At 44.9% G+C, this 288,358-nt stretch overlaps 2 protein-coding genes and 1 long non-coding RNA gene across 5 annotated transcripts; 2 read left to right on the top strand and 1 right to left on the bottom strand.

Annotated features, from left to right (window-relative positions):
- Window positions 1–98,593: 98,593 nt before the first annotated feature.
- On the bottom strand, window positions 98,594–104,170 carry LOC118672204. The gene is made up of 2 exons (XR_004973011.1): window positions 103,850–104,170; window positions 98,594–99,056 (listed from the first exon to the last, which is right to left on the bottom strand). It is a non-coding gene; the product is annotated as an uncharacterized LOC118672204 (long non-coding RNA).
- Window positions 104,171–104,589: 419 nt separating this feature from the next.
- Window positions 104,590–222,408, top strand: LOC118672203 (protoheme IX farnesyltransferase, mitochondrial). Of its 2 annotated transcripts, XM_036341738.1 has the most exons (8): window positions 104,590–104,716; window positions 108,816–108,949; window positions 110,853–111,174; window positions 135,321–135,445; window positions 188,273–188,343; window positions 210,327–210,559; window positions 216,145–216,244; window positions 220,581–222,408. In XM_036341738.1, exons 1-8 carry the CDS (start codon window positions 104,674–104,676, stop codon window positions 221,146–221,148), a joined length of 1,596 nt encoding a protein of 531 aa, XP_036197631.1. In that variant the 5' UTR covers window positions 104,590–104,673; the 3' UTR covers window positions 221,149–222,408. The 2 variants fall into 2 exon arrangements, with proteins under 2 accessions (XP_036197631.1, XP_036197632.1); XM_036341739.1 differs by lacking the exon at window positions 216,145–216,244 and having other exon boundaries at window positions 220,581–221,126.
- Window positions 222,409–250,224: 27,816 nt separating this feature from the next.
- LOC118672202 (heparan sulfate glucosamine 3-O-sulfotransferase 3B1) lies at window positions 250,225–287,877 on the top strand. Of its 2 annotated transcripts, XM_036341737.1 has the most exons (3): window positions 250,225–251,814; window positions 254,667–254,784; window positions 286,524–287,116. In XM_036341737.1, the coding sequence occupies exons 1-3, from the start codon at window positions 251,261–251,263 to the stop codon at window positions 286,962–286,964; spliced, it is 1,113 nt and encodes a 370-aa protein (XP_036197630.1). In that variant the 5' UTR covers window positions 250,225–251,260; the 3' UTR covers window positions 286,965–287,116. The 2 variants fall into 2 exon arrangements, with proteins under 2 accessions (XP_036197630.1, XP_036197629.1); XM_036341736.1 differs by lacking the exon at window positions 254,667–254,784 and having other exon boundaries at window positions 250,310–251,814; window positions 286,524–287,877.
- The last annotated feature ends 481 nt before the right edge of the window (window positions 287,878–288,358 follow it).

The raw sequence follows: 288,358 nt of genomic DNA, 5'->3' as shown, positions 1-288,358 counted from the left end.
AGTAACAAATAAATACCTTAGGCTTTGTAGAATACACAGCTTCTGTCACCAGCCTTCAGATCTGCCTTGTCCTGTGTATTAGTCAGGGAGGGGTTTCCAGAGAAACAGAACCAAGAGGAGATATATCCTATATAATAAAAGGCTAATATGCAAATAGATCGAACAGTGGAACAGGAACAACCAAACAACCGAACAACTGGCCGCTATGATGTGTGCTGACCACCAGGGGGAGTGTGTGGAACATGGTGGGTGTTGGCTGCGCCGGGATAGTGGAGCAGGTGAGCAGGGGCACCAGACCAAGGCAGGGTGCCATTTGCTGTCATCGGGGCAAGCCTCTGGTGGTTACTGAAAATTCTTTGCTTCTGCACTCTGCAGTCCCACCCAGGGCTCGCACCTGCTGCCAGTGCCGGCCCCACTCGCACCCACTGCCAGTGCCAGCCCTGCTCGCACCTGCTTCCAGTGCCTGGCACCAGTCCTGATCACTTGGCGCCATCAGTGGGTGCGAGTGACAGCTGCAGGCCCTGATCACCCCTGAGGGTTTCTCTACATCCCCCTGCTCCTGAGGGGCAATCGGGCAGCAGCCGCCACTCCCAATCACTCTGCACCGTCAACAGATGCGAGTGAGCCAGTGCCTGTGCCAGTGTTGTCAGCATGTGGGAGTGGCAGCGGCAGGAGTGGGGCTGCCAGTAGACAGGGGCCTGGGGACCATGGCAAGAGGGACCGGGCGGGGCCATGGAGGATGAGATCTGCCCCTCTGCCCACCACAGCCTCGGGGCCCACAGTTCCTTTCAAGGTACATGAATTCATGCACTGGACCTCTAATAGATATATAATAGAGGAGATTTATTGTGGCAATTGGCTCATGTGGTTATGGACAGTGGAAAACCCCATGTCTGCCATCTGCAAACTAGAGAACCAGGAAAACTGGTGGTGTGATTCAGTCCAAGTCCAAAGGCCTGAGAGTCAGGAGCTCTGACATCCAAAGGCAGAAAAAGATGAATGTCCCAGCTAAAGAAGACAGAGAGGATTTGTCCTTCCTTAATGTTTTTGTCCCTCTCAGGCCCCAGTGGATTGCATAATGTCAATCCCATTGGTGAGGGCAGTCTTACTTACACAGTCTATTGAAACAAATGTTATTCTCCTTCAGGATACCTTCACAGGCACACCCAGAAGTCATGTTTTACCAGCTATGTGGGCACCCATTACCCCAGTCAAGTTGACACATATGATCAACCAGTATCATGTGAAGGTAGCTCTAGACAAGACATGTGAACAGATAAGCCAAGGGAGCTTTCTTCATAGACATCTGACATCTGAATTTCATCTACATATCATAAGTCACAAAATGTTATTCTTTTGATTTTTTTAAAAAAACATTTTAAAATATAAAAGCTACTTTTAGTTAAGGGGTCATATTTAAAAAGGTAGTGAGCCAAATTTGTCCCTTAAGACTTTGACTGCTGAACCCTGTATTGGAGACTTCTTCAGGTAAGCTTCTCCTATAGTAGTTGCAATAGAGTGGATAGATACTACAAAAAAAAAGTTACTTTGTGAATGACTGGAAAACAATGAGGAAAGAATAAAGGGATAAACAATAAAATAAAGGCAAAATGTAGAAATAAAGGCATAAAAGGATGAAAAATATTTGATCAATCCCAAGAAAATTGGAAAATGTCTTTGATCATTTTTTTTCATTCCAGTCTGAAGTTCCATCTCTGGACCCCCTTGCATCCAATTTTCAACATTATGCCTTATTTGTTGATTCAACAAATGCTCCTAAACACTTGCTCTGTACAGCCAGACCTGACTCCAGCCACTAAGGAGAGACCAATTGATAAGAGAAGCCCCACCCTCCCAGAGCTCAGAGCCTAGAAGGGGCCTTACTAAGTGGACAAGGAATTATGTTACCATAGGAATGCCCACGAGACAGTACAGGGTTCTGGGATCACACAGGATGCTGCCAGTGAAGATGGGATCAGGCTTCAATAAGAGTGAGAGAGGTCAATGAAATGACTCTGACCTCCACCAAGACAGGACTCCCTTCCTTGCCTTCTGATCAGACTCAGCCTATGATCTCTGTAATTCTGGGATCCTTGATAAGATTGAGCCCAAAGGACTTAAAATGCACTAAACTTTTTTTGTCCCCCGACCCCAAATTCATTTGTTGAAACACTAAACCTTCACGTGATGACACTTGGAGATGGGGCCTTTGGGGTGATGAGGTCATGAGGGCAGAGCCCTCATAAATGTCCTTTATTAGAAGAGACAGGAGAGGGATCATTTTTTCTCTCACCCAGGTGAGGATACAATGAGAAGATAGACATCTATCAACCAGGAAGAGGACTCTCACTGGACACCAAGTTTGCCAGGACCTTGACCTTAGACTTCCCAGACTCCAGAACTGTGAGAATTAGATGTTGTTGTTTAAATCACCCAGCCTGTGTTATTCTGTATAGCAGCCAAATTGACTAAGAAAAAGCCCACTAATGTTCAAAACATCTCTCTGAAGTTCTCTTAGATGCCCTGTAATAATTAATTTGCATGTTTATTGGTTATAAATTCTAAGGAGAATTTAAGATAAATTTTAATCTTAAGACACATGTAAAATATTTTCTTCAAACAAAAAGCCAAGCCCCCGTTGCCATGTGTTTTCATGAAAGATACAGAAAGGTTCTCAAAATGGATGTTTCTTGCACGGTCCTTAGATAAAAGCTAGGGAAACAGCATTAAATCTTAACAGAGTGGAAGCATTTCTGAAGGGGACTAAAATAATATGGTCCAGACACATGGCTTTCTGAAAAACTAACTCAATACTGGGCTTGAGCTCAAAGAATGTATATGAGTTGATGTTTAACATGAGCCCTCAGTGGTCTCGTACACACATCAAATGTCTCCAGCCAGCTTCTGGCAAGTGCTGAATTGTAGCAAATTCATGATGGGTTTCTCTGATGCGTTCTTGAACACGTGTCCGTAGATCCCACTTTAATCATTGAAAGGCACAGCCAGCCTTCCGGGAAGGTGCAGAAATCTATCCCCAGTGTGATGGGAGAGGCAGGAAGGCCCACTGCCCAAAACATCTGCACGCATCCAGGTGCCACAGGGCTCAGAGCCCTCCGCAGAGGGAACCTGATCACATGCCTGTCCCACTGGGCTTTCTTCGGGGACTCCCCATCAGCTTCCAAATAAAATCCACATCCTTTGAGGTGATATAAAGAGATCTTCCTTGAAAAAAAAAATTAAGTTAGATCTCTACCTCATGCTTTAAAGCAAAATAATTTCCAGATGGACTGAAGAGTTAAATGTAAGAAATAAAATCTAAGAGAGCCTGAAAAAAAAATAGAGAAGTAAGCATTCTCTGATCTAGGGATTGTAAAGATTTACTAAACATTCAATCAAAGAGGAAAAAGAATGGATAGGTTGTACCACATGGATATCAGAAAGGTCTACTAGTATATATGACAGAAATAAACTAATGAAATCATAAGGCAAATGGAAAATAAGAGAAAATATTTTGCTAATCTTTATTGTTGAAAGTATTACATATGTTCCCTACTTTCCCCCATTGACCCCTTCTAGCCTGACCCCTGCCTTAGGCCTTCACCACTCTATTGTCTGTGATCATGGGTTAGGCATATATGCACACAAGTTCTTTGGTTGATCTCTTCCCATCCACCCATCCACCCCTGCCTTCCCTCTGAGATTCGATAGTCTGTTCTGTTTATATACATAAATGAGCATAGGGGTGTATACATTCTTTCTGATTGGTGTTTTGGGTTTCTTAGGATATATTCCTAGAACTGGGATCACTCAGTCAAATGGAAGTTCCTTTTTTTTTATTTTTTGAGGAAACTCAATATTGTTTTTCATAATGGCTGCACCAGTCTGCATTACCACCAGCAGTATACCACTGTGTGTCCACTTTGGAGAAGTATCTATTTAGGTCCTTTGCCCATTTTTTAATTGGATGGTTTGTCTTCATTTTGTTAAGTTGAATGAGTTCCTTATATATTTTGGATATTAACCCTTTCTCAGATCTATCTTTGCCAAATATGTTCTCCCATACAGTGGGCTCCCTTTTCATTTTGTTGATGGTTTCTTTTGCTGTGCAGAAGCTTTTTTATTTTGATATAGTCCCATTTGTTTATTTTCTCCTTAGTTTCCTTTGCCCTAGGAGATGTATCTGCAAACATATTGCTCTGAGAGATGTTTGAGGTTTTGCTGCCTATGGTTTCTTCTAGGATTTGTGTGGGTTCACATCTTACATTTAAGCCTTTTATCCATTTTGAGTTTATTCTTGTGTATGGTGTAAGTTGGTGATCTAGTTTCTTTTTTTTTTTTGCATGTATCTGCCCAATTTTCCCAAAAACACTTATTGAAGAGACTGTCTTGACTCCATTTTATGCTCTCACCTCCTTTGTAAAATATTAATTGAGCGTAATGGTGTGGGTCAATTTCTAGGGTCTCTGATCTGTTCCATTGCTCTATCTGCTTGTTCTTATGCCAATACCAGGCTGTTTTGATTACAGTGGCTTTGTAGTATAACTTGATATCTGGTATTGTGATCCCTTCAACATTGTTCTTTCTTCTCAGGATTGCTGTGGCTATTTGGGGTCTTCTTTGTTTACATATAAGTTTTTGGAATATTTTTCTAGATCTGTGAAATATGCCATTGGTATTTTACTAGGGATTGCATTGAATCTATAGATTGCTTACTGTTTTAAAATATAAGCAGCACTTTGCAAAGAAATGAGGAAAAAAGATAAATATGGGACCAGAAAAATTTGAGTAAAGGCATGAACAAAAGAAAAAAAGAGCAATTCAATGATTTATTGAACAAATATTACACTTATTCTATGCCAGACCCCACGTCTGTCAACAAGAAAAGGATTTGTGTGTGGAGGATGCTGTGGTCTGCCCAGCCAACGGAGCCCACAGGCCCTTTCTAGACTTTCCTTCAACAAAGGTAGTTGTCTCTAAGGGCAGTGTCTCTCACCTGGGAAAGCCACACCTAATGACAGGTCAAAGTAGAGGTTACAAAGAATGGGCCCACTTGCCTTGAAGCAAGACAACTCTGAAGGTGACCCAGTTCATAGTTCAGCTTTTCCTCTTCCTGATCTTGTTCCACTCACACTTTTTCAGGTGGAGTCTCCAGGGCCAGGCCCCAGAAGATATATTGCAGCCAACCTATCACCGTCTGTTTTGGGGGGACCTGAAGTGAGAGGTGTGCTCAGCTTAACCAGTAATCAAAGAAATGCATATGGAAGCAATGGCATAACTTTTTTGCCTATCAAGTTAGAGAAATATTCAGAGGACTTTGATCTTAATAGGTTATCCTTGTCTATGAGAGATTTTTGTGGTTTAAGTCTAACGTTTAGGTCTTTAATTCATTTTAAATTTATTCTTTTGTGTGTTGTAAGAAGATGATCTAGTTTTATTTATTTTTTGCTTAATATCTTTAACTTTTTCACCCAGACACCCCAATCCCTCTCCCTTTTGATAGCAGTCTGTCTGTTCTCTGGATATATGAGTCTGTTTCTATTTTCTTTGTTATTTTGCTCATTAGATTCTACATATACTTTAAGTCATATGGTATTTGTCTTTCTCTAAGTAGCTTACGTCACTTAGCATAATACTCTCCAGGTCCATGCATGCTGTGGCAAAAGGTAAGATTTTCTTATATTTTGCAGCCAAGTAGTATTCCATTGTGTAAATTATCACTGCTTTTTATCCATGGATGGGCGCTTGGGCTGCTTCAAAATCTTGGCTATTGTAAATAACGTTATAATGAGCATAGGGGTGCATATATTTGTTCAAATTAGTGTTTTGGGTTTCTTCAAATATATTTCCAGAAGTGGAATTCCTGGGACATAAAGCAGTTCCATTTTTTATTACTTGAGGTAACTCCATACTGTTTTCCACTGTGGCTGCACTAATCTGCATATAGTTGTTTATAATATTTTCTTACAATCTTTTATTTTGTTCTCTCTCAGTTTCTCTTCTGATGAATCTGGTTAATGATTCGTCAATCTTGTTTATATTTTCAAAAAACTAGCTTTTGGTTTCATTGATCTTTTGTATTGTTTTTGTAGTCTGTATGTCATTTATTTCCACTCTAATTTTTTGTTTTGTTTTGTTTCTGTAACTGTATCTTTATAGTTGGAAGTATTACAGATACACCCTTTTAATCACCAGTATTATCTTTCTTCTACTTACTCTGAGATTTATTTGTTGTCCTTTTTCTAGGTGTTTTATGTGTGGGATTAGATTGCTTATTTGAGATTTTTATTGCTTCTTGAGATAGGTCTATAACACTATGAATTTCCCTCTTAGAACTTATTTTGCTGTGTCTCATAGATTTGGGTTTGTTGTATGTTATTTTCATCTGTCTCATTTGTTTCATTTTGATTTCTCCCTTGATCTCATTGTTGACCCATTCTTTATTTAGTAACATGTTATTTAGCCTCCATGTACTTGAGTGTTTTTCAGTAATTGATTTTATGTAATTGATTTCTAGTTCCATACCACTGTGGTCAGAGAAGATGGTTGATATGATTTCAATATTCTTACATTTATTGAGACTTGTCCTAACATGTGGTCTATCCTAGAAAATGTTCCATATGCACTTGAAAAGAATATATATTCTGCTGCTTTGGGGTGAAAGCTCTGAAGATATCAATTAAATCCATCTGGTCTAGTGTGTCATTTAAAGCAGCTGTTTTTTTGTTGATTTTCTGTCTGGAAGATCTATGCATTGATGTCGATGGAGTGTTAAAATCCCCTACTATGTCTGTATTGCCATTGGTCTCTCCCTTTGTGTCCAAGATTTGCTTTATATATTTAGGAGCTCCTATGTCAGGTGCACAAATGTTTACAATGGTTATATCCTCTTGTTGCATTGTTCACCTAATTTATGGGTGAAAGCATTGAGTTTGTAACTGATTAAAAAGCTGAGAACAAAAGTGGGAAAGTGATTCAGAGGGAAGTGGTCTTCTGTTGAGCAAAACACTTTAATGGGTCATTGTAATTGTGGGAAGAGAACCTGCAAAAGCATGCTCATTTTTTAACTCGGAGAAGTGGATAGATGGTGCCACTCGCTATAGTGGGAACAATGAAGGAGAACATGACTTCAAGAGAGACATGTTGGGTTTGGGGGCTTGTAAGATAGTTTACTGAAGATATCCAGTGAGCAGTAAGGAGCTCTGGGCCTGAAATTCTGGATAAAGATGGTTATTGAAGACTTTAGCGTCTGTGAAATCATTGATGAGGGTGCAATGTCAGCAGAGGGTGTAGGACCAAACCTTGAGAAAGTGAGATTTTTCAGTTCTCATGTTACTTGACCAAGAGCAGCTTGCAAAACTATTGACCACTCCTTCCTCTTTTTTTTTTTTTAAATATATTTTATTGATTTTTTACAGAGAAGAAGGGAGAGGGATAGAGAGTTAGAAACATCGATGAGAGAGAAACATCGATTAGCTGCCTCCTGCACACCCCCCACTGGGGATGTGCCCGCAACCAAGGTACATGCCCTTGACCGGAATCGAACCTGGGACCCTTGAGTCCGCAGGCTGATGCTCTATCCACTAAGCCAAACCGGTTCAGCCGCTCCTTCCTCTTAAGGGACTCTCTTCCAACTCTTCACAAACACAACTGTCTTCTGATTTCCCTTTCTTGACAGGGAAAGAAGATTCTGTAAAGAAGAGGAAAACCAAGCAAATGTAGGAGTATCAGAGAGGCTAATAGAAAAGAGAGTTTCAAAATGGAGATAATGATCAATTATAGCAAATAATGCAGAAAAGAAAAGGAAATTGAGGACTTTCTAAGGTGTTCCTTGAATTTAGCAATAATGTTTTTCATGACCTGGGAAAGAGTAGTTTTGGGGAAGTGAAAAATGTCAGAGCTTTGCAGAGATAGTGGAAGGGAAAGAAGAGGTGAAAGCAGGTAAAGGCAACCCCTTCAAGATGTAATAAGTAATAGAATTCTATGAATTTGGCAGGGGAGCAATCATCATCATGTACACTCATTTACATGTGTACATGTACGTGTGTTCATGCTCTGTGTAATGGCTCAGAGCAGGGATGAGCAAACTTGTTTGTAAAGGGCTAGGTGGTAATTTTTTGGATTTTGTGGGCCATGTGATAGGTGTCACAACTGTTCACCTCTGCCATTGTAGAATATTTATAATACATCATTTTATTATCTCTTGTGCACCTCCTTAGAACAGTGGCTTTCAAAACTTGAGCTCGCATCAGAAGCATTTGGAAGGCTTATTTAATCAGATTGCTGAGCCCCACCCCAGAATTTCTGACTCATGAAGTCTGACATGAGGCCTGAGAATTTGTGTTTCTGACAAATTTCTACATAATGTTTATGCTGTCGGTCCCGGGAACACACTTGGATAACCACTGTTGTAGGTTTCAACTATGAGTATTAGATCTCCCCATTACCCTGAATTGGTCCATGGGAAAGACCATGCTTTCTATTTCTTTTAAAGTTAACCCCACCCTTTCAGTCAACTTCATACAGCTCAACACGCACAGAAAATACTGCTACTGCCTTCCCTGCCAGCGGAGGTAAAGCTGATAGATAAATATTTACTCTGGGCTTTTTTCTTCCCAGTAGTATATAAGAAGGTCCCAGCTGCCATAACAGGAGATCATCTAAATACTTCAATTCAGTGATGTGCTAGTAAACGTTTAACAACTGGCTTATGTGATGATTTGTAGCATTTGCCAATTTCTGTGTGTAAATACACCAATGTGGCTGGATTCTAGCTACCAATGTGATGTCACTGAATACAGTATTGGGTAAAGATGAGCATCATCAACTCCTATGAGTCTGTGTAAGTGGGCTCCAGCCCATCCATGTATCGCTTCTCTCAGGTTGGGCCGGATGCCAGTGGTAGACAAGAGATTCCCTGCTGCCGAACACTCAATAGATTGCCCAGCTCATCACCTGGCCTGTCTGGTTTTCACTGTGGGTCTCAAGTCTCTGAATTATGGGTGCAGAGACCATTCTTCCAAAGGTTCCAGTGAAAACCAGCTACCTAAAGACTATGGTAGCAGTCTCCTCTCACACCCACCCACTCCACGGGCTTATCTTCTAAAGTGTCCTAGTGGAGCCCTGGCCAGTTTTTCTCAGTGGTTAGAGCGTCAGCCCACAAAGGTCACAGGTTCAATTCCAAGTCAAGGGCATGTGCCTCGTTGCAGGTTCCCCAGCACTGGTAGGGGCACATGCAGGAGGCAACCAATCAATATGTCTCTCTCTCACATTGATGCCTCTCTCTCTCTCTCTCTCTCTCTCTCTCTCTCTCTCTCTCTCTCTGCCCTCCCTCCTTACCACTCTCTCCAGGAATCAATGGAAAAAATATACTCGGGTAAGGATTAAAAATAATAATAATAATAAAGTGTCCAAGTGGAAAAAAGACCAAGAATAGGTTTGAGGAAGGAAAAGATCACATGCTCTTGTAGCATAGTCTTTCCTGGTTCTAACCATTAGGCTTTCAGAAATTCCCAAGAGACAATGCGCAGCTCTCAACCACAGCTTCCCATTAGAATCACGTGAGTAGTGTCATTTATATTTTTAATAAAGAAAGACTCGCCCCCGGATCTCCTGGTTCAGTATTTGTGCTTCAGTGTTTGTAATAGGTGTTCGGATGTTCAGCCAGGGTGGAGAACCCCTGAGCTGGAACAGAATCATTGATCTTTTGTCCAAGAGGACCTAGACCCCAATAGTTCAGCCCTCACTTGAAAGATGAGTAAATTAAAACCCAAAAAGAGAAGAATTTGCCCCAGTTCACAGAGCTAGTTAATTGCACTGGGCTTAGAATCTGCCTTGTGATATTCATTCAGTTCAGGGCTCTTTTTGTTCTTGATATGTTTTTTTATTGATTTCAGAGAGGAAAGGAGAGGGAGAGAAAGATAGAAACATCAATGATGAGAGAGAATCATTGATTGGCTGCCTCCTCACACCCCGGGATCAGCCCACAACCCGGGCATGTGTCCTGACCAGGAACCAAACTGACCTCCTGGTTCATAGGTCAATGCTCAACCACTGAGCCGCATCGGCTAGGCCAGAGCTCCTTCTGATACACCACACTGGTTCTTGTGGTCTAAAGCAATGGCACTATACATATCTGTCCTTAAACTTTCTTATGACAAGGGCTTGGGGACTCAGGTACTCAGCCCGGTGCCCTTTATTTCCATCAGGAAGTTCCTAATGTTTATATTAGGGCAGTGGTTCTCAACCTTCTGGCCCTTTAAATACAGTTCCTCATGTTGTGACCCAACCATAAAATTATTTTCGTTGCTACTTCATAACTGTAATGTTGCTACTGTTATGAATCATAATGTAAATATCTGATATGCAGGATGGTCTTAGGCGACCCCTATGAAAGGGTCGTTCGACCGCCAAAGGGATTGTGACCCACAGGTTGAGAACCACTGCATAAGGGGAAGACAAACAAGCCATGGTATTGTTACCCACCTCCATTGATACTACCAATAGCAAGTTGTCTTTGAAACATCTTTCTCCCCAGTCTAAGAGAAAATGTTTTCTTGACTTGGCTGCTTATAAATACAAAAAAAAAAAAAAGAATGATTAAATTTGCTTTTAAGTTACCAAATGCACCATGCAGGTCTGTAATTGACCATGAGAGTGTCGGGAAAATATGATCTATCCTCCATAAATCAGGAAACCTTAAACAGGCTCTCTAATCGTAAATGCCGATCCTGGCAGTGTCCAAAAAGGCTCATGTTTATAAATTGTTCCCTGATGTTTTAAGTAAGTGCACAAACACAAATCATACTAAGGACTTCAGAAAAGACTTAGCTGTGTGGCAATTTATTATAAGCAGTGTAATTTTCATCAGTCAAGCAGCCCTGGACTGTAATTACCTCTCCACCGAAAGAGTTACAATTGCTTTCATTACATTTTCCTAGTCATATGCTCGTCTAGATTGCCACAGAGACACTGAATGGAAAATGCATTTATTTATTGTTGGTCCTCCTAATGGCTCATTACTTGGTTTCTAAAGATGTTATCAAGCCACTTGCTTTCCCTTCCCCTCCCATCCCCACTAGTGGCATTCACAGAAGACAAAGGAGACCCGGCATGAAAACCCTCGGCTCACGTGGAGCATCCTAAAACTGCCCGCATTCACACCAAGATAACTGGCCAGGTTGAGGAGCCCCCAAGAGGCTGGCTGAAGTTCAAATGCTGGAGATTAATTAAAACCACACACCATTGAGCATAACTACCAGCCTCCCAGTCACAACTGAAAAGAAACCACATTTTGTTCCCTATAGTTACAGCTTTACAGGAACATTGAAAAGACTCAGAAAGTGAGCCCCAGTGCTGTCATCCATGCGGTGGATGTGTTCATGGTCTACCTTGGACCTTGAAACATGCAAGAGGCAGGCGCTGTTATCCCTCTCACAGCCTCTTACCCCGCGATGCCAGGGGAGAGAAAACTGCAAACAGAGATCTGTATTGGAGGATGGGAATGGGAGGGTGATGAATAGACCATGTCTCCACAGTGACGGATGAGTTTTGTCAAGCCAAAGCCTTTTGTCAGTTGATGGAAGGTTTGTTTATTGGTTAGAGCAAGAGACAACTCTGGGTTGTGTTCCACAGAAATCCTCGCATGGATGCACCATATGCTGGCAGCTCTGCCACTCAGTGGCTGTGCGTTTGAGTGAGACACTTGACCTTCAGGAACCTTTGCTCCCTGAAGGTCCACTAAAGAGCCAGGAGTTGAAAACTGCAACTCTTTCAACTGTCACTTCGAACTTGGGACATGGACGAAAGGGAAAGGGCCATGTGTCAACACCAGGAGAATGCCTTCCCATGTTTAGTTTAGTTTAGTTTAGTTTTGTCTTTTCTTGTTTAAATCCATGTCACTACATACAGGAGTAGTAGCCCTGCCTGGGAGCTCTTCGCCAGCAGTGTTGAGAAGAATGTAGCAAGTAGCCTAGAACCACAGAAGGCTAACATTTTAAATCCTGAAAAGATGTGAGCAATACCATCCACTCTATGTTCTTGTTTTATAGAGAAGAAAGCTGAGGCCCAGAGATGCTCAAAGTGTCTGAGAGTCACAGCAGTGCTTAATGGCCAGTCTCCCAAGTGGGCCCTACTCAAGCCCGTCCCTCCCTGAGGCATTTGATGAGTGACTTGCTGGCCATCACTACGGAATGCCATTCACCAAACTTTGCTCTGCACATCAGAGTAGCGCCTTTCTGAGCATGCGTGTGAAGGGGCTTAGATCAGGGGGGCCAGTACATGCTAGCTAAATGTAAATGCTGTTTTCCTTCTCTAGGCTTCCTTAGAGTTACTCTTAGATTTGGGAATAAATTCAACTCTTTTTACTGCTCATAAGCCACATATAGTGAACCCATTTTGTGGCCATCTGCTGGGGGTCTCAGAAGCAGCCTTACCCCCACCTTGAACTGCTTCCCAAGAGAGGGGAGGACAGGCGCAATTTCAGCCCACCCCAAATGAGCCCAGGCCGGTCATGCCACAACCGGTTACAGTGAATCCGAAACACTTCCAATGACAGCTGGGCATGAACTCATACTTTCTGAGGCTGGTTCACTTGGGTAAAGGTCTGCTTTGCGTGATCTGTGGAATGGAGGAGCGCTGGCTTCTGGATGGGTCTGTCACTTCGGCAGAAACCCGATACCCGCCACTTCCTCCCATTTGCTTGCAGTTCACAAATGGCCACATCATTTTGTCAAATTGTGGAGCCACTTGAAAATTGGGCATAGAGTTTTGCATAATCACTCATGTCAAGCCTGTGACACTCTGTGATTATGTATAATGGTCTCTGAGGAGCCCTGGTGCTGGGAATGCTACCTGGTTGGCCTCAGAGCCAAGTCTCATTGCAGCCATTCCACAAGGAGAGACACTGTGGGAAAAATTGCAACACCTCCTGGGCCCCTACGCAGGCCAGCAGAGAGGCAGGGAGCTCAGCAGCAGCCAGCGCGTCAGGCCCGGGAAAATAAATTAATGGACTTGTCTCCCATCAACCTCCTGGAAAATTATTTCAGTTCAATCCATTTCTGGGCCTAGACACAAAGGCCACATTTCATTAAAATTTCACCAGTAGGAAAAAGACAGTTTTTGCTTAAAGACACTTTACCTTTATCTCTGAAAATAAAAATATAACCATTTCTCAAGAATGGAAAGAGGTAGGTGTGCGGCACGGCACACAGGGTTCATTGTTCTCTCTCCTTGTTGGTGTATTTGGAATTTTTCATATTACAACTTTCTTTTAGAAACCCCCTAATGTTTTTGTCTGAATGTGAGTATTGTTAAAATGGTTGACCACACTCTTGAATTGTACACGGATAGAGAAAAACGATGCACCCAGGGGACCCCAGAGAGAAGCACACGTCTCTGGGAAAGAGGTGAGATGAAGGGCAGAGGCCACCTGTGCCTCCTGTTCCGGGAAGAGCCCCGGAAGGCAGCGCATCTCCGGGAAGTGAGGGCTGCGCCTCTCCAGGTGGACGAGTTTACATGGGCGCGGCTTCCGGGAGCCTGCCTCCCTAACAGGTGCCAGTTGGTCGGAGGCCCCTTGCGCCTGGAGGTTATGGAGATGCCTGTTGGACCGGAGTGGCTGTGCAAGGACACAAGGAACCATCTCAGCAAATGGGACGCAGCCAGAAGACATCAAGAGCACGTTTCCCTGAAGCGTCAATGCAACTCCCGTTTTTGAAAATGGCAGGCACTATGATTCTTATACCCAGGTAATAGGAGTTGAAATAAATTGAGCTATAGAAATGTGAAGTTGCATTTATCGCACACTTGGGTATGTAACTATGATTCGCCCTGCCACATGCGCCCGCCCGGAGAGCCGCCACCTCGCCCATCTTACTGCCCTCGATTCTCAAGCCTCTGTCTCAAATCACCTCTCTGTGGGCCTTCCCCTTCAGATCCGAATCCCAAGTTTTGTCTCCTTTATTAATTTCTATTCCAGTTCATCGTGTCCCTGGGTTTCGGGCTTATTTACGAGTTGCCTAGCTTGCCCTTGTTTCCTGTGTGTTAACTTGCCTCACGGTGGACTGTAAATCCTTCGGAGCTGGGATTACGTGGCATCCTTTTAAAGCCTTCCCCGGCTCTGCTCAAGACCCATGTTGACTGCGCAATCTTCTCTAATGATTACAGTCTGTACCTCCCTCTGCCTAATATTTTTAATGTCTGTATTACAGCTACTATTGAGTTGTTCTTGGCACTCACATTCTGTACCTATTTGATATTTTATTATGACAGCTATTTCTCAGTGAATAAAATGACAGAGCAGTGTGAGTTGGCATGGAAAAGAAAGCAGCAGATACTCTCATTTCTCTAATGTTACTCCTGTCCTCGGCACCCCCATCCTTGCCCACCTTCATCCTAAAGGTGAGAGAAGCTCTGGACTCAGGTTCTCAGCCCTTCCCCTCAGCTGGGAGTGGGCAGAGGCACCAGCTTAGTCCCCAGGTGGGAGCAGAAGCTCACTGGGCACTCCTGGGAAGGCTTCACCTCCTCCCAGCAATGAGAACCAGTGTGGCTGGCACCACCTCTTCCTGCCCATCTGGGAGATGCTGGATGCCATACCTACTAGTAAAGTGGAGGTAAATTCTGATAGGAACCAAGATCAATTTTTCACTCACTTTTTATGTCCAATGTGGGGAAAGCAAAGGGGAGAAAATGGTTTTTCTCATCAGAATCCCTTGGGGACTGAGGCTGGCAGAGGCTCTGTCTTGTTATATGGACCCCTAAGTGCCATGGCAGGGAAAGAGCATGAGGTCTCAGTTTTCATTATGAGAGACAATTATGGCCACACCCAACTTGAAAGAGGGCAAGAAAGTGCCATGCAACCATGTGTCCAGGTAGAAAGGAGAGCCAGGTCCCTGTGACTACCACAGGTGCCGATGTTCTTCACCTGCAGCCAACAAAGCCGACTTTGGTTGACTTAAGCAAAAAAAAAAAAAAAAAAAAAAGTAAAAAAAGAGAGAGAGAGAGAGAGAGAGAGAGAGAGAGGAACAGCTCACAGAAGTAAAGGAATCTACAAGGAGAGATCAGGACCGAGGTCGGCCCTTGCCTGCTGATGAACAGCCAGCTTGGCAGGCTGCTTGGGTACCTCCAATAGTATGTCAGCTGCAAACATCTTTAGTCTTTGTGTCATTTGTTTAACTTTCAAATTCTTAGATGATATCATCAAGCTGGCCGGGCTTGGGCCATGTGCCTACCTTGACCAGGGGTGAGTAGGCTCCGGATCAGCAGTCCCACCAAGACTGTGTGGAACTGTTGACCCAGACACCTCCTCATCCCTGTGGGAGACTGTGGGAGGTGGCAGTGACCCAGAGGAAAAGCAGGCACTATTAGAGGAAGGAGACATAATGGAGGTTAGGAAAAAGCTATTCCTGCTCCTTTAGGCATAGATAAGTATATAATAATTTAAAAGAATGGTGGAAGGATGAAATGTCTACACAACACAAAGTTGTGTAAAGGCTAAATCTCTGTATCCTTTGTCTAGAGACCTCTACAGTTGTACCTTTCTTTTGGTTCACTTTCTTCAAAAAAGAAGTCTAACTCTCACATTTCTCCCCAGGGCCAAACCCTATCTTATGGCATTAGCAACAGCATCGTATGATGTGGAAATGATTAAGGTCTGCAATGTAAAGACATAAGTTTCTCTTTGAGTGAGCAGAGCCAAATGTCTGCTCTTTTAAATAGTTTACAGCAAATGCACAGCTGATTGGCTCCTGCCTTTCCTGGTAGAACCTGACCCTACACTGAGCTGGCTGGCTGGATGTTCAGCACGTCAAATAACAAAGGCTGATCAAGGACAGATCAGCCAGCCCTAGAAACTCTTCCCAGATTTCCAGAGCCAGAAGCAGCAGCTTCAGATCTGATGGCTCAGGTCTCATTCACAGCAACAGGAGTATCCTGGGCCACTGTAGACTGAGCCAAAGGCTCCTCCTCCACCACCACTGCCCCTATAACACTTTATTCAAAGAAGAGCTTGAGTGAAAGAGTAAACAAATCAGAGCTGCCCTATGTGAGACCAAATTTTGGAGTTGGTTTATTGTCCCTTAATCCCTATGGTTCTGACTTTAGTTAGTTTTTGCTGCGTGGCACACCACCCAAAACTAAAGCCTTAAGACAATAGCAACTTAGCTGATGTTTCTGGGAGTCGGCAATTTGGGTTGGGCTCAGCCAGCCAGTTCTTCTGCTGATCTGAGCTGGGGTCACTCGGGCATCTGCAGGCAGCCGCCCATCAGCTAGGTGGCTCTTCTCACAGGGTTTGCTGGCTGAGATGACAACACCTGGGTCTTGCATCACCAGGCCTGAGCATCTCCTGGTTTCTGAGAGGTACAGGAGGGCAAGTCTTTGTGCCCAAATGCTTTCCAAGCCTTTGCTTATCTTCACAATTGACACCATTCCATTGGCCAAAGCAAGTTCCACACCCAACCCAGATTCAGAATAGAGAACCGGTCTTCACCTTTTCGTGGGAGGAGCCTCAACAGTACATTGAAAGGGTCCAAACATAGGGATGGACAGAATTTGCAACCATGTTTCCACCATCCATAGATGGTAAACTCTGATGGGATCCCATAGATCCAAATTTAGAAGCCACTGGGATAAGTGAGCCTGCTTTACCCACCTCAGTCTGCATAAATGACTTCTGGCCAGCTACGTCCGAATCTCGTCTTTTCTGCAGGCTTCGAGGTGAATAGGTGAGCCCAACTGACTCTGCTGCCCAGCTAAACAGACATTTATCTTGCCTCTCCAGCCCTGGCCATCTCCTCTCACACTGCCTGTTCCTTTAAAATGCAGCATCAGCGGAGAGACCCTGTGCATCCACAGACCTGGGAAGCGGCTGGCTTTCGTGCAGCACATTCTGCTGATGGTGCAGCAGTTGAAAGCAGGATAATTTAAAGCTCTGATTTAACTCAGAGAATTCATTTGTCTTTTGATCCACCTTCCACTCTGACAAATGCTCCCTTCCCTATCACATTCAAACACACACCCCTTCAGAAGCCAGTAAACTCATCCCCTGCCAAGGAATGGCTTTCCCGTGTTGCTCTATCTGAGTGATAAAGGGGTTTAATGTCCCAGGTTAGCCTTTCAGTAACTAACTCAGATAGCCCGGCACAGCCAAGCGCCTAAGCTCTTTCTACAGTTATTAAACTGTTATCCCTAATTCCTTTGGAGCCCCGACCTCGCAGCAATGATTCCGAGGGCGCTGCCTATTAAATCTGCATTTGCACAGAGAGATAAAGCAGGCCAGTCGGCCCTGTTTACAGGCCCACCGAGGAGCCGCGGGCTCGCTGCTGTCAGCACTTCTCTCTCCCTAAGGCTCCGCAGGCCGGTTCCTCACAGTGCAGGGCCCAGGCGCATTTGCCACCTTTGCAGACTTTTCTAAAACAGGGTAGGGACTCAGAGACCCCTGCGGCATGGGGAGCAGGTAGGCTGCAGGCACAATGTGAGCATGGCGCAGCCAACTGCAAGGGGCAGGGGACTTTCCGGACTCGTCTGCAGAGAGTAAAACTCCCTCTGGAAGAAAACAAGTTTGTGTACATGATATACAAAGGGGACCTCCAAACTTTGCACATCTCCCAAGGGAAATAGATGAATCATCGATATACAGGAACAATGCGTTAGAACTATTTATTTTTATCTTGAAAAATGTTGTGGTTTTTTTTATTTCTAATACACAGATTTCATAGGACAGCTACACGACACAGGATCCCTTGGTGAGACAACCTGTGTCATACGTGGGTCCACATGGAAGGAGCAAGGTGGAGTTTGATGCGGTCCCTCTTCATCTGCACCGAAACCCACTGTGTGTGCCATGGCTTATGTGGGACCAACAACATTAATTCAGTGACTGCATGATTTATATCAGCCTAAGCCAACTCTTACAAAAAACAGCAGTGGCTTATCAGGATTTGTACGAAGACACTAGAATCCTATATAATAAAAAGGTAATATGCAAATTGACAGAACAGTGGAATGACCAGAATGCCTGCGGCCCCTCGCCCCAGCTGGCCCTGTCCCCCAGCGGGCCCTCCCACACCAATTGGGGGAGGGGCTGACCAGCAAACCTCCCCTTGCCCAGCCGGCCCCGCCCCCCAATGGGCACCCCCTCCCAGATCGGCCCCTTCCCAGCCAGCCCGCTCCTGATGGCTCCCATCGGGGGTGGGCCAGCTGAACCCCACCAGTGCATGAATTCATGCACTGGGCCTCTAGTTAAAGATAATACAGATGATGTAGAAACAAAGGAGTAATAGCCAAGCAGTCCATCCTCCCACGGTTCTTGGAGCTCTCTGTCAGCCACACCAGGAGAAAAATAAATAAATGGAATGGGCCTAGCCCAGTGGTCGGCAAACTCATTAGTCAACAGAGCCAAATACCAACAGTACAACAATTGAAATTTCTTTCGAGAGCCAAATTTTTTAAACTTAAACTATATAGGTAGGTACATTGTTATTAACTTAATTAGGGTACTTCTAAGGCTTAGGAAGAGCCACTCTCAAGGGGCCAAAGAGCCGCATGTGGCTCGCGAGCCACAGTTTGCCGACCATGGAGCTAGCCAGATCTGACAAAAGTTTGAAATATGAATGCACATCCACTATTATCAATGAGAAACTGCCTTTAAACTACCTTGAAGTATGAGCTAATGATGGCTGGAAGCCTTCCCGATTAGAAAGACCCTTTAAAATATTGCTTATTTCTTATTTGTCTCAACCTTTTGTGATTCCATTTTGTGTATTTCTTACCATATAAATAAAAATGTGTATATTGGAGATGCATAGTAAGACATTTTTAGCCATGGATGAACCTAGAGGTATTATGCTAAGTGAAATAAGTCAGTCAGTGAAAGACAAGTACCACATGATTTCACTGATATGTGGAACCTAAAAATAAAATTTAAAAAACTGAATTTATAGATACAGAGAAGAGATTTGGTGGTTGCCCGAGGTGGGGGCAGGAGGGAGGTGGGGAAAAGAGTGAAGGGGTCAGAGGTACAAACTTCTAGTTATAAAATAAGTTAGTCCTGGGGATCAATGTACAGCATGGTGACATAGTCAATAATACTGCACTACATATTTCAAAGTTGCTGAGAGAGTAGATCTTAAAAGTCTTAATCACAAAATAAAGTTGTAACTATGCATGGTGATGAATGTTAGCTAGATTTATTGTGGTGATCATTTTATGTTGTAAACAAATTCTGAACCATTATGTTGTACACCGGAATCTAATACAGTGTAACATGTTAATTATACCTCAATAAATATGAAATAAAACAATGGCAAGTATACTACTTTATATATTCTTCTAATATTTAAACCACATAATTATTTAAAAAAGGAGTTGGAAAGTCCAAGGTAAGAAGAAGGTAAAGATGACAACCAACACTGGTTGTAGCCCAGATTAGTTGCCTATAAATTCACTCTTCAAACTCCAAACTGTGTGTATTTCCCACACACCATGCAGCCTCTAAGAAAATGAAGTTAAACTAGAAAGGTTACTGGAATTATTTCATTTGTTAACTATTGTAGGCATTTGTTCAAATTGAATCCTATCATCCTAGGCAGGTCCCCTAAAGAACATTCGAGGACTTTTCAAAAGCAAAAACAAGCTAGGGGCACGTTCTCCTGATGGTGATAATAACAACCCCTCCACCACGACCAACAGTCACCGGCTTCCTGAGAGGGTCCTCCTCTCAGAGCTCAATGCTTAGCAACTCATCACCCCTCACAATAACCGTAGGAGGCATTGTGGTAGACAGACTCCAAAGATGGCCCTGGGGACCCCAGTGCCTACCTTTGTGCAATGACCACCCCCCTGTGAGCTGTGGGCAGGACCTGTGACTTGCTCCTAATCAACAGAAGTGGTGTGGTTACATGTATGTGATCACATGATTATGTTGCATAATAGTGCCTTACTTGAAGAAGCCGCTTTCTCCGTGGCTGGTTTTGAGGAAGCAAGTGCCATATTTGGGGCCCAGGTGACAAGGAACTGAGTGTGGCCTTCAGTCAACAGCCAACAGGAAAATGAGACTCTCAGTCTTACAACCACAAGGACGTGCATTTTGCTAATGCCCTGAGTGAGCTTGGAAGTGGCTCCTCCCCCGTTTGAGTCTCAGATGAGATGCCGTCAGCCACTGTGATTTCAGTCTTGCTGAGGACCCAGTTGAGCTGTGTCCTGACACCTGGCCCACAGAAACTGCAAGACCATAAGTGTGTGTTCTTTTAAGCCGCTATGTGTGTAGTGATGCTGTTACTCGCCAACAGATAATTAACGCAGTGGTGTGTGTGTCTGTGTCTCTACGCACAGGTAGAAGGTTAAAGAAACAGTCCAAGTTCACACACCTAGTCAGAGGCAGGGCAGGGAGTGAAACTGTGTATCTGGTTCAGGGAGATGAACCTCGACCCTCCACTTTCCTGCCTCTACTAACACTCCTCCTACTAACGCCCAATCCTCGCTGTGGTCTCGTTCCTCTCCCAGGGGGACAGACCCCTTTCCTCAGGCCACAGTCCCTTCAGGGCACCAAACCAACCCCTGCAATCCCAGCGCCACGGCCATCAGTGTCCTCCTCCCCCCACCCACCCCCTCCCCTCAGAACTGGAACAGGCCTCCGTCTCAGCTGCCAATGGAGAGAGCGGGGCTGTGACTCAGCAGGTCCTCCCCTGGCCTCACAGCTGGGAAGGAGCAAAGCTGGCCCGTGGCTGGAAGTCTGTGGCTCCCAGGGAGCTCCACCAATAACTCAAGTTTCCCCACAAATAAAGGAGAAAACAAGTCTGTGGGTGTCACAGGAGTCAGCACGGAAGCCAGCAGACCTGCCCCGGGTCCCCGCCCCTGCCAGCCAGAGCCATGCAACCTGAGGGGTCTCTGCTCCACTGGCCCTGGCCTGTCATTCCTAAAGGAAGGTCGGGACTGGGTGCTTCTTAGCCTCCAAAAAACCTAGGTAATTCTAAGGTTCTGTCCTGGTTTGAATCAATGTCTTCCTCTCCCCACCCCAGAACTGAATGGGTCTTCATCTCAGCTGCCTAATCGTGAAACCAGGTGGCCTGTTTTTAATGAAGAGTAAGGGGGTGGGGGGAGCTTATGGGGTCAGAAATGTAAGAAGGATGAAGTCATCGCCAAAAAGAAGAAATTCTCACTCAAAGCTTTGAGCCCCTGAGCCTCCAGCCGGGCATCTCTGCCACTGCCCGTGCCAGCCGCCAGGTTCTAATCCAGGTCTCGCCTTGCAGATTGGGTCCCAGCCTGCATGGCAGACCCTTTTCCACTGGATGCATGTGCTGAACGCTCACTTGTAATGGCTTTGGCTACTCCAGTTCCAAATCCAAGGACCCTTAGCTGTGCTGCCCAGCGAGCCAGGCAGTCCCCGGCTTGTCCCTGCTTCACACTTTGTCAAAATGCATCACCAGCGACTCAAAGAAAGGGCCTCCTGAAAGTCCCTGTTTTCCAGTCCTTTCACTATCTAATTGTTCTTCTTCAAGGCTGGCCATCCTCAAAGTAGGCCAGGGTCCCCGCCTGGTGTGTTTTCAATTTAAAGCGAAGCATACTACAAAACAGGGGCCCTTCGCCCAGCTCCGAGGGGCAGCGTTTGCCCTCCTGTCCTGGACGCTGTCTCTGCCCTGGCCTCCGGCTGCCCCCACTCTCAGTGGTCATCCCTTCAGCACTGTTACAGCTTCGTCCCGTGGAAGACCTCTGCTGCCTCCCACTGCACTGGAACGACGGCCAGCCAGAGCCCACCCCCTCCCTCCTCTCCAGCCACCTGGCAGGGCCAGCCCCCTCCAGCCACCCGGCCACCACAGTCCTTCTCAGGACCCCAAGGGGCCTTTGCACTGTTCCCTTTGTGCTGTTCCCTTTGCTGTAAATGCTCTTTCTCTAGACCTCTTCATGGCTACCTCCTGCGTGTCATACCTAGGAAACTGTCATCCCTGAGAGAGCGAACCCCGGCCTGGTCAGCACTGCCATGCACGTGGCTGGACCCCGGAGGCCAGCACCTAGGACCCCACCCGCCGCCTCTGACCCAGAGCCCACTGTGCCCAGATGCCTGTCAGGCTGGCCAGCGACTGGAGGGCCCAGGAGGAGCCCTTGGTCTGTACGCAGCACCCTTCCCCCTAGCAGGGATACTCGGGCTTGTGGTCTGCACTGGCTCCTCGGTGTCCCTGTGGTCACTTGTTGGGCACCGTACACTTTGCTTCCATCCCCTTCCCTGCCTCACGTCCCCCACTTCTCTGCTGGTATTTTCTGACGTGTCCCCTCCAATAAACCACTTGCATTCAAGTCCTTGTCTTGCTTGGGGCCTGGCTCTGGCTCGAGCTGAGTGAGTCTGCCCTCGCAAGTTCCAGTCCTCTTGCCCCTTTTTATCTTCTTCCTGGCTCTTGATTTCTGAATATTTTGTTGTTGCTGATTAGTTATTTGCTTACTCTTTTTTCCTGATTGTCTTCTCAACATAGGAACGTGTAAGAGAGAACCCTTTATCTGAACTACACCGGAACTAGTAGGTGCTCCATAACTGTCTGTCGAGGAGTGCACTCACAGCTTGCTACAGTTCTGAGAATTGCTTAAATGGAATGCTCATTCAAGGCTCAGGATGTCTTACAAAGCTTCCCACACAGCCTACACCCACCAAAGGAATTTCACAGTCCCTGAGAGGGCGAGAGAAGGGGCGCTTGCTCCAGTGCCTCAGATACCACCCTCAACCACTGAGAACCCCACAGCCAGCAGCCCCGGTAGCCGACCTGCAGGGAGACTTGCAAGGAAGTCCGTTAGACAGATTGTGTGGTAAACACTGGATCGGTCCTTCAATTCTTGCTGTATAACTACTGGAACTCTGACTCTTGCCCCAAACTTAGCTTCCTAAGTCTAAGATGAAAAGCACGTTTGCCCTGTGCGATTTCTCCATGGTTAATGAGGTTTTGGGTCTCATTCCTGAGTCACGGAATGAGGTTCTTAGTAGGTGACTGCCAGCAGGAGTTTGAGGAGAGCCAACTTCCTGGGAGATCTTCTGTTCTGAACACTGGGATCCCATCGCACACGCCCTTGTATGTATCTGTCTTCACATGCCCATGGGTGTGAAGTGCATCTGCAGTGTTTGTGTACCCATGTCTGCTCCTTGCACACCCCTAATGCCGGCCCATCCACTTACCTTCCCTGGATCTAGGGTACCAGAGACTCTCTGTTCACCATTGTCTCCCCGGTGTCCATTATTGTTACAGCTGACTCAATAAATACACAGGGGACAAGTGAATGAATGAATGAGTGAATGAATGAATGAATGAATGAATTCCACCTTTTCCAAAACACTAAAACCTAAGTCCCTATGCCCCCTAGGCCAGAGCTCCTTCAGAGGACCTTCATGAAGAAAGGCAGGAACGCTGACCAGCCCTCTAAGAAGAAGTCATAGTGTCAAAGGATAGAGGATGAGTGGCATTTACAGGGAAGCAGGGCTTGCTCCCAGGGGACCTCTGTAAACCAGGGCTGCTTTCAGAAAACCCCACAGCACGCACATCACTGCCAGAGTGAGGCTCTGCCACGAAGCCTGAGTCACTTTACTGGTCATGAGGGACATGCCCAGGGTCCTCTCTTCAAATGTCAAGTGACCGAGGTGTGGTGCACCCGGAGATGGCTCAGAGGAGGTGCTGCCCCAGGAGGCAGGAGGCTGCAGAAACTGGCCCCAGGATCGAATGGGATGATGTACGAGGAGGTGTTCTGTAAGCAGACGTCTCTTTGCCCACACGGTGTGCTTTACGATGATGATAAATATTGCTGCTAAGTGTGTTCAGTGGATAATTAGTCCCATATGAAGCCCCGTTGGAAAAAAGAGAAAAAAGCTGTGTGGTCAGAAAGCTAGTGAAATTCTTTGAAAATCTAAGTCAGAGTGTGCTCTGCCCCCACTCCAGCCTCCACGGCCTCATCCCACCCGGAGGCAAACTCAAACCCGAAAGTTGGACAGGGCTTCCCTGCTGGGTAAGGATCACGTAGGTCTTAGCATGGCCTTCATGTGGGTCCCTGTGAAAAGATACTCACCATCACTAATCATTAAGGAAATGCAAATCAAACCACAATGAGATCACACTGAACACACATTACGATGACTACTGTGAAAGAAAACAGAAAATGACAAGTGTTGGCGATGATGGGAGAAATCAGTGTTGGTGGGAATGTAAAATGGTGTGACTTCATGGAAAACAGTGTGATGGTTCCTCAAAAAGTTAAAAATAGAAAACAGAATTTCCCTATGACCCAGCAATTCTACTTCTGGAGATTTTATGTATCTACTAGAGGCCTGGGACATGAGTTTGTGCATGGGTGGGGTCCGGCCACCCTGATCGGGGCCGATCAGGCTGGGCTGGCTGGAGAGAGGAGATGTAGGAGGTTGGCCAGTCGGCCTGCCCCTGATCAGGATGTGGGGGGCTGACCGGGGGGGGCTGGCCAGGGAGAGGGGCCATGGGTAGTTGGCTGGCCAGCCCCGCCCCCTGGTCGAACTCCTGGTTGAACTCCCAGTCGAGGGGACAATTTGCATATTAGCCTTTTATTATATAGGATATATTTGGGGGAAAAGAATATATACATATATATCCACAAGAATTAAAAACAGAGGCTCAAACAGATATCTGCACAACTGGGATCCTATCAGCAGCATCCTCAATGACTAAGATGTGCAAAGATTCTCAGTGTCCACTGACAAGTAAACAGAGAAAAAAAAGGTGGGCCAGACATACAATGGGACATTGTTCAGCCTTTAACGGGAAGGAGATTCTGACACATGCTACAACATGGATGGACCTTGAAGACATTATTCTAAGTGAAATAAGCCAGCCATAAAAAGTCAAATACTGTAGGATTCCACTGATACGAGGTAGCAAGTTCATCGACAGTGGAATAGTGGTTTCCAGGGACAAAGGGAGGCGGAGACGGAGAGTCTAATGGCACAGTTCCAGCCTGGAAGATGAAAAGGTTCTGGAGACGATGGTGGCGATGGCTGCATGACAATGTGAATGTACTTAATGCCACTGAACTGTGCACTTAAAATGGTACATTTTATATTGTCTATACTTTACAATTTTTTAAAAAGGAAACAAATCCATACAGGTGTCTACTCCCTTCACTCAGTCTGTGCTCAAACCTCACCTCTCCAAAGGGCCATGCCTGGCCACCTCTAGTCATTTAACAATCGCCTCTAGTCACTCCACTCCCCACCCCTTCCCTGCGTTCTTTTTCCTCTTGGGCCTGATCACTGCTTAACCTGTGATCACTCACATGGGCATTTGACTCCATCGCCCCCCTGCAGTGTGGGCACCATGGGGGCAGAGCCCTGGTTTGGTCCACTGCCATTTCCCCAGCACCTGACACCTGGCAGGTCTCTGCAAATATCTTTAAAACAAAGGAACGCAGTGCCTCTTTCTGGAAGAGGAAACTGAAGCTACACAGGGTGAAGTGATGTAGCCATGGGCACACCTTCAGTCACCACCCAAGCAGCCTGGGCCCCGATGCCAGCCTGGATCTTTCCCACAACGTGCTGTTGGTGATGGTGACATTCACCCAATCCTTCCCACCTTTTTCTGTCCGAGTAGTTTCCCAATTCATAGCCCAGTTTCCTGGCAGCAAATGAATGTGGGCTCCTTCACTAGCTCAATGCCTGCTTATCAGACCCTGTGCTGGGCACCAGGGACACTGTAAGAAGACAGCTCCTGCAGCCCAGGAGTGCAGGGAGCCCAGCACAGCGAGGTCAGAGCCGCCTGGCCACGCCATGTGGGCTGTGAGGGTCACTGCGGGGCTAGCCTGGCCTTGCTACACTGACCCTGGGTTCAACAATTCTCAGCCAGATGAAAGGAGAAGCAAAGGGGGGATGCGGCAAGCCATTTGTTGTCAGTGAAGCTCAAAGAGCAATGTGAAGCCCAGAAATGAGGGTGATGATATCTTAATGGATTATTTTCTGAAGAGCTATCTTTTTTCTTTTCCTTGCCCTTCTGGTCTCCTGCCCTTTCTTTGAGGAAATTTGGCATAGCATGGGTTCTCCAATCAGATGGAAGTAAGTTCCATGTTGGGCTCTGAGTGACCTCAGACAAGCTCTGGAAATGGCTCTGGGCCTCAGTCTCTGCCTCTGTAGAATAAGAATATATGGCTGAGCATGACCCTGTGTGGATGCAGTGTGTGTTCATCCTCAGCGTGTTGCAATATCAAGTACAATGAGCTTCTAATGTACTTTCGGTGGGAGAAGTCCGAGGAAGGCTTTACACAGCCTCCTCCCTCTGCACCTCGGGCTACGGTGGCAGGATGTGATGGGCACACTTGCCCAGTTTGGGGGGGCATGGAGAAGGCTTTTAGAAGGAGCAACATCTACATAAAGTTCCAGAGAACAAGCATTGGGTCATCAGAGGAGCAGGGAGAGCACTCTAGCCATGCAGGCAAACGTCTAGGTGAGTGAAAGTCTCATGTAGCTGGGGAATCAAAGTCACTTCAGCATAGAGTGTGGGAGGGAAGTGCTGGCCGGTGAGTCAGAAAGGTAAGCAGGGCTGGTCCTATGGAACTTTGTTGGGTTTTTCTCCCAAGGGTAATGGGGAGCCACCGGGGATATGACCAGATTTGCCTTTTCAAAAGCTCATCAGGCTGCAGTGTCAGGTTAAAAAACAAAAGCTGAGACCAGACTGGCCAAGAGATGCCATAGAGCAGTGATGGCGAACCTTTTGAGCTCAGCATGTCAGCATTTTGAAAAACCCTAACTTAACTCTGGTGCCGTGTCACATATAGAAATTTTTTGATATTTGCAACCGTAGTAAAACAAAGACTTATATTTTTGATATTTATTGTATATATTTAAATGCCTTTTAACAAAGAAAAATCAACCAAAAATAATGAGTTCGCGTGTCACCTCTGATACGCGTGTCATAGGTTCGCCATCACTGCCATAGAGAGACCTGCAGAGAGAAAGCTGGGCAGTGGTCCAGATGGGAGGGAGGTGGCCACCTGAGGCAGGTGGGACAGTGAGGAAAGAGAGGAATGGTGGGACCACAGTGCATCTTCAGTGTGGACTGTGATGATGGAAGGTGGGGTTAGGGAAGAGGGAAGAACTGAAAGCAGGGACTAGAACAGGTATTTGTAACCTCTTTATAGCAGCATCATTCACAGTAGCCAAGGAGAGAAACAATCCAAACATCAATCAATGGATGAAGGAATTAAAAAAAACATGATATATTCATACAGTGGAATATTATTCAGCCTTAAAAAGCAAGGTAACTTTGATACAATGCTATTACATGGATAAGCCTTGAAGATGTGCCAAGTGAAATAAGCCCATCACAAAAGCACTAATAATGTATGATTCCACTTATATGACATATAGAGTCATCTATTCATAGAGACAGAAAGTAAAATGGTGATTACCAGGGGCTGGAGGGAGGAGGGGTGGCTAGTTACTGTTTAATGGGTGTAGAGGTTCAGTCTGGGATGATAAAATGTTGGGAAATGGATGGTGGTCATGATTGCACAACAGTGTAAATATACTAATGCCGCTGAACTGTACACTTAAAGCAGTTAAGATTGTAAATTTTGTTATATATGTTTTACAATTATTTTTTTTAAAAAATAGAGGTGAGTCAAGGATCCAACCCTGCCTTCTGGCTTCCAACCATAGAAGAAGAGAGCGGTGTTCTTGATGGACCACAAGCCTCCTGATCACTGCTGCTCGAGGTGGTGTCGCTGCCATGGCCATGTCACCAGCTGCCCCGTCTGTCTCAGCAAACTGTCAACTTGTTTGACTGAATGAACTCCATGGATAGACTGTTTGTTAGTGTTTAGACAAAGCTAATCCTACAGAAATAATGAGAGTGGCCTGGCGTGGAAATGTCAGATCATGAATCACTAAAGTTAAAGTTCTCTTCAGTCTGTGGCCAAAACACCACTGTCTGGAGTAAAAAGAAGAAACTCCTGATAAACACAAGGGCATGGATAGGTCTTAGATGCAGTAGGCTGCATGAAAAAAGTCAGATGCTGGAGCCCTTATGCGAGGATCCCGTCACGTGAAACTCAGGAACTTGTGAAGTTAATCTGCGGTGAAACATTAGAACAGTGGTTGTTGGGAACAGGACTTGGAGGAGAGTATGGACTAGCTGGAAGGACCATGAAAACACTTTCAGAGGTAATGGAATGTGTTATATCTTAACTAGAGGCCCGGTGTACAAGATTCATGCACTGGGGGGTAGGGGGGTTCTCTCAGCCCAGCCTGTGCCCTCTTGCAGTCCCAGACCCCTCAGGGGATGTCCACCTGCCAGCTTAGGCCTGCTCCGCATGGGCCTAACCCAGGGGTGGGCAAACTTTTTGACTCGAGGGCCACAATGGGTTCTTAAACTGGACCTGAGGGCCGGAACAAAAGCATGGATGGAGTGTTTGTGTGAACTAATATAAATTCAAAGTAAACATCATTACATAAAAGGGTACGGTCTTTTTTTTTTTTTTAGTTTTATTCATTTCAAATGGGCCAGATCTAGCCCGCGGGCCGTAGTTTGCCCACGGCTGGCCTAACCTGTCAATTGGACATCCTTAGCGCTTCTGTGGAGGCAGGAGAGGCTCCCACCACCGCCACTGCGCTTGCCAGCCCTGAACCCAGCTTCTGGCTGAGTGGCACTCCCCCTGTGGAAGCACACTGACCACCAGGAGGCAGCTCCTGCATTGAGCGTCTGCCCCCTGGTGGTCAGTGCACATCATAACAACCAGTCGTTCTGCTGTTCAGTCAATTTGCGTATTCGCCTTTTATTATATAGGACTAGGGGCCCGGTGCGCAAAAATTTGTGCACTCGGGGGGGAGGGGGGGTCCCTCAGCCCGGCCTGTGCCCTCTCGCAGTCTGGGACCCCTCGGGAGATAACAACCTGCTGGCTTAGGCCTGCTCCCGGGTGGCAGAGGGCAGGCCTAATCCCTAGGTGCAGCCCCTGGTCGAGCTCAGAGCAGGGCCGACTGGGGAGTTGGGGCACCTTCCCCTGTCATGCACAGAGCAGGGCGATTGGGAGGTTGTGATGCCACCCTCAGTCATGCTCAGGGTAGGGCCGATTGGGGGGTTGGGGCACCGACCCGTCACACTCAAGGCAGGGTCGATGGGGAGGTTGAGGCGCCACCCCCTGTCATGCACAGAGCAGGGCCCATCAGGGGAGTTGGGGCTCCGTACCCTGTCATGCACAGAGCAGGGTCAATCAAGGGGTTGGGGAGCTCCCCCCTGTCATGCACAGAGCAGGGCTGATTAGGGGGTTGAGGAGCTCCCCCCTGACACTCACAGAGTAGGGCTGATAGGGGAGTTGGAGCACCGTCCCCTGTCACACTCAGGGCAGGGCGGATCAGGGGGTTGGGGCGCTGCCCTCTATCACCCACAGAGCAGGGCCGATTAGGGGGTTGGGGCGCCGCCACTGTCACACTCAGGGCAGGGCCGATGGGGAGGTTATGGCTCTACCCCATCACACACAGAGCAGGGCCCATGGGGGGGGGGGGCGCCGCCCTCTATCACCCACAGAGCAGGGCTGATCAGGTGGTTGGGGCGCCACCACTCTCACACTCAGGGCAGGGCCGATGGGGAGGTTATGGCTCTACCCCGTCACACACAGAGCAGGGCCCGTGGGGGGGGGGGGGGTGAGGGGGTTGGGGTGCCGCACCCTGTCACACACAGAGCAGGGCTGATCAGGGGGTTGAGGCACTTCACCCTGTCACACACAGAGCCGCAGGGCAATCAGGGGGTTGGGGAGCTCCCCCCTATCAGGCACAGAGCAGGGCTGATCAGGGGGTTGGGGCGCCTTACCCTGTCACGAACAGAGCAGGGTGGATAGGGGAGTTGGGGCACCGCCCCCTGTCACACTCAGGGCAGGGCGGATCAGGGGGTTTGGGCACTGCCCCCTGTCACGCTAATCCCGGTGCTAGGAGGCCTCGCGGCTCCGCTGATCCTGGTGCTGGGAGGCATATTACCCTTTTACTCTATAGGATAGAGGCCTGGTGCATGGGTGGGGCTGGCTGGTTTGCCCTGAAGGGTGTCCTGGATCAGGGTGGGGGTCCCCACTGGGGTGCCTGGCCAGCCTGGGTGAGGGGATGATGGCTGTTTGCAGCTGGTCACACACCCTTCAGTGTGGGGGTCCCCACTGGGGTTCCTGGCCAGCCTGGGTGAGGGGCTGAGGGCTGTTTTCAGGCCGACTGAAGCTCCCAACTGCTCCTTTTTTTCTTTTTTTTATTCTGGGCCAGCTTTAGCTCTGGCTCCAACTCTGAGGCTTCTGCTGCTGAAAGAAGGTATCTGGTTTGTTTCGGTTCTATAATGGAAACACTGTATAACTCCAGCTCTGAGATCCCTGCCTCGCTGAAAGCAGGTTTCTGGGGTTTTGTTTAGCTTCTGTATTTGTTACAATGTTTCTTAAACTGCAGGCTCAGAGGCTGGTTTCCTCCGTCACTGAAGCAAGCATGCCTTATGTTAGTTTCAAGCTGCCTGGCTGCCGCCCCCATCTTGGCTGGCAGTTAATTTGCATATCTCACTGATTAGCCAATGGGAAGGGTAGCGGTCGTACACCAATTACCATCTTTCTCTTTTATTAGATAGGATAAGTGTGTGAGCTACATAAATATATTTTTAAACCTGTACAATAAATCTATTCATTCCATATATGTAGATCTGACCTCTTAGTAGTACATAGAACTCTCTAGTGAATGCTTGCTGCACGTGCCAGAGCATCAGGGGAGAAACACACAGATGTCTGAGATCCCTTTGAAATGCACTTAATATAAGGTAAGTCAATGTGTCTGGGGAGAGCGGGACAGCACCGAGGAGCAAACACCAATGGCGGTAGAATCGAGGTGGCAGGGAAAGAAATGTCACAATCCTTTCGCGTCTGCTCTATGTCTAAAATCTCTCATAAAATTATAGTTCAGACATTTTAAACCACTCACTTCTTAGACCATTGCAGGACCAGACACTATAAGAAGTGTATGGCCCCCTGATAGCACCTAGAATAGAGGTTCTTCAACTGTATTTTCCAAAAAAAAAAAAAAAAAAGGCTTTAGGCACCCCCTCTCCTGCAGGACAATATAACTCTTATTTAATAGGTCCTATATCCTGGGCTTCTGTGTAAAATTTTTCTTTGGGAAAAAAACAATGATCCCACAATTTCAAAATATTGGTGTTTCTCAATATGGAGTTATCAGCATTGGAGACTGCCGAGTCTTTGTTGGACTTGGGCACCCTTGTCTTCAGACACTAAAGGTCAGGCACACCCCTGCCCCATTGTTGCAACGATTTTTAATGCCCCAGATATTTCCATCTTGGAATCCACCCCCGGGACTTGCCCAATCCTTCCGAGTTAGAGACGGATCTACGAAACCCAAGAGAGCCAGTCTGCCCTGAAGTGGAGGTTCCCACAGTGGCGCCTTGCTTCCGTTCTCAGCGTTAGGCATGTCCTGGGAACGTGGGCGGCTGGTCTGAACTGTCCATGTGCAACTCTCCTGAAAGAAGCAATCATCCTCGCCTCTCAGGTCTGAGACAGGGCCCCGGTAAATGCGTGGCCACAGGTGTTTCTTGGATACTTGTCCACCGTGACTTCAGGAAGGGAGCGGCTGTGGGAGCATGCCGACATCCATGCAGCTGGTCTACGGGGCAATTCCACTTGCCATTGTAAATGAAAAAATGGGAATTCTGACACCTAAAAATTAAAATTAAAAAAGACCACAGTGCTTAAAATCCCTGGCGAAACCCAATCAGGGTTATTCTTTGTTCTCAAGCCCTCTATCCTGGGCAATTGCCTCAGAGGACGGTGGTTAGGGAGCACCCCTTCCCTCCAACAGCTCTCACAGGGTTCTCCTATAAGAGTGTGCAGATGAAAAATGAGCAGAAAGCAAGCTGGAACAGATGTCTACTATCATTAAAGCTGCCTCCAAAAGAATCCAGATCTCAGTTTGGTATATGAATGCTTTATTTATCTTTAAGAACAGATGGATATTTTTATTAGTATTACTTTGTTTATCTGGTTTCAAGAAAGGTTAGTCCAGGGGGCAGATGCCTCTGTTATGAGAGCACATTCCTGCTGGGAGAGTCAGAGCGAGGAGTAGCCTCCTCAGTAGAACTTTAATTAGAAGAGCCCACATTACGAATGCTGGCAGCTCTCGCCTGATCTAATGAGGCCAGTTGCAACAACAAACAGAAAGCACCCAGGACGTGGGCAGGCCTGTGCCTCCCCACTTCTCCTCCTCACCAACCGAAGCGGGAAGACACCGCACCCCTCACTCTCCAATGCAAGATGGACCAGGAGAGAGTCCAAACTCTCTGCAAAGGGCCACCTTGGAGCAGCTACTTATCACAGAAGAGCAGTCAGTCTGTTACTGATGTCCCAGTTATGAGCACATGGAAACTTCTAGAAGCTTCTGGTTGAAGCAATTTCTATGTGACTTACGGATTTCAAGCATTTTTTTATATGATATCCTGTGGGGAATGGCCAGTCTCTCAACAATTACTACCTCTAAGTGTGTTTTCCACTGGAGTTGATTTCTTATTAGTCTCTCTTCTTAGGGGATTTACGTGGGATTATGGACCTACATACCCAGGAAATTGCTCACTGCGATGGATTAGGAGAGCTCATTTGCTTTCTTCAGCAACAGCATAATTCTTTACTGCTCATCTTCTTCTGATGCCTTTTTCCTACCATGTCTCTATACATCAACTTGGGCCAGTGTATTAGGACAGTGAAGGCTTTAAAATGCAAGGGCTGGGTTCCAGAGTAAGCCTGCCTTGCACCCTGTGAGCAAGAACACTGCTACTGCTCTGTCACAGTTTTCCTACCTCTCACGTGGGAGTCCTTGCCCAACCGGCGTGGCTCAGTGGTTGAGCATCGACCTAAGAACCAGGAGGTAATGGTTGGGTTTCTGGTCAGGGCACATGCCCAGGTTGCAGGCTCCATCCCCAGTGGGGGCTGTGCAGGAGGCAGCTGATCTATGATTCTCTCGCATCATTGATGGTTCGATTGCTCCCTCCCTCTCCCTTCCTCTCTGAAACCAATACAGATATATTTAGAAAAATAAAATGGGAATCCTTGTCCCTATCCCACACACCTTCCAGAGTTGTTCTGAAGATGTCAACCTCTCTTGTTCCCTTCAAAAAAACCCCTGCTCCTCTTGGCCACCACACTGCACTCTCCTCACTGCTCATGGTCGGCTCTTAGACCCCTCTCTTCCCTCACCCCACATCTGTGTCCTCTGCCCGCCAGCCCTGTCACCTCCTCTCTGTTTTCCATTTCTTTGGCCCAGTTGCAGTCCCGCTTCTGCTGCTACTGCGGAGGCCTCCCCTGATCTGCCCGCGCGGGTCTCTTCCCCTGTTCACCCCGCACACTGGCTGGTGTGTCCACCTGGTCCAGAGCACGGCCTCTGTCCAGGCCGCTAAGGCTCCATTTGGAAAAGAGCTCAGTGTGGTACCCTTTGCTGGATACAAACGAAGACACAGGCATCCCAGCCCACTGGTCAAGGATCTCCTGTAGGTAGGCTCGCTCCTCCTTCCCACCAGAAGTCTCCCAAACATCCCCCTTCCAAGTTCTGAATTAGCAGAGCTGACCCCTGCCCTCCCGTCTGCTCCTTCCCGGAGCTCCTCTTCTGGTCGCCTCCCGTGGTGTGCACGCTGCGCTGCTGGGCTCAGTTTCCCCGCAGCCTTGGGGAGCTGTCCTGTGAGGCTCCATGGAAGCGGCCGCCCCTTTCGCTCTGCTACCTGTGCTTCATCACCGCACCTCTCTCTTGCTCTCTCTTCACTTCCCTATCTCCTACCTGTTCCCTACCTGCCTGTTTGTGCGATGAAGACCTTGAGGCTGAGGCCTGTGTCTGGTTCACTCCAGACGCCCAGTGAGTTCACCTTTGAATCAAGATGTGCCGTCGGGAGCCTGAGCAGATGCCCGCTGCTGTGCTGCAGGCCTGGCCTGCCTGGCTGTCCCCAGGCCCAGGTGCGTGAAGACTTGGGGAGCCCTCCGGAAACAGGCCGTCCTAAGGGAGACCAGGGGGCAGAAGTGCTTGGGCCCCTCCCCAAACCTTAGTCATGTGGGCAGGGGCTAGGGTTTGGAGTAGGGCATAATGGTTCCCTTCAGCTCTGACTTCCAGCCCCAGAGCTGTGAGCTAAAACCACATAGAAGTCACTGGGACACAAGCAGTGCCAACACGGGAGTGGAGAGGAAGCAGATACGCCTGGCCCGGGAGGGCCCCAGGGACCCGGGCTGTGACTTTGGGCCCCTAAGGATGCGGCTCAGCAAAGCCCCATGGGCGCGGCAGGAAGGAGACCGTGATAATGCAGGTGCTGCGGGAGACCCAGCCCTGCGGGGCAGACACACAGGAGGCGCAGGAGGTGCAGAGGCTGAGGCCCTGCCAGAGCAGGCGGAGTCGGGGCGGGGAGGAGCAGAGAGCACAGCACCGGGGAGATAAGAGGACAGCGATGCACAGCGAGAACTGTGAGCGCAGGGCTCCCAGGCCGCGGTTGTGATGATTCATGGGATCTGTGGGTTTCTCTGGGTTATATAAACACAGACTCGCAATCCTGAGTCTTGTCACTCTAGGATTAACCTGTCTCCCAGGACCTTTATCCCTTCTTATGTTAAATTTTTCTTTTCTTCTCTCCCCCTTCCCCCCCCCCCCCCACTATGTGTTACATCTATTTGCATCATCTCTCTAAGGCTGCTGCACATAAATCTATTCAGCCATGGGGACCGGCTACCAGTCACAAGGACCTTTTGTTTGTCGTTGCAAATATTGGCTATCAGATCTGAGCAAAGAGGGGATGGAAAAGCCATGATGGATGTCCGGGAGTTTGGGAACTGGTGGAGACCAGAGGGGAGTGGGCGGGACCTGGGAAGATAGACTATGCCGCTTAACTGCTCTTCATTCCTCACGCTGATGATTATTAATTACATTTGGGCATTGATACAATTTGCTAGTTTTCTGAGTAGCCGAATTGCGCTTAGTCATCTTGGCATTTTTAAATGTAAATGAAAAATCACCCAGCGCTCTGAGCCAGAAGCGAGAAAGATAAATAACCCCAGGAAGCTGGTCGCTGCCCGTCTGTCATAAAATTTCATTAGTTTTGACAGCCTGTACAACATAAGCAATGAATGAATGCTAACTACACTTCCTCATCTGTCCTCTCCCATAAGTCACTGGCTGCGCAGGCCGGGAGGTGCCACCGCCGGGTGTGGGGAGAGGACACACCAGCCTTAGCCGGGCCAGGAGGGCGCGCCTCTGAGCAGCTGGGGGAGATGTGTGCGTTTGGCCAGGACACCCACCCTCAGTGGTGGGCTCAGCCTACCCGTCCTCACGGGACTCATTCCCTAAGCAAATCTCCTTGATGCTCCACGTGCCAGGCAGAGCCCTTAGTGCTGGAGATGGAAGGATCCAACCAAGCAGCCGGGCCAGTGTGGCTCAGTGGTTGAGTGTTGACCTATGAACCAGAAGGTCACGGTTTGATTCCCATTCAAGGCTCGATCCCCAGTGTGGGGTGTGCAGGAGGCAGCTGATCAATGATTTTCTCTTCTCACTGATGTTCCTATCTCTATCTCCCTCTCCCTTCTTCTCTGAAAAAATATATATTTTTTTATATATATATAAAATATAAAAAATATATATATATTTTTTAATATATTTTTATTGTTTTTTTACAGAGAGGAAGGGAGAGGGATAGAGAGAAGCATCGATGAGAGAGAAACATCGATCAGCTGCCTCTTGCACACTCCCACTGGGGATGTACCCACAAACAAAGTACATGTCCTTGACTGGAATCGAACCCAGGACTTTTCAGTCCGCAGGCTGACGCTCTATCCACTGAGCCAAACCTGTTAGGACAATAAAAATATTTTTTTTTAAGAATCCAACCAAGCAATGCAGTCAAATGGCACTGAGGCCAGGAGGACACAGCAGAAGCCGGGAGTCCCGGCCTGGCTTGGGGAGGGCAGCGGCACAGTGTCTCATGGACCATGGAGCCATGCAGGCGTCTGAGCCCTGGAGGTGGGGAAAGCCTCGGGGGCCCTGAGCCCCTTGCGACTCCATGAGTAAACATAAAGGCACTTGTGTTTCCTTGTCCCTGCTCGTCTCTTCCCTTCCCGGAAGCTGTAAAATGGGTCAGAAGTGTGGTCACCTGAGCAGGAAGGGGAGGGAGACCAGTGGCCCAGGGATGCGGGAGCAGGGTGACACGGGCATCCCCGACAGTGGTGCCTGGCCCGGGGTCTGAGCTCAGTGCGGGCGTCAGGGACCCAGCAGGATGCGGAGGGCCTGTCGGAGTGGGGCTGCCAGCCTAGGGGCCAGGGTCTGAACAGAAAGGAGGGCTCCCCGCAGAGGGGCCGGGCACTGGGACTCCGCCCCAGCGGGTGAGGAAAGCATCCACACGCAGTGTGTTTTCAGGTGTGTGTGGTTTATTGCAGGGGGAGGGGGGCAGAGCCCCAACAAGGCAAGGAGGGAGCCTGCACAAAGGGGTACCAGAGCCCAGGCAGGGGGGGGAGGGTGTCCACAGGGAGGAAGAGTCAGCTGGGGGAGAGGCAGAATGGACTGCAAACCAGAGCATCAGCGAACTGAGCAAACAGACTAAGGAAATGGGTGCTGGTTTCTCACTGTCAGGGAAGGGGGTGGGTACACAGGGAGAAAGGGAGAAAGGTTTACAAAATCCCTGGGCTGGTGGATTGGAATTGAAGAAATCAGCATGATTTCCAGAGACAGACATACAAATAAATACAGACGTGTGTACATTACCCTGCTGTGCCCACTAAGGGCCTGAGAGCTAGGACACCCAACAGAGGCAAATGCACCTTCCTTTCTCGTGGGGCGGCTGAGCTTGTAGCATAGAAGTTTAGACACGTCTGTGATTTTTCCCACCATAAGGGAGAGGATGCCTGGGAATGAAATTGGTAAAGGAGGGAGAAAGTATAGAGACAGGTCCCAACATCACTTAAACCCCTGGAGCCAGCCATGCCTGAAGCCTATTCGTCAGTGAACACATTTTTTTTCTTCCTTTGGGTAAGCCAGGGTTAGTTGAGTTGTTGTCACTTGCACTGAAAAGGGTTTTGATTATTGATACCCTCAACAAATTCCTGATAATTTATTTTAATTGCTAAAAACCTCAAATGTTAGGGGCATCTTATCTTTTTAGAGGCATTTGTATATCCTTGCCATCATTCGTTTAGCAAGTGGTTGTTGTTTTTTTCCAAAGTCGTTGATCTGTTTCATGATCTGACTGAAAAACTAGACACTCCATCAGTCCAGGGGGGATGAGGGGCGAATCCTCCTCCTTGTGGTCACAGGCTCCAGCCCCACCCCACTTAGCAAGTATTTACTGTGTGTCTACTACATGCCAGGTGGACATGGTGTTCTTGGGGTGCACCATGAGTAAAGGCTGAAAAGAATTCCTAAACTGTGGGATTGCCATTCCAATGGAGCCAGATGGACCATAAACAACCAGCAGTGACTACATAAATACAAGAGTACAGATGCTGTGGGAGAAATAGGAAAAGTAGAACATGGATAGGGGCTGATGGGCATTCAGCATGGGAAGGGGGCCGTGCCATTTTAATAGGGAAGTCAGGGCAGAACACAGTGAGAACGTTACAGCTGAGCACGGCCTGCAAAATGGGGGCATTGGAATATATCGTCAGGAAGAGCATTCCAGCCGGAGGGAACTGCCGGGGCAAAGGCCTGAGGCAGAGGCATGGCTGGTGTGTTCAAGAAGCAGAAGTCGCTGTGGCCAGAGCAGCGTGGGGAGAGCTGGGATTGGTGGGGTCTTCAAAGAAAAGTTGGGGGCTAGATCAGGTAAAGCTTTAAAGCATTGAAACAGTCAGCTCTGACTCCACGTGAAAGGAGCCACATCACTGTCAGCAGAGAACTGCAGTCCTGGGTGTTCAAAGGGTCACTCTGACTGTTACGCTGAGAATGGATTGAGAAGGTGGGACGGGAAGGGTAAGAGCAGAGGGAACAGGTCGGAGCAGCTCAGGGGAGAGACGTGTATGGCTCAGGCCGGGGGAATTTCAGTGAGGAGGCCGAAATAATTCCAGGGTTTTGTGCTTGAGCAGCTACAGTGATGAACTAAATGGGAACTGCCAACGAAGGAGAGATTTGTGGGGGAAGGAGCAGATCTAAGTGGCGAGGCTGACCAGCAGTTAGGAAGTTCCAGTGATAAATTAGGATGGTTTTATTTATCCTGTGCAAACCTTTACAAAATTAGCTGATATTTAATAGTTCACTGGAGGATCGCTTTCTGAGTACAATACCGTAACGATCAGGCCAAAGGGTCACAGAGCCCTAGTGTGTCATTCCCAACGCTGCTGCCTCCACTGCACCCCCTCCACACTCACTTGTTCTCAGAGTGTGGACTGGCCAACCCTGGGAGACCTCAATACTCCTTCAGAGTATCTGTAAGATGAAAATTACTTTCATAATAATATTAAGGCATTATTCACCTGTTTCCATTCTCATGAATACACAGTAGAGTCCCCTGGAGGCTACATGACATGTTTTATCTGAATAAACTGAATGTTGAAGCGGATATGAGAATACTGCTGTCGTCTATGATATTGTGATACAAGAAGAAATAGATAGTATTTGGTCTTTGTCTCTAGTTCCTGGAACAAGAGCTCTTAAAATCCTTGCCATTTCCTGAGAGGTAGGGAAGAGAGGAGCATCTTGTATGATTCGTAAGAAGCCCCTTTCAACCACACATGTCACGCTAAGGAGGTGACTGTGGGTGAGCCCCCTCCATAGCTTCTGGATGGGGCCCGATTGGCAGGGGAGCCAGCCATGTGATCAGAGGGCTAGAACTCTCAGGCCCACTCCCCAACCAGCAGGGAGGGGAGAGAGGCTGGAAAGTGAGCGCATCACCAATTGCCAATGATTTAATCAACTTAATGTAACCTCCATATAAACCCTAAACTACTGGCGTCAGAGAACGCCGGGGTTCTTGACCACATGGAGGGGCAGGGAGGGTGGCAAGCCCTCAGAGGGCAAGGAGAGCTTTCCCATTCCCTTACCTTTCCTATGCATCTCTCCCATTTGCCTGTCCATTGGTATCCTTCATAACACAGGTAGATGTAAGTGGTGTTTCCCAGAGTTCTGTGAGCTGTTGCAGCAGATTCTTAAACTGAGGAGGGATTGAGGGCACTGGGACCCACCTGCGCTTGGTCAGAAGCGCGGGGAACCTGTGGGATGGAGCCGACTAGTGGGACTGAGCCAGCTACAGGTAGTCAGTGTCAGACTGAATTGGAGGGGACTTCCAGAAATGGGGAGAATGGGTTGTGGGAAAGACGCACACATTTGGTGTCAGAAATTCTGTGAGTAAAATGGCACATAAGCCAACATCAAAAGAGATTTGCACCCTAGCCAGTTTGGCTCAGTGGCTAGAGTGCCAGCCCTCAGACTGAAGGGTTCTGGGTTTGATTCCAGTCAAGGGCCTGTACCTTGGTTGCAGGCTAATTCATAGCCCTGGTCAGGGCACGTGAGGGAGACAACCAATCGATGTGTCTCTCTCGCATCGATGTTTCTCTCTCTCTGTCTCTCCCCCTCCCTTCCACTCTCTCTAAAAATCAATGGAAAATATCCTCAGGTGAAGATTAACAACAACATAATGGAAATTTGCAAAACTGTAAAACAATGCTACTCTTCTCACTAAAATCTTTTGATTTGGTAAATAAAGTTACCAAAAATAAAAAAACACATCATGCTCACATGTGATGTGTTTTGTTACTTTTAAATTGATTAGTTCGTACCTAATACAATCAAAGTCAATAGATTGAACCTGCGGAAATGAGAGTCTTGGGGTGCTCCGTGACCTTCAGGAGAGGAAGTGGGTTCTGACACCAAAGGCTTGAGAGCCACCTTCGGGGTTCTCCGCGGGGCAAAGGTCTCCTGGCCCAGGTGGTGCCTGGTCCCCTCCACCTCTCCCTGAGCCCCTGCCCCCTCAGCAAGCTCCCTTTGTGGACACGCAGCCATCTGCAGCCTAAAAGAAGTTTAAAAATAGAGCTGACCTCCTTTCTCTGCCACAATCCCTAGTTTGGGGTGAAATGAAAAGTTGGTCCTCACCAAAACCTTTCTCTCACAACAAGGAATTTAGGAAAATTAATTAGGTCTCCTTCACAGCTGGCTCCCCAGATGGCGGAGAGCAATTGCCCCACTGCCCCTCAAACTCTCCTTCATCAAAATAAATTTGAGGATGGAAATAATGCTCACAAATGCCAACATCCAAAATATAAGAATTGTATTTAATTCTTCAAAAAATCCAAAAGGAATCGAGCATGCTAATTTTTAAAGCTACATCAAAAATTATATTGATACACAGCAAATAGATTTATATCCTGAGCAATTCTGGGGTTCCATGCAGTATTTACAGGCTTTTCCTGTTGGTTTGAGAATATTTGTGGCTCTTTTTAATTACACATGTTTTCTATTTCTACAGCTTTCTAACCCAGTATACTTTAGCAGTTCTTAACTGACATGGACTAGAACCCACAGCCTAAGCAAAGTGTTCCTCCCAAATTCCTTTCCACGAAAGTGATAAAGTGATGCAGCGATTTTAAAAATCACCCACCTCCCTCAAAGTACTAATGTATAAACCATACGCACACTCCTTGGTTTACTTCTTAAAAGTATGCCTTACATATAACAAAGTTTGCTTTAAATATAGGGGCTTTCTGGTTCAGAAATCACATTATGGTAACACATGAGGCAGGCTTTTGGAATTTTTAGCTAAAATGTAAAGAAAGAAACAATTTAAAGGAAAATCCATACCTTGTTCAGTAAGAGACAGACACAGAACCTAATGTAAGAATCCAGTAAAAGGCATTTGCTACAAAACAACACAGATAAGGGTTTTACCTTACATGTTGCTTTCTGAAGTAGAGATCAAATAAAAAACCAAATATAAATTATAACTATAAATGTAAATGGTTTAAAAATATAAAAACTAATCGTAGAGACACAAATAACTTGCTGTGGCCCTGAAAAGAAAGTAGATTGTAAAGGCTGAGCAACAGAAAGCAGCAGTCTCCCAACGAGTACAGTCAAGATTTCTGCATGAACCATACTCCACTCCACTCATCAGAGCATACATGATGCAGTCTCCCAGGCATGCAGTTTAGCAAAATGCATCCACAGTGCCTTAGTATTCGATATACATGGTGACCCATTTCACTCTAAGAGTTTTTCCTACGTTCATATTCAAAAATTGTTCATATTTATAAGAAAATGCATGGGAGAAGATTTTCCTAGAGTTGTGCATCGTGGCATCCTTTACAAAGCCCTCTGGAGGCCAGAGGTGCGGCCTGTCCAGCTGATTAGGAGCCCCACTGTGGCACAGGAAGAAGTCCTGCCCCTCCAGGCCTGTCCCAGAGAGAGCCTCCTCCTTCCCCGCCATTCATGGGAAATTGGGAAATGACCTGGACCTTCTATGTTCACCCCAAACGTTGTCCATATCAGTGTAAGCCTATCACTATGAGAGTGTTGTCTTGCTTCCTATCCAGAATTTTCCACATGTATCCTAATCATTTTTGTAAATTGTCAAGTATTTCCAGTGCGCGCGCGCTCACACACACACACACACACACACACACACACACACTCACGCACACACACAGCTAGAGAGAAGGGAAAAGAGGTCCACATATAAAATCAAAGAATTTAAGAAAAATAGTAATACTAACCTTGAACGTGAACCGTCAGTACTGTATGAGCCTGAACTATGTAGGTATTTTCTAGTTCTGTTCCCTGAGAGGAACTAGATACAGCCGTGGGCAAACTACGGCCTGTGGGCCAGATCCGGCCCATTTGAAATGAATAAAACTAAAAAAAAATAAAAGACCGTACCCTTTTATGTAATGATGTTTACTTTGAATTTATATTAGTTCACACAAACACTCCATCCATGCTTTTGTTCCGGCCCTCCGGTCCAGTTTAAGAACCCATTGTGGCCCTCGAGTCAAAAAGCTTGCCCACCCCCGAACTAGAAGCACTAGCACCTCAAACCCAAAGCTCATGGGGTGCCCAGATCTCGATTTCTATTATTTGCTGATAGAGTCAGGACTCCTTGGAGAAACGGGCAGGGCAGGGAGCCTCCAAGGTGAGCCTGAACACTCCTTCCATGTCAGAAAGCAAAGAAGGGTGTGGGTGACAGGTATGTGTGAGAAGTCACAAGAACCACTTGAAGATATTCCCACTGGCCATTTTAGGATGATTTGAGCATCAAAAAGAATAATTATTGTACTTGAATAAATAAAAATCTACAATTCCATTCTGATAATAACAAAGAAAATAAAAATATTTTTAGCTTAGATTATAAAAATATGACAAAAATGGTTTTGCTAAAAGGGGAGGGAGTTGGTTAGTGGTTAATACAACTCACTCTATTGACATTTTTATGGAAGTTTCTGTATACATATATTATTTTTAATAAGTGAGGAAAATACAAACAAAAAAGCCTAATGACTTAAATCTGCCACAAAATGAACAGTCCATTAAAAAAAAAAAGAGGCTAGAAAGGTGAAAGATCAAAATTAGTTACCTATACTTGATGGAATTACAGGTGATTTTAAATTATCTTCCTTTTGCTTTTCTTCTTTTTCTAATTTCTGCTGTAAGTATGTATTACCCTAGTGACACAAAGAAAATAGACTATAAGATACCACCCACACATAACCACCCACACATAAAATGAGCACAATGCAGGTTGAACCATCATGGAGGGCATCTATTACTCTTTTATGATTTGATCACAGGTGCCCCTATTTTTGTTACATAGATATTTTACATTTCTTTTCTTTCTTTTATTTTTAAAGAGATACTTTGGAAGAAGAAATTTATACGAGCATAGATTAGGTGCAACTCTTTTGTTAATGCCCCCCTTGGAATATTTTATATAGATCTGAGTTTCATCTCTTAAAAAATATAAGAGTAGAAGACATGAAAATGTGTAAGAATAGACGGCAAAATAATAAGACATGATTTGTTTTCAATATCAAAATGTATCTGGAACTTGAGTTCTTCAGAGTCAAAGTTGTATTTCTTACAGGGTTTCAATAACACAAATCTTTTACTTTAAGGGTGAATTTTATTTTTGGAAACAACCAAAAGTCATCCAAAGCCAAGTGTGATCAAGCAGGAAACTATTCGTTGGTTAAAAATGAGGTGCAGAAGGAGGAAAAATGGCGGCGGTATAAACGGATGTGTCCTGTGCCTTGTCCTGGAGCAGATAAGGGTGAGCAGCTGAAACGGGTAACATGCAGCCCGAATAGGCAGAGGATTTTCAGCTGAGAGACTGTCTGCAGCTAGGAAAGACCGAGAACCCCCAGGAAAAAAAGGACGGTTGGAGACTGCGGCTGAAGCCTCTCGTGGTGCGCCAGCTAAGCAGCGGAGACTGCGCCATCTTGGGTGGTTGTTGCCGGCATCCAGAGACCAGCTACTAACCTGGAAACAAGGGATCTCAAGCAGCGTCACTGCCTGAACTCAGACGAGCACTGCTTCTTCTCACGGAAAGGTTGGACATCCCCTAAAGGTGCGGTTTGAAGTTCGGGTTGGAGGGAGGACCGAGCTTGCGCGCGCGCGCGGGGCAGAATCTGCGCCCCACAGAGTCTGCAGCTGTTGGGACCAGCGTGACCCGCGAGTGGGGAAGGGGCCCCACAGGGCTGCTGGCAGAAGGGAACGCGAAAAATGAGCCCATAGCTGGACTGGTTGTAAGGGAGCAGCCTTGGACTTTGCCAATCTGCTGGCTGCTTGGTGCCAGGGGCGAGTGAGCGCGCGGAGACTGCGCGCGGAGACTGTGCGCAGACCTGGAAGGTGGAGGCTTGCGAATTCGCACAACTATCAGGCTCTTGTTACAGTTCCCCTTAGATCCGTGCATTTGATTATTAAACCCAGTGCATGGGATTCCCCAGTTGGGGTCATTCACAGAGCCTGTAGGGGAAAGTTCTTTTTGGGGAGCCTGGGAAACAGCGGGCAGTGGCAAGGAACCAGCTCTGGGCAGTGGTCTTTCCTGAATCAGTTCCCAATACCATAGAGGGAAAAAAAAAAAAAAAAAAAACCCTACTGATGGAGAGGACTTATAGCCTCGGAGGTCAATCCAGACACACTGCCACCCAGAGGCAGAGCCACGAACTGTCTCTTCTGTGATCACAAATAAAGGCAGTCTGGTAAACAAATACAAGCTGCCTTAAAATCAGGTCTGTGGTTTACTGCACGGAGGGACAGTGTATCGCAGGGAAGTTCAACACTCCCCTGAATGCCTGGCAGGACTGAGGCGTGCCAAAAAGAAGAGTGGAAGATCTGAAGCACCTTCACTTCCGAATATTTATATATATATATATATATATATATATATATATATATATATATATATTTTTAAATTCTTTTTTCACCATTTCATTAAGAACCTATTTTATTTTTTTTTATTTTATTTCTTATTTTTTTCATCACTTGATTTTACCTTTTTAATTACTACATTTTTTTAACCAGTATTATTGCTATCCTTTTACCATTTTTTCAAGTGTCATTTTATTTTTTATTATTTTTTTAATTTTTGTTTATTTTATTTTGGGATTAGTGTTATACACACTATTTTCATCGTTCCTTTAGCATCATTTCTCTCTAGCTCACATTTACCCTTAAGCCAAAACTCTCTTCCTCACTTTTCCCCTTTTGTTGTCCTGTTTCTCTTACCCTATTCCTGCTTTGGATTTTACCTATTCCTTCTTTCTAACCACTGTCTAAATTTCACCCTACTTATATATCTAATTTCCAATCCCTCGCTCTCCCCATACAAATAGCCTCTTCCCCAACTCTATTTCATTATCTTACTTTTTTTTATTTATTTATTTTTTTTTGTATTTTTGTTTTTTTTTCTTCTCTCCCTTTTCCCAATCTCATTTCGGCACTCCTTTTTGTTTTTTATTTTTCTCTTTAATCTTTTTCTCTTTTTTCTTCTATATCCCCTAATTCTCTTCGCTCGGGGGGTCACCTTTATTTGGGGTTATTAATATCGTGAATGCATTTAGTTTGTTGCCTTGTACGTTGTGCCTTGTTGTGTTGTATTTTGTGCCTTTGAATCAGCGCAGCAGAGAGAGAACTACATAACCAAACACCTTGAGAAGAGAAATCATGGTGAAACAAAGAACCAACCCAAATATGAAAGAAAAACAGGCATCATCAGAAAAGGAAGTAAACGAAATGGAGGCAAGCAACCTGTCAGAGAAAGAATTCAGAGTAATGGCCATAAGATGGATGAAAAAAATGGAAGACCAATTCAACAATATGTGTAGGAACCAAGAGGAAATGAAGAAGAACCAAGAGGAAATGAAGAGAAACCAAGAAGAAATGAAAAACGACATCACTGCCATAAAGAACTCAATAGAAAGCATCAACAGTAGACTAGAAGAAGCAGAGGACCGCATCAGCGAGCTAGAAGACAAGGTAGAAAAAAATACCCAAACAGAACAGCTTCTAGAAAAAAAAATTAAAAAGCAGGAGGAGAGCCTAAGAGAACTCTGGGACAATGCTAAACGAAACAACATCCGAATAATAGGGGTGCCAGAAGGAGAGGAAACTGAGCAAGGAATAGAAAACCTGTTTGAAAAAATAGTAACAGAAAATTTCCCTGATATAGGGAGGAAAAAACTCACACAAATCCAAGAAGCTCACAGAGTCCCAAACAAAATGAACCCGAAAAGACCGACACCAAGGCACATAATAATTAAATTGGCAAACACCAACGACAAAGCAAGAATCTTAAAAGCAGCCAGAGAGAGACAGAAAGTTACCTACAAAGGATCCCCCATCAGACTAGCGACCAATTTCTCAACAGAAACACATCAGGCAAGAAGGGAATGGAATGAAATATACAAAGTCATGCAAAGGAAGGGTCTGAATCCAAGAATACTATACCCAGCGAGGCTATCAATCAAAATTGAGGGTCAAATCAGGAGCTTCACAGACAAAAACGGTCTACGGGAGTTTATTACAACCAAACCAGCAATGCAAGAAATGCTACAGGGTCTGCTGTAAATAGAAAAAACAGGAAACAAAGAAGGAACGCAGCGGTAAAGAACAAAAATGGCGACTAACAAGTTTCTATCAATAATAACTTTAAATGTAAATGGATTAAATTCCCCAGTCAAAAGGCATAGGGTAAATGAGTGGATAAGAAAACATGACCCATATATCTGCTGTCTACAGGAAACCCACCTCACAAAAAAAGACGCACACAGACTGATGGTGAAGGGATGGAAAAAGGTTTTTCAGGCCAATGGAAGTGAAAAAAAAGCCGGGGTAGCAATACTTATATCTGACAAATTAGATCTCAAAGTGAAGGACATAAAAAGAGATCAAGAAGGCCACTTCATAATACTAAAGGGAGCAGTCCAACAAGAAGAAATAACTCTGGTAAATATATATGCACCCAATATAGGAGCACCCAAATACGTAAGAAATCTTCTGGAGAAGATCAAGGGAGAGATTGACAGCAATACAATCATAGTAGGGGATCTTAACACCCCATTATCTCCACTGGACAAATCCTCTAAACAGAAACTCAGCAAAGAAACATCAATCCTAAATGACTCATTATATCAGATGGAATTAATTGACATCTTCAGAACATTTCACCCCAAAGTCACAGAATATACATTCTCCTCGGGTGCACATTTGTCATCTTCAAAGATAGACCATATATTGGGTCACAGACAAAGTCTCTTCAAATTCAAGAAAATTGAAATCATATCAAGTATCTTCTCAGACCACAAAGGCATAAAACTGGAAATCAACTACAACAAAAACAATCCAAAAAAATCAAACACATGGAGACTAAATAGCATGCTATTAAACAACGACTGGGTCACCAGTGAGATCAAAGAAGAAATAAAAAACATCATGGCAACAAATGACAATGAAAACACAACAATCCAAAACCTATGGGACACAGCAAAAGCAGTCTTGAGAGGGAAGTTCATAGCTCTACAAGCCTACTGCAAGAAACAAGAAACAATGAGAATAAATGACCTAACTCTACAACTCGAAGAATTAGAAAGAGAGCAACAAAAAAAGCCCACTGTAAGCAGAAGGAAGGAAATAACAAAGATCAGAGCGGAGATAAATGACATAGAGACCAAAAAAACAATACAAAAGATCAACAAAACCAAGAGCTGGTTCTTTGAAAGGATAAACAAGATTGATACACCTCTAGCCAGGCTCACCAAGAAACAAAGAGAGAGGACCCAAATAAACAAAATCAGAAATGAAAGAGGAGAAATAACAACAGACCCCATAGAAATACAAAGGATTGTTAGAAAATACTATGAACAACTCTACTCCAACACACTAGACAACCTGGAGGAAATGGACATATTCCTAGATAAATACAACCTTCCAAAACTTAACCAGGAAGAATCTAAAAATCTCAATAGGCCAATAACTATGGAGGAAATCGAAGCAGTAATCAAAAAGCTTCCAGCAAACAAAAGCCCAGGGCCAGATGGCTTCACAGGGGAGTTTTACCAAACATTCAAGGAAGACCTAAAACCTATCCTCCTCAGACTATGTCAAAAGATCCAAGAGGAAGGAGCACTTCCCAGCTCATTCTATGAAGCCAACATCACCCTAATCCCAAAACCAGATAAAGACAATACAATGAAAGAGAATTACAGGCCAATATCCCTCATGAACATAGATGCCAAAATCCTCAACAAAATCCTAGCAAATCGGATCCAGCAGTACATCAAAAAGATCATACACCATGACCAAGTAGGATTTATCCCAGGGATGCAAGGATGGTACAATATCCGCAAATCAATAAATGTGATACATCACATAAACAAATTGAGAGAGAAAAACCACATAGTCATATCAATTGACGCGGAAAAAGCATTTGACAAAATCCAACACCCTTTCTTGATAAAAACTCTCAGCAAGATAGGAATTGAGGGATCATACCTCAACATAATAAAAGCCATATATGACAAACCCACAGCCAACATCATAATCAATGGGCAAAAACTAAAACCATTCCCCCTAAAAACAGGAACAAGACAGGGATGCCCCCTCTCACCACTCCTGTTCAACATAGTACTGGAAGTACTAGCCATTGCGATCAGACACGAAGAAGAAATAAAAGGCATCCAGATTGGAAAAGAAGAAGTAAAACTGTCCTTATTTGCAGATGACATGATACTGTACATACAGAACCCTAAAGACTCCATCAAAAAATTATTAGACTTAATAAATGAATTTGGCAATGTAGCAGGATACAAAATTAATGCTAAGAAATCCATGGCATTTCTTTACACCAATAGTGAACTTACAGAAAGTGAAACTACAGAAGCAATCCCATTTACCATTGCACCAAAAAAATTAAAATACCTAGGAATAAACTTAACTAAGGAGGTAAAAGACTTATATGCTGAAAACTACAGGACACTGAAAAAAGAGATAGAGGAAGACATAAACAGATGGAAGAATATACCGTGTTCATGGATTGGTAGAATCAACATCATCAAAATGTCCATACTACCCAAAGCAATTTATAGATTCAATGCAATCCCCATTAAATTACCAACAGCATATTTCACAGATCTAGAACGAACGTTCCAAAAATTCATCTGGAATAAAAAAAGACCCCGAATAGCTGCAGCAATCCTGAGAAAGAACAAAGTAGGTGGGATCTCAATACCAGATATCAAACTGTATTACAAAGCCACTGTTCTTAAAACAGCTTGGTACTGGCACAAGAACAGACATATAGATCAATGGAATAGAATAGAGACCCCAGAAATCAACCCAAACCACTATGCCCAATTAATATTCGACAAAGGAGGCAAGAGCATACAATGGAGTCAAGACAGTCTTTTCAATAAATGGTGTTGGGAAAATTGGACAGATACATGCAAAAGGATGAAACTAGATCACCAACTCACACCATACACAAAAATAAACTCAAAATGGATAAAAGACTTAAACGTAAGACGGGAAACCATAAAAATACTAGAGGAATCCACAGGCAGCGAAATCGCAAACATATGCCGAAGAAATTTCTTCTCTGATAATGCTCCTAGGGCAATGGAAACTAAAGAGAAAATAAACAAATGGGACTACATCAAAATAAAAAGCTTTTGCACAGCAAAGGAAACCATCAACAAAACAACAAGAAGACCCACTACATGGGAGAACATATTTGCCAATGATACCACCGATAAGGGTTTAATTTCCAACATTTACAGGGATCTCATGAAACTTAACAAAAGGAAGATAAACAATCCAATAAAAAAATGGGCAACGGACCTAGATAGACACTTTTCGAAAGAGGACATACAGAAGGCCGAAAGACATATGAAAACCTGCTCAAAGTCACTAATTATACGAGAGATGCAAATCAAAACGACAATGCGTTATCATCTCACACTTGTCAGAATGGCTATCATCAACAAATCAACAAACAACAAGTGTTGGAGAGGATGTGGAGAAAAAGGAACCCTTCTGCACTGCTGGTGGGAATGCAGACTGGTGCAGCCACTGTGGAGAACAGTATGGAGCTACCTCAGAAGACTAAAAATGGAACTCCCATTTGACCCAGTGATCCCACTACTAGGAATATATCCCAAGAAACCAGAAACGCCAATCAGAAAGGATATATGCACCCCTATGTTCATAGCAGCACAATTCACCATAGCTAAGATTTGGAAACAGCCTAAGTGCCCATCAGCAGATGAGTGGATTAGAAAACTGTGGTACATATACACAATGGAATACTATGCTACGGTAAAAAAAAAGGAACTCTTGCCTTTTGCAACAGCATGGATGGAACTGGAGAGCATTATGCTAAGTGAAATAAGCCAGTCAGAGAAAGATAAATACCACATGATCTCACTCATTTGTGGATTATAGAGAACAACATAGACTGATGAAAAGGGACAGACTCAAAGACTGAGAAACAGCAATCAGGCTATCAATCCCCAGAAGGAAAGTAGGGGAGGGCGGGGGTAAGGGGAAGAGATCAACCGAAGGACTTGTATACATGTATATAAGCCAAACCAATGGACATGGACAACAGGGGGATGGTAGCATGAGTGTGTGTGGGGGGGAGGTTGGGGGTTAATGGGGGGGATGAGGACACATTTGTAATACCTTAACTAATAAAAAAAAAATGAGGTGCAATTGTAGAGTGATGAGATAGGAAATATAAACTAGCTAAGAAGTCATTCCAAAGTGGAATTCGTTGGGAATTTTGAGACACTTTTATGAGAAAAAAAGTAGAGCCTCACCAAAAGAATACTCGTTCATCATCATCGATCACCAAACGAGGGCATCACAGTCTCAGACTCCATATATTCTGAGCTCATCACTAATCCCACTAAGGGGACACTTTCACTCGGCATAACTCTATGCCTTCTCCTAGAAAATAGTTTAAAATCCTGTCCTCTCTTCAAGAAATTGAGTTCAATCATTCTTAAATGGTCAACTCCCCCACATTTCACTTGAATTTTGGGATGAGCATGCTGATCTCTCTGGGTAAGATTATTAGTTATTCTAACCCCTTCCATAATCAGAATCCCTGTCTCAGCAACCAATGAGTTGGATACTCTGGAGGTGCAGTTATTTCTTGTTAACTAAAACCCACCAAAGGGCTGGTAAGCCTCTGGGTAGGTTCGCCGCTTTCTAGGATGCATTTTTGCTTTGGGAGTTATCTTTCACGAGCCAGCACCATTCATGTCAGAAAATGCCCCTTCTAGATTTTGACTCAGTAGATTTTCTAAATCAAAAATTCAGTCCTCCAGTGTCTCCCAGTAACCTTTCCAACAAGGTGCTCTGAGGCAGCAGGGAGCCAGCAGCTGTGGTCCCACAGTCCTCTGGACTCTTGCTAATCAAGTCAACTAGGGTTTTGGAGTGTGGCTGAGCTGAACAGGATCAGATCAAACTAAGTCCCAAGACTCCATCACCTCCAATAAACTTTTCAAAAAAAAATGTCATCATGATAACAGCAAGTTGACACACAAAAAACTCAATCTCAGCCTAAAAAACCTAGTCAAGCTTTGAAAAATGTAAGTTCAAGTTTCAAAAATAAAAAGGAATGAGTGAGGAGTATAAGATGGTTGAAAGCCACGTTGACTGCACTTTTCCTTAACCAGACTCAGTATGCTCTGTTGATTGAACTTGGTTCTAATTTCAGCAAACAGTATTCACTTCAAAGACTCCCTATTTTGTCAAACTGAGTTTATAAACACAGCTAATAATTTGCTAATAAACAAGACCTATAAATCTCATTACTCTACAAACAGAGTTGCTCTTTCTTTGTCCAGGCTGAGGGGCGGGGATATCAGGGGATACCCAGAGAAAAGCCTTGAAGGAACATCGCACAGACTCTCCTCAACCACTCAGGCCTTCAGCAAACCTCCAGTGGCCCATTTCTGCTCAAGATCCATCCAGTTCTTCTATTTATTCAACAAATTTATTTTTAATCTCTTGGATATCCACCATGCACAAGGTGCTAGGTGAATATAGTCAGGTCACATAAATTAATAGAATAGGGTCATTGTCTTCAATGACTGCAAGTACACGAGGCACAAACAGTACTCACTGTGGTAGGGTTTGAGAAGTACGGTGCAGAAGGTGTCCTAAAGTCACGCTTTGGAGGGGATGAGATCCATCTCTCCAGGGATGAGATGGACAGAAGGCTTTGAAGAAGCTGACTTTTGAGTTGATCCTGGAAGGATGGTTATTATTTTGAAAAAGAGGAAAAACTTGGTAATCATTCCAAGAAGAGCAAGCACCATGAGTGCAGCTAAGGAGCAAGGGGAGTGAATGCATATGTATTAAGAACCTAATGTGTATGAGGTACTCTGCTACCTCTACAGGCAAAAAATTAATAAAAACATAAAGCAAGTTTGATCATAGCAGGTTGTATGCTTATTTAAAAGGGGAGATGGAGGTTCATAAATTCAAATAGCAGTGCTACAAAAATTGCATACAGCAGGAAAGAGTATAAGATAGCTTGATAACTGTATCACATACCATTTAAGAGACTGTAGGACCATCCGAAGCATTATCTGTGGTCTGTGATCCAAAATGTAGAAGTAGAGTGAGAAATAAGGCTGGAAATGTAGTTAGAAATAATTATATGAAGTATCTTAAATGCCCAAATTCAAAATTTATAGTTTTGTTTGAACACATTGGGAGTCATTAAGTGTTTGAGGGTGGGCATATCTCTATATGATGTTTCAGACATGGGTTTTTACTTGAAAGCATATGTACCAGTACTTTTTGGTTTATTTCAATTTACTTTCAATTCCATAGAAAATTCTATTTTTGTAATGCTTGCTTCATTTCATCATTTGCTTAGCTCTGTCAGCAGTCTGTTCATTTTCATGTGCCTTATTTCCCACCCATCTTTCTATCTTATAGTTTATTTCTGTATCTCATGAGGATGACTGTTCTCAGCTCTTCACATGTATGGACTAACTTCATAGGAGCCCTCTGCGGAAGGTAACTGCTCTCCAATGCTTAGAGCAATGCTTCAGCACCTAAAACAGCCTATTACATTGTAGGTGCCTAATAATTACATCTTGTTAAGCAAATCCCCATCTTACAGATGACAAAATAGAGCACGTAGAGGTTCAATGAGCTGCTCAAGGTCACAAAACCCTCAAGTTCTGAAGCTGGGCTTCCAACTCAGAAGGAAGATTCACAATTGTTACTGCAGTTCTTTATCTGTTTCAAAGATGTTCTTATTCTCCTTCTTCTATGCAACATCTCTCTTTTTTTATTTATTAAATGTTGTCATTGGCCTAGCTTGGCATTTACCACTTTCTATCAGTTTATGAATCAAATTATCCAAAAATGTCTCAATTGTTTCCATAGCTCAGTGATGTAAAATATCTCCCTTCTCCTGGGCTTCATGCCTCCTTTTCTCTGGACCTTTATCTCTGGGTTTCTGGTTGTTACACCTGGAGTTATGAGAATCAGAAAATCATTCACTGAAACACAAATACCAGATGGGTCAGATCATAAAAAAGGTGAGTTATAGGAAATTGGTTAGAATTCCAGTTCCTGTGTGTGCACACACACGCGTGCGCGCGCGCGCACACACACACACACACACACTCAGCCAACCTGTGCCAGCAATTAGTCTTCTGGTATTGCCTTTATGATAAACCATCTGTTTCCTTATCCCTGGCTGTATGCTTAGCAGTTCTGAAACCTTAAGAATAGGTATGATTTCATTAATGCGTATGTTTTTTTAAGTTTCTAGAGTGTTCCTGGCAATTTTATGCATTTAGATATTTGATAATTAATCCTCCCCAATAGATGGTACAATCTTTGAAGATGAGAATCAGATTTATTCCATATAGCAATTTCTCTTCCACTTCCCTCCATATAGGAGATGCTGCATAAATTCTCCATGTACACACATGCACATACAATCACACACACACACATACACACTTGCACACGTGCACACACATGGTAGTGACTTGCTCTCTTTCAAACACCAGTCATCTAAATTGTACTTGGAATGAGGTGTTCTCCTTTCTTGACTGACTCTCTTGTAAAAGTTCATTGAAAGAAAAGCAAGTGCCTTAATTTCCTCTTTAATTTCATATTCTGCAATAAGCAGGGTTTTTGTTTCTAGCATATTTGAATGAAGGCTCACATATGCCAGGACCTTTTGCACAATTTTAAAAAATGCATTAGACAGTCTCATAGCAAGCAAGATTATAATTTCCTGTATTAATCCTAAGTATAGCGATTGAGCATCTAGGGTACACTGGATTATGTAGGTCCTCCAGATAAATATCACATACAGTCCTTTAGCCTTAAAAAAAACTCTCGGATTTCTTTGAGAAAAAAAAATAATAACCCTAAAATTAATTAAAATTTATTATAAGGGACAAATAGGCAGTTTGCAAACAGCATGATAAAAGGCCTACCAGGGCTCCAATGCAAAGAGCAGCCAAAATAAGATTGTCTGATAGTAAAATGAACAAGGGGTATAAACAGGAAATTCAAAAACTATAAAACCAAAATATCAAATAAGCATATGAAAACACACACAATCTCATTGGTTATCAAAGAAATGTGAATGGAAATGATTAGCATAAAACTCACATTTAAAATGGAACAAAAACGTTTAAGATGATAAAGCCCAGAATTGCTATTTCTAAAATTCAGCACTATTTCTGGGGGAAAATATTTATCAAATCCATAATAATCTATATTATCATTTGACTCAGAAATTCTACACATAGAATTTATCTTAGAAAATAATTAGGCAAAATTAAGTTTCAGAAATGTGAATCTTAGGATTGTTTATAAAAGTGAAAAATTAAAAACTGCATAACTGTGTCACAATGGGCAATTGGTTTAATGGGTTATGTGTGCTCATGCAATCAAGTAAGTACTGTGCATCCATTAAGTGGATGCTTTAGGCATCAAAGATGTTCATGACGCACCGTTTAGTATAAAAAAGCCTCTTACAAAACAGTGTGTGTGGCATGATCCCAATTTCATAAAGACAAAATAAAACTCTAAGGGGGGGAATGTAAAATAAAGGAGCAATTGTTTCAATGCTAAATGTGTCTCCGCTGTGAATAACATCTGCATGCCATAAGAATGCCAACTGAACACTGATATCAGCAAAAAGAGTGATATAAACGTACTGCAGACAATGGGAGGTGCTGTGTATGTGTGACCAGTGCCTAAGCTAGATTCCCTTCTCCTGCAGAAGACAGTCAATGGATAACATCTTACCTAATAATAGACAAACATGTAAATTGACCATATTTTTGCTACACTAACCAGCCAATCAGGAGAGTATGCAAATTAACCCAACAAAGATGGTGGTTAATTTGCATATGTAGGCTCCAAGCGGTGGAGTGAAGTCTGACGACCCCGGGGCTGGCTCTGGCCAGAGCCCGGCCAGAGCAAAGGCCTGGGTCCCAGGTGCCAGAGGCAAACCAGTTCCAGTAGCCAAGGGAATGGAAGGTCTATTGTATGAATCTCTTTGTGCAACAGGCCTCTAGTCTAAAATAAAAGTCAGTAAGTAACAGTAGAAGGATAATATGTAGAAATATATGCCAGAATCCTATATAATAAAAGGGTAATATGCAAATTGTCCCCTCAACCGGGTGTTCGACCAGGGGGCAGGCCGGCCCACCAACTGCCCATAGCTCCTCCCTCCTGCCAGCTGGACCCCACCCATGCACGAATTCATGCACCAGGCCTCTAGTGAATAATAAAAGGATTGAAAGCAAGTAATACACCAGGTTTTACTCTACATCAATAAAAAATCTGCTTCTAATTTAATTGCATTCCTTCAAACAAAGGTTAGGGTTCTTTCTTATTTACTGTCTCAGTCCATTCTGGATGCCATGACAGAATACCATAGATTGTGGGGCTTATAAACAACAGACTTTTTTTCTCACTGTTCTGGGGGCTGGGAAGTTCAAGATCAAGGAGCCAGCATAGTCACAGCCTGATGAAGGCCCTCTTCCTGGTTCTTAGCCCTGTTTCCTCTCTGTGTACTCAATTGTGGGAGGGACTAGGGAGCTCTCAGAGCCTCTTTCTTTTTTATCCCCACATTACCCCTCACCCCCCCGCTCATGCCCTCACCCCCTGTTGTCTGTGTCCTTTGGTTAGGCCTATATGATTGCATATAAGTCCTTTGGTTGATCTCTCCCCCTTACCCCTACCCTCCTACCTCCCTCTGAGGTTTGACAGTCTGATCAATGCTTCTCTGTCTCTGTGGAGCCTCTTTTATAGGCACTAACGCCATTCATGAGGGCTCTACCTTCGAACTTAAGCATCTCCTAAGGGCCCCACCTACAATACCAGAACATCAGGCATAAAGAGCTCAGCATACAACTCTGGGAAGACATAAAACATTCAGTCCTGGTAGGTATTTCCTCTTATGCCTTTTTGGAACTGCTGCAGCTTCTTATATCTCAGAATTGGTATTTTTCATCAATTCTGGTCATTTTAAAATGTATTAAAATATAGTTGGCATCCAATATTGTTAGTTTCAGGTGTACAACATTAATTTGCCATTTATACACCATATGATGTGATCACCATAAGTCTAGTACCCATCTGTTGCCATGCAAAGTTATGGTATTATTGACCATATTCCCTGTGCTGTACACTACTTCCCTGTGACTTATTTATTTTATGGCTAGAAGTTTGTATCTCTTATTCCCCTTCACCTTTTACACCCATTCCCTCACCCACTTCCCCTCTAGCAACCAACAGTTCCTTCTCTGTATCAATGAGTCTGTTTTTGTTGTATTTGTTTATTTGTTTTATTTTATTAGGTTCCACATATAAGTGAAATCATATGGTATTTGTTTTTCTCTGCCTAACTTATTTCATTTAGCATAATACCTTCCAAGTTCATATCTACCATATATCCATCTAAATATTGACTCTTCCAACTACAATGAGGTATCACCTCATAGTTGCCAGAATGGCTACCATCAACAAATCAATAAACAATAAGTACTGGCAAGGATGTGGAGAAGAGGGAACCCTCATGCACTGCTGGTGTGAATGCAGACTGGTGCAGCCACTGTGGAAAACAGTATGGATTTTCCCAAAAAAATTAAAAATGGAACTCCCTTTTTTTTTCTTTTTTTTATATTTTATTGATTTTTTACAGAGAGGAAGGGAAAGGGATAGAGAGTCAGAAACATCAATGAGAGAGAAACATCGATCAGCTGCCTCCTGCACGCCCCCTACTGGGGATGTGCTCGCAACCAAGGTACATGCCCTTGACTGGAATCGAACCTGGGACCCTTCAGTCTGCAGGCCGACACTCTATCTGCTGAGCCAAACCGGTCAGGGCAATGGAACTCCCTTTTGACCCAGCAGTCCCACTTCTGGGTCCCAAAATACCAATCAGAAAGAATATATGCACCCCTATGTTCATTGAAGCATTATTTACCATTGCCAAGATCTGGAAACAGTCAAAGTGTGGATCAGCAGATGAGTGGACAAAAAAATCTGTGGTACATTTACACCATGGAATACTATGCAGCTGTATAAAAGAAGGAACTCTTACCCTTTGCAACAGCGTGGAGGGACCTGAAGATTATTATGTTAGTCAAAATAAGCCAGTCAGAGAAAGTCAAATACCATATAATCTCACTTATATGTGGAAACTAATGAGCAAAATAAACTAATGAGCAAAATAGAACCAGAGTCATGGATACGTGGAACAGACTGACAGATGTCAGAGGGGAGGGCAAAGGTGGGGAGTAGATTAAAGAAGGTGAAGAGATTAGTCAAAGAACATATATGCATAGCCCATGGACTCATAGAGCGGTGAGGCCAGGGGAGGGGTGGCAGAGGCTGGGTGGAGGTGGGCAAAGGGGTAGGGGAAGAATGACAAACATCAATAATAGTATCAACAATTTAAAAAGAAAATAACTAAGTGTGTGTGTGTGTTGGCTCTTCCCCCTCCTTCTTCATTCTCTCCTCCCCTTCTAGAACTCTGATTAAGTATGTTCATCTCTTTTTACCCCTCTACTGTAGTCTAGTATTTATTTATATCTGTTGCCTAGCTTACTAATTCTCTCTTCTACTAGGTCTTATCTGTCATTAAACTCATACAGAGAGTTTTTAAATTACATTATATTTATTATTTTACTTTTTAAAAAATCTGATTGTTTTCATAACCTCTTGTACTTTGCTCATAAATTTAGTCTCTTCTTTAGTTCTTTAGGTATGTCCGTTTTATAATGTCTGACAATTCCTGTCTCTGAGATCTTTCCATGGTTGATATTGGTGTTTATAGTTTCTGCTGCCTCTCACTCATTGTAACTTGCTCCATTGTTATTTTGGCATCTGCTATATAATATTTTTGGAAGTTTGCTTAGGAATTTTTTGAGACGTAATTTAAAAGTGGGTTCCTTCAGAGAAATCCTCCGAAGAGGCTTTGTGTTTGTGTCTGCCAGGTGCCAGAGGTTATGACCAGCCCATCATTACTTAGAATCAAATTCTAAGATTGGGGATTTTTCATAGATGCCAGTTGGCATAAATGTGAGCTGAAACACGGCGGGAGGAATACATGGATACAGACGTGCATTCAAAGGGAAAATGCTTTCTTCACTCAGGATGCAGTTCCAGGGGAGGAAATTCTCCTTGGTGCCCCTTGAGTGTCAAGATAATTTCTAATTTAATTTTACATGGGTAGCCTTTAGGAGGGGGATCCCAGCGCTAGTGATGGGGTCTCCTGCTAAATAGTGCATCTCGGTCAGCCATAAGCAATACCTTCTGCTCCTTGAAACTGTCGAACAATACCTTAAGGTCACCACGATTCAGCAAATACCTTTTAGTACTCTGTTTATCCCAGTGGGGTTCTAGTTTTACTTAATTTCAGCCTCTAAGGAATATAACAGCTTCTTCATACACGCTTTGGAAAATGTTATTGCATTTTAGTTGTTTTCAGAGGAACAATAGCTCGGAGCCTCATGTCTGCCCAGTCAGAAAAATAAGTATAAAATTCATGTTTTTCACCACTGCCCCCTGGATACTGAGCCCTGTGGACAAGAGACCATGTCTTCTTTATCCATCACCTGCTGCAGTGTGAGGAGCACAGTAAGAGTTTGCTGATTAAGATTGTGAATGAATACAATTTTTATTAAAGCAACCATTCAAAGGGAGACAATTTTATTTTCTCTGAGAACTAGAAATTTAATAAAAGAGTAGTGTTCTTGATGTTTTTTGTGTGTGTGTTGTTTTTTTATTAGCCAAGAATGTCTTTCTCTGCAACTTGCCCACCCTTTTCTTTGGAAGAGGAAACTTTTTAAAGGTAAGATGGCAGTAAGTTCAAGAAACACTGTGAAGAAAAGAGGATATTGTAGAAGAATTTACCATGTTCAGAGAAATTCACTGAAGTTAAAAAGCTCCAGAAAAAGAACTGGAGCTCATTTACCTCTAAAAGGAGGCTTAGAAAACCTATGGATAAGAAACACACCTGGAATGGACACATAACTTAAGTGGAAAAAACAACCCTGAGCTTTGTGATAAAATATCTTTTTACATGGTAACAACCCAAAACACTTAAAGTGAAAGAAAACCCCTTCACAGCAGTGGTTCTCTCAGACAGGGGCACTTTCCGATTTATCAGGAGGAGTCACCACCACTGCGCCCAGTTCCACGGGCCACACCCGTTCTTTGAAACGTATGGAGAGAAAGGGAAGTGAGTGTATATATATATATATATATATATATATATATATATATATATATATATATATATAATTTTTTTCACCTGAGCAGGCCCATATTAGCTTAGCTATTCTGGAATGCCTATCTGGGACGTGAAATAGTCACAGAAAGATCTTGGTAAGAAAAAAAAAAGGAACTATATGAAAACAAAAAGTGATATCAGCTGCAGGGTTTGGGGAAGATAGCAGACTAGGCTACCATGCATAGCCCACCACTAGTAACATATGGAAATGCAGGTTAAGATATTGCAGCTCTTTAAACATCTATGGCTGTTGCTATGGAAAATGGTGTGGCAATTCCTCAAAAAATTAAACATAGAATTACCATATGATCCAGCACTTCCACTTCTCGATATATATACATATATATATATACATATATATGTGTGTGTGTGTATATACACATATATACATATATACACATATATAAATATATACACATATATACATATACATATACACAGACACATATATATATTTGATAATCTATATATATAAAACCTTAATATGCAAATAGACCAAACAACAGAACAACCAAACAACCAGTCACTATGATGTGCACTGACTACCAGGGGGTGCACACGGAACATGCTGGGCACTGGCAGCAGGTGGCAGAGCGCGGAACATGGCAGGCATCAGCTGTGGTGGAATGGTGGAGCAGATGAGTGGGGGCGTCAGACCATGATGGGGCACCGGTCGCTGTCATTGGGGCAAGCCTCTGGTGGTTACTGAAAATTCTTTGCTCCTGTGCACCATGGTCCCACCCGGCACTTGCACTTGCTGCTGGCGCCAGCCCCTCTCACACCTGATGCTGGTGCCAGAGCCACTGCTCGCACCCGCTGCTGGCGCCCAGTGCCAGTCCCGATTGCTTGGCGCCATCAGCAGGTACAAGCGGGGCTAGTGCCATCAGTGCATGGGAATGGCTGAGGCTGGAACAAGGCTGCTGGCAGACAGGGGATCAGGGGCCGCAGTGAGAGGGGCAAGCAGGGGTGCGAAGGATGGGCCAAGACCCGCCCCTGTGCCTACCACAGCCTCATGGCCCACAGTTCCTTTCAAGGTGCACAAATTTGTGCACCTGGCCCCTAGTATATAGGGCCGGGTGCACAAAAATTTGTGCACTCGGGGGGAGGGGGGTCCCTCAACCCAGCCTGTGCCCTCTCGCAGACTGGGACCCCTCAAGGAATGACTATCTGCTGGCTTAGGCCCGCTCCCTGGGGGATTGGGCCTAAGATGGTAATCAGACAACCCTCTGGAAGCCCAGCAGCCCTTGGGGGATGTCCACTTGCCAGCGGGGAGCAGGCCTAAACTGCAGTCGGACATCCTTAGTGCTGCTGAGGAGGCAGGAGACGCTCCCACCACCACTGCTGTACGGGCAGCCATCAGCCTGGCTTGTGGCTGAGCAGAGCTCCTCCCATGTGAGAGCGCCCTGACCACCAGAGGGCAGCTCCTGCATTGAGCAGCTGCCCCCTGGTGGTCAGTGTGTGTCATAGTGACCAGTCATTCCCAGTCCTTCTGCTGTTAGCGTCAGTTTGCATATTACCCTTCTACTATATAGGACAGAGGCCTGGTGCATGAGTGGAGGCCCACTGGTTTGCCCTGAAGGGTGTCCCGGATCAAGGTGGGGGTCCCGCTTGGGTGACTGGCCAGCCTGGGTGAGGGGATGATGGCTGTTTTCAGCTGGTCACATCCCCTTCAGGGTGGGGGTCCCCACTGGGGCCAGTCTGGGTAAGGCGATGATGGCTGTTTGCAGTTGGTCACACCCCCTTCAGGGTGGGGGTCCCCACTGGGGTGCCTGGCCAGCCTGGATGAGAGGGTGATGGCTGTTTGCAGCTGGTCACACCCCCTTCAGGGTGGGGATCCCCACTGGGGTGCCTGGCCAGCCAGGATGAGGGGCTGAGGGCTGTTTTCAGGCTGGCAGGTGACTAAAGCTCCCAACCTCTCCTTTTTTTCTTTTTTTTTCTTTTTTCTGGGATTTATTTACCTTCTATGGCTGTCACTGGAGCTGAGAGCCGGCTTTAGCTCTGAGGCTCGGCTCCAGCTCTGAGACCTTGGCTGCTGAAAGCAGGTATCTGGGTTTGTTTGGCTTCTATAATTGAAACACTGTTGCAGCTCCAGCTCCGAGGCCAGCTGGCTGAAAGCAGGTTTCTGGGGTTTGTTTAGCTTCTATATTTGCAACATTGTTTCTTAGAGTGAAGCTCAGAGTCCGGCAGCGGCAGGCGGGGAACCTTGGCTTCCTCCATCACTGGAGCAAGCAAGCCTCCTGTTTGCTCCAGCTGCCAGGCTGCCAGACGCCATCTTGGTTGGCAGTTAATTTGCACATCACACTGATTAGCCAATGGGAAGGGTAGCAAAGTTATGGTTAATTACCATGTTTCTCTATTATTAGATAGGCCATATATATATATCTCCAAAAGAATTGAAAGCAAGGTCTTGAACAGATATTTGTACACCCATGTTCATAGCAGCATTATTCACAATAATAGCCAAAAAGTGGCAACAGCCCAAGTGTCTGTCAATGGATGAATGGATAGACAAAACATGGTATATACATATACTGGAATATTATTCAACCTGATAAAGGAAGAGAATTCTGACACATGCTGCAACATAGATGAACCTTGAGGACATCATGCTAAGTGAAATAATCAGGGTACCAACGGACAAATACTTTATGATTCTTCTTCTGTGAGGTTCCTAAAGGAGGCAGGTTCATAGAGACAGGAAGTAGAATGGTGGTTCTGGGCTCTGGGGGGGGGTGGGAAGAGGAAGGGAGGAGGAAAAGGAGGAGTTGGTATTTAATGGATAGGAGTTTCCTTTTGTGAAGATGGAGAAAGTTCTGGAGAGAGAAAGTATTAATAGCTGCACAGCATTGTGTATGAACTTAATGCCACTTGTGCTTAAAATGGTTTAAATGCTAAATTATATGTTATGAATATTTTATCTTAATAAAAAATGTATGGCTGTGGTCAAGAGAAGAAAGGGAAAACTCCCATGTTGGAAGCCAGGAGACAGCTGAGGGACACCTAGGTAGGTATATGAGCTGATGCGTTAGCCATTGAGGGAGTTACCTAATTCAGTTAGCTAGGAATTTGACCCTTGATGGATTACTAACTGGGACTAATAACCTCTGCCCACTCCTCAAGAGAGATAATATGGAATTTGTCTCAGCACTAACTCTAACAGGGAAATGAGAGAACTAAATCAATAAATAATTCTCCCATGAAATCTCCAGATCCTAGACCTGTTTGTCTAGAATTTGGTCTACATGACATTCATGATGTGAGAAATCCTTGAGCTGAAAAAAATGTAAAACTGCTCTTGGTTTTGCTCAGTGGTTAGAGTGTTAGCCCATAGACTGAAGGGTCTTGGTTTCAATTCCAGTCAAGGGCACGTACCTTAGTTGCAGGCTTGATCCCAGGCCCTGGTCAGGGCACGTGTGGAGGCAACTAATCAATGTGTGTCTCTCACATCCTTGTATCTCTCTCTCTCTCTCTCTCTCTCTCTCTCTCTCTCTCTCTCTCTCTCTCTCTTTCTCTCTCTCTCTCTCCCTTTCTTTCCCTCCCTTCCACTCTCTCGAAAATCAATGGGGAAAAAAATCCTTGTGTGAGGATTAAAAAAAAATCTCTCTTGGGCTGCTGTTGGCTCCAAGGTTGTTCAGAAGAAGCAAACAAAAATGCACTGGAGGGATTTCTTGACAATTCAGACTTTCCAGATTCTCAAAGAGAAAAAAAAGTCCCTCTTATCATCCTAAATTGCAAACATACACAAGGAAATTTTTCATTGGGAATGAAAGTCAACAGAAATGTCATTAAAACTATAATTATTTTATATATAATTTAAAATAAAATAATTTTAAAATAATCTGAAAGAGAATATGATGTGACATGAATAAATAGAAGTATTAAATAGAACAGAAATAATAGCAAGGAAAGAGAATTAATGAACTGGAAACCAAACCTGGCTATATTACCCAGAACCCAGATTGAAGATATCAGAAGACAGGAAATGTAAAAGAGAAGTTAAAAGACATGGAATATAGATTGAAAATATCCAACATGTATCTAGTAGGAATTCCAGAAAGAGAAAATAAAGATAATGGAGAAGAAACAGTGTTCATAATGATAATAGTTGAGAATTATCCAAACTTGATTTTAAAAATGACTCTTCAGATTAAAGAAGCACAGTGAGTCTAAGCATAATATATACAAATAAATTCACCTTGGATTCATTGAAGTGAAATTATATAAAATCTAAGGAAACCAAAATATCCAGAAAAAAAAAATAAATTATCCATAATAGAGAAGCAACATAAATGGCAACAGAATTTCTGACAGAAATATTAGAAGTTGGAAGGCGTGGAATAATACCCTCAAAGTCTTGAGGGAAAATAACTGGCAACTTAGAATTCTATTATCAGTTAAATTATAATGGAAGAGTCAGGGTGGAGTAAAGACATTGTCAGAAAGCGGCTATTAAGGTTTGCCACTGGAAAAGCAGAGATAATATGCTCACAACTGGGCAAACAATGCAGTTGGGAAACCTATAGGTAAAGCTAAATAAGCATTGGCTTAAACTACCAACAATGGAAACAATGAATAATGCGGAGGATATTATTCAAAAATGAACTACTGGACAACAACACTATGCAAGTCGGACGGGCGAGAGAGGTTGGAATCACAGCTCTCGGAGGTCCTCCCAGACATGGATGCAGGTTCACAAGCTGCTGGCTGCCACTGTGAGAAACAGGAATCAAACTTGTAATTTCCAACGAGAAGATAAAAAATATGGGAATAAAGTAATATTCCCACCAAAAAAAAAGTTTTGAAACAAATGTGGTGGGGTGTCACAATTCTATCTAGCTGGGTACTAGGTACATGGAGTTCATTTTACCTATACTCGTCTCTATTCTTATCTGCATGTATAGAGTATTTCATACAAACAAATAGAAAACTCATCATCAAGCCAGGAGAAGGCGCAAAGTTAAAGAGAGTGAGTGTAAAAAACCTGATCAACAACAATAAATGTAAAGAGGTTGTCTTATTAATTAAAATATAAAAAACATAGAAAAGAAACTTAACTTTATGCTGTTTTGAAGAAACATATCTAAAATATATTGAAAAAGTGAATTATAAAGGATGGAAAGATATATACCAGGTAAATATTAACTAAAAAAAAAAAAAAGCCACGGTGTTGACATAAGTATTAGATAAAATAATAAGACACTTATTAAAATAATAAAGGACACTTAAGGATAAAGAGGACACTATATATTAATGGAAGGAAAAATTTATCAGAAAGATGTAATAATCGTATATATACCTAACAATTTAGCCTCAAAATATATAAATCAATAATTCATGGAAAATAAACATAAATTTACAAATCAACACAGTAGGTTATAATATTTCTTTCTTAAAATTGACAGATTAAACAGACAAAAAATTTGTATTGATAGAGACAATTTGGGTAACGTGATTCACAAGTTGAGCAAAGGGACATATGTAGAACCCTGAGAACTAAAGAACGCACATTTTCAAGTGTGCATGAACTCTTCTAAATAAACGGACCATACAGTACGCCACCAACCAAGCCCAAACAAATGCCAAAGAATTGATATTCTACAGACTACATCACAATAAAATCAGAAACAACAAAAATGACTTCATATGCTTGGAAATTTAAAAATAATATTTCTAAGCAATCAAAGATTAAAGAACAAATAAAAGAGTTTTAGAACCAAATCATAATACAAACACCAAATCTGGAAGACAACCGGCAGCGTGTTGGTCAATGTTTTCCATCGGGCTCTCTGGGGGGATGTGAATGTTGTGTGAGAGCATTTGCCAGGGTCCCTAGCGTCAATATCCCACCAGGTCTATTTCAAGCTACCAACATAAAATGTGGAATTGGCAAGAAATACACAAAATTAGCTCTCACAAGCCAGTAGGACGTGGCTATAGTTGGCTCTGGCACACCACTGAAAACAATTGAAATGTACCTTTAAAACCAGAAAGGTTGAAAATGATGGTAGTATCTAAATTAAAGGTTAACAAAGAAGAGCATAGCAAATGAATTAGAAGGAAGGAAATAATAAAGATAAGAGCAGCAGATAATAACATTACAGACACAGACACAGCCAAGAAGGTTCACATAGGGGAAAATGGCTCTTTTAGAAGCAAATAAAATAGGCAAACATCTGGCTAACATATCAAAAGAAGAGAAATTAAAAATAAACAACACTCTGAATAGAAAGAACATTGAGATGCACTAGGAAAATAAAGGGAAAACTTATAAACAATGCAAACAATTTGAAAACAGATTAAAAGGGCAATTTTTTGGAAAAATGTAACAATAAAACTGGCTTAGGAAGAAATATAAAATGTGAGCATACATATTACTGTCAGCGAAACTTCGGGACCTCTGGGCCCCCTGCTGCTGCCCTCCCTCCACACACACACACACACACCCACACACACACACACACACACGATGGCCAAGCCTCGCTGGTTTTACAGGTAAGTTCTGCCTTCAAGAAATTGCTTTAGAAAGAGAAAAAGGAAGAAAGCTAGTCAGCTCATTTTATGAGGCCATAAAACCTTGCAACAAAACTGGAAAGAAAAACTGTAAGCCACTTTCATACATGAACAAAGAGACACATGTATTAAATACTACATTATTTTTTAAATCCAGCCATGTAATTTCTTTTTTTTTAAATAAATTTTATTGATTTTTTTTTTACAGAGAGAAAGGGAGAGGGATAGAGAGTTCGAAACATTGATGAGAGAGAAACATCAATTCAGCTGCCTCCTGCACACTCCCTACTGAGGATGTGTCCACAACCAAGGTATATGCCCTTGACCGGAATCGAACCTGGAACCCTTCAGTCCGCAGTCCGATGCTCTATCCACTGAGCCAAACCAGTTAGGGCGTAATTTCTTAACTCATTGCTAATCACGATCCAAGAATGTAAAAATGGCTTAGATCAATGAATATAATCATTACATTAACATATTAAATGAGAAAATTTATTTCAATAGATGCAGAAAAGGCGTTTAATACAATTCAACGATCAATCTTGATTAAACAAATATACCTTCCCCCAAATAAATCCTGTTAAGCAAACTGGGAATCAATGGAACTCTGTTAACTTAATAAAGTATTTTTTCAACCCAGCTGGTGTTGCTCAGTGGTTGAGCATCGACCCATGAACCAGGAGGTCACAGTTGGATTCCAGGTCAGGGCACATTCCTGGGTTGCAGGCTTGGTCCCCAGAGGGGGCGTGCAGGAGGCAGCAGATCAGTGATTCTCTCTCACCACTGATGTTTCTAATCTCTCTTCCTCTCCTATCCTCTCTGAAATCAATAAAAATATATATTTTTAAAAAGCATTGCAAATATTGAAATGAACAATGTTAAAAACATAAGGATACCCTCATCATTCTACTCTCATTGTTTTACTATAGGTCCTTGTCAGCATAATGAGGAAATAGAAAGAAACAGTTGAAAGGTTGAAATGTTGATGGCAGCCTTATTCATAATAGTCAAAAATTCAAATTAGCCTACATATGTGTCAACAGGAGAATGGATAAACAAACCGATGAATACCATTCAGTCACACAAGAATGGAGTACTAATACAGACCACAACATAAATGAATCTTAAAATGACACTGTACTAGGCAAAAACAGCGTCCCAAAATAAAATATACTGTAGGGCTCTATTTGCATGAAGTTCAAGAATAGGAAACACTAACTGATAGCCACAGAAAGCAGAGAGCTGTTTGTCTAGGGTTTGGAGGTAGGAACTGACTGTAGGGAAGCAGGAGGGAACCTTTTGGAGAGATGAAAGTGTTCTGTATCTTATTCAAGGTGTTAATTTACACAAGTGTATGCAGTTGTCAGATCTAATTGAACTAAATAATTATAACCTGTGAATTTTATTATGTGGGAATTATATCTCAATTTTTAAAAGCACAATAGACACACTCAAAAATTAAAGATGGGGAAAAGAGAGTAATGTAATTATACATAAAATATATGCTTAGATAGAATATCCAAGAGAATCTACAAATAAATATTAGTGCTTATAAGAAAGTTCAGCAAGTTTGCTAGAAATCAATATACAAAAATCAATAGTTTTGTTCAAGGACATCATTATCCACAGCAGCAAAAGCTTTTAAGGTGCCCAGAAATAAATCTGACAAATGGTGTGCAAGCTTTTTATGGAGAAAGCAACAAAACCTTATTGAAGGGGGAAGAAACAAGGATTCACTATATTCATGGATGGGCGGGTGCAATATTTTAAAGATTGCAATTTTCCCCAATTTACTTATAAATTCAATATGATCGCAATAGAAATCCCAGTAGCATTTTTCAAAGAACTTGACAAAAATAAGCTTAAAAATTGCAAAAGAAAAGGAGGCAGCGACGAGGCTTCAGAAGGAAGAGGAGGGGAAAAACAGGGGGGAGGGCTTATCCTTTTGAATATTGGCACTCGTTATAAAGCCACAGTAATTTAAACAGTGCGATACTGCCACAGGGATGGAGAGCTTAGAAATAGAAGCACTTAGATATGGAAATTTGCAATATGACAGAGATAGCATTGCAAATCGCTGGGCACAGAGTAAGAGCATTCAATAAATGATGCTGGGCCACCCTCCTATAGAAAAAGACAGGTCCTGCTATTCACATAAAAACAGGTAAAATTGGATATCTACCTCATATCATACACACAATCACCTAAATGTGAAAAGAAAATTTTAAAAAGAAAATATAGAAAAATATCTTGATAATGTCTAAGTACTACCATATTATTTATGATGCCAAAAGCGTAAACCATATTGAGAAAATAGCTATATGGCACTCAGAACTTCTGTGGATCAGGAGGACACCAACAAGAAAGTCAATATCTACCATGGGAAGGCATTTACAAACCATATAACTGGCTTTATATAATCGTAATTTATTAGAATTCCTTAGAAACCAGGCAAGATCATTAATCCAAGAGAAAAGAAAGCACAAATAAACATATATAAAGATGTTTCCACCTCTCTGGTAATCAAAGAAAAATGCAAAGTAGAACAACAATTGAACACCACCCCATATCTAGCAACTGACAAAAATCAATCATTGATATCCAATACTATATCCAATAACACCAAGAACGGGTGGGGCTACTGGGAAATGAATAGTTGTATACAGTTGCCAGCATGGCTGGAAACGGGTATACCTACTTTGAAGGAGAATTTTGGAATAACAGAAACAAAGGCTGATAATGTGCATAATCTACCAGCCAGAGATTGAGCTCCAGGAGCTTGCCAGGGGCTGCACCTGCCCGGGAAACATGTGCCAGGCTGTCCGTTGCAACAGGGACCGGAATCAGAAAAAAACTAGGGGTAAAAGAAATGTTATCAAATAATATAAGTTTACAAATAACCCCTATGTATATTTATTATTGGCGCATATATATTGAGAGAAAGTATATCATGATACACAGCAATGTGGGTACAGGCAAACTTGGACTCCTGGCTCCTCTGATTGCCAGCTGTGTGGCCTTGGACAATTTATTTAACTAGTCTTTCCTCAGCCCCTCCTTTATAAAACAGAGGACAACATCTACTGTGGGCATTAAAGGAGCTGATGTATATAAAGAGCTCAGAATAATGGCCCGCATACAGTGGATATGCTGTTTTTATTACCATCGTTATCATCATCGTCATCATTGTGATCATTACTGTCATCATCAAGACAACGGTTACCTCTGGGAAAAGCGGGGAAGAGATGGAGAGAAATTTATAGCTTTTTCTTTAAGGAAATGTGGCTACATGCTAGCATATGTTCAGCCTGAGTTGAAGGTGAGTATGTGGCCGGGGGTACATCAGCATTTGTCATATAAATTTTTGGACTTCACTGTGTATTTCAAATAGTTTATATATTAAAAGGCTTTTTGAATAAAAAGAAACATAGTCTGTGTAATATTGAATGACTGTGGGAAGGCACTGTAAAAACATTTTCAGATAGATGCCTACAGCTAGCTAACTGTTAGCAACAGCAAGTTGCCAGCTAACAGCTGAAGAAAAAGGCAGAGCGCTAAAACTAATTCTTTCCAGGAACATCCAAGGTCCCAAAGCAGCAGAAAAATGTGCAGAAATGCAGTTTCTAGTGAGGACACAAGCACAGAGCTCCTAGTCTTGCCAAAGAAATACTGTTAGTTGATATAAGTGTCCAAAAATAATATGTTCCCTGAGAAAATTATTATAGTAACCTGTAGAACATTTATTCATTTTTAAATGAATATTTATTGAGTTTCAATTATGTATACATATGTGTTCTCTGTTTCTTTTTGCCTGAGGCAGACTTCAGCTATTATTTAAAAAGAAAAAAAGAAAACCACTCTTGCACTTATTTATGCAGATATGTCACAATAAAAGGCTCTGAGGTTATATTCCTAGAAAGAAGATTACCTGTCAGGATGGTTTCAGCAGCAAGTAGCAGAGCCATCTAAAAATAGCCATCTCCATCTTTTAACGTGGGTTTGCTGCTATCCCCCGGGGAGAAGGCTGGAGGTAAGCAGTCCCAGGGTTGAGGCAATTAATTGCTCAATGACATTCACAGGACGCAGGCACTTTCTCCTCTGCTCTGCCATCTTGTGTGTTAGGCATGTTTCCACTGAAGGTCTTGAGGCGACTGCAGCAACCCTGAGCGTCGCGTCTTCACACAACCAAACTCCAAGGCCAAGAGCAAGTCGGGAGCAGACCCCTTGCTCATCTCCCATTGCATGGGGTAGAAAAATATTTCCCAGAAACCCCTCAAGAGAATGTGTCTTCCATCTCAGTGACCAGAACTGGGTCACATGGACATTCCTAAACCATTCGCTGGTCAATGGAACTGAGATTACATCACTGTTAGGCTCATCACCGGTTCCTGGCCGAGGGCTGGGACCATCTTCCTTCAGCAGGTTACCCTGGTATCTGAACAAAACCTGAGTTAGGTTACCAAGGAGGAAAGCCACCAGGAGGACATGGGCCACACTCCCCTACTGGAGAGGACCCAGGCAAACAACAGAAAGCGCAGAGTTACATGGTACCTATGCTTTTCCCCAGGAAGTTGTGTGCTTGCAGCAGACACTGCTGTCTTCCCCAGCAGTTATCACCCACCTCTTCCTCGAGGGAGAACCGGCTTTGCTTGTGTTGGAGCAGCCAAATGTTTCCAGAGACCTGGCCCCTTACGGCCCGAGGGGAATCTTCATGGGTCTGCATGCAGGGTGAATCCATTCTCCTTGCAGTGAGCAGAGAGGAATGGGAATGTGCTATGAAGGAGGTCCTCTGTGGAGCTTCTGGGAAGGCAGAGAAGAAAGGAGGCCCCCCTCTGGTCTTAGAGCACAGCTGTGCCAAAATACCTCCGGGGCAATGGCTGCACCAGCTTGCAAGCCTGAAAGATGAGGGTCTGCGGCTGCCACAGTGAAAATGGGTCCTGGGTGTCACAGTCGACGTTCTAAGTCAATCAACCTTTTAACCACTCAGCCCCCAAACGTCCTGAAATGTGAGATAACACATCTTCTTCGTTGTTCAGGCCCTTTTCATTTGATTATTTGTTACTGGCAGTCCAATCATCCTGATACTACACTGACGCTGACAACTGTAAAGCCAACAATTTAACGAGAGGTTTAAACACCTGGGTAGATAAGAAACTAACAAGAGCACATCTGGCTGCTTTCAGCTGGCTTCAATCCACATGTTCAGGATAATCACGTCTGACAATATTTACGGAAAAGTATACTAAGCATTTCCTACGTGTAAGGCATTTTCACGAGCCCCATTGTGAAGCAGCAACTGAGAGAGTGGGTTAGGGACACAAAAGATGCATGAATCTTAAATTCAAGGAGCTTATAATACAAACGGGGAGAAAGTTCAGTTTGACAGTAAAAATTTAAATCATATGCCAGTTTGAAAGAAGTGATTCCATTATGGTCAAGAATGATCAACCAAGTCATAAAGTGTACCGTCACACCATGACATATCAAATCTCAAAAATTCCTTACCACAGAAAAGCCTCTAAATCCTAAAGCATATTATATAACTCACTAATTTCATAAGATCAAGCCTTCTTTTGAAATAGCAACTGACATCGGGATAGATTTACTTTACCCCCGAGCAAACTGAAAAAAGACATAATGTCTTTTTTTTTTTTTTTTTTTACTTTAAGCATTTTACCATTCATGAATAATCATTATAGACTTGGAATTAGTGAGCCTAGATTAATGAGTCTTCACTGTAGTGGAGTACAGTAATTTCTGATCTGCTAGTTTACCTTTAAATTTACTGATAAAAATAAAGCTACCACTGAGACGGTGGAGAGCAAGTAGGCCTGCTCACACTTGGGTGATGCATTTGTTATGTGTGGAGAGAGTGCCCAAGGCGAGCAGGGTTCTGAGTAGTGACAAGTGTGCATTCTGCCTCGTGGGGACTGTGAGGAAGATGGAGAGTGCTAAGCCTTGGCAGGAAGGCAGCAGCCCAGATATAAAACACTGGGCTCTGAATGTGTCTATCAGAGCATACATTTATTAAAACCCCATTTTAGACCATAAAGCAACTGCACCAATAAAGCAGCAGCTCCCACTAGCTAAGTCAGCTTTGTTTTGTGTTTTGTTGCAGTGTGTTTTTTTCAAATAAAAGTGGGTGGTTGGCATTAAAAGAAGTATCTTAAAGGTAGGGGTGGGAGGGGAGTGATTAACTGGGGAACTTATATGCATAACCCAGATAATAGAGTGGTGAAGGCCCTGGAGGGGTGGGTATGGGGTAGAGGGGGTCAATGGGGGGAAAAAACCATAGATAAGCAAAGGGGACATCTGTAATAATTTCAGCAATAAAGATGATTTTTTAAAGAAGTATCTCAAGCCCCAGTCCCATGATTGGCTGTGGTAGAGTTAGTGGGGTGCTAGATGCAGAATGGCCAAATAGTGGTCTTCTCCATAGAACCATCTGAAAGCCCTTTACTATGACTGTGTGTTGTGTTTTCCTTTTCAAAAGCTAGCAAGTACCAATGTGGCCTATAAACAGAAACTCTTCATTAGTAGAGGATTGTCATTTCGGCTGAATCCTAAACGGAAGACCTTAATAGGATTGGAAAGAAGAAGGGAAGCAGGTGGAGGATGAAAGAAGCTTCAAGAACAAGGGAATGCTTCAGCTTTTAAAACTTCATCAGACCAAGTACTGCTGGAAGGACTATCTGCACCCCACTTTCCATGGTCTACTTCAACCCTGGGGGAGGGTATGATGCACTGATTTTTAAATGTGTACATTTCAGTGTCAAGCTCAGGAAAGTCAAGGGAAGATGGAGAAACTGTCACATACTAGAGGATACTGAGAAGATGTGAAAACTAGATGCAGTGTGGTGTCCTGGATTGAACCCTAGATTTAAAAAAAAAAAAAAAGACATTAGTGGAAAGACTGAGAAAATCCAAATAAAATGTACAGCTCAGTTAATAGCATTGTGCCATGTTAATTTCTGAGCTTTGATGAATGCATCATGGTTTTATAAGATGTTATGGTATAATGTATAGGATAGAGAAACATTCTGTGTAGATTTATAGTACACTAGAGGCCCAGTGCATGAATTTGTGCATGGGTGGGGTCTCTTGGGGTGGCCTGCAGGGATTGGGCCAAAACCCACAGTCCAATACCACCTGCCCCTCCTGCCTGCTGCTCCTGCTCATCCCGGCCCCGCTGCACCTTCCACAGATCCCGCCCAGTCAGTCCCGATTTGGAGAGGCTCGTGCTGCCGTCACAGCAGCGCTCACCAGCCATGAGCCCTGCATCTGGTGCCTGCCCAAGGGGGAGTGGTGGTGGGGAGGGAGCCTGTATGAGATCAGCCCTCCAGGCTGGTGGTGGCCCTTGGGCCAGTTGTCGGGAGCCACCTGGGGGCCGCTTTTATATTGTTTTGTCCTTGTGGAGTATCTAGGGAGGGGAAGCAGCCACGGTGCCTGAGGCCAACTTCCAGGAGGCCAGCAGTGCTGTCGGGATCCTGCCGACAGCACTGGTTCATTGGTGCTTGGCCTGTTCTCTGGAGATTGGACCTGCAGGTCTACTGTGGGAGTGAGTGGCTGCCACCGAGCTGGTGGGCCTCCAGAGGGTCAGTCAGCCAAGCAGCGCTCCCGCTGTAGGAGGGCACTGACCACCAGGGGGCAGCTCCTATGTGTAGTGTCTGCCCTCTGGTGGTCAGTGCACGTCATAGCGACCGGTCGACCGGTCCACTGCACAACCAGTCGTTCAGTCACTTAGGCTTTTGTATATATAGATGGTTATTTTTTCTGGACACTGAAATTAACTATCTAAGGCCAAATTTTAAAGTAAAACATGTTCAAATTATTGTCTGCATGACAGAAATTCGATATGTTTTTCTCCAGTGAAAATGGTGGTGGCAAAATGATTATCACCTTTAGAACATGATGTCAATTACTTTGAAGAAATCCTTGAAACTCCCTTGACTTTACTTGATGGTTAATATGAAAAAATGTCCAGTACCGGGCTATGTGCTCACTGTCTCTTGAGGGAGATCAGTGGGGTGAAGAGAAAGTTAAAGTATATCCCTGGCAATGCTATTCCTCATTACCACTTCCCACATGTCTGTCTACTAACCAGCAACATTCTTTGAGAGAACCAGAGTTTGGGGAAACCAAGAGGCAGGGGTCCCAGCCTTATGCATACAAGAAGAACCGTTCTTCAACCTATACTTTGTAGAATGAGTTTCCACAGCAGATTTTATTGGTTAAAAAAAAAAAAAAGTTATATTGCATGAATTTGGCCACGAAGACAGGGAAACACTATTTTTAACTTTTATTATGGAAAATCATAAACAAGAAAATACAGACAGTCCTTGGGTTACATTGGACTCGAAGTATGTCGTTTTGTGGTTACGTCGCCATCTCCCATTTATTTATTAAAAAAAAAAAAATATTCCGTCATTTCGACATATGTACATATGTGCTTTATGTTTTTTATTATTTATTTACCACAAGTAAAGGTCAGGAATTGTTATCTTTCTTTTAATTTTTCTTTTACTGCTTCACTTCATTACTGCTGTGTATGTGCTCCGTGTGAGTGACATAGATGCTTACGTAAGTGGGTTCCGACTTACGGCAAAAATCGCGTTACATCACGCCATAAGAACGGATCTCCTCTGTAATCCGAGGACCTATTGTAGAGAGAACGGCTCAGTGAGTCCCCATGTACCCATTATCCAGGTTCAACAATGATCAACTCCTTACCATTCTTATTTCATCTATACCTTAATCATTCTTCCACTCTCTATTCCTCCAGATTATTTTACATTAAATGCAAGATATCACATTACTTTATCTGTCAGTATTTCTATATGTATCTCTAAATTTTTTTATAAAACATAACCACATTATGCTAAGTGAAATCACAATAAAGTCATGAAAAGACAAATACTGTATGATTTCACTTCATGAGATATTTTCACAAGTCAAAGCCATAGAGACAGTGAGAAGTACGGTGGCTGCCAGTGGCTGGGGGAATGAGGAAATAGGAGGTTAGTGTTGAATGTTCATAGTTTCAGTTTTACAAGATGAAAGAGCTATGAAGATGAATGCTGGTGATGGTGGCCCAACATATGAATGTATTTAATGCCACTGAAGTATACACTAAAAATGATTGAGGTGGTAAATTTTGTTATGTTTATTTTACCACAATAAAAAAAATAGAACAAAAAAACTATAAAAAATAACTGCACTAGTTCTATCATACTGAAAAAATTAACAGTAACCCCCCCCCCCCATTAAATATCCCGGAAGTGTTTAAATCTCCCCAATTACTCATAATTGTTTTTATAGTTAGTGCATATAAATGAGATCCACACTTCACATTTTATTTTTACGCCTCTTAATTCTTGTATAAGCTTAAGGTCTGCAGAATTTTCCCTTTTCTGAGTTTCATTGATTACATCCTCATGGTGTCATTCAGCATATTCTTTGGGCTATAGGCTTCTCTTCTGCTGACTGTTCCTTGAAGATGTCCTTCTGTTCTGGGTTCTGGTAGGCTGAGCACTCCCCAGCAGCAATCTCATTCATTGTGGTGGCTTTATTCCAGCCCACTTGAGAGCTGCACACTCAGCTGCCTGGTGAACATCTTGACTTCCAATGGCAACAAGTATGTCTACAACAGAATTCCCTGTCTTCTCTCCCTTCTTCTACCTCCCTATGCTCCCTTCTCTTCTGTGACTAGAACAACAATCTGCCATATTGGCCTCCCCACTCCCCTTCTCCTCCTCCACTCCATCCATTCCAAGCCAGTCAATTCTACCTAAGCCATCTACTGAATTCTTCTCCGTCCATCTCCAGTGCCAACACCTCAGTTAATGCCACTGCTATCTCTTCTCTGGATTGCTTTAATAGTCTCCTAACGAGTTTTGCTGTCACATTTTCATCATATTTCAAATTATTTTTCATTCCACACTTAGAATTGCCGTTGTAAAACAAATCTGATCACATTTGCTGTGCTGCTTTGAACCCGTTATCTTATATAATAAAAGCCTATGTGGTCATCATGCCCTCATGCCATGACGCCCTCACGCAGTAATGAGCGATCACCAGGAGGCTGTGTGTGCAGTGGGCACGCGCGGGTGGGCGGGGGCTGACACTGGGGGCTTGACACTGGGTGCACGGCGTGCAGACGGGTCCCGCGGCTCTGGCCTACCTCTTTGGGACAATCCATTGAGGAGCCCCAGTTGGCTGGGCGGGGCCTACCTCTTTGGGGTGATCGATTGCAGGGCTCCAGCACTGTGAGAGGGCACAGGCCAGGAGGGGGAACCCCCCCTGAGTGCACAAATTTCGTGCACCAGGCCTCTAGTTTAAAGATAAAATCCAAACAGTTAAACATGGAAAGCCCTTCAGAAACTGGACCAGCCGTGGGCAAACTATGGCCCGCAGGCCGAATCCGGCCCGTTTGAAATGAATAAAACTAAAAAAAAAAAAGACCGTACCCTTTTATGTAATGATGTTTACTTTGAATTTATATTAGTTCACACAAACACTCCATCCATGCTTTTGTTCTGGCCCTCTGGTCCAGTTTAAGAACCCATTGTGGCCCTCCAGTCAAAAAGTTTGCCCACCCCTGACCTGGACCCTTCTTAACTTTTGAGACACTTCTCCCCTACTTCCTCCACACCCCTCACATTGCACCCCTGCCAGCAAGGGCTCTTCCTTTAGACATGCCTCCAGCTCGCTGCCTCTCCCCACTGCCCCCCACCCTCTCCCTTCACCTGTCGAAACCCTACTTGTGCTTAGAACCCTGCTGCTATGTTCCTTCAGTTCCCTTCACTGTAGTCCAGTTCCCCACCCAGGGATGGTGCTACTGTTCCTTTCAATGCTCTCATGGTCTCTGGATTTATCCCTAACAGCACTGCCTGTATTCCCGAATACACAATTTCTCTAAATGCACAGGACCTGACAACAGCCTAGCACATAGTAGGCATTTAATCAATTGACTGAATTGATAAAGGCTTGATTTAATAAATGAATGACTTGATCAATGAGTAAAAATGCTCTTGTAAATGGTCTAACCATACCAAGAGCAAGCTAGATAGTTCTGATTTTCAAAAATGTATATTGATGAAAATCTTTAAATCTAAATTATACAGACTCATCTAGTACCAATCCTTTATTCACTTTATCTTGCATGATAGGGCTCTTTTTTTTAATGTGGCAAAGGAAAGTTATCTTCAAAGCATTTCCCACATAAATGATGAGGTGTAGAATTTTATGATAAAGCTAATGGTTAACATGCTTTGAATACTTGATAACTCACCCTAACTGGTTTGGCTCAATGGATAGAGCATTGGCCTGCGAACTGAAGAGTCTCAGGCTTGATTCTGCTCAAGGGCACATGCTCAGGTTGCGAGCTCAATCCCCAGTGGAGGACATGCATGCGGCAGCCAATCAATGACTCTCTCTCATCAATGATGTTTCTATCTCTCTCTCTCCCTCTACCTTCCTCTCTGAAATCAATAAAAACAAATTTAAATACTTGATAACTCTTTTGTGAGTACAGAAGATGAAAGATCGTGAGGACCCTCTGGAAACAATTTCTATTTTTTAAAAAATCACATGTAGTAGTATATTATTTTCTCTCAAAATGACAAAAGTATTCAATACTCCCCTTTGTAGGATATTCCTACTGATGTGATGTTTCCATGACTCTTTATAAGGCATTTCTCTACATAAAAGGAAACATGCCCCAACTCTTTTAGAACTAGTAATTAGTGCACCTAGCAAATATTTGTATTCCTAAAGAAGTCCATACTCCTAAGTCCATGTCCGTTCTCTTTTAACAGACAGGCTTGGATCCTCTTCTGATGTGTCAGTAATGCAGCCATGAAAGGTTGGTTCTTGGAGACTGACTGACAGTGAGTCCTGCCCCAGACCCCCTGTGGCCTCAGCACTCAATGTGACACACAAGAAAGATGGGGCTGGCCTGCAGAGCTTAGCGACTGGGAGAGTCTGATGTGCTTTTTAACACCAGTTCTGAGGAATGAACATTGAAAGATTACTGATGTTATTTAGTCCCGTCAACAGCCCCTCCCTCACTATCCCCTGTCCCTACCCTCACAAGGCCCCTTCCCTAAGGATGCTCTGGGGAAACCAGGACAGCAAACCTGCAAATCCCACATGAAATCCCAGTTCCTAGTAGTCTGTCCAAGTAGTATTTCTTTTTTGCAGAAATATTTGTGACTTATAATTTCCAGTTTCACAAGGGAAAAGTGCACATTTTTACACACACAATTGAATTTTGTCACTTGGGCACACGTCTTCAGAACATTCACGCCACAATCACCTGAAACTGCGCAGGCGGTAGAGCACGCAAATACCAAAATGTATTTTTTAACCAAGTGGTTGCCGAAGGCCCTGCCTCAGCTAGACAATTCATATAGATGTGTGCCAAACACACATAATTTATTCTTACCCTCTAGACCTAACAGCAGCTTTATAAGAGAAAAGAAGGAAGAGAAAAACATATCTTTCTCCTTTAAACTGCCTGAAGCGTGTCACTTCTGTGTGCATTTCAGTGTGTGTTCCATGCTGTCCTCAGGGCAACCTTATGCATACAGTGTCACACTGACCGTCACAGCGTATCCACAGGCATCCCACCCGGTGATGTCAGAGCCCCCAGGGCGCTTTGGCCAGTTAGCAACTTAAACACCACCATCTAGGTCAGTGGTCGGCAAACTCATTAGTCAGCAGAGCCAACTATCAAGAGTACAACGATTGAAATTTCTTTTTTTAAAAAAATAATACATATATTTTATTGCTTTTTTTACAGAGAGGAAGGGTGAGGGACAGAGAGCCAGAAACATCGATGAGAGAGAAACATCAATCAGCTGCCTCCTGCACACCCCCCACTGGGGATGTGCCCGCAACCAAGGTACATGCCCTTGACTGGAATCGAACCTGGGACCCTTGATTCCGCAGGCCAACGCGCTATCCACTGAGCCAAACCAGTTAGGGCTGAAATTTCTTTTGAGAGCCAAATTTTTTAAACTTTAACTATATAGGTAGGTACATTGTTATTAACTTAATTAGGGTACTCCTAAGCTGGCCTTTGCTAAAAACGTCCTCAGTCCGATTGCGGTACGTTCGCTGAGGTCGACCCCTTCCAACTCTCCCATCCTCAACTCGTGCATGAATCGCACGGGCCTACCCCGCACTGCGTATCCATATCCCAAGGCCCATCTGTGCTGCGTCTCCCGTCGCCCGACCGACCACCACTCCCCACTTCTTCTAACGCCACTTCTTCAAAATAGACTGGCCCAGGCCAAAACCCGACTTCTGCGCATGGGCCACCAAGTTTCAATCGCAGTGTACATGGGCTCCTGCACGTGGTATTTTGTGGAAGAGCCACACTCAAGGGGCCAAAGGGCTGCATGTGGCTCACGAGCCTTGGTTTGCCGACCACTGATCTAGGTGGTTCTCCCAGGTTTCAGAGGCGCCGTGATCCCTTCCAGATACTGCAGGAGCAATAAGAAGAGTCACACACGTCCTGTCCTAGCATCCATGAGAAAGGCCAGCAGCAAATAAGAGGTGAAAGGCTGCTCGCATTCGTTGGTCACAGCCAAGTCCACAGCCACGCCTGAAAGCATCTGAAAATATAAGCTGAGTTAAAATCTTAGTCCAGTTGTCCTCATTATACTTAAGGTGATGAAGTTGTCTGTGAGTGCAGCTTAGTCCACATCTTATTCATTGTGATGAGTCATTTTTAAATTGCCGTTATTTGCTAAGTGCTCCAGAATTGCTGCTTGGATTCTGTCCTTGCCCCGGGTCACTCAGAAAGTTTGAAATTGCCAAGAAGTTTTATTTTTGTGTGTTTATACTTGCATTAAAATTTTAAGTTTCGTTGCATTTTGTGTCTCTGTAACTCTTATGATTTGGAATTTATAAAAATTGCATGGCCTCTAACATAACCAGTATTTGTAAATATTACATAACATATTATGTAATTTCTTTCAATATTTCATTTTTTGTTTTTATTCCTTCTTGACCATAATAACAACCATAACTTCAGTTGTACTTTCATTATGTTTCACCATTTCTTTTGTGCAATAGTTTCTTATTCTTGAATTCTTTATTATAAGTTATTAATTGTATCATTTTCCATACAAACAACTGTAAAGCTACTTTTGCCCGTGCTATAGTTAGTTTTGTGTGAAACTATCAAACTGTCTTCCAAAGTGGTTGTCCCATTTTGCATTCCCAACAGCAATGGGAATTCTTGGCGCTCCACGTTCTCACCAGCACTTGATGTTGTGGTGGTTTTTACCTTCTCCGTGGTAACAGTTAGGTAGTGGTGACGCCTTGTTTCAGCTGACATTTTCCTGGTGACATCCGATGGTGAGCATTGTTTCCTATGCTTATTTGCCATCCACACAATTTCATTACAGAGGTGTCTGTTCAGATCTTTGTCCATTTTTAACAGGTCTTTTATCTCATCTTTTAGTTGTATGAGTTCCATATATATTTTGGATATCAGTTATTTATCTATGTTCTGCAAAGATTTTCTTCCAGTCTGTGGCTTGTCCTTTTGTTCTCTTAACAGTGTCTTTTCTTCAGAACAGAAGTTTTTCAATGGTGTTTTATCTAAGAAATCACAGCCAAACCCAAGGTCACCTATATTTTTCCTATGTTATCTGCCAAGAGTTTTATAGTTCTATATTTTATGTTTAGGGCTGTGATCCATTTTGAGTTGATTTTTGTGAAAGGTGGAAAGGCTGTGTCTAGAATCTTATCTTTTCCTTTTTCTTTTCTTTTTTTTTTTATGTGGATGTTCAGGTGTGTCAGCACTATTTCTTATTACTTTCTAAATATATTTTTTAGAATTTATCCTGTCTATGAGTTTTTTCTCAGGTCATTGATTTAATATTCTGTACCTTCCAGTCTTCTATTCCACTTGTGTTGGCTTTTATTGATCATTTCTAATTCACTGTTGGCTTTTTATCTGATTCTTTCCTTACTTCAGATTGTTTTTGATGACGAAACAACAATCTCTCCAATTTTCTTTGAGAATGAGTCGGGTGTTTTTTCCTGAACAGGATGCGAGGGTGGTTTCTTTCCCAGGTTCTTGTCCAGGTGGATTCAAAGAATGAAGCCACGGACAAAAGGTGGTAGATGAAAAGAGTGGAAATTTATTGGAAACAAGTACAGACTCCCACGTAGTGAGGGGGTCCCAAGGGGGTGACCCACTACCCCCTTTTTCTAAGGTTTATAAAGGCTACAGCTCTTTGTTTCTTGATTCTGCCTTCCAATTGGTAGAATATCAACTTCAAAGCTCAAATCCAACATGGTGTCCTCCTCTCGCTCTCCCCCTTCAGTGGTAGAATTCTCTGTCTCCTGTGAAAATCTCTTTTCCTCTTTCTCCCATTTGTCAGCATCTCTCTATCCCCTGTGAAAGTGTGTTTCCTCTTCCTTCCCATGCCCTGTCCCTATCTTCTGTGAACGGATGTCTCCCTCTCCCCTTATCCTGTGGCACCTTTTTTCTCTCTCTGTGAATGTATGCCTTTGGCAGCTCCAAGGCCCCAACAACTATGCCTTCCTCCTCCATGGACCCCCTAATTCCTAAAACTCCCTAAACCTGCCTGTTTTACCGCTAAGAACTCCTTTCAAGAATATGAACCAGAGATTTTTTTAACTTAAACATTTACATGTAAATTAGGTGAGCATACAACCTATTGAGAGAGTGTTCATACCTGTTGTCCTGCCATAGTTATTAATAACTAAATGTAGAATTTTTAATGTTCAAAAGTGTTCCAGTTTGGACAATAAATTGTATGGTTACTCTCTACATAAAAGTTATGTTTCCTCAAGTTTTAACTGAGCCTTGTTTTTATCATGCATCTCTTCAGAGTTCTTATTAGCTAAAATAAATGTCACCTTCATTTTTCTACTCATTTCACACATGATGTTATTTAACCCTCATAACAACCCTACGAGTTAGAACTATCATCTCCATGAGGAAACTGATACTCAACGTTTGGGGCAGGGGGTGGAGGAGAGTTCTGTGCTTTTCTTAACTTTTCCTCCGTGAGAAAGCCCGGAGATAGGAGGTAGGAGAGGGAAGGGGAGATAGGAGATAGGAGGTAGGAGAGGGAGGTTGCTTCATTTGTCGGCTTGTTCCATGGGGAGTGAAGGGGAGCCCTGTGAGCCAGGCGGTCTCTGCAGGAGCTCTTTCTCCAGGCTCCCTGGAGGGCACTCTCCATGTGGGGAATCTCCAGGTGGCAATGGGGTTAGGAGCAGAGGCCCAACCCCCTTTTAACAGGCTGAGGATGACTCCCATTGCAGGGCAAGTGGCCAACCTAGAAAGATCATTCGAGGGCTTTAGAAATCTGACCTACCTGCAGAGCATACCCCTGGCTTCCGTCCTGACTTGGAGGGCCACCCAAATGGCCCTCGCTGGGGCTCTGGCGTGGTGTAGGAAAAATACAAAGGCCAAAACCTTCACCTGCCCAGGTGGACCGAACGCTCTAGACACACGGATAGCCCAGATGTACTAAGCAGTCAGCAGACTGAGGACATCTTGATCCTGCCAGGCACACAGCCCAGCCCCCACAGACTTCCCATCCACTCACAGCCCAAACTGAGTCCTCAGGAAGTAATCACCTGCAACTGCATCCTGGCCCTGTGGGAGGCGCTGCCCGCTGGAAACAGGGTGGGGATGAGAGGAAGGAGGCCGCCCTGGGGCTCCCTGGAGTCTCCAGCAGAGTGCCTTTGATCTTGTGGCCATCTGCAACCCTGCTGCCTCAAGTGTGGTCCCTGGACCAGGGGCCTGGGCATCACCTGGGCGTCTGCTAGGAAGGCAGGCATTTGGGCCCCACCCAGACCTGCTGAATCAGGATCTGCATTTAACAAGTTTCCCGGGTGGCTCCTATGCACTTAACGAATGAGAAGCACTGACACAAATACTTAAGTATGCTTCCAGAATTTCGAGCTGGCCATAAATTTTATGGGATCACTGCAGCTGAGGACGTGCATTCATCACTCATATGAAAACATGCCTGATAACTCACCAATGTTATGGACAGATGACATAGCAAGTAGATGGTGATGATTAACAGGGAGTATATGTTTTGAAAACTTTATTTTCTTAATCTTTGAAAAAATAATCTCAGAATAGCTACACATTTCTTTACCTAATCCAGTGCTGAGCATATTTATTTAAAATACATATACTGTTAAGCCTGTGACAGGAATAAACTTTCGGCAGATTTGCCTCTTCCCTTCAAAATCTGAATGTAATCACAGTCGGGTACTCATTCCTCTCTCACTGGACTCAAGAGCAAGATTATGAATTACAATAAAATAGACAAAAAAATGGCTGAAATGTATTGCAATTTTACGAACTACTCCCCGAAAACCTGTTGGAATGGCTTCAGTTTCCTTGTGCACCTCGTTCCTCACAGGCACCCATTCCCCCAGGAAACTTCTGTGCTGGCTGCGTAGCCTGGTTCCCTAATTTTGAACTTCTGTGTGTGTGCTGATGTTTGAATTGTTGTGTGTGTGTGATGTTTGAGCTGCTGTGTGTGTGCTGATGTTTGACCTGCTGTGTGTGTGCTGATTTTGAGCTGCTGTGTGTGTGCTGATTTTGAGCTGCTGTGTGTGTGCTGATGTTTCTGTTTGCTCCTCCCAGCGCAGGGAGTGCGTTTGCCTTGCATTGAAAGCTGAGATGGGCTCTGTCCGAATTGTTTACATTCCCTTTCAAACTTTTCAGTCCCAGATGAAGGGAGAAGATAAAAGTTTCTATTTTGTCCTTTTTCTTCTCCAGATTAGAATTCCAAATGCCTGGAAAGATGAGGACATCAGCGGTCACCCCTTCTCCAGCCACCCCTGGGACACACACATTGCAGCGGCAGCCAGGCAGCTCTGGGCGACTTGCCTCAGAGAAGTGATGTTACTAGAAAAAAGAAAAAGAAAAGAGAAAGAAAAAGGAATCTCTCTCTGGGTGTCAAGCTTCAAATGCCCACATTCCAAAAACATAGCTTTTGGAAAATTTTCTTCCTTGTGATCAGAGAAGCAGTGAGCTCTCAGGTGAGCAACGCCAGTGCTGCCTCTACCTCCACCTCCCACCCCTCCAGCAAGAGAAGGACACGTGTTTCTCTACCAGAAGGTTCCACTCACCGAGTGGTGACCCTGCCTGGCTCTTCCCAAGCACAGGGCTCACTGTTTCTACTCGGCCATCAAAGGGAGGGCCCCTTTATGATCTTATGATCTGCACAAGGTCAACACATGTGCTCGAAGAGAACTGGGGGAGGGGGAGGGGAGCTCACAACCTGGGCATGTGCTGTGACCTCCTGGTTCAGAGGTCGATGCTCAACCACTGAGACATACCAGCTGGGCTAAATGCCCACCTTCTTGCCAAATATGCTTAACAGCATTTAGGAGGTCAGGGGACAGCAAAAGGGGCCGTGGGCCAGCAATTGACTAAATTGACTGTGTTTCCTCTATCATGATAGAATAGATAGAAGCTTAGGTTAGAAAATAGGCTGTTCCTGGGAAAAACAAAATCCTACTAATAAAAGCCTAATATGCAAATTGTTCGGCTGGGAGTTCGACCAGGAGTTTGACCACTCGCTATGACATGCACTGACCACCAGAGGGCAGCCCAGAACATGGCAGACGAAGCAGTGCTGGCAGTGGTGCTGGCAGTGGGCAGCAGTGGAGGTGCTGCAGGTCCTGATGGGCCCCAACAAGAGCGGGACAGCATCGGTATGGTGGAGCAGGTGAGCGGATGGCACCAGGCCAACGTGGGTGCAAGCGGGGGCCTGATCGCCCCACTAATCCTCTGGCAGACAGTGACCAGCAGCGGCAGCAGCGGGGGGAGGGGGGATGGGGGGGGAGAGGCAGGACCGCAACCCGGCTCCCAGGTGCTGAGGGAGCTGGGCAGGGGGCCTGGCCTCAATCAATTGCCCTGAAGGCGGGATGGTGGAGCAGGTGAGAGGGTTGGCACCAGGCCATGGTAGGGTGCCAGGCGGGGCTGTAGGGCTTCAAGCCTGGGGTCATGAGCTAGGGCCCGATCCCCACAGGCTACCCCAAGGGAACTCAACCATGCATGAATTTGTGCACTGGGCCTCTAGTAAAATCATAAAGAAATGTGTCTTGCCTCCCTGTCATTGTGCCCAGAGAGGCAGACCTGCTGCAGTTTCTTCTGCTGCCCAAGTTGTACTAGAATGTTTCTGTGTTTAAGACAATTTATCTTCGAGACAGCGTTTCTAACTAAACCATGCTTCTAATCAGGACTCAGTGGCTACTTTTTAACTCTCCAAATGGAACCATTTCATCAGAAATGGTTTTTGTTTGTTTCTTCTTTTCGATGGCATAATTCTCAGAAACAACCTGTCAGAAGTTCTTGAGAAAAGTCAAACTTTCCTGATACTAGATAACCAAGATATCCTGAATGCTTACATTCTGACCATAGTTTTCTAATAGTTTAAATATTTCATCATTTATCGATAAAACCATAAATTGTATTAAGCACTGATTCTTCTTTCAATGTTCAAAACACCTTAAGCTAGCGAAGTTCAGTGTGCTTGTCTTCTCATGTTTAGGGGACATGTTAGTTTTGGGTCTAAATGAAGAGGTATTTGAAATTGTATGAAAAGGGTGTTTAAAACAAAATAGGACATTTAGTCCCTTTTTGAAAGCATCAACCCAGTAAATAAATACAGGCTCGGTAAATAAAGCTCTCTGGCTATCTTCTCCATGAAGCAATGGTTGGAAGAGTTGAATAAAAAATGTTTTTAATACAGTAATTTTCCTACCTGGCTCCTTCTCTGAACTCTCTTCGGCTCTCAGCATTCATTACCGGGTTTGCCCTTGTTTGAAGGGCACAGTCATGGAAAAGTCCTGAGAAGTTTTAGAAAGTTTGTTACCGAATGAAGATAAAATTTATTTCTAATGGGCATTTTTAATGTTTTCTGTATTTAAACGCCTCTGCTATACAAACAGAAACCACCTTTCTGGTTTACAGGTAAAAAGCAAGGACACATTACTTAGTTTTCTCTCCCAAAAATGCACACCTCCTGTGCACACAGGCTGACATACACTCTGAACCCTAAATGTAAAGTCAAACGGTGGTCATTAGTCACTGTCATTAGCACCAATTTGTAACCTACTTCAAGTCAGACGTGGTGCAGTTTTATTTTTGCTCTTTTAGTTCTCCTACCTCTCACTCTGCCTTACTCTTATAATTCCCTACATTCTTTCCATTAGGCCGCATCCTTCACCTTCTTGGAACTGGAGTGGAAACAACCGCTTCCAGAAAACCTTCCCGGGAAACGTATATCACCCCCCTGACACAAACTCAGCACAGGTTACTTCTCGCGTCCCACGTGATTCTTCGGCATTTACCTTCAATTGCTCACTTATAGGAACACGTGATGCCCGCTGTTCTATATTCAATTCCATGTTCTTTCAAGGCACGGGTGTAGCTCAGACTTCAGGACTCACGTCCTCACGTTTAGGGCTTCACTACCTCCCAGACTCCATTACTCCTTTTCTCGGTAACAGAATCCCCTGAAGTAATGAACTTCACTCCATTGCTCCACCTTTCCTGAAGTGGGTAGACCGGATGGATGCCAGGGCAGAGTGGATGGGGCTTCGGGGGAAGCGTCCTCTGTGGCTTCCTGCCTCCCCCCATTTCTGCTGGGAACAGGACCCGAGGACTGGAGTGTGATGGCCGCACCTGCTGGCCGTGAGGGGGGAGCTCTGTAATAGGGCGACTGAGCTGAACGGCAAGAGGTTGGATGGGACTGGATGGGACTGCGTTCTAAAGTTGTATTGTCTATTTCTGTGTATCAGTAAGGCCCCATGTGTGTGAGTGTGTGTGTGAGTGAGTGTGTGTCTGAATGGGTGGAAGCGTGTGCATGTGTGTGAGTGTGTGTGAATGAGTATGTGTGTGATTGTGCTGTATGTATGCATGAGTATGCATGAGTGTGTGTACGTAACTATGTGTGAGTGAGCACTTGTGAGTGTGTGTGTTTGTGAGTATATGTGAGTGTGTGTTTGTGAATATGTGTGTGTGTGAGAGCGTGTGTGAGTGTGTGTGTGATCATGTGTGTTGAGCATGTGTGACATGTATGTGATTGGGTGTGAGTGTGTGTGTGAGTATGAGTGTATGTGTGTGAGCAGGTGTGAGCATATGTGTGAGTGTGTGTGTGTGTGTATGTGTGCCCTGTTAAAGGGACAGAACTTACGCAATTGCGGGAGCTGATGAAGCAGCATGGATAAGGAAGCCCGTTGTTTTTGCACCTGGTGCTGGAAGCTGCGGACATTTGAGAAGGAAGGATGGGTGTCAGATGGAGGAGAAGCACAAGCTAGAGGCCTTGGGGACAGACCGAACCCCAGTCTGTCAGGTCTTACCGACTCTGACATTAGTGGTGTGATATCCTTTAGACTGAAGCTGAGGGCCTACATCACAGAGCTGAGTACATACACCCAGCCCAGCATAGGAGCCCCTGCGGCATATCCAAGAAAAGGGGGAGCAGTGTGGGCCCAGGTGCTGCCTCCCACTGATGAGGTGGCTCAGCAGGTAAGTGATCACACAGGTGAGCTACAGAATGGCTGCTGTGAACCTTCCAACCCCCCAATCTCCCAGAGAGCCTCTGTGTGACCCACTCTGGCTGAGACACAGGAGAGCATCCTGGGATGTGTAGTTTAACAGAGTCTGGTGGATCTTTTACAAAGCTATCACATTCTGGATTTCTTTAACTTTCTCCCATTTAAACTACTCTTTTGGGGGATGCTATTAATAGCAATCAAACGTAATCCCTAACTGGTATTGGGCTCTATAAACAAATACTAACTAATAACTGAACTACATAATGAATGATGTGTAGGTCAAAGAAAACATACACAGAGACTTTTCTTGATAATATATAAAGTATCAGTTTTTAAAAACTCTTTGAAAACCTTCAAGAAAAGCAAATTTGATGCCCAGCCAGCATGGATCAGTGGTTGAGCATCGACCTATGAACAAGGAGGTCATGGTTCAATTCCTGGTGAGAGCAAGTGCCCAGGTTTCTGGCTGGATCCCTAGTGTGTGGTGTGCAGGAGGCGGCCAATCAATGATTCTCTCTCATCATTGATGTTTCTATCTCTCTCTCTCTCCCTTTTCCTTCTCTGAAATCAATAAAAATATGTATTTTTTTAAGGAAAAGCAAAATTGAGAAAGAAAAGTTAAAAGGTCAAGGAATTGATAGAGAGAAGCAGAATGAAAGAATCATATTCTTCATTCCAGAAAGAAGGCTGGAAGGGACACAATCGCTGTCTAATTGGTCACAAAAAGCATGACGAAGGTAAAAATGGGCTTGTACAAAATTCTGAAGTGTTAGTTCCAGGATGACATAATAGTATCAAAATGCCAAGTGTTGTTTTTTTAAATATGCCTATTTTTGTACATGGCATAAACTTTTGCAATTTAAGCATCATCTATGATTGAAGTATGCTGCCATCTTGTTCATTGTAGTTCCTTGTAATTTCTGGAGTGTTTCCACAAGCAGGTGTCAATGCCACGTGTGCCCGGTGGGTCCCCTGGGACCGAGTCAGGGTGACAGCAGGCTGTTGGGAGAGGTGGGATGCCTGTGAGCACTAGAAGGGGAAGGAGACGGAACTGAGCAGAGAAAGCAAAGGCCACACCTGGGAGGGAAGAAGGAAGCGGGATTCTCAAGGAGCGCCTGCCCCAGATCGCAAAGAGGTTGGAAAAGGTTTAGGCTCATTCAGCGAGGAGCCCTGGGAGAGGCCCACAGTGGGTGGACATGGCCAAGCCCTAGTTTGGTGTCATGCTCAGCCACTGGTTGGGCCTTTTTTTAGAAAGAATAGGGTCTCATCTCAAAAGCTGAGGATGTGAAGGTGCTGGCATTGGAGGTTGTCAAAGTGCCCTCCTCGCAGACGAGCAGCAGGTCACCTGGTGGCGACCGGAGCAGCAGCTTCTGTGGGTGCCACGGCACCACTGCTCGTGCACACACCCTCTCTGGACCACAGACAGACCCCGTCTCAAAGCCAAGGCGACAAGGAGAACCTGAGCAGAGCAGAGTGACTTGCCTCAGGTCAGAAAGCAATGGGGAAGAGCGATTAAGAAATTCATAGACCTCGTCCAAAATATATTACTCTTGATTCTGAGCTGGCAGCCTTTGCTGAATTGACACAGACCCCAAATCAGATGGGAACACGTGTTGACATTTATCCATGGAGTCCTCAGTTCCACATTCAGTGACTTTTCTTCCTTCGCAGCTCACAGCATTCAGGTGAACTCTGCCCTCATACTCTTCCCCCCACCTCCACCATCCCCACCCAGGCTACCTCATTTCACTCTGTAGGTCAAACCACCCTGAGAAGTAGCTCCTCAGGCCTCATATCTTCCCTGACACCCCAGCTGCCATCGAATGTACCTGCTCTGGTTTCCACTTCCTTGGTAGAAGGATAATAACTTAGGCTGTGAGACTGATAGGAGCTCAACCATCTCCTTATTTACGTGTGTAGAATTTAACCCAAAACAAATGGCTCGCTAATGGGGGCATCTTCCCAAAAATTTGCTCGGGCCAATGTTGGTGAAATTTTGGACAATGTTGGTATGTATTCGCCCTTTACACTGGGAAGGTAACAGCTCACACTGACTATAATGGGCAATTGTTTATTTTACTCATTCCTGACTAATGACCTCGGCAAATGGGTAACAATGACTTGTTACCCTACTTGGAAGTTTTAACATCACAGAGGACTTTCCATGTTTTAGATTTTATGCTCTAGATCAAGAAGTGGAAATAGTCATAAAATAACAATTAAGTAAGTAGAATAACAAAGAATGCTAGACACAAAGAATGGTGCGTGGTACTTAAAGTGTATGATGAGTATAATTTAGTTTTCCTATAAATTACCTCTTATTATTCCATTTTACAGATGAGGGCCACAAAGGTTAAGTGGCATAAGATCAATCAACCAGCAAATTGTGTGGGTTGAGCCTGAGAAAGGTCAGGTCTATCTGGCTCCCTAGCCTTTTGCTCTGTCTGGCTCATCCTACAATTCACAATCTCATATTAGAGCCTAAGACTTTCAAGTTGAACTCCACATCTGCAGAATTAGTAGTGTCTAATAGTGTAGGATGGTGGTTGGTATTATAAAGAAAATAAAATTTATACCTACCCATATTTGGGGAGGGGCATCATATAAATCTCTCTGCTTTTTTTTTTTTTAATATATTTTATTGATTTTTTTTTTTTTTTTTTTTTTTACAGAGAGGAATAGAGAGCCAGAAACATCGATGAGAGAGAAACATCGATCAGCTGCCTCCTGCACACCTCCCGCTGAGGATGTGCCCACAACCAAGGCACATGACCTTGACCGGAATCGAACCCGGGACCCTTCAGTCCGCAGGCTGACGCTCTATCCACTGAGCCAAACCAGTTAGGGCGCTTTTTATATACTTGAGAATGTCCATAATAAAAAGAGGTGTACAGAGGGGCCTTGACTTCCGAGTGTCCTGACTAACGAGTTGTTTGAGATACCAGCTGTCTCTCCCCTGATTTTTTGCATTGAGTTGACAGGGTAATTTGAGTTAACGAGCTCCTTAACGAGCTCGGTCTCGGAACGAATTAAACTCGTAAGTCAAGGCCCCACTGTATAGGGATTTTTACATCCCATAAGGCATTCAGTAGCTATGAATGGCTCAGCACCTCACTAGGACATTATAAAGTTTCCCTCTAACACCAACTGGACACACACACACACACACACTCATACACAATTGAAAACAACTTCTAGCATAAACAAAGCAGATATTAATTAGTTGTAATGGTGCAAAAAAGAAGTGGAGAGATCTTAGCATTTCCAACATATATCAGCATAAGCAAATGTTCCCTTTCCATGTATGAATCTGAACATTCAGCTCCATTCACTGTCTTATGTTCCTTTTTGTTTGCACAAGTCCAGCCAAACCAAACCAGGCGTCACCAGTGGAGAGAACTGCAAATGTTTGCACACGGTGAGCAAATTAGGAGAAAGTTCTCGATTTAGAGAGACGTGAATTATTGTGTGCAGATATAAATAAACATTGTTCTCAGCTCAGGTTCTGTCAACACCTCAGCGCTCCATGCAACTTATGTAAAGATCAATGGGCTAGTGTTACTCATACCTGATGAGCTCCCAAAACCACCTGAAGGGGCACACGCTGTACTTTGCTAAGCTTGTTTGCAAACTCAGCCCTTGGAACACAAAGCGACCACAAAGTATGCAGCCAACTCTGAAATACGTGTGTTTTCAGCAGCTGCAAGGCCAAAACAGACCTTCTCCTTTGTTGGCCCATGCTTCAGATCTTGGCGTGGGCACTCGGGCGGCCCACAGTCTTCTTCCCCCCACCTTCACCATTTCTTAATTAAGACATGCTTATTGTATAGTATTTTTAAAATGCAGACAATCAAAAAGAAGATTAAAAATTGCCTTAATTCTACCAACCAGAGGCAACCGCTGTTCATTTTGAATATGACTGTAGAATTTTTATTTTTATTGAATTTATTGGTTGATAAAATTATATGTTTCAGGTGTACCATTCTATGCTAAATCATCTATATATTGTATTGTGTGCTCGCCACCCCAAGTCAAGTCTCCTTCCATCACAATTTATTCCTTTTATACTCTCCCAGCTTCCCAGGTCCCCTTTCCCTCTGGTCACCACCATACTGTTGTCTGTGTCTATGATGTTTATTTTTGCTTTTTGTTTTGTTTTGTTTGCTTAATCCCTTTACCTTTTTCACCCAGCTTCACAAACCCCTCCCCTCTGACAGCTGTCAGTCTGTTTTGTGTATCTATGAGTCTGTTTCCATTTTGTTTGTTAGTTTATTGTGTTCATGGGATTCCATATGTAAGTGAAATCATATGGTACTTGTCTTTCTCTGACTGGTTTATTTCCCTTAGCATAATACTCTCCAGGTCCATCCATGCTGTCTCAAGAAGTAAAGATATCCTTCTTTTTTACTCTGAGTAGTATTCCATTATGTAAATGTACCATTCCTTTTTTATCTACTCATCTACTGATGGACATTTGGGCTGTTTCCAAATATTGGCTATTGTAAACAATGCTGCAATGAACATGGGGTGATATCTTATTGTGGTTTTAATTTACATTTCTCTGGTAATTAAGAGCATCTTTTCATATATCCATTGGCCATCTGTATGTCCTTTTCAAAGAAGTGTCTAATCAGTCTATTCAAGTTGTCTGTCAATGTTTTAATTGGATTGTTTGTTTTTAGTGTTTAGTTTTTGAGTTCTTTATAAGTTTTTTATATTAACCCCTGATCCCATATATTATTGACAAATATGTTCTCCCATTCAGTGGGTTGTCTTTTCATTTTGTTGATAGTTTCCTTTGCTGTGCAAAAGCTTTTTAGTTTGATGTAGTCCATTTGTTTATTTTTTTTCTTTTGTTTTCCCTGCATGAGAAGATATATCAGGAAAAATATTGCAAAGAGAGATAGTCAAGATTTTACTGCCTACATTTTCTTCTAGGATTTGTAAGGTTTTCAGTCTAACAGTTAAGTCTTTAATCTATTTGAGCTCATTCTTGTTAATGGTGTAAAAAGGTGGCCTAGTTTTAGTTTTTATTTTTTGTACATATCTGTCCAATTTTTTCAACACTATTTATTGAATAAACTATCTTTAAACCATTGTATGTTCTTGCCTCCTTTCTCAAATATTAATTGACCATAAAGGCATGGATTTACTTTTAGGCTCTCTAACTGTTCTATTGATCTATATGTCTCTTTTTATGTCAGTTTCATGATTTTTTTTATTACTATGTCCTTGTAGTACAATTTGATATTAGGTAGTATGATTCCTCCAACTTTGTTCTTCTCTCTCAAGATTGCTATGGCTATTTGTTATCTTTTGAGATTCCATATAAATTTTTGGAATATTTATTTGTTCTATTTCTATGAAGTACGCCAGCAGTACCTTGATAGGAATTGCATTAAATCTATAAATTGCATTGGGTAGAATGGACATTTTAATTATTGTAATTCTTCCTATCCATGAACACAGTATATGCTTCCATTTATTTGTATCTTTTTCAATTTATTTCTTTAGTTTCTTATCACTTTCTGAGCATAGGTCTTTTACATTCTTGGTTATATTTATTCCTAGGTGTTGTGTTGTTTTTGTTTTTTGTTGTTGTTGTTGTTGATGCAATGGTAAATGGGATAGTTTCCCTTTCTGATAGTTCATAATTGGTGTATAAAAATGCAATCAATTTCTGGATATTTATTTTGTCTCCTGCTACTTTACTGAATTCATTTATCAGTTCTAGTAGCTTTTTGGTGGAATCTTTAGGGTTCTCCATATACAGTATTATGTCATCTGCAAATAATAATAGTTTACTTCTTCCTTTTAAGTCTGGATGCCTTTTATCTCTTCTTGTCTTATCACTGTGGCTAGGTGTTCCAGCACTATGTTGAAAAAGAGTAGTAAAAGTTGATATCCTTGTCTTGTTCCAGATCTTAAGGGAAATGCTTGTAGTTTTTGCCCAGTGAGTATGATGTTTGCTGTGGGTTTGTCATATATGGCCTTTAGTACACTGAGGTATGCTCCATTTCCACTTTGCTAAGAGTTTTTATGCAAATGGCTGTCTGGTTTTATGAATGTATTGATATGATCCTTCATTTTGTTTATGTGATCTATCACATTCATTGATTTGCAGATATTGTATCAATTTTCCATCTCCGGATTCGCCACCATCTTGGATCATTGATTGTAGAATTTTTAAGGTATATAATACTCTTCAAAATTAAAATAGGAGCATACTATAGGTAACTGGTTTTGTTTATTCAAGTATAGTCTATGAACATTTTAATACCTATAAACAAGCTTACCTTTACAAAATGTTTACAAGGTGGACTTAAAGCAATTTATTCAGTCAAGACATATCATTTTGTATTTACCAAGAATTGTTACTGGACATTTAGGATGTTGTTTTCAAATTTTGCTCTAATGAGCTAAGAGATAATTATTTTTAAAAATCTATTATTATTTCCTTAGGATAAAATCTTTGAAGTAGAATGCACAGATATGAACTTTTTGAGGCTTTTAATACAAACTTCCTTCCAGAGAGCATAAAAAAAGTTACACCCTCTCATTCTGCACCCTAACAGCACTGAGTTCATTCTGTCCCTGTAATTTTGTACATTTATTATTTATTTTGCATTTTAAGAGTGGTACTCCCTTGTCTATCATATGTGATACAATTCCTTACTCATTTTTTATTGTCTTCTAACTTGGTTAGTTGCTTTTTAACTTGATTAGTTGTTTTGGACACAAAAAAGTTTTAAATTTTTAGGTTAAAAATGTATGTATCTTTATTTTTCTGTATTCTATTATTTAAGACATGCTTACGTTTATCCTTCCCAAGCTTACATTTTCTTCTATTAATGCATTTAAAAATTTTAATCCTCCTGAAATAAATTTTGGGAAATTGTGAGGTACAGACATAACATTTTTTCTCTCAAGTGAGATTCAGTGGCCCTAGCTGTTTTAATGTAAGCACTCTTTTCCATACTGATTTTGCATGCCACCCTTAGCTAAATGGGCCAAATACTTATATTTTCTTTGGTCTATTGTTGGACTTTTATCCTATTTCAGTGATCTTACTATCTACTCTTGGGCAAGTACCACCAAGTTATTTTAGCTGTTGGAGCTTTAGAGCACAATTTAACACCTTAGCAGAGAGACCTACCTTATTCTGTTTTATTTTTGAACTTTTCTTGGCTATTCTTGTTCATTTATTATTCCTGAAAAATTTTGGAATCATTTTATTAGGTACTGTGACTGGGATTATGTTATAGCCATAGATTAAATTAGAGAGAATTAACATCATTACATATCTCTCCTAATATCTTTCATTTTCTTCTTCTTCTTCTTCTTCTTCTTCTTTTATGTTCCTGTGGTAGAGTAGTACTTGTATATTTCACTGCTCACCTACAGTTCAGAGATGCCCTTACATTGCAGTTATATCGGTGCCATTTGATTGGTTCTGACTGATGGGCTGGAAATATAACAGACATTTGCCATTTGTGATCAGGGAATTAAGAGTAAGGTGAGTCCTTCACACTCCCTCTCCCTCTCCCTCTAAGGTAGTGACGGCAGAGGCCACCTATTGGAACGCAGAGTCACAGGAGGGAAGCTACCTGGATCTGCCAGCTGTTGCTGGGAGGATGGCCGTGTTGAGCATCACACAGCCCTCATCAAGCTTTAAGTGAACAAGAGGTAAAGCTTGTGTGTGTCGTGTCATGTAGATTTGAGGATTTATTTGTCACCATGGTAGATTCTTTCAGTAAACGTTGCAAATTTCTTATTCAGTTCATGTCTAAATGTTGATATCTTTGATGTTCCTATGACAGGGGACATCACAGTTTGACTTACCATATTATTACTTTCTAGCGATAGGCGAGGAAGGGAATAGATAGGAGCTAGGAACTTCACGGCTGTGCCTCGCAGCTTCTATTTCTGGCTGTAGTTCCAGCTCACGCTCAGCCAGGGCTCGGGGCACTGCTCCAAGGGAGTGCTTCCCCACTGGAACCCACTTCCTCAGTTGGGAGCCAGCTTCGCAGCTGCCCTGCGTTACTGAGCCTGGGAACTCCTTCCAAGTCTGAATGATTGAACACTTCAAGCAGCCGCTGTGTCTGTACCTGAGACACTCACTCCCAGGTTCTGTTTGTCCTGGCGCCCAGCCCCTCTCGCTTGAAGTTCGAGGAGGGAAGTATTGATTGAATTTTGCTGACTTACGGGCCCCTCTCTTTATCCATACAAGAGTCTCATCCTTTATATGCCATGAATCATGGATGGATGGGTTTTTTCTCAATCTGGCCTCACCTAAACTCTAATTTGCAGAAATTTTTAGAAATTACAGCCAAATGGGTGCTACCCATGGTTTCAAATGCAGGCGTTCTTCTCAGAGAGATTTTGAGAGGGGGAATTAATGACATGTGCAAACATCCTTTTAAACGAGTGGTCCTTTCACGGATATTTTCAGGAGAACTTGGAAAAGACTAAATGGAAACCCAGATGTCGGTTGAGGGAACAAGTTATCTTCTCTCTCCCCTCCTCCAACCTCCGCATGTGGCAGGGAGTAGCACTGCAGAGATTTATTTTCCCACTGAAACTTTCCCCAGAAAATGGAAATGATTACAGTCAGTTTCAAATAATATTTTTCCCTCGGTTGCATAAATCACGAATGCTAGCCAGTCACTTTCAGTGGATGTCGTCCTTGTGTCTCTGTCGGTTCTTGGTTTCCAAACACCCGTTCACGGATGAGATCTTATCTATGGAAAAAGTTTTTCACTCTTCTGGGGTGAAATATATTAAACACGAATATTTTTTTTTTGAAAACTAAACTATTCAATTTAAACAGCTATCAGATTATGTCCTTTTAATATTTTTGGCATTAACATTATCTTTTCTGAAGTGATTATATGTACACTACACATGGTAGTGTGATTTGTTTAAACCCCTTTATAAAGTTAAAAGTTGGCACTCCTATGTTGGTTTCTAAATTATTCTTGAATTTTTTTCTGGTCTATATAATCCCAAACCCTGTGAACCACTGGAATGTATCTTCAAATAGATTTTCAACAAGTGGAATATTTTCTGAGCCCTTGCATTTCTGAGGATGCCTGCCTGGCCCACTGGAAGACAAATTGCTGGGTATAAAGTTCTTAGCTCATAACTTTCCCCTCAAAACCCTGTGGAGTCATTTGGCATCGAACTGTTGCAGAGGAAACATCTGAGACCAACCCAAGGCTTTGTGCTCTTGTAAATAATTTTCTAATGGATTGTTTCAAGATTATTTTTTATGTATTATACCTTCCCCTTTCTCAAGGCATTGCGATACAATTTCCCCAAGTGCAGTCCACTGAGACGGGATGTGTGGTGTCTGGTGACCAAGGGGCCAGATTCTAGCATCGCCTAAGTTCAAATCTAATTCCACACTTTACTAGCCATTGTATCCTTGGATAGTGTTATGGGATGAATTTCGCCCCCTCCACCACAAAGGAAAAAAAAAAAAAGATATGTTGACATCTTTACCCCAGTACACAGTACACATGAATGTGACCTTAGTTAGAAACAGGATCTTTGCAGATGTAATAAAATTAAGATGAGGTCCTTAGGGTGAGCCCTAACCCAATAGAACTCAAGTCCTTATGACAGGGAAATGTGGACAGACACACACACACAATGCCTTGTGAAGACAGAGACCAGAAGAAAGCCATGTGAAGACAGAGACAGAGGTTCGAGTTTGCTGCCACAAGCCCAGGAGGCTACGGGAAGCGGGAAGAAGCAAGGAAGACCTCCCCCCTGCCCCCCCAGGGGCTTCTGAGGGAGCATGGCGCCGCCCATTCCTTAATGGGAGGCAAGACACATCTGCTGTTTTAAGCCACCTGGTTTCTGGTATTTTGTTATGGTGGCCCTAGGAAACTAATACAGTTTTCTCAAAGACCTTGAGCTTCAATTAGTTGACCTAAAAATGTGAAGAATGTGTTAGTTATAAGGCTGAAAGGTTAAATGTGATTAAATGAGATGAGATCTGTAAATTCTGGCAGGTAGGGAACATTTAATAAAGAGAATGGTTGTTATTAATATTGTCTCCACCACCATCACCTTCCTTGAGTAGCCTTCTCTCCTGGAAATGCTTGCTTTCTTTTTCTGTACTCTTGACATTTTTATGCAAAGCTTATGTGATTTTTATAAAATAATATTGTTTCTTAACTACATTCCAAGCCCACCCCCAAAGACTTTGATTCAGAAGGCTTGGGTAGGTCTCTGGAATGAGTATTATGTGAAGGTGTCCAGGAATGAACTCTCATTAAGTATTGAAAGTACAACATAATTTAAGTCATAGACCTGTTCTATTACATTGATATTGGTACTCCTGTTCTACAAATACGGAAACTGAGGTCAAAGGAAATTGAACCCAAGTCAGAAAAGGTAAAATCAAGTAATTTTTTTGAGGCTGAACTTCAATAACTTTACTAGTTTGATGAAATGTGAAACTCTAGACTCGTATAAAAAAATGCCAGATAATGAGGACTCTATAATACATAAAATATGGGAGACCGTCCAGTGTTAGGATTGAGAACACATGCTCTGGAATCAGACAGGATTCCATTCTAGCTGCAGCACTCACTTTCTACCGATGCAAACATTATTTAACCTTTTAAGGCCTCGAGTTCTTCATCTGAAAATGGGAATAGCTTGCCTCAGGGTTGTTGTGAGAAGTGAATGAGATATCATGATAAAGCATTTCCTACACTGTAGGTGCTAAACAAATGGTCTATTTGCAAATATGCATTGGCATTTATAAGAAAGAAATCAACATCTTCACGTTCTGCTCATCTTAAATATACAAATGCGGAGAGAAAGAGCAGTCATAGATGAGAGCTAGTCCCGAACGTTAAAAAAAGATGTGCTGCCCATGCTTTCCCAGGAGCTTATGGTTTGGACAGTCACTTTCCTGGAATTCTCTTATTAATTTGCCTTTAGTAAGTCTTCTTGTATTTTGGAATTCTCTATTTTGGTAATATTGATGGGTCATTTACCAGAATATGTAAGACCCATTTTTAAGAGTTCCTGGTAGCTAAATATAAACTGTGTATTTAAGGATATTTATGGGTTATGATTTCCTCCACCTAGTGCCCAGTAGGACCTGTTACCTGCTCCCCTTGGAACATTTCACCATATTCTTCACGGGGCTCTAAGATGCTGAGGAGGGAACCAGGAAAGGGATGTGGGAAAGCAGGACATTTTGACATCATCAAGGGAGTTGAGCACAGCAAAAATCAAAGGAACAAGACAGGCAATGGATCTTCACAAAATTGCTTCTTTTATTTTTGTGTAAAATTGCTTCTTTTATTTAAATCACTGTGTATCCTATCATATTGGAAACAGGCACCATATTCAGATTTCCTTTACTTTTGTGAGACAGGACATGCTTCCTAGCTATCTAACATGTCTGCAGTTGTGTCTTCATGTCCTCTGCCTCAGCGAGCTTGAGGCCAGGCTCTCAGCAATCCTGTCCTGGAGGGATGGATGGCCAGGAAGCAGTGAACAGGAAACCAAATGGTAGCCTGAGCATAACTATATGCTGGTAGCAGTAAGCCTGCAGGTGGATGTCCCAGACCTGGGCAGTGGCCCAGACATTTCATCAGGACCGGCTCTGTTTTCCACGGTGCCATCTCAGCGTGCTTGCTGTCCTCATGCTTGTCACTTCAGACTTCAAGGTGGCTGCCTCAGTGTCTGAGATTATACTCTCAGCTCTGCTTCCTGAGAATAAAGGGGGAAAGCATGCCTGCTGTTTACACAGTAAACAAATTACCCCCAGAAGCCTTGCCAGCAGGTTTCTCCTCCTAGCTCTCTAGGCAAAATTGAATAATGTGGCCACCCCAAGCTGTAAAAGAACTCGGGGAGAGAATGAGGCACATGTGAACCAGATTACTCTGACGTAGAGCAATGATTCAGCTCCTGGGATTGGATGACTTCAGCATCTCTGGACGGCACTTCTCCCTTTTGGTACCCTAAGTCAAGAAGTGAGCCCTGGGATGGAGACCTAGCAGCAGGTTACACTGATGTGCAATGTCTCACTCGAGTGATCATGGACGAGGATCCTATCCTGTCGTTATCGGTCACCTTAGAATTGTTATGAGATCCCAGGCACCGATTTAAGCTATTCAAGCTCAGAGGAGGCTGATTTTAAGCTTTAATCTGTACACTTAGAGTGAAACATCGATTCAAATAAGAACTCAACGGGGTTACCTGCTCTGGCTCTGAAGCCACCCTTCTACTGCATCTAGGGGTGCTGAAGCTTCCGGTCTGCACATCACACTCCTGAAAGCTCACTGTTCGGCTCTGCAGATAAGGGCAGCAATGGTGCAAGGCTGGGCCATGGAGTAGGAGCTTCCTCCTCCTGCCTGCTTCCTGTCTGCTTGCAGTTCCTATGCAGCTCAGCCCAATGCTTCTTCACTCCAGTAGCCATAGCTGAGCCCAGGGGACAGTTTTTCTAAAATAGAGAGAACCAGCTTGGCCAGGTCTCCCCCAAAGACCCCAGCACCAGCAGCACCTGCCCTGCTCCTAACTTCGTTTTCGTTCCCCCGGCTGCAGAAGTGGTGGCTGCTTCCTGTAGTTGTACATCTGTGACACCACAGTTTTCTTTTTACCCTTCCAGTTATTTAGGCATCAACTTCTTATGTGCTAATCTTTATGTTAAAGTCTCTGTTCAGGTAATTGGTGTGATTTCTGTCTTCTGATTGGACTTGACTCAGTAGCGTTGTCATGAAGACAGCCAGCCAAAGGCAGTCCTTATGCAATAAACTCTGTGCTTCCCTACCCCTAACCTGCCTAGTGTAGCAGAAGACACCTTGCCACGCCTCTAAAGGACCAGAAGGGCAGATCCCGTCTGACTAGAAGGAGCCTGAGCATCACGTTTTTCCAGGGCCCCCTTTCAAAGCAGGGGACCTCTCTCAAGCAAGAAGCATACCCAGGCCTACCTATCACCACCCACTCCCAAAAGCATGGCACCAGGGGAAGAACCTTTAAAAGTCACGGGTGGGGCCCTGGCTGGGTGGCTAAGTTGGTTGGAGCATCGTCCTGTACACTGAAAGGTTGCGGGTTTGATCCTTAGTCCAGGCCCATACAGGAGGAAACAGATCAATGTTTCTCTCTCTCTCAAATCAATAAAAACATATCCTCGGGTGAGGATTAAAAAAAAAAAAAAAGTGGTGGGTAGGGGTGAGGAATATATTTCAAGGGAGGAAAATCTAAAGGCCAGGAATCCCAAGAGACTAAATCTAGATGTGAAATCAAAACCTAATATATTAATCCCTTTGACCTCTCTCCAAAAGCTTCACTCTTCGTAACATGCCCATAATGCCCTCATACTTCATCGAAGTTAGCTCTGTTTTTTAAGGATGGGGTACCCTCATCCTGAAGAATGTCTACTCTGCAGCAAAAGCTACTGGTGAGAAACGAGTGTGGTGAGCACCAGAGTGAGGGAAGCCGGATGATCTTGAGCAGCAATCTCCACATCACAATTCTTGTGTCTAACAAATTGGGGCCTGTGGTGTAAACTCATGTGCCCTCATTCCTAAATAGCATAGAAAGAACATACAAATCCTTACTTTTTTAAAAGAAAAGCTTTTCTTTTTCTAGATTCTGAGTTCCATAAGCTTCATCAAGCTGTTTTATTACAACACATTTTTAAATAGCACAATCCCAAATTTCCCTCTCAAAGTATTTCTTAGAAAATACTAACATTTTATTTTTGCTTTTTGAAGCATATAGGGAATCATTTAATGGTGAGAGCTATCATTTTTTGGGCTGACCATGAGTCAGGCATATTAGTTCAAAAAACCTAAAGAAACAGTGTGTTAACAAGTGAGAGTTTTATTTTTCCTCATGTAATCAGCCCAGGGCTAGTAAGGCAGCTCCATATCAAACAAGGAGAGACTTGCTCTCTACTGTTAAGGAAACTTAGAAGTTAAACACATCACGTCTGCTTATATCCCATTGATCAGAATTAGTCACAAAGTCACACCAAGCTGCAAGGTAGGCTGGGAATGTAGTTTTTGGTCTGGACTTTGAAAGGGTTAGCATCTATCTACTCAGAAGTCCTGTCATATGGTATAAAATTCAGTACATGTAGAAAGACTCTCAAAAAGAAATTTTATTTCAAATTTTGCAACAAATCCACTACAGAACAAAGTTGGATTCAAGAACAGCTTGGTTTTTAAATAAGTGCTGAAACATTAAAGGAAAATAAGAGGAGCCATTATCTAGGTAAAGTTTGATAACATCAATTTTTAAAAGATAAGATACAAAGCTTTATAATGATTATTTAGAATCATGTTTAAACATACATAGGCAGACCTAGCTGGTTTGGCTCAGTGGATAGAGTGTCGGCCCACGGACAGAAGGGTCCTGGGTTCCATTCTGGTCAAGGGCACAGACTTGGCTTGTAGGCTCCATCCCAGGCCCCGGTCAGGGTGTGTGCGGGAGGCAACCAATCAATGTGTCTCTCTCACATTAATGTTTCTCTCTCTCTCCCCCTCCCTTCCACTCTCTCTAAAAAAAAGTAAATGAAAAAAATTATCTGGGGTGGGGAGAGGCGGGATTAATCAAAAAATAAAATAAAATACATAAGCAAGTGATCATTGTAGTGAATGACCACATTAACATAAAATTGAATGCTACAACTCAACTTTCAATAATTATGAGATAATTAAAATTATGCTGTCAGCTAAAAATGTTTTTAATTCTTTATAATGTATCTCTTTTCATAGCAATATTAACAAAGTATTTTTAACAGATAGTTAAAAACATAATCTACACAATATATTTTACTTGAAATGTACATATCCAAAAATCCAAGTTAAATAAAGATGTGTAATTGTGAGACTGTACATCATTTCATTAGTGAAAACGTTACAGGTAGAATGAGGAACAATAAAGACAATGAGATGGAAAAATGCTGGTATGGGTGTCAGTTTTATCACTTAGAGGAAATTACCTACCTGTCTGGGCCTCACTTTCTAAATCTTTATGAACGGAGAAGTTTGAGCTTATAGATATCAAGCCCTATTACGAGGCAGAGCTAATTTAAGGAATTTTCTAAGGGAACTTGTCCAGGAAAAGTTAGTCTAATGAAGCAAGATCGTTTGAAACCAGGAAATCTGATTCACCTCAGAATAAAAACTGTCCTTACGAATATAGTCCAATCTCCAAAATTGTTAGTTCATGTGTGTTTGTGTGTGTGCACATTAGACTAGTATTTCCCAAGTTTTCACGGTCCTCAGAACAGCAACATGTCTAGGCCCCCAGTGATGGCCGGTGACTGGCCCAGGGAATCACTGCACTCCTTGTTTCCGCAGTCTCCCTGAAGATATGTGCAGTCATAGCAATGCACGTGACCATGAACCCTCTCCTTTCCAGAAGTATCTTCAGGGATTACTTTTCAGGAGAGTCTGCTTTGGTACTATTGACTCACGCTAACTACAAATATTACACAGATGAATGCATTTTCTGACCAATCAAGCCAGAATGCACTCGTCTTTTAGGCATTTCTCCCATAAAACATTTACGCTGGTTCCTCTCAATAAATAATAACCCATGCATTCATTTGTGTATTTAATCAGACCGTGGCCCCGTGTTTAGAAAGGATTTTAAATGAAGGAAAAATATGTTGGCCAAGGAGGAACAATGTCTATTAAACCCCTTGTCTATCTTAAGACTAGAGAATTTGGGAATTCATGATTTCTGAGTACATGCAATAAAATATTCATGTTAATCAACATTTTAGACATAACTGTGTTGTCAAGTTAATTAAAAAAAAAAATCTGAACTCCAGTAATTCTCAGTTATGTGCCCAAATACTTGTGGTACTTTAAAAAGAAAAGTGCAAGTCCCTCCCATCCATTCCACACCCCTTCTGATTTAATAGGTCCGGGGGTGGCTCAGACATCTGTAATTTTTAAAGCCCTGTATGTGATTGTGACAGGCAGCCACGACTGAAATCCTGTGCTTTATAAATCACAGAAGCTGTGACCCTTCAGCATGCTTGGGTGCATAGGGCTGCATGGCGTGGTGGAAGTAACGCTGTCACAGGCATGGGACTCGGCAGCTGGGTAATTCTGGACGGATCAATTAAGCCTCTTTGAGCCTTAACGTGCTGTTCACAAAGAGGATAATGTCTGCGGCAGATATAAACATCACGTGTTCATAAAAACACACGGAAAATTAGGAGTTTCAAAACTTTTAACATAGTATCTAATGCTTTCTTTCTCCCCGTGGAGTGCCTTCTCCCTTCCTTGAATGTAAGAAAAAATCTCCTGTTCCTCCAACTGAGTACCAAGTTTGAATCTCTGAGGCCTTGCCTACCCCAGCTCCCCGGGACTGCGGTCTCGGTCCCACCACACTCCCCACCTGACAGGCCCCTCCACCTGCTGGTCCTCTGCGAGCTCCTGCAGAATCAGGGCAACCTTGCGTTTTGTTGGCCACCCTGAGCCAAAGTACCATCACTTCAGCCTTGAAGACAGACAGAAGTTGCCCTTACAAATCCCAGTTACCTGTTTCTTCTTTTTCAAAGGCTGCATCTTTTTTTCTTCCGTGTACTTTAGCTGTGGAACTCACACAGGAGAACAGAGGGGGGAGGGCTGCTGAGATCTGCCCCGTAATCACTACACAAGTGCCCATTTATTAGGTCTTATATGTGCAGGCCCCTGGGAGCCCCTGGAGGGACACGATTTCATTCTCTCAACCATCCACAACACACAGAGTACCATTATTCCCGTGGGACAGCTATTAGGTCCAGAGGACAGGAGCAATTAGCCCGGGCAGGTCAAGGTCAGGGGGTGGAGCCAGGACTCCAGTGCAGATCTCACTCCAGGGCCCCAAATCTGCAGGACGTCGGTCCTCCCACCTGACGGCGAACACAGTACAGCGGGAACTGCGATCAGACTGGAGGGCGGACGCTTTGTCCGAGAACCACTTCCTCTTGGCGATTCGGGCACCAACAGGAATCCCAAAGTACCTCTGAACCGCTCGCGGCCCGGCCCGGCCGAGCTCTCCCGCCACGACCCTACGACACCTGCCAGCCTCGGGGCGGAGGCGCGGGCCCGCCGTCCGCTACGGTCCCTTCCGGGGGCCGCAGCCGCCCGAGCGCCTCGCGTTTCCCGAAAGTCCCTCTGGCCTCCGACCTTCCGTCCTGCGGTCTCGCGCGGGCCCCAGTCCCCGCGACTCCTCGCGCAGCCCTAGACTTCCGCGTCCCACTCCGGAAGTGACGCACCGGAAGCCCTTTTCGCGTACGGGGCGGGGAAGGAAGATGGCGGCGCCCAGCAGCCGGTGAGGAGAGAGGACACGGGGTCCCCGGAGAGCGGCCGGCTCGTGCGTGATGGCCACCTCCCCACACACTCTCTCCTCACGCCTCCTGACAGGTACTGCACCGCCCTCGGGCACGGCTTGGGGAAAATTCCCCTGTTTTTGGCACGTACTCTCTGTGGTTGGGGCTGGCTGCAACCTTGGGAGCCCGTGGCGAGGTCGGCTGAGGTCGGTGGGGGTGTGACCTTTGGAGGAGCCTGAAGCGGAGGGGCCGCGGAGCTGGGGTCTGGACTCGGTCTGCAGTGCAGGTGGCGCCCCGCGCCCCGTCCCGCCCGAGGGCCGCTGCCTCTGCTCCTGTTGGTTTGCACCGCGTGGAGGCTGGAGCGGACACAGCGGAACCTTCCTGCCCCCCGGCCCCCTGGCGCCCCGGGCCTCCGTGCCTGGCCGCCGGCAGTCCGGACGCGGGAGCGCTGTGCCCCGCTCGCAGCCTTCCTGCGATGTGGAGGGTCGCGGTGCTGCGACGATAATGAATACGGCGATGACAGCTGCGGGCAGCGGGCCGCCGCTTGACTCCCAGCTTCGTGCCATTCGGCGTGGCCCCTGTTGCAACCCTCCCGCTTGAAAAGCCTGTAACAGCCTCATGCTGACGGCGGAGTGCGCCTTCTTGGTTGGCCCTTGGCGAGGTCTCAGCTCAGGTGTCGCCTGGTCAGAGGCGCCTGCCCCTCTTCTCACTGGGCCCTGTTTCTCCCCAGGTGGCCAGCACAGGCTCCCCTTGTTGCCTTATGGGCCGTTTATCGCATGCTCCTCCCAGCCAGAATGTAAACACTGGGAGGGGAGGGGCCGTTCTCTGGTCCCCCTCTTTGGCCCCAGTGCCCAGAACGGTACCTGGTGTGCGCTGTTGGCTCTCAGTAATTCCTTGTGAATGAATGAAATTTGCCCCGGTGGAGGTATTAGAGAGGAGTTGAGAATTATTTTCCCCCCAGTAGTTCAGTGATCACTAATGGCTAGGTGAGGAACGTGTTGCCGCTGGTCCATAATGGGGACGATAGAATCCCAGGACTCCGTTTTCTTACAAATCCCAGAAACTTTTTCAGGCCCCATGCCTCACCCGCTCTCTGCAGCGCCTGGCAGTATCGATCACTGTGAGTCTGACATGCCGTTTTCCTCGTGGCATTGTTATTTTATGGGTCTTCTCTGGTGTGTGTGATCTCAGAGCAAACCATCTGACTTTTCTGGAAGTGAAGTTACTCATCTATAAAATGAAGCAATTTAATGAGATGGTTTCAAAGGTCCCTTTTGGTTCAAAAGTGGGGAAGAGGGTGGGAAGTAGGAGGGAGTGTAAAAGAGACAAGCTTGGCCTTGGTTTGGTAATTGTTGAAGCTGAGGGAAAAGTAACGGGGGCTCATTATATTCTGCTTTTGTATGTGACTGAGGTTTCCCATAATGAAAAGTGTTTTGTTTTTTAAAGTCTGTGATTCTTTTTTAATTACTTGCAACCTTCTACCATCCTTGACTGAGTGTTCTTTGATCCTGACTATACACACTCATTCTCAGAGAACTCGGCCTTTCTTGTTGCTTGAATTATCACCTCTGTATGGAGGGTCCATTTCGGATTCCTCACACTAGCTGGTTCTCTGTCTTTCAGTTCTGTACTTTCAGTTTTCCATAGCACAGTTCCACTGGGCAGCTCAGAATCCCCCAGGTCTCGGAAGTGGGCTTCATATACATGTGGTCCACATGGCTTGTAGCTGGATCAGTCTTTTAGTGTGGGAAAGGAGGAATTAACACACAGCTTAGCTTCTTGAAGCTGTGCACATAATGGCCAAAAAGATCTGTGTGACCTACTCTGATCCACTTGGAAGATCCGCCACGAGAGCTCGATATGGAAGCAGCATGGTGAAAGGGTGGCAGGGAGGTCATCTGGGGCTATATTAGGTAGCTACTGGTCGTGTCTGATTTTGCTTTTAAAAATTGGAGTATTTTATAGTCATTAAAAGAAAATTCAAGACCTTCAGTTACCTGTCTACTCACCTAATTTAAAACCCCTACAATCATGACTCATTATTGATGGTGAATAGTGGATGTGGCCACATATTTGCAGATTTTTAATGTATCTGTGGTAATGTATCTATTGTATCCTGTGTATCTTTTAACCTAAGGTTGTTTACAGAGAGCTGAAATGTCTTTGACATGCTAGGCACCGATTCATACGAATGTAACATGTTTTGACTAAATGAAGTATTTTCAAAATTTAAAAGTACAGTTTCCTAGATGTGGGTGTTTTTGTTTTGTTTTTTCTTACTGCCATTCTGTAAAATCTCACTTCATCTACCTATTCATGAGAGGTAGTTTGCCAGGTGATTCTTTCCCTCCCAGCAACATGCATTTCTCACTGGACCTGAGGAACTAAAACCTGATTTTGAAATTTAAGGCCCATACAATAAAACCTTAATGTCTTCTAGACACAATTATTTAATATTGAGGTCCTATTACCTTAAAGAACAATATTAAGGGTAAGAAGGGAAAATGTACACCATTAAATTATAAATAAAACTGAAATATTAAAGGATTGATTTTAAGAAATTTTCCCCTAAAAAACACTGCTATCCCTTTATGTATATATGTACAGGTAAACACACATTCACCTATGTGGAAAATAAGCATTTTATAACTAACAGGTTTGAGAATCTGATTTCAGTGAAGAAGTGACTTATCAACAGCCTAAGATAATTGCCATGTATTCCAAAGGGCAGTGCTAGTGCCTCCCCCAGTCCACGTAAGCTGTGGCTGATACAGTCATCAACTGTTGTTCCATTGTTCTATGGAAGGCACTCTGCTGTGTTATAGCAAAGTGAGTCTCAATGAACTAAAAAACAGTGGAAACAATATGTATTTAAAAAGTATAGAAAAGTGTGAAGTGATAGAATAGTTGGAAGAGGCTGAAAATTTGACAGGTGAGGCAAGAAGCTGTAAGAAGGCGAAGGACATAAAGGTGAACCAGTGTGGAGTGCGATGATGAGACAGCGTGGCTGCAGTGAGGTATATTTACATGTTTGGGTGGGTAATTATGTATGTTGGGCTTCAGGAAGAAAACCGTTTGCTCTATGGTACTTAAGTTGGACAGGGAAGGAAATTACTGAAGTAGAGATGACTGTCTTGAATCCTACAACTATTACAATAGTGCAAATGTAAGATAAGAGAATGGAATGGAAAATAGGAATGAGAAGAAGTAGACAGATTTGACGTATCTTTCATAGTTGACTGGACTTGATGGTTATTAAATGATGAAGGAAGAATTCAGGCTGTTCCTGAGGGAATGGTTTTCTCTTCAATGGGGACAGAGTAGAGATATGGGTGAGGATAAAGTGTTCTTAGAGGCCTATTGCAACCCATCCATGATACTGAGAGAGCAGTTGGAAATAGGCATAATGACTCTAGAGATGTGTTGAAGATTTAAGCTTTGCCTGTAATTGCAATTGCTCAGGGATTAATGTGGCAGGAACAGCAAGAGGAGACACGATAGGAAACTGAGAAGTGATGAGCAGAGGCAGAGAAAGCCAGGAGCCTTTGGTGTCATGGAAGCCATGGGAGGAGGGACTCAGAAAGGGAGAGTCTGGGCCGTTATATCGTGGAAGGCCTGCCTAGGAGAGACCTTGTACAGGAGCGTTGGATTTGTTGGTATTTGAAAGAAGGTTTAAAAGAATGATTAAAAGCCAAAGGCCTATACTACAAAAATAGTTTCTCCCCAACAAGATTGATAAACTCATACTTTATTGAGAACTGTTTCCTCACCCCTTACTTGGCTTACCCGACATGGCCAAAATAGTAACCGGTAATATATCTTCCAGTTTACAGTTACTTATTGAGAAAAATTATGCTTCTCATTTTATACTTTTAAAGAAGTGATTGAACTGATTGTTTTATATTTTCTTCTTAAAAATATCTATAGTGTGGTCATTTTGGCATTTAATATAACAAAAGCATAATGATCCTGAGCTGAAAGATTTCCCTAGCCTGTGAAGAATTTTCCAGATTTATCAGTAAGGCTCATAAGTTGTGTTTATTTACAAATCCGGACTAGATCATTTCAAACTTATAACCCATCTCATAGGCATTGCTTACCATGGTTCAGGCATTGCTCCTGGGTAGGCGCAGTCTTCCCTGCTGAGAGGCATTAATCACTTTAACATTGTTCTCCCTTCTGCTCTATTACAGGAGGGGTAGGAGGATGTGTCTGGTATCTAGAAAGAAGAGCTGTGCAGGCATCCCCTCACAAGTTTATGCATCTTTTTAGGAACGCCAGCAAGCAGTGGGTTACATTTCAGCACTTCACCTTCCTCAAGCGCATGGTATGTTCAGAAGACCATCCTTGCTCTGTTGCTTCAACCTTTCCTTTTCAATTTGCGGGAATTTCAGAAATTCGCGTTACGAGAGGAGTACTAAGAAGTACTGTTTAAAAAGGACTTTTAGTGTCCTCTTCAGTTTATTCAGAACTTAAATCCCTCGCTTTGATTATTCTTAACTGAAACCAGGATAATTTTGGTGTTTGAGCTTAAAAGTATGATCTTGAACTTGCTGATTAAGTTTGGAGAAATATTGAAAATTTCTGGCATGGTTTTACTAGGTTAAAATTAGAGAAAGCTGCACTGTTATAATACTTCATAAATTCTTTAAAATTCTGTGAATACAACAGTAATACAGAAATAATTGCTCTAATAGTGGCCCTCCTGTTTTTTTACATTAGCAGTGCATTCAGATGCATGTCTGAACCTAACAAATTGAGGTTTTAGTAGTTTGCTCAGCATTTTGTAGTGGGCATTGATAATACATCTCAGTCCTCTTGTAGGCCTGTGTCTAGGTCGGGTTCATGATATTATGGGCAACCTAGTAATTTGCTCTGAATTACCAGTGAGGGCATTTGACATTTTCTCAAGTAGAAAGCATCATAGAATGGAGAAATCTTAGCTAACAAATTCTTGCAAGCATGAAATAATACCAAATTCATAATCTAAAATCCTCTTTTAAATTTCTCTCATCTTTTTTTTTAACTTAAAAGTTAAAGTCTTATAAAAACTTACTATTCTGGTAAGAGATTTAAATTTCTAGTAATGTTCAGATTTTTTAACTTGAAGGTTTAAGGATAATGGATATTTAGAAGAGAAACTCAAATATATATTATGCCATTTTTATGTAAACAGAACTTTGGATTCATTCATGAGTTTGTAATTCCTAAGACTAGTATATGTAATGGAAAAGTCTCTTAACTAGTTATCAGGTAAGTGGTTCCATGTCCAGGGTCACCTGTAACTAACTGGTTGTTGATTCTAGGCTCTGTCAGTTTATTCCTCAGCCTTGATTTCCTCATCTGCAAATTAAAGAGAGAGATACTAATAATGACCCATCTTCTTTAACAACTTTTGCAAAGCTTACATGAGATATGTATACTATATAAACTACGACAATATGCATTCTATTGAACTTTGAAGTGCCTCATGAATGCTAGTGGTAATTACTTTTTGCAAGTAAGTAGTAGAGAGTGTGTAGCTCTAAAGCCCATGCTCTTTCCTCATGCGCACTGCTGTAAGTCACTTAGGCCTGGGAAGCACACGTCTGCTGAGCCCCGCTGCACTGTTTGCCTGGGAACATGGCACTCAACAGGTGTTTGGGCCCTTGATTATAGAAAACTTCTTCATTGTACTTGAATGTTAAACCACCAGTTTCTGGTACTATATTAGGGGACATTCTGGAAGAGATGAACAAGAAATAAAAATATCTTCTTTCAAAGAACTTAAATTCCTAGGAATTTCTAGAAATTTGAAAACTATTGCAGAGGAATGAATTGTGTTCTCCTTATGGCTTAGTCTAGTGCAGCGGTTCTCAACCTGTGGGTCGCGACCCCCTTGGGGGTCAAACGACCCTTTCACAGGGGTCGCCTAAGACTATCCTGCATATCAGATATTTACATTATGATTCATAACAGTAGCAACATTACAGTTATGAAGTAGCAACGAAAATAATTTTATGGTTGGGTCACAATATGAGGAACTGTATTTAAAGGGCCAGAAGGTTGAGAACCACTGGTAGTGACTTCCATGGAACAAGCACTTTAATATTAGTGCATGTGCCTGTGTTTTATAAAGTTAGAGGAAAATCTTTTAAGTACCATAAAAGTCGGACCGATAGAAGGTGTAACTAAACAACCATTTAAGAGCATTTTGGCTTTGTATACTGACATGTACTTTTTAAATTTAGTATGTCACACAGCTGAACAGAAGCCTCCGCCAGCAAATAAAGCCAAAGGCAGAGCCAGTGGCCTCTCCTTTCCTTGAGAAATCGTCTTCGAGTCAAGCCAAAGCGGAAGTATATGAGATGAAGCCTTTTGCACCCTCTACCCTATCTTTGCCCAGAAAGCCTAATGAAACCGAATTAATAGAACTAGAATCTGCCTCAATAATTGAAGGCTCAGTAGATGTGGGAAAAGAGACAAAAGATGAAAAGCAGTGGAAAGAGATGAAGCTGCGTGTGGACGATTTGCCAGGAATTTTGGCTCGACTGTCCAAAATCAAGCTCACAGGTACTTTGTCTTTCTGGTATGGTTAGAGTCTTCCTTGAAACTTCATTTTTAGTTAAGCAAAAAGCTGATTTCATTTACTCCTCCAACAGGTATATTTTGAAACTGCAGATTCTCTCTAATTGAGATCTGAAGTCAAATTTTCTGAATTCTATTTACTCAGAATTGTAAATAGTATTGTATTGAACATGTACTAGAATATCCTCATTTATTTACAATTAAAGTAGAATACTTATCCTGCTTATTTCTGACTTTTGTTGTTTGCATCTGCTGTCCTTTAAAGATGCAGTGCGGTAATGAGTCTGTCTGAGTTCCGCAGCAGGACGGACGGCACTGCTGTGCGTGGTGTGCAGTGGAACCACAGTGGCCACTGGGACTCCCACTCACTGATGTTTGCCTCTTGTAGGACCTCTGGGATTTTCCCAGGTATGAAGGGGTTTGAGTGCTTTTCTGAAAGGTTTAGAACCAGATTTTTTGCCTAATTGTAGCAAACTGCACCAAAACAATTGCATGCATTTAGGTGTTAACCCATAATAATGTCATTTGGTTGCTACAACCACACTATGAGTCAGGAGAAGCTTTGTTATTATCATCCCATCTCATAGCTAAACTTAGAAGTAGCTTATTCTGGGCTCATGCTGTTTGGACTGTATGTCCTGGGTCACCCTGCCGACGGAAGACCTGGTCTCTCCGTTTCTTCTGGATGAGAATAAGGAGAAGAAATGGGTAAACAGTGAAGTTGTATTTGGTACTCTGCGGACAGAAAGTGGTAAATAATATTGTTGAGTCAAAATCGGCAAGTGAACAGATAAGGCAGAGAGGCTTTGAGAGTAGAGAATAGAGACAAAGAAGGAATGGTTTCTGTTTATTTGTTTGTCTTTCAAGGGAGTTGAGCCTGAAATCCAGGGGAAAAGGAGACAAATCAGACACATCTTGTTCCTCAGTGACCAAGTTCATTTACAGAAAACCTTTTAGGGAGGATGGCACTTGGACATAGGGAACTTGACAGAGAATCATAGTAAAACGTACACCGGGCAGCTCTACAGCGGTGAGGCTGACTTCGGGTGGAATCTTTGAAGTTATGTCTCAGTGCTGGTTTGAGTGTCATGTTGACATGTGAGAAGGACTGTAGAGAAGGTGTGATTCTAGGATGTCACCCAGAAAACAAGGCCTCTCTGTCTGGGCGCCAGAAGTGAGCTCTGCCATGAGCAGGAGTTTCTGGGTGTGCACTCTGCCGATTCAGTCTGTCATGTCCCATTTCTGTCAGCAAAGCCAATATTCTTCATCTCTCCTCGAGGAGAAATCTTAGCACATTCTTTGCTTTCCATTCTCCCCTACAGTCTAACCGCCAGTTGCACCAGTAGGCCCCTCTGTGGTGCCTCTGTGGTTTCTCATCCCCATTTCTGAAGCTACCATCCTTGTTCGGGTCCAGACATGAGGGCTATTATTGCTCCAGCTCCTAACTGTTCTTTCTGCCTCATTCTCCTTCCACTGCAATATATGCCACCCAGGGCTGCCAGAGGAATTTCCTAAGGCATTGCTTTCAGTGTTCCTGACCTGCCCAAGCGTCTGCAGGTCCTCTGTATTGCCTCCTGCCTCGACTCTCCCTGACTTTAAAGGGACATTATAATCGGAAATGGTTAGACTCTTCCACAGAAACATTTGTTTTCCACCCCACCGTACTCCTTCCTCCACGGAGACCAGTCACATCCTTTCAAGGCTTCTCCACTAAGTCTTCTTTTGCTGCGCCCAGCCCAAATCTCCCTCCTCAACACTCAGAATATGGCTGGGAAGTCAAGCAGACTTGAGTTCAGATCCTGGCTGTGACATTTACTAGCCTTGACCTTGCTAAGACAATTCCCTCATCTATAAAATAGAAATAACAATAAATCACTTAAGAATTTAATCATATAATGCACGTGAAGTACCCAGCAACATGACTGGCACATGGGGGGAGACCTTCAGAGGTCAGTTTTCAAATAATTACAGGTAAACACTTGATTATTCAATATAGGTTGTATTTTCCAAAGAATTTCAGGGCAGAAGTCATGCCATATACTTGTTGAGCACTTCTAGCTCTCTGGGTACAGTGCTCCTCACTTGGTAGGGACTTGCTTTTTTTTTTTTTTTTTTTAATATATTGTTATTGATTTCAGAGAGGAAGGGAGAGGGAGAGAGAAATAGAAATGTCAACGTGAGAGAGAATCATTGATGACTGCCTCCTGCACACCGACCACCGGGGATGGAGCCCCCAACCTGGGCATGTGCCGTGACCTGCAATCGAACTGTGACCTCCTGGCTCATAGGTTGACGCTCAACCACTGAGCCACACCAGCTGGGTAGGACTCACTTTTGAGAGGGAACTGACAGACTGAAGTCTCCCAGAGGAGGGCAGCCATAAGGAAGAGGGGATGTGGAAACCTTGTCACTTGGGGGATGAGAGTGTTCTGCTTAGAAAAGAGAAGGGAGGAGGGATAAAGTGAGGGAAAGGAGAAAGACATAATAGCCATTTTTAGACATCTGTAGTTCCATTGATTTAAAGGAACAATGCTGCTCACTTATAGTCCAGAAGACAAAACTAGGAGATTGCACATGCTAACAGAGTGGCAGATTCTCTCAGTGTGAAAGAGAGTTCTTAGGAGAACTATTTAGGTGCGAAATGGGCTGCCTTGTAAGGCGACGTTCCCTGACATTGGAACTATCTAAATGGAAACAGATCATCTTTGAGGGAAGTTGATTCCTGCATTGTGTAGTGGGTGGGACTAGATGATGACAATAAAGACCCTATTCCATACTCAGAGACTGCCTGCCTTCAGTATTTATTGGTGTTTACCACATATCTCTTGGTGCTGGTTACTGGAGATACAGAGATTAACAATAAGTTCAGTCTAATGGGGAGATTTTGTACGCATGTACATATATAAAAATAGAACAGCTGTGGTCCGATACATCTGTGTTTCAAACCCAGAACTCTTTCCTAATACCTGTGTGATCTTGAGCAATTTCTTAACCTTAGAGTGTCTTAGTTTCTTTACCTGTAAAGTAGAGATAGTGGCACTTACCTCATAGCCTCATTGTGAGGATTAAATGAGATAATGCAGGTAAAACACCTGCATTAAGTGCCTACCCAGCACTATTATGCACTTAATTAGCTATAATCAACACTATTATCATTGCTATATGCATCATTAGGGAAATTAGTGTTATAGGAATTATAAGGGATGTGTGCATGAGGCAGAGGGGGAACCCAGAGAAGGGAGTGTTCTTTTGCCTGTGGAAGGAATTGAAGTGAATGAGTGTTTACTGGGCAGAAAAGGCAAGGATTGCAAGCAGAGACATCTGGCATATTCAGAGCTGAAGTGTGCTGAGTAGTGCAGTGTGACTGGAGTGCTGGAGAGGCACTTCCTGGGTGAATATTGAAGCAGGCAATGCTGTCACTGTGGCACAGGTTTTCCACCCCAGCAAGGGAAAGACCTGGGGGGCATTTTGGAGGAACACAGTCACTTTGTACATATTTTGTCTTATTTATTTATCTTTTAAGCAGATTTTAAATACTGCTGAATTAATATAAATTTATTGTAAGAAAAAGAAATTCAGATAATACAGAAACAGTATCTTAAACTGGAAAAGTACCTTTTTCATCCATTTTAGATGAAACTCCTACTTAAAATGTAGCCATATATATGCAGATATAAAGATATAAAGTTTTATATATACATATATTTTTATTGGTTTCAGAGAGGAAGGGAGAGGGAAAGATAGAAACATCAGTGATGAGAGAGAATTGATTGGCCGCCTTCTACACCACCCCCACTAGGGATCGAGTCCGGAAACCCAGTTATATGTCTCAACCAGGAATCAAACTGGCAAGCAAACCATGACCTCCTGGTTCATAGGTCAACATTCAACCACTGAACCACACCAGCCAGTCCAGAATTGCTTTTAATAGCAAAAAAACTGGAAACACCCTAAACGTTTACCTGTAGAGGATTAGTTAAGTAAATAATGGCAGTTCCATATAATGAAATGGTATGCAGTGAAGTAAATACTGTCAGTGAAAGCTACACTGTTAAGAGAAAATGACAAGTTGTAGAACTGTGTATGCATGTGTGTATAATGATCCTATTTCTATTAAAATATAAAGCCTCGCCTGAACGGGATGTCTCAGTGGTTGAGTGTCGACCTATGAACCAAGAGGTCATGGTTCGATTCCCGGTCAGAGCACATGCCCAGGTCCCAGGCTTGATCCCCGTTGTGGGGTGTGCAGAAGGTGGCCGATCAGTAATTCTCTCTCATTGTTATTTCTCTCTCTCCCTCTTCCTTCCTCTCTGAAATCAATAAAAATATATTAGATAAATAAAAGCAATTCTGTTATTAACTTTTATGTATATAAATCTTTGTATACTTATGTGAGTACTTGTGTAGGATAAGTGTTTAGAAATGTAGTTGCTAGCTTTAAATATTGTAATTTTGATAGACTGACCGGTTTGTGCCTAAAAAAGATAGTTTAATTTACATTCCCTCCAACGGCATGTGGGAATCTGACTCCTTCTGTACTCCGTGCTTGTGAATTAGTTGTCTTTACCAGTGTTGCCTATTTGAAAACTGAAAAGATTTTTGTGTGTTCGTTTTTATTTTCTCAGTTTTGGTGAGAAATAACTTTTTCTCTATTGACCATTTCTATGTTTCCTTTTATTTACCTCATATCCTTGGTCATTTCTTAATGATGTTTTTAGAGCTCTCTTTAGCATTTTATCCATCATATGCATTAATTTTTTAAAATATTTTCTTTTTCCTTTATTTTACTTGTGATATTTCACTGTTTTATTTTGCCCTACTGAGATTTTTCAAATTTGTTAGTTCTTTTTTTTTGTTTTTTGTGGTTTTTTTTGTTTTTGTGCTTAGAAATATTTTTACCTATGGTTATAAAAGCATTCACTGTGGGTGGTTCTTTTTTTTAATACTTTAATATTTTTATTATATTCTCTAAGGTGTGGAGACCATGTGGAATGTCTTTCAATATAAGGAGTAGGATGGATTAAGAAGACTGCAGTGGCAGTACTATTGAGAAAGGGTTGCCTGTTTTTGTGAAGAAAGTTTTATTGGAACACAGCCATGCCAATTTGTTCTATGCTGTTATCATGCTATGTTGGCAGAATTGAGTAATTATAGAGAAAATTTATGGCTTGGAAAGCCTGAGTATTTTCCCTCTGGCTCTTTATAGAAAAAGTTTTCTGGCCCCAGCTAAAGAGCATTGACTATTGAGACTCAAGAATGATGGTAAATAAATCATTGGTAACCAATTGAGAAATGACTTGGGCTGAACTAAGGCTGTGGTGGGGAAGGAGAAAAGGGGAGAGAAAGATATAGGAAAATATTAAGGAAATAGAATTAACAGAACGGTAGAAGTGGTGGAGTGCTGAGGAGATTTGGGACCTGGAGTTGCAAAGACCTTGACTGTCATTAGGGAAAGCAAGCCTTCTCCAGTTCTTTGAGCCCTGTGCTCCTTAACTGTTCTGTACTCTAACCAGTTCTCTGGCAGAGTCCCTGCATTCATTCCTGGCTCTTACTAATTGAGAGGCCTTGAACAGTTCCTATAATCTCTCTGTGCCTCAGTTTCCCCATTTGTAAAGTAGGGATAATAATACCTATTTCAGAGGGTTGTTCTGAGTATTAAATAAGTTAATCTTTGCAAACTACATAGAAATGACTGTGTTAAGAGCTGTGTACTTGTTCCTTAAGTTAAAAAATGCCTGGGTGCCCTCACAGGCATTTGAGTTTGCTTGCCCCTACCCTAGAAAAACATCCAGCCTTCTGATATGGAAGACTGGATGAGTGGTGGTGTTGAGCCTTAAGAATGTGAATTCTGAAGAAAGAAACTGGTTGGGGGATAATGATGAGCGGAGTTTTGCACACATGGAATTTGAGTTGTCACTGGCATATCCAGTGAAGACGTTCAGTGGGCAGGGGCAGTTGGCTGTGAAGGACAGGAGCTCAGGAGAACTCTGGGCCAGAAGAAGGAGGGGTCTTCAGCATGGAGTTGGCTGCAAGCCATGGTGGTGATCAAGGTTGCCAAAGGTCAGTGTGTAGAGGGAGCAAAGCAGAAGGCCAGGGACAGGACCTTGGGGTGCATCCCTTTTAAAAATTAGGTAGAGTGTATTAGGAGGCTGCAAGGGAATAATATGACCAGAGAAAGGAAAAGTGCTTTGTCACAGAAACTAGAAGAGATGTTTCATAAAGGAAGTGATGCACACTTCCAGATGCTAGAGTCTAAGGTGCTTGCTAGGAAGAGGTGTTTTATTTGGCAGTTAGGAAGTCAGTGCTGATTGACTGCCAAATCGGGAAATAATTATCCATGTTTCCTCTTTTTAGAGTCTTAAAAGAGCTACTTTTAATAATTAATGTAAAGTCACTTTTTAAAGTTAATTCTCAATGCTTATTTCTTTAGGAACAGAGGAAAGTGTGATAATTAGGATTTTTTTTTTTTTTTTTTGTGCCCACATCTTACCTTCAGACTAGCTCTTGTATTGGTTTTTCTTCTATATACCTCATATTGTTGTATATCCAAGTAGGCAGATGTAGAGTTTGATATTTAAAACATGGTGTCTAAAATCTAGAGCAGTGACTGCATTACTTCTTTAATGGAACATACCATGCTGCGTGGTGCCCATTGGCTTACTGTTTCCCATATGTGAGTATGCATACAAAGGAGCATGCACACACGTGGGTTTCAGACAGTGCTCTCTGGCCACTGCCCCCAGGGATTCAGATCCTGTAGGCCGGGACAGGACCCAGAGATCTGCATTTTTGACAAGCATGCCGGAAGACCTGATGCTAGGTGGTCCTGGACCACCCTTTGAGAAAGTGAAGTAAGCGTTGTGCAGGCAGAGTGCCGGCCCCAGGCCCACTGGTCTGGCTGGATGCAGAGAACTCGCCCAGTGAGAGCCAGAGCAGTCCTCCCCAGCGGGCAGCAGGAAAAGCAGCTGGGCAGGACCTGGACCACACAGAGCTGTGCAAAAGCAGGATGCACCAGAGAAAGAGAGCGGCAGCCGCCCCTGTTGCTACAGATACAGAAGTCCCAGGCAATAAATTCCTCCAGCACCATTTTATATATTCCATGCCCCAGGTTTCTAGATGAGCTAATTGAATTAAAGTCATTTCCTTCTGCTCATTCCATTTACAGAGGCAGCACCCTTCGGATGACCTCTACCCTTTTATTTGACCTTTTCCCTCCCTATTTAGTTTATTACTTGAATTTACACGTCTTGGAGTCAGCGGGAGTATTTTCTTTATCAGTTGATTTCTTTTGTACTCTTCAGGGCAATTCATTTATTGCTAATGATAGCCGAGGCAGAAATACCTGGGAATTAGCGATCTCTTTTATAGAACTAGTCTTTCTTTCTTGGCCTCTTTTGTTGATAGCTGTGATAAACTGAGAAAAATTAACTAGAGAAGGTGGAGGGCCATAGAGCGGCCATTTGCAGGACAGTAGGACAGCAGTAGCCTGCTGCCTTGGCATCGATGCCAGGATCTGGGCCAGATGTGTGCTGGTGCTAATGTCATTTAAAGACTTTTCTTCTATGAAAGGAAGTAAGATTGAGTTTATAAAGAAATAATATGTCCCCCTTGATTTTCTGTTGCCAACTGAGCTATTTACAATGTGTTTTTGGACTTTGTTGCAAGGACCACACTGGGGTAAAGAAATGTTGGATGAGGATCATAAGAGGCTTTAGTGACCAAACGGAATTTATACTTAATATAGGTCAATAAAAAGCAGAATTTTTTTCCTAAATAACATCTGTGCAGAAAAGCTACAACACATTTTCTGAGACCAGAACAATAAAATAGATTGCTTACTGGAACCAATAGGTTATGCGGTTGATGGAACTGATGTCAAGTCTATCAGTGCATAGATGTTTACCCCCGAGGGCCCAGAATGTTGCTTTTTATTAAAAGAAAAAAGAAACAGGAGTAGAGGATACAATCTTACTTTAGATTGCTTCATAGTTTTGAGTAGATTGCAGCTATCAGATACTATACAAGAGATTTTCCACATTTTCATAAAAATATTGAGTAGAATTCTTGAAATTTAATTTATATTTTGAAGTAATTACCTTGATAATTATATGCTTATTAAATGTGAAAGTAGAGTTTTTATTATATTACATGTTTACCTTAGAAAAAATAAGAAGTACAGATAAGCAACAGTGAGAAGAGTTCGATCCTCTCAAAATAATAACCATTTTCATCATTTTGGTGCATTCTAAAATTTTTTCTGTACAACTCATTCATATAGTTTTGATTTTTAAATAAACGTAAGCTCAAAATGTAAATATTTTGTGTATTTTTTAAAGTATTCTGTGTTAGTATGTTTACCTTCTTTTGGTGACTTTAAAAAAATGTTTAAGGTCGTGTTTTCTTAAGATAGAACAAACATACAAAAAGTCCCCTCCAGGCTGTGCAGTTACCAATCTTTTGAATACAGTTTTTCAGCGTTTTCTGCCCACAGTCTGAGTTGTAACATTAGTATTAATGGCAGCGCCACTGGAGTTAGACTGGCAGGGCTGGAATCTCTGGTCTACCACTTATTACTTTGTGAGGATGTCACACGTTTTCAAATATCTAAGCCTCGGCTGCTTCATCTGTAAACGGCTGCTACCTCTAGGATTGTTGTGAAGGTTGTAGAGGTAATGCAGGTAAATAATTTAGTGCCAAACCAAGCACATATTAAAGGTTCAAGGAAGGTTAATTATACCAGTATATTTCATATCATATTAATTATATTCTGTTAATGAATATATATAGTTCTGTTGGGTTTGTGCTATAAAAATGGGGTCATAATATACATTTTGTTCCGTTGTTTGCTTTCTTTTTTAAATAGGCATGCTTTCTCATCAATGTAATTAAAACGACTTCCTTTTTTGCCCTGGCCAGTGTGGCTCAGTTGGTTGGGCATTGTTGTGTGCACAGAAAGGTCAGGGCACAGGCCCAGGTTGCGGGTTAGATTCTTGATCTGAGTGTGTACGGGAGGCAACCAACCAGACACTGTTTCTCTCTCACATCGATGTTTCTCTCCCTTCCTCTCTCTCTAAAACAATAAAATAAAATCCATAAAAAACTACCTCCTTTTGGCCCTGGCTGGGTGGCTCACTTGGAAAGTCCTCCAGTGCACTGGAAGGTTGAGGGTTTGACTCCCTGTTAGGGCACATACCCAGGTTGCGGGTTCAATCTCCATTTGGAAGACAACTAACTGATGTAGTTCTCACATCCATGTTTCTCTCTCTTTGACTTAACTATCTTTGAAGTTAAAGTTATGGTGATTTTCCTAGGATAAGTGCATCTGAGTGGCCTTCTTGGCTCAAAGGGTATGCATACTCTGAAAACGGATTTTCACTGACAAATCCCCCTGGAGAGAGGTTTTACCTGTGTATGCTATTACCGGAGTGACCACCAACTCATCATCCTTCACCAATAAATGATAGATAATCATATATTTTTCTAAATAACTACCAATCTGATGGGTGAAAAGTGGCATTTAAGGTTTTAAGTCTGTGTTTAAATTGGTGGTGAGGTGTTATATTTTCCACATGTTAGTTGGTGACTTGTATTTCTTTTGTGAATGGCCTTCTGTTTACCTTCTATCCTTTCCTGTCTTCAGCATTTGTCTTTATTCATTGTCTGTAAGAGTTCTTTCTATAGTAAAGATTTGAACCCATTCTATATACCTATTGTAGATGTCTTATCCCTTATATGTTGTTTGTTTGTTTTTTATTTATGATTATTTTATGTGCAAATGTTTATGTAACAAAATCTATCAATATTTTTTTCCTTGTGGTTTCTGGTTTGTGCCTAGTTATTAGGCTCTCCCACACAGAAGGGAGAGATAAATATTATTGAAATTTTAATCTTATCCTATATAATAAAGAGCTAATATGCTAATTAGACCAAACAGCAGGACCATCTGGACGAAGCCAGGGCTGTGAGGGCCAAGGCAGCCAGGGCTGCAAGAGCCCTAGCCTAGCCCCTTGCATGAATTTCATACATTGGGCCTCTCATTTTTATAATTTTATATTTTACATTTAAAATTTTTGTTTATAGAAAATGGTGTAAGGTGGACATATATCCAGTTTTTAATAAGTAATTTACCAGTGGTGAATGTCACACACATTTTTAATGATTTGTGAGGCTCTATCCCTGGACAAATCTTAATCACCTTCAACTCCCTAAAATTATATTAGTTTTTTAATTGGAATTTCAACATATTTATATATTAACTTGCGTGGGGAGGATTGAGATCTTTACCATATTCATCATCCTCATTTATTCAAGAGTTCTTTTATGCCTCTTAAATTTTATAGTTTTTTCAAGTAGATTATATACATTTATTGATCAGTTAATTTGGGGTATTTGAAAAATTGTTCTTTTCAGTTGACTCTTTTATGAGTTTTTTGGATAGCCAATCAAATAATGGTCAGGTCATCTCCCTTTTCATATTTGTACCAATTATTTAATTTTCCAGTGTGATTACCTCTCTGTTAGACTCTCTCCATCTGCTTTTCTCACCAGAATTTGTTGCTTCACTCTGAAGGATCCTCTGAGATGTGTTACGTACCGTGCTGATTTTGTTTTACTCCATAATACTTTTTATTCTCATGACTTTTAACATTCTACTTGGCAGTGCTTGCTTCTGTACATTAGCTAGGGGTGTCTTTTTTCTACTTATTCTATTCACTCACCTGCTATTCATTGAGTCCCTGCTGTGTACCAACTGTACCCTTCCAACTGGGTAGATTGGGGTGAGTGCAGTGAGTAGAACAGGCAGAATGGGGTAACTGAGTCTCTGCCACATGGGTCTTACTCTTAATGAGGAGCTCAGAGTCTAGTACTGTGGTGCATCTTTGTTATAAATATATTCAACCTCTTTTTCTTCCATGTTCCTTTTTTTAAAAAAAAATGTTGTAGAATCTTTCTTATAAGTCTTAGATTTATCTTTGTCCATTCCCGGGTGAAGAGAAAGTTCCAGACGGTAGTAAGTCCTCCAGAAGAGTATAAGCTCTACGAGGGCAGGGTGATTGGTCTGTTTGCACTGTTCTGTCTATACTTGATGCAGTGCCTTGCACAAAGTAGCTGCTCATTGAATGAATGCGTGGTGCGATTTTTCTTCATCACCTAACGGTTTAACTTGAAGATGGAAGCTATCAGTTTATGTTACTGATGTAACATTCCTATGGCCTGAAGGAGATGAAGCTGCAGCTCCCAGCAGGGCAACGTTTTCTCTACAAGGTATTTTCAAGGTTTTTGAAACCACACATGCCAGTGTTCTACTTTCCACATCTCATTTTTAGTGTAGTCTGTCTATGCTCTCAGAATATAGTGTGTCTCTGCCTAGCCTTTTCTCTGTGCTACTTCCTGCCGAGCTGGAAAGATACCCTGTCGTGCCAGCATAGTCACTGGGTGGCTTGCTGCAGGGGAAGGGGATGCAGAACTGCCTCTCATTGTCTCGGTGAGTTATGTCAGGGCCAGGACCTGCTCTCTTTCTGAGGTGACTGCTTTTCCATCCCCCGAGCTGTGCTGTAGCTTCCACAGGAGGGGACTTTTCATACAGCGGGCCCTCACACCCATGGTCCACCCAGCCTCTGTTCCTGACCCTCACCTCTCACAGCAGGAAGGAGGGGCGGGTGCTGTCACATAGCCTTTATTTCTCGTGTTTATCCATTTCCTTGTTAGGTGATACTTAGGCAGTCTGCTTTTTTGGCTATTTAAGTAATGAAAGTAATAAGTCAGCTCTCAGCAACCATCTACAATTTAATGTCATCTGTACCGTATTTGACAAGCATTACTTGGGGGTTTTAGTATCAACTCTCTACTTAATTTATGCTGATACAGGTTTTTCTCTGATTTTTATTTTCATTCCTTCATTCCAGTTGGTTTCTGGTAGGAGAGGGCTGTGAAGATGCGTGAGCCAGTTTTCTGAGTTAGATGAAAAATACATTTTTCTAGGGCCCAGTGGTCGGCAAACTGCGGCTTGGCAAACCGCGGCTCGTGAGCCACCTGCGACTCTTTGGCCCCTTGAGTGTGGCTCTTCCACAAAATACCTACTTATGCTCATGGGCCATGAAGTTTCAATCGCACTATACATACGCGCCCGCACGTGGTATTTTGTGGAAGAGCCACACTCAAGGGACCAAAGAGCCGCATATGGCTCGCGAGCCCCGGTTTGCTGACCACGGATCTAGGCTGTTGTTTTCTAAAGATCCAATTGTTTTAAGTTCCATTTGATGTTAATTGAATTGACTGTAAGTGTAAAATGCTACAATAGAGACATGTAAAGGAATGCAAAGATAAATTTCACGAGGATGATGATCTCAAAAAATATTGACACCTTTAAAAAAGAGAGAGAAAAAGCTGTGAGTTGAAAATGGACTCAGCTGTACGTGACTGAAATTGAAGAACAGTGATGTAGACAGATTAAGGGTTTGTTTTCCTCTTACATCAAGGAGTCTGAAATAGGAATGAAGAACTGGTGCTAAAGGATGTTGTCAACATATCTGGTTCCTTCTCTCTGTTCTGTAATTATTAGCTTGTGGCTTCTGTGCTCAAGACCCTAGGATGGCTGCCACTGCCCGTCATCGTGCTGTCCTCCAGGCAGAAAGGATGAAGAAGGGGACAGTGTGAAACGTCAGAAACCTCTTCACAAGAATTTGCTTTTTTATTTGGGAAGGAAAGCTCTTGACAGGAACTTCTTCTATTTCACTGGCCAATACTGTACAACATGGTCACCTCTAGCTACAAGGGAGGTTGTAAGATAGGGCATAATTCTTACCTCTGTCATTTTAAAAGCCAGAGCATCTAAAGTCCAGCAGAGTCAACATTTCTGTGTCCTCATGGCACCCACGAGGCTACCTCATTATGCAGTGCACTTCCTTCTAGGAAAGGGAGGTGAGCCTACCCACCTCTCCACCAGCCGGTTTCCCCAGGAAATAGACCACCACCCTCAGTCTGCTCGGCCACAGCCTCACATGTGCACTTCAGGTGCAGTGTATTGAAATGAAGACTAATTTCCCAGCCCCACATTGACTTCCAGGAGTGGTTGTAGACGTGCTCTGCTCTGTTAGTCATTTTCCCTACCATCTTAGTCATCAAACACACATATTGAGACTCCTAGTTTATGTTGGGAACTGTTAGTACTGGATTATACAGCAGAGGAGAGCCAACTAGCCCAATCATGTATCTGCACTGGAGAGTTTAGGTGCTGGTGAAGCTTCAGCCGAGCAAGGAAACGAGCAGGTGGTGCCATGCAGCCGTCCTCTCCGGCTTTGATGCGCTCCGGCAGTCACCAGGGCTTTGGTGTCTTGCTTCCGGTTTTCTTCTTCACCCCAGTCCCCACCATCAGCACAGAACGTCACTATCTTCAATGACTATAAAACTTCACTTGCCATCTGAGATACTTGGCATGCTTGTTGTAATGCAAATTTCTGGACCCCATCTCTACAAACTACTTTGCTTTAGGTCTGGGGTGGGCCTAGAAAGGCCTGTTAGGAATGGTCCCAGAACATACTTTGAGAAACTCTTCTTATCTGAAAAGTTCATTCAACACCCTCTTCCCTACCCGCTCTTCTCTCACCTCCTGGAAACTGTGACATTAAGCAAAACAACATAACAAAACCAATTTTACTGTAGGCTAATTGATATAAATAAAAATTAAATTCTGGTCGTAGAAATCACCAAACTTCTAAATGAAAACCCAAAACACTTCTAACATTAAACTTTGAAATAAATGTGAGCTATACATACATGTAAGCATATATACTAGCTATATTAATAAATATTAATTAAAATAAAATTAATTCTTTAACTTTAAAAGAAAATAATTATTTTTCGACTTGCTTATTCCAGTTCAGGGTCAGTGGTCGGAGCATAAAGCTCAGGGCACAAAGCAGGAGCCCACCTTGGAACGGATTCCTTTCCCTTGCAGGGTCACTCAAAACACACACACACACACACACACATTCACACTCACGCTCACACTCAGATTGGGGCAGGTTAGACACATCAGTTTACTCGTGTACATCTTTCACACACACAAACAGACTGGGGCAGTATAGACACTTCAATTCACTTACGCCATCTTTCACACATGCACACACACACACACTCACACTCACGCTCACACTCAGACTGGAGCAGGTTGACACATCAGTTCACTCCCACCCATCTTTGGCATGTGGGAGGAAACTGGATTCCCTAGGGAAGACCCTGCATACAGGGAAGAATGTGCAGACTCCACACAGACAGTGTTCCTGCTTGAACTGATTTTTTTTTTTTTTTCTGACCATCATTTTAAGGAAAGGGCATTGAATGAAATGACCTTGTTCAAAGACCTGCTGTATTTTGCTGTCTTTATCATTGAATGCTATGGTGGCTGAGAAGTTTGTTCCAGGTGACTTCAGGCTGCTGTGCTGTGGTTCCTCTGTCTGCTTTTTAAGGTGCTGCTTTCACCTGTTGCTGTTGTGTCCTGAAGTTTTTATCCGATACCTTGTTTTGTACTCCGCATAACTGTGGGGAACTGATATGGCCCTATCGTGTTTCTCTACAAGTTATTTGAATTTGTGAAAGTTATACCCCTGGAAGCTCAGAGGGATCCTCAAAGACTTGACTTTGTTTTATTCTAAATGATCTGGTCCTCAGCCAGGAGACTTAGTGAACGTAAACATTATCAATGAATTGTCTATTAGGGTTGGCAAATGGTGATTATTGATTGTCAGTTTCTCTTAAAGAGACTTCAACACCATTCAGGGAATTCTTCCCATTATTCATCATCTTAAAAGTCCTTAAAAGATTTCTCTTGCTAAAAAATTATCTTGGATGCCTAGAATAATAACATAGCCAATATTATTGCATGATTATTTAGTTACCAGGAATAAGTTAAAGTATTCAGTGAAAAAGAAAATAATGATACATTAACATATGTATGTAGTTATGTCCAAATAAGAACAAGTGAGAGGTTCATTTTACTGACCTGTTATATGTCTTGTGTAAAATAATCAAATGTCGGTAAATACTAAATACTGTCAAAATCAGAATAATAATTTAAATATATGCTTAATATGAATTTGTTATTTTAAGTGTATATCACAAAATATCTGTTCTTTGGATAGTGACACAATTTTGATACAGAACTGAGAAAAGGCCTCATTATTTTAGTGAAAACTGCCTAACTTACAGTTCCTTTTTGCCAAATGCATTTTTAAAAAGAGGTGTTTCCTCTTGAAGTTTGGTAGGCCCTAACTGGTTGACTCAGTGGAGAGAGCGTCGGCCTGGCAACTGAAGAATTCCAGGTTCGATTCCAGTCAAGGGCACATGCCCGGGTTGTGGGTTTGATCCCCAGTGCGGGGCGTGCAGGAGGCAGCCAATCAATGATTCTCTGTCATCATTGATGTTTCTGTCTCTCTCTCTCCCTCTTCATTCCTCTCTGAAATCAATAAAAATACATTTTTTAAAAAAATTTTGGTAGGCATCAGTTTTATGGAAAAGTTTCTTAGCTAATTACGAAGTATATTGAGAAGAAATGTTTCTTTATTGAGAAGAGGAAAAAAAACTAAAAATAGGATGACAAAGTAGCAAAGCTTAAAAGCAATGGAAAAACATTGAAGGGACCATCTGAGGATCTCCCTCAGTGCTGCATAATTAACCTTCCTAAACAGCTTTTATTTACGTGTTTACTTAAACAGGTCTGATAGTATTTTATCTCCCTTTTCTGAATGCTGACTATAAATGCAAACCAAATGCTTCCTGGTTGACTGCCTTGATCATACTGAAATGTTTCCCTTGGTAACAGTGTTACTCAGTGCATTTGAAGTGATGAGTTTTAATTTGGTCCCAGGATTTTTCAGACTAGCTTTGGTCATTAACTATATAAGAAGAAGAAAGAGGAAAACAGGAAGGCACCATAAGTTCTTAGTTTTGCAGCTGTGTTGTTAAAAATCTCTATAACGTCTTATCTTTTAACCAGAAGTGGTTATGGTTTGTAATCAGTTACCTCTGATTGATATTCTTTAATGTGGCTGAGGAAAAAATACCGTGTCTCTCATCAATCGACTTTTCATCTGAACTTAACAATAGGCATAAGAATTACCGCCTTCTTTGATATGGGTGCTGGTAAGATGACTGTGTCAGGAGGTTCACAGAGCACTGCTAAGCCACGAAGCCTAAAAAACTCAAATTAGAAATTGAACCATTTGAAGCTTAAGGTGTTAATAGAAATGGAGAGAGAGGAGGAAATCACAAGTACAGCTAGGAAATAATAATGCATGCTCATGTGAAAATCAGAAGAGACTTAATTCCTGCCTCTTAATTAACATATAATTTTGAACTTGAAGATCAACCAAAAAAACTTATTCCATAGCTGGGACACACACATAAACCAAACCACATACAAATTTATTAACTGCCTGTTCTCTGTCTACTTTGTGCACAAAAGAGCCTTAAAGAGAATACATCTTGGGTTTGTAGGATTTGGAATACAATGTTACATAGTATCCACTATCGAGGATAATGAGATATAATAGATCACAAGGGTAATTTAAAATCTATAGAGAACCTCAAACCCATTTAACCAGTGGTTTTAATCTTTCTGCCAAATCTTTTATCAGAGTTGATAATTACCCAATTGATTTATTGGAGTTTTGTTTTTCACTTAATTCTTTTGAGGCCAGTGCTAAAAAATAGTGAGGCATGAAAAGACAGAGTTTTATAAAAGCAGGATGTAGATGACCAGTTTTTAAAATACAATCCTTATAGTTCTTTTTAATTGGTGATCTCAGAAAGGAAATAAAGTGCCTCCATTATGCTTAGGCTCAGAGACAAATAATGCTCAAAGTGTGGAGTATTTAAAAAAAAACACACAACTTATTCTTGATAAGCTGCTTCTTCAAAAAAGCCTCTTGCATACTGGAGAAGGCAGACCCTTCCAGATGGCTGCCTGCTTCCCGGAGAGTGCACTGCACTGCGATGTTGGAACTGGGAGGCTGGTGGACCTGCCCTCCAGCCCGCAGAGCCTGTTGGTGGTGACCAGGGCCTCTGCTGCGGCAGGGTGGCAGGTGCAGTGAGGCTCCTCCCACTCACCCAGCTTTCCTCGGGGAGGGTGACACTGCAGTCCCACGGAGCCTGCGGTGCAGGCACCGGTCCCATGGGTCCTGTCTAGGCACACAGAGTTAGCACTTCAGCGGCCTGGGTGGTGATTGTGATTGTGTGAATGTGTGCGCCTTTCTGTATTTTCCCTTCATTGCATTGAATTTTCTTCTGAAAATGAGTCTTTGGAGTACCTGTTCGAGAATATCTGTAAAGCAGAGAGCCCAGGACTGCACGCAGACTGTGTACCCTTAGCTCCTCCATGGCACTCACTGCTGCAGCGGGTCTGCACGTGGGTCTCCTTTAGAAAATCAAATGTTAAGACCTGCCATCGCTTGTCTTGCTGTTTATTTTAGAGCACGTTCTCTAAAGTTTGTTAGCCATGTTCTTTATCAGTAAAAAATTTCAAGTGCACATATATATATATATATACACATATATATAATATTTACATTATTATATGTCTTACATAAGATAAAATGTACAGTTATTTTTAAATAAAATTCATGAACTGGTACACCAATGAATTATATTCATTTTAAGATATGCCAAATAAAGTGCTTTTAAAGAAAGAATTAAAAAGTGAAATATAAGTGAAAGTTTTCACATTTTCTTCTCATACCCTGAAGTCTCCACACTGTTTTGAAGCCGCAGTGTTTCTGAGATTTACATGAATGTAAAAACACAAACATTGTATAATGCTTCACAAATGTGTGTTTTGTTTTTATCATTGTCATTTATAGTCCATCTTATTAAGAACTACTTTCCACTCACGCCCTAGGGCAGTGATGGCGAACCTTTTGAGCTCTGCATGTCAGCATTTTGAAAAACCCTAACTTAACTCTGGTGCCGTGTCACATAAAGAAATTTTTTGATATTTGCAACCATAGTAAAGCAAAGACATATTTTTGATATTTATTTTATATATTTAAATGCCATTTAACAAAGAAAAATCAACCGAAAAAATGAGTTAACATGTCATAGGTTCACCATCACTGCCCTAAGGATGACAAAGAAGTAACTTAGATCATAAGACAGGTGTGTGGCGCTTTTATGAAATGTCTTGTTAGTTTCTCAAACTTCCTTTATACACTGCTTTTATATCTAAGCTTAGTAGCCAGAGAAATATGTCATGTAGAATTCTAGGAACCACATTTTAATAGTTACCAAGAATGCCACTTAATAAGCCTTATTATCTGCAGGCACTGTGCCAAGTGCTTTTGTTATAGTGAAAAACTAGCATGTCTCTGAAAGGTGTCACTGCGTGCATAGGGGTGTGGAAGTCAGGGGTGGGTGGTCATCGGGGACACAGCTTGGAAAAGCATGGACGTGGGGCTGTTTCATCTGCATGATGGAAGGGTGGTACTAAGAGGAAGCTGTTGCTCCAGCCACAGAAGTTAACAGCCGTAGGTAGGGATTCCCAGGAAGTTGATCTGACTTGGTTTGAGGGAGAGCTGCCCAGCAGCTAGCGCTCCTCTCTACAGAAGAGGTGCCCAGGGAGAAGTCAGTTCCCGTCACCAGATTTGGAGATGGCAGTCATTGGGAATGCTGTGGGAGGGATTCTTAGGACCGAGATTAGACTAATAGGTACTGAATTATGTTTAGCTCCTTTGCTGTGGTCACATATATTCATTCTGTAAAGTGCAGCCTCCTTCCAAGCACAGATCTACCCTCTGTTGCACTGTTGCCCTCCTTCCAGGCCCTCAGCACTCCCGCCTTGCCCTGCAGTGGCCTCCATCCACTCCAGTCAGTCTGTCCTCTGTTGTTGGTAGACCCGCCGTTCCTAAATGCCTCCCTTGTTACAGTAGGTATTAGTGTTCTCTTGCTGCAAAACAAGTTACCGCAAGCTTAGCAGTTTAAAGCAACACAAAGTGACTATTTCAGAAGTCCAGGCACGGACGGCTGGATTCTCTGCTGAGGGTCTCACCAGCCTGGAGTCAGTGTGCTTGTTCAGGGCTGTGGTTCTCCTGGGGTCCGGCGTCCTCTTCCAGGCCCTCTGGTTGTTGACAGAATTCATTTCTGCGCCTCTCTTGGACTGAGGCCTGTTTCCCTTCCAGCGTCAACTGTGGCCTGCTCTGCTCCGAGGCCACCCATAGTTCACACCAGGGACGCTGGCTTTCTTCCAGGCCGGACGGACTTGCCTAATTGTGACTATTTCAAAATAATTTTGTTTTAATTACGGAGAGCATATGTAAGAACTCCTTGGAGAAAGCGGGCAGACAAGAGACCGTTTCTGTTGAATCCTGTTGATGATGGGATGGGTCAGAAGAGATTGACTGGAGAGGTTGAGTTGTGAAAAACTTGGGCCTGATAGTCAGTACTGCCTTTCACTAAGCACCCCACAGGCTGTTAGTGAATCTTTGCATGGGGGTGCTTGTGGTTCCCTGGCTGGACACCCGCCAGGAGCGAGGACGGGATGAGACAGGCTCCACGGGGCTGGAAGGTTCCTCCTTCTTGGGCCTCCAGCGTCATCCTCGGGCCTCGGAGCAGTCCTCCGGGCCTCCGTCAGACGGGTCATGCTTCGTGGGCAGCATCGATTTTATGTTTACTTGCGAAGGGACAGAATATGAGATTACCAAATAAAATATAATTTCAACTGTTATTAATGAAAGAATGTATTACATTCACTTTTAATGAGATCCGGGTGTTGTAAAATGATTCCCTGTAATGAATCCCAGGAAATCAATGAGGAGCTTAATTACAGTTGTGGCAGTGCCGTGTGAGAGTATTGCTTTGGTCAGTTCTCCTTGCACAATTTATCAATCCTCCGCCCTTCTCTTTCTTTAACTTAATTGCTTTGATGCAGTAAGTATAATACATTCTTTATTAGCTTTTGATCTTTTTTGGAAATGTTCTACAAAATTCCAGTTTCCTTGGCTGTAATAATCATCCTTATAATTTTGTAATGTATATTACCATTCACAATTTGTACATTTTAAAATTAGGCAGTTATTTCTGTTTTTTAAATTTATGATCATGTCTTACCTTTTGCCTTTGTCAGTTTTTTGTAAACCACTTTCTATCTCTCAACTTATCGGTTGAACCCATTAGTTAAAATTTGATGTGCTTTGTATATTATTCATCACTCATTTAAACCCTAAGGTGAATGTAAAAGAAAAAATGAGTGAAGAGTTTCGCTTTCATGTAACTACATATTCTTTTTTATTTTAAAGTGAATTTTCTTCTTACAGCATTTTTATTTTGACAGCTTAATGATTATGGTGCTCTCTTGTCCACTAGGTGTTAATTGATTTTTCTTATTTGTTTATAAAACACTATATAAAATGTAATTTGGATATTTAGAGGTATTCTTTATTTGGATGTTTAGAGGTTCTTTATTTTGGTGACTCTAGCTTTTGCTAATTACATATCAAGAAAGGATTTTCTATGCTCTATAAGGTAGGCTGCTTATAAGGTGTTTATAGCAGTCTACTTCTGATGTAAGGTTCAAGGCCTTAAAATAGTCATGAATTATTTTGACTGACTTATTCTGTGGATAAAAGCAATTTACTTAGTTCATTTTGAAAGGGAATGCCATGCAGCCTCTTTCCTCTCAAAGTCTCCCGTTGACACCATCAGCCTTTCTTGGGCAGCAGCATTCGTCTGTACAGCTGAGGGGTGGTCTGGATGTTAAGGATGTTTCTTTCAGCCCTGGCTTGTCACACATGCAGGGCAGCGTGTGCGGAGTCGCCAGCCACCGGGAGGCGTGGAGTGGTGCAGCGGATGCCGCAGTGTGGCACGCAGCCTGTCCCTGAGGCTTTGCGCTTGACGGTGTGATATCAGAGAACGGAGCTGTTTGAGTGTCCTGAAAGGACTTTTGTTTGCTCTTTTAAAAATGCTGTTTTCTTGGTGCTCACTAAATGTGTGCAGGTCTGGCTGTTCCATGACAGGCTGTTCTTGTCCTGTCTTACCTGCATAAGATATCCTTTATATGCCCTCAACTACTGTTCCCAAAGCTGGAATCACTGTGGCTTTCTTTTTGGGGGCCTAAGTCGTTAGAGAATTAGAGAGCTAAACGTTTCTTCAGAATGTTTCCTTTGAAATCGTGTTTAGTCTTGGATTGCTGCCCTGGGTCCATGGGGCTTTCGCTGCTGTTCTGTACGGAGGTGAGAGGGTTGTGTTCTGACTTGTAGTGCCGCGTGTGGGCCAGGCAGAGTGGAGAAGGGGGTACAGCCTGAGCCAGCTGCTCTTCTCCTGCGTGTGCCTCTGTGACTTCCAATAAGCCCCCTGTTTGCCTATAGCTGCTCGTCTTCTGTTTGTCTCCCCACCTTTATCCAAACTTGTTTCTCTTTCCTGGACCTTGTTCTTCAGTCTATCTGCTCAAGCCTATACCTCTGTCCTCTTTTCTGGAGGCAACGCCTCCCCGGGAGGCTCAGGTACACATCCTGTGTGGGACCACCAAGGTAAAGGAAGGACCCCTTTGCCAAATACACGCTGTCTAGGAACTTCTGGTTCCACACATGCATTTAAGTCACCTTTGCAAATTATATTGATCCCAATCAAATAAATAGAAATATGAAGAAGCCTGTGCCTGGCCTAAGTGTTAGGCACAAGGCATGTCCAATGGCAGGACTATAAAGACCCAAATATTCTTTATCTGGGTCTGTCAGGATTCCTTTACTCCCAAAGGTAAAATTCTGATGTTTCTGATACACTCCTTTTCACTATCTTTGCTGGCTGTTCTCTGGGGCTCAGCCATGGTTTGTGGGTGCAGGACTCAGAGCATTGGGCCTCCCACCTTCTCCATCTCTTTCCTGGGCTCCAGTGTAATGTTCTGTATGCTTCTACCTGAATGGCCTGCAGTTCCTCAAAGGCAGCGCCTTTTGCTGAGCCCAGCCAGCTGGATCACCTTCCCCCGATTTCCTTATTTCTGTCACTGTGGTCCTTCTTCATGCACCCAGGTGCAGCCCTTTACCTTTTATTCTTTTGTGCTGTTACTTTATCTTCCACCTTTCACAGTTAAGAAGTCCTAACAGCTGTTCCATCAAAATACCCTTTACATCTATCTGGTTCCCACTGTTACTACATTTATGCAGAGTGGGTTAATGGCACAGACTCTCACATTGTTTCTCTGCACAACTGTGCCTGTTGTAAGTCCTGGTGCCCATTGCTACCAGGCTAAACTTGCAGTTTTGGGGTCACTTTCTTCATTAGACTGTCTCTACTGCCCATCAAATGAAATGCCAACTCCTTAACTTGATATTCTGCCATCTGACAGCCGCCACCCTTCCTCCTCTTCCTCTGGGAAATTCTGCTCTGTGCTTGGCCTAGTGGTAACCCTGAAAGTATGGCAGAGAACCAGGTCGGGGCTCCCGCCTTCCAGGGACCCATGTTCCATGCGGGGCCACCGCATGATGAGTGCTGTGTGTGATAATGAAGGACGCTGTGAGGGAGGCGTCGCTGTGAGGGAGGAGCCGCTGGGAGGGCCACTGCAGACATGAGGATCAGAGTTCTCTCTACGAGGCAATACTTACGATGAGATCTGGAGGATGAGAAGGAGTTGATGGTGAGAGAGGCAGAGGAGGCGGAAGTGCACGGACCCAGAGGCAAGAAGGATCTTGGCTTAAAAACAGAAGGTCCTGTGAGGGGAGACGAGTCAGTGAGCGAGAGAGGCACCAGTGCACTTGTGTGGCTGGGGAGAGAGCTTGCATCTCATTCCAGGGGTAGTGTCAAAGGATTTCCTATGCAGCAGATCTGTGTACATTTTAAAATATCATCCGTGCTGGACCAAGGTTGAAGAAAGGAGACCAATAAGGAACGAGGCCCTTCCAGTTTTCCAGGCAAGATAATAGCTTGGGTTAGATGACATGTTTCTCAGTGTCAGCATATGACATTTGGGTCCAGAATGTTCTTTTTGGGGGGCTGTTCTATAAGATGTCTATAAGCATCCCTGGCGCCCACCCACTGGAGCACAGCAGTATCCATCCCCTCCAGTCGTGACAACCACTCTGTCTCCAGGCATTGCTGACTGTCCCTGTGGCGGCACCACCCCGGCTGTGAGCTGTGGGACGAGACGATGGCAGCAGAGGTGTGTTTGAAATGCGTTGTGGAGGAGAACAGACTGTACTTTGCAATGGGTGGGATGTAGAGAAGGGAGAGAAAGGAGAGGTTCAAAAATGCTTCCTAGCTGTTTGGTTTGACAATCTAGGCAGATGTCACAGGTGCTTTAGAGTCTTGACAGTGATCTCTTGCCCCTGTGCTGGTTCTTGGAATTATCCAGCCACCTGTAATGTTGCCCATCCCACTACTCTCCTGTTTCTACATCCCACCGAAGGTCCCGTTTAAATGCCATCTACTTGAAGTCTTCTTCTCCAGTTAATTCACTAACAGTGATCATTTTTTCAGTTTCTGCAGCCCTGTGTCAGTACCACTCTCAGACACTTCCTGGCCCTGTAGCTTCTGCAAACCCCCAGGAAAGAAGGACCAGGGCTTAAAAAAAGGGGCAGTCACTGTGGCTGCTCAGATTGCATAGCTTTGCTTTTGCATCTTGCCTCTTTGTTTCTGTTGGTGGCTGTAGTCATCCTCTTATCATCTTCTGGGCCCTGGGGCCACCATCTGTTACAGGCAAGCCCTCTGCTCAGGTAGAATTAAGACCCACAGAGCAGGGCCTTGCTCTTTCCTGCCTTGTGTTATACAGTTATGACTGTCTGTCTGTCGTCTCCCCGTCAAATAAATTCTGAGAGCAGGAATGAGACCTTGTTCAACCCCTCATCCCACACAGTGCCTAATGCCCAGCATAGTACTGGCTGTGAAGGAGGTATTCAATAAATGTGTGTTGAGCGAATAATAGAGTGGTTCAATCTAAAACATCCACCTTATTTTTTCTCTCATGTATAATGGAATTAAAGGAAAAGAAGCATTTTTCTGTGATGAGCACACATAATGTTTATGGTGGGAAAAATGTTTGCTTTTCCAGTGGAAGGTTAGACTTGGTTGGGTTCCCTGGAAGATGGCTTATCTGCCGTTTGCAGTGTGGGGCCTGTGTTGGTAACGAGATGTCTGCTCTGCTTCTGTTTCAGCTCTAGTTGTCAGCACCACTTCAGCGGGATTTGCATTGGCCCCAGGGCCCTTCGACTTGTCCTGTTTTCTGCTCACTTCTGTGGGAACAGGCCTGGCATCCTGTGCTGCCAACTCCATCAATCAGGTGGGTTTATCGCCTTCCAGGTAGATCATGATACTGTGACTCATTCCCAGCTTGTGGTATTACCACGTTTTTAAAAAAACTTCCAAAGTCACATATGCATGAAGAGTTACTATGAACTTGTAACAGTGTACCCAAGGTGTCTTTTCTTTTGAGGTGAATGATTTTCAGTTATGTTCTGATGAGAAAATAATAGCATATCTGCTTCAAGTAGCCAGCATGCCTTGTGTTATAAAGTACTTTAAAGCTGTCAAACTTTTCCATTCTTGTCCATTTCCGGTACATTTCCCTGAGCTCATCATTGTGTGCTCCTCTTTCTTTCCTTTGATTTTGCATTTTAAGTCACTAGTATACAAAAAAGAATGCATATCCAACTTTTAAAAAATATTAGTAACTCAGCATTTAGTAAACCTGGTGTCTGGCATCAGATTATATCAAAATTAGCATTTTATTAATTAGCTAATTGTATTTAACATGTTATTTATTTAGCATATTATTTTCAATTAGCATGTTATTTCATTAGCATCTTATGTTTAATGCATCATCCGCCCCCTCCCCCCATTATTTTAAACATCAAAATAATTCTCTAAAAGATTTTTTTCTCCTGTCTGTCATTGTGGTGTGCCCCAACGTTGTGGCTTTTTCATAAGATAACTATGTGAAGGAGCTTGGCTAAAACTTAGGGAAAGCTGCTTGCTTTCGTCACAAGAACACCCAAGAGGAACTGGCACAGCTTTAAAACAGGAACTCAAGTCAGCAGCAGGAAAACAGCTTGGCTGAGTGGATATATAAGTTGGTAGTCCATAAAATATGGGAATTTTAGTGTTATAATGACTACATTCATTGTGTTTTTATAAAGTCTTATCAGTTACTTGGAGAAGTATGAATCTATTTCAAGTAAGATTTATTTTTTTGTTATTATTTTTAAAGTCAAAACAGTCTATATTGAGTTCAAATAGCCCTCCCACTTCACAGCAGTATTGTCGACGCCTGTGGCCTGTGATGCCACCTCTTCCAAGTCGCTCCTTCCTTTTGCTACCCTCCCATATTTCTTGGCTAAGAGAATAATAATGGTTTCACAATAAACATGTTTTTAATGAAAATTTGAGTGAAAAGCAATATAAGCTAAATGGATTTATATGGCTGTTTTGGGTCTTTTACGAAAAAACTTTAAATTTTTACCTTTGTTTAGTTATAAATCTAGGCCATAAGATTCAGCCAGGAACTTAGTCTAGTTTCCGGGCTTGTGTGTAAAATTGAAGAGCTGTATTTACCCTTGAGGTACTAACTGCTGTCTCCTGTTTGAATTACATAGATTTAAATGAAAGGTTTAAAATAAAAGGTTTATAATGAATTCAGGGAAAAAACAAACAAACAAACGGTAACAACAACAAACGAATAAACATCAAATGGTTAGCAGAAATGCCAGGATTTTATAAAAGACTAGAGGCCCAGTGCACAAATTCATGCACCAGTGGGGTCCCTCGGCCTGGCTTGAGGGATCAGGCCGAAACCTGCGCTCCAACATCCCCCGAGGTGTCCCGGATTGCAAGAGGGCACAGGCCAGCCTGAGGTACCCCACCAGTGCACGATCGGGGCCAGGGAGAGACATGGGAGGTTGGCCAGCCAGGGAGGAACCACAAGAGGACTCCAGGGCATGTCCGGCCCGTCTCGCTCAGTGCCGATCAGCCAGACCCCAGCAGCAAGCTAACATACCGGTCGAAGCGTCTGCCCCCTGGTAGTCAGTGCATGTCATAGCGACTGATAAACCTGTCGACTGTCTGCCCCCTCGTGGTCAGTGCACGTCATAGCAAGCGGTTGAGCGGCCTTAGCATTTATTAACATATTACACTTTGATTGGTTGATTGGATGACCGGACACTTAGCATTTTAGGCTTTTATAGGATAATACGGAGCCACCTTGAGTTGAAGCTGTGACACCCCCAACCTGCCGCTGCCCTAAAAAAGGCAGTTCAAAGAATTTATCATGGAAAAAATGAAAAACCTGTCAGTTGTAGCAAGACAGTATCTGGAGGAAAGAAATGGAGTGATTTACATTTAAGCAGTAATTTACAGAAACTGAATATAGACCTAGGTTTTAGAAACTTTAAGAAGACTATGAGTTTAGGTGGCACTTTATTTCAGAGTCTGTAGGAAGTTTATTCACAGTGGAAAGTAGGTGGGTCTGTGGATTTTAAACGGTTCCTGAGGAAAGCCTCAGAGTACATGATGGGATTCCTCCTGGTGCTGAGTGTTTCCTGCTTCCGTGGGCTGTTCAGCCCTGCCCTGCCGCACACCTAGCACCTCCCTGCTCTTCCTTTGAAGCACTTTCCCCTCCTTCCGCCCACAGCCCTCTCCATTATCGGGCGTGTTGTCACCTTGATTGGTGCTTGTTGGGTACATGAATAATGGCTTCATCTTCTTGTATTCAACATATTGCTTTCTTCCACTTTTCTTGGGCTCTAATTTCAGTTGGAAGCTTCACAATTGTTTAAAATTTTTGCTGATTCCCATAACTGTACAATTCTGTTGTTATTATGTTATTGATCAGCTTCCCAAATTATGATATTCTGTAAATAGCATGTTGGAAATGTTTTAGTTCTAGTGTTGGTAGGCATTCTTATAAAATCAAGTTAAACGAAGGTGAGGACATTTTCATTAATGCCTTTAATTAGTGTAATACTAGACAACAAGGGTTTAGCTGAGTTTTTGAATACCAGATAAAGACGTAGTCTTTGGGGAAATGGAAGCACTTACTACTTTTTTTAGGGAGCTGGTGTTCACTCAAGAATGCATATATGTGGTGGTAGGTGTAAGAGTTCTTCAGCTTCTAATAGAGATCCATGGGAGAAAAAATTCCTACTGTCCGTGTTTATAAAGGAATTCCAATCCAGTTCACATTTCTAACTACTTTTTTTTAGCTGTTATTAATTTAGTTCTGAGTGACTCTTCTTTGTACCCTACTTCTGTGATCTCTCTGTGAAAGTAGGAAAAATAAAGCCTTGGAAAACGATTCTTACATTTGTTTTAAGGAGAGAAAATGAGATTCAGCTTCTGATTTATGAAGTAGTGACTAGTGCATAAAGATATGTATATGAAACCACTAACATTAAACTGTAGAAAGGAATTACATGGTTTATAAAATATACATGTGCTTAATTTGACACTATAATGTGGCTTTAAAGCAGGTATGCCTTCAAAGGATGAAAGCCATCCATAAAGTGTTTTTAATTTAGCCACTAAAAGATAAAATATTGTTGATGGCTTTGACTGATTGAATCTTGAGAAACAAATGACTAAAAGTGAAAAGCTGAATAAATTCAAGTAGAATGAATGAAGAAATTTAAAAAGATAAAAATTATTATAATTACTTTGAATATTTGACTTCATAGATGCTATAATAAACTGTATTGAGGATTATTTTACTTATGTTACATATATGAATTTTTTAAAGAGGTTAAGAGTATATGTCAATAAATACATTTCTACAGGACACATTTTAATTGTGACATACTATTCCATTTCATGGATGCGCCAGTTCTCAACCAGTTCTCTATTATTGCAAATTTTCGCTTCTAAGGTAACACAAAGTACCGGAAGTGAAACTGCTGAGAGGAAGGCTACCAGCCAAAGCGTATATGAAACTGGTTTAACTTTGAAATATATGATCTTAACAAAATAACTCATTTCTGACATTTATGCAGTGCTTCCGAGTTTACAAGGAATATTTACATAAATTATTATTTAAACCTGTGGCCCTGTGAAGTAGGTGGCATTTCCATTTCTATTTGTAAAAAAATTAGTTTAGCTGTTGAATTATTCTTTTTAAGGCAACATTTAAAAAATGTACTATGCAAATAATTTATTTATTGCAGAACAGTGAGAAAATGGAGATAAGCAAAAAGAACAAGTTTTTGTTTTATTTTTCCATTATGCCAGACACTGTTGTGTGTTAGAACTATAGCAGAAAGCAAACCAGATTCCTGCCCTCATAGTGCTTACACGATCCCTTGTTAACACTTGAAACCTCTATGATCTTATTAACCAGTGTCACCCTAGTGCATTTATAGACTTCTTTAACACACAGGCACACATCTTCTGATATAATTTTTCTCATGGAAATGAATTATATACTATATGTAATTTGTATATTTTTCTATAAATAGTATATCAAATAGTATATCAGAAACATCCTTCCAGGTTAGTATTGTTATAACGTGATTTTAAGAGTTATATATAAATACACCGTGATTTGTTTAATCAATTTCTTCTTATTGGACATATTAGAGATCTCCAGTCTTTTGTTCAAAATAAACAATGCTGAACTGCAATTCCTGTAGCTAAGTTGTTGAACATGTCCTTAACTATGTATGTCTTTCAATAGATTTACAAAATCATGTGGTGTGTTAAAAGATGTGTAGTTTTCAAAATAAAAACTTAAAATTTAAAAAATATGTATATTTAAAATTGATTTTAGAGAGAGGATGGAAGAGAGAGAGAGAGAAGCATCAGTGTACAAGGGAAACATTGATCAGTTGCCTCCCTTATGCATCCAGACTGGGGATCGAACCCACAACCTGAGTATGTGCCCTGACCAGGAATCGAACCTGCCACCTTCTGGTGTGCGGAACTATGCTCCCACCACTGAGCCGCACCAGCTAAGGCAAAAAGATATGTATCTTAAGTACAGCTAAATTTCTTCTCAGAAGGCCTTTAGTTTGTTTCGTATCAACTTAAACTTCCATTTGACAGTGTGTGAGAGTGGTCGTCATCAACACTGCATGTTAGAAAGTCTATGGCAGGTTTATAGGTAACATTAGATGTGCCCTTTTGAATTAAGTTGTATTGATTATTTAGGAGGTAGAGTTAGTTTTTGTTTGGGGGATTTTTTTAATGCTTTTTGGTCAATTTATGTTTACCAGTGAGTTTTATCCATTTTGCTATTAGGCACTCACTTTTGTCCATCAGGTCTTAGCGTAAGGTATATAGATTGGATTATTAACTATCATTAGGACTTACATATTTTCTGCAGTTTTGGGGGTGTTTTTTTTGTTTGTTTGTTTGTTTGTTTTTCTTAATCCTCACCCACAGATATTTTTCCATTGATTTTTAGAGAGAGTGGAAGGGAGGAGGAGAGACACATCAATTGGTTGCCTCCTACACACGCCCCCACTGGGGCTGGGGACCAGGATTGAGCCTGCAAGCTAGGTATAGACCCTTGACCCGGGGGCCCTTCCGTCTGTGGGCCAGTGCTTTATCCACCAGGCCAAACCCACTGGGCATTTTCTGCAGTTTTTAGGGTTTTTTAAGTGCAGTTGTTTCGAATGTTCAAACAGCTAGATCCTTTAATTTTTAAAACAGGTTTCTCAACCTCTAAACTCTTGACAGTTTGGGCTGGATAACCTTGTTGTGGGGATCTGTCCTGTGCTTTGTAGCAAGAAGTGTTAATAATAACAACAATTGCAGCTAACACTTATTTCGTACTTGCTATATGCCAAGTAATGTTCTAAGCATTTTACATACATTAGCTCATTTGTTTAAGTCTAGGTTCATGGGATTTCAAAAATGGCTCTTTTGAAAGATCAAATACATGATGAATGAATTTATAACCTAGACTTAGTTTTAAGAAGAACCATTGATGTTCTTAGAGACTTCATTTTGGAGAAAATTACAAGAAAGGCACAAAACATAAGCAGAATTTTGCATCAGAGAGGTAGGTTATAATTAGAAAGATAAAGCTGATAAGGTATGTTATTTTTAGGATCTAGTGTATCTTTGAATTAAGAATTTTTACGGAAAGAAATAAAATACAGGGTCAAGAAGAGACATGTTTCTTGTTTCATACTGACAATACTTGAGAGAATTTTCATGGCTGAAATAAGGTAAAAAGGAAGGGCTTTGGATAAGAGCTCTGAATTATAGGGTGGGTTGGGCAAAATAAAATTTACAGCCTTTAAAACTCTGAAGGAGAAACAGATAAAGATTTTTCAGTTTTCTCCTGAATATGAGGTTAATATCTAATGCATCTTTCTCCATTTTCCCTTTCTCTGATGTTTCTTTTGTTTTGACTCTGCAGTCTGCCTTGAGCAATAGGAATTGACTTTCATCTTTCATGTTGAACAAAAGTGGTTATTAAATGTGGTGTTGTATTCTAGGAGAATAGAACTGAAGTTAGCAAATGCCAGTGATGCCATTTATTGAACATCATTTGAGTAAGAAAAATCAATATGAGAAATATATTTTTCTTCTGAGTGTTGTGATTTGTTGGACTTTGATGTTTTAACTGGGGGACAACTTGCATTCCTCCAATGGCCTCTGAGGTCCGTAGCTGTGGCCTTTGGATGATTCAGATTAGCTACTGCACTGGATCAGGTTGCATAGAGTCTCTGAATAGTATTCGGGAAAGACTGTCCAACTAAATATGTTCTTTGTAAAAGGAAAATCATGAGCATGACTGAACGTCAAAAGGAAAATGCATTTTAAATGCAGTCTCTTTTCCTGAATATATAACCCCCAATAGTTCCTAAATTACATTTGATTCACTCCGGAATGATCCATCTAAGCAGAGTGGGTTTGGCATAGATATTTATAACTAAAATAACTCTAGATGAAGTTTTGCCAGCAAATGCAGGGATAATTTGAACATATTTTTGTAGATAGTATTTTATAAATTACATACCATATTAACTGGTTATTATTTTATTTGCTTCTTACAGTAATTTGGTGGGTGGGGTGGTATTATTCCAGTGTTTGTGGAAGATTGAGATGAAGCTTAGTGATGTCACTGATGGCATATCTGAAAATGGTCAAATTGGGAGCAGAACTTGTAGACCATGGGCTCCTCGTGTACCGCTTTTTTTCTCTCAGCCGAGATGTCCTGGTCCAGGCACCACCCTGGAATAAGGCTGTTTCCATTAGTGACTTTCTTCCACCCAATTACCTGCTGGCATTCTTGCTGCTAAGTACTGGAGGTGAACGTACCATAGTGTATGTTTCTGTAATGAGATTGGGAGGAATTAAAGCTCTTATACTCTCTACATGCTAAGTGCTTAGTGAATGTTAGCTGTTATTGTTGTTATTAATATAAAAGTTCGGTCTGTTTTTGCCACACATCCCCCATGCTTTCAGAATCTTATTTTCTTCCGATTACCTCCGGTTAGAGTCTAGCAGAAGCCAAGCGGAGTTTCTTGCCGGATTATCTTCTTTTGTCAATCTTCAGTGTGTTTGGCCTTTCCCGGTAGTGTGTTCTTCTGAATCCCATTAGCCGCTTGTTCTCTGCTCTAGCCCCAGACCCCCTCACTGTTTTCTAGGCGAGGTGACTCTAGGCTGACTGCTGGCACTGGTGTGGGAACTGACTATGTGGCTGATCGCTGAGGACTGTGTGCGTCCTTATCTCCTATTCCCCCTTTTTGCCCCAGTGACAAACTGCTTTTAAGGTTCAATACATTAAAAATTCCTATCCCTTGATATTTATGCTTTAAAATCAGAATAATTTGATCATTTTGATTTCCATACTGAGTTCCCAGACACTGGGTAGGAGCCAGAATTGTGGTGGAGGGTTAGGGGTGGTGAGACAGTGGAGCAGTTTGTTATACCTACACTCCTTTAACCCAGATCAACTTCTGATCATTCTTTGTCTGTTGCTATTTTTACCCAGTAATGGAGCTCCAAACTTCTTTAGGCAAGCTCTTGACCTTAAAATCTATGTGTAAATGATTAGGCAAATTCTAAAACTCACATTTTCATGACCACCTAGTCCTTTGCGAAGGTTTAGAAAGTATTGTTTGGCAGAAAGGGAAGTGACTTACCTATGTGATTAATCTTAAGGAAAACTTCACTCTGGCATTTCCCTCAGATCCTATGCCAGATGTCTCCTGGAAGCAGCGATCACAGGGAACAAAGAAACTAAGGATTTGAATGATGGCATGGAGAGATAGCGGGCAACAAAAGAGAAATTTTGTAGTTAATAAGATTTATGTAATGTAACCTAGAGTATCCTTATGCCTTAAAATATACTTTGTAACCTTAAAATACTAATATGCAGTTTTAACTTTTATTCCAACTGAGGTTTCTTTAGTCCTGGAAAATATTTACCTGCTAGCTTATAAGAAAAGAAAAATATCACTGAAATAAAAGTCTGATGTAATATCCTAATGTTTTCATTAATATATGTTAGTAAAAGTATGACTATTCTGGTATTGCTTCTAGCATAAGTATGGTTGATCTAGAACGTACCATTGCTTATATTGCTGCCGTTAGGTGTATTGAACAAGGATTACACCGTGCTGTGGATCATTGCCTTAAACAGCTGCCTGAAACTATGTGGATAAAGACCCCTCTCTCAAAGTCCCTGATGTTATTTCCTAATATGAAGTAACGCGAATTAAATGTAACATCTGGCTTTAAGGATATAAAGAGATCTTTAGACCAGATTCCCAATACATACAGAAGTATTCGGGGGCTTGTGAATTAGGGTATTGGTAAAGGACACTGTTTTCTGAGCCTGTAGTCCCTCCATGATTTTCACTTGGGTTGAGTGAGTGACTGACCGAACAGCAAAATAGGCTTGTTTCAATAAGCATGCGGTCAACCTTGAACATAGATGTGGACAGTCCCCCAATTAAAAAATCTAACGTGTTTTCCCATAAAAAGAAAACTAGTGTGTACATTTTTCAACAGATACTCAGTCATTCTGAATACTTCTGGCTTGCCTATATAAAAACTCACCCTTTTCATGGGTACTAGGTGAACATTCTGGCTCTAAGACTCTGCTTCGATGCCAGTGAAGGACAGGAAAATGTGTCTGAACTAGGTCTCTCTTGCACAGAATTTTGTTTATTCTGCTTAATTCAGGTTAAAATTATTGAAGTGGGGGAGGCTGTTGAAATCCTCTTGATTTTCACGTGCCCTTTGGAGAGTGATCCTGAGTTCCCAGCACCAGAAAGCAAGATGCTCATAAGTATAGAAGGTGCTGATACTACACTGGGGCCATTTCTTGAAAGCTACTTTCAGAAAGGATCCTTACACATTTATTGATTACTTTTGTTAGTGATGTAATGATTGGTCCCTACTCTGAAGTAGCTCTAGGTATGATAGAGAAAGACAGATGTGTAAAGTACAATAAAACAATAAAATATGTTGATATTGGTGTGGAATGTAGGCAGTTCCTTAGGTGTAAGCAGTGCAAGATGTGGGGAGCAATCACTTCTACCTTTGGAGGTCAGGGACGCTTCTCAGAGAAGTGACCGGGCTATCAGGTAGTTACGTGGGTATCTACCAGGTAGATGCGTGTGAGAGGGGAACTTTCCAGACAGAGAACATGAGTAACAACACAGAAATGTGAACTCTTGTACACAGGAGATCACTCGGAGCCTGCAAACACTGCAGCACAGCAGAAACATCACAAGGCGGGGAGGGCGCTGTGAGGCCTGGCTGAGGCAGTGAGCAGGGGAGCTCAGCAGGGGCCCCACATGCCTGCTAAAGCTATGAGGCCTACTGATTGTTGCTGATAAGGCCATACCACAAGTAATGGCTTTCTAATACTCTAATGATAGAGAAGAGAATCCTAACTTTGACCCTACAGTTTCTGTATGGTCTGTTTCTTCTCCAGCCTCCTCTCCCTCCACTGTCCTCATCTGAGACCACAGGGCTGCCTAGATCCAAGCACCTGTTATGTGCTGGAAAGTGATTATAGACACATAGCTCAGAAATAGCATTTTTTAAAAGCTATTCTCTGTTTACAAGGCACTCACCTTAGTTACCCTCAGTGATGTTTTCCATTTCAGAGGCCAATGCTCTTGGGTCCCTTTCTTCCATGTTCTACTTGCTGTTTTAGGGCTGGTGGTGATTCTGAGTTGGCACATGCGTGTGTTGGCCAGGCGAGCAGCTATTGTCATTGGCCTAGAAAAATGCAGGCCGTGTTGCTAGAACCTCCAAGTTTTCAGTATAAGCTAGATATTTAGATTTTGAGATGAAATTTCCTGAATGTTAAATGGAAAATGTTGGCTCCTTTTTTTTTTTTTTTTTAATTCTGTGCATATCAAACAAAACCTGTCAGTAGGTTAAATTTGCCTTGTGCCCCCCCAACCCCCCCCCCACCACCACCTCAGTTCTGGCCTTTGAAATAAAGCAAATATTTTAATGTAGCATCATTTACCAAAATTTTTAAAAAAATATTTCTGAAGAAAAGAAAATGCTTTCTATGAAAACAGAATTCTTTACAACTAAAACGAGGGGTATAGTTTTCTGTACTTATTTTCATCATGCTGAGAAAAGTGAAGCACAAAAACTCTCAGCCACTTCCATAGACTCAAGTCGTGGTGCTGAATCTTTGCTCTTAGGTGAGGCTGCTGGCTGCGGGCATGGGTATCTTCTTGAGCTATATTATAGAAGAGCTCATTATTTAAAATTTAAAAGGAGGGATAGTACTGTTCTACCATCCAAAAGGTAAAGTCAAGAAAGGTCAAATGTAAATTGCTTCAAGAAACACCTGGATATTTCAAATGTGTTCACAATTATTTCTCTACTGAGGCGTTATGTTTCAGAAAGTGCCATTAATTGTAATAGAGTAACACACAGCTCTTTGTGAAATTTAAGTCCATTGAATATCAGCCCCTTCAAAGACAATAAAAATTCCAGCCTGCATTTACCTATACCCCGGTGAGGAGTTACTACAATGCACCTTATATCATTCTATGTGAAATTCTTTGACTTAATCGTCCCTCATTTATTTGCAGTTGTCTGAGGTCAGTTTCCCATTTTGCAGTTGTCAAATTAAAACACTAGCTCCTAAAGTTTATTTGCATTTCGTGCCATTCCATAATAGTACATTTTTTAGCTTAGTTTTCAATAGTTGTTCATATTTCTTAATCATCCCTTCTCTCATTAGTCCATTTCTTTTTCACAAATGTCCACACAGATATTAATATGATACTGTAAATTTCTGTTATTTTGTAAGCATAGTTTTAAAAAATTTACATGATTTTAAAAAATCATTTGAATTAGACAGCCAATTCATCCCACTGTTTAAATTTAGTTTTTATTGTCATGCTTATTTTTATCCTTAATTTTATTATTTCTTTCAAGTTGAAATCTAAATAGTGGTTGAACATTGAGTTCTCATTTGCTTTTTAAATGTCTGTATAGAATGGTGTGATAGTAAAGAATCCATTTATTTTTAATAATTCATTGATCAAAGAAATATTTCTGGATATGTCATTGGTGTTTTACTTCCAAGTATCTCAGGCTGCCAGCAGGTGACTTTAACATTACAGTCTTCTGTAAAAAAGGTATTGAAAGATAAACTGAGGCATCTTAACATTTTTAAGAGTTTATTTGAGCAAAAAATGATTCAAGTTGGGCAGCACCAAACTGGAAGTGGAAAGGAGAGGCGCTGGGAAAGGCTTTCAGAGAAGATGCCATCCCAGAGCTGGGAACGTATTTGATTGACTGAAGCTTAAGCAGTGCTTTATTTGGGAAAACCTCAGTGGCTGTTTGTGGTTGACTGTCCTCAGGTTTGATTTCTTAACCAAGGCACTATAGGCTTAGGTGTTAAAAGGTTTGTTTATGGAGGCTGCCAAGGCATTGAAGCCAGCCAGCTCAATCTCATTTAACAGCAAGTCCACTCTTAGGTGGTTGATGAATACTTTAGAGCAGCCATCGCCAACCCTTTGGACCTCACGGACCACCAGTGGTCCACGGACCACCGGTTGGCGGCTGCTACTCCAAAGGTTTCCTTAAACCAGTGGTCGCCAACCTTTCGGACCTCACGGACCACCAGTGGTTCGCAGACCAACGGTTGGCGACCGGTGCTTTAGAGCTAAGTCATTTGGCGAAAGAACTACAGTCATACTCACATATAATTGTTAGTTATGAGAGGACACCTAAAATGGATATTCTTAAGCATGGTCATTAGAAGTTAGTATATGGTAGCAGAAAAATAGTCTCAGGCTCATTGTAGTTAATCTTTCCCACTAAGGTCACTTTAATCAGTATTTGTTTTGTACTTGTTTTCCCCAAAATATGTATGTTAGGGTTTAATTTAACCTTGTCTGGATTTTGACACCTTCAACATTGTTCTCATAACTCCTTGTGTATTTATTTCTGAGTTGCCCCTTTCTTACATTGAACTTCAATTTTGTTTTTACATGCCTGAATGTTCCACTCGTCTGGGGTGCCCTTCTTGGTTGCAGAGGTGTGTTTTATTTATCTGCATCCCTGGTGCTTGGCAAATAGGGCTGATAGGCAGTCAGTGGATGACTATTGAATAAATGAAAAAATGAGTAAGCAAATGAGAACATTTAAGTTCATGCTTAAAAGAGCCTGAATAAACAGTGCTACATTGTTCCTTTGTTATTCTAACTTGATCAAAGCTATTATTTAAAATGAAATTACATTTTATAGGGTAGAGAGGAATATAATTTTGTGTATAAGTTTTCTTGGAAAATCATTAATTATTTTTGAAAGGATTAGCATTGAGATTGTAATAAATCAAGTTGAATTAAAATTGGGTAATACTAAGGTAAAATCAAGCTAAAGTTAATGAAAATATAAAAGTTATTTATAAAAGCAAACTAAGATTTTCATACAGTACTAAATGAAATTACGTATTAATTTTATCTTCTCTGTTATTAGAAGGCTTTTAAAAATTATTCTTCATTAACTGGCATTCCAAAGCGACTTGGAGGTATTGTTATGAGTTATGTGTTCTCTGTGCTTTTAACCAAATAGCTATTAGTGAAAATGTATTCTAACGATACATTTCCTCATCAGAAGCTTCATTACCAGAGGGGAGAAGTAGGAGGTACAGAAACCCAGCTCTCCACATATCCTGCTGCCTCCTCCACAGCTCCACTTGGATTTCTGCAAGATACCAGAAATGTGTCTAAAACTGAACTTTCTGATCTTTTCCCTCAATCCTGCTCTGACTGCCCTTCGTACATGCTGTCATTCAATCTGATATGATAGTTACTGAGGCCAGAGACTTTGAAGCCGTTTATGTCTCTGGTTTTCTCTCAAACTCCACATTCAGGTCATCGGAAATTAAGCGTGTGCAAGAGTGCATGTGCACACACACACACACACACACAGAGGCTGTGAAGAATGCCTGGAGGATGGTTTCTTTTCTAGACTATGTGATAACATCCTAACTGATGTTGCTGCTTCCACCTTGCCCTTCCCCAGGCTGTTCTGAACACAGTGCCCAGAGTGCCCTGAAACATGAGTGAGATATTCCCTCCCCTGCTTAAATCCTCCAGAGGTTCCCAGAGCCCTGTGACATCATGCCACCCACCCCACGTTCTGCTTCTTTACACTGTCAAACGCATTCTTCTATTCTTATTTATCCTCGGTCTTGAGAAAAGGAAAATGTTTTTAAGTGTATAATGTTTTGATTATAAGGATTTATTAGTCATTCCATTTTCTTCTTTGTTAGTTGCCACAATTCTGTCATGTCTCTTATCCATTTTAGCATGAAAATATTTTCCTTTTAAGTGACATCTAAGAGCTTTATTATATACTAGGGGCCCAGTGCACAAATTTGTGCTCCTTGAAAGGAACTATGGGCCTCGAGAGGCTGCAGTAGGCAGAGGTTCAGGTCTTGGCCCATTTTCCGCGCCCCCGCCCGGCCCCACCCAGCAGTGGGTGTTAGCGGTGGCTGCTGCCCCGATCACCCCTCAGGAGCAGGGGTAGGTGGAGAAACCCTCAGGGGCGATCCGGGCCAGAAGCTGCCACTTGCATCTACTGATGGTGCCAAGTGATTGGGACCAGTGCCGAGCACCACTAGGGGTTGTGAGCAGCAGTTCCAGCGCAAGCTGTGGGTGTCAGCGGGGCTGGTGCTGGCAGCAGGTGTGAGCACCGGGTGGGACCGTGGTGGGTAGGAGCAAAGAATTTTCAGTAACCACCAGAGGCAGAGGCGTGCCCCAATGACAGTGACTGGCGGGGCGCCCTGCCTTGGTCTGTCGCCCCTGCTCACCTGCTCCACCATCCCACTGCAGCCGATGCCCACCACGTTCCACACATGCCCCCCAGGTGGTCAGCGCACGTCTTAGCGACCATTTCAGTTGTTCCGCCGTTCGGTCTATTTGCATATTAGCCTTTTATTATATAGGAAGGATGAGCTATATAATCATTTGTTGCAAATATTTTTTTCTAGCCTGTCCTTGATGTGGCCCTTTATTTATGTTTATGTTGAATTGGACTATATGGAGGTCTTACATTATCAAATATCAAATCTGTCATTTTATGATAAATAGCTTTTTCCTTGAGAAGTATAATTGCAAAGGCCTTATTTTACTACTAGAAGGCCTGGTGCACAAATTTGTGTACCAGTGGGGTCCCTTGGCTTGGCCTGTGGGATCGGGCCAAAACCGGCTCCCCAGCATCCCCCGAGGGGTCCCGGATTGTGAAAGGGCACAGGCCAGGCTGAGGTACCCCACTGGTGCACAACTGGGGCTGGGGAAGGACACAGGAGGTTGGCTAGCTGGGGAGGGACCACAGGAGGGCTCCAGGGCGTGTCCGGCCCATCTCACTCAGTCCTGATCAGCTGGACCCCAGCAGCAAGCTAATCTACCAGTCGGAGCGTCTGTCCCCTGGTGGTCAGTGCATGTCATAGCAAGTGGTCAGCTGTCTGCCCCCTGGTGGTCAATGCACATAATAGCAACTGGTCAACCCCTCGACTACCCCCTGGTGGTCAGTGCACATCATAGTGAGCAGTTGAGCGACCTTAGCATATCATTAGCATATTACACTTTGAGTGGTTAACCAGATGACCGCACACTTAGCGTATTGGGCTTTTATTATATAGGATGTGGATTTTTTTTTTAATAGATTGTGAGGTGGTTTTTAGGCTTAATTTGTTAGCTTGCTCTCTCAGGATTATTTTGAAATGCCACTCTTATAATCACTACATTCTGTTATACTGTTATAAAGCTATACTTTAGATTTATTTCTGTATTTATTCTGTTTCCAGAACCACACCCCCCCCTTTTTTTTTAATATATTTTATTGGTTTTTACAGAGAGGAAGGGAGAGGGATAGAGAGTTAGAAACATCGGAGAGAGAGAAACATCGATCAGCTGCCTCCTGCACACTCTCTACTGGGGATGTGCCTGCAACCAAGGTACATGCCCTTGACCAGAATCGAACCTGGGACCCTTGAATCCACAGGCTGACGCTCTATCCACTGAGCCAAACTGGTTAGGGCAGAACCATACCCTTTTAAGTAGTGTATCTCCATTATATAATTTAATGTCTGAGAAGGCAAGTCTTCCCTCAGTGCACTTCTTTTTCGTGAGGTTTTAGGTTTTAGATGAAGATGAGAATCATTATTTTGAAGTTATTTAAAACAACCCTTTGAGATTTTAATTAGAACTACATTGTGCATGTACATTTATTTGTCAAAGTAGACATCTTTGCACTATTTAGTCTTCTTATCTAAAAGTAATTATTAGACTCTGAGACCACTGATGAGCACATGAGAGCAGGGGGTATCAGTAGAACACTAGACAGCATTGAACTTCCCAGTCAGCCTACGCAGGGAGCCCAGTCAGAAATGTTACAGTGTGCGGCAGAAAAGCACAGGTGGGAATTGAAGCAATAGGCTTTCCCCGATTGCTCACACTTTATATTCTTAGTAAATGTCATTTCTAAAATGTAGGTCTTATACTTTATATAAGTGTTCATTTCTAGGTTTTATTAGTCAGCTCTTAGATTTTTAGTTTCTTTAAAATAGTTCAATTTCTTGCCTATTTTTCTTTTTATATGTGCCTGTACTCATGCATTTTTGTTCCATTCACATAGTTGTCATATCTTCCTTCACTTATTTTATTATGGTTGCCAAAATTTACTTTTATTTTTCCCTGGTTAGATTTTTTTCTAACATATGTTCTACTGCCTGTAGGTACAGTTTTGCATTTTTTATGTTGGGAGATTTGGCAGCCCCACTGTTGTAATTTCCCCCTGTTTATTCACCAGTGAGCTAAGAGAGGTATGTTCAGTCAGAGGATTTGCCCTTATGCAGCGTGTGTAGTGTTTACTTGAAACTGCAGGGCTTGACATTATAGGCCTCTTCCCTGTGATTTGCTGTCATGGATGCATGTCTCCCTCACCTACCTCATGTTTATGGAGTGTTCATCTGCGCTGAGCTGATATTTCCTGGTCCCGCTTCCTATATTTTGTGGAAGTTTGTAATGATACCTTTATTGAAGCAGTTGGTTTATGTGTTCAACTCATGTTCAACTATTGTATCTTCAACTAAATGTGTAGTATATATACTAGTCACTAGGCACCGGAGACAAGAAGCAGACATCTTTGCTCTCACTGGACCTAATGCCTAATGGCAGGAGAGGAGGCAGACATAATCACACATTTTATTTGGAAAGTATTGCTTTAGTCGGTGCTACAAATGAGAGGTACCTGGTATTATTTGCGTTTGTAAAGGGATGGAAGTGGCACTTGAGCTGAGATTGTAAAGTGAGTGGGAGTTCACTAGGCAAATAGGGGAGGGGAGTGAACATTCTAGACCAGGGGTTCTCAACCTGTGGGTTGCGACCCCTTTGGGGGTCGAATGACCCTTTCACAGGGGTCGCCTAAGACCATCAGAAAACACATATATAATTACATACTGTTTTTGTGATTAATCACTATGCTTTAATTATGTTCAGTTTGTAACAATGAAAATACATCCTTCATATCAGATATTTACATTACAATTCATAACTAGCAAAATTACAGTTATGAATTAGCAACGAAAATAATTTTATGGTTGGGGGTCACCACAACATGAGGAACTGTATTAAAAGGTCGCGGCAGTAGGAAGGTTGAGAACCACTGTTCTACAGAGTAAGTAGTACTAGTATGTGCCCAAGCCCATAGCTGGAGGAACATGGTTTAGAAAATCTGAGAGCACTGGCACTGGACAGAGCAGCAAAGAGGAGTGTGAAGTGAGATGAGGCTGCGTAGGAGGGCAGCCAGCAGACCATGTATATGTCCCTAAAGGTTATGTTCCGACTTTTCTTAAAGAGCATCTGGAAGCAGTGGTCATGCTTTAGCAGAGAGGGATAGCTGGGTCAGGTTTGTTATTTGAGCCAAATGGATCAAGAGAACAATCAAGAGGCTTTTCCATACGCTCAGCGAAAGGTGAAGCTGGCTTACGCCAGGGTGATGCTCAAGGAGACAATTGTGAGAAATATTTAAGAGATAAAGTTAACAGTTCTTAGGACTGATTGGTGCAAAGAGGAAGAGAAGTTGTCAAGGGTAGCGCCCAGAATGTGACTTGTAAAATGAGGCAGATGGTGATAATCATTAACTTCCCAAGGAAGACCAGGTTTGGTGGAAGGATCATGAGTTCAGTTTTGGACTTAACTGAGTTTGAGGTGTCTTCAGTGTAGCAAAGAGAAAATGCCAGGTAGACAGATGAGTATATGGGTCTGGAGGTCAGAATATGGGGATGTGATGCAGATGAAAATTTGAGAGTCATCTTCATACAGTTGGTAATTGGAGTTGTGGACACAAATGAGATTAAATGGCCAAGGACCAGGCTTGAGCTACACTATTTAATGGCGTGAGGAGAACAGTGACTGTTCAGTGGACGCTAAGAAGAAGAAAAGAAAACCACGGTATCAAGGAAGCAGGAGGGCATAGTTAAGAAGCAAGGAGTTGCCAGTCATGTGGAAAGCTGCCAAGAACTTATGTGAGCTGAAGACTAAGAAAGTCTGTTGGTGATAATGATGAGGAGATCCCTGCTGACCTTAGAAAGGCTGTTTTGGTGGTCTGTTGGGAGGCGAAGCCACAAACCCAAGGTGAGGCAGAATTCCAGAGGTGTCATTCACATGGAATAAAAATGAATGGTACTTCCAGGAGTTGTGCAGCACAGTAGCCTTGGGAAGCCAGAGTGGAAAGAGGAATAGAAGAAGATGATGAAATGGAGGCAGTGAGTACAGGAAACTTCACATGAAAATGGTGAGTGGAAAGTGCACCGGAGTATAATGTCCTTAGGCTTGTCCAAGCTTGGCCTCTCCAGCTGATGGCTTTGTACCTTTGAAGCTTAGATCCTTACAAATACAGGAACTATGACGTGGAGGATCTGTATCTTTGTAACACTGTGTCTTCCCATTCAGGCATTAGTTTTCCTTCTCCATTGTCTGTCTCCCATACCATCAATTTCCTTTCTTGACATTTTCATCTTTGTTCTTTCCTCCTGTAATCTGGGTGAATGTATCATGCTCATTCTGCCTGTGACTGCCTTAATTTTCATCAGGGTGGATTTTGTTCTTTTTTATTTCTAATGCTGATTTTAATTCTATAATTAATATTAAATTTATTTATGCCTGTTTTCCAACTCATATCTTGTCGGCCTCAGCCAGCTGTATTTCATCTCACCTTTGATTTCAAGCTTTATTATCTGAATTTTACTGTAAATAAGAAGTAAATGTCCATTTTTAAAATTATGTATTTATCCCCAGGCACTTTTTAAGAACAGTGGCAAGCAAAAAAGAATAATTGAAAAAGTTAGAAGTAAGGTTAATGCTTAGACATGTATGTCTATTATCCTGCTGCTATAGTAGCTACAACTTAGCCACTTAAGCTTTTAGCAACCTGGTAATCAAAGAGAACAGGAAAATAATCGTAAGTGCCAACAGTTGCAGTGCCCTGATAGGCTACAAGGCATGATAGTTCAGAGCATGGATTTGAATCCTGGCTGATAATAGTTGTGGGACAGGAGGCAAAATCCTTAACCTTTATATGTTTTGATTTCTTCATCTGTAAAATGGAGAACAGCAATAATAGTATCTACCTGTACCATGTAGTGACTTTGGAGACAGAGAAACTAAACATTATTTCTGCTCTCACAGCCTAGTGGGAAGTATAAGATATAAACATAGATAACTGCAGTTGAGGGTAGAAAATGAATAAGAAATAAAGTGGTATAGGATGTGATAGAGCAGTAATGGCGAACCTTTTGAGCTCGGCCTGTCAGCATTTTGAAAAACCTTAACTCTGGTGCCATGTTACATATAGAAATTGTTTGATATTTGCAACCATAGTAAAACAAAGACTTATATTTTTTATATTTATTTTATATACTTAAATGCCATTTAACAAAGAAAAATCAACCAAAAAAATGAGTTCACGTGTCACCTCTGACACGCGTGTCATAGGTTCACCATCACTGTGATAGAGGAAATATTATCGCTGGGAAGGCAGGGAGCTGGGCACGGACGGAGTCTAGAGGGAGCACATTTCAGCTTGGTAGAGTGTGCATGATTTGAAGATGAGAAGATGGTTCCAGTCAGAAGAAATAACCTGAGCCAAAACAGGGAGCTGGAAAGCATGCGTGCATACGTGTGTGTGTGTGTGTGTGTGTATGTGGTGTATGGTGTGTGGAGGGGCTGGAATGTCAGATTACAGAAGGAAGTAGTTGGCCATAAAACTAAGGCCATATTGTTTAGTGTCAAAATTGCAAGGCAAAAGAATTTAGATTTCATTCAATGGGAAATTAAGAGCCATTGGCATGGAAAAAGCCTACAGGCATGTTGACCAGTTAGGATATTACTACAGCCCCAGCAACTATGGGAAATGTGAATTCAGAAATGATGGTACTAATACAGAATAGAAAATGGATCTGAGGAAGGAAAAGATGCTTTTTTCTGAGAATTATTTACTTTGAGTTATGACTTTATAGTGTGCAGATGCACACATGGCTTGGTGGCGGACACTGCTTTGTGATTCAAGTCCTCTTCCTCATAGAAGCTGAAGAACATTCACATGCTTTGGCCATCACTGTCCACCAAGTGAGGTGAAGTCTCTGTCCCCCAAGTGAAGTGACATCTTCTTCCGCCAAGTGAAGTGAAGTCACTGTCCACCAAGTGAAGTTTCTATCCACCAAGTAAAGTGAAATCTCTGTCCACCAAGTGAAGTGAAATTTCTGTCTGCCAAGTTAAGTGAAGTTTCTATCTTCCAAGTGAAGTCACTGTCCACCAGTCAAACATGTTGGTGTTCAACTGTGCTCTTTCCAAATCCTTTGTTGCCTACTTCTTATAGTTTATCATAGTTTCTTTGGTTAAATTAAATAGTGAAAATCAAGAGAAGTTTAATATAATTGTAAATAAGACTATGAAGAGAGAGAAAAAATATTTTTTCTTTATTTTTATTTGCAAATAAATGATTGGCAGTGCTTTTTCATGAAATTGGGAAAAAACTTTTAAGAAATGCCAGCCTTTTTATTTAAATCTTTAGTTCTCACTTATTTCTTTAGTTAATTCCCTAACTTTTGCTACATGGAATATTTCAAGAATGTTAAAATTTGGTTGTATTATAAGTGAAACAGACTTGTCTGGCTAAAAATCATTTCTTATAAATTCTTATTCTTATTTGAAGCTATAAGAGGGCTATTAGGGCACCATGAACAGTTGCTGACCTGAGGACTGTGGGCCATATCAGTGGAGAGTCAACCTAACTGCTGCTTCCCTATTTGATTTAGTTCTTTCTGTACATGATTTTTATTTGCACTTGTCCAAATTTGTGAGGATGGGATAGGGTGAGGTCTGTCTCTTGTAAGAGGAAGTTTGTGTGATTGTGAGTATCCTTGAGCTATTATGAAAACTAATCTCCCAGTAGGAATCTTGCCTTTATCAGTGTAAATGTAGGGCTGAAATTTAACTGCTAGAGGCTGCTCCTGTTCTCAATCCGCTTCTGATCCACACCCTGCATTCCACACCCTGCATTCCCAATAATCTGCTCTCATCTCTCTCTAATCTGTTAGTAGAATGAGTTTATTGGGTTGGTTCCTGCCTCGACTGGAACCATATTAATGCTATAGGCCAGTGATGGCGAACCTATGACACGCGTGCCAGAGGTGACACGCGAACTCATTTTTTTGGTTGATTTTTCTTTGTTAAATGGCATTTAAATATATAAAATAAATATCAAAAATATAAGTCTTTGTTTTACTATGTTTGCAAATATCAAAAAATTTCTATATGTGACATGGCACCAGAGTTAAGTTAGGGTTTTTCAAAATGCTGACACGCCGAGCTCAAAAGGTTCGCCATCACTGCTATAGCCCATCACCAGAATTCTACATCTGCCCACTGGCTGGTGGCCCTCTACCCCTAAATTCCTGTGTCTCCTGGTTATACTTTGAACTTCCCATTTTGCTCTGCGGGAAGTATGCAAGCCCTCTAGGCCTGTGCCTTGGCTTCCTCTGTCTGTAGCTTGGCTACTTTGCAAATAACCTTAATCATGATGATCATGGCAGTGATAATAATAATAGCATCACTTTAGCTCTCTAGGCACTTTACATACATCACCTGATTTTATCTTCATAGCAACCCTGCAAACCTGGGATTGTTGTTAGCACCTGACAGGTAAGAAAATGGATGCTCAGAGAAGTTAAGCGATATGCCTGAGGTTATTGGCCAAATGACAGCTAGGAGTCATGCCAGTTTTACCTTGGCTCCTGAGCTCTTTATGTCTTGAGGCTGATTGCTAACTTTGCTTTGACCAAATATCAACGTACAATGCACCTCTTCCAGGTTTTTACCTTCCTTTTGCCAGCAGCAGATTTCTGGATCTGACCTGCTCCTGTGATGTGTTCTCCTTGGTGACTGAAGCTTTGCCTTACCTCTCTGCTCCAGCCCCTCACCCAGCTGTTGATGTTTGCTAGGTGCAGGGCTGACTGTTGGTGGCCATGATGGTTCGGAATCTCTGAGGGGAAAATGCCCTTGACTGACTGAACGATGCCCTCCAGTTGGCACATGGTTGGCACATGGTGCTGTGATCTCAGGCCTGGCCTCCTCACTGCCACAAAACACATCTCACTGTCTCCCAGGCGTCACGAAAGCCAAGGTACTAAACCGTTCTTTGGCTAAAACACCATTACTTCATTAAACCACATCCATGTCTTTCATAATTATGCATCAGCCAGAAACCAGGTAGTCCTGCCTGTACCCAAAATACTGAGATGGTGTTTCCAGTGCGTGCCTTTGGAGAGTGGCCTCTGCATGTCACCTGCCTCTTCAAAAAGGGGGAGAGCAGAAGCCAAGGCCATTGAGCACTAGAACCAAAGAGCAGCGGAGAGAATGTGCCAGTTGGATGTCGTGAGAGGGCTAGAAGCGAGAACGGTGCTGTGGTGCCTTCATGTTTAGAGCAGCACCTTACAGTTCATGGAGCTGTTTCATAGGCCAGATCTTCCCCGCAATTCTTTGAGGCACATGGAAGAGGGGTCACTATATGACTACAGGTTGGGAAACTGAGGCTCAGAGATAAACTCCCTTGCCTTGAGTGCCAAAGTTCAAACTCAAAGTTCCACTTTCTTCTATCCCTAAGCTGGAGTTCTGCCAACTCCTGCATCAGCTTTTGACCTGGGAATGTGATTGCTTCAGAATTTTCCTTTAAGCTGCAGATTCACAGTACATCATACTGAATCTGGATCCCAGAATCTTGAATTGCTTCTCACCAGCATTAACTCAGTAGCTTTCTGAAGACTACTTGAATAGAATAGACTTACATAGGCACATTATCGATGCATGAGCTGTGAAAGTTAAAACTCTTTTACAAATTCAGGATTCTTCCCAGCGTGGATAAAGTAGCCTAGAGCATGATGGAAACACATGAAACTAATTTGTCTGATTAAAAAGGAAAATGTATACAAATCATAAAATTAGAAAGGCAGTTTATAATGAAAGGCATTAAATAGAGAATGTAAATGTTATTTCTGTGGCCTATTCAGTATTACATTTTAATGTAAATAATGTATCCCGAAGAATCTGTGAAATTGATTAATAAATCCACTCTCCTCCCGTGTTAGGCAACATGAGATGGAGGAGCAGGGGCTTTCTGTCCACGAGCAGCTTTCTCATGCTCACAGGGGCGTGGAAGGGCTACCAATCTGAGAACAACAGGTGCATGCAATTTATGTTCAAGAGTAGTTTAAGCATCTTTAATCAGTCCGTTTTAAGTCAAACCATATGACGTTCAAACACAGACTTTTTTCTTTCAGTATCAAGTACTTTTCCCTTCTCTTGGTGCTCCATATTAGTAGTATCCAGCTGTGAAACTAGGCTTGCCTTTTGTTACTTAAAAGCAGATAAAATGTTTACAACAGTTACAGTTGATTGCATGGTGGTTAGTTTCACATTTCTCACTCCTGTCAGTGTGACAGTGGGTCTCTAAAGAATAAATCAGCTACCTGATTCTTGTTTTCTGCTCAGCTCGGCTATAAATAGGTTAGTTGTTGCATCAAATATTGCAGGGCGACCACTCTGTTAGATGTGTACAACTCTTTTCTAGTGATGGAAAGAAGCAGTTCATCTCTTTAACTTGGCACAACACTTGTGAAAGGTTAACAACCACTTTAGAGAGATTTGTAGTTAGAGTTTATGCACTTTATTGCCATTTCATCGAAGATAGAGAAGTAGGGAGTTTTAGTGAAATTAATCCATATTTGGCTTTTTCCTAATTCCCATTACATAAAATTAAGAAGTTAAAATTTCCACAGAACAATTCAAAGTTGTTTTTTCTTACTCCATTCACAGTGTTAGAGTTTGTTCTTGCTATTGCTAGTCCCACTGTCCTTTGTTGATGCATATTTGTCCTCACAGTTCACGCTGCACGTGTCATTTGTTAATGGGCCTCTTGATAATTATGATGGTATTTTCATTTCATAACACCCGGTTGTTAGGTGATTACTTGTGGGAATTACATTAAGCAGGGAAAAATGACCTGTCATGTTCTTGCCTTTGGTGATCCGGTGCAGAGAACCCTCTGCCTCAGCGCACCCGCTCCCTCTCCTCCCCGCTCTGCACTTCAGCTTCTCTGTCTGTCTTCCTTCCCACTGTACGGAACACTTGTGACGGGGTGCTTTAATGCTATGTGAATGTGGCAAACGTTGGGTATTATTTGTTTAATGTTGGGTCACAACCATTTTACAAGTTATTTTTTAAACAAATGGTCTCCAATTTTAGAAGTTATTTTTGTGTGTAAAATTATTTAAATCTTATTCTTCTTTTGTATTGCATTATCAGCTTTCACTTTGGGTTGAAATCCAATAGAAAAGGACCAGTAAAAGCAGGTGACAAATTGATTTATGAGATGCTGGTTGGGTTTTCCTCCCTGAAATGTGAACTTCGTCTTTAAATGTATTTACACAGGTTGTCACTGATGAATGCACATCGGTAAAGTAACTGCGAGAATGTTTTGATCCTGTCACCTCCAGTTGAAACGTTTCATGGAGGCTGCGGTTTTCAGCGTGCCCTGAAAATAGGAGGCTGCCTCCTGTAGCTGATAGGAAGTGACAGCGTGCATTTCTTGCACAACACTGTCATCTTATTAATAAAAATGTAACAGTCCTGCGGCCTCTAGAATGGAAGTTTAGGTGTTATTTCTCATTTTTGCAGTGTTACATTCATTGTTTGCTGAGTTAGCCTTGTATCAAGGGGCTTCATTGCCACTGAGAGGAAAAAAAATGTGGGCTATTGAAAAATAAATTTTTACTTAAATACCGAAAACCACATTGTAAAATTTAAAACATATTCAGAGGCCAGTGTTCAGAGCCAGACGATGAAATGCAGCTCTTTGGGGAGGCCAATAAATTTGTGAGTGGATTACAAAGGGAAATGCCTATGAGTTTTAAGAACTAAAGCAGACTCCTACAAGTATTAGTAGTTGAGGCATGTGTGCATTCATCTTTATTGTATGTTCCCTGAGAAGACTTCACAGCTAATGTTCTGGGTAGTAGAAGGCATCCAATTCACTTTCAGTCTTTAAAATACATGTCAGGACTTAAGTAGGGTAGACAGCAGCACTAATCATATTAAGCACAGTGTCTGAACTCACAGTGAATGCATAATTAATGTATTGTTTTAGAGGACCTAGTATGTTAGTCAGGGCAGGAGCTTCGTGCATACTTTGTTCTGTGAGGGAGGAGAATTATTCCACGGTGCCATTTGTACCACCATGGCTAGCCCTGCTCACTAAATCTATTTTGCTACACCTCTAATACGAGCCAAAGCCATCAGACAACCTCCATTAAAGTGTTTGCCATGGAGAATTCTCTCTGGGGTAGTAAATGCTAATTCAGTGTCAATTAGAAAAATGCTTCTAACAAAACACTGCGATTAATAAGGGGTACTTGTGTTGATTCATTGCTGGGATTTTTTTTCTTTCTAATTCCTTATAAGGATACATCTTTCATTACTTTCTATTTATTATTTTAAATATGTTTAGTTTGAAAGCACTTTACCATTTCATCTTTATTTTAAAATGTACCCAAATGTTTACTTCTCCATCAATATCCATTTAAACTTAAACCATTTGGGTCTCACTAATTTAAATTCTTTTAGGCAAACCATTGAATAAAAGGTTCAGTATAAACTCTTGAATTACTGCATTCAAACACACTTTTAAAAGTTTCTGATTTCTTTAATCCTCTTCTTAGTTTTGAAGATATATAATGTATTTTTTAAATAAGTCCAGCTTCAATAAACATCCTGTTACCATAGCTAATTAACTGAAACTAGAACTCTTTTCTCTTTGCAATTTTCAGACTTTATATAGTTGTCTTTATAACTTTATACATTTCAATATGATATTTTTTACTTTTATGTTTATTCATTTTTTAAACCATCTAATAGAACTGTGTTTGTTTAATAGTGACAGTAGTCACAATTCTGTTTTTCTTATTTGGATGAAAATAATCTTTGGGAACTCATTGATCTAAGGGTGTTGGTGAGACGTGCAGTGGAGCATAATGTAATGGGAGGACTTGGTGCTGTGCTTTTGCTAACTTGGTGTTTTATTTAATTCTCTCAAGCGCTTGCAATATTACAATCTATTTATTTTTTGCTCCATGAAATGTTTTATTGGTGTTTAGGCATTATGGAGAAATACTTTAAGTATCAATCAGTGTGAGAATTATTGAAATATGCTAAATTATATCGATTTGGTCTCTGATTTGTTTTTAACTTTAGAAAAAATAGATTGTTAAAAACTATAATTCATGCTTCTTTGAATAACAGAATCATAGATTTGGTGCAGAGAACTGAAAGTCCTAGGCTTCATAGTTAAATCTTTGAAATATAATCTTGAAAGAAAAGAGCTTAATGTGACCAAGATTGTGGTATAACATTTGAATTAACGTTAGCTCTTTTAAAGAGAGTTAATTTTAAGGCAGATTATGGAGCAGTGTGTAAATTTATGCTATGTACTTTCTTTACTAAACCAACTTCACTATAGTTGTATGTTTGTTTGTTTTTAATTTAATGTTTTGAATAGATTATTTATTGAAGAATATTTTTCCTGTGTCTACTTTCTTGGTGCTACTACCAAGTAAAGTTATGCACTGAGAAATTCTGACGGGGTTGGTGACAGCTGCACCATAATAAGCATATTTCAGTCCTTTATTATTCTTACCTCAGCTTCCTCATACATTTACATGCTGGCGGCAGGGGAGTGGAGGTAAGAGACATCCTCATGTGAAGTCTCAGTGTTTATAAATAAACATTTTCTGTACCTATAGGAAGTTTTAAGATCACTTCCAAGAATTCAAATGTAATAAATTCATTCTGCTTATAATGTTTATATATGTCAAAACCAAGAAATAATATTGCACTAGTGAGTTCTGTTAAATAAAAATTTTACATAGGGTGTCCCCAAAAATGTATGCACATACTTTGAATAATTTATAAAGGCAGTGTTTATTAAAATACATTTCATTTTCAAAATTGAGCTATCAGCTGTTAAAGTGTATATACACTCTTTTTGGACATTCTGCATACATATGTGAATATGCTGCATTGAGGATTTATATATTTTGCCCTGTTAAATATTAATATTATTACTCTATTCTATATTTAAAAATAAAAAGTATTTTTTGCACACAAGATGTTCTATTAATTACATGCCACTGAGAAGTGATTATTTTCCCCTCAAGTACCAAAACAGTCTGGCAACATGGCCACATCAGAGTTAGAACCACCTTCAGAAGTGTTTTTAGTTTCGTCAAAAGTTGCATTTTTAATAGTAATTTGAATCTGTGTGTGTGTGTGTGTGTGTGTGTGTGTGTGTGGTTTCTAAATTACAGCATAGAACCTTGAAGGCTTGGCCAGTACCTCAAATTTGTTGCAGATGCTGTATGTGAATCTGATTTATCTTTTTTACAGTATAGACATTTTACATTTAATTTTACTTTTTATTGCAACCTCTCTAACAATTTAATAAGCAAATTTCACTGAACTGAATTTGTATTTTTTAAAAAATGTAAACCACCTTATGCTTATAGATTTTAAATCACAGGGATTATAGAATTATGTCTTTTATCTACAGTTCAATGGTAGATAAACTGAGCATTTGCATTTTCAGCTGTAACCTGTTGTGTTTTATGTTGTCATGTACTTATGAGATAAAGAATGTTAGTTCTGAACCTTACAAGGGAGCCATAGGTATATAACAAAGGCTATCCCAGCATTGGCCGAAAATGCTAACTATCAGATATGTAAGTTCTTAGTTATGACTTGATTATAATATCTGTGTTATTTGTAGTCTATTTTATATTTCTGGACAGAAAGAAATTTTTTAATATTCATTTGGTCATAATAAACTATCAAAATTTAGTGACTTATGGTGCAAATTATCCAGATTTCTCCTAATAGAGTAGGGGTTCTCTGCTATGTTTTTTTGCATGCATGAATTCTTGTAAAAATGATTCCACCTCAAATATTTAGGTAATTAAATAAAAAGGGTATTGGTGGAAGGAGCAGGAAGCTTTGAGATGGGGAGTGAAATGCGTTATGGGTGGACTTGTGATTGTACAGCTGCACTGAGTTACAGCGGAGGACAGAACCTAAACAAAGCGTTTCACTTTAAGAGAGCATACCTCAAGGTACATTTCTAAAACCTCTATTTCTACATTTATTTTTTTTAGACATCCGTTTTGCATTAGTGAAAATAAATCTTTTTCTTTCTGTTTAAGATACTGCTAGGTACATTATGTTTTAATTTTTGTTTGCAGAAATGAAATTTCTTCTCTTTGATGAAATAGCACTTTATATTTCTACATCAATGTCTAAATAATGTAAACTTTCCTCAGCTGATGAGCCCCTTGCCACTAAGAACTATTGACTCAAGTTTAGTTTCTCCTACCTGAGCCCCATCGTTTGGTTTTAGTAATGTGCATACTGCCCGGAGCAGCTTCACACTTCTGGTGGTGTGGACATCTTTCCCATCTTCACCAGGACGTTGTGCTGAGTGCTTATGCAGGAGAGCTGTTTTTATTTCATGTTATATGGGAAAACCAGCTCTTTATCCTTCTCTGATTTTGCTTGTTTTCACTGTTTCTTGAAGGCCCCTTGAGAAAACTCATAATCACCCTAATTTTCATCATGCACTGTAAGCACTGTAACCCATGTGTCCCTCTGACAAAAGGTGTGAAGCTGCAGGCTCTTTGTGCTCAAGGAAACCAGACCTCTTTACTTGGAAAAGCATGCCTGTCAAAGTCAGCGTTTGCAGAGGGAGGCTAGCAAAAGACGGGACACTCGGGGTGAATATGGCCAAATCTGGTTGGTGGTTTTTTTACTTATTGAAAAATCAAGATTGCAAGCCTGCGTCTCCTTTTTCAGCCTCTGCATCAGCTTGTCTGGGAAACACTACAGCCACATATTAAGAAACACATAAATTAGCTTGTGACACTCCTTAATGGCAGCCTAGTGTACCTGTGAGCCCCACCATCTTCCCACGTGTCCTCTTCTGGGAGAATGTGGAAAAGCTGGAGTTTGCAGTGCCAGCCTGGAGTTGCAACAAGTCAAGGAAATGAAATCCTTGGGACATAAATGCTGAGTTTTTTATCCCCAGTTAAATGACACTAGAGAACTAAGTACCCTGGGGGTGAGTGTATCTTGCGTCCCTCAGAATAACTCCTCCCTCCCTAGAAAACATTGTTCCCATATTTGTAATATATTTTGACAGGTAAAGGCACTGGATTGTTTTGAGTAATTTTACTACAGTGGGGCCTTGACTTAAGAGTTTCATTCATTCCGTGACAGAGCTCGTAACTCAAATTACTCATATGTCAAATCAAAAAGTGAACAAGTGAGACACGTGATGCTGGGCTGATGTTGTGGCGTTCACTGTGACGTTCGCTGCGCCAACTAGCGGTGGAGTATCTGAAGCTGGCTTGTAACCCGAATTTTAGCTCACAACTCAAAGCAAAAAATCGGCTGAGAGCCGGCTCGTATCTCGAAAAACTCGTTAGTCGGGACATTCGTAAGTCAAGGCCCCACTGTATTTTAAGGTAAAATCTGTGCAATGACTGGAAGATTTGAAGTCTAATTACTGCCTCTGAAATGCAGCTTCATAGGCAGTTAAAATTTACTAAGAACTTCTGATCCAGTATCTATAATAGATAGGAATCTATATAATTATGTCTGTTTAAGATTTCAGATTGGGAGTCTAACAGGCCTAGCATTGATTCTAGCTCCATTTTCTAGGTGTGTTGAGTATGTAACCACTTACTCTCATTGAACCACCGCTTTTTCATATAGAAACTGCGGCCTACAACACCTATCCCATAGAATTTTTGTGTGTAAGAATTAAATTAGGTCTGTTCATCTTAAAACTTTCTCCTTTGGCATTGCCTTTGTTTCCTGGCTGTCATCCTGTGGTCACCACTGCCTTTGCCATGACCCATCCTCATAAGCATCTTCCTCTTTGTCATCCTCATCTGGTTTTCTCTCTCTTCTGTGCTTTATTTCTTACCCATCTTCCTGTTCCCATCTCTCCCTTCCCTTTGCTCCTCCTCTTCCCCACAGAGCAGCCCAGCAGCCCCTGTAATACAAGAGCTTCAGGAACTTGCCAGAACCTTGGGCCTCTCCAAATACTCCTGGGAAACCCCTGAGTCGGGCTATACTATGATTGTGTCCTCGTTACGTAGTAGCACCGCAGGGTCAGGAGCCTACTTCTCTATTGTGTCTCCAGCAGCACATAGTAGAAGCTTAATAACATTTTTCTTAAATGAGTAATTGAATTTTTGTTGTGATATGTAATTTGGATACATTCAAGTAATATAAATGAATGGCCAACTGGTCATTGGTGTCTAGACTTCTTAAAAGGACAGTTTATTAAAGAGAAAGTCAAAGGGCATTTCTTAAGTAGTTACTATAACTTAGAGGAATAAACACAAAGCAGCTTAAGAAAAACCAAAACGAGATTGTTTAAGTACATTTTGATGTGTCCATTGAAGGAAGTACTCTGCAGCCATTGCAGGTGCTGGAGCAGGCCTGTGTCTGTCTGTCTGTCTGTCTGTCTGTCTCTATTTTTAGCACAAATGATGTTCACTGTATGTCAGTAAGTAAAAGAGAATGTTACAAAGCAATATATATATATATATATATAAAGATGTAGATAAAAATATTAACCTTTTACATATATGGATATTGATACTATGGCTTATCTGTTATTCTATACCTGCTGATTTTATAGTCAGCAAACAAAGAGTGAAACTCTTCTAAAGCATAAGAAAACTGTTTTATATATCAAATAATATGTAAACAGATTGACTTGTTAGAGGGGTTATGAATATACCCATCAAGCTTAAAATTATCATTTGTTTTAGTTTCTAATTAAACACAATCTTTAGTGATCCATTTCTAGAAATTTTCTCTCAGTGCTTTAAAATTTTGAATATGTAGCTCCTTCACTATGGAGTAGACCATCTCTCAGCTCATCCCCGTAAGTGATGCTGAAAGGTGCACAATTCAGACACGGGCCTTCCTTCTCAGTGCTCTGATCCCTAGTATTAGTGCTTGTGTTGTTTTATTTTCTACTCATCTTGTAAATATAGGAGAAGATTCAATACAGTTTTTAATTCCACTAATATTACTGTTGAAACAAAAATAGCAGTTCTGTAAAACTTAAATGTGACGAGGTAGAAACCCTACTTTGTAACTGCTCAGATTTCTAAATTGTCAGCTGATGTACAAGTCAGAACTCATATCACAAGAGACCATTTTAGGGGTATTTATTTATTTATTTATTTTTAATCCTCACCAAAGGTGGTTGATTTTAGAAGGGAGAGAGAGAAACATCAATCAGTTGCCTTCCATACATATGCACCGACCAGGGATCAAATCACGACCTAGGTATGTGCCCTGACTGGGAATTGAATCCACAACTCTTTTGACAATGCTCCAACCAACTGAACTATCCAGCCAGAGCCATTTTAGAGATATTTACAAGTAAAATGTACAATGTACAAGAAGGAAGAAATAGAAGTTGAGGACTGTGTGTATGAAATTTAAAGAATGAGTTCCTAGATGTGACCCATTCTCACATCTCTTCTGTACAGTGAAATAGTTCAGTTTAAACACAGGGAGAGAAAGCTCTCGGCAGGGCTGATAGTCAGCAGTGACTGGTTGTTAAAATATGAGTTGGTCAATAACTTCTACTCCTAGGCAGTCCACCCCCCTTGTCCCCAGGACTCCCTAGACTTCCCGAACAGCAGTGATGGCAAGGTGTCAGTACCCCTTTGGATTGGCCCCATGTCCATGCTTTATTCGTTGTTAAATTTTGAATCGTCCATGCTATGTATCACGTGCATGTTGTAGTTAAAAGACTGCATCAACAATCATTTTAGCAAAAAAAAGACTTCAGTTTTAAGCAGTTAAATCTTAGCCCAAGAGAAAATCTAGAAGCAACTAAATGATAATATACACAGAAACAAGTGGCACAACCCTACCCCTCTCGTTTTACCTGAGGTTTTACAAAAATATGTCTATGAGAAAACACTTTCAAGTGAAACAATATATGTGAAAATATCATGTAGCTTGTGAAATGCTATTTAAGGGTAATTTATTAAGTCTGTGAGGCTGAAAGATTTAAAATGTTCCATGACAATAGGTTGATTGCAACTAAAAAACTGTTGGTGATTACAGGATGGTAATAAATAAGAAAGCAATCTTTCATTGAGCACTTAGTATGTGCCAGATTTAGATGATTTACCTACTGGGTCCTTTAATCCTTATAACAACTTTGGGAGGCAGGTATGATAATCCTGTTACAGACCCAGTGAAATAATTAAAGGAAACGCACAAAACACTCGCCTTAGCTAGTTTCCTCTGTTCCCTGGTGGATTCTTATACACCAAGGGGCTTCTGCCTCTGACTTTTCTCCTCTTTGAGGACACTGGGATGATAGGATGTTAAGCTACCTCCATGTCTGCCAAGGCCCCTTAGCAAAAACCCAGGAGTGGGAAAGGGAAAGTTCCGATTCTCAACTTATTTTCACTGTGGAAGGTAAGGCGCCCATGAGGGGATTTGTTCTGGCCTGGGCTTTGCCGGGTGAAGTAGTTTTAGATAGCTGAATGTGATCAGCTGATCACTGTACCATAAAATATACTGGATAGAGCAAATAAGACAGACAAAACATGCCATTTCAAGTATTCTAATGGCAATAATTTAGAAAGCACTTCAAAAATATTATAAAAATATTTCCCTTTAAATAAATTATTATACTGCAGCCAATATTGTTACCGTGTGTTAGTAGCAAATGTATAGGAGTATGATGAGACCAACTCAGTGTAATAATGAATGTTGATATGGATGTCACCATACTGACGTTCATCATACATGGAGATTCTGAAACCTCAAGTCAGTAGCTTTTTGACAAAATTCTTTTCATTTAGAGCAGTGGTTCTCAACCTGTGGGTCGCGACCCCTTTGGCGGTCGAAGGACCCTTTCACAGGGGTCGCCTAAGACCATCCTGCATATCAGATGTTTACATTACAGTTATGAAGTAGCAACGAAAATGATTTTATGGTTGGGTCACAACATGAGGAACTGAATTTAAAGGGCCAGTAGGTTGAGAAGCACTGATATAGAAGATTTTTCTGACTTAACAAAATTTAAGGATTAAATTATAAAATGATGAACAACTGGTTGTTTATGGAATGATTTCCTGCTAACTAGACATCTTAATAATATGTGAATTTTCATTATGTTAAAAATACTTAAATTTGCTTTTGTTTGGGTTTCATTTTCCACAATACTTATACATTCTGTTAGAATTTAATCATAACAAAATGCCACATCATTCCTTATCCAACATTATGAAATCATTGCAGATGAGGTGAGGAGATAAAGTAATTGGATTAGAAATGGGTGGTTTAAGTTTACACCATTTTATTATATCAGGAATTTTTGATACTTGAGACGTAGATTTCCACAGCTGTGCGATCACTTGTCCTAGGATATGTATGTGAAACCAGGTTCTGCAGTTTTGTTATTTTTAAGTTCTGAAGGAGGGTAAGCGTAGATGGTCAAATCTGTTACCTAAAATAATTTCATCTGAACAACTGGTATATCCATTGTTACAACATGAGGTATGATGCTTTTATTGCTAAATATTTCTTCCCTTGATTCTCTGTTTTTTATCACTTTGGGTTTATAAGCAATTTAATGAATGGTGGGATAGCAGTAGGTGATCACAATAATTTGTGTTTTTATATTTTCTATCCATTTTTCCCCTAATCTTAAAAAATAAAATTGTATGTATTTTTTCAGTATTAACAAACATATTGGCCTGTTGCAGAATATTTTTATAAAGTGTTAACTTTTCCATAAAACATATATAATAGTTTGACCTACTAAATTATTTGAGGAGAAAAAGAAATGTTTGTTGTATTAAGAAACATCTATACCAGAGAATAATGCAGTTATGTTTTGTGTTTATGATGATAACTATATCATTACATAAGCAATATTTAGGTTGAATTAGAGAAAAATTATGCGTTGTTACTGTAGAATTTTAACCTAGTAAATCATTATTGAAAGAATTGTATAATTAGAACTTTAGTGGTTCTTATTTTAAGTTTAGCTCATTTTAGATTTATTTAATTCATAAATGAAACAGTACAACAATCAATATGGAGAGTTTGTTGAAATTTTAAATTAAAAATTTGTAATGTAACCTTTGTAGCTTATTTATAGAGATGATGTACAGTGTTTGTAAAGTTCTTTACAAAGTAACTAAGAAGGCGAAGTGTTTAATAAAATTCCCTAGAATTTCCTTGGAATTTATGGAAAATAAGTCATTTAGTCAATAGGGGTTTTTTTTTTTGTTTTTTTGTTTGTTTTTTTAGAAATGATTTAGTAAAACTTTGACACTTTGTCTTTTAGCTATTAGACTTTGTATTTTAATTGGATTGGGCTGAAGTTTACTTTTGCACTTTTTATGAAAACAACAAGTAGTAACTGTTTGTAGTTTATTGAATGTATTTTTTAATAATTGAATGTATTTTAGAAATGCATATTTACATCTAAACAGGAGAATTGCTAATGAATACTTTTGTAAATCAGACATTGAAGAAAGCATTGAGGGAACGTCTGGTTATCTATTAACCTGTATTATTGTAGCTAAAGTTAAATTACACTAATTTGTACTCTGTATTATTGTAGCTAAAGTTAAATTACACTAATTTGTACTAACTGGATTTGGGAAAGGTTCAAATTATGGAATATTTCTGAAGAAATCCAATATTGTTATTTTTCCTATTAAATTAGGATAATAAAGTCCTTGAAGGGTTTCCTAGTCTTAAGAGTAATCTTTGAGTGCGGTTATTGTATCTGTTTTTGTGTGCCCCATAGGAGCTAATAGTATAATTCATGGAATTAACAAACATTATTTGTAATTATACTCAGTGTGTGACATAAAATACTTGATTAAATATGCGTGTAAACAAACAGTTGGTTATCAAGCATTTTAAATGCCTGCTGTCACTAGCAGTACCTAACCAAATAGCAAGTAGTGTTAAAACTATGGAATGACACCGTGTACAATGAAAAGGTTTCCTGAATGGAGATCATTTATTTCATCCTGATTCCAATATGGTTGATGGAAAAAAAACAAAAGACTGATTAATAAAGTTTAAATTCATGAAACTTTTATCATACCAGTAAATGAAATTAAGAAACATTCTTTTTTAAAATTAGTTTTTAATTCTAGATTTTTATTAGTTCTATTGTAATCTTAATTAGTGAAGTCTTAGGGCACAAGCGAGACTATATGTTACCATGTAGAAATCCTTTTTCTCTTTTGGTAAAATACGTATAATAGCATCAATGCTGAATGACTTGACTTTTACTGAGAGGAGCCTGGTCCTCATAGCAGTTCCTTGAGTCAGTGTTTCCAAACTCTCTTCGGTTCTTCTTTGTTTTGGTGTTAAAGAATTTCTTTTTACCCCATAAATATTATTAATAGTTTTTCAGTTACTTGTAATTATAAGGTTTTGTGATGTAGATTTCATAATATCTTTAGATTTAACAAATGTTAGTGCAGGAAAGAAAAAGCAATGATTCTTCATAATCCATCATAGATAGATCTTTAAAGAATATAGTTTTCCACATTTCATCAAGTTGTCTCTGACACTCATGACCTTTAGGAATATTATTAATGATGCACTTCCATGCTTGTTAACATATTCTTAAGGAATCTGAAGAGATAGAAACACACAGATGCCTTCTCTGTTTGCTGTAGTAAACAACTTATATGTTAGAAAATGTTTGTTTTCTGGAAAAAATTAACTGGGTCTTAGAACTACCTTAATGGTTGCTCATAGCGGAAGATGAAAGCATCTGCCTTTGCCAGATAGTGTTTCAGAGAGCACGGAATAAAGACTGTTAAGATGCCTATTTTGCTTTGAATGTGGGACACAGATGTTTTCACCTCCAAAAAGGGATAGCAAGCACGTAAAAAGAAGATTAAACCTGCTCCCAAAAAAACGTGTATTGTAGTACACTATGGGATAGGATTTTGAAATCAAGAAGCTTAATAATCTAAAAAAACCAACAAACAGCAATGCCATTTAACTTCATAGCAGAAAGTATGCCTTCCAAAGTAGTAGTTCCTTTACTGGACCTGGCTAAATCAAATGTTCTTGGTGTGTTTTTAATTAAACTCTTTATTTTGACATCATCGTGGGTTTACATGCAGTTCTGAGAAAAAATTCAGAGAGATCCCACGTTCCCTATTCTTTACCGAGTTTCCTCCAGTGATAACATCTTACAGAATTATAGTCTATTCTCACAGCCAGAATGTTGACTCTCCTTCATGTTTAAAAAATGCTTTTTGAGTCTTTCACATGGCCAAAGTATAGCACTATACTATATTCTCTCTTATTCTGTTTAATAAAGGAAAACGGTGCATACCTGTACATTATATTTAAAGTTTCACACTTGAAATATATGATGAGATTTCTTTTATTACTGTGTGGGCACAAAGATTCATACTATGAAGATGTTAATTTTTGAATAGTTGGATCTTAATAAATTTTATGTGGACTTTTTTTGTTTTTCTATGGAGTTTAATGTATTCATTTCATTGCCAAATTTTGTTTTGATTTTTTTTATTAGAGTACATAGTATACAGATTATGCTAAGTGGAAATCTTTGGATAATTTTGATAATCGGAATAACATTTCTTTGGAGTTACTGAAACTATTTCAGTGGAACAAAAATGTGTTAGTATGTAGCAAGCACACCACTGATTTTGAGGCTATCCAGCATTATACTGTAGAAGCAAAAGAGTGTTTATAATTTTCTCTAAGTGTGTATAAAGGACATTGTTCTTATTTTCCAGATTTTTATACAAATGTGGAATTAACTGTTTTTTTATAGCCTTATTACTTAAGCTCATAGAATTTTTACATTTTAGCATTGCAATTCAGTAACGCCTCTGTCCTCCAATTCAGATCTTTTTCAAACGTATGGCCAGGAACTCAAGGGAAGCGAAGGCATTGGCATAGTAGAGAGAAGACCTTGGGAGAGAGGTCGAGAATCACCCTAAAAGCGCTGCCTCCCTTTAGGTTGGTTGGGTTTTACCTTTCCATCAAGCTTTTTAAGTAATGACAAAAAACTAAAAGTAATAAGCTGAAAATTAGAGATGAAGGTAGAGAGGAAGAAGACATTGGCAAAGAACAAAGTAAAGGAAATAAAAAGGAGATTTATTTTTAAAAGCTGAGGAGTTAGAGCAGTCTAATGTGAAGGCAGGCTTCCCATCCCAGTCATCGAAAACAAGGTGAAATGGTGCTCAGTAAATTCTTTTGAAAATTGAGAAATAGAAATTTGAAAACATTTTCATCAAAAACTGATCTGAATTTTAAAAATATGTTTATTCAAAGTGGAAAATAACTTCGTTAATCTAGAAAGTTCACTTGTGTGCAGCTTTTTATTATTCGCTTGACTTCTGAATAATAGGCATTTCTAAGAAAAAGATGGGTGATTATAAATACCTTTTTAAAAAGACTTTTATCTTGCTACTAACAAAGAAGTCTACATTTGCTTTTGCTTATTTCCAGTCAGCTTAACCTTTTACATTTGATTTGGCTGTGACATCCTGAGGTTTCAGGAAGTTCTCACTATAAACCACAGCTGAGACACTGATTACTTGGATTCTCTGCTTATTTGTTTTCTTGATATGCACATGTCAAAACTTACAGAGTCTCTTACCTCAAAATACATTTTTCTGTTAGGGTATTTCTTTTTAAATCACCTTATTTATGAGATTAGCAGAACAAGAACAGCCCGACTCTCGGTGTTAGAAAATACAGCAAAAAGAGACAGGAAAAGACATGGGTGATTGCAATTTGTTCATATGTGTGCTCATTGCTTTATTTTAAAAACCAACACTTTATTCACCTAAAGGTTTTTATAAAGTTGTAGGGTTTAGTCTATATCCTATGTTGGAATCTTTTTGCTTGTTTGTTGATATTTTTCACTTAAATGGTTTGAACTTCACGTTTACTTAGAGTATCCTAAGAATTTTGTTTTCTGGGGTTTTTTTTGCTGTTAAATCAATAAGAAGGCTAGATGAAGTTTTGTAAGATGATGAGCAATTAGATGGGTAAAGAAGTTTTTAGGTTCTCTCCCTTTTTTTTTTTTTTTTTTTTTTAGTTGTTGTACCTAAAGTTAGTGAGGATGTATATTGGAACAATATTTCTTAAGGGAAATTTTGGAAATGTAGTGTACAATTCTTAAAAATGTATGTTCCCTTCAACCCAGCGTACCATTTCTAGAAATTTTTTTTCTATATAAGTTATCAAAATATATGGAAATATTTTATATATTATAAATACGTGAAGTATAATTTCAACATACAAACTCAGTTAAAAAAATTGTTTTATCCATATAATGGAATACTGTACAGTACCATAAAAATCACATTTCCAAATAATAATGACACAAGTTTGTGAGTGTTAAATGAAAATATATCAAATTATAATAGTGTATATAATACATATATGTCTAATTGGTAGATCCAAAACTATTTATACCTTTTAAACCAGCGATTCTCCTTTTGGAAATCAGTGTATCTAAAGTGAAAGTAAATAACTATTTATACCGCTTTTTTAAACACTAAACAAAGATGAGGAGAGTAAAAATAATTCTCCCTGTGAGAATTATTATATATTTAATGTTTTAATACTGAAACTTCTAAGGATAGTGTTAAATGTGTATGGTTTGGCATTCCAGTTCATGTTTATCTACGGACTAGAAGAACGTTCTAAACAAATCATTTAAAATAACAAATGAGTGAATGGACGAAAAATAAATAGCACTAATGTCAACTAGAAAGGCTACTATATTGGGTGTCAAAAGGATGGAAGGATCTGAGTGCTAACATTTTGGGGGGCAAAAATATCTTCACTTCAGTATTGGGGAAATCGTTGCTGTTTTCAGTTGTCAAGTGCAATTAATTTATAAGTATAGATTAATCGGCATGTCCTTGAACACATTGCCTGTATTCCTGGTTTTTTCTACGTGGATTCAGTTTTGTGATTCGTTCAGACCTTTTTAATTCCAAAATGTTCCTTAATGGCAGAGCCAATTCAATACATGTCTTTAACATTTCCACAACCTAGCAATCTTGCTACTTTAAAATAAACTAAGTATTGGTTCTCTTTCTTTCAACCATTTCATAAAGTGGTAATGGGACACACATGAATAAAATTTCCTTAAGAGGAATAGCTCTTGTCCAATCTTTTGCAATACACACACACACACAAATAGGCATTGTACTATACATCACATAGTATAATATGACTTTTTTATCTTCATAGCAAGTCATGAACTTCCCAGGTTACTAAATATTATTTGCTTTTAAAGAGCTTTTAAAATTTTGAATATTTTGCCATTAAGTCCATATTGTTGGACATTGGAATTAGGTGTAATGATTTATAAGTTTTTCCACCACAGGTAATCATACCGGTGGTTCTTTTTGAAAATAATAAAATCATTTGAAACATAGTCTTCATATTACCCTCCTAATGATAATTGCTGCATTGGTGGCAAAACTTGTTTTTTAAGTTCACAATTCTTCTTGTGAAGGGTTCCCCCAACCAGGTCTTGAATAGCTGCAGAAGTAAAGGTAGACTTTTGCTAAAAGTTCTCAAGTGCCTGGTGGGCCAAATTTGGGGTGTATCGGTATTGAGAGTCATAACCTGTCCTTCCTCTGAACTTATTGGCAGTTATTATTTGCATTTCTGTGAATCTTATCATACTGCCTCTTTTTATAAGTACAGTGGGGCCTTGACTTCCGAGTGTCCCGACTAACGAGTTTTTTGAGATACCAGCTGTCTCTCGGCTGATTTTTTGCATTGAGTTGACAGAGTAATTTGAGGTAACGAGCTCCTTAACGAGCTCGGTCTTGGAACGAATTAAACTCGTAAGTCAAAGCCACACTGTATTATCACCTGAGCTAGACCGTGAGCTGGAGCCAGGGTCTTCATCTCGCTCTGCCTCGTCATATTCTCATCCTAGCCATCGTCTCTTGTTGAAGCTGTGTGGTGTACGGGGCCGTGATTAAGCACACGGACTCAGAAATCAAACGGCCTGGGTTCAAATCCAAGCCTTACAACCTTGGTTAATTACATTTCCAGGTCTCAGTTTCCTCATCTTTCAAGTGAAGGTAATGATGATACATACCTAATGGAGCTATGGTGAGGATTACTCAGTGAGATAATGCTTGATGCCCAAAACAGCCCAGCTTGGTAACAGTAAACTTTCAGTCACTAAGCCTTCCGTCACAAGGACCTTGCTCCTGATTTTTTAAAAAGAAATCACTGCATTGCTATAGTCTTACCAGTATTAAAAAAGGCACTGTCCCACGGTGTTCTATATTCTGCTTGTCTATTCTATTCATTCAGTTACTAGACTAACTATAGATTTTCACCTGCTTTGATAAAGTTGTGAATGGTTGCCACGAGAGACTCCCATTTTAACGAATCCTCACAACACTAGCCAGGATCTGTCAGTTACCTATTCATAACAAATTTTGCTTCACCTCCTAGGAAATATATTCTCTTAATTACTAAAGCTATAGCTAAGAACATGTACAAGTGGAAAGCCGATCAAAATAAACGGTGTTTTAATTTTATTACTGAAGTTTTCATTAGGAAATTTCAAATGAAGCAACCTAGCTAAAAGATTTTTGTTATTGCTTTTGCCTGGGTAAGTAAATGGGATTTTTTGGCAATAAAATAAAATTGCATGATGATTGCACACTTAGGTATTTTGTTCGACATGGTAGCTCGAAGCGGAAAGCTGCAGATGTGCATATCTGAGTCTTTATACCTAGGAGGATCCTTCTGTTGCTTCCAAAACTTAGTGTCAAATGGTCTCAGCTTGTAGTTACTGGATCGCCCCCTCGCTTGCCGGAGGTATGCCTGTGAGTGCTTGAGCAAATTAGAGTATGCTAGAGTAATAGTCCCAGAGAAGAAAAATCCTGAGAAACCTGGGCTTAGCGAGCTGCCGCTCGGCATAAACAAATAAAGCTGTGGAAAATAGCATTTTGAAAAGAGTTCTTCTTAAAAGTGAAGAAGCCTTTTCTAAAAGGAGCTTCTTCTATAAGTCTGTTTGACCTGCCATCTTCAAAAGGGCTTCCCTCCCTCAGACTAACCTTCAAAAACATTGATGATGAAAAACTTACATTTCTAATGTGTTTTAGAAAACCTAAAAGTTTTAATGTGGTTTGGAAAATGTGATGTAACATTTAATTTTTAAAATATTTGCAAACTGGGTGCACATCGTTTATAAAGAATGTAGTAGCCACACCTATCTGTATAATTTATACTTTTTGTTTATTTTTCTTCTTATTATTACAATAAAATAAAATTCTGAAAAGATTAAAAAAACGTAGACCCACTACTCTTAAACAAACAAATTACAATATTAGTGTTTGAAGCATTTTCCATATTTTTAGTCTTCTATTTTTTTAAATATATTTGTATTGATTTCAGAGTGGAAGAGAGAGGGAGAGAGATAGAAACATCAATGATGAGAATCATTGATCAGCTGCCTCCTGCACACCCCTAAATGGGATCGAGCCCGCAACCCAAGCATGTGCCCTTGACCAGAATCGAACCTGGGACCCTTCAGTCCACAGGCCCAACACTCTATCCACTGAGCCAAAGCAGCTAGGGCTAGTCTATTTTTAATGACTGCCTGATAGTCCCTCACGGTGTTTTACCACATTTTAGCCATTCCTCTTAACCGTTCCGCTAGTGCTCCTTCCAGTTTTTATCTCTTTAAAAGCAGCGCTATAGCAGGTCTGTTTCTTATTTTTAGCTTGTCCTTTTTTCTTCTACTTATGGTTTATTTCCTTAATATGTAGTTTCAGAAGTGGAATTTATTAAAAATGAACTAAACCCATTAAATTTAGAGTTCCTTATTGTTCTTTATAAGACCATTTTCTGCCCTACTGGTTTGGCTCAGTGGATAGAGCATCAGCCTGCAGACTGAGGGGTCCCAGGTTCCTTTCTAGTCAAGGGCACATACCTGGTTGCAGGCTCAATCCCCAGTAGGAGCTGTGCAGGAGGCAGCTGATCAATGATTCTCTCTCATCATTGATGTTTCTATCTTTCTCTTCCTCTCCCTTCCTCTCTGAAATCAATAGAAACAATTTTTTTTAAAAAAAAGAACATTTTCCCTCTTTATTTGTAAATGATATTGAAATACTGTATTCTATTTTCATGGTCTTTATGTTTTTGTGTTTAATTTTAAGCATTTTACATTCTTAATGGTAATCCCATTGATTATGAGGCAGTGAAAAATTTAGATTATTAAATATCATGTAATGTTTGTGATTAATATTATTCCGTGAGCCTGTTCTTCATTAATCGCAGTGTTATATCTGATTTCTTGGTTGCATAGCTTTCAAAATCTTGACTAGTGATGGTAATTTTTTAAAAAAATACTTTTAATCAAATTAATTTTTAAGTCATCACATTATGATAAATGAAGGAAATGATGCCTCAAATATACTTAATTATTAAAGCTATCATTTTGAAAAATTATATTGACATAAATTAGATGCTGCTTTATTGCTGTTCCCCTTCAAAAATTTATACACGGATAATGTCTAGGATTTCTAAGCCTAACTATAAATTAAAGTGCTAATTTATTTGTCTGTTTAAAATCAGTTGAAAAAATCCCAATCACTTTCCCCAATGTGACTTGTCTTTTTAATTTGCATTGTACCTATAAAGACTGCCTTTTGTAAAATGGGGAATATTTTAGACTATTCTTATTATGGAATAAAAATCACCGTGAAGTGGATAGGCTAAAATAAATGTAGTAATAGTCAGCGTTGCAGACTATTTTCTTGGGTTTTTTTTAATCCTCACCTGAGGATATTCTTCCATTAATTTTTAAAGAGAGTGGAAGAGAGAGAGGGAGAGAGGGAGAGAGAGGGAGAGAGAGGGAGAGAGAGAGAGAGAGAGAGAGAGAGAGAGAGAGAGAGAGAGAGAGAGAAGAGAGAAGAGAGGAGAGAGGAGAGAAACATTGATGTGAAAGAGATACGGCGATTGGTTGCCTTCCCACATGCCCCGTCAAGGGCCGGGGATCCTGCCTACAACCAAGTAACATGCCCTTGACCGGAATTGAACCCAGGACCCAGTACCCTTCAGTCCACAGGCCGACGCTCTTTCCACTGAGACGAACCGGCTAGGGCCAGATTATTTTCTTATAAAGACATTTATTATCTAGCATTGTTTTATATTAGTACAGATTTAATTATAAAAGGTCTGTTTACCTTTTTATTTGTTATGGATTTGTGGGGGTGGAAATGGTTCGTATTACTTTGTGTTTTATGCTGCTGCATGTAATTTAGAATTTTTCTGCCTCACATAAAAGAAGGAGCACATGATCTGGGAGATATTTTAAATAGATGATTATGTTAAATTGAGAATTGTGAACCATTTGACATTTATGAAATAAAATATCTGATTAGAAATACACTCAAATAAGTTTTTTTAATGTTTTGTATGAAAAATCTGACTTTGTGTTGTTTGGAATTTAGTCTGGCACCAGCTTGTCATCATTTGTTATTTTACCAAACCCATGACTAATATCAGCCCTTCGCTCTCCTGTGCTTTTACTTTACTCTACTCTTCTGTGCGTTTACTGTTTCCCTTTAACGAAAGTAAGAAAGGAAGTGAGGGGCTCCCTGAGAAGACCTGCCCTTCCTTCCACTAGCCTGTATTTAAGAAGAAGCTCAAAAGAAATGTAGTCAGTAAAATTAAAGCCTTTTTTTTTCTGGAAGTACTTCATTGAGACATTAACACTCTTAACTGATATCTGTCAGGAAACTACATTGCTACTTTACATGGATAACTTGTGGAAACATAGAAAATCATAAATACATAATTAAGACATATATTCTAGCAAAGGGCCCATTTCCTCCCAGTTTGCTCTCAACAGGACTGAAAAGATTGTGTGTACGGGTTGCCCACTGTGTTCCTTACAGGCCGTTCTGGAAGGTGGGCGAGTGCGCGTCCTGCCCTCAGCGCACAGGGGCTGTGTTCAGAGCACACTCCAGGGTGTGGTTTGGATTCTCAGGAAGAAGCGTAAACCTTTGAGGTTTCGGGGAAATTACCCGATATCCTATCTATTGTGCATGACCAGTGTCTTGCCCTACTAAAAGGATTTTCAGCTGTTTCTTCCCTTTAAGCAAAGGAGCTGTCGGCCCTCCTCTCTCGTGGATGGCCCAACTCTGTGCTTAGCTACATATTCTGAATGTAGCAGACACAGGAATAAGGCGTTTTTAGTAAGCGAGGTGAAAGGAAAGCATTGGGGATATAGGAACAGAAACAATTGTAAAAAGCTGTGAAAAGTACTCCAATTAACGTCTACTGTCTAGCACCTGTGTTTCCTTCTGACTCTTTAAAAATGTCCCAATACAGTATATTTCTGTGCTATTTTTATCCTTTGATGCAAGTATTATTCTTTCTATTATTATGTATTCATTGTTGTTTCATGTAATAGTCATTGTTTTCATTTACATTCCATTTTTTTCCACTTAAATTCATAAAGAACATTTTGTAATAGACTATTTGCTTTAAACATGGAGATTGTCATAAAGTTATCTTAAAATAATTTTAGGGAATCAAGAAGAGAGTATATTAGGATTGTGGGGGAAGTGGGCAACAGAGAAAATTTAACTAAAGTTGAAACACACATAATTGTACCCCCATCACAGAAACTCAGGTTCATTAAGGGGAGGTTGCAAATCACTTTGCTAAGACAATATAGTAGAATGTTGGTGTTTCTTAATAAATCTAATCTTATTTTCCTTTCGATTGTTGGTATCTGAAGTTCAAATATTAATCTTTTAATATTAAAGGCCTACAGAAAGCATGTGTAACTTTATTTTTTTAAACTTTATTGATGAAAGTATTACACATGTAACTTTATTTTAAGTGTATATTCTCTGATAGACAAAATGAATGAGACTTATTTTTTCCCGGTTCCTTCCGGCCGCCTCCTCATTGCTCCCCTCTCTGTTTCTCTCTGCTGTGTAGAGAAATGTGTTGATTAAAGCAACAGGTGCCCAGAGTGCTGGATCGAGCTGGCTGCGTGCCACAGGGGGCGGCAGCGGTGATACTGTGTCACTCAGCCTGGTGGATTGCTGTGTCCTCACAGGGAGGGGCGCCCAGTGAAACACACACTGCAGCTCCTGAGGGATTAAGTGTGTTTCCTTTGCTTTATAGTTCAGAATTTTACAGTTTCTTTGTTTGGGAGTTCTCAGATTGCTTAATGATTTTCAAGCCTCTACCCCCACTGCATCGGGACCAGATGTATGTAATAGCAGCATTTGAACTTCTCGATTTGCCAGTTTTACTGCTCAACATATGGCATAACCTTTTCTTTATGAGTGTCGGGTCCCTCTTCTGCCATGGAGGCCTAGACAGGGATGATCTTACTTATTTCTTGCTTTTTACAAATGTTGATGTTCTGATTTTTTTTTTCCAATAGTGGCATTTAAACTCTTTGTAGTATTTTAGGGAACTGTTTCAGAGTGAGACTGTTGTCATTATTTTATCACTGTAAATGTTGTCAGCCAGCATGCCTGTTTGTTTTATAGTTGTGGAGGGACCCACAAGAATTTATGTGTATGATGGTCTTGTGTCCACATTATATTATGATGACAGAGCACTAGTTGAAGAAAGATTCTCTAATTTTTTTAAGCCCTAGTTTAAAAGATCTTTTCTATTTTGCAATTTAAAAAGTCTGTTTATATGAGTACCCTTTAATGGGCTTTAATGCATTTATGTGTTCTTAAAAGTGGCCTTCAGAATTAACCTTTTAAAATACTGTTTGCAAAAATGGAAGTATAGCCCTTGGCAGCTGTTAGAGAGGAAATTCCCTTGAGCTTATTTGGAAATTTTCAGAAGGCTCTTAACTTCACCTTGGACACCCTGTTTTACTGAACATGCTGGCTAAGATGTGGGCCCCAAACTTCATGTATATTAAGAGACGCAGCTGTTTTCTCTCTTTTGCAAATGCTCACCTTATGCTAAAGTCAGATAAGGACATTGGGAGCTGTGTGGGGTTTGGGAGAGGGGTTGGGATGGGGAAAATTAAGCATGCGTGGTTATAGATGGGAATAATCCAGCTAAAAGACACAGGCTGAATATGCTGTGTAGAGAAAGGGGTAATTGGTGGAACTGTAGGAGGGGGAGGGAGCAGGATCGCCAGCGAAGGGGAGGGACTAAGTAGTCCTGGGCAGGAGAGAAGGAGTGTTTTGTTAGAGGACTTTTGTGTTTAGTAAAGTAGAAGTCCATGTCTTGTATGGAAGGGAGGGTGTGGAAATAGAGGAGAAGTCAGATGCTCGCACATGGACCAGATGTGAATCCTCCATGTGGAGAGGAGCAGAGCAGGCCCAGTTGACTGGAGAGGTACAGTAAGATTGCAGGGACTGCTAAGAACTCCCTGAAGTTGGATATAGTCCTGAGATCATTACTACGTGGCAGGGGGTAGGGTATGTGAAGAACTGCCAGCGTGTCCTTGAGCTGAGAGGCCGTTCAGAGTGCTTAGAGCGGAGCAGGCAAGCGGGCCGAGCAGCAAAGAGCCTGGAGAGGTGGAAGGGGCCAGGCTTTTGTGAAGAGCTTTACCGGCCACAGCAGAGCATGAACTGTATTCCTGGGGCATTGGGCCGCCCAGCGAGTCTTACGCCGGACAGTGATGTGATCAGGGTTGCATCTGCAAAGATCACTGAGGCTACTGTGTGAACATTGGTGGGAGGTAGGAAGTGGGTAGGAGGCTGTGCTCATCTGGGCAAAATAAAACAGCAGCCTGAAGGAAGGAGCTGGCACTGAGCATGCTCAGAGGGAAAAGGGAAGTATTCCAGAAATACTTAGCATCGTTTTGTCTCTCTGTGGCTTTTTCTGGGGGCAGAAAGGTTCTAACTGGCTCTGCCTTCATTAATGTTGCTTTTATACTAGGTCAGTTTAGTAATTCCTTATTAGTTACCTAAAAAGTGTTTGTCTGGATTCTGTGTTTGTATCCTTTAGGCCAGCGGTTCTCAACCTGTGGGTCGCGACCCCTTTGGCAGTCGAACGACCCTTTCACAGGGGTCGCCAAGACCATCCTGCATATCAGATATTTACATTACGATTCATAACAGTAGCAACATTACAGTTATGAAGTAGCAACGAAAATAATTTTATGGTTGGGTCACAACATGAGGAACTGTATTTAAAGGGCCAGAAGGTTGAGAACCACTGCTTTAGGTAGACTTTCTTCCCTTTCTTCCCTAAGTATAAAATACATTGACTTTATAGACAGTTGAAAAATACAGTAGGTAAGGAATAACAGATCATCCCACACTCTCTACCCAGGGACAAATATTATAAGCATTTTCATGTGTTTCCCTTTATCTCCTTCGGAAAGCAGAGTTACTAATTGAGATCTTCCTGGAAGAGAAAGGGTAGCCACATGGCGCCCTTTTTGATGCTGGTCCAAACCAGTGTGACTTTCTGAGTGTATCACTTACCGGGCGTGGCACTTTGGCCTCCGCTAAGTGCTTGGTGACCTTTTATGCCTTTTATTATCTTCCTTTAAGGCAGGGGTCCTCAAATTACGGCCCGCAGGCCACATGCAAATACAAATATTGTATTGTTCCCATTTTGTTTTTTTACTTCAAAATAAGATATGTGCAGTGTGCATAGGAATTTGGTCATAGTTTTTTTTTAAACTATAGTCCGGCCCTCCAACGGTCTGAGGGACAGTGAACTGGCCCCCTGTTTAAAAAGTTTGAGGACCCCTGCTTTAAGGGGAAACTTTTAAATGCAGCTTAGTGAGAGGTGGCTGAGTAGGTTAAGGGAGAATGTTGCTGCAGCCCCCACGTAAGGGAAAGCCACTCTGAGGGATGCCAGAGCTCACGTGCACTCGCATTCCAAATGCTCCAGGGAAAATCCACGGGACCAGTGAGTCTAGTTAATTTGTTTACTCTAGGCCTGGGAGTAAAACACTGGTGACAAGGACAAAGTAATGGCTGACCAGGTGTGTAACTGATGTGTACACTGAAATGTGGTGTGCAAGGCCTGCTGGGAACAGTGCCTCTTCCTGCTTATTTATTTATTCTGTTCAGCGTCCCTTTAACTTGGTCTGAGATTGATTGAGACATTATCTTGGACTTGGAAGATGGGAGACACATTGGAATGACAGACACCTGATGGATGGAACAACAAACTCTGACAAGGTTCAGTGTTTGGTTTTCTGTTCAGTATTTAGAAAGAATGTTGCTGTCGTTGTTTAGCATAGGGAAAGAAAAAGTTTCACCTCATTATCAAATTAAATATTTTCTGAGCCTGCCAAACATCTCTAGACTACATCTACTTTTTCAGAGAGTATAATTAATCAAAGTAGGGACAGAAAGTTCATCCCTTGGGCCAAGTTACATTCCTGTCCACTTTAGGTATCTGTCATTTTAGCTTACAAAATGTGATAGTATCATAAGTGTATATTGTCTTTTAGAAGGATTTATATGCATATGCTATAGCTGAGCATCATCTCTTTGGAGTAATAATAATTACCTACTAATCCAAAACCATAATATAATAGAAAGCAAAAATATTATAATAGGTATCTAATAAATATATATCCATTGATATTAATAGTGTCCTATGTCTTAATCATGTGACTGTAAGGGGGCGGGGAGAATGATCCATTTAGTACTCTGTTAAGTAGGGCTGTTAAACTGCCTTAGCTGGTTTGGCTTACTGGATAGAGCGTCGGCCTACAGACAGAGGGGCCTCAGGTTCAATTCTGATCAAGGGCACATGCTTGGGTTGCGGACTTGATCCCCAGAAAAGGGCGAGCAGGAGGCAGCTGATCAATGATCCTCTCTCATCATTGATGTTCCTATCTCTCTCCTTTCCTCTCTAAAATCAATAAAATACATTTTTTGAAAAATCACTGTAAACATAATTTATATTGACCTCTCTCATAAGGCTGTTTACAGTGATTAATGCCTTACAGGTACTTAAACTAAGAATACTCCCACGATAGGCAAGCTGTTTTATAGGTGTGACACATAAGAAATGAACTGACTTGGGGCTGTCAGCTTTACTCTGAGTTTTAGATAATTTCACTACTGTCTGCTTGATATCTTCCCACTTCTGGTAATAGAATTTTTCTTTTCTATAGAAAAAATAACACTTGTGGCTTTAGTGGGAACCGTGTCATTGTATCTTTCCACCCACACCCTTCCGTGCACACTGGACCGCCGCCACTGGTGCCCTGGCCAGGATGGTGTGTGCCCGGAGTGGCTCTGGACTTCTCTTTTGGAGCCATTGGGAGCCAACCCCTCTGCTCGATTGCTCGAGGAAGGGCCTGGGCCTGCCTACGACATCTCTCCTGCTTCATGGAAAGAGCCTGCGTACAGGAATACACCATGCAGATTCAGGCCTGGAATGAGAATCCAGTCGTTTCTAAAGCTGGACAGCCTGTTGTAAGAGATGTAGCCCCAGTTTAATTTGAGCTAGTTTGGGTTGTTTTCTGTTTATGTGTGTGTTTATTTGGTTTTGCTATTTGCAACCCAAGAGCCTGAGTAATAGATGTTAGGATTGCTGGAAGGCAAGAAATGTGAAGGATTATCTCACTGATTGGAAGGAAGATGGTGAGGCAGTGAAATTGAATAAAAAATGAAAAGAATTCACAAAGATTGATGGATTTTTATGAAGAAAGAGATGTGGAGAAAAACTTTTTCTTTTGAAACTGTAACATAGAAAATAAATTGTGTGCTGACGGGATGGAGAAAGCATGGTGTTCATTTCTGTGCAGTATGTTGCTCAGATGTTTGAAATTTTTAGTCTTCACGTATTAGGACATTGGAGGCAAGAAGTGTAGACCCATATAGGGTTGACGTAAACTGGAAAAGGCAGAGGTGGAGCCATGGACCTAACTTGACCCAAGGAATCAATGTTGGGTCTCGCCTCCACTTCTCTCTATCCTTGTGCCAATGTTGGGTCTCACCTCCACTTCCCTTGTGTCCTTGTGCCAATGTTGGGTCTCACCTCCACTTCTTTTGTATCCTAAGAGAAGAGGCCTGGGCTTTCGTGTGTAAAATCCCTAGGAAGGACTCTCATTGGCCCAGTTTGAATCAGATACCTACTTGGTAAACCAATCACTGTATCAGGGGAAGGGGACACAGAGAAAAGGTACCAGGCAGTAGGCCATTTGGGATCCAATGAGCAGAGCCTCTAAAACAGTGGTTCTCAACCTTCCTAATTCCGCGACCCTTTAATACAGTTCCTCATGTGGTGACCCCCAACCATAAAATTATTTTCGTTGCTAATTCATAACTGTAATGTTGCTACTGTTATGGATCATAATGTAAATATCTGATATGCAGGATGTATTTTCATTGTTACAAATTGAACATAATTAAAGCATAATGATTAATCACAAGAACAATATGTAATTATATATGTGTTTTCCGATGGTCTTAGGCGACCCCTGTGAAAGGGTCATTCGACCCCCAAAGGGGTCTCGATCCACAGGTTGGCGACCCACAGGTTGAGAACCGCTGCTCTAAAAGAAGGCAGACCGAGCACACGCTCGGCCCTGACCAGTGTGGTGTGAGCACTGTCCAGGTGGGCTCACATAGCATGTTACCTCTGATACCATGCGAAGTCGTGGGGAAATAGTAAAAGGGAAAGAACAGTATATTAAATTCTAAGGGTTGGTAATAGTGCACTTGTATTTTATTTTCAACACATATAAAAGGAGTTTTACTTCGCTGCTTTTATGGAAGTAGTTGTATCCAACTGAAATGATAATCGCATTATTATAAAGCACAGGAAAAAAATGTGAATAGCCCAAAGCAAACTATAGGTTCTAAAGTGTTTAAATTTCTCATCTAATATATTATGTTTGTGTTTTAGAGGTGTGGTTTAAATATCCAAACCAAAGCAGTAAACTAACTGTTAGAAGGCATTACAGAGAACACCTGAGAGACAGATGCAGTAACGTGGCGAGCTCTGGCCCCTCAGTGCCAGGAAGCACTGCCCAGCCCTCACTGGAATGAGTCCTCAGTCTCGGTTGCATGGTCTTTCTGCCCCAAGGTTGCTTGTCCGAATAAATGTAAGAATTCGTGGAGTCAGAAGTGGCTGCCAAGTGATGGGCCCTGCAGGTCGGTTGACACAGTCGAGCCCTCAGTTCCCATCTTTGGGTGGCTGATTTGCCAGAAATGTAGAAAAAAATAATATATTTCTTCATCCAGATGAAATAATTCATTAGAATTCCTGAACTAGGAACTTGCATATACACACACACACACTGACTTGAGAATTGCCAAGATAGCTATTAATACAAGAGTTTGTGTTATATAAGTAACATCTTACCAGCATTTAAATAATGTTATTTTTCATTGCAATCCTCATTAGTTCTGTGAAATTGAGTTAATGTTCAGGAAGGAAAGATTATTTGAAATACCTATAGAATGTGTTTGAATATTGGGAAGGGAGGGAGTGTCAACAGACAGAACATTTTAATTACATGTAACTTGAACTAATTCAGTAAGGAATAAATATTCTTACAGGCAAAGAATGTTTTAACACATAAATTATGTATTATTTTTAAATGAATGTAAGGCGATTTGCAAACATACATATTTTTGCACTGATGATTTATTTAACAAATTTCTTCTTGGGTAACTATTTGCATAGCTCTCTTTAACAAGAATATATAAATTCAGCCTGACTGGCGTGGCTCAGTGGTTGAGCATTGACCTATGAACCAGGAGGCCATGATTCAATTCCTGGTCAGGATACATGCCCAGGTTGTGGGCTCGATCCTCAGTCAGGGGGTGTGCAGGAAGCAGCCAATCAATGATTCTCTCTCATCATTGGTATTTCTATCTCTCCCTTTCTTTCTCTGAAGTCAATAAAAACATATATTTTTTTAAAAAGAATATAAATTCATATATCTCAGGAAGCCTGCCATTTAGATCATTATATAAGATGAACATATTGAGAAGTTAAATATGTTTAAATAGTGGCCTTATTGAAAGTATGGGAAGAAGCCTGTATCAGTTAGGGTTTGATGAGAGCGTCAGGACCACGAGGAGTGATGTGAGGAATGTGGTCCTGGGAGGTGGGCGGTCTCTGCAATGTTGTTGGACCTGTACCTGGTGCTGGTCTGACGTCAGCAGAGCCATCATCAGGAAAGCAGAGGAAAGTGAGAGCGACTGCAGTCTGCAAGGGTGAGCTGAAACTCGTGAGAACAAATGGAACCGTATGTCTCAAGCTTTCAAGCCTGCAACTTGGATGATACAGGGACTGCAGAAGAGCTGGTGCACTGCATGGAGCAGCACGGGGACTCATCCCAAGATAGGGAGACGTGGACGAGCAGGGATTGTTGGAAGCCTAAGATCTGGCCAGAGCTGGGAAGGCTACAGCCTCCGTGCTGCAGGCAACACAGCAGACCCACGCGTGTGTGTGAGCTGCAATAGTGCCTGACCTTACCCCAGTTTCCCTGCGTAAACACGGCTGCCGCTTGCTTTCCACCTGCCAGGTCTCATGCAACATCCCCTGTGGCTGTCCCTGAGCTACAGGTAAACAGGAACAGGCATAGTCCGGCTTAGCTAACCTGACAAAATGTGGCCATCATGGTTCACCCGTGTAGGCTTGGCACTTGGATACACCTTTCAGTCATATTTAACTTCCATATAGAGCAGTAGCAAAACCGTGCTTGTGTCAAACAGATTCAAGTATCCCTCTCCCAACCTGAAACAGTGGCTTTGAGGCATGCAACTGTATGTTTACATGGTTTCAAAGTAAATAACAGAGGACCTGTGTGTATTCCTGACAGTTAATGCAGATAATGTTTACATGCGTCTCTTCAGGAACTTTTCCTCCAAACAGTACCAAGAGGGTTAATGTGTCCCATCAAAGGTAAGTGGAATTCACTGTGGATATTTACTGTGGGAAATTTATAGAACTAAAGCAAAAGAGAATTGTTTCACTTTATAGTTAATACTTTTTATCTTTTTTCAACTTTTTTGCAGTTTTTTGAGGTGCCGTTTGATTCAAACATGAATAGGACAAAGAACAGACCTCTGGTTCGTGGGCAGATCAGGTAAAATCATGAATACAGGTCTCACATTGCAGAATATCCCTTTGCTTATTCATCCGAAATCATTCCCCGGTCTTTGCCTTGAGTCGTGAATTGAAAATAACACACCCCAAAGGGACATATCGGTTTGGATACATAGTACTCTTAACTCTAACCAAAATGTATACAGAGCACTTAGAGTGGATCTAAGATTTACAGTTTTGTTGTGGGAGGTAACTCATGCAGTAGACTTCTTATTCAGTTCAAATTTGAGACATGAACTGCTTTCACTTATAGTGGCTGTAAGTAAAATCATTCCGTTAACACAAGTGATTTCCAACACATCCATATGGGGTCACACAAGAAAGTAATGTCTGAAGCCTTATGTTTTCACATAAACAGATAATGCTGTTACATGCCAAGTAAATTACTGCCTCCATTACTCTCCTTTGCACTGAATTCAATTACGTAGAACTAAAATATTTAATATTTAATATTTTAATATCACTAATGATTAATAATTAAATCCTTTACTTTCTGGAGGCCTTGAAACTGGTATTTAAAATATCTTAATCTAATAGATTATCATAAGCTGAGAAGAATAAAAAGAGCTAAGTGGTTTATACTAAGTCAGTGAGGCCTCTCTTCCTGTGTCCAGGCAATGCCTCATGGAGCGTCCCATCTATTGGGGATCAAACAATCACACATGTTAACTAACACAATACAGGAAACAAATGCAGGTATAGTCAGTAAGACTGTAAAAAAGGTTCTTAATGTTAACTGTTTTTAGCCATACAGTTCTTTTTTCTTTTTTTTTGCATATACCATGCTCATTGTTAAAAAGAATTAACATTATTAAACTGTCTATACTACTTAAAGCAACCTACAAATTCATGCAATTCCTATCAAAATACCAATGTTGTATTTTATAGAACCAGAAAAAATAATTTAAAAATTTATATGGAACCACATAATTTATATGGAACCCAAATAGCCACAGCAATCTTGAGAAAGAAGAACAAAGTTGGAGATATCAAACTATACTACAAGACCACAGTAATCAAAACAGCATAGTACTGGCATAAATGCAAACACATAAATCAAGGGAATTTAAGATACCATTTTATTGAAAAGAGCAATAAAGCCAGATGAAAATATGTAAGAACAGAAATCTCATCTACTTATGTTTTATTTCCCTTTCGGAATATAAATAACGCTTCCTGCTGTGATTATAGTTAGAAAATGTCACAGTACTTTTATTTGAGACAAGTTGTTTTAGGTGGGAGAATGCAAATTCTGTAACCCATCTCAAATGCCAAAAGCTGCTCTCGCCACAGGTTAAGTCACGAGTAGGTTCTTACTACTTTGGAAATTCTTTTCAGTCACTTTTCCTCAGTCACATTGTCCTCTTCTTTAGAACCAGTGGGATTACGGGAGCAAGAGGTCCATAGGCATATAGCATGATCAGATGAAAGCCAGCCGTACTCCTAGGAGCTCACCTTACTTTGCCCAGTGTGGTCCTTTCCTGCCCACAGGAGAGCAGAGTGCACAGCATTTCCAGGGCAGCACGTGGCCTGGGGATGGTTCAAGACGAGGCTACGGTACAATTGTTAGTCTCCTAACTTCACCTTTTTGTTTGCATAATAACCTTAATTGCTGTTTCATAGAGCAAACTATAGGCCTGGGAAACAGACTCAAACTTACTTTTATATGTAGGATGTATTTTATTAAATGTGTATAAGGAGATGTTAAGAGTCTGGGGCAGAAGTCTTACACTAACTGAAGACTTTATATCTTGTCAGTGTGTATTATAAAACAGTGAATTACTGTCACTACACAGAGTAGATGGCTGTAGGGGTGCACTAGAAAGTCTTACAGACTATCCGTTAACATTTATTTCTCAGCTTTGGTGGCTCACATTCACAGTGGCTATTGAACATTTAAGCGCACAGGATAGCCAGTTTGTTTTCAATTTTTTTTTATTTTGTGTGTGTTTATGGCCCCATTTCACTTGGGCTGGTATGCCTATTGAATCTATACAACTTCGCAGACGTCATTTACAATCTGGCATGTAAAATGTGAGTCCCTGTCATTGTTGATGGGCAGTAGTATAGTAGGTCTGGGAAAGAAATCTTTGAAAGTCTTTTGCCATTGAAAACTATTTCAGCCTTTGTACATAGCTTGGTTTCTATTCATTCTAAAGACATTTATAAACATTTATGGAGAAAATGTATTTCATTAACTTTTTCAAGTGATTGCAATTTACTTTGAAAATTTTTATTTAAGAAACATGTGCCTGGACTAGTTGGTCTGAGATTTCCTGAGGCCCCGGGGAAATGCCCCTTTGCACATGTGGACCCATCTGGCACGTCCCTTCTCTGAGCTCTCAGTCCTCTCTTCTGGAAAGACATGGCACGTGGGCACACACTGAACGCCTTCCAGAGCTGACACAGAAGCCAGTGCTTTTGTTTGCTTGTTTAGTTTATTCTTTACTCCAGAAAGGATTTGAGGGATCGTAACACTGTAATAGTTAAATAGAGAAGTAGGCAATAAGGGATACAAAACATAGAATTTGGGATAAATGATAAGGTCACAATAAAAGCTTATCAAATGCATATATATATCTAGTATGCAAATTGTCCGGGAGTATGATAGCTCACTATGAAGTGTGCTGACCATCAGGCGGCAGCGTGGAATGAAGGGAGGCCCTGGCCGGCAGCCAGCAGCTGGGGAATGGAGGCCCTGGCTGGCAGCCAGAAGGAAGGCCCTGGTCAGCAGCCAGAAAACCCTGATCGGCCCTTATCACTGGGCAGGCCTAGGGAACCTACCCATGCATGAATTTCATGCACCGGGCCTCTAATAGTTAATAAGGTTGGACTGTCAATTTCATTGTGCATTTCCTGGTAACATCACAACTACATACATCCTATTGCTAGTCCTAAGATAGATGATGTTCAATTTCCCCCAATATTCAAGTGAGACTGCAGGTCCAAGAATTATGAATAACTGACAGAACAAAAATTTGGCCTGTCCATTTGACTGCTCACCCTGAGTTCCTAATGACTACACAAAACTTTCTCTAAAAGTGTCATGTCCCTGAGAAGAAAACAGCATTCAAGGAAGACCCAACTTCTACCTCTTCTTAAAAATAAGGGACACTTGGTGAGGATATTAGAAGAATGTCCTCCTGAATTCCGTAGACCAATGAAATAGCAGATTTCTAAGCCATCCTGGTGCAAGCCAGAGACAAAATATCAAAGAGCAAACAGCTCCTAGTGAGAACCATCTATGGCCCTGAAGCAGTGGAGGAATAGGAGGCTCTTGGCCAAGCACAGCAGCCCAAGAATGCATCTCTAGCAGCTGGTCCCAGGTCAAAGTGAGGCAGTGGAAGGAAGAGGAGGTGCAGTGTTACGTGTGCATCAGGTGACGGCTGGAGTCTAAGAGACGATGTAGGATGAGTGCTGTGCCACATGATGTGATTGCAAAATGTGCCAGTCTATTGGCCATACACTTGCATTTGCTCAGGAGAGTCCTGGTTTACACCTGTTGTCCCAGCAGAATTATTATTATTTTTTAACATTTTTATTGATTTCAGAGAAAATGGGAGAGAGAGAGAAAAAACAGACAGACAGACAGATAAACAGAAACATCAGTGATGAGAGAGAGTCATTGATCGGCTGCCTCCTGCACACCCTACAGCGGGGATCAAGTCCACAACCTGGGCATGTGCCCTGACCAGGAATCAAACAGTGACCTCCTGGTTCATAGGTCGACACTCATCCACTGAGCCACACCAGCCGGGCCCAGCAGAACTATTGATAGCGCCCCCCTCCCTCTCAGCAGTGTCCAGTTTGGATAATAACTATATGCCATCTGATGGTGATGATTATAATCACAGAATTTCTTATTTTTAAGGCTTTTTCATACAAACTCCAATTGCTTATTTTGCACAAAAGAGGAAGAAATACATAAATGGAAAGTATGATGTATCTAAATCAGTTTGTTGGTAGACAATGCAATGCAGACGTCTTTAAATTGCTTTTTAAAAGTGACACTCAATAAATATCTTTATGTTTTCTTATAAATTGGAAAAGATGAATAAGATCAACTGACTTGTTTGGACATTTCTGGCAAAAGTGTCATGGCTCTGAATGATTGTTTTGAGAAAAGTTGGGCTTAGAGCTCCCTTTTATTCTCTGGCAAAGAACACGCCTGAGATTGCTTATGTCACATATCGGGAACTTACATTGAAGGTGAGGAACCCACTGAAGAAGTCGCATTCGCGTAATGTAATGAGGATGAATATCAGAGAAGCTCACCTTATCAGACAGTCAGACTTGGTGTAATCCAATTTTAACTTGGTGCCTGGAGGAAGTTAATTAGGGACTTTTAAAAATGTATGTACTAGGAAACATCTCAGTCTTCAGATATTCTTCATATTGTAACTAAAAATGTCATGTGACTCTAAGCATGGGCAAGCCATTGAATTAATCTTTCCACACCACCACTTTCTGACACATAGGGGTCAAAATTCCAACCGTGTTCCTCTCATACATAACATTATTGTAGGGATAACAGTAAGAGCAATAAAATCCTGTAAATAAAAGTTCATTGTTGAAGAATGGGTTTCAAATTCCAGAGAAATGTAGCGTTTGCAGAACCGTTATCTGTTTTCAAAATTTTCTTTAAAATAAATATTTCCATGTTTATCAGGCAATTCAGATTAGTTTCAAGGGAGAGGGGGAAGAAAGCAAAACACTTGGCAAACCAGAGAGAGCTTGGAGAGGAAAAGTTCCATGTTTGCATTGTCATGCTTGAGTGGGCCCAGCCACGCAGTGGCAAGTAGGCGGTTCCTGAGTCTTCATTCCTGCTGTCCTCATCGGGCGCTTACGGAGGGTGTTGTCCCTGTAGAGATGTGTGCTAGTTGCTAAGCTTCCTCAGAGGTACAGGAGACGGTCTCCATCCTCTTAGCATTACCTGAGGAGGAGGCAGTGCGCATGCTTGAGGACCCTGAGTGCCTGCAAAGGTTCCTCCACTCAGCAGTGCGTGTTTTTAGTGCGCCTGCCAGCCAGGCTTGCGGAAGACACAAGCGGTGCAGTGGTGAATACCAGGATAGGGGCGTGCCAAATGACAGGGGGCACAGATGGAGAACTTAACCCAGACTGAGGAGTCTGGGAGGGCGTGACGTCTTAAAACTTGAACCAAAGGATGAGGAAGAATGAGCCGCCCTGGCCATGCCTTCCCAGACTCCTTTCTGTTCCTCCGCTTCCTGCTCCTTTGCTGGTGGTCCTCGGCCTCCTCCTCATCTCCCTCCCTCCAGACACTACATTCTGTCTGCTGAACCTCCAGCCCAGACTGCCCGGACCCTGTGAAAATCTCTTTTGGGGAAGCCCCTGTCGGCATCTCAGATTCCATGATACAGATCCCAATTCATCATGTTCTCCCCCAGACTTTTTCCTTATATTCTTGTTAATTTACATTAGAAAGTCGAGCGCCTGTAAGTCATTCTGGGTGTTCTTTTCTGTTTACTCCCTTCACCTGATTATCCTACAGCCATGTCTTTTCAGCCCTCTGTCACCCGCAGTCTGCTCCCCGGCCGGTGCTGCCGTCTCGGACCATCAGCAGTTCTCTGCTGGTTGTTACAACAGCATCCCAGCCGGGCCTCTCCTTCTCTCGAACCCTTCTCCTCCCTCCCACTCAGCTGGCAGATAGGGGTTCCTTAAACAATCACATTTCTGTCTTAAAACTTTTTAGGTTTCCTAAATATATTTAAGAAAAATACTTATTTTAAATTCTTCACCGTATCATAGCAGGCCTCCTTCCCGTCCTTCCCACCTCATCCCCACTCTGCTCACCTTTCTCATTCATCCTCTTCCTTACTTTGTGACTGAGTGGAACTGCTGGTGTTGTCACTGAAGGACCATGCTTTCTCTCGTCTCTGCCTGGTTTGCTCACCTGCCCTTTCACTGCCTAGCTGGGTTTTATGCCGAGTGCTCCTTCCTCTGAAGGGACAGCTGTCTCCATACTTGGGTGAGGTGGTGGTGGGTGTTTGTCTCTGTTCCTTGAGCGCCCTGTCGGAGCACCCCTGAGCACGCTGGTCCCGTCTGTGTCCTCTGCTCTGATCACCACACTGCAGGAGCTCTGCCAAGGCAGAGAGCGCGTGTTCTGCACCAGGGACTGCGGGGCCCCAGGAGTGAGCAGAGACCTGCCTCGGGTCCAGCGGGAGCTCATGACAGCTTGGACCAGGTGGACACGGTGGAGGTGAAGTCTTGCAGTCCCTCAGTTCAGAACTGAGGCTGGCCCCTGTTGCCTACAAGTTCAGTTAAATTGTGTCTGCTTTCCAACACCTTTCCCGTGGATCACCGGTCTCCACAAATGAACTCTGCCCCTCCCCCCCAGCCTCTGCCTTTTCCCTCCTCTGCAACATTTGTTCCTTAGAGAGTATTTCTGTACCATCTGCATGTATGCCCACCTTCCTTAAATTCTGCAGCTCTTTATATAGGGACCACAAAATTCATCATAAGGCAGAACAGCAAAGGGGACATGAGAAACTGACCCCGAGGAGATGCAGCCCAAGCCAGTCGAATCCTCACAACCAACGCAGCAGAAGTACTCGAGGTTAATCAGGCAGAATGGCGAGAACCCTGCAGGGATGCACCCTTTAGAATTCTCCATCTCCTCCCGAGAGTCAGGCCAACAGCAGGAGCTGTGAATGCCCAGCCACTAAATATAGACTTTCCTTTTGTTCCCCCTATTTACGTAACTCAGTGATTCTCAAACTTTAGTGGATGCAGTTATTTTTTTTTTCTTCCTTTCTGGAATTGTATACACATAACCGTATGTGTCCTTTATGGATGACTTCGGGAGACTTTGTAGGAAATGTTGAGTATAATACACATCCACCTTAGAACCGACCTAAACAAACTCTGTGGACTGCAGCTCTTCAGAAGGTGCATGTGCATCTGGCCCATCACGTTTGATTGCCAGTCTTGGGCTACCTGCCTCTCCTTATATGGGGCTGCTGCCATTTGTCTATATTGTTTCAGATGATGGAGAAACTGACATTGAATATCCTATATAATAAAAAGGTAATATGCAAATAGACCGAACGGCAGATGCTCTGACCGGTAGGTTAGCTTGCTATTGGGGTCTGGCCAATTGGGACTGAACAAGATGGGCCGGACACGCCTGGAGCCCTCCCTCAGTCCCTCCCCAACCCAGTTGTGCACCGGTGGGGTCCCTCAGTCGGGCCTGTACCCTCTCGCAATCTGGGACCCCTTAGGGGATGTCAGAGAGCCGGTTTCAGCCCGATCCCACAGGCTACATCCCTTGGGAGGGCGCCAGACGTAGGGCTCATGGCTGGCGAGAGCTTCTGTGGCAGCGTGAGCCTCTCCCGATCGGGACTGATTGGGCGTGACCCTGCGGCAGGCACAGTGGGCTGGGATGAGCAGGAGGGGCAGATAGGAGCTGCAGGTGGCATTGGGCAGCGGGTTTCGGCCTGATCCCTACAGGCCACCCAGAGAGACCCCACCCGTGCACGAATTTCTGCACCGGGCCTCTAGTCCTATCTAATAAAAGACAAAAAGGGTAATTGACCATACCTTTGCTACGCTTCCCATTGGCTAATCAGGATGATATGCAAATTAACCGCCAACAAAGATGGTGGCCGGCAGCCACGCAGCTGAAGCGAGCAGGAGGCGTGCTTGCTCCAGTGATGGAGGAATCCAAGGTTCCCCGCCTGCCGCGGCCTGGCTCTGAGCTCCAAAAGCAACAAAGTTTCAATTATAGAAGCTAAACAAACCCCAGATACCTGCTTTCAGCAGGCCGTGGCCTCAGAGCTGGAGCGAGCAACAGCCAAGCTCTCAGCTCCAGTGACAGCAACAAAGTTTCAATTATAGAAGGTAAATAAATCCCAGAATAAAAAAAAAGAAAAAAAAGGAGAGGCTAGGAGCTTCAGTTGCCGGCCAGCCTGAAAATGGCCCTCAGCCCCTCACCCAGACTAGCCAGGCACCACAGTGGGGACCCCCACCCTAAAGAGGGTGTGGCCAGCCTGAAAACAGCCATCAGCCCCTCATCCAGGCTGGCCAGCACCCCAGTGGGGACCCCCACCCTGAAGGGGGTGTGACCAGCTGCAGACAGCCATCAGCCCTCACCCAGGCTGGCCAGACACCCAAGCAGGACCCCCACCCTGATCCGGGACACCAGGCAAACCAGCTGTCCCCCACCCGTGCACCAGTCCTCTATCCTATATAGTAAAAAGGTAATATGCAAACTGACCCTAACAGCAGAAAGACTGGGAATGACTGGTCACTATGGCACACACTGACCACCAGGGGGCAGACGCTCAATTCAGGAGCTGCCCCCTGGTGGTCAGTGCACTCCCACAGGGGGACCTCTGCTCAGCCACAAGCCAGGCTAATGGCTGCCAGTACAGCGGTGGTGGTGGGAGCCTCTCCTGCCTCCTCAGCAGTGCTAAGGATGTCCGACTGCAGCTTAGGCCTGCTCCCTGCTGGCAGGTGGACATCCCCCGAGGGCTGCCGGGCTGCCAGAGGAATGTCTGGCTGCCAGCTTAGGCCCAATCCCTCAGGGAGCAGGCCTAAGCCAGCAGGTGGTCATCCCCCGAGGGATCCCAGACCAAGAGGGCACAGGCTGGGCTGAGGGACTCCCTCTCCCCTGAGTGCACAAATTTTTGTGCACCAGGCCTCTAGTATATAATAAAGGAATAGTAAGGTCATTGACTGTTTTTGAAATAATCAATTACAATATAAAAATAACTTTTATATTTAGGCAACATAAATTTTTACAACTAAAATGCCATTTAATGAGAATAAAATCTATGAAATTACATTGTAATTTGTTTAATTTTCCCAAGGAGAATTCAGAGGGCAGTACTTTATCTCTTTATTGCCTACATAAAATGCCAATTCTGTATGTCTAAAGTATCACAGTAGCCCGGCTTGCATGGCTCAGTGGTTGAGTGTCTACCTATGAACCAGGAGATCACAGTTTGATTCCCGGTCAGGGCACAAGTCCCAGTTGTGGGCTCTATTCCCAGTGTGGGGCATGCAGCAGGCAGCCAATTAATGATTCTCTCTCATCATTGATGTTTCTATCTCTCTCTCCCTCTCCCTTCCTCTCTGAAATCAATAAAAATATATTTTAAAAAAATAAAGTATCACAGTGTAAGGAAAATAGAATGAAAGGGAGGGAGGGAGGGAGGGAGGGAGGGAGGGAGGGAGGGAAGGAAGGAAGGAGGGAGGGAGGAAAAAATTGTCTCCTTTATCAACTACCTGGGGAAATACTGCTTTTTCAGATTTTAACTCATCCTGATTTTGCAGGGACACGAAGTTATCAGTTACTCTGTCTAGTCTAGGGTTTTACTATGATTGCAGGTGGTTAATAGAAACATCCTTCTGCAGCTTCCATTTACCAAATGGGATTCCTATGGAAACACTTGACCCCATGGCTTTCTGCTTTTTACGTCAGCTCTGGGCCTGGGTGGTAGAATTATTTATCAGCCTTTAATGGCTTGGGGCCACTTGGTGGATTGGAGCTCATGCCCCTCACATCGCTCCGGAAGCCCCCGGGTGCACGGGGAGAAGCTCGGAGCCAGTCAGGCACATTCGGCACCACTAGCTCCAGCGTCTGCAGCTGAGGACGTCTGGAGAGAAGGGCCCCAGAGAGTCAGGGTGGCGCTGCCCTGCCTCTGGTCTGGCTCCTCACCCCAGGCCTGATCCTGTACACTTGGAGCCAAACCACTGCCAGGGCCCTGCAGCTGAGCATAAGCACCACAGCAGCCTAGCCGGAGGGCCCCGCTGCTGGCAGAATGGACGTGTGCATGGTTGGTGGTAGGACTAGTCATGGGCAAAATCCAGATGTAGTTTGTCTGACGCCTCACATTTCTCTGCCGTTTGTACATCCTCACCAGTAACTTCCTTCCTTTCACCCTGTGTATCATGCCGGCACCCGATTCCTCGAACTGCTCCACCTCAGGAAGCTCTGTGGTAATTGCAGCTTTGGCTAATGGGATAAGAAGGATTTAGTAGTTTTAGGGTGGCCCTGGGGATGGGTAAGAACGAGGTGTAGGTACAAGTGAATGTCCCCACTAGTTCTCCCTAAGATTATAGCTGCAAGAATCTAACACCTGTTTTGGAAGTTGTGTGGGCCCATGGGCCTATGGGGCCCATTTTTGCCTTACGTTCTGTGTGCCTGAGACCTGGGCCCAGCTTGCCTGGAGCAGTGGTACAGCTCAGCCTCACCCTGGGGTCTCTCGGTGCCTCTTTAACCCCAGTGGGTCCTTTTCTTCAGACAGTATTTGAACAAGTGGTCCCCTGTCCTGAGAAATGTCTACTAATTAGCTTTCTCCTGTTCTCTCTTTGTAGGCAGGCTGCTGGAAGGAGTGGTCCACGCACCATTCCTTGATTCCAGTTTAGCCTCTGCTCACTGTGCACCTCTGCTTCTCTCTGTACTTGCCCTTCATTCTTCTGTCTCTGACTGGCTCTTCTGACCCACTTTCACTTAAACTGACGCATCATCAACATGGTGGCCTCTGCCATAGCCCCAAGGTCTTCCAGCTGAGTCCTCTGTCCCGTTCCAAAGCCTATGAGAGAAAATAGGATGGCTCGGGCTCGGGCCAGACATTTCATCCCGGTGCAGTCAGTCCCTGTGGCAGTGGGAAGGGTGTGGGGACAGAGTACCCAAGGCTGCCCCTGCCCTTGCCAGGGCTGTTTCTGCGGAGGGGAGCTCGCCCTCAGCCAGGTGTGGACTCAGGCCCTGACTCACTTACTTATCCCCATATTTCCAGCTACGATCCAGCTTCCACCCCAGTACACACACTTTACATCCAGTTCTTCCGTGGTTTGCAGTCAAAGGTAGAAATTCTTAAATTAACTGAGTCCTCTTTTGCCTCAGACATACAGAGGTATGTGTCCTCTCTCAGCCTTCCCTGCAATTCGTGGGAAATTTGGACTATGTCCTGGTTCTTGCAAAGTGGAAATTTTCTGTTTTGTGTCTCTGTTTTTGGTCTGTCATCTTTATCTAAATTGAGGTCCCTCAGACTTAAATTTGTAATGTATTTTACACATGTATTTTTTTTAAGTAATAACCTTTTTTCTGGTCTATCCTAATTAATATTAATCTTTCTTAAGAATGTCAAAGCTTAATGTCTCCTATATATTTTAGAATTAATAATTCCCTTGTCTAATTCAATTCATTAAGAATGTATTGATTACCTATAATGTTACCAGCACTGTCAGTTCTGTTTTTATAATGCTCAGAAGGCTCATAATCGCAGTGAAAAAATTAGCCAGATGCATAAAATGCTTAGCAGACAGGACAGAGGAGCCCATAAACACGTAGTGAATGAAATGAATGAGTTGGCACAAACACGGAGTTCTCTGGGAGGTCAGAAAGAGACGGCAGGCCTGGACAGCCTGGCCAGGGAAAGCTTCCCGAGGAGGGGCCTGCGCTGGGCCATCTTCCTTGTTATTTTAAAACATCTTTATTTTGATTACGTCCCCTTTGATTAGCTATTTTTCAGCCTGGTGATGTTGACAGGGAAATAATACATGTCAGCATTAGTTTTTCCAACTTAATGGATCAGATGGGAGTGATGCATAACTTCTGAGCTTTGGGTGTGGGCTGTAAGCAGGAGATAGAGCGATAAGGCAGAGTGAAAGGTTACTTAGAGGAGAAATTTAAACACTTGGAATTGGGGTCGGCCACTACCTGGAGTTTCAATGAGTGACGAAGATTGAGTTTTCAGAATGAAATGGATTATTTAGCTGGCATTATTAACGCAAAGCACAGGGTTTAGCCTAAGTATTATAGGGATTTGCAGGAGACATTTTTCAAATTTACTGAAGGTTTTACCAGTAAGCACTTAAGCAAATGTAAACGTTTTGCGGGCTGCAGGGGAGCCGTGAACATTAGTCATCGGCAGTCACACTGGCCTCGCAGACGTGCTGGGCCAGGCTGCCGCTCGGCACCGCTCCTGAGGTTGTTGTGATTAGTCTCCTGGTGTGGATATGTTGCAAATGTAATAAGAACATAAACATTTTATAAGTATAGGAATTTCTGTTTTTACTGGTAGCCAGTCATTTGAAGTGGCAGGAAGGACAAATTTGATCTCGACTGAAATCATAGTGGTGCTGGCATAGAGAACTTTGTCCTTAAAGTGAAATCTTTCAAGGCTATGAACCACAATATGAAGAGTCAACGAGAAGGTTTTGTGCACGTCAGCCGGACCTAGTTGTCATGGGGGGTGAAGGAGAGGAGCACCGAAAGGCATCTCCCTCTCAGATTAGAGAGGAGAGAGCATGTGTGATTATTCTGAAGCATCGTGACTTGTGAGATGGAGGTTCTTCAATTCTCATGACCCTTTTTATAACCATAAAATAGTCAGGTATTTAATAAATATAAAGAATTACCTATCATATCATAGTAACTAAATTGATCATTTGTAACCACTTGAGAAACAAGTTGTAGCAGAAATACCTTTTACTAATCCGGAGCTATTTGGTCTAATGTCCTATCACTCTAGTTCCTTCTCTTTTCAGTAACATGATGATCAAATGCTCTTCTCATTGACCGGTGTTATGTGAGCTGGTGAGTCTGAAGACAGTGCTCTCGTTTGCATGGTTGGTTAAGGTTTGTTTCAGCAACATTCCAGGCCCATCTTGGGTACAGGGACTGAGAGATGTGCACAGTAGAGGCGCTGAAGAGGTGGGGTGTGGAGGGCAGGAGGAGAACGGCCCAGGGAAAACATTCTGAGAGGTCTTGTTTGGATATCTGGGCTGATTCTTAGAGGATGAGGGGGAATGCTCCCAGGAAAGACAGGGGACTGTTGGGGGGTGAGGTGGGGAGGCTGCGTGAGTTCTGGGGCAGAGGGGCTGGTGCAGGGCGCAGGGAGCTCTGGCACCTGGACCAGGGCTGCAGGGCGCAGCAGCGGGCCAAGTCCTGAAGAGGCACTTTTTGTTTGGCCTGCTGTGCTGTTCTACGTTTGCCAACATTTAAAAATAGAAAAGTTTAACATAAAACCCCAGATTTCTGGGTTTCTTGGCACATTCCTCCATGGCATCTGCCAGCCAAACCTGAACAGCAGTTCCCACAGCCCTCACCACTCGCATTTTTTTCAGGAGGCCCACTTTTTACTCCTTTCTGTCGCCAGCCTGGGCCCTGTGGTGTCTGTGTGCACACATTGCCCGACACCAAGGCCCAGCCTGAGTGGGTGCCGGAGATGGCGTTACTGTGCCTACATTTTATGTAGGCGAACTGAGCTGCTCTTTTTTTTTTACATAGAATCTTGTAAATTAAAAGGGAGAGAGCTAGAGAATTAAACCATCTGGCTCAGAGCGCCAGGAAACGGAAACGAACGTGCTTCCCTGCGGCAGGTGTCACGGAGCTGGGACAGTAGAGGCCTCCGGAGGTGGGCCCGAGCAAGTGCCAGGTGCTGGGAGAAATCCCTGAGACCGGACCGCTGGCTGGAGACAACTGTCACGGGTGGATCGAATGATGGGAGTCCCCTCTGAGAATCCCAGAGTCTTTGTGCATTGCTGACCCAAAATTTAAACTGAATTGATGTCATAGACGTCAAGAGTCACCATCGCTTCCTCCTGAATTAGAAGGCTGGACCTCAGAGGTCAGCAGTGGGGTGTCATCATAGCTATTTTTTTTTTTACCTCCCTCTTAGATTAATAAGATGCTTGTAATTTAAAAAAAAAACTCATCAGCTCAGACCTGCTTTGTTTTTTTCCTTGAAGAAAGTTTTTCTAATATAATACACAGTCCCCGTGTTCTGAATATAATCATGCCCCAAATACTTCCTTATTCTTGAATTTCTTTTTAACATGTTTAGACGTTTAATTTAATTTCTAAGCAGGTTGCCATCATTTTTTATGTAATTGATATCTTTTCAAGCATTGCTATAATCAATTTTCTTTTAAAATATATTTCATGTCCTCTCTTTCTTCCTACATTCCTTAAATTACAAATTTCCATCAGCCCTCTGCTGCCTGCAGTACCTATCACTTGAGTCGTCTTCAGAAATAGAAGATTCCTAAGTAAGAGTCTGGGGAGATGTTTTTAGAATAGTTATCTTTAGAGACTTTCCCCAAAAACTCAAGCCAAAACTCAAATGTCAAATTTACACATGAAATTAAAGTTCAGTTAGCTCGGTTTGATTAAGGTTTGGGGTTTTCTTTTGTTTTTGAAGAAAGGAAATTTTATTTTGTAATTAAAAAATCATTTGTGCTGAAATAATGAGCCAGAAGTATGAGATTAATTTTTGTGTAAACCAATTACCTGCAGAGCTGCTTACAATATAAAGCTTTATTGGTTGAACATAAGATTTCCTAGCCCTCTCTGACACATTGCTTAAACAGAAAGGCCATATTTCCCCAACAAGTTATTTTAAAAGTCAGGTAATTTAAATTACATTTATTAAGTGCAATAAATAGAAATCAAATTTAAAAACTTGTATGTTTATTCTCATTTGTTCCTAATTTTTATAGAGAATTCCACTTTGATCAGGCTACTAAGGATTGGTGTTTAGTAAGCAAAGAAATATTATGTTTTAAAAGAGGAATAAATAATTCATAGAAATGTGTTGACAAATTTCTCCTCCCTCATAGTCTATTAGTTTCTTTCCCGCAGTCGCCTTGGGCAGGAAAGGCGGACAGGGAAGGATCTCGGGCATTGATGCTCAGTGGGAAGATACGCAATTTAAAAAGTAATTCCGTTTTGGATATGAGTTGGAAATAGGTCATCACTCAACCCTCAGCATGAGCCATAAACCTATTTGCATGAGTGAGTGAATGAATATAAATTGTTTTTTTACTTCAAGAAAATTATTAGATATTTTTTCTGCCACCATTTCCCACCCCCCACCAAATAGAACTGTTTTCTTTATTCACACATTTATTCTATTTTATTAAAAATTAGAATATGTTTGCAATGTCATCATGCCCCATTCACCTGCTTTTCTGATCTTTCCTCTATACATTTCTTCCAGTGGAACTCGAGGGAGAACCACTCAGAGACATTAACTTCTCTGTTCTGAATGAAGGCCATCGCAGCAACTGCTGCAGGGACGCAGGAGCAGCCGTGTTCTTAGCAACAGTTTGCATGTGACAGTCTATCTGTTCTCATGCTGGTTTATTTTTCTGTAATTTGATATAATAAAATTAAATTCTTAATTTAAAGTTATAATTGAAAATAAAAATAGTTTTGCCATTTTAATTCACAGCCATCATTTATAATTTATAACTGAGAAATTACATTCTTGAGTGTATATATATTTTTTGATATTCTAGTATAGATTCAAAAGTCTTTTTGAGTTTAAAAAAATAAATCAGTGGAAACAATTTATTTCAAGTTTGTCTGCCCCTACTTCCTTCCAACTTTAAATAGGCCCACCCTATTTAAATACATAATTCTGTATTATTTCACCTGTTCTTTTTCTTATAGATGAGTTTATCATTTGAGAGTTTGTAGTACTTGTGTTTATTTGTTTAATGTCTATCTTCCTTTCTAGACTAAACTTTGCTGTCTATCTTGTTCTCAGCTGTATACCCACACTTAGCATTATGGCTAACTACTAGTATGTAAGCAATGAGGAATTTGAAGGAATTAACAAATGAACACTACGTAGCTTTATTTACATTATTGTATTTGATTTTTAACTATGTAGTAAGTTGTTCCTATTTTACAAATAAAGAAACTAACGCCAACTTGTTAACATTAACAGCTAAATAGGGTAGAACCCCGCCTCCCTGTGGTCTTGTCACTGAGTTGTTTGTGTAAGCCAGTTTGATTTGGGTTTCAGTCTTGACAAATAGCAGAGCCCTAATATATCCCTTACTTTTTAATTGAGGAACCCAAGAGTCAGAGAGGTTCGATAAGTGGCCCAGTTCTAATACCCAGCTAACATCAGAGTCAGAACGTGGCCCCAGCAACCTACTCCCTACTCAGCATGCTTATTTAGGCTACCGCGTGCCAACCCCAACATAGCAATGCTAATGAAGAACATGAAAGCATTTCGGAATGTTGTTGTTATGAAAGTGTTCCAGGAGACACATGGTGACCATAGTACAATGAACACCATATCCCACCACCCAGGGTCTGCAGTTGTCAACGGTTTGCCACACTTGTTTCATCTCACCCTTGAATGGCCCAAGCACTTTGAGCTATATGGCCACATTAAATTAGGGCAGATGAAGCAGAGAAGTGGGGGGACATACCTGTTGTCCCTCAGCTGATAACAGAACTAGTTTGCTGCCCTGTGTTCTCCCCACTTGGAATATGTCAAAAGACAACTGAAAGTGGGTGACCTACCAGGCCAGCCATAGTCAGCATTGAAGTGGAGTGACAGTGGAGGGCTCAGCTCATCAGAAGTGGCAGCTGAAACCAGCCTCACACTGGCAATGGGGTGCAGTGGGTCTCCGACTTCAGCAAGCCTCCACGTCGCCTGGATTCCTAGCAGGTTCCCAGGGACCACACTTAGCTAAAACCATGGATTCTTCCAGGAAGTTTGTGCTCAGTCCTCTCCCCACAGCCCAGGAAACACAGGTAGCCTGCTTAGCCTGCCTTCATGTCTTGCTCTAGAAATCAGACCTTTGAGTAGCATCTGAAAAGGGAAGTGAATTTACATGGTAAAAGAAGCAAAAGGAATTAAAATGGTAAAAGGAACAAAAGGGCTAATAAAAAAGAAAATTATTTTTTTTTAATTTTAAATGAAGAATAAATGCCATAGCCGGTGTGGCCGAGTGGTTGGAGCGTCAGCCCAAGCACCAAAGGGGTTCGATTCCCGGTCAAGGGCACATACCTGGGTTGCGGGTTGCCCCCTGCCCCCAGTGGGGGCACGTGCTGGAAGCAGCCAGTTGCTGTGTGTCTTTCACATCTATGTTTCTCTCCCTCCCTCCACCCTCTGAAAAGCAATTGGGAAAACATCCTCATGTGAGAAATTAAAAAAATAAGTAAATGGAGAAATAACTGGGTAAGTCTGTCCGTCAGTCTGGCTTCCTCTGTTTCTCCACAGGTTTGGGACACTTTCCTGCCCATTTAGGAACAGAGGAGCAGATGCGTTTTTGGTCAGGGCTGAGCAGTGTGATGGGGAAGAAGGATGCATGTTGGGTGGTTGAGCTAAAATACCACATCAGTCATTGATGAAATCGCCGTCAGTCCCTTGCGCTCTGTCCCTGACTTTGGTGAGTCAGTTGTGTTGGACTCAGTTGAGGGAAGAAATGAGCTTCTCTCACTCATCTCTGTATCAGGAATAGATTTCTTTTAAAACAATTAAACTTAACTTTAATCACCACCTTATTCAAAGATTTCATTGTAAATCAAACTTGAAAAAATAATCCACTCTATATCATTTCTCTTTGTCCCAGAACCATTATTTCTGCAAGTCCTCCTCCTACTTACAGTTTCACAAAGAATTTGCTTCTATTACTGACGTATTTTCATTATGTACAAATCCTGCCATTTATCAAGATAAGCCCTTTGTTTATCTAACTCTTGTACTCTACCTTATTTTAGACAGAGCTTCAGTTAACTTGTAAAGCTATGTGAAATATGACAAAATTGTTCAAAAGCCCAGCAGACGTGGCTCAGTGGTTGAGTGTTGACCTATGAACCAGGAGATCACAGTTCTATTCGCAGTCAGGGCACATACTGGGGTTGCAGGCTCAATCCCCAGTGTGGGGTGTGCAGGAGGCAGCCAATGAATGATTCTCTCTCATCACTGATGTTTCTCTCTCTCCCTCTCCCTCCCCCTCCCCCTCCCCCTCCCCCTCTCCCTCTCCCTCCCCCCCCCCTCTCTCTCTCCCCCTTCCTCTCTGAAATCAATTAAAAATATATGGTGTTTTCTTTAAAACCACCTCATAAAAAGACTTGGGAGAGATAAAATAGAGCCAAAAATAATCAATCTAAAAATGCAAACCATGGCTACCACCTGTGATTCTATCTAAAAGCCTCCAGGGAAGGGCGCCTGCTCTTTGCTGCCTTGCTCTGCACCACCAGCAGATTTGGGAATATTAGATGGCAGACCAGAGAGCTGGCTAGGCGAATTCTGTTCGTTTCAGCTAGCATTTGATAAACATTGCGTGGCAGTGTGTCCATGATTCTCCTCAAAATGTCTGACGTGATTTCCCTTGTGAGGCGGACGATGCATGTCCATTGCTGGCCGTGCTGGCAGGTGGAGCGATCCTTCTGAAAAGCAGGTCTGCTCTTTTCTCCCCCTAGTTAAAACTGCTGGCTCTGCCTGTGCCCAGAGGCAATGTTAGGTGTCTGACCTGGCCTTCCTGACCTCTGCTCTCTGCCTCTCCCCACCCCACACTGCACTCCAGGCGGTGGCCCCTGCCGTGCTGGCTCCCTGCCTGGGCCCCGCCTCTCGCCCTTGTTGCCCATCTCCCGCCCACCCATCCGCTAGGTCGCAGTTTGCAGGTCAGCTTCCTGGAGCCCTTCCCTGTGCACCCTCCGCCCCCTCTGTCCATCGGTCTCCCAGGCTGCCGTGTCCTCTGCTGACACTCCCGACTGTGGCTGCCTGCTACCTCTGCCAGCTCCCATATTCTCTCCGGGCTTTTTTAGTGCTTTCCAATCATTTTTATCTCAGGGAGCGCAGGAGAAAGCCAGGCTATCGGTACAGTGGGGTGAACTGAAGGAACTTTCTTTTTAACATATTTTTATTGATTTTAGAGAAGAAGGGAGAGGGAGAGAGAGAGAAACATCAATGATGAGAGAGAATCATTGATCAGCTGCCTCTTGCACATCCCCTACTGGGGATCGAGCCTGCAACCCAGGCATGTGCCCTTGACCAGAATCAAACCTGGGACGCTTCAGTCTGCAGGCCGACGCTCTATCCACTGAGCTGAACCAGCTAGTGCTGAAGGAACCTTCAAACCCAACAGGACTCTCCTCCCAGCTAAAGGAAGCTGCCTGAAGGTCCCAGCTTGCAGCAGACCCAAGAAATAAGTGAATCAGCAAGTCCTGTTGCACCAGTGCCCCCCCCCCCCCCCCCCCGCCGGACTGAGGGAGCTCTGGACCAAATGAGGGAGCCAGCGAGTCCTGTTGCACCAGTGCCCCCCCCCCCTCCCCGCCGGACTGGGGGAGCTCTGGACCAAATGAGGGAGCCAGCGAGTCCTGTTGCACCAGTGCCCCCCACTGGGGGAGCTTGGACAGAATGAGGGAGCCAGCGAGTGGCCTGAGCCCAGGTCCTGCTCCTGAGCTATTCCTTAGTGAGTCTCAGTGTCTCATCTGTAAAATGAGGGCAAGACTGTCTCAATACACAGGCTTCTCTTGGTTCATTTTTGTTTTGTGTTTAATGCCATTCCCAGTGTTGATACGGGTCCTGGAAACGGGCTCCTTGTGATGCCGCCCGTGGAGCATAAACCAGTGTACACTCCGGAGTATAGATGGCTGGTGCAAGTCCGAACCCCTAAAACGTGCAAAATGCCTAAAGTCTGGCTTAACAATCGCACATCTAGAAACTTACCCTCAGAATGTATCCTGATCGGCTCTGTGAATAGCAGCCTGTCTGTAAGGTATTCCTCCCAACATTTTTTCTATGTAAAGAAATAGAAAAATACCAAGTATCCAAACAGAGTCTAGAGATGGAATTAATTGTGGTATAGCCATAGAATAGGCCACTGTGTAACTAATGATGATGATGTAAAAGAATTCTTAATGGCATGGGGAAATTATTAAGATATATTGAAATTAAGTAAGTAACAAAACCACAATTCAGTATGTTCTCGGTTATTTTTTAGGTAGATATGTTATTAAGAAAAGGCTAGAAAGAAAGAAACCAATATATTTCCCTGAATAACCAATTTAGAATTTCTTCTTTGTGATTTTTTATAGTTTCAGTGTTTCCAAGATGAACATATATTGCTTTTATAATACATGTTTTAGGAAAAATAAAGCATCATGAAAGTAAACTTCACAGAGTTTGAACTGGCGCACCTTTGCCCATAACGTGCGGAAGCCCTGAGGTTCCAGGGTCAGGCCGGCCAGGGGGCGGTGGTCTGTGAGGGACTGGTGCTGGAGTGACCTGCTCTCCGGGAGGTGTGCTCATGTCCTCTGCAGGCCTCGCCAACCTCCTCTGTGCTTTCTCGTGTCCCTGAGCACACTGGTTTACACACCAAAAGTAAGCCCCATGATTTCCTGTGATGTCCAGGAGGGTCAGAAATTAAGCTTCCACATACAGTTGCCCATCACGATAAATTAGATTCAGGTGTGCTTTTCTAAGGGTGCTTTTCACAATTCGAGTACAACTGGCTCCCACAGACCTTGGAGAAAGAAGGAACAACCTTTTTTTCACACAAGGTCCAACTGAGGAAAAATAAAAATGTTTATGAGCCACATTTTTCTCCCACCCAAAATAAAACTTGCTTTGTAGAATCCCATAGGAAGGGGGAAATCTGTCCTTATAAGCTATAAAACACATTATGAAAGAATAACAGTTATAATATTTGCACTGCTTTTTAGCCATCTCAGTCTGCGCACACGGGGTGGAACAACACAGGCACTGTCCTAAACTTGACTCTGAGAAATTATGTCGCCCACCATATCTGAAAACCAAGTGAGAAGTCGTTTCGGGGGGTGGGAGAGGAGGGGTGCGGGCAGGTAGGAAGCCAGGCTGGAGACATGAGCCCTGTGCAGTCGCTTCATCAGCATGTGTGGGTTTGAAGAGGTACAGTAAGAACTTTGGGGGAAATATGAACAAAGTAATTGTTCAGAGGATGCAAAAGGCCAAAAGTGGAGATAGAAGATAAAGACGGGTTTGGGAGGAGATTAAATTAGAGCAAAAGGAGAGTTTATCTTTAAAAATGGAGATGGTGTCCCCTCCTCGCCAAAATGGAAGAAGGGTCAGGCAGTAAAGATGAGGATATTTGCCACTGCCAAGGGCATTAGGGGCCAGAGTGAATCTGGAGACTTGAGAAACGGGAGAGGAATTGGTCGGTTATAGGGTTTTCTCTAGCAGGAGTGGAGATAGTGGGCCAGAAGGCGGATTCAGAAGTGGCACCCAGAGTGGGAGTGGTTTTGGGGGGTGGGGAACAGAATAAAGACTGAGGGTGCCGAGCGGAGCGAGGGCTGAGGAAGTAGCTGACAAGATTTAGGAGTGGTGGCTGGGACAGAGGAAGTTCTCCCTCCGACTGCATGTGCCGTGGAGTCTTGGGGTAGCTCACGGGCCTTCCATCGCAAGCATCTGGACAGCAGCGCATCCCTGGTTGGCTCTCTGCTCCATCCGGACTCTCATCTGCTGGGAGCTGCCTCCAGGCCCAGCGCTCGGCACACCAGTGGAAGCTGGACTTCTCCAAGCCCCTCCCAGCTCTCGGTTCTGTTTCCCTGACTCACAGGGCATTCCAGCTGGCGCGCTCCTCATCTCCCAACCCCCTTCCCAGTCCTGACTTGTCATAGTCTTTTTCCTCAAGGGGCAGGGTTGGGAGCACAGGGCTTTCCTCCGGCTGTGGGAACCTGCAGCCCTGGGAATGGAGGGTGCTGCCTCCCGTAGGGGGAAGGTTGTCTTCCTGGAGAACTGGCCGTTGCCAGACCTGAGCCCCCGAGAAGCTGCACACCCGTGACTCCCGCCTCCCAGGGGGCGCAGTGTGGGGCCTGCCGGGTGGTGTCCTCAGAGGCCCCGGCCTGACTTCTGTAGGGAGAGGGCGCAGTGGAGTGAACTCAGGTTTCTTAAAGAATAAATGAACATGCATGTTATCAGAAACTAGTACGTCCAATTTATGTTCACTTCAAAGTCTTCCACAAGGTTCTGCACAAAGTGTACTCTGAAAAAGTAGACTGTTGAGAATGAGGCTTGCGGTCATCATTGCCATTGCAGCTTCACTTGGCAGTTTTCCTTACATTTTCCAGTTTCGTGAAGAAGATGCCCAGACAGGAAGGAGCCAGCCCTGCTCCCAGCTGGCTTCCTCGGATGGGTGGGTGCTGCTCGTCAGCTCCGATCCCTGCCGGGTTCACGCTTAAAGTGACCGCTGTGCTCTGCTCTCTTGCAGCCCGCTGCTCACTGTGACCTTTGCCGCTTGCTGTGCCGTCCCAGGAGTCGCCCTTCTGACCTGGGGGGTGAACCCCCTCACAGGAGCCCTGGGGCTCTTCAACATTTTCCTGTACACCTGCTGCTACACCCCGCTGAAGAGGGTCAGCATTGCCAACACGTGGGTCGGAGCCGTGGTGGGCGCCATCCCCCCCGTCATGGGCTGGACAGCAGCTACTGGCAGCCTAGATGCTGGTGAGTGTGTCCCGCCCGCGCAGCGGGCACGTGGGCAGGTGCGGGGGCCGGCGCTCAGGCTCTCCCCGCAGCATGAGCACGCACTGGCCAGAGGCGCTTCCTGCCCCGACGGCAGGACTTGGTGTTTGAGTCCATTTCACTGGGCCCTGTGGGCAGTGCGCGCAGGGGCAGGCTGAAACAGTGTGCGCACAGCTCACGGAGGCTACCCTGGCTTCTCTCTCAACTGAAGAGCGGGGAAGAAACCGGAGGCGAGCACCTCAGCCTGCGGCAGCAAGTGCAGTGGAAAGAAAGTGCCCACGGAGCACGAGTCGGGTTGGCCCGGGGACTCACTGGGGGCGTCCTACCAGGAGGTGCCTGGCAGGCCTCGGCTCGCCGGGACCGCCGCCCCTCGCTGGCAGGCCTGAGGCACTAGCTCCTTCCTCCCACAGACCCGGTGTTTCCTCTCTGAAAGAACAGACTATTTCCATTAGTTTCTCATTTATTTTTATATGGTTTGCTTAAATTGTTCATGCTGTCTACAGTAAAACCATTGAGACATTTCCACATTTTTTTGGTGGTATGTCACAACTAAATTTGTGGGGTGAATAGCCCTTTTTTACCATCTGTAAGGGAAGTTTCACAGTCTAATTAGTCAAGTAATTAGTGTTTTTGCCCGACACTTAGGAAGTGGTGAGGTTTCCTGCAATATATGTAAGTACATATTTTTCACATGAGAGATCAAAAGGCAATTGACCATAAACCGTTGCCCCATAAGCCACATTTCTGAAACTTTATAAAAGCTCTGAGGCTCAGATTTGGCAAGCTTAGAACGATGCTTACACCTTTGCCGTGATTGTCTCTTAGGATGGTTTTAATATCCTGTAGATGTCGGGCTTCCATGAATCTACAAATACAGCATTCCAAGAGGCACATGCTTGTTTGGTCTGTGCAGAGCCGGCCAGTCTCCTCCCCACAGAGCACCGTGCCTGGAGCGGGGCGCGCGGGGGAGCCCAGCTCCACCTGACACTGGGCCCTCAGAACGTACTTGACCCCTTTATGCTGGTGTCTCCTCATCTCCCCACATGGGGCCAATAATGGTCCCTTCTCATCGCGTTGTGAGGATTAAATGAATTATGTTTGTGTTCCTCATTCATACAGTGGGCAGGTTCATACAGACCAAGAAAGGTCATGAGATCTTATTGGGATGCGAGCGGAGCAACCGTTGTCACCTGGCTGTTGTTTGAGGCCTGCGAGGGGCTCCTGGCTTGCTGGGGTCCCACCCCAGCAGGTTCAGGGGTCCCCAAAGGTGTGGACGGAGTTGGCGAAGAAGGAATGACACGGAGACAGCGTTCAGTTGATCAGCAACCTAGCCAGGATCTCTAGCCAAGTTCTGTTCAGGATCTCCAGCGAAGTTCTTGTTAGGATCTCCAGCCAGGTTCTGTGTCCATGTTCTCTTGCTAGGTTCTCCAGCCAGGTTCTCCAGGTTCTCCAGCCAGGTTCTGTAGCCATGTTCCCTCGCTAGGTTCTCCAGCCAGGTTCTGTCCAGGTTCTCCAGCCAGGTTCTGTCACCAGGTTCTAGTCAGGTTCTCTTGCCATGTTCTATCCAGGTGCTGTAGCCAGGTTCTGTCTCTAGGTTCTGTGGCCAGCTTCTGTCCAGGATCTTTTGCCATGTTCTCTCGCTAGGTTCTGTCTCTAGGTTATGTGGCCAGTTTCTGTCCAGGATCTTTTGCCATGTTCTCTCACTAGGTTCTGTCTCGAGGTTCTGTCTCCAGTTTCTGTCCAGGATCTTTTGCCATGTTCCGTCTCTAGGTTCTGTCTCTAAGTTCTGTCTCCAAGTTCTGTGTCTAGGTTCTGTGTCCTGTTGTCTTGTTACATCTGTATTTATATACCAGTTGATTCCAATCCTATCAATCTCTATTCCAAAAGTTAGGGCGTTTCTTATCTCCATTCCAGGGAGTAAAGATTATGTAGCTTAAGCATGATTGTTCGTAGTTAAAGTGATTAATTACCCGCCTGGCACTTAGTTAAGGGGTTTTATTCCCTCCCTAACTTCAGGGGAAAATCCCTACCTGGGGAACAACCTTTCTCAGAGAGGTGACCTTGGTTAAAACACATAGTGCCAAGAAGGTGAGCAAACATATTAAGAACAGTATGCCATATATGCCAGGTCCCTTGAAACAGCAAGGATGGACCGGCTCCCGGCACTAGCTTGGTGGGGTGCATCGTCATGTCTGCCTGGGGTGAGGCGGGCAAGGGGAGACCGCATGGACTAGATGACAATGTAAATTTAAAGGGTAACCTACATACACCAAACTCCTGGTCAGATTCCTCCTCCTCAGTTCTGCCTGGAGTCTCAACCTTGACTTGGTCCAGACTTCCTCGGCCCCCTAACCCAGCTCCCCTCCTGTGCCCTCCATGCTTTTCAAGTGGTTTCCCAGTCATGCCAGGTGTGGCCGGAAAAGAAAGTCAGCAACTCGCAGGCTCTCAGCCTTCCGTGCCACCCCATCCACACCAGGCAGTGCTGCTTGCCACTTAGATGCCCGGTGCCAAGCCACCTGCCTGGCCAGCCAGGGATACCAGGCCCTCCTCAGTTTCCTCTCACCTGCACGAAGGAGCAAGCCACCTACAGCTGCCTTTTCCATCTTGGAAATCCCAGGTCAGGCGGCACCAGGGTCAGGTATGACAGCTGCAGGACAGGTGTCATTGGAGACGGGAAGCAGTCGAATCCAAGTCAGGAGAACTGGGTCACTCGGTTCTGTGGGGTCTTGGACCCAGGTTCTTACTGAGGGCTTGGTGCCCCTGTCACACTCCCAGGCAGCTTCCTGTGAGAGTGGGAGCCTCAGCAGAGGCGGCCAGAGAGAGAGAGAGCTTTGCAAAAGCCCTCCCTCCCGCTTCAGTACACACCTTCCGCAGGAGCCCTTGTTGTTCAGGGACGGCCTGGACTTGGCTAAGCTGCTAATAGACATATTTTAAATAAAACTTGGGGTATGGTCTTTCTGTGACCCAGCTTTAATCATTTACATACAAACTCATTAATGAGGGACAGCTAAGAGCCAGGCTATGCCTTGTTTCAAGTAGCAAGATGAAAATGCATATTTATCTTGAAAAAGGAGACCCTTCATCTACCTGAAGTGATCCCGGCATGCATGAGAGGGCTGTGCAACCACAGAGCAATTCCTCAGCAGCGTGTGAGGTTGACGTCTGTCACCCTTTTTCTATAATTCTTAATGATGCGTGCGGATCCCGCCGCACTGCGGGGCTTACTGCCCCCAGTTCTAATGCACCAGGGGTCACACTGTGCACCTAAAGCCTATCAAGTTGGCACAGAAAGAATAATGCTACCTTACATCATGCTTCAAACAGCTTCAAAAAGTGTTTCAAAGCACTATATTGATAGAGCAAACTTGAGATAAGCAGGAGATCTTTGAATGAATGAATCGGTGCGTAAATGCCTTCTGTTTAACAGATGACAAAACTAGGTTAACCCACAGGCAATTGCCAATATTTACTGAGCATGAGCTGTGTAAAGGCACCACACAGGAGGAAGCGATATGAAGAAGTAGGCATCCGAGGGATCTAATTTAAAGATCTTTGTTGCTAGGATTTTAGGAATGAGGTGGAATGCGATTTTCAGGTCGTTTTGCCATCTTCTAGGACTGCACTGTCTAATATGGCATCCACTAGCCACATGTGCTCTTTACTTTTCAATTTAAACGTGAGAAGTTCGTTTAGTCCCTTTGTCCGTTCCAAACGCCCACAGCCACGGTGGCTGACAGCTGCCGTGTGACAGCGCAGGCCTGGAGCATGCTCACCCTCTGGACAGTTCCGCCCGGAAGGACAGATGGATGTCCTGTGAACCTGTGCTCCGTTCCTCAGACGAGTTTGCACTGTAATAATAGGCACTGTGGGGTCTGTACTGTGGTCTTGCCAAAGTCGAACACAGCGGTCCTCACACCTCAGTGCCCGGGGAACCCCTGGAGGGTTTACTGAGATGCATCCCGGGCCTGGATCAGGACTTCCCATTCGGGTCCGGGGCCTGGGAATGTGCATTTCTAACAAGTCCCCAGGTGGTGCTGCTGCTGGTGCCCCATGCGGAGACCACACTGAGACAGGACCCAGAGGGCTCCAGCTGTTAGAATACCTGGAAATACCCAGGGGTTAGGCAGAGGGCATGGGCAGATGGCATTGAGATGCACCAGTGGTGTCATTTGTATTAGCCACAGAGGTTACATCGCTCATCTGAGTTCCTATCTTAGGGGACTTGTTTGCTTGAAAAAGCCCTTCTTCAGTGGTATCTCCAAGCCGTGTTATCTTTGAACCTCCCAAGACAGATCACTTAGGAGAAGCCTGTGAAGAATACTGTGTTGAGCTACCCTGATAGTGAGGAAGAGGAGGGTGAGGAGGGTGTGAGGAGGCTGGGTGATCACCTCTCAGTGGACTAGCGTGGGCTAGGAATTGTTGGGGCCTCCACCTTCTTATGCAGCTTCATTGTGCAGGGATCAGTTGAGGACCTACTGTGTGCTGGGCACTGAGAGACACAAATATTACTACAATCCAGTCCTCACAGAAACCATGCCTCACTCCATCCTCAGGGCGAGGCAGGCAGGTAATCAGACAATTGAGCGAAGGCGTAGCAGGAAAGGGGTCTGCAGAGGGCTGCGAGCTGGTCTGAGGCGGCCTTGGAGCACAGTGGGTTCTGGATTAAGTCATGATGAGCTCACCTGCGAAGGGGAAGTGCTTTCAAGGAGAGGGAAGAGCATGTAGCCATGGGAACCAGAGCAAGCAGGGACATGATCTGAAAAGCTGATATGTTATCAGAAGGAGGTAGAGACCCCCTGGAGGCTTTCCCAGGAAGCAGCGGGTTTCCACTGGAGGGTTAGTTCACCGTGTGCAGCAGCTGGTTCTCCATGGGGTTGGGCATCTGTCCCTGAAGCCTGTCACTGAAGTTGCATCTTCTCCTCCTGCCCCTGCCCGCTCCTCCCCTCTCCAATAGGGTTCCACGTATTCGAGGCTGCCCCACCCTCGTGAGGCCTCAACCTGGCCGCTGAAAGAGCAGCTGGCGAACACCAGTGAATGCGCAGGTGGGAGGGAAGGATAAATGAAGGGCAGCAATTCCCTGAACACGTCCCATTCTTTGCCCTGTTTCCCTGGCTCTCAGCCAGGGCATCAGAGGCCCAGCATCGTCGCTTTTGCCACTTGGTCGCGTGGGCCTGCAGAAGCCCTTTCCCAGGGTCAGCAGACGGCGGCAGGATGGGGAGGAGGCAGCCCAGCCCTCCTGTGGACGGTCCTCCTTGCAGAGCTGACTATCCAATTGGCAGAGATAAACGAGGTCAGTCGCTGTAGAAAACGGTGCACCCAGGGGTTTGTGGAGCAAGGAAGTGGGTGTTCAAAGGCACCTTCCCCCGACGTGGTGGCTAGATCGGTGGGTTGTGGTGGCTGCTGGGCCAGTGAAGCTGCAGAGCACTGAGCACTGAAGGGCCTGCTGCCTCCATAAAACACCAGTGAGGCCGGATGGTCCTTCGGGCCCTGATTCTTCCCCACAGCTACCTCATTGCTTTTGTTTGTTTCCCTGTCAGACAGTGAAAGACAGTCTCTCCTTGTTTTAGATGCCCAAGTGATGTGGGTCCAGAGCCTGTGCTCCCTGGGTCTGTCCGGCAGGGCCTCCAGCTCAGGGGGAGCAAGGCAGTTACGGCCGGCGTGGGAATGGTGAGCATGGATAAATGTTAGTGGCTCTTGGTATTTGCTACTTAATAGCTGCTCAGGCGCTATGAGCACTGCTTTCCCTCCCAGGTGCAGCACAGACAGCTGTCCGTGGAGTTGGATTGGAGAGGGCTACGTTGTCAGGTGCCGGCCCAGCCCAGGAAGCGCTCTCCGTGGCTATCCTGCCGGTCAAGGTCATTGTTAGAATACGTCAAGGTCATCATTAGACTGGTATTCTACCTGTGTCCCTTTCCCTCCAAGGCTCGGCCTTGGCCTCCCACTTGCCTAATTGCTTTGCGTTTTATATTTTTAACTTAAACTGCTGTTACTAGAAAATATTAAAAATGCTTACCAAGTAAAACTCAGGAAGGCCACCGCAGGGGACTGTTCTGGTCCCTGGTCCCTGGTCTGGCCAGCTGGTGCCTTAGGGGTGGAGGTACTGGGTTTGATTCTGCTCTCAGTGGACAGCAGAGAAGGGAGTGGCCTACCAGGGCCCTAGCAAAGGAACTGTGGGGAGTGGGGGGCACTGCAGACAAGTGCGGGCAGCGGGCAGCCCAGTTCCCCGCGGGCCTAGACCACGTGCGGCAGGCCTCTCCATGGGGTTATCTGGAGAGGCTGTCTAGTTCCCTGTAGCTTCAGGTTAAAATCTCATCCCTCCTCCTTGCCAAGCCCACCTCTCCTTCCATCACCCCCATTTCTTAAAAAGGCTCAGATTCTATTTTATAATTTTCCTGAATTTGAGTAAATCCCAGTCTTGGGCGTTTATGGTGTGGGCCTGGGTGGACAGTCTTGTGGAGCTGATTCCTAAATTGCCTTTGGTTTGTCACTCAGATGTTGTGTGGTAAACATTATGTCAGACAACATTCAGTTACAAATGAGGACTTAGGTGTGGGCGCTTATCAGGAAATGATATTTCACAGATGGATGGTTTTAGAACAAAAAGAGAATGAGTGTTTTTAGTCTCAGCTGGTAAACTACAAAATGTTCAGTCCTGTTTCATTTTATTTACCTCCTTCCCTCCAGGATAAGGAAATAGAATGAAGAGAATTTATTCACTCATTCTCCCAGCAAATACTTGTGAGCTTACCAGGCACTGTTGAACCCCAGCACTTTTAAAGATTTTCTTTAAAATAACTGCCTGTTAAAATCAAACTTAAAAATGAGTGTGTTCATTTTGTGTGAGAAATTTTTCATAACTAGCCTTAGAGCTCAGATTAATGAAGACAAATGATATTTTAAAGACAGAGGGAACAAGGGATGTTTTCATGGGAGTGTTAGCGCAGCAAACAGTGTTCAGAGCCCTGTTCTCCTCAAAGGCGAAAGCACAGAGGCTGCAAAAGGGCATTTTGAAATGCGTTGCTGGAGCCCAGGCTGGCGGTGTAAGGAGGCCGGCTTGGGGCCAAGGTGTGCTCGTCTTGTCAGTTAACGGAGCGTTTAGGGGGAGCGTTTAGGGCGCAGGGCCGGTGCCTCCTGAAGGAAGTGGCAGCGGGTGCCTGGTGGCCTTGCCGTGGCCGCACAGCTCAGGAACAGGCTAGTGGGTGTCCCTCGGGACCACCTGAGTGTGTTGGACCCACAGGTGCTCGAAACTGCCCTCCGGGGGTAAGATGGAGAAGGAGAGGAGCACTTTGTTCAGAGTCAGAGCTTGGTGGTTCCCTTACTCTCGTCTTTCCCTTCAAAGGAAACCGGGTGCCCGCTGGGCGTAGGGTGTGCAGTAGGCGAGGCCCCTCCTGGGCCTGGGCAGCTTCCCAGGAGCCGTGGGAGGGAGCAGGCCCTGCGAACTGTTTCCATTGCAGAGGACGGGCGGCAGTGCCTAGTGGCTGCGCAGCTGATAAACCAGCCCACGTCCTCTCCCCTTTACCTGTGCGCCTGCCCTCCCACCTGATGCAGGACTGAGGCCTCTTTCAGGGCCCCTTTGTGCTCCCCTCAAAGGAAAGGCTTCCAGATCCCTGAGCACCAAGCTCTGGGTATGGCGCTGCTTCCCAGCTGCCCCTCCCCCATTTACATGACCACACCCAGGTAGCCAGTCATGGACCAGAGGCTGTGAGGGCCATGGGGAGAGGGAGCCTACTGTATGGAAGGGAAGACCCCCGAACCCAGCACCAGACTCGCTGGAGCCCCATTCTTTATCCTCTTCAAGGCCATGCTCAGACAGTGAGTCGGAGCTCCATTCTCTTAGGAAAGAGTCAGCTGGGTTGCCTGGGCCTGTCTGCCAGCAGAATGCCAGGAGCACGCCCAGCAGCATTCCAGGTTGGAGCAGAGGTGGCCACGGAGGTTCTCCCGGCAGAGTGGGGGCGTGACTGACAGGTGCCCGGAGTTCAGAAGGCCGTGTATGTTCAGTCACCAGGAAGACGCTCTGAGCCTTGTCCCCTGGTCAGAGCCGGGTGCCCGAGGTCAGGATCCCCCAGCGGCTGACCACAGCCCTGCAGGCGTGCTCCTGAGTCCTCTCAGTGTGGAGGGCAGTGAGCATGCCCGGACTCCCGCATTGTCTCTGGTGTGGCCTGTGGCTGGGACTCTGGCACCGTGGTCTCAGGAAGCTGCTTCCTTGGGAGAACCTTAGCCACAGACGTGCCACCATTTCAGATTCTCAGTATTTTATGTATTCACAGACCAGCAAATACCCGATTAAAATGAAGGAAGCAGACTTTTCTTCCAGATATGGTTAAAGCAAGTATGTACAAAGATTCCGCAGTTAGATAGGAAAACGAGAAAATACATTTAATAGTTGCAGAAGACACACAGTGTGTGTGAATGCATTGAACCTCCAAGACCATCCTCAGGTCCGCTTTACACATTGCTTCTTCCAGGAAGCCTTCCCTGACCTCTCCCAGGCTGACCTTGGTCTTCCTCCGGGGTGCTCGCCACAGCACCGCCTCTGGGCTGTAATCCCTTGTGTTGTCTCCCGCGCCAGTGGAGGCCTTGGGGACAGACTGCACCTAAGGTGTAGTGGGCGCACATGAATATTTGTTGCTACAGCAGATCGGCCCAATAAAATCAGACCACTCTGTGGGCGTGAGGCTGAGGGGAGGCCTTTGAATTAGTAACTGAGTGCTTTGTGTTCACCGCACAGCGAAGGTGGGTCCCCACAGCCCCGGACTAATTCAAGTCTTCCGATTGCAGCTCCTTATCTTGATGAGAGGAATTTGTCTTCCGTCCTGTGGATGAGCAGCGGCAGTTGCGGCCGAGGAGAACTGTGGGGGCGGTGGTTTTCTGATTAGTCCATTAAGGCTGCGCTGTGATTTCTAAAGCGCTTTCATTTGTGACATGAGCCAAACCCATACCCATTTCCTCTCACATAGAAAGCAGCGAGCTACTCTTAGGAAAATGATTTTTTAAGTTGTTATTTTAAGGAGAAGCATAACTGAGAAGTGTGTATTGAGCACAGCAGAATCCTGCAGTTGGCACACTAAGAAGGGGGCTTTGGAGAACGAGGAGAGAAATCCATCTGGATCTGATTTTAACCCTTTCGGGTCTGGTTTCCAGACGGAGTTGCCCTTTCTCGGCCACAGATAAACAGATCCTGGGCTCTGACTTCTGTTCCCTCCCGGCTTCTAAGCCATCGCTGACGTTGTTTTGTCCCTTGTGCATGGCTGTGTAGCTGCACACCGTCCTGCACTCAGACCTCCCGGCCGGAGGCTGCGCAGACGCTGGGGTGGCCAGTCCACGGACTTCGTGCTCAGAAGCCTCCAAGTGGCCCGGCCCTGAGAACCGCTGAGAGCACTTTCTCTTCACTGGTCCCTTTAAAGCCCAGAGATCATTCTGTTTTCCCATCAAACTGCAAAACGTCGTCTTCTCTCCCCCTGTGTATGACTCAGTTGTACCTGGACGATCCAACCTACCCTTCTGTTGCCTCCTGATTCCCCAAAGGTCCTCACTGTCCACAGAAATACTTTAGTCTGTTGAACGCCCATTGGCATTATGTCTACAAAGCAGTGCACATCCCTTCTTTTAAAGATGCTCTATTGGCCAGCGTGTGGGCACAGCCGGGAGCTCAGCACAGAGCGCCCAGGGGCAGCCCCTCCCAAGGCGTTTGCTTGTGCTGTAGGGGCTTCTCTTATGGGAGAAGTAGAAGAGGGGAGGCAGGAGCCTCAAAGTGTGTCACTCTAAGCCCTGCAGCCGGGCACCCCGCCTCCCAATGCCAGCGCCCTGCCCACCCAGATGAGAGCTGGGGCGGGGAGGTTGTGGAGAGCAGGCTGGGCAGGCTGAGCGGAGGTGAGAACCAGGCTGGCAGGGCCTGGGGCCCCGTGAAGGTGGAATCGGGCAGAGCCCCTTGGGGCCGGAGGCCTTCGGGTGGGAGGTGGTGCCTGGTAAAATCCCGACGTTCTCTGCTTCCCTGTCTCCACAGGAGCCTTTCTTCTGGGCGGAATCCTCTACTCCTGGCAGTTCCCGCACTTCAACGCGCTGAGCTGGGGCCTCCGGGAGGACTACTCCCGCGGGGGCTACTGCATGATGTCGGTCACGCACCCCGCCCTGTGCCGGCGGGTCGCCCTGCGCCACTGCCTGGCGCTGCTCGCGCTGTCCGCCGCAGCCCCCGCCCTGGGGGTCACCACATGGACCTTCCCCGTCATCGCGCTCCCCATCAACCTGTACATTTCCTACCTCGGCTTCCGGTTCTACAGGGACGCGGACAGGAAGAGCTCCAGGAAGCTGTTCTTCTGCAGCCTCTGGCACCTGCCCTTGCTCCTGCTGCTCATGCTCACCTGCAAGCAGCGGGGCGTGGACAGGGACAGCGGGGAGCCTCAGAGCTGAAATCACACTGGCCTGTGGGAAACACAACAGGGAGCGCACACCTTTTTCCCTCTGCTGTGAGGCAAGAATCGTTCGGGATTCCGGAGGAGGAGAAAAGAAGTCACTGGGCTCAGTACAAGGTGCAAAGCGATTTGGTGCTTCATGATCCTGCAACAAAATTTTGAGTGATGATATACAAAACCCTCCCAAATAAGAATTGGGCTGGCCCAGTAGGTTAATACAAAGAAAGACTGTATTTCCCTTCGAGGGCCTTTACATATCTCTTCCTGCACCTCCACCCCATTCTGTCCTTCCTCACTTCCATGAGCAAGTGTGCCTCTTCCGCCACCCCCACCTTCTCTGCCCATCCACTCAGCCGCATAGTCCCTCCAGCGACACTGACACGAGGAAGAATCCCAAACAGTTGCCTGGGGTCCCAGACTGGACTGCCAGCCCTGCCCTCCCGACAGCAGCACCTCAGCATTTCCAAAGCCCAGGAATCCAAGGCCTCCTTACAGCAGGGTCGGAGCATTTCCTTCTGGAAGGGCAGCGCTAGGCTTAACACCCGAACCCCCCGCTCGCTCCACACGTCCCTCAGCCAGTGTGCACAGCGCCCCCCTTTGCTGGGGGCCTGCTCAGGCCCATAGGGAAGGAATCAGAAGGAGTGAGCTGAGGACTCTGGCTTGTCCTTTTGCTCACGTTCTTGTCCCCTCAACGAGAAACATTTCCGTCCTCCTCCTTCCGAATTCAGAAATTACCCCACACATCCATGGGATTTGGGAGCTGAGTCGGAATCCGGGGCGCTGCTTCCGGTTTGGGGCGCCGGGTGGGTTTCCCTGTAGCCAGGTGTGACCTCATCACCTGTGGGCTCACAGTCCTTCCCGTGCGCCCCCTTCCCCTGTCCAGTTCCATTTGCCTGAAGGTCTTGAAGCTTAACGGTGTTTTAATTGCCCAGTGTCCAGGGCAAGGATTCATGTGGAAAGTTTAAACGGCATTTACTTATTTTTTTAAATACATTTTTATTGATTTCAAAGAGGAAGGGAGAGAGAGAAACATCAATGATTAGAGAATCATTGATCGGCTGCCTCCAACACGCCCCCCACTGGGGATCGAAACCACACCCCAAGCGTGTGCCCTGACCAGGAATTGAACCTCAACCTCCTGGTTCATAAGTCGATGCTCAACAACTGAGCCACCTCCGCAAGGCCCAGTGGCATGGAAACAGCCGTTGCAATAGGCCTGTTCTCCGAGATTTCTAAAGCGGTTACACTCAGCGTCTGGCCCTGTCTCTGTGCATCTGAAATGTTCCCTCCTGGCCGCAGCCAGGTCACCTCCTGTGGGGGACGTGGCCCAGGGGTGACTGGGAAGAAAACCTGTTGCAGCCCTGAAATGTGTAAAATGCCTCGGTTCTCCTTTCTGCTGAGTAAACGAGTATGAGAACGGGAGCTGTGCTGGTTTTATTTGCCATCCTGGGCTGAGTGTGGACGGTTTCCGGTAGAATTGACAGCATTTGACTCATTTTCATGAGCAAGCAGAGCAGAGGTGGACACAGGGGCCGTTCTCTGCAGGGAGGGAAGGAGCCCCCTGTGCACCCAAAAGAATAGTAACAAAAGGCCGTGACCCGCTGCCCCGCCCCACCTTCTCGGACTCATCGCGTCTTCCTTTCTCCTTCCTTCCAATCCATCGCCAAAGAAACCCCCCTTGGGGACTCTGGCTTGTCCTTCTGCTCAGGAAATTCCCGGGGCTGCTGTCCCCCAACATCGGAGGACCGCGCCTCCCGGCCCTCAGACCCGACACTCCGATTTCTCTTGGGGACACTGCAAGGTGAGGCCCTTCACACCTTCTCGCTGCTTCCCATGCTCCCCAACCCCCATCCTCTGTGTCCCAGGATGGACCCCAACAGCCCCAGCAAGGACAGTTGCTTGATCCCCCAGACCCGCCTAAAGACTCTACCTTTCCCACGGACCCTATGCCCATCAGCATTCCCATGGGGTGAGCATCTTCCGGAGACGTTCGCTGTCACTGCTCTCGGGGGATCACTAGGCACAGGTCCATAGTAAGGCCTTAGTCTCAAGGTTAGAAATAGGAAATCTGAGTTTGCTCACCTTGGAGTTCCCAGACCTGCCAGCCCCTCCCCATGCAACAGGTGGAGTTGTTGGTCGGAGCACAGCCTGGGATGCTGTCCGCACCTCCTCTCCCTCCCCAGCTTGCTCGGTTCTCCGGCCTCTGGCTGTGAGTGCAGACGCGGCCTGGAGGCCCGGCTCCGTGGGGGCCACGCCTGCAGGAAAAGGGCTTGAGCTTTGGAACAGGACTTCGCTCGGAGTTTGGTTATTCTAAATAAACCAGCTAAGGAACAGGAAGAGGGACACGTCTGGGCCCTTAGCTCCTTTAAAACATGGATTTTAACCTTGAATTCCTCTGATGCTGGGAATACTCTACCAGCTCCCTTTACATTCAGTGAAGCCACTGGGTCAGGAAAGGATAAAAGCACATGTCCCCACAGGGCTGTCTGTGCTGCCCTGTGGGAGCGTGGCAAGCCTGCCAGGACCGCCCGCCCCAGCGCGGGAGTGGGGGGGAAACACTGGCAGCCGCTTTGCTCTGGGTTTGTGCAGGGTGGGGTTTCCCTCTGAAGCGCATTCTCCATGGTCCGTCCTGCCCGGCACCCTCCCTGGCCCTTTGCTACAGGAGCAGCTGGGACTCGGCACTGGTGCCCGGTGGCAGTGCCAGGCGCAGAGCAAAGCTTGTTCTGCTCGCCGACTCTGGTGCAGGGACACTCCTGAGTTCAGCGGAGCGAGGGTCTCTGTCCGTCCACCTCCCTGCCCTCCCCTTCCCGACACGCTCCAAGTGGTGGGCTGTATGGAGCTGAGCAGGACTCGACGGGAGGGCTTGACAGTGCCCACTCGACCCCCTAATCCTGCTCACTGCCAGGGGAGCACCTCATCTGATGGGGTGAGGAGCCAGATGGGGTGTGGCCTTGGTCTTTCCCTGGAATCAGAGTCCAGGTGTGGCCACCACAAAGCTCCTCACCCTGCCCTAGGCTCAGTGGTGTCAGCCACCCAGGCAACCAAAGGGAAGGCAAACGGACGACAAACGGTCCGGCAATCCGCTTGGGTGTTCCCATGCTGCCTGTGGTCAACCCATCAGCTGTCCAACTTCCCATATAAGAGTGTATCTACTAATGTGCCTGGAGAGAAGCTATGCAGGAGCAATCTACCGGCTGCTCTGTTGGAAATCCAAGTATAACGTCCCTCATGCTGGACAGAGTGCAGTTCCCAGCGTCTTTTGGCCCCAATTTCTAACCAAATATAACATGTAAAGAGATGTTCTGGGTCAAAGAGCCCTGGACCTCACTTCCTAATTCTGGTTCCTAGTTCCAATCACTCAGCTGCTGGGCCTCGCCCTGCACGTCCCAGTCCGTCCGGAGGCCAGGCACCTGACAGCATCCGGCCACCCGGGCCTGCATCCTGACAGGCTCAGCCTGGGCCCCACTCACTCTGCATCCACCACCGAGGCCACCAGGTTGAGCTCCATCCGACCCCGCCCACCTGGTCCGCTGCCACCAGCGAGGTTTAACCACCCATCTCCCTGGCCCACAAGTGTCATTTACCCCACTTGTTCCCCTGCCCCTGTCTGTTCCTCACACAGCAGCAGCGGGATCCTCCTAGGGTACCAGGCAGATCCTGACATCCCTGTGCTCCACCCGCCAGCGCTTCCTGTCACACCAGAACACCACGCAAAGTCCCCAGGAGGCCTCACCCCACCCCACTGTCCTGCCCACAGGCCTCCTGGCTTTCCCCCATACTGGAAGTACCCCCCACGGGGAGCCTGCCCTCCTCTTGTTCCCTCTGCCCAGCGTCCTCTCCCATCTCCTCTAGGATCCCCTTCTAGTTCCACTCAATGACACTATTAGCCCTTCAATGTGCATCTATGTTTATCTCATCACCTATTTATTACCCATCTCCCCATAGATATAAGCTCCATGAAGACAAGGACTTCATCTTTGCATCACTTTATCCCCAATGTCTACAACAAAGCTTGGCAAGCGTAGGCATTCAACAAGTCACAGCGCCTGGGCCGTGTGCATCCCTGTGGTCACAGTGACAGGGCCTGCTGGCCCGCAGTCAGGAATGAGCTGACTTGGAAAGGCGTTTGTGAGGTGGTTACCTGAGAAACAATGGCCTTGAAGCCATTCTCCTGCGGCTGGTACAGTCCGAGTTCCTGGGCTGCACCAACCAGAAGGCACTTCCGGCCTAGACTTGCTTCTGGGGTTTGCCTTCTCTTTCTTCAAAACCACCACCCCCACCCCGTGCCTGCATTCCTGCCATGGCAGCCATCAACGTACAGCCTGTCCAACGACTGTTTCCCTGCTCCCCGCCCCCACCCTTAGAAACAGACTCATGAGGCAGTCTGCTTCTCACTGGGTCCCAGGCGCTTAGAACAGAAGGCGCTCAGGAAGCGCCAGGGTAGATGCTCCCTCAGGGGAAGCAGGAAGGAAGGGAGGGAGGGAGGGAGGGAGGGAAGAGGGGAGAGAGGGAGGGAAGGAGGGAGGGAGGGAGGGTTGGCTGCCGGACTAGACCAGCACTTGAGGGTGGGGGGATTGCACACCCCTGTGACTGCATCCAGGTTAGATGTAGCTCTTGGCCTATTTTGTGAAGTAAATGGCCAGAGTTGAGTCAAGATGAATTACTATTATTTCTTCCTGATTCGGCTAGCTTGGCTCAACTACTGAGCAGCAAAGAGTCCTTGGTCAGGCTGGCTTCCTGGCCAACATTCCTCTCGCCACCTCTTTCCCTCACTTCTTTTTCTAATGCATAAGCAGAAAATCTAGCACTGAGCTCATCATCTCCCAAGCTCATCATCTTCCACTAGGTCGTTGTGTTGACTCATTCTCCGCAGACGGGAGCCCAGCTCTTGCCTCGGGGTGTGAGAGCTAGCATGTATCAAGCTCAGCTTAAATGAGTGGCCCCCAACCTGGTCTATAAATTAGGTCTGCCGAGGAAGCGGAAGCCCAGAGAACGGGCCCCCAGTGCCGAGAAGGTCAAGAAGGCAGATCAGCCAGATTGGGTGGGTGAAGGTGGGGTCCAGGGTCTTGGTAAAAGCCCGGCTGATCACCTCCCACTCGATGCCTGCAGAGAGGAAGAGAGAGGGAAAGAGAGATAGAAACACTGGGGATCAAGACCTGGGCATGTGCCCTGACCGAGAATCGAACCATGACCTGGTTTATAGGTCGATGCTCAACCACTGAGCCACACTGGCCATCCTCGTTTCTCTGCAGAGCAGCCTTGTGTCTACATCACCTCCACTGAGTTTCTGTGTTCAAAAGAAAGAATTCATTACAGGCCATTGGTCATCAGGCCAAACGAGGGAGAAGGGGGTAGAGGGAAGGAGGCGTCGTAGGCAGAGGGCCAGGGGGGGCAAAAGTCCCTGTGAAATGGCATGGAGAGGCTGGGGGTGCAGACGCAGTTCTTCGGTGCTCGAGGATGGAGCAAGGAGAGACGAGGCTGGGGCTGAGGCTGAGGACAGGAGCCCAGGGACCGGATGTGGCCGCTGCACACCCGCCTGAGTGAGCAGTGTGTGCTCTACCCTCGGGGCGTGGGCAGTGCTGAGGACCAAATGGGAGAGCAGCATGAGCAGGTTTGTGCTTTAGCAAGAAACTGCAGGCATCTAGTGGGAGGTGATCAGGAGAAGTGGGAGCCCAGGTGAGATGCAGGGTCTGAATCCAGGCTGAGGAGGGAGAGGGAGGGAGAGGCCGAGGGAAGCCATAGGCCTGGCAGGTGACTGACAGAGAAGGCCCTGGCATCTTCCAGGGTCCACGCCTGGAGACAAGATGGCACCGAATCCGGCTTCCCCAGACTGTGCTGCCTGGAACCCGCCCCCCCCCCACGCCCACCGGTCCAGGCCACAGTCACATGACCTGGCGAGGTGCCCTGAGCTCTAGGAGCCAGCTTGCTCAAGACCATGTACATTGCCTTTGGTGACAGTATGGCCCCAGGGCCCCCTCTGTCCGGTGCCTGTGCCCAAAAGGCTCTGAGCAGGGACTTACTCTCACCCTCCTGTCCTGCTCCCCCCTGACCCAAGTCTCTCCGGTATGAATAACGCACTGGCCCATTCCACTCGCCTAATCAGAATGGGGTCCTTTACCCTAAAACCACCCACATGGTGGCGGACATGCATGCTGTCCCTTCAGGGTGCCACTTGCACTTCATCTCTAACATGTAGGTGATCTCCCCAGGACGGGGCTAGGAGAGAAAGTCACCGCTGGTCTCATGGCAGAGTATCCTCATTAGTGAACCACTAACCAACCTCCTGGGTCCGTTAGGACTCCTAATTGCAAGAGACGGGAAACTCAACTGAAACTGGCATCATCAAGAGAAGAAACGTATTGGTTCATGTAGTGGGAAGGTCCAGGCATGGCTCGATCCAGCAGGCAGGTTGCTCTCTCCACCTATTGTTGGCACCATTCTTGGCAGGCTCTCTCCCCTTATGATGTAGAAATCCTCTTAAACAATTACTTATTTTTATTCCCAAATATTTATTGACTACCTGTGCCAAGCAAGCGCCAGGCCAGGTGCTGGGCTGCGGCGGGGAGCTGAGCGCTCCAGCACCCCTGCCCTCACGCCTAGAATGTCCCAGCAGAAAATGGAAAATCCTGGCAGCTTTGGTGGCTTCTGCAGTGGGGAGCTGGGTGGCTGGGAGGCAGCTTCTCATTCCAGCCTCGTAAGAAGGAAAGTCTTGGAGTGGACATGCGCCCCAGGGTCCTGAGTTAGGGGCACCCACTCCTGAGCACCCTAGCCTGGCCCAGGTGATCCACGTGCAGGGGGCAGGAAATGTGGTAGGAGGTGGGTAGACGGAGGGAAACCCCTCTAGTTTGGTCCGCAGAGAGGCTTTGAAGTCAGGTCTGAAGAAGGGGGCCCTCAGTTGGAGCCCCGGGCCTTGGGGAAGGGTCCCAGCAAAGGTAGAGCCCAACTGCTCTGTAGACCCGCAGACCCTCCCACCCGTGACCCAGATGGCAGCCAGAGGTCTGGCCCCGGCAGGGTTGTCCTGACCATATTACACCCACGGTCCCCAACCCATTGTCAACAAAGACCACACTGACATACAGGCCCGGGTGAAGATCAGCTCCTCACAAGGCCGTCGACAGAAGGAAGTCAGGGTGTTCCCTCCTGCTCTTTAGACACCATGTCAGCCTTGTGCCTGGCATTCCTTTCCCAGCCGGCACCTCTTCGGGAAGGCAGGGCCCCCTAAGCCAAAGTCAGTCCCCGGAAAGCATGGGAGCCAGACCCTTAAACTCCAGCAGCCTCCTTCTCCCAATCAAATGCTTCTTGGAGGACACTCCCGTTTTCATAGGAGCATCTGGGGGAAACGCTCCTGGATTGAAGAGCCGAGATAAGCTGGCGGGTCCGTCATCGTTCACAGTGGCCCCGAACCCAGTGTCTGTGACAGCAGCGGGCGAGGCTTCCCCACGCCTGACCCAGCGCCACCTGCAGCGCTCCCCCTGGGCCGGGGTCCCCTCCCGGGAACTGTCCCTGCCCCGCATCTGGAAAGGGACACGGCGTTCTCTGCCAGGGGCTTTAATGCTGATCTGTTTAGTCACAAAGAGGAGCCCAAACAGGCCTGGACCACTTGTGGGGGTGTAAGTGCTCTTTGCTGCGCAGCCTGGCTGAACTTCTCGTTTGACTAATGATTTTCCTGAATTGCCCGACTGTGTTGGCCTCATGTAGACACAGCCGGCAGCTGTGAGGTAGAACAAGACTGAGAACAAAGTCCTAACACCTTCAAGTGCAGGCGTAGGCAGGTGTAGGCAGTGTCGGGCCGGGATCCTGTGTGCTCTGCGCTCTCATTCTCCCACCTGGTCCTTCTGGTTCCCCGAGGCGCTCAGTTCATGATCCGCACCCTCCCCCCCCTCCTCACACACACACTGTTCCTCTCTTCACACAGCAGTGCCTCCTACGGAGCCCCAAATCTCCTCGCCCTTTCTCCCAGTGTGCACTGCGGCATTCAGCGCATCCTGTTTGTGTCCTGTTTTCCAGGGTGAGCATTTGCATATGAGGGCCCACAGGGCTGCATAGCAGGGTTACCCAACTGAATCCTCTCGCCCCAGCTTCCCTCCCCTCTGCTCACCCCCAAGTTCTCCTGGGGCTCCTCCTGCAGGTGCCTCCCCAGCCTTGCTTCCCCTCCCCCGTGTGGATTAGTGTCCTCGGGCTGCTGTGACCAATGACACAGACTGGGGGCTCAAACAACCCAGATTTGTTCTCTCAAGGTCAGAAGGTCAGAGGTCTGCAGCTGGTGTCAGTCACTGGGCGGAAATGAAGGCCCTTCCTGCTCCATCAGCCGCTGCCATCCTTGCTCTATGGCTCGTGGCCAGGTCACCCGAACGCTGCCTGCTCTGGCCCATTGCCTTCGTGTGTGTGTGTGTGTGTGTGTGTGTGTGTGTGTGTGTGGCCTTCCCCTCCACCTCTCTCATATTCTCTCATATAAGGAACCCACAGGGATATCCAAGGTAACCTCCATCTCAAAATGCTCCATCTAATCCCATCTTCTGCTATCTAAGGGCATAGTGACAGTTTCTGGGGGCGGGGCCTGCGGAGGGCAAGGCTGTGCTTCTAGTTCCTCTGTGATGAGCCAACCTTTGTTTCTGACCCTTGACATTGGAGAGGTTAGGGCTTGCGTCCTTACAAGGGGAAAATCCCATGTTTAGAGTCTAAGTCGGCTGCTGTTCTCGGCCACCATTAGACCCCCGACCCTGATCCCCTCTCCCCTCCTGGCAGCCTGCGGAGCCCAGTTCTGCCCAGGCATCTCCTCTCCTACCCTCTCTACTTCACCCAGGGTGTCACCCTAACAGAGACCCCAGGGCTTCTCCCTCACAGTCACACTGACGCCCTCTCCCTTCCCCACATGCAGGTCAGTCACTCTCCTGTTCCCCCAATTACCACCTGACACACAGGACACCCAGCTGCTCCGTGCTCACTGCCATCACTGCCGCAGCCCCTTAGCACAGAGCTCATTTCCCCTGAGCCGTCTGCACCTGTGTTTATCCATGTAGCCTGCTGCTTCTCTCCACGCCCTGCCATAACCCTCCTTGACAACAGCCTCCATTTTTAATGGACAGAACTCCCTCTGATCTCCTCCCAGCTCCCAGCGCCCTGAGATCCGGCTCTGCTCCCACCCGCCACCACCAGCAGGGCTGCCCCAGATCTCGCTGCTCCCTCCTCTCAGGTCTGCAAGGGGAGTGTGTTCTACACAAGGTTCCCTCACCTCAAGTTTCCTCAACTGCCCTCTGTCCCTCTCTTTGTGGACAGCCCCACCAGTGCCTCCCCACCCCTTGTGTTAGAATCCTAGGCCTGCGCACAAATTGCCTCCAACCTGGTGGCTTAGAACATGGTTTCTTCTCTCACAGCTGCATAAGGCCTGGGAAATCAAAGTGTGGGCGGGGCCTCCAGGGGGGCTGGGGAGACCCCTTCCTGGCCTCTAGGGGTGATGGGGGACCCCTTCCTGGCCTCTAGGGGTGATGGGGGATCTTTTCCTGGCCTCTAGGGGGGATTGTTCCTGGCCTCTGAGGGGATGGGGGGAATCCCCTCCTGGCCTCCAGCGGGAGCTGGGAGGATCTGTTCCTGGCCTCCAGCGTGGGGGATCCCTTCCTGGCCTCTAGGGGGCTGGGAGGATCCATTCCTGGCCTCTAGAAGGGATGGGGAGATCCGTTTCAGGCCTCTAGGGCAGTGGTTCTCAACCTTCCTAATGCCGAGACACTTCAATACAGTTCCTCATGCTGTGGTGACCCCCAATTTCATTGTTACAAATTGAACATAATTAAAGCATAGTGATTAATCACAAAACAATATGTAATTATTATATGTGTTTTCCGATGGTCTTAGGCGACCCCTGTGAAAGGTTCGTTCGACCACCAAAGGGGTCGCGACCCACAGGTTGAGAACCGCTGCTCTAGGGGGATTGTTCTGGCCTCTGGGGAAGTTGGGGGGAATCCATTCCTGGCCTCTAGAAGGGATGGGGGGATCTTTTCCTGTCCTCTAGGGGGAGTGTTCTGGCCTCTGGGGGAGCTGGGGGAATCCATTCCTGGCCTCTAGAAGGGATGGGGGGATCTTTTCCTGTCCTCTAGGGTGAGTGTTCTGGCCTCTGGGGGAGCTGGGGGAATTCATTCCTGGCCTCTAGGGGGGATCCGTTCCCGGCCTCCTTTAGCTTCTGGTGGCTCCAGGCGGCCCTTGGTTTGCGGCCTCATCACTCCAGTCTGTCAGACTTCACATGGGTCCCCTCTGTGTATAACATAAAAGCTCTGCTCCTATGCACCTCCTTCTCCTCCTCTTTACGGTATGTTATTGATGTTACATTTTTATACATTGTGGGTCCAACAACATAGCTTATCTTTAAGTATTTGTGTTTTAAATCATGGAGAAAATAAAAATAACAATACTGGCTTTTATATTTGCTCAAGTATTTACATTCACTGAAGATCTTTATTTGTTTATACACGTTCATGTTGCTGGAGCACCCTGTCATTTCCATCTGAAAGACTCCCTTGAGCATTTCTTTTAGGGCAAATGTAGTAACAAGCTGCCTCAGCTTTTGTTATTTGGGAATGTTTTTATTTCTTCCTCATTTTTGAAGAAAGTCTTGCCAAATATGGAATTATTTTCTCTTTCAGCACTTTATTTTTTAAAAAATATTTTTATTGATTTCAGAGAGGAGGGGAGAAGGAGAGAGAAACATCAATGATGAGAGAGAACCATTGATCAGCTGCCTCCTGCACGCCCCACACTGGGGATCAAGCCCATAACCTGGGCATGTGCCTTGACTGGAAATTGAACCTTGACCTCCTGGTTCATGAGTCAACGCTCAACCACTGAGCCACACCAGCCAGGCTCTTTCAGCACTTTAAACATACTGTCACCCTGCCTCTGACCTCCACACTTTCTGATGAGAAACCAGATCATGATCTCATTGTGGATCTCTCATATGAGTTGAGTCACTTCTCTCTTTCTGCTTTCAAGATTCTCTCTTTGTCTTTTGCCCACTTAATTTTAATATGTCTTTTTCTGGTCCCTTTGAGTTTATCTTACTTGGAATTTATTTGGCTTCTTAGATTTCTATGTTCAAATCTTTTATCAAACTTGGGCTGATTTTTTTTTTTGGCTTGTATTTCTTCAAATAATCTTTCTGCCCCTTTCTTTTTCTCCTCTCATTCTTCAGCTCCCATAATGTGATGTTGGTTCATTCACTTGATATCCCATTGGTTTCTTAGGTTCTATTCACTCTCCATTCTTTTTATTTCTGCTTCATACTTGAGAATTTCAATTGTCTTATCCTCAAGTTCACTGATTATTTTTACTTTTTTAGCTCTAGAATTTGTTTGGTCTTTTTTTTTATAATTTCTGTCTCTTTAGTGATAATCTCATTTTGTTCATACACCATTTTCTTGATTCCTTTATTTTTTTTCCATTTTTCCTTTAACTCATTGAGCATGTTTAAGATAGTTATTTTAAAGTTTTTTCCTAGGAAGTCTGGTGTCTGGCATTCATCAGGGACAGTTTCTATCCACACACTTTGTTCCTTTGAGGGGACCATCCTGTTTCTTTATTTGCCTGGTGATTTTGTTGTTGAAAACTGAATGTTTGACTCTCGAGATCATATTCTGTCTCTTCCCTAGAGCTTTCTACAATTTTATATTTATTTGTTTATTTTTAAAATCTTATTGTTGAAGGCTATAATAGTCTATCTGTTTTGAGACATTTATAAACCATCTTTACAAAGACAATTCTTTATCATGTGTAGCACTGAAGTCTCTGTTCCATTTGCTCTTGTTCAACTAATGTTTTGAAAGAAATTTCCTTGAATGCCAGGAGTTCACACACACACACACACACACACACACACACACACACACACAGCGCGAGAACAAAAGAGAGAGAGAGAGAACATCTCTCCAAGTCTTTTCAGATTGGTTCTGTGCTTGAGTACTCACTCCTTCAACACTTAGCTAGACTTGTCCTGAGCCTACAGAGCCCCCTTAGGTGAAATATCAAGGGAGTAAGATTTTCTTGGGTCTTTTGTGAGCATGGACTTTGCTCTGGGCATGTGCATGGCTTTCTAAATACCCCCATATATATGCATCTTTTGAATGCCCTGATTTCCAAAGAATCTCACTGCAGCTCTTCCTCCAGGTCTTAGGCAGTCCATTGTGTGTCTCAGTGTATAGCGTCTTGACCCGGACATCTGTGGGTATTTGGTTCACCTTGCAGCTTTTGTGAGTGGTGCCTGCCATCCCACCCACCTGAGTTCCATGTTAAGGGAAACAGAGATGAGTGCCTTGCCCCAGCCCTTTAGGTACCCACCAAACAGGTTAGAATAGACAAGCACCCAAGAATGTGTGGACGCAATCTGCGCTGCTCCCTGTTGTTGGAAGAACAGGTCCCAAACGGAGAACACAGGTGACAGCCGCTTCCAGACCATGACTGCCCTGGCCCATGACTGCCCTGGCCAGGGAGAGGTGGGGGAAGCACGAGGAAAAACACCACAGCACTTCTCTACCACCTGGGAGATGGCTTGCTTTTCCCTTTCGATTTGGCAGTCACTTGTTTAGTATAAACATTTGACCTTTTTCCCAGAGTTCTGAAAAGTTGATTTAGTTAGTTTCTGCTTGTTTTTATAATTTCTATGGAGGACCAAGAGTGTGAAGCATCCTGGTCTGTCATTTTGTTCTGCCTTCCCTCTAGTTTTACCACGCTTTCATGCCAAAAAGGCCAATGCATCTTCTGAGTACCTCTTATGTGACATAAGTACTGGGGACATTGCAGCAAGTGAGATAGACACAGTCCCCGTCCTCGCATGGCTTCTCCTCTAGTGGAAGGGACCCGACAGCAATAGCTTAGGTCATTTTAATTGCCGATGTGTTCCTTGAAGGCTGGTATAATTCAGAGAATGGCTGGATTTGGGGACTCGGGGTGGGTATTTTTCTAGTTTGCCAGGGAAAGTTTCCCCAACTGGAGATATATTAGAAAACTGTGCAAAGCAGCCCGCTGTGTAAAGGGTGTGGACAAAGGGTGCCAAGCTAATGGGCAGCATGGAGAGGCTGTGGGTGAGACACAGTGAGAGGACTGAGAGGCGACCATTGAAACTGCAAGACATGCGTAAGGAGAGGAGGCACAGCGTGAGACAGAGGAGCTGGGCGGTGTTGAAGCTACTTGAAGTCCAATGGGGAGTCATATTGTTTACTGAGATATAACATTATATTCATTTCAGATGAGTAATATAATGAGCTTTTGCATATGTCGTGCAAAATGATCACCACACTAAGTCTAGTTAACATCCATCATCACACATGGTACAATGTTTTTCTTGTGATGAGAGCTTTTAAGATCTATTCTCTTAGCAACTCTCAAATATGCAATAGAGTATTGCTAACTATAGTCATGGTGCTGTCCTCGACATCCCCCAGACTGACTGATTTTAAAACTGGAAGTTTGTAACTTTCACCATCTGCACCCAAATCACCACCATCACCCTCCAGCCCCACCTCTGGCAGCTACCAGTAGTTTCTCTGTATGAATTGGAAAGCCATATTTTAAACAGAGGAGTGACACCTTTGACCTTTTAACATCACTTGTTGCTGAGTGGAGAAGTGATTGGAGGATTCTGGAAGCAGGGAGGTAAGCTAGGAGAATGTTTGCAACTGTCCAAGAGGTGCTATTTATGGTGGTCTGAACCAGGGGTGGTGGTAGAGACGCAGGGAGAGGGAGATGTGGCTGTGTGCCAGGACTGACCAACAGACCCTGAGTGACGGGTGAATGATTACTCTGACACACGTTTCTGTGAAAGAGAGGCTAAGGGACCGCTTGGCTATGGAAACTAAGCAGCCCCATTAGCCTGTCTACTTAGGCTTTTATTGTAACAGCAGCTTGAACTAAAATTAACTATTAGACACTATCAGCAAGGTAAGCATCCTTGAGAAGACACGTGTCTGTAGTGTCCTTTAAGCAAGGACGTGTCTAAGTAAACACCCGGGGGCTCAGACTTGTTTGGAAAAGCCAAGGCAGGGGCTGCTGCTTTCAGCAAGGTCCCTCAGAGGCCCCTGACCTTTCAGAGATTCCTCCTTACAGACTTCCCAACCAAGTCCCCTGCTTCCCCAGAGCTGTGGTGTGGGGAAGATGTGGCAGGACGGCCTGCAGGACTGACCAGGCCGATGAGGTGGGTGGAAGGACTCAGGGATAACGCCTCGTTTTCTGTAGGTGATGAATGGATGATGGTGCCATTTACTGTGGTGGAGGAATGAAGAAAATGTTGGTTTACCTTGAAATCTTTATAGGATCTCCAAGTGGGAATATTGAGTAGAGCGCAGGCCATGTGAAACTGTGATTCAGAGAGGACAGGACTGGGCTGGAGATGTAAAATTTAGAATCATCAAAGCATAGATGATGTTCAAATCCATGGGAATCAGCGCAGCCACATACAGAAAGCATGGAGAGAGGAAGGAGGGAGAACTCAAACCTAACATTTAAAGACCAAGCAGACGAGGCGAACCAGAAAAGACACTGTCTGATGTTAGCCGGACGATGGGGTGTTCATATCAGGCCCCTCCCCACAAACCTGGGGTCGCCAAACAAGCTTTCTCTGGCATCACCATGGGGTCTAATTGCTCGAATCACTCCTTAGGAAGTACCTGGTTCAGACCCAGGTGTCCTTGAAGCCAAAGACAGATGGAAGGCCATGAAATGCTCTGCTAAAAGGCTGGCAAATTCTTCCTGGATGGGCGGAGGGGTCCCCCAGCCTCTCCCAGATCTGTGCTCTTGTAACACTAACTTGCTGTGCAGAAATTGCACAGGAGTCCGCAGTGCCTTTAGGAAAAACTGTGTTTCTGAGCCACCAAAATGGGATAGGAGCCTGGGGGAGAAGAAGAGGGGGGTGTGGAAGCGATTCCTGACATTACAACTCTTCCAGTTCCCACCTGCATTTCCCTTTTGTATAAGTGTATTAAATTAGCATGTCTTTTCACTTTTATAATGGACAGATGCCTCTATAATATCTACACTTCGTGTTGCCCAGATAGTTCTGCAGATGGTGAGCTGTAGAAAGGCTTGGGCTGTGTTTTTGTTGCTAACACAGCACCTGGCCCTAGAGGTCGTGCAAGAAGCTGAACAAATGAATGAGTGAATGAATGAATGATGCCTACTCATGAGAACTGGGCTCAGGCGCCTTGCTGCAGGGAAAGTGCCAGGTGAACACATTTCACAATTCAGGAGGGACGGCAGGGATGCACCAGTGGGTTGGTTGGAATAAATCCCTGTGCGATGTTAGCAAGTCTGTGGCTGTTACCAACAAACACTGTGGCCAATAACTTCTTGCTGTTTTCAGAGGAATTGAGCCGAAATCTCTGTTAAATATCCACAGCCTTTGGGAGACAGGTCATAGAACCACTGGGCGGCCACCACTTCAAGAACACAGCAGCGGGGACTGGCCCCCTAGAAGGGATGTGAAAAGAGAGACACCCCAGGGCCAGCTGCGGGAACGCCCGCCATGGAACCTGGAACCTGGAACCTGGGGGGCAGGTAGACTGAGGAAGGAAGAGAGAGGTTAGGACACTGGAGTGCAGTGCCATTGGCCAGTGGGTTTTTTAAAAAAATATGATTTGATCTAAAAATTTAGTAGACAAAGGAGAAAATGGACACTTGTGAATTCCAAACAAGTTGCTTAGATGATCAAATGAAAGAAATAGCTCAAGAATAAAAGCAAAAATCCGAAGAAAAAGAAAAGAAAGAAAAAAATAGGAGACTTGGAGTTTGATCCAGGAGTCTGGATGGGGTAAAGAAAGAGTTGTAATAATAAACGGAAGTAGAGAGGAGTCCATAGCCCCAGAAATAAAGACAAAGACCTACAATGTTTCTAGACAACATGCTTGCATGAAAGGAAGAGAAACGTCAGAATGGCACATCGCCAAACGATTGCGAAAATCACCTACAGACAGCTGACCTTCTGAAAACATTAGGCGTTTCTTGCACATGGACATAACAAGTTTACAGCTATCTATGGTTCCTGTCATCAGGTGCTACATAGCAAACCAGCTCAAAAGCTAAAGACACTTAAAGTGACATTTTATTATTTCTTGTGAATCTGTTGATGACCTGTAGTTTCTTTCCTCATTGAGCTTAGATGACTTGTGTTACCTAGACGTTGACCCTTGAACAGCATAGGTTTGACCTCCACATGTTCACTTATATGTGGATTTTTTTCAATAAATACTGTAAATGGTTTCTCTTTATGATTTTCTTAATAACATTTTCCCTCTAGCTTACTTTATAGTAAGAATACCGTACGTAACACATGTGACATAAAAATATGTATCAATCAATGATTTACCAGTATGTTATTGGTAAGGCTTCTGGTCAACAGTAGGCTGTAGCAGTGAAGTTTTTGGAGAGTCAAAAGTTATGTGTGGGTTTCAACTATGGGGCTTGGGGTGCCCCTACCCCACACACTGTTCAAGAGTCTTTCTGTGTTCTTGCTGCTCTGGCAGCAGGGCCTCCCTAAGCAGAGAGGGCAAGAGATCTCCTCTGTGAGTAGCCAGCTCTTGGAAAGAAAACATAATTTGCCCCGGAGGGTGCCCTTCCTATGCAAACCAACCAATCTGAGCACCCACTCCTGGCCACCTCCCCTGACTGGCTCTCACACTCTGGGAGGCAATATTCCTCTGTCCGCATCACCACATGGGGGACTAGACAGCTAGAGACAGTCCCTGTGCCCAGAGCCCACTGAGCTTTTCAGCTGGGCATTCCTAACCCTGCTCACCTGCCATGCATGGCTTCCCGTGGAAACCAATGAAAGCTCTTGCCTGTGCCTTCCCTTCGCTCCCCCTACGGTCTGGCCAGCCGTGGTGCTTCCCATGTGGCCTGCCTTGTCTAGGGAACTGTGAGCCAAATGTCTTCCTCCTGGCGGCCATGTCCATTCTGCATGCCCTACCACATCTGGTGAAAATAAATACGCTTTAAAACATGGCTGAGCTGAGCTGAGTCCCAGGCAGATGGGATTGTTGGGTCTCCCCTGTGTGTGATCCTTCATCCCAAAGGTGATGCCAACTTGCCCTATAGTGTGACTGCTCCCGAAACCTCTGCTCGCCATGTTTGCTGACGTCTCGCTAGTCAGAACAAGTCGCGTGGCCAAACACAGCATCCGTATAGGAAAGACTGTTCAAGGGAGGGGTTTCAGGCGGATGTTTCCTGAGGACCATCATTGTGACAGGCAACCCAAACCACTGAAAGAACATAAGGGGAGCATATCCATACAGTGGGACAGTGTTCAGTCATAAGGTAGAATGAAGTACTGAAACATGTGACAACATCAAAGCGCCTCAAAAACGTGCCCAGTGAAAGAAGCAGGACATAAAAGGACAAATATTGTATGATGCCACTTTCGTGAATATCTAGGATAGATATACCAACAAAACCACTAACGTAATTACTTGTTGACAGGGGATTTGGGAAAGGAATGGGAGTAACAACCAATGTATATGGGGTTTATTTTTGTGGTGATGGAAATGTTCCAGAATAAGATATTTGTGATGGTTAAAAAACATTGTGAATATGAAAAACCACTGATTGAACACTTTAAAAAAGGTGAATTTTATGTTATGTGAATTATATCTCAATTAAAAATATTGCAAAGGAATAAAGAATATAAGAATATATGTTCAATCTATAATATCCAAATCAGTAAAGGATAAGGAAGGAAGGACATATCAAAAACCCAGTCCAACAGAAGATAGTAAATGAGGTAAAAAAAAAAAAAAAAAGTCTAACTGTATCATTAATCAAAAGGGAAGGCTCAGTTATCTCTAATATTTTATTTAAAAAAATAAGTTATATGTTTTTATCTCCCTCTCCCTAACTCTCTGAAATAAATCAATTTACATATATAATTTGATCTAAAAATTTAGTAGATGAATTAATTAATATTTTATATTAAATTAATATAAAATAAATTATGCTAAAATGTATAATGGAGTCATAGATGTTTCTTATTTTCTTTGCTTTTCTATACATTTGAGACATTTCCTAATTTTAAAATATATGTTTAACGGAAAGTAAAAGAAAAAACTATACCTCAGAGGAGGAACTTTAAAAATGTTGTTAAGAAATGAGAGGTAGATAACATCAGGTGCTGGCAAGATGGTGAGCAGTGGGAATTCCCAGTCATCGCTGGTGGAAATACAAAATGGTGCAACCATTTCAGATGACAGAATGCAGTGTCTTACAAAATAGACATATTCTTGCAAAATAGACACACTCCCAAAATTGCACTGTGTGGTATTCACCAAATTGCAAAGTGAAGTCCACACAAAAACCTGGACACAAATGTTTGTAGCAGTTTTATTTCTAATTGCCAAACCTGTAATTAACCAAGGTGTCCTTCAGTCAGTGAATGGATAAACAAGCTGTGATGCATCCAGACAACAGACTATTATTCAGCATAAAGAGAACTAAGCTGTCAAGCAACTGAAAGAAGTGGAAGGAACTTAAATGCATGTTATAAAGTGAGAGAAGCCAAGCTAACCAGGACACACACTGTGGTTTCAACCACAGGCTTCCCCGCCACCCGAAAGTAGAGCATTCCTATGACACTTTCCAAATGGGGAAAAGGGAAGAATTAATGCCATTCATTTGTAAGTCTTTATTTTGCTGACCATGATGGAAACAATTACGTCCAGTTTTATGCTAAGTGTATACACCCTTTCAACTCTTTTTGGCTTTTCTGATACCTTAGGACAGTGATGGTGAACCTTTTGAGCTCAGCATGTCAGCATTTTGAAAAACCCTAACTTAACTCTGGTGCTGTGTCACATATAGAAATTTTCTGGTATTTGCAACCATAGTAAAACAAGGACTTATATTTTTGATATTTATTTTATATATTTAAGTGCCATTTAACAAAGAAAAATCAACCAAAAAAATGAGTTCGCGTGTCACCTCTGACATGCATGTCATAGGTTCGCCATCACTGCCTTAGGACACCTTGCTAACTGATGAACAAAATAAATCAGGCTAAAGAGGGTGCTCACAGACGCAGTTCAAAGCTGTAGGCTTGATGCGGAGCTGCTGGGCGAGGTGCCTCAAGGTGCGCTGCTTCTACAGCTCCAGCCGAAACAAACGCTAAATGTGATTTTCGCTTGTTGCCATTTTTTCATAAAAGTAAAAATCCTCTTCAGATGTCTTTCTCAGTTAGTGAAAACAGATGCTAATTAATGTAAGTCCTTTGTAAAAGTAAAGCAGCATGAGGCTAACTTTCAAAAAATGGGGGATACCTACACAGAGGTGGGCAAAAGGAAGGCCACAGTCGTTCTTTAAATTACCAGTCATTACCTAAAAGAAACAACATAAGTAAGGACATGAAATGATAACAATAATAATAAGACAAATATTACCAATAATGCAGCAATTCCATAAATAATAACACAAGAATAAACTCTGTATTTCATGTACTCACAACTGTAAACCTACAGTTGCCCACGCCAGTATATGACATTCTTGAAAAGGTAAAACCATGAAACAATAAAAAGATTAGATCAGTGGTTGCCAGGTGCTTGGGAGGAGAGGGAGAGTGAATAGATGGATATGTTTAGGGCAGTGAAACTGTAATGTGTGGTATTGTAATGGCTACATGTCATTATGCATTTGTCAAAACTCACTGAATGTGCAACACAGAGTGAACCCTAATGTAAATTATGGACTTTAGTTAATAATAACCTATCTATATAAAAGTCTAAGCGACCAGGCGACCGGACAACCAGACGACCAACTGGTAGCTATGACATGCACTGACCACCAGTGGGAAGACGCTCAGTGCAGGTGGTCAGTGTCTCCCACAGCAGGAGCGCTGCTCAGTGGACAGACAGGCATTGCTTACAGCTGGCGAGCACAGCTGCTGCAGCGCAAGCCTCTCCCGCAAACACTCGCTGAGTGGTACAACAGGGCTGGGATGAGCGGGAGCAGCACGGTGCCTAACTTGATGCTGTGTGGGATCCACGCAGACAGTGGGCTGGAGCCCAATGAGCTGGCAGCACAGAGGTCCACTGATGCCCACAGACCAGGCTGAGGGACCCCACCGGTGCACGAATCGGTGCACTGGGCCTCTAGTATATTAATATTGGCTCATCTATTGTAACAAATGTACTATATTGATACAAGGTGTTAATGATTGGGGGGACCTGTTTATGGGGGTGATAGTGACAGGATATATAGATCTCTCTGTATTTCTACCCAATTTTTCTATAAACCCAAACCTTATCTAAAATAACAAAGCCAATTAACTTAAAAAAATGAGGAATAAGAATAATAATTCTCGCCGAAACCGGTTTGGCTCAGTGGATAGAGCGTCGGCCTGCGGACTGAAAGGTCCCAGGTTCGATTCCGGTCAAGGGCATGTACCTGGGTTGTGGGCACATCCCCAGTAGATGTGCAGGAGGCAGCTGATCGATGTTTCTCTCTCATCGATGTTTCTAACTCTCTATCTCTCTCCCTTCCTCTCTGTAAAAAATCAATAAAATATATTTGGGAAAAAAAAAGAATAATAATTCTCTGAGGGGATGGAAGGACAATGGGGGGGGGGAGGGGATAAGGACACATTTTTAATACCTTAATCAATAAAGAGAAAAAAATTAAAAAGAATAATAATTCTCTAAACTATTAAAGAATTACAACTAATACAATCCTTCTAAAGAACAAATGAGTTCCAAAAATAGGTTGAATGTGTCAAATAAAATGCCTTAAAAAATAGAAGAAAAAGAAAAGCAGGCTGCTAATAGAGATCAGAAAAAGGTAGAAGAGAGAACAAAGTAAATAAATAACAAGAAATGAAAAAAATTGAATTTAATTTCAAAGATCTAGCAGACAGGCTAAAGTAAATTATACACTCATGAAACTTGGAAAATAAGATTTAAAAACATTATAGAGAAAAGTGTACTTATGAAAAACAAAGGAGATATAATGTACTGTATACACAATCAATATTGTTTAAAAATAGAATAAAACATTGGAATAAAAAGAATGCTCAATGTTACAAAATAAAAATATGTTCCTGAGCTGAAACCGGTTTGGCTCAGTGAATAGAGCGTCGGCCTGCGGACTGAAAGGTCCCGGGTTCGATTCCGGTCAAGGGCATGTACCTGGGTTGCAGGCACATCCCCAGTAGGAGATGTGCAGGAGGCAGCTGATCGATGTTTCTAACTCTCTATCTCTCTCCCTTCCTCTCTGTAAAAAAATCAATGAAATATATATATATATATATATATATATATATATATATTCCTGAAAAGGTGAAATAAACCATAAAGCTGGAAACATGTTATGTTTCAATTAAAATTGATACAGCAAGGCCCATATTGAGATGTAAGCCAGCGAAGTTTTTCAACTTTAAAAATAGTGAATAGCCCTAGCTGGTTTGGCTCAGTGGATAGAGCGTCGGCCTGCAGACTGAAGGGTCCCAGGTTCGATTCCGGTCAAGGGCATGTACCTCGGTTGCGGGCACATCCCCAGTAGGAGGTGTGCAGGAGGCAGCTGGTCGATGTTTCTCTCTCATCGATGCTTCTAACTCTCTATCGCTCTCCCTTCCTCTCTGTAAAAAATCAATAAAACATATTTTAAAAATAGTGAATAATTTGAGTCAACAGTTTAGATAAGCATGCGGTGTATGCAGACTCCCGCTTGAATCCAGTCCTGAGGACACCACAGAAGCAGGAGATTTCAGCGCACAGGGTGGAGGAAGCCTGAGGAAGCGGGAAGGCTCTTCTGTTTCCTGGTGGGGGAGGAAAGTGAGAGCCGAGGTGGAGGAGGGACAGGTGCGACAAATGGGAAATCGGCTCGCGCGGCGCTTCTTCCCTTGCGTCTGTCTTCTACCACCTCCATTCACATAAAGTACAGCACGTAAAATTAAGTGTCCTGAGCTACCCTGAGAGGTGGGGTCAACTGAAGTTGGGAGGGCAAGAGGCTAAACAGGCAGTAGTCAAACCCCGTCTGTAACGCCAGAGAGTCTTCCCACCCTGAAAAACATGTGGAGGAGCACAGGGCGGGGCCCGTCTTGTCTTCCCCAGCTACATATGATCAGCTGATAGCATGAGCTCACTGAGAAAAATCATACAATTGAGGCGTGCAAATAGGCAGTTAAAAAAAAGAGAGAGATGCCTGATGTAACATACACAATGGTTGAAAAAATGTACAGTTAACCCATGAACAATGCGGAGTTAGGGACACTGACCCCTGCAGTGAAAAATCCACCCATAATTTAATTTAACTACTTAACCCCAGAATTTAACTACTAAAGGCCTTCTGTTGACTAGAAGCCTTACCTATAACATAAACAGTTGATTAACACATATTTTAAGTTATATGTACTATATACTGTATTCATACGATAAAGTAAGCTAGAGAAAAGAAAATCATAAGGAAGAGAAAATACATTCATAGTATTTATTGGGAAAAAATCCACATATAAATGGGCCGGCACAATTCAAACTCGTATTGTTTAAGGGTCAACTACACTCAGTAAATGTGTTGAACTGCAGAATGGATACCACCAACGAATAACTAGCACCATTCTAGGCCAGTGGAAAGCAGAACACGTTTCACAAAATTCTAATTGGAAAAATTTAGTATAACCCAAGAATTTTATACCCAGCCAAATTTTTCTTCAAGTCTAAAATGACAATAGACAGCTATTCTCAAAAATTCAACAGCTATAGCATCCAGAAACATTTCTCAAAGCATCAACAATAATCATTTATTCCATAAATTCCAGCTAACAACATTATGTATAAAAAATGAAGCTCTCAGATTTCTTGGCTTTCTTGAGTCACATAAAACTAAGAGTAAACAACTTATGCAATTGTGTTAAGAGTGTAAGTAAAACCCTGATAAAGTGAAATAAAATATATACTAGTTGATTTTTTTAAGCTAGCAGGGTGAAAAGAAGTATAATAAATGTGCTAATTTATCCATTTTTCAAACAATGACTTAATAAATACTGCCAATAAGTAAAAATATGTAGTTTTTAAAGAAAGAATGATTCCAACACTTTAAAACGGAAGTAATTTATAGTTAGTATTTTTAGAAGCACACACACATACTGATTGATATTCAATGATCAACCATTTCATGATAGAAGACTACTATTTAGTGCGCCCATTTGAAAAAAAATTAAGAGGCAGGGTAATATATACTGTTTACTTATATTTTCATAAAACATTTATCAAAAGTGTTTACCTCTGAAGAGACACTTGGGTTTGGGGTCAGAGAGTCGTATTTACTCCACTTCTTACAAATTTGATTATTTTCAGAGTTTGTCCGAATGCTTCCATCGCTAAAGAAAATGAAGAAAACCTAGCATAATAAAGAGGAAGCAGGAGTGAGGAAGAAGAAACTGTGCATGCAGCTGACGATTAAGAGGAACAGAAAACTGTGTTGGAAGTGTATGTGAATCATCCCAGAGAGAGAGAGACACACGGGGCGGGGGCCCTGGAGAGTGAGCAGAATGTTCATTAGGAAGTGCCCTTGGGACCAGCACCTGGAGGAGGAGGAAGAGGAGGAGGAGGCCGCCTTGGGCAGAGGAGAAGCACAGCTGTGAGACAGGCCCACCACCCTGTGCCAAGCCCACAGGAAGCTCTGGAGTGGCTTGCCCTGCAGGGATGTCTGCAGTTGGCTGGGTGACCAGGTCTCTCCCCTGCATCTGCCAGTGGCTGGGGGCCACTTGGGGAAGGCGCATGCTGCCAGCCCCGCAGTCCAGAAGGGCTGATAGCTGGCAGCTGTGTGCGGACAGACCGGGCAGCTGAGCCGGCGTGTCCCTCGCGGAAGGGGTCTGGGTGTCACAGCATTGTCCATACAGGGAGAGAGCATGGCACAGAGCCAAGCAGGTGGGAACAGAGATGTCCTTGAGGCGAGAATGGCTGAAATCCCTAGTGCCAATGGGGTCACTGTGTGTCCAGCTGGCCTGCAGCTGCCTGCAGGTGACAGGAGGGCGGGAGGAGGGAGCTGGGGGTGCAGGCAGCATGGAGGTGGGAGGAGGGAAGGTATAGACAATCCCGTGGCAGCAGCTGTTCTCCGACAGCTTCGAGAAGTGCCCTCTCTTGTGGGAGAGCAGGTACGAAATACTTGTCTCTGGGACTGGGAAGTGGGCCTCCTGGAGACATTTCAGAGTCCAGGCATTTTGATGGATTTGCCTACAGGAAGTCTGTGTGGAAATGAAAGCAGGGCAGTCTCTATGGCAGAATTTCCTCAATGCAGCGCCCAAGGCCAGGAAGGTTGAAGACAGGATTGGCCTTGGGAGACGTCCACTTGGGGGGAGAGTAAAGGACGAAAGGGGGGCTGAAGCCCTGGCAGGAGGGGGTACAGTGACAGGCAGTGGGACTGAGGTTCAGAGGGTGTGCAACTGGCTCAATGTTGCCCGGCCGGTGAGTGGTGGGAACCAGCTGCGGAAAAGCAATGCAGCCCTGGTGGCGCCCATGCCAGGGTCCTGGCAGGAAAGATGGCACACAGGGACTGGGTGTCCTGACCGCACACCGGGACTGGGTGTCCTGACCGCACACCGGGACTGGGTGACCTGACGGCACACCGGGACTGGGTGGCCTGACCGCACACCGGGACTGGGTGGCCTGACCGCACACCGGGACTGGGTGGCCTGACCGCACACCGGGACTGGGTGACCTGACCGCACACCGGGACTGGGTGACCTGACCGCACACCGGGACTGGGTGACCTGACCGCACACCGGGACTGGGTGGCCTGACGGCACACCGGGACTGGGTGGCCTGACCGCACACCGGGACTGGGTGACCTGACGGCACACCGGGACTGGGTGACCTGACCGCACACCGGGACTGGGTGGCCTGACCGCACACCGGGACTGGGTGCCTGACCGCACACCGGGACTGGGTGGCCTGACCGCACACCGGGACTGGGTGTCCTGACGGCACACCGGGACTGGGTGACCTGACGGCACACCGGGACTGGGTGACCTGACAGCACACCGGGACTGGGTGATCTGATGGCACACTGGGACTGGGTGATCTGAGGAGTGTGTGTAACAGCAGTCTGCTCACACAGCTGCTGTGGAGAACCGACATCATGGTGCCTGGGCGCTGGTAGGGCAGCTGTCCTTACCATCTCAGGCCTGAGACTGAAGGGACAGCCATTGGGAGCCTGGTGATAGCAAGGCCTCCAGCCTTGACGCCTCAGCCAGGAGGGAGCCTGGGCATACATTCTTCTACCTCCCCCCCCCCTCCATTTCCCAGGGGCTAAGGAACCTCTGGCCCAGAGCAGGGTGCCCTGTGGAGGAGGGATTTCAAGCAGCTGGCATCTGTAAGATAACAGCAATCGACCCTCCTCTGAGATTTGCAGAGGGCTCCTCAAGCATGGCCATGGCGGTGCTTACTGCAGTGACGTGCTACACATGCTAAACATGCACGGGGGAGGGGGGGCGGGGGGAGGTGCTGGGGTGCGCCTGAGGCTGGCTGTCCTCACCCCCTGGCGCAGCTGGGGCTCGGCGCTGGGAAGTGTCTTTCCTCCAGGCGGAGGCCTCCAGCCACTCTACAGGGAACTTCTAAGCCCCACGGTGTGTTGCCCAGGAGTGGCAGCCTCCGGGCTGGCAAACGCCCAGCTCCTGCCAGGAGCTCCCTGCGCAGTGAGTGGCTCCCTCGCTGCCACCAGGCATCCCGGAGACTTGGGCGGCCATCGGGGTTCTGGGACGGGCGGGGGTGGGAGGCGCCACCGAAGCCCAAGCCGGAGGGGAGGGGGGCGGGGGGCGTCAAGTCTCCTCCTCGCGTTGCGGTGAACTGCTGGCCTTGTCAGCCCCCATCTGCGGCTCCCGCCACCCCGCAGCTCTCAGAGCGCCCCCTTGCGGGCGGGTGCGGAGCCGCGGCCCGAGGGCGCAGCCAACTAGCGGCAGCTAACCCTCAGGGGCCGGCCGCCCGGCTGGCTGCAGGGGTTGGGGTGGGGAGGTTGTTCGGTTCTGGTGACAGGACCTGGCGCACCAGGCCACCGGCAGCCGCAGGAAATGAGGCCATGGCAGAGGTAGCGGGGGGACACGGACCAGGGACGCAGAGGTCCCCCAGGCGGAGCGGGCGGGGGACGCGAGCATCTGCGGGCGCCTCGCCCCGAGCCCTGAATCAGAAACTCCAGGCGTTGGGTATCGCGGGGGCCCTTTGGCTCCAGTCTCCTATTTTACATGTGGGGAGGGGGTAGGATCAGAGAGTGGCGCAGGGGGAGCGTGGGAGTGGACGCCCCGCCGGGCAGCCCGGGCCTCCCTAGAGGGGCTGCCTGCGGGAGCGGGACCCTCACAGGCCCAGGTAAGCAACCCCATCAGCTAGTCCCAAACAATCCAACCGAACTCAAACGTGGGCCGCGCCTGGATTTGCTCCTTTCTGGGTTTTCCGCGGGCGAGCACGCTCACTAAGTTTAGCAGGTGAACCTTGCCCCGGGGCTGGGCGGCGGCGCTTTCCTGCCGCCCGGCTCCGGGCAGAGACGCAAACTGTCCACCTTCAGCTTCTCCTCAGCTCCGTCCAGGGTTGGGCCCCGATTCCGCATCTGCAAGAATGGGATGACGGGACCGCGGGTTTTGCCAGGGCAGGGCCCGCAGCGGCAGCCTCGCGTGGAGATTTCGAGGCTCAACCTGGGACTGGGCAGCTCAGCGGGCGGCCCAGCCAAGGCGGCTGATGGGCCACAGCATCCGGTAGCGGCCCCGGTCCTGCTCCGCTGCCGCTCCACACTCCGCCGCCGGGAGCCACTCTGACCCAGACGACCCGCCGACCCAGGTCCGCAGAAGCCCCGGGGCGCGCTGAGCACCGCGCACCCGCCCTGTGCGCCCCGGCGGGGGGACTGCGCGCTGTGTGTGTGTGTGTGTGTGTGTGTGTGTGTGTGTGTGTGGCGGGGGAGGGGGGTGACTGCGCGCCGGCGGGGGGGCTGCGCGCTGTGTGTGGGAGGGGGTGGGGGGGGAGAGGGGTGGTGACTGCGCGCCGGCGGGGGGACTGCGCGCTGTGTGTGTGTGTGGGGGGGGGTAGGGAGGGTGGGGAGAGGGGGGGTGACTGCGCGCCGGCGGGGGGGCTGCGCGCTGTGTGTGTGGGGGGGGGGGAGGGAGGGGGGGGAGCGGGGGGGTGACTGCGCGCCGGCGGGGGGACTGCGCGCTGTGTGTGTGTGTGTGGGGGGGGTGACTGCGCGCTGCGTGGACGCCCGGGCGGCGGGGCTCCGGCGCTCAGCTCCGCGGGACTCTCCGGGCCGTTTCCGACGCCCACGTCCCTGATTCCATTCCTTCCCTCCCCGCACCGGGAGGGAAAGACCCTAAACAGATCCGGTGGCCTCCATGTGCAACTGCTTACACCCCTCCCCGCTTTACACTAGACTTCGCTAACCCCCAGACGGAGACCATTTTTATTAGGGTTATCAAAATATTTTTTAAAACTACGATTCACACCCATCCGGGCCTGAAGTTAGACACATGGAAGCTACGACTCTCCCGAACACAAGACAAATCAGAAACCACTACGGCCCTCCTCTCAAAACCCACGAAAGTCGGCAACTCGGGGCCGCCCGAAGACGGAAGACAACAACTTCATACCCCCCAGAAATAACGTGATCTGAAGACACACTCTCTGGAGACACTAACAATTCCCTCTCATATTTCCAAAATAAAGAGTCGGGCTAATGCTCAGAAACATTCTCATGTTTCAGAAGTTATAAATACACACACACACACACACACACACACACACACACGCAAAAAAGGGGGTGGTAAATTACTTCTTCCAAAGAACAAACACAACATCCCAGCGATGGGAAAAGAAAAGCTGGGGGAAAATTCCCCCTGCGAATGTAAAAGGGGGAGGAAAACCCTTTATCTGAATTATTTCTCCCTCAACAATTTTGTAGAAAGTATCTGGGGCTCAAAGTTGTTGCAAAAAGGTCGCGCGGAGCACAGCTGGGGAGGAGGGAGGGGGGAGGCGGTCCCGCAGGTTGACCGCTGGGTTATCGGAACCTCCCGGGTCAGGGTCGCCGCCTTAGGGCACGTTTGCGAACCTGAGGTGCTATTGGCCGACGTCCCGGCTTTCTCCGTGTGCTCCCCGCTGAGCAGGGCGTCGGGGACTTCGGACACTGGGAGACATTTACTAAAAAGAAAAAGCAGGAGTGTTCGGGCTGGCGGCCGAGGCCAGGCGCGGGCAGCGGGCAGCGGGCCCAGGGCTCAGGTCGGTTCCGCCGTGCGGTGTCCGTGTCCGCCGCGGACGGTGAACTGCAACGTGGGCGGCAGCTCGGGGTGAGTAGCCTCGTGGGCGACACTACACCCGGGCTGCCGCTGGTGGGAGTCGGAGGAACGCTCGGTCCCGTCCCGGAACAGCCGCCCGCCCGCCCGCCGACCCGCGGGCCAGGTTGCAGGCATCTGAACTTCCTGAACAGCAAGGGGTGGACTTGCGCATCCCGAGCCTCCGCATTCCGAGCGCGGGGTTGAGAACGCAGCGGGGTGCTGCGCCCCTTGCCGCGCCCCCCGCGCCAGCTCCTGCGCCCCTGCCCGCGCTCCCCGCGCCAGCTCCTGCGCCCCTTGCCGCGCTCCCCGCGCCAGCTCCTGCGCCCCTGCCCGCGCTCCCCGCGCCAGCTCCTGCGCCCCTTGCCGCGCCCCCCGCGCCAGCTCCTGCGCCCCTGCCCGCGCTCCCCGCGCCAGCTCCTGCGCCCCTTGCCGCGCTCCCCGCGCCAGCTCCTGCGCCCCTGCCCGCGCTCCCCGCGCCAGCTCCAGCCCCTGCGCCCCTGCCCCGCCCCCGCCCCGAGGGTATTTTTCCGGAAGAGACCGGGAGAGCGGTCTGGAGTGGACTCTATGCAACTCAGTGGTCGGTGTTTAAAGTTTGACATAAATTGGTGAGAACACAACAACACCTAATAATTAGTGTAACAGGTCAGCAAACCAAACTGTCTTCCCAATGAAGGTGAACGGGCTTTATTATTTACTTAGGGAAAAGGGAGGATTGAACATTTTCTTCAAATTAATGTCCCCAAGAAACTCATAACCCGACAAAAGTTTCTACACGTGACTTTCACACTCACTTTTGCACCAGGAAACATTTTACCAGCCTTTATCTCCCTGTTAACCCCTCTCCCCCTTCACCCTCATCTTTCTCCAGCAGTTTGGGCAACTGGAGAAGATTTTTTCTGAGGGCAGTTTGCACCGATCCCAGCTAACCGGGCCGGCCTAGAGAGATCAACTCCTGGTAAAGAATAAGAAAGAAAGACATTAAAAAAAAAATCTGACAGCAATTTCCAAATATGCTTTCCACTTGAACTTCATAAACCGCCTACCCTCTCTTCCCCCTCCCAGCCCATGAGTGGTTTGGGGTCTGCATGTCCCTCCTGACTATTGCTTTTCCAACCTCCCTACTGCGCAACACACACACACTCACACACACACACACACACACACACACACACGCCGGGAGCCGCCCACGAAACAACTGGATGGGACTGCGTCCCGACACATGGGCAACTACAGCCAAGGCTTCCGCTCGGGGAGCGAGTGCGGAAATGCGCGGGTGCCGAAGTGCACCACTCGGTGGGGTCTGTCCTCTTCCAGCGCCGGGTTATGCCAGCATCCTTCTTCCCTCGGCTCCTGTCACCAGTCCCTGACTCCGCCCTTCGGATCCTGCAGCCAATAGAAACGCCCGGCAGCTTTCCTCCGCCCCAAACCCTTTCCACACCCCCACTTTCCGGGAGCTGGTTGGCTGCTGCAGCCTCAGCGAAGCCGCTGTATTTGCATGGTGGTCCTGGTTTCTGGTAGGTGGAGCGGCCTGTCCCTCGGGTGGCCGGGCCCGCCCACTCCACCTCGGTCTCTACTCTTCCTGCGCAGTTCTCCTTCGCAGCCTCAGCGAGGAAGTGCCGGGGCTGCTCTCAGGAGCAGTTCGCAGGGCAGCGAGGAGGCAGCCCCGGGCAGCGGCCGTACGCACCGTCCGAGCGGCCAGGACGCGGGAGCGCAGCGTTCTCCTGCCCCAGAGCGGGCCGTCGCGCCGTCAGAGCCGTCCCCAGGCCAGCAGTTGCCGCCACCCGACTTTCGTTCCAGTTGCGGCTCCTCCCGGGCAACATGTCAAAAGCCGCGGCCGCTACAGCTGCTGCCGCCACCTGGGGAAGAGCAGCAGGAGCAGCAGCGGTGGCCCCGGGCGCACGGGTGCAATAAACCCACCCACCGGGCGTCCGGAGAGCCAAGGAACCCTCTCCGCGCTCACGGCTCCGGCGGGACCAGTGCCATGTGCTGAGCCATGCCCCTCGCCGCGCCCGCGGGCAGCGCATGGGGCAGCGCCTGAGCGGCAGCCGATCCTGCCTCCATGTCCCCAGCTGGCTTCTGCCCCAGCCGCAGGCGCCCCCGCCACCGGTGAGGAGGAAGCTCGCGCTGCTCTTCGCCATGCTTTGCATCTGGCTCTACATGTTCTTGTACTCGTGCGCCGGCTCGTGCGCCGCCGCGCCGGGGCTGCTGCTGCTGGGCTCGGGGTCCCGCGCCGTCCACGACCCGCCAGCCCTGGCCACGGGTCCCGACCGGGCTTTCCCCAGGCTGCTGTTCCAGACAGTACCAGCCACCCCGTTGGCTGCGGCCCAGGAGAAGGCCGAGGGCGCCACGAGCCAAGAGGAGCAGAGTCCCGAGGCGCCGGACTCCCCCAGCCCCATCTCCAGCTTCTTTAGTGGGTCCGGGAGCAAGCAGCTGCCGCAGGCCATCATCATCGGCGTGAAGAAGGGCGGCACGCGGGCGCTGCTTGAGTTCCTGCGCGTGCACCCCGACGTGCGCGCCGTGGGCGCCGAGCCCCACTTCTTCGACCGCAGCTACGACAAGGGCCTCGCTTGGTACCGGTGAGTTTCCCCGACAGGGCCAGGGCCAGAGGCGCCAGCTGCTACCCAGAACGGGGGAGGAGGGAGACGTGGCTTGTGCTGGGGGAGTGACAGGGGTACCGTCTTGAACCACCGAACCCCTGGGGGCGAAGAGGGGCAGAGAACGAATGCGCGGTGCTGGCCCGCCCCACCCCAGCGCGGTACCGAGTGTTTGGAGGGATCGGGGAGATTCTTGCCACAACCCATAGAAACTTCTCGAGGAGCTCTGGCAGCTCAGTGGCCCACGGTACCCTAGAAATAATCAGGAGAGCTCTCCGCAAAGGAGGGGTACAGCGACTGAGATGGCGCTCCGGGAAGCTCGCAGCCCTCTAACGGTGGCACCCCGCGTCCCGAAGGAATCAATGCAGTGTTGCTGGCGTTTGCCTCGGGAGCTCGGGACGTGCTGCGCCCCGCCGGCCGCGGCCTCCGCCCTAGACCAACTTCTCAGCAGCCCCTGCTCCCCTTATGGGGCCGTGGGGTGCGAGGGACGGCGTCCCGCTCAGGCCGCGGTAGTCTGGTCGCGTTTTGATTACAGTCCTCCCTGCCGGAATCCGAACCCCAAGAGGGTCAAACTCGCTTCTCTGGAGAGCAGCTCGGGCTGGGCGGGTGAGCGGCGGGCGGATCGTGGAGCGGTGCTGGTCCCTGTCGGGCAAAGGCGCGCACTGCAGCGGCCGGAGGGAGCGGCGCGCGTCTGGGCAGGCATCCGGGCGCCCCCGGCACGGCCGCCGGTTTCCGCCTTCCCGGCCTGGGTGCTGGACTCCACCGGCCCTTTACACGTCGGGGTGCGAAGAATATTGGGGGTCCATTGAATAAGAAATGTGGGTTGCCCGGAGATCGGGGTTTCCGGAAACTCGGCTCTTGAGTCGGGTCGTGGGTCCGGTTCCAAAGGGACGGGTAACCAGGACCTCCGCCAACGCCTCCCGCCGCTGCCCGCTTTGGGGGTGAGCGGTTGGGTCGGTCCAGCTTCCGGTGAGACGCGGGAGAGCCGAGGGTCCAGACTCCCTCCTTCCTTCGGAAACTTCTTCGCCAGCCATCCTCTTCCCCCACCTCTTCCCCACCCGTCACAGGCAAGACTCAGTCGTATCCCAGGCAGCCCTCCAGGCCGGAGGAGCCTCCTAGAGGCTCGGGACTCAGAAAACCAAAGGGGAGAATCAAACCGAACTTCACTCCCGGCCCCCAACCCCCTTTCGGCCCCTGGAGAGGATGGGAGATAAAAGGGGGCTGACCCAGGGGATTAAAGCCGCAGTTCCCACCCTCGCCCCCCGCCCCCCACCCCCCACTCCCTTTTGTCCTGGATGTTTTCATTGTCCGCAGTTGCCCCAGTCCCGAGGTTTAGCCAGCCCGGCGGTCACCCTTCCCACCGTCCCGGTCCTGGGCACCGGCCGTTCAGAAGGACGCCCGGAGTCCCGTCTGGCTCCGGCCGCTGGCTAAGTCGGGCCGAGCCTCAGTGCTCCCCGAGGTGCCGCGGGGGCGTGCGGTTTTCGCGGAGCGGAGCGCAGAGGCGGGTGCGCTGGGGCGGGCAGGTGCTGGCTGGCACGTGGGGCCGCTCTGGCTGTTAGCTATTGTCATCGATCCTATTGTTATTCCACCGCCGCCGCTCCACTCCGGGTGCCGACCCCGGGCGGGCGGCCGGGGATCGCTGGTGCCCTTCCAGCCGGAACCCGCCGGAGGCCGGAGGCGCCCGGAGTGCGCCGAGATCAGACACGCGGGGCCGGGCCGGGCCGGGCCGGGCCGGGCCGGGAGGACGGGCAGGAACCTCCAATCTTCCACGTCAGCCGGCTTTGAAAGCACCTGGCCGGCTGTGGAAATCCCCGCAGGAAGATTCCGTCTCTTAGGCTGCTGCCCGCCGCCTGCTCCGCTCCTTTTGATTGACTCAAAGCCGCGGAATAAAGAACGAAGTCGCTCTGGAAACCCGAGCGCAGCCGGGAGTCGGGCGGGACGGGTGTCCCGGGCCGCGGAGTGAGCGAGGCCGCCGGGCGTGGGGGTCGCGAGGGCTGGGGTCGGGACACCGGAGGCGGGAAGTCCCTCAGCACCCCCCTCCCACCCCCCAGCATCTTCCTAAACCGATGAGCCGGGCTGGACGGTCCAGGAGCCCCGCGGCCCGCGGCTGCGACCCCTGGCCCGCGCGGCGGGAGGCGCACTCTGGAAGCGCCGCGGTTCCCCTCCAGCCCCGCGCTCAGGGCGGCGCCAGCACACGCCGGCCTCTGGGCTAGTGGGTGTTTTTAAGGAAAAAGAAAAAACTATTTTAAGTGCCTTGTTTAATGAACACATTTTAATTAATGAAGAATTTTCGGGATGTCTGTGCAAATGTGTAGACTTACAATTATTTTGAAAGCGGCCGTTTTAAGTTTCTGTAGTTACACCGGAGGAGACGTCTGACCCAGACGCTTTTGCTAAACCCGGTGCCAGGGAGCACCCTGCGCCCTCCCGGCTGGGCAAGCCCTGTTGCTCGCCAGAGGTGCGTGTCCTGGTATCTCCCCGCGGTCCCTACAGGCGGGCAGCAGATTGGAGACGAGCACAAATAATAATTAACCTGAGAGTTGCAGTCAGACACGTGGTTCAAACAAGTCCTCACAGCTAGAAAATAGGAGAGGGGGAAACATTTTGAAAGCATTTCGGCATTTCGAAGGCGTGATAAAACTATGGGCATGGATGGCTGAACCCGAGTGTCGGCATCATAATGGGCTGGAGGAGCAGATCTTGGCTCTGCCTGTGCCAAGTCCTGTATGGGTTTCGATTGGTGCCCAGTCCTTCCTGTGGCCTCGCCAGCAGCCTGGGCCTGCGCGGATTTGCCTAAAGTCTCCGAAACTGACTGTAGTTCCTTCCTCGGCCAGAACTGTTGTGGGATTGACGGTTGTGGGATGGAGGCGACCTTGGTCACAGCGACGCGGAGCTGACCTCGCCACCAGCCTGAGAGCAGCAGCTTTCTGCCGCTGCCCTACCTACTTACAAGTCAGTGCGCCCTTCCCCTGGCCCATCTGCCCCGGAACCTGAGTATGTCTTAGTCGGGGCTAAGACTCATGGGGGTTTGCTTCTCCAGCTTATGATCCAGCTCTCTTCCTCACTCAGGCCTCTCAGACTCGGCCTGTGCTGGTGAGCACCCCGTGGGGTGAGGTAGAGGCCTGCCCCTTCCCTGGCAGGCTGTGGTGGTGGCTGAGAGCTCTGGGGCTGTGAGCCTCCCAGATGGCAGGGGGGAGAAAGCACACACCTGACATTTAGGCTCTGAATATTGACTTAAACTTAAATAGATAGATGCTTTAATATCTCTCCTTTGGACTTTGTGTAAGTTTGGTAGATTTTCACACATGTTAATAATGATAGCAGTTTGGGAATTAAGTTAGCCAAATAGTGTGATTATTAATTTTTACCTAGAAATGTGCCTTAAACTTTCCAGAGCAGAAACTCATTCCCCGTCTTGACTCTTCTTTTCATTTTTGGTTGCACAAAATAACCTGACACTAATAATGTGGCCACGTTAAAAAAAAAAGTGTGTGTGTGTGTGTGTGTGTGTGTGTGTGTGTTTATAATGCTGGTAGGTAACATTCCTGAATGTTTTCCCAATGTGCCAGGTATTGTTTCAAATTTTACAGAATTAGCAAATGTATTCCTTAGTACAATCCTATGAAGTAGGTACTTTCATAGATGAAAACACACAGGCACCGAGAAGTTAAGCAACTTGCCCACGTTGTCCCAGCTAGCACATGGCTAGCTAATACACTAACCTCGGCAGTTCTGCTCCAGGTCGCTCTGTGCCATGCTCCCTCGCTTAAATGACCAAAAACATGATGGTGGTGATATATGACAAGTTCAAAACTGGGTTTGCTGTAAAAGAGCTTGAGCTTTCCAATGGACTCCGTGACCTCAGTGTGCATTGCTCACTTTGTCATTCACTTTAAAAAAATATCAGCTTCAGAAGAGGCTCCTTGCTTGACCAGAGTGGGTTTATGACTAGAGTGAGGGTAATTACATCACCATGGCAGTCTCTTTTCTCTGCCTGGACTGGACAGTTAGAGCCAAAGGAGTCATTAAAATGACAAAAATATCCCTCAAGTGTAAAGGCTGAGAAAACAACACAGGTCCCTCCTGAAAATAGATTTATTCTCTTCCATTTGCCCCCTTGTAAGGCTGGGAGGTGTGAAGGACATGGGGTTAAAAGAGATGCTCTAAAACTTCTGGGAGTGAATTTATTCATTTAAAAGAAATACAGTGCCACGAGTCAAGACAAAACTTACATTTAACTAGGAAACAACTGTAACCAAACTTTGAGTAGATTTCTTTAGACTTAGATTTTGAAACCCAGTAACTTCAGAAAAACTCCCTCCTGAAAGCTAATAGCTGGAAGTAGCAAGTTTTCCTACCGTTTTAATTTAATAAATGCTGAGAAATCTAACTTCTCCCCTATTTTCCTAGTCTGTTTCTAACAACTTGGTGGCAAAGACTGTTTTCCTCTCCATGAAGGGATATTTGAGATAAGATCTGATTGGGGATAATCCTTTTTGAAGTAATTGTATTTTCAGTCCTGGAGCTTAAACCAAGTATGTAACTCACTTCAGGCTCCTGGGTGAAGATCAAAATTCTACATTTATATGCAACAATTTGAAATATGAACCATCATGTTACAAAGCTGTCAGGATTTATTAGCAAGACGGTGTAGCATGTGTTGAACTCTGTTTTTAATTAGGCACCTAAATTAGACCATAAAATGGTTGATTAATCTTTTACAAGTTGAGGGGAAAATATAACATAAATTAACCTAATCATAAGTGTTTTCCCAGATGCGCTCAGTTAATAAAATAGTCAATATTTAATGGCAACCTATTTGTTTTAAATAAATAAAATGCTGAAATGTGTGAATTTAAATTACACGTATTATTTTCCAAATGATATGTTATTATTGAACAGGTCTCTAAAAATTAGGTTGTGCCCATGTCTTAAAAACTATTAAAAGAGAGTGCTATAAATTGACTAAGCTGACAAGGGTAAATTTTGCCTTTTTAAATGGAGCCTGATTATTGAAAATTTACAATTTAATAGAGACTAATATTTACAAAAGACATTTCCAGTTAAAGTTTTTTTATTTGAAATTGTAAAGTGACCTGTCACAGCTTCTGTTTTTCTAGTTTGGTGTTTTATTTTTGTTTGCAGGAAAACTTTGAGCTATTTTGAAAAATCAGTATGTCACAAAACCTCATTCCAAATTTGTATGCTGGTGTACCTTTTTGTTTAAAACACGTGGGACATAAGGTTTTCTGGTTCTATAAGAATCACTAAAACTCTTTAGAATTAAAAGTGCACCAAAAATTTTAAAGCAAACCCATCAGTCAGTCAGTGCTATGAATCAGGGAAGTGGCATTTATTGAAAGCTCAGAACTGAAATGCTACTTGACTAGACTGCTTGTCTGCTGTGTTCTGTCAGTAGTTGCTGAATACTTTATGTTCTCACTCTATGAACATGGAAATTAAGTTGACTGACAGAAGCACAAAATGTCCACTTTACAGGCAGAGCATAATGAACATTTCTTTTGCTGTGAATAGAGTTAGTTTCCAAATAGGGTGCTATCTCTCTCATTGAACAGTCTGTGATTTCAGACAGTAAGGGACATTTCATCCGCGGCTGTTGGGATAGCCAGGAATCCCAGCAAGATGAATTCGCCAAGTATGTGGCACGTTTTCAAGGGTAATGAATACAAGATGCTGCCTACCTCAAATGAAAACACTTCCCATGATGGAAAAGAAATGAGATACCGATATCTTTGAAAACTACTTGTAAGTAGAGCATGAAACTTTAAAAAATATTTTAAACATTACCTGCTTGAACTCTCATGTTCTTCTGAAATCTAACAACAAATAAAACAGATGTTAGTGTTTCTTGAATTTTCTTTCTGATTTTAGATTTGGAAAAGAGTTCAGGAAGTGAGGAGCAATTACTAGCTTAATAATATGATGATAAATAATTTTCATTGCAGTCAGAGGCTCTGTGTTAAAACACTGCCAAATGCTAATAGACCCCCTCATTAATTTTCTTTGTAGAGATACAAGTGCTGGTAATTTCCTATAAGCTATATCTGTATTTTAAATTCTTCCTTTAAATGCCCACTTCTGTGACTTCCCATATTAAAAAATAGCGTACGTTACTGGGTCATTAAACATTTTACGTCAGTGTGTCATGGATGAAACATGTTTAAATAGTAAAGCTGTACTGACAAAATTTGTTTGCCTCCTGAAGAAAGCTACTTTTAAAATTATTTGTGTGGATCTGTGCAGAGAGTTGGTTAAAGAGTTTTTGCCAGGGAGGAATTCATATCTTTTACAGTCGTTATAAAATTATGTGTATATACACCACATGTATTCACCGTGGCTGTAAGTTGATAAATTAGTTACAGAACAGATGAGCTCTTGGGATAAAATATTTTTCTTCTAAATACAGCAAATGTGTTAAAATAAGTCTCCGGTTTAACATCAAATTGATTGTATGTAAGCCGAAGCTGGACTGTTTCTTGAGGCGAGATCAGCACTTTTAACCGCTTTTGGCCAGAATGTGAATTGTTGCACGTGCCTTCGCCAAGCAGCTAGGAAGCCGATGATGCAGAATAGCTGTTTCCTCCCAATGGTTGGCCCGGACTTCGGAACAAGGCCACCCTGGCTTAGAAACCCATCAGATGCCGGAAGGTTCTTCTGGGCCCCACGGGGCTTGGGAAGCAAATGGAGAGTGAAAACGTGGGGAAGGGACCGAGAAGCAGCATTTTCACGCGCACTCTTCAATGAATGGGGCCGAGAAAGGCGTGGGGACCAAGTGGCCAGTATGGCCCCAGCAGGCCAGGCGCGGCCACGTGTCTGGGGCTCTCCTGCCGCGGGAGGGGCGTTCGCTTTCACCGGCTCCGGAGGTGGCCGAGCCCGCGGCAGAGAAAATGGCTCCGCGGCCCCGGCCCCGGCCCCGGATCAGGCTGCACAGCCCTGTCGCGTGGGGCCGCGGCATCTGGTCGCGGCTGCGCCCGGGAGACAGATGGTCGCGCCGCCGGGCGTTGGGGGCGGGGCCCGAGACCTGGCCTGGGGCTGCCCGGGGCCCCGGGTCGCCGGCCGCGGCCACGTGACCAGCCCGCGCCGCGCTCTGGCCTCACCTGTTGGGCTGAGCGGGGTGTAGCGGCCCGCGCTTGCGGTGGGAGGGGCCCGAGGGCCATGCCCTGCACCGATTGGCTCTAGGGGCTGCCGGGAAACCAATGGTGTCCCGCCTGCGCGATAGCCCCGCCCCGGCCGGAGCGGACTTCCCCGCTGCACGGCCTCGGGTTCTCGGAGCTGAATTGGCCCTGCACCGCCCTGGCCTTCCGTGCGGAGCTTATCCCCAGATCTGTTGTGCTTCCTTCCTTCCTCCCTTCCTTTCCTCTCGGCCTCTTCTAACCCCCTGCACAAATGCCCCTGCCTCGTGGAGGGGCGGTGCTTCTGGTCTGAAGTTTGCTCCTGTTGGGCAGAACAGTGAGGACTCACGTTCCCTTTAGATTCTGGAATCTCCGCTGCACTGTGGCTCAGGTGCCATTTCTCCTCCCAGCACGTCTAGTCTGCATCCCTAGAACCCCTGGGGCACACACTCCCTGGTCACTCTCCTTTCCTCAGCCCTCGGCCCACAGCCTGAAGCTGCCCCCTCCTGAGGGGCATGGATGGCTCCCCTTTGGACAACATAGAAGCCCCTTTCTGCACCCTGGGCCTGCAGGGTGGGCTGGAAGCGCTCTCTGGGTACTGACGAGCTCACCTTCTCCAGTCCTGTCCAGGAGGAAGGACAGCCTGAATAAACGCCTCCAGCCAGGAGGGGAGTTACGGCTGGCCCTGGGAATTGATTCTGTTGTGGATTTGCAGGAGACAGCCTTGCTTTCTGGAAGGTTTGCAGCGGTGCAGGAGGTGGCCTGTGTTAAAGGGCAGGAAGCTCACACGGGACATCGCTCATTACTGCAGGAGCTGTTGAGACAACGCAGGACTTGGTCCACACATCCATTAAAGTAGCTCCCCCCAGGAGACGACACACAGCCTACAATTAGAGAACAGTAATTCCCCGCCAGAGCACTCCTGGTGCCTTCCCTGGCTGAAAGGACTCCTCCTCCCTCCTGTCTCTCTGGCTGCAAACTCATCCTGGTTCAGCCAGCCATTCCTCTGATGTGTGCTGTTCATTGGGTCCCTGGTGCCCTCCTGTCTGATTGTTTCAGAGTCTCCAGGCACTTAGCATATGCTAGTGCTGCCAGTTAACACAGATGCACAAAAAAGTAAACATCCTGTTCCCAGCCAAGAGCTTTTTACAGAAGACCCAAGCAAGCGAGTGGGTGTGGGGGGGGGGGGTGGGGGGGTGGGAGGGGGTTAGCTCATCATTTATGTCATTGACCTGAAATGCTTAATGGAGGAAGCGAAAGGTGACCATTTGAAGTCTTTTTCTATAGTCAATAAATAATACATTCTTACACATCATGTTGACCTACTTTTTCACTTACCTAACAAAGATTTATAATAGTTCTTACTTTAAAAACATACAGACTTTATTTTTTAGAGTAGTTTTAAGTTCACAGCAAAATTGAGTGAAAAGACAACTCCCATATACGCTCTGCCTTGCATAAGCACAGCCTCCCCCACTATCAACATGCAGGATCAGAGGGGAACATCTGTTACTATCGATAAACTGACGGGGACATGTCATCATCATCTGAAGTCCATAGCTTACATTAGGGTTCACTCTTGATGCTGCACATGTTACTGCTTTTGACAAACGTATGATGGCAAGTACCCATCATTATAGTCTCATACAGAATAGTTTCATGTTCTAAACATGCCCTGTTTGAGCACTTTCACCATGTGCTATACCGGGCAGATGAGTTATGACTGTTTGGACTTATTGTAAAGGAAATCCGAGAGTGAATATTTGTATGTTTTTTAAAACATGTAAATTCATCACCAATATTGACAGATTCAGAGATTTCACAACAAGCAGCTTTTCTGCTTCTTTTATTAAGGCAGCAACTGGCTGGACCTGAAGAGCAGCAGCAGTGACTGGGAATGGGGTGCGTTCTCTTCTGTTTGCTAGAGTCCCTACTGATCCTTATTGTCTCACACATAGTGAGCTTCACTTCCTTGTTACTTGGCTACTCCCAGGAGGTCTGGGTCAATGCCAGACAGTGTGGGAGTTACAGACTGGTTCCCCCCCGCCCCCCGCCCCCTTTTTTTAGGCATGCACTATTTCAGGATTGAATTTCCATTTATCATGGACTTTTTCGTTAGATTTTGGAATGAAGTTTTTTGTTTGTTTGTTTTTTCCTTTTTGACTAAGTTTTTACTTTACAACTCTGTAGCGATCCTGGGAGAGGCTGTATAGAGGTCGGCTAGTTGGATGCCAGTTAAAATTAGAATCACCATCTTAAAATCATTTTCAATGACATGCTTCTCCTGTTTTTAATTTTATGTTTGTTTGTGCTTTTTAATTGGCTCTTCTCCCATGTGGCCCCCAAATGGGGTCGGCCTTTGGCTGTGGATGCTTTGTGACCTTGAGCAAGTCCCTCTATCTCTTTGGTGTCAACATCCTCAAGTGTACAGCGGGGACGGCCCACCAGTGCTTCCTGAACCGGCACTCAGCAAACCCGGGCACAGGACCACCTTTCCCCACCCGCTGAGGATGATACGCTGTCCTACTGCGGGTGACTCCACGCACCCTGTTCCCTTTACCTCCTGCCACAAATGTGTGGCACCGCTCCTCTGTGCTCTCCAGGGAGCTCATTGAGAAGAGCCTGGATGTGGAACGCTGTCGACCACTTATGGTGGCTTTAAACACCTCCTCTGCCTTCTTGAAGACAATGCGGGCAGACCACACTTTGAGAAGCACTATCTCAAGTTTCTTCAGGGAACAAAATGTCCTAAAAAATGTATAAGTGATTTGTAAAAAAATATATCTGAATCGTTCCATGTTAGCATAGTAAAGGCCCTTAGAAGCACTATAGCTCAAAACAAAACACACAAAAACCTGATTAATTTTGTCAAAGTTTCCTTGAGTACCATCCCTTGTCATTCAGTACCTGCCGGTAACCGGAGGAGGCTGCTGGGTAGCGGCCACCTGGGGCGGTTAGCAGAGCAGGTTTCCAGGGTTTCCTGCCCTGTGCCCTCTCTGTCCAGCCTGGGAACAGGATTAGACTCCATAGTCTCCCTGAGACATCATCTCACACCCATGTGTCCGCACCCTGCATCCGTACCCGGGGGGATTGTGCGAAAGGAGTAAAGGGAGGAAATCGGGGTTGCAGTAGATCAGGGGCCCTGGGCAGGGGTTGCAAGGCCAGGCCTGCCCTGGGTCTCAGGCGGCTCCCACCTGCTGCCCTGCCCGGGCCGGCTAATTGCGGTTCTGCTTTCCTCCGAGGAGCAGAGCTGGTGCCCTTTCTCTAAGGTAAGGGCTCCTCTCCGAGCTGTTTACAGAGCAGGCCTTCTGCTGTGTTGGAAGAGGCGAAGCTTTGATCCCCGCCTGCGGGGCACAGCCTGTGGTCTGTGTGCGTTTCATGGCAGCACCAGCGGGACTGCTCACGGGCCTGATGCAGAGGCCCCCACACACGGCCTGAGCCTGGAGCTCTGCACCCAGACAGTCACCTTATATTTTCAACATGCACTTTCCCTTTTTGTGTCTGGGGCCAAGGGCAGCTCTGAAAGTGCTCCTTAGTCACACCGGAAGCGAAGGAAACTTTCCGATTAGGTGTCACTGGAAAAGGCGAGTGGAACCTTTTACAGAGAGATAGGGATTCATTTACCTATTTGCACAAAACTTAAGTTACAGCAGCGTCTGGGTTTCCCTCCCAAGCACTCTGCACTGGCCACAACGATCTTGCTATCTCCTGATAACTTCCCAGGACTCCTCATATCTGGCGAAATTCTAACATGTGTTCCGATGGCCCCTCTCCTGGGCCCCGCCGGCTCACGGCCAGGTGCTGGCCAGGGCGTGTCACACGGTGCGGAGAGGAACAGTTTCACACCACAGCAGGGTCTTCGGTTGCCTGGACCCGACTAGCTTTTCTTTCTTATCACACTTCCCTTCCTATAAAGTTACGGCTCTTTTAACGGGACATTTAATACCCACCCTCTCTTTCTCTGGCCCTTGTGAAAATCAGGCAATAATGTGCAGCCTTGTTGCCAAGTCATGGCCAGAGCATCCGGTGGCGCTATTCACGGAATAACGCAGCGTCTGCCATTCATTCATTCGCGATGTGATTTCATCTCCCAGGGTTGGAACACCTAGAATGGGTCAGAGGGTGTGAAAGTACTTGGGAAATAGGATGTTAAGCACTTGTTAGACACCTTGAGGAGATCACTTTCTTGGTCAAGAGGCCATGGTGAGAAATAATGTAGAACAAAGTGAGAAACTGTGGGAGCCAAGAGGAGGAAACTCAAAGGAGACGCAACCATTGAGCTGGGCTTTGAAGTATGGGTAGGAGTTTGTCAGCCAATTGTCCCAGAAAGCAAATAAGGGTGTTCAGGGCAGCACTGTGGGAAAGGCCTAGAGAGAGGCATAGCAGAGACCTGGTGGTTGGAGGAGGAGAGGAAGGAAGTGTTGGGGATTAAGAGAAACTGGGCCCGGAGGCTGGCTCAGAGGTGCAGTGTTCTGTGGAGGGCAGGGCCTTCATCTCCCCGGGGAAGGGGTTTTTTTGGCCCAGCACTGACTCCTGGACCAAAGAAATTCAGAGACTTTACACGAATTATGCATTGGAATTATTTTCATGTATTGTTGAGAAAAGTGAAATAATTTGGTGTTCAAGGTAGAGAAAGCAAGAAAACATGCAGGTGGTTTCTGAGGGTACGACACAGCCCTGCTGGGTGCTTTGTGCGCGGCCCTCAGTTCTAGAGCCAGTGTTTGTCCAGACGGTGCTCTCGAGAAGGGATGGACACGCTTCCTCTCTCATCACAGCACCCACTCGGCCCTTTCCTGTTGTCTCTTTGGTAACTTGGATGGCACCCCAAACCCAGACTGTCCCTCTCAGGGTTGAAGTTTTGGGCGAGAGAGAGCCATTCTTCTCCAACTGCCAACTAGGCTCCAAACGCCAGCTTCCCAGCCCAACGCCAGGAGGAAACAGCTGGCGAAGCCTGTGGGCCTCCTGACCCCATCCCCGCTGGGGGAGGAACCCTACCATTCCTGGGAGGGGCTTCTGAGCAAGCCCAGTAAGCAAGGTGGAGAGGGGACCCCACGGGCCACCATTCTCTGGCCAGGGGACAGGCCTCCCCCTCCTGTCTCAGAACCCTGCGAGTAGAGAGAAGCCATGTTTGTGGTGGTCCCAGTCTTCCCAAAGTGAGCCTGTTTCTCGCCACCGTTCACTGTGGAGGAACTTGGGTAAGTTGGGGAGCATTCCACGTGAGCGTGTAACAGCGACTGCACTCCCCAAGGAAGTGTGGCTGAGCCCTGCATCCCCTGGTCCAGAGCCACTTCTTTTTAGAAGAGGGAGACCAGAGGCCAAGGGTGTTGGGCTCCGGAGGGAACAGCCAGGGGCTCCTGGTTGGGGGGCAGCCCCTGTGCGGGGCAGACCCTGAGCATGGCCGCCTCCTCCCCATCGGTCTCCTCTGGTGGGACGTCCAGTCAGGCACAGGGGTTTTCAGGGTTGTGTTTTCTTTCAGTCTCAGCTGGAAGGAGAAGTAGAGACAGGCTCGCGGCTCTTGTGTTCTGTCAAAGGAGCATTTGCTGAGGGCACACATGCCAGCTCCCCCCAGACTTAAGCTTTCATTCATTCCGAGGACTTTCATCAGAGCCACCTCATCTTACCTGAATGGTGTCTTTTGCGGACGTCAATTTGGGGGATGGGACGCACAAAGGCATGTCACCTATTGGTGGGTTGCTCAGCCCCCAGGTGGGGCAAATAGGTCACAGGTCCCAGAAGCTCAAGGTGGGGACCCAGCATTAGCGGACAGCGTGGTCTGGGCTGCAGGGAAAGGCACTTCCCAAGTGAGCACACCAGTCAAATTCGGAGTTGGGTTTAGGACCTAAAGGTCGGCCCCACTCATGTTTAACACGTGAGCCCCATAAAGAATTTCCCAGCCGCTGGTTGCTTGTCAGTTATATTCGATTTTGGATTTGGTGTGTTTTGCTTCCATTGTGAGATTATTTGGCTTCTCTCTACTCAGTGGAGTGTGTTGAGAAGACAATCTGGAGGGGACCGGCATTGGGGACCTTGAGGATTAGACTGTCCATTGGGATTCAGCAACAGGGACAGAGCACTGGGGAGGAATCCAGTCAATTTTGCGTAGCTCTTAGTGTCCCTGTATTTGTATGTCCACTAGTATCAGTGCTATTTCTTATGGTTGCATATTGATTTTATTAATTTTTTGAGCATCTATTCTATGCCAGGCTCTGCAGATGCAAAGCTTTATTCATTTCATGAATTTTATTGCCTGTTTTATTAGCACTGACCCTCATGCTTCTGACATTCTATTGGAGAGATGGACAGGAAACAAATAAACAAGTAAACTAATAAAAATAGAAGGTCTCACCCAGTGATGGAGCCATGACAAGAAATAAAACAGAGGGAGGGGATAGAGTTATGGGGAAGAGGGATGGCAGGAGAAAAGGACTGTTAGCAGGAGGTCTTGTCAAAGAGAGGATGTTGAGCGGAAGCCTGAGCAAGAGGATATTTATGGGCCTGTGAGATGACACTGTGACCAGAATGAAGACGTCACAGAAAGGAGGGTCAGAGAGGCAGTTCTGTGTGTTCTTGGAGTGAAGGGGTGCCAGTGGGGGCTCTGCCTTGTAGAGACTGACTCTGGAGAATGAGAGTGAAGGCAGGTAGAGACGGCTAAGTACAGTAGGGCATGGCACACACAAAAACAGGGAGTTCCAGGCATAGAAATACTGCGGGAGGAGTGATTAAATGTCTAGGCGGGGGAGGGTCCCCCTGGGAAGGCTTCAGAGAGGAGGTGACAACCGAAGCAAGGCTCTGACAGATGAATAGGAGTTCATGTGAAGATCAAGTGGGGAAGGGGTCTTCTTGGCAGAGGGAACCCGAGGGAAATGGCAGGGAGGTTGACATGAGAAAGTGTGTTGGATGCCGGGAAGGACCCTCAAAGGAAAAATGCAGGTGAGGATGGACAGCATCGCGGGATTGGTGTCTTGTGAGTGCACCTTGCCATCATGGGGTAACAGTTTATCCTGCGCCTTTTTTTCTCTCGAGTATTTCAATTTGGAAGTGGGATTTGTAAGATGCCGTTGAGTAGCGTTCAATAGGAATTGCTTTTGCTGGTGATCAGAGGAGGTGCCACCCAGAAAAAAGGCAAGTGCTGGTATCCTCTCAGGATGTTCCGGGGCCCACGTCCTCAAGCCGGTTGCTGTTTGCCTGCCCGGACGGAGCCTCTCATTAGGGTACAGCCTAAAGCCATGTAATTAGAAATTCCACTTCACAGCTCCTCGGACCTACGCAGGGAGAAGCCCCGTGGACGCTCCGTTTCAGCATTCTTAGAGGCTGAGAGGGCCCGGCTGCCAGTGCCAAGATGCCAAACCTGGTAATTAAGTGGTGGCTCTGCAGGCACACACCTGTTCTGAATGTGCAATTAGTGCCTGCTGCCCTTCTTACCGCGGCTTAGCCCTCTGTGCAGGCCATTCGCAGGGATGGCGTGTGTGCAAGCATGAGTGTGTGTGTGCGTTTGTGTGTGTGTCTGTATGTGTGCACATGCATGAGTGCGTGTGTGTGTGTGTCCCTCCCCTTTCTCTTCCTTATTGTTCAGAAGAGAAAATGCAAAGAAGGAGCCGTGTGGAGGCCTGGAGGATGCTGCTGGGAGGGTGCGAGTGTGCTCCCGGGACTGCTCTTCAGACACTTAGCGCTCTGGTTCCTGGTTGGCAGCCAGGCTAACTTAATGCCCAGCTGCACGGCTGCTCCCGTGTGATGCTGAGCGCAAACGGTTAATGAGCTGGAAGGGGAGCCGCCTCCTGGCTGGGCTCCCGGCTCGCTCAGTGGCTTCACAGTGCCAGTGGGGCAGCCTGCTTGTTTCTTGGTTGGAGAGGCTTGCTGGCCTGGCACACCTTCGGGAAACTCCCCGCTTCTAAAGATTGAGCTGTGACTTCCGGCCTCTGACATGGAGAACCAGCTCGCTTTTCCCTTCACACACCTGGATGCTGGGAAGGGAAGAGGGAGAGCTGAGGGGGCAGCCGTGTGTCAGCCGTGTGTCCATACCTGTATGCAGGGTGGAAAGCCCGCGCCTCCCACCCCTCCCCTCTGGCTGGGTGTGTGTCACCAGCGGCTGCCCGCTGGGCGTGCTGTGTGGCAGCCCAAGGCGGGGTCGGGGCCGTGTTCCCTCCTGAAGGAGCCTGGCCCAGTGGAAAAGGGCAGACTCAGCGAGCAGCAGAGAACAGGAATAGGGACAGGCCTCGGGGAGGTGGGAGGGCCACTCCGACGATTTCCGCGTTGTGAGGGTTGGTTGCAAGGGGCTGAGTGGAAATGAAGCCTGAGGGCAGAGGTGCCGAGAACAGAGGTTTAGTTCCCATGTTCGAAGGTCATCTCTTTCTATGTACATGTTTATATGATATTTACGTAAGTGTATTTCCATGCAAGTATATACAGCCCATATAATCCCCCAAATTAATTAAACCAAACCTTTTTCATTGTCAGAAGGGAGGGAAGGCGAAGGTCTCCTTAGAAAGGAAGCGGGTGAGAGGGCGGGGCTGGTGGGGTGGCTACTGTATTTGAGCATTTTATCTTGGTTCTCACAAGTGTTGAGAAGCAGGATGACATGAGACTCTGGGTTGAACATTCCGAGTCCCTGCTTCGCCATTGCCTGATCTTTGATTTGGGGCAGCTCCGTCTAGCCTCCCTCAGTCTCCCTCTCCCCATCTTTGAAACAGAGCAACATGCCTGGAGAAGGTGGGTCAGTGAGCCAGCGAGACCTGGGCGTTCGGTACTTTCTTGTGGATAAAGTGTTAGGAAGGTCTTCGAGTTGGCCCTGTGGCCAAGGAAAAGAGAGGACCTTGGGTTTTTCCCAGAGACACACCTGTTCTGTTGCATGAGCTTGGCGTGTGCGGCGTGGTGTCTGTGGCTTCACAAGACCACCTTTAGACCCTTCCCATGCCGGCTCCCTGTCTCAGTGCTCACCAAGCTCTGAGGATAGCTCAGGCAGAGCCTCGGAGGTGAGCAAGGCTCATGGCCTCAGTGTGGTGCTGCCCTTCTCTGTGATGGAGAATGCGTGTCCGCTCTGCTCTGACCTCCTGAGGACCTTCTTGGCCAGGCCTCAGGCCTCAGGCCAGGACAGCCTGGTGCTTGGTGGCGGCTAGTGCCCGGTGGTGGCCGGTGCCCGGTGGTGGCTGGGGCCAGATAGTGGCGGTGCCAGGTGGTGGCCGGTGCCCGGTGGTGGCTGGTACCCGGTGGTGGCCAGTGCCCGGTGGTGGCCGGTGCCCAGTGGTGGCTGGGGCCAGATGGTGGCGGTGCCAGGTGGTGGCTGGGGCCAGATGGTGGCGGTGCCAGGTGGTGGCCGTACCAGATGGTGGCCGGGGCCTGGTGGTGGCCGGAGCTTCTGGGCTGTGTGCACCTTTGCTGCACCCAGGGGCCATCCCCTTCTCAGACACCACAGTCCCTAAAAGCTGAGGGGTGCTGCGCTGTGGGATTTCATGCTTGTTTTGCAGTTGGCGAGGGTAACAGTCTGTTGTGATATTTAATAAGCTCCATTTCTGTTCTGAATATGAAGAGAACCGTCTCTCACCAGAGAAGGAGGGGCCCAGGGAAGGGTCTTTCCTTGGACAGATGCATTTGTGTCACAGAGAGAAATCCGGATAAATTCATGGGACACCCTGAGATCCCTGGGACACAGCCTACAGCATCTCGCACAGCCCTGACCCCTTCCTCAGTGTGTCACCTGGTATCCTGCCGCCTCCCAGCACAGTTTAATCTGTGCAGTTAGCTTGCCCAGGAAAACTGTCCTGCCGTCCGAGCTGATGTCCCCAACAAGCTAATGGGGCAGCAGAGGCACCTCCTGTTCTCTCCTTAGAGGCTGTTTGCTTAGGGGCTTAGTGCTGTGTGTTCCCAGCCCCAGGGCTGGGCGTGGACTCATTTGGGAAAGTAGCAGCTTAAGATCTTTATTTGGCTTTGTCAGCACTGGGAGAATGCCCCTGAGCAACTCAGAGAGGCAGCCATTCTTCCTGGCACCTGCCTCCGGTGGTCCCCACCCAACTTCACCCCACCCAGGCTGACCGGAGCTGGCTTTTCTGGTGCTCCCCTCCCCTCAGCTTCTGTTTTCACACGTGGACAGGAAAACCACAGTCTTCATTTGTTTATAACAGCTCTTGGGTGAGCACCCGGAGTCTGCGCTGACCCCCACCCTGTGGAAAGCTCCTGGAATTCACGTGGCTGATTTCAGAGCCCTTTAGTGTCACCTTTGCTTAGAAGCAGAAAGTGGTCCTTGCTCCTACTCTTTCCTCACATCTAACCTGTCACTAGCGGTACTTTCTTCCTTCAAAATGTGTTTGAAATAAGCTGCTCGGTCATTGTCACTCCCCCTCCCGGTCACATCTCCAGAATGGCATTGATTTGTACCCACCTTTTTGAAAAGGTACTTAGGGTAGCCTTTAAATGAGACCTAAATGTGAGCGACAAAGAAGACAAGGAAGACCTGAACCGTAATATGGAGCCAGGAGTTGGCCTAAGAAATGGCTCTCAGATGGCTGGCCACGATCCTCAGCTTCCTGACAGCCTTCACCCAGAGGCCAGCCTCAGTCACACAGCACAGAGAGAGCAGGACTGCCCTGGGGTCCTAGAGAGAGGGTGGGCGGCCGTGCCCCGGCGTGGAGAGCACGCTTCCAGGAAACGCACGGTTAATCCAGCCTTTTTGGTAAAGAATCCTTTTCTAAAAACAAAAGGTAAAATTATGACTCTCATCCAGGTATAATGGTAAGGATTACATCTCCTTAATGATCATTTCACTCATTGTTAATGAGAGAACCTTTGGTTCAAAGGAGAAGTGAAAAGAACACAAGTTTACTTGGAATAAAGGGATGTCGAGATGAATATAAAAATAGGTAGGGCCCTACCCCATTTGGCTCAGTATATAGAGCGTTGGCCTGCGGATTAAAGGGTCCTGGGTTCCATCCCCAGGGGGGCGGTGTGCAGGAGGCAGCCAATCAATGATTCTCTCTCATCATTGATGTTTCTATCTCTCTCTCCCTCTATCTTCCTCTCTGAAACCAATTTTAAAAAATTAAAAACAAAAATAGGCAGGAAGTATGTGATGGGAGATGGAGAACCAAAGCTCCAGAATCTCCACCCAAAAGCATGTATTCTCATGCCCATGGTCAAGAATGTTATTGCATTGCTACCTTATCTATAATTTACAGAGTTGCAAAATATCTCAGAGGCGATAAAAGGCTGGAGTCAGATAGACAGCAGTGCACGGCTTCCGCTGGAGACACCTAGTAAAATGTCTTTATATTTTCTTGTATCAGTCTTCAGTAGGCTCAGGCAGTTTATCACCAGCTAAAAGCCCAAATGGGCTTCATCTGTGCTGCTGGGAGCACTGCCTTCCCGCTCCTAATACATTTGCATGTCACTCATCTCCATTCACATGTGGCTTCTCATGGCCTCTGAGACCAAATTCAAATTCTTGCTTCATTATTCGTTCACCCTTTATTCACCTAACAATCATTTGTTTTTGCCGAAATGCAAATAAGACACAATCCAGTCCTCAAAGCTTCCAGGACTGTAGCAGCAGATAGATAAAGGTTGTGCTAACTGTGTGAGTGTTTGGCGCAGGGAGAATGTTGAGGGTGGTGGTCGGGAGAAGGAAGCAAGGACTGCTAACCCAGATTGAGAAAGGCATGAGTCTCATCGAAATGTATTAGTCCAGTGGTCGGCAAACCGCGGCTCGCTAGCCACATGCGGCTCTTTGGCCCCTTGAGTGTGGCTCTTCCACAAAATACCACGTGCGGGTGCGCATGTACAGTGCGATTGAAACTTCCTGGCCCATGCACAGAAGTCGGTTTTTGGCCTGGGCGAGTCTATTTTGAAGAAGTGGCGTTAGAAGAAGTGGGGGGTGGACATAAAGTGAGGATGAACGAAAGGAGACAGACGAAACAAGTACACAAGATGAGTGTGGATGGGAGAGTTGGAAGGGGTCGACCTCAGCGAACGTACCTCAATCAGATTGAGGACGTTTTTAGCAAAGGCCAGCTTAGGAGTACCCTAATTAAGTTAATAACAATGTACATACCTATATAGTTTAAGTTTAAAAAATTTGGCTCTCAAAAGAAATTTCAATCGTACTGTTGATATTTGGCTCTGTTGACTTATGAGTTGGCCGACCACTGTATTAGACGAAGGAGGGCTGGAAAGAATGCTCTCGGAGGAGGGAAGTCTATGGGGAGGGGGGTAGGGAACTTCAGGACCCACTTGAGGAATCATAGGGCCTTGTCTATAATTGGGGTGAAGCAGAGTTGGGTGCAATGATGAGAAAGGAAGTGGGGAGCGCAGAATTCACTTCAATGGTAGGCTCAATATTCTGAGAGGTGGTGCTGATTTGGCTTCTAGGTTTTGCTTTTGGAATGATGTCTGTGAGTGGAAGCTATGTAGATAGAGGGCAACCCAGCTTGTTTTCCAGTCTTTCCAGTATTGCCCACCATTCCTAAAAACACAAATACAGACAAAAATCTTCAGTCCAAGCTAAATGGCTCAATTACTGCCGTATCTAAACTGAGGTATATTTTGTCCTTGACTTCTTCATTTCCACCTTACCTTTAGGACCAGCTCAAGGAAGCTTTGATTGTCTCAAAGGACACAAATTCTGGGTGCTGCTTTTCCGCAGATCTCATTTTGCACCAAGTAAACAATATCTATGGGTAAACTTCCTTGGTGTGGAATCTCTTTCTAAATACACAGTATGTCCCAGGAGGACAAGAATTATCCCTATATCCATACACACCTGCCTTGTCACTGATTCCCTGACCACCCCTGAGAAATATTACATTTACATTTTTAGTCGGCTTACTTCCTGCTCCCTGTGAGAGGCGTTGGGGTATCTTACTCCATCATTACTTGATGGACACCTGGGAATCAAGACAGAATTTAATAATCATTAAATCAAAATAATAAGTAGAATAATAATTAATATAAGTCAGCTAATTAGAGTCATTTTCTCATCATTATTAACTGCAACCACTTATTAGTTTGAATAGGGAAGATGGTTTATTACCGGCCACCAGAGGTGGGGCATTCAAGGTTTGTGAGTGAGATATGTCACAGCTTGCTTCTGTCCCACAGGAGACATAAGGAACACTGGTCTCATGCCATGCTTGTTCTTGCTTGAGCTTCTAATTCAGGTTCAAGACCTTCTTTATGGGAAGGGCCTCTTAATGTAATTGTGTCACTTAATGTAATAGGTCTGATGACACATAAATGTTGCTCTAGAATTAACTTTGGGCATCAGGATACTGAGATCATCACCATTTTCAAACCTGGCCCAAATGGCAATTTATTATTCCAGGTTGCCCCCAATTCTCTTTACATAGTTACACTGTGACCCCTAGTCATTAGCTTTACACATTGCTCACTCATTCCCTTCATTCAACAAATATTTTTAAGTGTGTCCTATGCCTGGTGTTTTACTGTTTTTCTTGTATTCCTTTTGAAGATAAAAATCTTTAAGATTCACAGTGCCAACAGATAATAAAACAAAACATAGATGGCAATACATTTCAACCAAACATTTTTTTCTTATAAATAGTCATTAGGCCAACCAGTAAGAATAGTTACAGGGTTAGTTATTCATTCAGGCTAAAGCAGGGTAAAAGGCTAATCTTACTTGCAATTCTTCACAGCTCTCTCACTAACCATTTAGTTATTTGATCTCCTTGGTGCTTACAGTTTTGTCCCCTTGTGGGAGTTGTGGGGTGGGGAGGGAGCACTCCGTCTAAAGTATATCATCTGCCAAAGCGTTCTCATAGCATGTATGGCATAAAGAAGGGATGTCCTCAAGTAACAGTATTTAATCATTGCTTCAGCCTCCAACACGTCCATCTTCTGTTCTTAGACATGAAACACACAAGGCAAGCAGTTCTCTGTATAATAGTCTGTTGCAAATTTATAAGAAATGGTTGACCATACAATGAATGAGTGAGGATTTGGGGAAGACGGTCTTCCTTTTCTCCTACTGAAAGTGGACTCTGAGAAACTTCCATTACTTCCCCAGCCGAGAATTCCAAAAAGGGTCTGCGAGGGGGGCTTTGATGGATGTCCTTGGAAGACCAATTGGCATTGCCGTGTCGCTGATTTTCTTTGGACACCTTTTGGTCAGCTTCAAACACTGGGTCAAGCCAACTGGCAAAAGGAAGTACTGAGGACGAAGAGGAGGGAGAGATAAGAAACAGCAGCTTTTTCTTTGTCAGCAGATCCTCCAAGTTCACAAATCCCTTGGATGTTCTCTCTGGGTAGAAAGTACTTCTTTTCTCCTCTAAAATGTTCTTGAAGTATTTAAAGCCTGTGATAAGAAAAGTTTATTTGCACTCATTTCCCTTTGTTTTAGCTTAACTCAAACTTCTGTCTCAAGATTTTTATTGACCTAATTTACTTTATACTGTTTTCAGTTGATAACCATAAAATGGGGTTGTTTGTCGAAGGAGGAGGGAAGCGGGGAGCAGGACGGAGCCATTATCTTGGACTTAAGTCAAGAGTTGATGGGTTTTTCTTTTCCCAAACTCCTCCCGGCCCCACGGTGAGGAGGCAGGAAGGCGAGTGATTCTATCGGGCCTTCCCGGTGGGTCCGGTTTCAGCTCTTGGGCTGTTTCTTTTCATCAGCCTAGACGGACCTCTTCCCCCTAAACTGTGGGGGGTTTGCTCCTTGTAAACCCCGTTCTCTGCCATGTTATAAAAAGGAAGAGTCCTCCAAAGTGGGCTGTGTTTGTATTAAAGATCGCCTCATTTCCCACTCCTCTTCAGCTTGTGAAGGGGACCACAGTTTTGTGACCCCAAAACGATGCCTGTTGGGGTATTGATTTTTATGCTGGTTGTTAAGACACAAAACACTCAGTAAGAACCTTTAACCCTCCCCCTTTCCTGCCTAAGAGATTCAGAGGGAAAGGCCTGCTCCGGGAGGGAATCTGGCCACATGCACCTTAGAGGTAAGTAGGGAGGCTCCAGGCAGGTCTGGTAGCAGGATTTCCTTCACCCCTCTCACCCCCTCCAACCTTCCCCCACCTAATCTCATCCCCCCACCACCTAACCCCCCACCCACTGTGCCCCATTGTTTCTGGGTTGCTGAGCAAGAATTTGCCTGCCACAGTGTGCTGTTCTTTTTAGCTACCTGTAAATTGCCTATTCTTCCTTCTGAAATTCTGTCACTGTCCCCTTTTCCTTTGTCCATAAGGGCGTATTCAACCTCGACTGCCCAGTGCCTCTGTGGGTCTCATACCTTATAGCACCCCTGGCACGTGCATCTGTAGTAAACTTTGTACATTTCCTCAGTCCTCTGTCTGTTCATTTCCTAGCCCAGCCAGAACTGGAAGGTGGGAGGAGAGTATTTTTTCAGTCCCCACAAGGGGACCATCCCATTCATCAGTGACAGGGATCCAGGAGAGAAGCTGGGTCTTTGTCTTCAGGGTCCTACTGGGTCCTAAGAACAGTCCAAATAGGGGATTCTCCATAGAGCAAGTGGTGAATTTCAGGAAACGAAGACTCTTTCAGATACTGGTTTTTGCACGAGACTTTGGGTTTAAGAACCAATTTAGTGTTTCTTTTTCCTTAGCAGTATTTCCCTTAGATATATTCCTGGTATTTGGAGCCATATATCAAAGGAGATAATAGAGGGGATATAAATGGATTCATTACACCTTACTCATGGGTAGGGTTTTGTGCTGTAAAAGCATATTCATCTACAAATTACATTTGAGTTTCAGTGTGTGTGTGTGTGTGTGTGTGTGTGTGTAAAATAGGACAAATATTTCCATTTTACAGATGAGGAACGACAGCTCAAAAGTGTTAGGAAACCTACCCAAGGCCACACAGCCTGGCCTACCCACTTTTCTTTCTACTCCACCCAGCACCAGGCTACTTAACAAATGGGTGTATGGTTTAGGGTACACTTGGCATTGATCTGTATCTGAATTATGCTCTGGGGTTGGTCTATACCAGTGGTCGGCAAACTCATTAGTCAACAGAGACAAATATCGACAGTACGATTGAAATTTCTTTTGAGAGCCAAATTTTTTAAACTTAAACTATATAGGTAGGTACATTGTTATGAACTTAATTAGGGTACTCCTGAGGCTTAGGAAGAGCCACACTCAAGGGGCCAAAGAGCCACATGTGGCTCGCGAGCCGCAGTTTGCCGACCACGGGTCTATACTAATGCCCCCGAGATACACATACAAATTCAGTCATCAAGTATTTATAAAGGTTCTCCTTTAACTCTGCCAACTTGTGTCAAACTACTGCTGGCTGAAGGAGGAGGTGGAACAGAGATGATGGGAGAGTGGAGATTGTAGAGGTCATCCTAGAGAATTTTAGAGCTGAAGAACACCCTTTTAAACCAGTGCACTGATTTTTATACACAGGGAAACTGAGTTCAAAGCTTGAAGTATTGGTCCAGGTCAGGCTCCTGGCAGTGGCAGGTCAGGCCAGGAACCCACAATTTCCCGTGCCCAGTGCCCTGTGCTGTCGCTGAAGGTCTGGAAGCACCCCCCCCCCTCCCTGCCCACCCCCCTGCAGTGTTTTCATTCACTCTGGGTTGGCTGGGGGTGCTGAGTGGATGGAAGCTCTTGGGTGAAGGTCTTACAAACATCTGCACAGAGTGCCCAGAGCTGTTCGGGGTGCAGCAGGAGCTGGGAGAAACTGTGGGAGCACGGGAAACACCGGGTGCCGCTGTGCAGGGGGAGGGCTGACCCTTTGTTGCAGGGAAGGAACCTACACAGAGCCGGGCTCCCACCATCCCCGGGGACAAGGCGCCGGTTCCAGACAGAGCCAGCACTGAGCAGCCCAAGAGGCGGCGGCGGTCCCCGCGGAGGGGGGCCTGGCTGAACGGCTGCCCTGGGGCCTGGTGCCCCTTCTCCTTATTCCTGGGCCCTCTGCTCCCCTCTGCCCAGTGGCAGCGCTGATTTCACTGTCTAAAGTCTGCTTCTCAGAACACTTTTTTCTTCCTTTCTTTCTCTTTTTCTAATGATCAAAACAACAACAAATTTTTTTTTCTTTCAGGAAACGGACGCATTACTCTGATTTCACTGATTTGTCCCGGCACAGTGATGTGCAATAAACATGAGTGATGCCCCGGAGAGCTCCCACACAAAAGGCTATTAGCTTTTAATTGAAGCCCGCCCCCCATCCTGCCCCCCCCCCCCCCCCCCCCGAAACAGGAACCAGGCCTTTGTGCAGCGGGTCTATAAGGGAGGATTCTGCCCAAATGAAAGGAGTCTTGAGTTGACCCAGAGGAGCGAGATGCTCTTTTGTGCCCCACCCCCTTATGGCATTCACAGGCCTTTCATTTTCTGAGCAGTATTGAAAGTCTGGGACAATGGAGGCCAAATCCTGGTGCTGGAGGTTGGGGGCTGGGAGTGGAGAAGAAGGGAGGGCTGGAAGGGGAGGAGGAGGGCTGGGGGATCCCATCCTTTGTTGTTTTTCTTCTTTCCTACCCATTACCTTAGAAAAGGGGGGGGGAGGGCTGGAAAGTTTTAATGAATGATGACATCACTTCCGGTAGCCCACTGCTGGGCTTCAAGACCCAAGAAGCATTGGGAACAGACTATTTACAATTTCATTTTAAATGATTTTAAACCCTCCCAAAAGAGTTCTTTGATATGCAAACATCTCCCCCAAATGGAGATAATTATTGATGGAGAGTAGCCCTTTGAAGAGGAGCTCAGAACTGGTGGGCTGAGTCTTCCCACCCAAGGAAGGAGGTTCCCAATGAGAAGGGACTGTGCTGAGACACGTTTTCCTCCCGCCGCCTCCCGCCTCCGGGAAGAAAGCTGCTTTCAAGAAGAAGCTTCCCAGGGTCCCAGCTCACAGCTGCAGTGCCGACTCAGGAGCAGGCTCCTGCCGTGGTCTGCATCAGGTGTTCGGGGAAGAGGGTTGGTCTTGTCCCTGTGTCTTGTCTGGGAGGAGAGAGAATAGGCTGTAGCGTTTGTCTTTCCCGCTGTGATGTATAAGGCCAGGAGGTGGAAAGACACCCAGCAGTGTTTGGGGCGCCGATTGCGGTGGATACTTAGGGCTGGTACTTGGCCTCCACAGAAGATGAGGATAGGCTGGCCCACACTTGTCACCAGAGAAACTCCTGTGAGTGGACCTGGAATGACCATGCGCCCACTCTTTCTCTTCCCCCTGACTTTTCCTTTGACAAACCTCTGCCCTGGAGTCCCAAGTGCCCTCTGATGCCTGGAGGAGACGCCCCCTCCCACACCTCTAGGCCTCACCCCTCTAGGACCTGCCCCTCTAAGTCTTGCCCCTCCAGGGCCTGCCCCTTTAGGACCTGCCCTTCTAGGACTTGCACCCCTAGGATTTGTTTGGCAGCTTGGAGTTCACCTCTTGGAAACATCACCTCCCTCCATGTCGCACGTCACCTTCCCTCTAAGTCACCTTTCCATGCCCAGCTGTCCCCCCTCCTGTTCAAGTGGCCATATAAAAAATGTCCAAATCTGTAGAGAATTTCCATGAGTTTATTTGAGCCAAGCTGACGACAGTTGCCAGGAAGCAAAATCCCAATGGGTTGAGAAAATGCTCCTGAGAATGGCAGTTTTGCAGCTTATTTTATAAATTGCAATCAAAGGAGAGGCATGGGGACAGTTACATGAAACCCACTGGTGGTAGGTTGAGGAGGTGGGAGACAGCAAAGGGGGAATCTCTGGGATTGGATAAAGAGTAAAAGGAGAGACACACACTTCCCTCACATTGGTGGGTACAGCATAGTTAATACAGCTCATAGGGACGGTATGTGGGGAGCAGGATAACAATGAGGGGCTCTGTGGGCTCCTGCTCTGGTGGGAGGTGGTGCCTTGAAGGGTCTGGAAAAGGGGTTACCCTGACATTCCAAAGGTATGCTATCCTAGATGCAAAAAGACAGTAGACAGGCTCAGTTAAGGTAAAGACTGACCTTTGTCAAGGAAGAAACTGGCCTAGGACATAACCACCCCCCTGACTTGCTTTTAGTCAGGAAGTTTTCATTTCAGACCTCCTGTATGGTTCCTTTAGGTCTCTAGTTTGTAAGGCCACCATGCAGGCCTCCCCTGAGCTTCTCAGGTTTAGTATGTGGCCTGTTTTTCGTCCACATGAGTCAGCCAGCTGAGTGGGTTTCCTGACCTTCCTGTGCTGGGGAGACTGAGGCACTCAGCTAAGGTTGAGCCCAAAACAAAGCCCTGGCTTCTCTCTGGTCCCAGTCCCTCACTTCCTCCCCGGGGACTCCCAGGGTGGCTCCTGAGGCCTCTGGGTCCTGGAAGGGAGGGGTTTGGGCCCCAATTCTGCCAGGTAGTCAGAAAGCTCCCTAACCCAAGGGCGTCCTTTCATCAAATAAGACTTAAAAATTTTCAAGACAGAAAGTGATTTTTTTGTCCTTTGTCCTGCATATCTTAGGTTAAGACATGCTACCTTTTACAAATCTCATTTTTACCTGGGAGGGAAAGTTTTCTTCCTTCCCAGTGGTTGGGGGAAGGGGCCAGTGGATTAGGCAGAGCATGAGATCTGAGCCCAGGCGGTGGAGGAAGCTGAGTCTGGGGAGAGGATGGGATGAGAGTGTGCACTGCTCGTGGTTTCAAGGCTAAGGGCGCGAGGGCATGAGGCCTGTTCTTCCCCAGAGAAAACCAGAGTTCATAGAAGAGATTGTGTTTTCAGAGTAGTTTTAGGTTCACAGCAAAGTCAAGCAGAAAGTACAGAGGTTTCCCACATGCCCTCTGCCCTGCACCAGCACAGCCTCCCCTACATCCTCCTCCCCAAGCGGTATGTCGCTGTAATGCCTGCACTGCAGTCCACTGTGGGTGCATCATGCCACTCACAGTCCACGGTGCACGTCAGGGCTCACTCCTGCTGCTGTGCACTCTGTGGACTTAGACCAATGTGTGAGGGCGTGTCACCATTGTAGCACCCTGCAGACGGTTCCCTGCCCTCAGTCCTCTGTGCTCTGCCTGCTCTGCCCCTCTCTCCGAGCCCCTGGGGATTCCAGTGCTTTTGAGTTTTGCTGCTGACATTTAAGAGGCTTGCAGGATCCTAAAAAAATGGCACTTTCTTTATTTTGCCCTTTTTAGGGGGTGTGCTTATTCCTAGCCCACTTGGGACTGTGGATGTGAGGAGCGAGCTTGGTGGCTTGGTTGGGTTGTTAGTTTTTGCGGGGGAGAGGGATGTAACCCTGGGCTCCCCATTCTGCTCTCTGTGGAGACTTTCCTTGTTGCACTTTGGTTTTGGGAAATCTTGGCGGCTGGACTAGGGCTCTGCAGAAGCTAAAGCTGAGCTGGGGGCCCTTCGCCAGGGCAGCTCCTCAGAATGGGCCCCGCCTTGCTCAGTTCCAGGCCCGGCCTCTGAGGCCTGGAGAGGCCACGGGGCCAGGGACACGCCCAGGAGAAGCAGAACTCCAAGTCCTTCCGTTTCACCAGCAGTAAATAATTCCATGTCAACATTTCTAAGTCTCTATTGATTATTTTTCTCATTTCAATCAATATTTTTCTCAAAACTTTATGGAAAGGAGGCCTTGGCCGCCCTGACTATGGGTGCGGCGCCTGTCCTGAGGAGCAGCTGCTCGGCCTTTGCCCAGAGAGCACATGGCGGAGGCTGCGGACAGTGGACCTGCCTCCCGATGGTGGTGGTGCTGCTACACAGCCCTGTGCGTTCGTCAAAATTCACAGAATTGGATTCCAAAAATGATTATTTACTATAGGGTAGTATAGGAGGTTAAAAAGTTGATTTTAGAAAAGAAACATACATCTTTGTAACCCAGAACATATGGGGTTTTTCTGCAACCAAGCAAAGAAGTCATCTCCCAAAGCAGGAGGGGAAAGGGGCGCCCAGTGTCCCTTGGCATGCCCCCCCACCCCCCGCCGCCCCCAGCATGGCAGTGGTGTGCCTCCCCTCTGAGGTTCATCCCCTGCGTCATCTCATCTGTTTTGTGTGAATGTCTCTGCATCTCTTTGGCTGTGGCGAGGTGGGTTCCAGCCATTTCAGCCTTCTCCCCTTTTCCTGTGCAGTTTGCCACTTCCCTAAGTCCAGGTGCTGACTGGGCGCAGGCATGTGGCCCCAGGAAAGAAAGAGAGAATTAGGGCAACGTTTGCTGCCGGAGAACATCCGCATCACAGGGCTTTTTATGTCGGTTCATGTGAATTTCCTCCTCACTGAGGCCTGGGGCTTGTTTAAAATATTCTGCTTCCCGTGGTCACACACAGGCCCCGGGGACCTGGGAGGTTCCGTGTAAACTGCTTCTGGGAAGCCCCGTGACAGCCAGTCCCGGTGAGAATTCCCCTCCAGTCCTGGCCCCGCTGCCTGGCGGCCTCTCCAGCCTGGCACCCCGGGAAAACCCGCTCTGGGACTGAGGCTGGAGATTCCCAGCCTGACTCTGGCTGCCGTCTCCTTACTCACCCGCCTGGAGAGGAGAGAAGGGGAGAAGGGCGCCATGGGCATATTTGACATCAATTCATGTTCGTTTCATGGGCTCTTTTTAAAATGAATTGGGTTGCATTGTAAGCCACAGACCCTGGCAAAGCAGATGTCAGAGAGTCCGGGGCTGGCCCTGCTCTTCGCTGGGGAGCACTCCTGTTGGTGTTGGTGTCTAACTTTTGATGATGAAAGAATTAGATGCATCTGTGAGCCTTTCACTATCACGGAAGTACAGATGGCTGTACCTTCCTTCAGGTTCCTTCAGTTTGCCCCTGTGTTTTGCTGGTAGCTCCATTTGTATTTGATCACTGTGTGTGTGTGTGTGTGTGTGTGGCGCCTGCATTCGGCTTGTTCTGGCTATTTGTCCTCTGCAGTTTGTGGACCACCGACCAGGCATCCCCTCACTCCCTCTGGGACCTGGTCTGCTGTCAGCTGAGAGAGTATGACCTTCACTCTCTAGATTTAACTCTAGTCCTTTGACTCAATAAGTCTTGGATTAGCTGAACAACATTAAGTTTCATTCACAATATTGTTTTCTCAATTCCCCCACCTGCTGCGATGGTGTCTCCTCTGAGTGGCCATGGGTACCAGTGGAATAAATGACCAAAGGACAGGGCAGATACCGCAGAATACTGACTTCACCCCCTGCTGCGCGTCATCCTCTCAGAGAATCTGTGTGGGGCCTCGCCACACGGGCCTGACTCAGGTGGTCTGGGGCCAGGCCCAGGCCCACGCATCTAGTTCAAATGCCCTGAGATTCAGTGTGCAAGCAGGGGTGAGACTGGCTGCCACAGAGGGCCCGTCACTTTCCCGTGAATATCCTGGAACACACTGACCGCCTTCACACCCCTGTCAACCCTCCCGGTTCTCAGCTCCTAGGCTCTGAGATCCAGTGTTCCTGGGCGTTCCCTGGGCCTGTCATCCCCAGGCCCAGGCGGGAGGACCAGCCTGCTCGCCCGCAGGTCTTCCTGAAGCAGTGGGAGCCCCTCTGCTCTCCGTCCTGGGTGTCACCTGCATCGCTGCCTAGCATCTTGTGGGGAGCACTAGAGACACTGTGCAGCCCCCTCGGCTTCACAAGCACCCAGTGGTCCTATGTGCCAGGTGCCAGAGAGGTGTCCCACCTGGTAACGAGGGAGGAGGCCGTGCAGGGGCGTGGGGGGAGGGCTGGGCAATGACTGCTGAGAGTCCAGGCCCCACAGAACGCAGGAGTACGTGAACCTCAGAGGTCTGTTGTTCCAAAGTCTGGCTCATTTCTGAACAATTATGATTGCAGTCATCTGATCCTAGCACTGAAACACCTATTATTAAGATCCTAATCTATGAACAAGAGAAAAAATAGGTATTTAAAGGGAGGACAGGTGTGTGGTGCTGTGTGCTCCTCATCGTATTAAGAAGAAAAGCACGGGCGGTTGAGAGGAGAGGGTCATGGCAAAAGGAAGGGGACGCCTCCCGTGGGCTGACGCTAGGTCCCAGCTCCTGCCGCGCAGGCCAGTGACCCCCCTCTAAGCAAGTCACTCTCTTCTTTAGCCGCAGTTTCTTCAGGAGCAAGTTGGGGACTGCAATACCCACCTCAAAGGCTTGTTGTGCACGGTTAAATCAGATAACGTGTGAAAAGTCCTCTGCGAGCTCCAAGCACTAGCTAATTACTAGGTATGGCTATCAGTTTGAGAAATTGGCTTTCATAATGAGCAGCTCAATTAACCTGCAACCTCCCTGCTGGCTTACTCTGGAGGCTTCTCTGAGGCCGGACCGCTGCTGGGATGGGCGTGTGAGGGCCCACGTGATGGGCTCACCCTTGGCCATGGCCTCAGGCTTCTTCTCTGAGTCACTGTTGTGCTCAGAGCAGCTTTGAGTCTGAGGGCAGGCGAGTGAGGCCAGTGGAAGGAGGGGAAAGGGAAGCCAGTAAAAAGGAGTTTGCTCCAGGACCAAAAGATGGGTGGTGGGAGAAGAGCGGCTGAGGGGAGAAGGGGCTTGCGCAGATTGTCCGCAGGTTCTGTGCCAGGAGCAGTCCCCACACTGCTCAGTCTGCTCTGTGTTCCCCGGTGTGGGGGCGGGGAAGGTGGAGGGGGGCTGAGACACCAGCTCCGTGGGAGCCCAGCACCTGTGTACAGGAGGAGAAATAATTCCCCTCCACCCTTCTGAGCTCTTGGCTGAGATCTTTTCTAAGAAAAGACAGATTAACAGGAGAAAAACAAACAGAAGCTTATTAACATGTATACCTCCTGCACATATGGGAGAGACCCAGGAACACTTATTAACATGTATACCTCCTGCACATATGGGAGAGACCCAGGAACACTTATTAACATGTATGCCTGCTGTACACATGGGAGAGTCCCAGGAACACTTATTAACATGTATACCTGCTATACACATGGGAGAGTCCCAGGAACACTTATTAACATGTATACCTCCTGCACATATGGGAGAGACCCAGGAACACTTATTAACATGTATGCCTGCTGTACACATGGGAAAGTCCCAGGAACACTTATTTACATGTATACCTGCTGTACACATGGGAGAGTCCCAGGAACACTCATTAACATGTATACCTCCTGCACATATGGGAGAGACCCAGGAACACTTATTAACATGTATGCCTGCTGTACACATGGGAGAGACCCAGGAACACCTATTAACATGTATATCTGCTGTACACTGAGCAAATCCCCCAAATGGCCTAAACCACCAAGTTAAATACCCTCTCCAGCTAAGACAGAAGATGTTGGGGAGGGGCAGTCAGTTATGGAGGTGAGGGGAAAAACAGGAAACAAGGCTAAGGTTGCTCTGCAGGTTGCAGTCCTGCCTTCTCCATTTAGGGGATTTCTGCAGATTTACTTGTGTCTTCTTCCTGCTACAGAGAGGACACCCTCACTGACATTTCCCTTGTAAATGTGAATGTCTCCTACGAAACAACTTCTACTTGGTTTTCAGAGCTTCTCCGTGTCTGCTGTGTCTTACACACAACCAACCTCAACTGATCCTCGTGCCAAAGACACACATTTTGGGGTGGCGTGTCTGTTCCTTTCACCTGCCTGGAAGCGTCCGGGAAGCCAGCAAGGGGGCACGGGAGGCATTTGCGGAAATGATGGGAACCTAGTTGTGCTTCTCACCCATCAGCCACTCGTTGGCTGCCACCAAGCATGCCGAGGGGACGGACAGTAGGGCCTCAGGTGGACCAGGCTGAGAAGTTGGTGTCACAGCCATGGTTCCCTGGCTGTTAGTGTGATGATGAAGGAAAGCCCTGAGGGTCCCTGAGCTTTTGGATCTATATGGACAAATGCAGACCCTCCTGCAGAGAGGGGTCCCCTGGAGCTGGGAACCAGGATGGCTTGGGTGGCTGCAGGCAGTCAGGCACAGGTGGTCTGCCCACGGCTCAGAGAGGCTGGTTAATGGCTGAGGAGGCTTTGCCTTTGGACTGGCGGCCAGGGAGGCTCTCCCGTGTCCTTTGCACCAATCCTTTGGTGTGGTTTTTATTCCCAGCTGCCTAGGTAGCCATGGTGTGCACACCTGCCAGGCTTTTCCTTGACACTGCAGGAACGCAGGCGGCGAAGGTTCTGTGGTTGTTCTGGAGCCCGGGCCGGCTGAGGGCAGAGCCCGCTGTCCCACATCTTTGCCTCCACGGGAGCCGAGCCTCCCCATTGCCCATCTGTGAGGATGGACCGTGTGAGGGACCAGTGCATGAACCTTGCCTCCTTACCTTCTTGCCCAGATCCTGCCAACAAGAGACCACTGAGTACATTTTCTAGCACCACCTAGCTACCAGGCCTGGTACCAAGGCTAGGCTCACAGTCGTCTTGAAAACAGTAAGTGGTGGAAACTATTGTGTTTCTCATATTTCGGATGAGAAAGCTGATGTATGGACAGGTTAATGACCTATGACCTATGCAGGGCCACACCCCTGAATCAGGGGATGCTGAGGGTCCAACCAGTGGCTTGGCTTCAGATGCTCACGCTGGGTCAGATGGACTCTCTGAGGCCAGACCCAACCCCCCTACCCCCCCCCCCCCATCCCTGGCATGGCTCTGAACAACTTTGGGGGTTAGGTTTCCTTCAAGGAAGTGTTAGCACTTTAATTCTGACTATTAGCCTCTTGTAGGCTGTCCAGTTGCAGAGGCTTAACATGGCAAAAACTTGGACTTTATCTGAATCGCCCTGCTTTGGAGTGAAATGCAAAATAAGTTGAGAGTCGGATTCTCTAATCCTCCATCACATTAGCTGCTGACATGGCTGCATTAATCTAAGTGATTAATGGGCAAAGTGGGTCAATCAGCTTAAGCTAAAGCCAGGGCTGCACGGCCGGCAGAGCTCCAGGGCTAGCACCTCCTCTGCTGGGGGTGGGTGGGGAGGAGGGAGTCCCCTAGCTGGCAGTGAGAGTGAGTTTATACCATTATTTCCATAAATGTGTGTAATATCTGAGTTGGGTCTCAGTAGATTAGGAGTGGCTTGAAGCTGGAAGTTTAGAATGTCCTGCTGAGAGGTAAATATTTGCTCAAAAATGATGTGGAAATTGTCTTTTTTTTTCTTTTTTTAAAAATTCCTGGGCTCAGATAGGAATCAATCAATGGGGAAAAAAGAGGACATAGTAATATTTTCAACAATAAAGATTTTTTTAAATTGTTGCTTAAAAAAGAAATCTCTGTCTCATAGGTAACGGAAAATTGTGCATTTGTGACCAAAATCGAGTACCCACTTAGTTAACGTCTCCTTTGGATGAGCCTGTTCACCCACATGCTCAACTTTGCTCCTATCATGTGCAAGAAACTGTGTGTTGAACACTATAATGATGATTATTTATCAAGTATATACCATATGTCAGGCATGTTCAAAACATGTTATGATCATTAATTGTTTTGATTTTAATTAAACTCACCTGTGGTAGGCATTAAGGCATTAGCATCTTCATTTTTACGGAGGAGGAAAAGAAGCCCAGAACAGTTGAGTAAGTTGTTCAAGGTAACACAGCTTATAAGTGACAGGGCTGGGATTTGAACCCAGGCGTCTGATTGCCAAGCCCACATTCCTTAACTGTTAAGCCAAACTGCTTTGGTTTTATAAATCTCATAACCACTGAATAAAGTAGGTGGAATTATTCCCATTTCACATATTAGAAAGCAGAGGCTCAGAGAGCAAATAAAATACAGTCTTCCATCATTGAGTCTTTTTTTATTTATTTATTTATTTTAGTGCTAATTGCTACCGTAAAGCTGGATTTTGGCCCAGTTGTCATGGCCTGCATCTATTACAGATTGTAACAATTTGTCTACACATTTTTGCTTAAATTAGTGCTGCATTTGGATATCACACAAGTCCCTGTTTAAAAAATGGAATCTATAGTGTTTTTGGAATTTCTTGGCAAGTTTGCACAGTTTATGCTTCCGCTGATTGCACCCAGTGTTTTGGCTGCTGTGCTTAGCTGCCTTCAGGGATACATTTCTGGGGAAGGGGGTTTTGTCTGGTCCCTGTGATGAAGCCGGTGCAGCCTGGCGGGCGAGGGGGACATGTCCCCGCAGCTCATTGGCCCAGGCTTGGTGAGCCCCTGGAGGCGGGCCAATGAGGGCTGTGGACAGAGGAATCTTGGGGCCCCAGGTGCTACTATTTAGGAAAGGCACATACCCAGAGGTCCTTGGTTCTGACATCGGAGTTTGGGACCAGGTAGAAGCAGGGTACCCTGGGAAATGAGGGAGAGGTGATAGCAGGAGGGGACCTTAGAGAGATGGGTATCTTACTGCCCATCTCCTAGAACAGCGGTTCTCAACCTGTGGGTCGTGACCCCTTTGGCGGTCGAAGAACCCTTTCACAGGGGTCGCCTAAGATCATCCTGCATATCAGATATTTACATTACGATTCATAACAGTAGCAACATTACAGTTATGAAGTAGCAACGAAAATAATTTTATGGTTGGGCCACAACATGAGGAACTGTATTTAAAGGGCCAGAAGGTTGAGAACCACTGTCCTAGAAGGTGTCTTTCTGTTTCAGGACATAGTGTCTGGCCTCCAAACTTCAGGTGGGACAGTAATGTATCTTTCAGCTCAAAAATTCTGCTTGCAATTTTTTCGTATTTCTACAACTGTTCCCAATGAGGAGGGAGCCAGGGTTAGAAGACATTGAGAGGTAAGGCCAAAGAGGTTCACCTTCTGACCTGCCTTCGGTCTGTTCTCTTTCCTCAGGGACCTGATGCCCAGAACCCTGGACGGGCAGATCACCATGGAGAAGACGCCCAGCTACTTCGTGACCCGGGAGGCCCCCGCGCGCATCTCGGCCATGTCCAAGGACACCAAGCTCATCGTGGTGGTGCGCGACCCGGTGACCAGGGCCATCTCGGACTACACGCAGACGCTCTCCAAGCGGCCCGACATCCCCACCTTCGAGAGCTTGACGTTCAAAAACAGGAGCACGGGCCTCATCGACACGTCGTGGAGCGCCATCCAGATCGGCATCTACGCCAAGCACCTGGAGCACTGGCTGCGCCACTTCCCGCTCGGCCAGATGCTCTTCGTGAGCGGCGAGCGGCTCATCAGCGACCCGGCCGGCGAGCTGGGCCGCGTGCAGGACTTCCTGGGCCTCAAGAGGATCATCACCGACAAGCACTTCTACTTCAACAAGACTAAGGGCTTCCCCTGCCTGAAGAAGGCCGAGGGCAGCAGCAAGCCCCACTGCCTGGGCAAGACCAAGGGCCGGACCCACCCCGACATCGACCCCGAGGTGGTGCGGCGGCTTCGCGAGTTCTACCGGCCCTTCAACCGCAAGTTCTACCAGATGACCGGGCACGACTTTGGCTGGGATTGAAGGCACCCGGCCCGCGTCGCTTACCACTTGGCTTATATATTGAGAGAGATTATATGTATGTAAAATGTACAGAAATATATTTTATAATAATTTATTTTTAATTCATAAGCAATTAATTCACTAAGCTGCCTAGCCACACTCTTTAGAGTTACCTTCATAATCTGTTAACATTCCAAAGTGTTTAACTCTAATATTTTGTTCTTTTTCTCACAACTGATGGTGCTTCCATTTTCCCCTCCCTGCCCATTATATTTAAAAAGAAGAAAAGCACAACTTGAGTTTTTTGTTGTTACGGGTACGCAGCCTTCGATCGCTGTCTGAATTCACTTGCCGCCTCCTGAGTGGGTCTCACATCCCAGCTTCCTGCCTGGGTACCACGCAGGAGCTGCCGCCGCAGAGCGGCACTCGGAAAGCGGGGCCCCATGAAGCAGCTTCCTCTCCACGTGATGCCCATTCCAAGGATGCAGATGCCAGGCCCTGGTGCTAGAGTTCTCCCTGCTCAGCGCATGGGGGTTACTGCCTCGGCAGGGACACCCACATCCTTAGAGCCCGAGTACCAGGGCCCGTGTACTTCAGATTTTGAGTGTGAAGGCTGGCCCTGCCTCTTCTTGTGCCCTAGTCCCTGTGTCATTAACCAGCTTGAAGTGTATGCAAATGTTAGCCCCTCTTTCCCAGGTCACGTGTGTGAGATGATCGGGTGCTGCTTTAGAAATAAAGACAGTCTCTTCTAATTTGCATGAGCGCACTGTGCTCCATCCTCCGGGCAGACAGTTCTGCTGTGACACACCAAAGAATCCCCTAGGCGAGCAGAGCCATAGGCACAAACCCAGGGTGCCCAGTGTCGAGACCCAAAGGGCTCAGGTGCATCCCATGCCATCAGCGTCCACCAAGGTGCTGCCAGGTGCAGAGCCAGCCATGCGGGCACATCCCAGTGGGCTGACAGCCCAGTGGAAGAAGAGAGAAGGCCTGCAGCAGGACAGGTGGCCGGCAGGGGAGGGGAAGCCTTGCCTCCTGCTTGATGTCTGGGACTCCTCTCCTGGAACTCCTAGCTCATCTCAGATTGACAATACAGTCTGTGCAGCCAACAGCGAACAGTGAGACGCAGGAGTGGCCCCTGCAAGGACGGGCTGGGAGAGTGGACCCGTGCTGCCTGATGTGTGCGCAGCTGTCCCTGTCTTAGCCGGGCCCTGGCAGGGGCTGATGGATTTGTTGCTGC

The sequence above is a fragment of the Myotis myotis genome, unplaced genomic scaffold (assembly GCF_014108235.1).
Source record: "Myotis myotis isolate mMyoMyo1 unplaced genomic scaffold, mMyoMyo1.p scaffold_m19_p_17, whole genome shotgun sequence".
In the NCBI taxonomy this organism is placed as follows: domain Eukaryota; kingdom Metazoa; phylum Chordata; class Mammalia; order Chiroptera; family Vespertilionidae; genus Myotis; species Myotis myotis.
The sequence above is the reverse complement of the archived record's forward strand: the minus strand, read 5'-3'. Positions and strand labels throughout refer to the sequence as shown.

Coding starts and splice junctions, on each gene's coding strand:
- LOC118672203 (XM_036341738.1), top strand. CDS start 104,674: ATGGCCACCTCCCCACACACTCTCTCCTCACGCCTCCTGACAG. Junction 210,560..216,144: donor TACTGGCAGCCTAGATGCTG/GTGAGTGTGTCC, acceptor TCCTTGTTTTAG/ATGCCCAAGTGATGTGGGTC. Junction 216,245..220,580: donor TTACGGCCGGCGTGGGAATG/GTGAGCATGGAT, acceptor CTGTCTCCACAG/GAGCCTTTCTTCTGGGCGGA.
- LOC118672202 (XM_036341736.1), top strand. CDS start 251,261: ATGGGGCAGCGCCTGAGCGGCAGCCGATCCTGCCTCCATGTCCCCAGC. Junction 251,815..286,523: donor AAGGGCCTCGCTTGGTACCG/GTGAGTTTCCCC, acceptor CTCTTTCCTCAG/GGACCTGATGCCCAGAACCC.